This window comes from Gymnoscopelus braueri, assembly GCF_963280865.1.
Source record: "Gymnoscopelus braueri genome assembly, chromosome: 2".
Taxonomy (NCBI): Eukaryota; Metazoa; Chordata; class Actinopteri; order Myctophiformes; family Myctophidae; genus Gymnoscopelus; species Gymnoscopelus braueri.
Genome location: NC_137604.1, coordinates 51,359,841 through 51,638,106, shown reverse-complemented (window position 1 = coordinate 51,638,106; position 278,266 = coordinate 51,359,841). Strand labels below are relative to the sequence as shown.

The 278,266-nt window shown below is 41.8% G+C and overlaps 9 protein-coding genes across 16 annotated transcripts; 6 read left to right on the top strand and 3 right to left on the bottom strand.

The window, feature by feature from the left end:
- Positions 1 to 88,482: 88,482 nt before the first annotated feature.
- Positions 88,483 to 105,490, bottom strand: utp6 (UTP6 small subunit processome component). The gene is made up of 19 exons (XM_080448204.1): positions 105,274 to 105,490; positions 103,946 to 104,030; positions 103,788 to 103,829; positions 102,850 to 102,942; positions 99,544 to 99,591; positions 99,384 to 99,447; positions 99,058 to 99,176; positions 98,665 to 98,742; positions 98,013 to 98,094; positions 97,781 to 97,862; positions 97,015 to 97,193; positions 95,830 to 95,909; positions 95,650 to 95,727; positions 94,989 to 95,168; positions 92,359 to 92,439; positions 90,865 to 90,974; positions 90,713 to 90,779; positions 89,961 to 90,033; positions 88,483 to 89,123 (listed from the first exon to the last, which is right to left on the bottom strand). The coding sequence occupies exons 1-19, from the start codon at positions 105,363 to 105,365 to the stop codon at positions 88,969 to 88,971; spliced, it is 1,788 nt and encodes a 595-aa protein (XP_080304330.1). The 5' UTR covers positions 105,366 to 105,490; the 3' UTR covers positions 88,483 to 88,968.
- Positions 105,491 to 107,840: 2,350 nt separating this feature from the next.
- suz12b (SUZ12 polycomb repressive complex 2 subunit b) lies at positions 107,841 to 123,558 on the top strand. Of its 3 annotated transcripts, none has more exons than XM_080412863.1 (17): positions 107,841 to 107,967; positions 109,188 to 109,332; positions 111,539 to 111,585; positions 111,981 to 112,045; positions 112,203 to 112,271; positions 112,497 to 112,546; positions 112,679 to 112,764; positions 112,887 to 113,118; positions 114,557 to 114,662; positions 114,907 to 115,012; positions 115,428 to 115,605; positions 116,086 to 116,174; positions 116,346 to 116,489; positions 116,619 to 116,776; positions 117,898 to 118,096; positions 120,153 to 120,232; positions 120,501 to 123,558. In XM_080412863.1, exons 2-17 carry the CDS (start codon positions 109,203 to 109,205, stop codon positions 120,844 to 120,846), a joined length of 2,085 nt encoding a protein of 694 aa, XP_080268989.1. In that variant the 5' UTR covers positions 107,841 to 107,967; positions 109,188 to 109,202; the 3' UTR covers positions 120,847 to 123,558. The 3 variants fall into 3 exon arrangements, with proteins under 3 accessions (XP_080268989.1, XP_080268987.1, XP_080268988.1); XM_080412861.1 differs by having other exon boundaries at positions 107,846 to 108,148; XM_080412862.1 differs by lacking the exon at positions 107,841 to 107,967 and adding an exon at positions 108,319 to 108,344.
- A 992-nt stretch (positions 123,559 to 124,550) lies between these two features.
- Positions 124,551 to 135,050, top strand: atad5b (ATPase family AAA domain containing 5b). Its single transcript, XM_080446185.1, has 16 exons — positions 124,551 to 124,828; positions 125,214 to 125,339; positions 125,876 to 126,157; positions 126,482 to 126,802; positions 126,931 to 127,027; positions 127,138 to 127,217; positions 127,328 to 127,473; positions 128,392 to 128,566; positions 128,838 to 129,112; positions 129,199 to 129,292; positions 129,376 to 129,440; positions 129,676 to 129,880; positions 129,986 to 130,113; positions 133,070 to 133,890; positions 134,430 to 134,588; positions 134,858 to 135,050. Exons 1-16 carry the CDS (start codon positions 124,576 to 124,578, stop codon positions 134,934 to 134,936), a joined length of 3,306 nt encoding a protein of 1,101 aa, XP_080302311.1. The 5' UTR covers positions 124,551 to 124,575; the 3' UTR covers positions 134,937 to 135,050.
- Positions 131,012 to 131,365, bottom strand: LOC308097995 (DNA-directed RNA polymerases I, II, and III subunit RPABC1-like; the record flags this gene model as incomplete). The annotated part of the gene is made up of 1 exon (XM_080446199.1): positions 131,012 to 131,365. One exon carries the CDS (start codon positions 131,363 to 131,365, stop codon positions 131,012 to 131,014), a length of 354 nt encoding a protein of 117 aa, XP_080302325.1.
- Positions 135,051 to 135,394: 344 nt separating the features above from the next.
- Positions 135,395 to 139,920, bottom strand: tefm (transcription elongation factor, mitochondrial). Of its 2 annotated transcripts, XR_013932573.1 has the most exons (6): positions 139,766 to 139,920; positions 137,533 to 138,014; positions 137,157 to 137,306; positions 136,507 to 136,688; positions 135,599 to 135,970; positions 135,395 to 135,529 (listed from the first exon to the last, which is right to left on the bottom strand). XR_013932573.1 is itself a non-coding variant. In XM_080420270.1 (5 exons), exons 1-5 carry the CDS (start codon positions 139,815 to 139,817, stop codon positions 135,706 to 135,708), a joined length of 1,131 nt encoding a protein of 376 aa, XP_080276396.1. In that variant the 5' UTR covers positions 139,818 to 139,920; the 3' UTR covers positions 135,395 to 135,705. The 2 variants fall into 2 exon arrangements, 1 of the variants encoding a protein (XP_080276396.1); XM_080420270.1 differs by having other exon boundaries at positions 135,395 to 135,970.
- A 972-nt stretch (positions 139,921 to 140,892) lies between these two features.
- Positions 140,893 to 148,391, top strand: LOC308102916 (arf-GAP with dual PH domain-containing protein 2-like). Its single transcript, XM_080452768.1, has 12 exons — positions 140,893 to 141,200; positions 141,598 to 141,728; positions 141,970 to 142,061; positions 142,856 to 142,944; positions 143,525 to 143,637; positions 143,929 to 144,069; positions 144,232 to 144,315; positions 144,618 to 144,680; positions 144,932 to 145,009; positions 145,125 to 145,350; positions 145,870 to 147,438; positions 148,263 to 148,391. The coding sequence occupies exons 1-11, from the start codon at positions 141,113 to 141,115 to the stop codon at positions 145,887 to 145,889; spliced, it is 1,125 nt and encodes a 374-aa protein (XP_080308894.1). The 5' UTR covers positions 140,893 to 141,112; the 3' UTR covers positions 145,890 to 147,438; positions 148,263 to 148,391.
- Positions 148,392 to 148,402: 11 nt separating this feature from the next.
- Positions 148,403 to 152,389, top strand: rnf135 (ring finger protein 135). Its single transcript, XM_080452779.1, has 4 exons — positions 148,403 to 148,678; positions 148,756 to 148,977; positions 150,615 to 150,724; positions 150,916 to 152,389. Exons 3-4 carry the CDS (start codon positions 150,641 to 150,643, stop codon positions 151,363 to 151,365), a joined length of 534 nt encoding a protein of 177 aa, XP_080308905.1. The 5' UTR covers positions 148,403 to 148,678; positions 148,756 to 148,977; positions 150,615 to 150,640; the 3' UTR covers positions 151,366 to 152,389.
- A 1,517-nt stretch (positions 152,390 to 153,906) lies between these two features.
- rhot1b (ras homolog family member T1) lies at positions 153,907 to 175,599 on the top strand. 2 transcript variants are annotated; one of them, XM_080417053.1, is made up of 20 exons: positions 153,907 to 154,044; positions 155,302 to 155,360; positions 155,912 to 155,993; positions 156,780 to 156,823; positions 156,924 to 156,977; positions 157,890 to 157,942; positions 158,635 to 158,743; positions 161,702 to 161,803; positions 162,356 to 162,454; positions 163,078 to 163,186; positions 163,354 to 163,474; positions 164,629 to 164,713; positions 165,689 to 165,834; positions 166,442 to 166,542; positions 168,191 to 168,321; positions 169,603 to 169,686; positions 170,179 to 170,301; positions 170,724 to 170,926; positions 173,600 to 173,722; positions 174,621 to 175,599. In XM_080417053.1, the coding sequence occupies exons 1-20, from the start codon at positions 154,008 to 154,010 to the stop codon at positions 174,736 to 174,738; spliced, it is 1,983 nt and encodes a 660-aa protein (XP_080273179.1). In that variant the 5' UTR covers positions 153,907 to 154,007; the 3' UTR covers positions 174,739 to 175,599. The 2 variants fall into 2 exon arrangements, with proteins under 2 accessions (XP_080273179.1, XP_080273180.1); XM_080417054.1 differs by having other exon boundaries at positions 153,972 to 154,019.
- A 7,645-nt stretch (positions 175,600 to 183,244) lies between these two features.
- rhbdl3 (rhomboid, veinlet-like 3) lies at positions 183,245 to 270,602 on the top strand. 4 transcript variants are annotated; one of them, XM_080455277.1, is made up of 10 exons: positions 183,245 to 183,367; positions 183,842 to 184,672; positions 185,126 to 185,149; positions 230,923 to 231,081; positions 239,671 to 239,895; positions 242,188 to 242,336; positions 254,340 to 254,452; positions 264,231 to 264,331; positions 265,077 to 265,137; positions 270,142 to 270,602. In XM_080455277.1, the coding sequence occupies exons 2-10, from the start codon at positions 184,526 to 184,528 to the stop codon at positions 270,411 to 270,413; spliced, it is 1,251 nt and encodes a 416-aa protein (XP_080311403.1). In that variant the 5' UTR covers positions 183,245 to 183,367; positions 183,842 to 184,525; the 3' UTR covers positions 270,414 to 270,602. The 4 variants fall into 4 exon arrangements, with proteins under 4 accessions (XP_080311403.1, XP_080311404.1, XP_080311405.1 ...); XM_080455278.1 differs by lacking the exon at positions 185,126 to 185,149; XM_080455279.1 differs by lacking the exon at positions 230,923 to 231,081.
- The last annotated feature ends 7,664 nt before the right edge of the window (positions 270,603 to 278,266 follow it).

The window sequence follows — 278,266 nt, the reverse complement described above, 5'->3', positions numbered from 1 at the left end:
TGGGCCCCTAGACTCATTTGTTTTCAAAGATTTGCACCACAGACATCACTGAGGCAGGCATAGTTCAATGTCCCACAAGGAACACAGAAAACAAACACAGTCACTGTCTATTTAAGCAGTGGTTCCCAAACTGGGGGTCCCCAAATTATTTTGGGTGGTCCCCAGGTGATTAGCTTAATGTGCAACATTGTTTTCCCACCATACAGGGCATCTGCACATTTCTGAAGTTACAATTGAATGACTTTTAATACCGTTTTAATACCAAATTGGCCAAATGGGCAAATATTACATAAGAAAAAGGCAAACATTGTGAAAATAGCAGATCTACAAGCTCACAATGCCTCCCATTGTGAGGCTTTGTGATCTATTTTCACTTTATCTTTGGAACCGAGTCAAACTAAATGTAATGCCTACAATTCCAAGTACTTGTCTGGTTGGGGGGGGGGGGGGGGTTCCCCAGTTCAAATGAGTTCAAATATGATTATTTTGGGGGTCGCGGCCTGAGAATTTTTGGAGCCCTTGTATTAAAGGAGTAGTTCACCCAAAAAATGACTTTCTGTCAATTACACACCCCATGAAGCCTTTAATTCATGGATCTTTTATATTTTTTGTCGCATTCCTAAGCCAATAATTTGATGACCGGGTCATCGGTCAATAGGAGACTCAGTAGGAGTCTCTGGGACTCCCGTTCATCAAATTATTGGCTTAGGAATGCGACAAAAACATATCAACCAAATCTCCATGAATTCAAGGCTTTATGGGGTGTGTAATTGATAGAAAATAAGTAATTTCTTGGGTGAACTACTCCTTTAGCAATTTTTGGCCGATTATATTGCGTAGTAGAAGAAGGTTGTGAAATGTTTAATTCAGTGGTAAGAAATGAGTTCCAAGACTCAGACTTGGTGTCCTAACTTTTGTAGAAATAAGGTTTTGGAAAAGCCAGCCGTCCACGTGGCCCCAGGGTTACCACGGTTACCACCCCAAGAGAAGGAGGACTGGTCCAATGGTATTCAAGAGGTTGCAAAAACTATCCGTGAGGACCAATCCCATGGTAAGACAGAAATATCTTATATACCTTCTTCCAAAGTATTGTATTAACCCTTTAAGACCGGGAAAACATCTGTGTCATTTTAGATTTCTTTGGCTATTCAAAAATAACAGATATACATGCTTATGCTATGAGCTTGTAGATCTGCAATTTTTAGAAAAATCATGAACATTTTGTGCAAATCTTTTAATATATTTTTTTAATGCGAACATTTGTAACTCAAATCTTTGCTTCTGGGGATTCTACAATTGTCTTCTTAATCCTAACTAGTTTTAAACGTATGTTGCTATAATCAGTGAAACTCTTTTCATGTCAAGGACCCCCAAAATTGTATGTATTTTGCTGCGGACCCCCATCTCAAAATATTTTGTTCCAGCAGGCATCCCCCAGAAGCAAAGATAGGAGTTAAAAATGTTTGCTTAAAAAAAAATATATATATTCAATGATTTGCGCAAATATTCCCAGAGTGCCGCGCTATGAGCTTGTATATCTTTTCTTTTCTATGGAAATAACAAAAACGACAAGAACAAATTTCACCCACTGTTTTACTTATGTAAATCTGTGATGTGACAATAAAGTAGATTCTGATTCTGATGTCAAGTATCAACATATTAAATATGTATAATAAAATTTGTATAGAAAAAACTAGAACCTTTACGAAAGGTTTTTGTGGTGTAAGTACAGTGTTTGAATCATGTCATCAACAGCGGGTGTGATCAACGGGAATGGAATTTCATCTCACAGCTCCGAGCCGGATAGCACCCGTTCATACACACCTTCTTCTTATCAGGGGATGCTATGGGGAAATATGGGGACCAGAGAGAGCAAGAGGATCAGGGGAAACAGGAGAGGGATCACCAAGTGGAAGAAGAGGTGCGTCCCTTAGACTACCCATTTATTAAAAAAATAATTGTATCACGGAAATCACTGAGGCAGTAATAGTAGGCAGTAAACAAGGAACACCAGACAGTCACTGCCTATTAACAAGTCCAGTCTTTGGCTTAAAAGGTAGGGTAAGTGATTTTCTTTGATTAAAATAAGTGTTAAATAGCTCTATATTCTGATAGTACTCATTGCTATAGAGTGTTTGTTCAGCAAAAGGAGTCTCCATGTCTCTCCAGCTCTTTATTAAATAGAAATTGTATTTTCAGGTCGGGATATCAATTTGATCCAATCAGGATACAGATTAAACAAGTGGAATGGGAAGTGATGGCACGATTGGCTGAAATTTTGTCACCAACCGGAAAATGTATTTTCTGTTTATTAAAGAGCTGGAGATACGGGGAGACTCCTGTTAGTGAACGCTATAGTAATGATTACGATCAGTGATTTAACCTTTTAACAACCTTTTTGTTTTAACCAAAAAATATCACTTATCCTACCTTTAATAGAGCATAGCAGTGGCGGACATTTTGTGTTCCACAGATAGAAAGCCCATTCATTTTTTCCCATAGAGATTTTCGAAAATATTAGTTGTAGGTGTTGGATACCCTTTTTTTGTTTTCAAATATGTTTTGACACAGAATCAAAATTTGATTGTTTTATGGTCATGTTTCACCAAGAGCCTGGAAGGCTTGGTTCCTTATGATGCCTTAAATTAATTTATATAAATATTTTCAGAAATCTCTAATGGGGAAAAATATATGGGATTTCTATCTGAGGAACCACAAAATGGCCTCCACTGCTATGCTCTATAATGTGGTAGAAATGTAAGTAGTGAAAAATGTGTTGCATGACTCCTAAGTGTCCTAACTTTTATAGAACGAAGGTTTCGGAAGAGGAATACCCAGCCTTCCCCATGGCCCCACGGGTACAACCCCAAGAGGAGGAGGACTGGTCGGATGAGATTGAAGAGTTCATAAAAACTGTCTACGACAGGAGCGCCCCCTATGGTAAAGCCAAAAATATATACCTTCTTCCAAAAGATATTAATTCACTGATGTCAAGTATAAAAGTATTTATAATTAAATAATATGAAAACACAAGGACCTTTACAAAAGGTTCAATGACAACTGATCAATGATCCGCGACACATCAAAATTGGTGCAACAACTCTGCAGATAAAATGGCAGCAGTCTGAATTACCCCTTTATTGAGTCGTAAGTGATTCAATTTGTACAATCGCAAGCAACAAGTTGCAACACATTTCTTATCACACCAAACCGTTGCTCACACGAATCTTTCATTATAACATGTCGTCCCCCTCTCTCCGTCTCTCATTCACACACGCGCGCGCACACACACACACACACACACACACACACACACACACACACACACACACACACACACACACACACACACACACACACACACACACACACACACACACACACACACACACACACACACACACACACACACACACACACACACACACACACACACACACACACACGATGCATGGGACCCCATGCACATGTTGCCTGTGAGAGAGGGAGAGAGAAAAATAAAGCAAGTGAACAAGAGAAAGGAAGTGAGAGTGTATAGCTATTTATTATTATATAAGAGAAATTAGAGAATACAATAGGTTGCCGTGTTATGGAAACGGGAAAGGATTTCCGCTCATCACCTTCATGTGGACTGTCCCTGTCCAGTTTTAGGGATGGGGTCAGTGTGCCGTTTGTATCCCATATCCCGGAGGGACTGTGACAATACCGTTATTGAAATGGCAATTGGTTGGCTCTGTGTGCCTGGGTGTGAAAAGTCCAGTTTTATAACATTGCAAACCACACTTTAAGGGAATCCGTTGCAAGTCTGAACTAGGCGCTAGAATTATCTTTTTGACAAGAACTGAGTCGGTTGTACAACTTTAGAATACTCTAGTCTATGTATTATGTGGCTCCATGAAGGGAAATGCTTAAATAACGGAGCTTCTGTGACTGCAGTGCCGTCTGTTGTGTCGTCAGTCTATTTTGTGTTGATGAATAGTGAAATAAATGCATCACGCCTCTGATTCAGAAATGCTGCCGTGCTACTGTATGTAAAAGCACACATGATAGAGGTGGCTTTGTTTGGTTTTGTGTACAAAAAAAACTGTTACAAATTACCTGGTTAACAACATACGTATATTACATACAGTACATATCTGTGCAGCCATAACCCCCCCAAACCAATCTCTGAAAGTTGTCGGCCTTGCATTGTATGTCAAGGATTGTCTGTGAAATTTAACAATGTCTTGGTACAGTAAATGGCGTTTAAGATTTGTGTTAAATTTCCCTCTCAGTGGCATTAAAAAGGACTTAAAAAGGCTTACATTTAAATTGCTGATGGCCGCAGATACCTGCTGTGTGTCTGTGAGTAGGCCTACATCTAGAACAGAAGCCCTGATTTTGAGTGATGCGAGTTAGCTGCCTCAAAGATTATTATAGATTAGACGTATTTGGGTTGAAACGGTAAAGGACAAAATGATATAATCATTCGTATCAGGTACAGAGTACCTTCCATGTAAAATAAGGAACGTTGGTGCGTGCAGGGTTTTTGGACACCCAGGTGCCTTTTTCAATTGGTCTGACAGAGCTTAACGGTTCTAGTAAATACTCTTTACTCAATGCTTTGTTTACTATTTATGCCTGCATCTGATTGAACCTTTCTTGACCTAAAGCATGCAGTCAGTGAGCAAAATATTTCACTAAATCCCTTCCCTTGTATTTGAGCTCATTGACAACGTTAAACATGTTATGCACAACTTTCAGCTTTCTGAGTTTACTCAATCTTCACAATGTGTGTCCTCAGATCCAGAAGATCTCCTGAAATCTGAGCTACAGGGTTTGAGATTGTACCCCAATACTTCTCCCATCCCTGGAGGGATGGGCAACTACGTACCAGCCACACACCACCGTAGGCCTGTCAGGTGGACCTGCAACCGTCCTTCAGCTGAGATAGGCCAGTTTGCAGATGCGTATGAGTAAGGAATAGCAATCTACACTAGGAGTGCCTTTTATCGTTAAGTCAGCATTCCTATGCACAAGATACATTACAGAGTTTGTCATTAGTAGTTTGTCATTTAGGTCATTGTTAAGTTGCTGTGGGTATGTGCCCAAATCAGTGATTCTACTGTAGATATGCCTGATTTATACTTGATACTTCCTGTCTTGTTCCAAAAATGGTAGATTTACAACCTTGCATTGTGAGATTGGCTGTTGTTGATGCACAACACTAGCCTGATTATCAGACTGAAGCTGCGTGGAGCTCACTCAGAGAGTGGGCGGGGTCTATGGTCTGGAACCAGGCTAGCACAACACTGTTTTATAAGGTTTAAGATAGGTAGGCCTACTCTAATTTTGTGACACAATTTAACAGTTTGATGATGGTGGCTTCATCAATCAAGTGATGTTCAACATTGTTAGAACCTTGGGTTGTATAGTGTAGCCTTCTTGCTGTGATGCAAGTCCTAATATTATATATCATCTTTATTAATTCCACTTTTTTTCCCCTCTCTCTCCATTCACTCTCACGGCATGACAAAAAAAAAAGGCACTTAAAGCATAGAAATGAAGCAAAAAAAATGATTCTGTCATATAAAATGTAATTGTGAAAGTGAAATGGCTCTTTTGATCTTATATTACCCTGAAAGAAGATCCAGTCGGCAGTTTATGTCAGGATTTGCTGGACTTACTTCATGCCCAGATACTGTAACTAAACAACCAAAGGTTCTACCAATTTTCAACATCACTTTAAGAATTAGGGGTTTGGTGGAAATATTTAATCTTTGAGCTGTTGCCTCATTATTGGCCCTGGCCCAGTTTCAGTTGGGTAGTAGTGAAAAATCTGGCAGCCAGGTTTTGAGGTCTTTATATTAGGTTTAATTTTAGATTTTATATTCAGATTTTATATTATTTTTTTTGTAACTTTGCAAGGCCTTATATTAATTAGTTACTGAACTGAGAGCTCATAGGTTGATTTTATTTGGCCTCTTTCCAACATTGACTGTTGCTAATGTGATGTATTTGATGTGTTTGATAACCCAAATGTTTTCTTTATCGCTCTCCTTTTCCCCCCACTTTGTTACTGTACATAGTTGATTGTAAATTATTTAAAAATAAGTGTTCATAACTTCATATTAATTTTCTCATTTGAGCTACAATATCAACGTTGTTGTTAAAAACTATGATGTAACTAGGTTATGCATTTAGAACAGATATGTTTTGATACCCATGAAGGTAATGGTTCTTTCTACCCATGAAGGTAATGGTTCTTTCTCATCAAACCTGTTCAGAATTGAAGGATAGGTTGTACATCAGTTCTTTGATTTTCATAAACCATAAGTTTCAACCAATAAACTACTTGATATTGAAGCTTTGTATTGCAACCATTTAATCAAACCTCATCCAGTCTCTCAATTGCCATCACTATAATTTCACAAAATGCTATTTTAAATACACATGTATGCAAACTTGTCACTGTCAAATTTGGCAATTACTATACTTTAAAAAATATATATGAAGTAAGTCTTGGTAATCAAAATGGATGGTAGAATTCCATCACTCACATGCATGCCATGTTCATTGTGAAAATCAAACAATTGATATAGTGACACTCATACCTGTGAGACTACAGTGTGGACTGTGGACATACAGTCCAACAAGTTAATTTTTCTCAGTTTATTTCTCACAGTTGAAAGCAACCAGTCACATGCTGCCAACCTCCCCTCACAGGTGCAAATTGTGAACAATCAGTTCTCAACTATACTGCAAAGTTACCAGTGAATTGTGTTGCTGAGAGTGGAACACAAATAAGCAGTTGTCACTCAGACAGGGACAGGATGCAAGAGGAAGCTTATGCATAATAGGCTCTATGCACAGCAGCCACATTGTAAAGAAATTGGGCATCTTCCTTAACTGGTGATACTAATGAAGGTTCTATTCCATTCTGGTCAAACAGAGTCAGGGTGCTGATACTGTGCATGTTGGCTCATTGGAAACACTGCTACACCAGTGGGTCTCAAATTGGGGTCCAGTGACCCTCATAGTTCCTTGAGGGGGTTCCAAATGGCTCCTTCCGGGCGTGTAATTCTTGAGTGTACAAATGGAACCAAATGGACCCTTACAGGTCCATTTGTACACTCACTCAGGGATATGGGGGTCCTTGAAATTAAAAAGTTAGAGAACCACGGTGCTACAATAAATGGAACAGAGTCTTCCTTAGTATAATTGGTAAGACCTGTGAAGTAAGGAATAGGCCCAATATGGCTGCTGTGCATAGAGCCTATTGCAAATCATAATACGGCTCACAATTGTGGACCAGTAGTCGACCATGGCCGAACTACGGCTGGTGCTAGCTGGGTGCTGCCTCCTCTGAGTCAGTCTTCAGTAATGTGGAGTAATTCATGAAAAACAGGTATGTGATTATACTTCACTGCTACAAACTCAGTCAACACAAACCATTTCAGAATAAAGAAACCATTGAGTTTGTTCATCAGTTTCTTTTGTTTTCTTTTATAGAATTGAAACACTACCACATGCTGTTGGCAGCACACGCTGAGGAGCAGTATTTACACCTGAACAAGACATATCAGTCAGAGGCTTGGACAATCGAGCTGGACATGAGGTATGAAGCATCATGCACAATAAAAACTCGAACTGGTGGATAGACTCAGATTAACCAGGTGTTGCAGGGATCTCACCTAGGGTTTTCAGAATGTTGACATGTCTCAGGACTTGCATGTAAGCAATAAGAAAACTAGACATCCTATACTATGTACTATACAAGTGTGATTATTTCCACTTCAGTCAGGAAAACTCGCATCATAGATGTAACCATTTATTGCAACAAATGTAATACAGATACTCTGCCCCGATGGCTCAACTCTTAAGATGTTCCCTCAATTAGCCAAGCGGCATGCCAAGCTAAATCAGGGAACACAATGCAGAAGTTACCCATGAGTATACAAGAGTGGGACAAAACCAATACATTGAATTCAGTTTAACTAGAGCCATGCAAACATTGAATCTCGGTTAAACTTTAGAGCCATGCAAACATTGAATTTCAGTTTAATTTTAGAGCCATGCAGACTTTGGATTTCATTTTAACTTTAGAGCCATGCAAAACATTGAATTTAGGCTTACCCTTTTCAAGTTTAACTTTTGAGCCATGCAATACTCTGAACTAGAAGGTGGAGGAGGCAAAGCTTTGCCAGCAGCAGCAATATGTGTGGCAGTAATGGAATAGCTGAGATCTAGTGTAGGAGAGAGACATATTTAAATGGATGCCTTGCTGTGACAATGAACTGTGATTGGTCTGTAGAAAAGTGTGGCTGAATAGACACACTCAGCTGTCTGACAGCTGAATACAGCTGGGGGGGGGGTCGGGGGGCTCCTGTGTCCTGCATGAACTAACGTGATGCTTCATTAGTCACGATTCCAAAATTAGGGTTAATAATAATAACTTGAATTTTATACGCTTTACATCAACAAAATAAACAAAATAGCTGCCAAAAGCCTGTGTGAGCAAGTCTTCAGCGCGGACTTAAAAGAGTCCAGTGTTGGACGTGCCTGGCAAATCTCCATGGGGAGAGATTTCCAGACGGTAGAGGCTGCCAGACTGAAAGCTCTATCCCCAAAGGTCCGCCTATTGGTGCGATGGATGGAGAGGAGCCCCAACCTCACTGGGGTATAACCATAGAGAAGGTCTGACAGGTACCGTGGGGCCAGGGCATGGAGAGCTTTATAGGTGAGGAGGATCAGTTTATAGGCAATCTGGGAACCCATTCGGTAAAAAGAAAATAATTTTTAGTTGCCTCTGGGGGGCCCGTTAGTTTTTGTCTATGGGGGCACCACCTCCTTTTTTGTGAAGAAACATGGAACTCGGTTTTGTCTCTTCCCCTATCTTAGTCCACTTCCTCCTGGGTGCTTCTCTGTTTATTCCTATACTAACAACAACACTACATGTTTAGGGCAGTGGTGACTTGAGAGATTAGTTTATAGGTGATGCGGAACTCAACCGGAAGCCAGTGTAGGTGTTCAAGGGTGGGGGTGATGTGCTGCTAAGGCTTGGTACGGGTATTAAAGCACTGTGGCAGCTGAGTTCTGCACATGCTGCGGTCAGTCCAGGGCTTTGGAGCCCGAACAGCACACCATTACAGTAATCCAGGCAGGAGGTGATGAAGGCATGGATGAGGATCTCAGCAACTGAGTCTGAGAGTAAGCTGTATAACGGCTTTAGTTAGGGAACAGGAAGAATCAATTTACCATTAAGACCTGATTGATACTTTTTGCTGGATATTGAGGACATTGAGGGGAAACTTTAAGAAGTGATAACAGTCTTTGACCACTAGGTGGGAGTGTTACTTAAAGCATTATATTCCACCTCTGTGCTGAGTTATTTCCAGACACCTCTGGGAGTTCATTGGGTTCACACCCAAGGACTCAGAAGATGTGTGAATTTACTTGCATGCCCCCCCACCCTCCTAGAGTTTCATTTAGAGAACCATTCATGTTGCTCAACTAAAGACACAGTCATGGCCAGCTGTTTCCAAGCTGAGTAATGTCACCTAATTAATGTCCACAGATGTCATGTCAATAATAGATGGCGGTCATAATCATCAGCTCTTTATACTGTACTTGCATGTTAAGCAGAACTTTGAGAATGTCAGTGTCGACATTAATGATGAAATTAAATCAAGCTATCAAAGTAATGCAGCAGCTTTTCATGTTGTCCCCGTCTAATATGAGAGCTCATGATTTTCATTCATCCGAGGGCAAATGTGAGCTGAAGAGTGATCATGTTAGACATCAATACCTGCAGTACTGCATTACCATACCAACTAGTCTGGAGAGACACTTTGGATAGGAGTATTGTGAAGCACTTTGTGGATACATTCAATTGAAGGCAATGAAAGAAATCAATGATATTCTGACTGGGAAGTTGTGAATATTGGAGTAACTGTAAATAGACATTAAGGATTGGCAGAATGTGATAAAACATAGTTATTTTTTCTGCTTATTTTGTTATTTACAAACAGCCCAATTTGGTGTGGACTCATTTGTTTTTACATAGGGCTGAACGATATTGGACAAATTTGACATTGTAATATTTTTATTTATTTATTTGCAAAATATATTGCAACATAAATTGCAAAAAATAAGGAGTTACATAATTACGTCTAAACTTTTGAACTCTGAATGCAGAATATGTGTCTGTACAAGAGCGGTTATGATTGTGATGATGTGTGATTTATTAGATGGACTGTAATGTTCTACTTACAGATTAGTCGTAAAGTATACGAAGACGTGCTAGTACTGTAGTTTACAGGTTTTTGTACAATGTGACTGACTGACCAAATTTGCCTTAGCTACATTGACTCGACTCAGTGTTATAGCTTTGGATTAGACTAAATTTGGACTAAATCATTTCAAAGGCGAGTAGCATATTTGTTTTATTATGACAGATTTCACCTATGGTGCTGCTCTGATAAACTTTATGCTGTGTGTGTTGTATCAACAGTGACTGCATTATTTTGAGAGATGATGTGGCTGATCATATTTCTTTTTTAAATCCTGGTCACCGATTTAATACAGTACCTGTTTTTTTCCACTGTACCCCTCTGCCAGTGCCACATCCTGTTGTGGACAAACTTGAACCCCATAGTTTCAATGTCATATTCAGCACACCATTAACAGCTGGTAATGCACAGTAACTCTACAAGCAATGACTGAGAGACGTTTTGCATAGACATTTAACCCATTCAATCCGGGAACGCATCTCTGTCATTTTAGATTTCTTTGGCTATTCAAAAATAGCAGATATACAAGCTCATAGCGTGGCACCGAGTGCCCCGCTATGAGCTTGTAGATCTGCTATTTTTGAACATTTTTGACTCAAATCTTTGCTTCTGGGGGTCCCTATTACAAAATATTTTGAGATGGAGGTATGCGGCCAAATACATATAATTTTGGGAGTCCTTGACATGAAAAAGTTTGAGAACCACTGATATAGAAACATACTTTTTTCAAAAAACTGTAGGATTTAGAAGACACGTTTAGAATCCCCCAGAAGCAAAGATTTGCGTTACAAATGTTTTCACGATTTTTTTCAAAAACAATACTATAAAATGTCAATTTTTGAATAGCCAAATAAATCTAAAAATGACCCAGATTCTTTCCCGGTCTAAATGGGTTAATCACAATTAAACCCACCAGTTGACATTCTAAACACTGTGTGTATCCTATAATTCAACTTTGAATCGAGGGCCAGATGCATTTTTGAAAACCAAGACCTTTAGATCCTTGGAGATCCATATTTGTCCTTTGTGAATCATCGTGGCCACCATGGTTATGGCCTTTTCATCTCTGTTTCAGCGTATACGGGTAATTCATCATTCACACTTCTGATTGATCTGGCAACTTAATGGTTTGTTAGACTAGCACAGGAAAAGACCTGAGAAGAGACTGGGGCATAGAGGATTGCGGTTATAGCTTACCCCGGTCCCAGAAAACAAGAACAAAGAGTGATGTTTTTAACCTTTCTGCCTCTCACTCAGGAGGAAGATGATGAAATGCTAAATGATGACCTCAGTCAGTGATTCTGGATGATTACTAAGCTGAAAAGGCTGCACATAGGGCACGGAGGGCATCTGTGTGGGCTTTGTTGAACCTCCACCTTTTCCATAGTTAAAAGGTGTGGTTGCTGACGTGGGTGTATGTGCTGTAGGGGGGGGCATGTAATAATGTAATAATCAGTGCTCTGTCAATTCAACAACTTCCCCCCTCGTCGCCATTCCAGTAATCTCCTGCCGAGCATGATACATTTTACACCCAGTTTAGACAGCTAGGCTCCACATTTCTTCTCTGTGAATCACTCCCAATTATCTCCTTTTCATCTCCGTTCAGTTTGTCCGGTCATTTCGTCGTAATCCTCTTGATGGATCTGGTAATGGTATGTTGGCTAGTACAGGAAGAAGCTTGCGGTTAACTAACCACAACCACTGCCAGAGCTAACCAGTACAGAATGGAGAGATGGGTAACGATGATGTGTGCACTGTTGAAAATTGGTAAAAGATGGTTACATATAGCTCCGCCAGACTTTGGAAAATGCTTCACTCGGGTCAGATCTACATCAGCATTGGGATTTGTGTTTTACATTTATTTGGCAATATTGAAGGAGAAATGCTCCCTGGTGCATAATTACATTTGTCTCATTCTCTCTGCTTTTAATGCCACTCCATTGGTTACTGTAGAAATCTTCTTCTTCTTCATGGTTGCTACACACGTACCACCCTCAAGTTGTAGTAATCTTAAAAATATTTCTTGTTTTCCTTCCTTTGTGACACGGGTCCCAGTAGGAAGACATCCAGGGTAGAGGGTTTTGGGTGACAGGTCGCCAGAGAAAACACTGCTAGCCTGTGGTAATAGCTGGCAGAAGGTATACAGAGCAACTCTGCAATAGCTTGATGGCCTAACGTACTGCTTCTTAACCTCGTAATGACACAAATGGGTCACAAGACACCATTCATTTGGGCTAGCCTGGTCCAGATTCAACTCTAGACTTGAAGCGAGAGCCAGGATTTTAGCTTTGATAGCACAACTTCAGTGGTGGTCAGTGGGTTTTGGTATTATAGTGTTTTTGGCGGGTGTTTTACCACATCTGGTGAACAAAGGAAAGGGAGCAGATTTCGCTGAGTCAGTGTGATTGGACTCTGTGGGCATTAGTCAAAGCTTCACCATATGGTCAAAGCACTGCATCATTAACAGCCCTGAACTGCTAATTTCACTTCCTGTGTGTCAATGAACATAGCAATATGATTATGCCATAATATGATATAGGTACTAATATGACTTGAAGAAATGATAGTAAAGGCACATGCATTTCCTTTAAGGGGGATTGCTACTGTGAAGTGGAACAGTACAGTACCGTATATTATTCTTAAACCCAGTGGCAGGTCATAGACCATTGTGCCTGAAAATGAGAGCAGTTTGTACGTCCTACTTACTGTATCTGTGATGTATGATATACTGTTTCATAGAGAATTATTAGGGGAGATGGAGAAGGTAACTGTGATAGTGCTAGTTATGGATATACTGTTGCATCATTGTCAATCTGCCTTTCACTGTCAGCACAGCCACCTTATGCTTTCAAGTGAAGGTGGCGGTGCCATATGTTTTTCCAGTTCAAACCTGCTGCTGAGCCAATAACCCATTAAGACCTGAGGCCGAACAGTTTTCTGAAAAACATATGTTACTATATCAGTGGTGCTCAAACATTTTCATGTCAAGGACCCCCAAAATTATCTGTATTTGGCCGCGGACTCCCATCTCAAAATATGTTGTTCCAGGGACCCCCAGAAGCAAAGATTTGAGTAAAATATAGGCTATATTCCAAGATTTACACACATTTTCAAGATTAGGATTAGGATAGCCGATCTACAACTCATAGCCCAATTGGCTAGTTCTGGCCCATGGCCTTGTGGGAAGCATATCCCATAGCCTGGAGGGACAATTGTTCTGTGATTATTAGTTCACAAAAATTACACAGTTGTCATAGACTGATTTAAAAGATTTTTATTTTTTTGAAGTGAGGTCTTGCCTGCTGATCGGCCCGCTGATCGGCCGAGTGCTATCTGAGATTAGCTGCGGACATACATAGGCCTACTGACACAAAGACGGGGGTGAAAGCATGATCTCCTGGTGGAGATCAAAATCAAATGAAATACATCTTAGCTTCTAATCTACTGAACGACACCAGTTGCCCCTGTTGCCTCTGCCCCACTAAACAAGAGATTGCGTTTTTTCATCAGGTCACAGAGTGAGATGATTAATGTGTCATTGTAGTGTAGGGCTGAAGGATTCACTATGTAGGCTACTATCACAAGATTTGTCCCTGCTGGCAGTACCCCTTCAGGCCCAGAAGGGGGCAGTGTTTATCAGTCGGTGGCATCTTGACTAACTGCCCTCTGGCCTGTTGGGATGCAGGGTGCATAAGATTGTCTGGTCTGCTGTACACTGGCCTGTGACGACCTGCTTGTCTGGGTGCTCTTACCTACCTACCTACCTGTCTGCCTGGCGGTCTGCCTTCTGCCTGTTCACCCACTGATGGGTAACCAGTACAGTGCCCATCCCTGCCCACCTGCCTGCCATCTTTATCCTGTTCCCTGCTCGGTTGTCTGGCTGCCTTTTGTCCTCTTCTCGCAAGCTGACTCTCTCTCTCTCTCTGTGTCTCTCTCTCTCTCTCTCTCTCTCTCTCTCTCTCTTCTGGTTGCCTGTCGGTCTATCTGCTTATCAGGTTGTGTGGTTGTGTGGGTACTGTATACTTACCTTCCATGGCTGTCAGTAAGTCTGTCTACCTTGTTGCCTGTCAATCCGTCTCCCTTGGCTGTCTAGCAGCAACGGCAGCCCCCCAGCTGGAAATGTCTGGGTTAAGGTGCTGGATAACAAGCACCCTGCAGACTCGCCACACACACAGGAAGGGGAGGGAGGAAGAGAGAGAGAGGGAGAGAGAGAGGCAGAGGAACAGGAGGACGTGATGGATGAAAGAAGTGATAAATGGAGAGAGGAGGGGACAACAAGGCAGAGAGGAAACGGAGAAGAAAGAGAATGCAGGGATGTAAACAAGCGTGGAACACATGGAGGGAGAATCGCACAGTAAAGGAGGCAGGAGGGAGCCAGACAGAGGAGGGGGAGAAGGGGGGGGGGTGAAGCTGGCGAGACAGGAAGAGCGAGGGAGGGCGAGAGAGAGAGAGGTGTGGAGGCACCTAGTGTAGACGGGAGGGATGGAGAGTGGGAGGTTTAGAGTGGAATGAGCGAGGGAGGTGCTGATGTGATGGTGAGAGGAATAAAGAACAGCAGAGTGGGGTTTGACGGGGAGGCAGACGGGGAGATGAGGCACACTGCTTATTAAGAGGCTCACACTGCGGCTGTCGCTTTATTGAATTAACACACAGACGTACTGTTAGTCTGAGCAGCAAAGCTGTAGCTCTGACAGAGAGAGACACATACACACATCTACACACACACACACACACACACACACACACACACACACACACACACACACACACACACACACACACACACACACACCTCTGTCTCTTTTGCTGCTTAGCGTCTGGGTTCTCTGTGTGTCTCCCTCAGCATACAGTCAGTCATTGTGATGAGACCTGCATATGAATTGCAGATGAAGCTTGTCCTGTGTTGTGCTGTCTTTGATTTTTTTTTTATAATCTCGAACTTTGTAGTTAATCGTAGAAGACTATATGTACGTGTGGCAAGCTTACATTCTGCATTTCTCTCTAAGGCCAAATGCAGCTGTGCCTCGATGGACCTTAGTTTAAAACATTTGGTATGACATTGTGTTGTATGTGGACCTGGGCATGATATATTAGTATATATTATACATATATTAGATAAGTCCAAATATTGTCCATAATCTTTATTAGTTGCTTCTGTGCTCTGTGAGCGAGTAACAGGATTCCATTCACTCTCACTGTTTGACGAAAACGGTATTAAAATCACACTTGGCACACTAACAAGGCTCAAGGTGTTTATTATGATCACATACTCAATACAGCTGGTAGCAGCGTTGTAGGCAGATGCATACTTAAAGCTTCTGTGGATAACAGTCAAATACAAGATAGAAAGGTAGAATAGAAGTTGTATAATAACAGTAGGAAGTTGTTGCGAACGCAGCGGAAGGAGGCGCGCCGAAGGCGCGCCTCCGCGCAAGTGGAGCTTACTATGAAACCGTGCTCGGGTTGTGTCATCTCTGTGTCTCTGTGTGCACTGCCTCTCTGTGTCTCTGTGTCTCTGTGTGCACTGCCTGTGTGCAGCTCCTCTGACATAAGTAAATGTCCAATTTAGACGTACCATACATCAAATGAAAGGTCTTTGAAAACTGAACACACCTGTCAAGGTTGCGTTTAAGCCCGCCCCTTCCCCCGGAAGCCACGCCCCGGAGAAGGCTCCTAAAAACTCCCCATTGAAACCCCATGTTAAATGAAAAGTGCCCGAATCGCTCCGAAACTTTTTCTACCCCCCCTAAGTGGGGGTCTACGAACAAATACTTCGGGCTCGGATTTTGGCTCCGCCCCCCGGAAGTGGGTGAAACAGGCACTTCAAACACTTTGTTGAATTGTTCAAAAACATTCAACGTTTTTTTTTTGTGAATTTGTATTTTTCTAAGATGCTCCTTTTAACGCAGAATTTTTTTCTATTTTTTATATATTTTTTTATTGGTTACTTTTTTTTAGATGATTTATTTTCATTATTTTTTTTTTGTTTTGGCGTTCGCTTCCCGCGTTCGCGCGTCTTACTTGTATAATAACAGTAGGATTAGGATAACAGTAGGTCTAAAAAAGGAATAATAACTAGACAAAAGAGCCATACAAATAGCTAAATATTAGCAATGTGTGTGTGTGTGTGTGTGTGTGTGTGTGTGTGTGTGTGTGTGTGTGTGTGTGTGTGTGTGTGTGTGTGTGTGTGTGTGTGTGTGTGTGTGTGTGTGTGTGTGTGTGGGTGTGTATATGAAGAGTAAAGACACATAGTGAGGTAAAGTGAACATTCTAAAATGCATTCTAACACAATTGCAGAAGGAAACGCATGGCAATCCTTGAGCCTGCTGAATTGAGTCCCAATCCTCCAGTAGCATTTGCCAGATGGTAACGGAGTGAACAGTCCATTGTTGTGGTGACAAACTTAATCTTTGATGATTTTCTTGGCCTTAACCCTACTCCTATGACTTCAACTTGCTGCTCAATATTCTGGTGACGTGCTGCACTGTTTTAACCACCCTCTGTACAGCCCATGCCCATGGATCAAAGTTCTCAGTCGCCACGACAGATTTTCAGTCATTTGGAAGCATATCGCGTACCGAACATTGCTGATCTACAAGCTATTTTGGGCTTGTGGCCAATAAATGTGTGTTGAGGAGTTTTATTATGAATTGACGCTATGCAATCCAGTGTGATATCTGTGTATCACTGACTTTGCAGTGTACAGTGGAATCAGACATCGTATACAAAATAGCAGGTGGTCTTTTTCATGTAAGATAAGATAGTCAGTTTACGTTTTCAGCCACATTCCCTATGGTTTCCCCACTCATGGACTGATTGCTCATAACAGTCAGTTGCTCTAACATACTGTTTGCTGAGCTCGGCACTCTTTGTGTGTGAGCGCGCGTGTGTGTGTGTGTGTGTGTGTGTGTCTGTGTGTGTGTGTGGGCGGGGGGTGAGGCGGTTGTATTAGGCTTTCTGTGTCTTTGATCAACAGGGCTGCACCCAGAATCCTCATTCTCTACATTGCTCTGTGGAGAGATAAGAGGGGCACAAGCCAGCTCCCACGCCCAACGTTACAGTCTGCACGTTGCATGTTACGCCCGCACACACACACACACACACACACACACACACACACACACACACACACACACACACACACACACACACACACGCTCACACAATATACTATACAGATACATCACCTTGGAATGTGCCCTTTTAAGATAAATTACGCTGACTTCTCTCTCTCTCTCCCTCCCTTATACACACTCACACAATCTACAAATGCGTGTAAAAAATTAAAGGTCTGCGTTTTTTTCCTTAGCCATCGTGTCATCCATTCAGACAAACTTCCCCTCCCTCTTTCCTCCCTCTGTCTAGTCCTGTGCACTCACTTTTCCGTGCCTTTTGTAGCTGTGGTCAGTGGTGAGGCCATCCTTGCAGCTGTAGCTACAGTCCTAACTAAAGTTTCCATAGGGGAAAGGCCCATTCGGACAGCACATAACAATGGAATGTGACCTGGCTGTCACAGCTGATACAGATATCTCTGGCCTTTGTGTGTTATTCTGCAGTCTAGTGGCAGCAGGTGGGGATTTCAGCTGTTTTATCGTTCACTACCGTAATGGATAATTGTCCTACAATACATGACAGACCGAGTATAATACAGTCAGTTGTCACAGGAAGCTGACGGCTGCCTGTAGAGCCTTTATATAACTCCCAGTCTTTTACTGAAATCGATGTCTCAGGTTCTCCCTCACAAGGACTGAGGGAAATGTTTCTTGACACCTAGACTAAACCCGAACTGGTGGTAATGCATTTTAAAATGTCAGTGGAGTTGAATGGTCGTAGAGTGCTGTAGTGGTGTAATCAGGCTGTACCTTTTAACGTACTGTAGATCGCTATTATCAGAAGTCAAGAGGGCAAACGATAATTGAAAGAGTACGCGTGTTTTTGCATGGTTCTTCTCCTTCGCTGAAAATGATTTGGTGTCTCCACGGATTTCCAGGAAAATGTGCAAATCTGACCTCCTCGAGCCACGCGTCCCGTCCCGTTCCCTCAGGTTCCGTGATGCAGGCCTCTTGGAGGTTCCCGAGACCAGGCGCCGAACCTAGGGCGACACAGGGCCTTCTGGCTGCCCCTTCCCTCTAAAATGCACCCCTCAAACGCATCAGAGACCACTCTGAAAACCCACCTGTTCACAATTGCCTTTCCGAGTTGACTTTGTATCAACTCTTGTTTTTTGTGTTTTTCTGTTTTTGCTTCTTATCTTACTTGCGTTTCTTTTTTTTTCTTCCCTTATATTATTTAACCCTCTCCCCCTGGCCCCCTACACACATGTAAAGCGACTTTAGTTTGGGTACTTAGAAAAGAGCCAAGATGGCTGTCCTACCTAAATTTCTATACCTTTTATAATCCCAGTATTTATCAGGAAGAGCTTTTTTTTATACAACTTGATCAGATAACATCTTTTCTATGGGGAAGCAAGCCACGGTGCATTAATAAAGGCTTATCTTCAACGGCCTAAGTCGATGGGTGGGATGGCTCTTCCAAATTTTACCAACTACTACTAGGCATGTAATATCCTAAAGATTATTCACTGGGTTAAGCCAGAGAACACTCCTCTGTGGGCCTAAATGGAAATATCCTCTCCACTTGCCTCTGTAGTCAACTCCATGCCTTCTGGCATACACACTATTACAATTTGGACACAATTTAGGAGGCACTTTGGTCTCAAAAGCCCATCCTCTCCCATTTATTTCTCTACTTTCAGATTAGACACTTTCTACAAAAACAATTTCCAAATATTCCAAATTGATTGATTGATTGAAATTTTTATTAGGCAAAAGAATGTAAAACAACACAGTTACATTTATAATGCTTTTGTCTAAAAGGTCCGGCCAAAAAAGTCCTTGCGGACTTGTTTCCGTTGGGGTCCTTGAATTAATTTCATAGACATATATAGTAGCAACCAAACAGTTCAAAAATCAACATGAAAATACAGATAATACAGAAAAAATACAACTATGTACTAAAAAAGAAGCATGAAAAAAAAAAAATGTACAAAAAAAAGGGGGGGGTGAAGCATGGAAAAATAACGATTATATACAAAAAATGCATGAGGAAATACAAAATATGTACAGAAAAGAGGAGGGGGGGGGGGGGTCGTCTGTCTACAGGGAAACTGGTACTATCTCCTCTTTCGGCCTCCAGAAAGATGAGTTTTTAGGGCTGTTTTGAATGAGCCCAGCGAACTGCATTTTTTGAGGGATGGGGTTAGACTATTCCATTCCTTGGTGGCTATGCTATAGAAGGAGAATTTGCCCATGTTTGTTTTATGGGTGGGTGGTACCAGATTGTTGTTTACGCTCCCTCTAGTTTCGTGGCTGTGGGTGTCACTAACTTTTTCGAGGTATTTATACAGATATGTGGGTATAGGGGGCATGTCGGGCAAATCTGCATTTACAATTTTGAAGACCAGACCCATTTTTAGTTGTTTAACCCTGTCTTCCACCCTGAGCCAGCCTAGGCTGGCAAAGTGAGTGGGAGAGAGGTGGGTCATGGGCCCCAGTCCGAGAAGTAGTCGGATCAGTTTGTTTTGGGAGGTTTGAAGCTTAGTCTGCAGTGACACTGAGGTGTTAGAGTACCAAGAGGAGCTAGCATAGTCAAAAAGGGGCTGAATCAGGGCCCCCGAGAGGGTCCTGAGGGCCTGAGGTTTGACAAAAGAGGAAACTCTGCCCATAAATCTGGTTCTCTGGTTTACTCCTTTGACCACCTTTGTTGCCATGCTTTCACCTGACAGGTATTTGTCAAGAATACATCCCAAATAGGTAATCTCTTCTTTGCTAGTGATGATTGTGTCATCGACTATGACCTTGAAGTCATCTACCTTCATTTTACTGAGGGAATGTTTGGTCCCAAATAGGATGGATTCAGTTTTCCCAAGGTGTAGTGACAGTTTGTTATCGGTAAGCCAGGTACGGATTTTTGAGAGTTCAGAGCTGAGAGCTTCCTCAACTTGCAACTTGTCCTCACCCGAGATCAGGAGTGCCGAGTCATCAGCGAACAGGAACAGTTTGCAGTTACAGGCAGCATTCATGTCGTTAATGTATAGAAGGAACAGTAACGGCCCTAGAATGCTGCCTTGAGGAACCCCGCAGCTCACCGGGAGGGATGAGGACATGGTTCCGTTGATGTCAACCACTTGTTCTCTACCCTCCAAGTAAGATCTCATCCAATTTAGTGATGTGCAATCAAAACCAATCGCCCTCACCAGTCCAATCATTCTGCAATTGACTCTACTCTCTTTGAACTCTAACACAAGGGCTTCATTTCAACGATATATAACCAATTAAATTCAATAAACCCAGAAACTCTTACCGTCTTAAGACAGCCTGGGAGCAAGACCTGGGGGTGGAACTGCCTGACGTGACATGGGAGACTGCTTTGAGACTAGTGCACAACTCCTTAATTTGTGCTAGACATAGCCTTATACAATGCAAGATTATTCATCGTGTTCACTACACTAATGCGAGACTAGCAAAGATATTCCCAGGTATTAGTGACGTGTGCAACCGATGGAGACAACCCTCTGCTGATCTGTCACACATGTTTTGGTCATGCCCTCGGTTACTGGACTTCTGGACAGACATATTCGAAACCTATTCCGACATATCAGGGGTAGCCATCCCACCCAACCCTCTTCTAACGGCCCTGTTTGGTGTTGTCCTTGGGACTAACATCCCTCTTCTACACCTTAAGAGAATTATCTCTTTTACCTCTCTTTTAGCAAGACGTCTCATACTCCTTAAATGGAAACAAGTTTTTCCACCTACTCAATAATGGATGGATAAAGGACTTACTATTCTATCTCAAGCTTGAAAAGATTAGATTTTCACTCAATGGTTCTTTGAGAACTTACAAGCAAACATGGATGCCTTTTGTGGACTATGTAAAGACCTTGACAGTGGCTCCTGAGGAAAGCGATATTTGAATTAGGGAATGGAGAACACATAGGCTTATGCATTGTACGTGCGAACTGGTGTCTACACACACACACACACACACACACACACACACAGGTGGTCCCCCTCCCGCCCCTTTATAAAAACATTTTTTTCCTTTCTTTTATTTTTATTTTCTATATTTCACTTTTGTTATTTAATTATCTCTCCTCAATCTGCAACAGATTGACTCAATTCATAAGGGGATCTATGCTAAATGATTTTTTTCTACCTTAGAATCAGTTAGGCACAAGTTTATAATCAAACCAGACAAACAGATTTCTTCATCCTGTAGCAAAAAAAAAAAAACCTCACCATTCGCTTCACATCTGTGTGTTTTGTCTGTCCCAATGACGGACCATCCTGAAGATGATACAGTACAGTATATTAACATGGAACATCGTCATCGTCTAGAGGTGATTTTTTTTCTTTTTTTAAAGCACAGTACGAGCACAGAATGTGCATCTGGTGGAACGGCACCTCTGCGCTGGTGGCATTGCAAACTTGGCACTGGATGCCTCGTTGCACAGCAGGATCATGGCAGGCAGACGAGCGGCGGGGACGTGCACCGTATTCAGGACAAGCAAGGTCGCCGGCAGGCTGATTGAGCGCTTGTAGGTGTGGGTGACCTCCTTCGCTTCTCCTCAGCAACAAAAGAGGAGGGGAGAGGGAGGGGAGGGGAGGGGAGGGGAGGGAGGGAAGAGCTCATATCACTACTACGGTTTGTCCCACTTTCTGTCTTCTCTCTCTCTCTCTCTCTCTCTCTCTCTGTATCTCTGCATCTCTGTCTTACATTCCTCATCGTCTAGTATACTTCAAGAGTGATTTATACTTGTCTTAGATGTATTTTTCCATTCTCATATGCCCACAGTACAGCATACGATACGGTATACTATAATACATACCGTGTATCTACATGCATGCACAAAATCACAGATGTACCATGATTTTGAATCATTAATATCAAATCAGCCTATTTGTAAATGCTGTATTCCTACAACAGCATGTGTGTTGATCAGTATGCCTGCCTGCACACCACACTCACACACAGTGGTGTAAAGTAACTAAGTACTGTACATTTACTCAAGTACTGTACTTAAGTAAAATATTGAGGTACTTTTACTTTACTGGAGTATTTCCAATTGTCTATACTTTTACTTCTACTCCACTACATCTCAGAGGGAAATATTGTACTTTTACTCCACTGCAATTATTTGAAAACTTTAGTTACTAGTTACTTTGCAGATATAAATTATTACATTATAAAACATACATTAACCACTTTAGCCCTATTTTATACCTAGGCCATTTGAAAATGGCCGATCAACAAGCTCACAACGTTGTAAGCTTGTAGATCTGCTATTTTCAAACATTTTAGTACTTTTACTTTTGGTACTTTTAAGTGCATTTTGATACCAATACTTTTGTACTTTTACTCAAGTACATTTTGAATTCCGGACTTTTACTCATAACAGAGTACTTCTACATTGCAGTATTGATACTTTTACTTAAATAAAACATTTGAGTACTTTTTCCACCACTGCTCACACAGTGGTACGAAACTACCACCAGGTGAATGGACCTCGCTATTAGTTCCGTATCTCACGGCGTCAAAGCAGCACCCTATTATATCGTCGGTGTCCAACCGGGACCAGCTAACTCCATTTTTTTTTTTTTTTTTTTTTTCATAAATCAACGCTATTGAACATCTGTGTAATTTTTTTAAAAATAATAACATATGAAAAGTATTAAAAAGCACCTCTGACGAAAACTCCTAACTCCATTGGACCCTCAAACTGTCCGTAAAAAACAAACAACTCCCCCCTCCTCGCAGGCTCTCAGAGAAGCTCTGCTCTGTATGAGGCAGACAGGGAGAAGATTTTTCAATGCTTTTGGGAGAACATAAACTGGGAAGAGAAGAGAATGTATGTGCAAGGTTTGATAGATGTCACCCCAGTAAAGAGGAGAAGGGTGTCTTCACAAAGGTCATCTGCTCGTGTTTTCTTTTTAAATGTTAATGGACAGAGAATGAGTGTGTGCAGGAGTTTGTTTCGAACATCTCCAAGAGCTCAAGGAGATCATGCCAAAAGACTTTCACAGCTTTTATGACAATCTAAAGCACTAAGAAACACCCAACCGCGCCCAGGACTGCGTGCGCCATGGGGGGCGCTGCCACGTCCAGGCCAAAGAGAGCAGCGAAAGTCGAGGTAGACGACTAACTTGCTGCCGTGTAGGCGTCCTGAAAAACACACCTCTGCAGAGGGCCCAGGACGTCGACACACCCCTAGTAGAGTGCGCTCTCAGGCCGTCAGGCAATGGGGCTCCGCTACTAGTGTATGCCAGGCGAACAGCATCACACGCAACACACAACACACAACAGTGTGATAATAAAATGTTGATAGGTATATGATAGGTAAATTCAACTGTGGTTGTTATTGTTAGTGCAGTAGGCTACAGATTTGATAGGCTACAGATTCTATTTTTCATGAATGTATTTTGTATTTATATGCCATTTATGTATTGTTGGTGTGCCATGATTGCTTTTGTTAAATACATGATTGAGTATTGAGGCAGAATTGTTTGTTGCACTCAACTGTAGAAGAACAACAGTGGTAACAGTTAGATCCATGGTTGTTTACAATGCATGTTAAAATAAAAGTTGTTTAAGTACAGAATTCAGCTTGATCTATGAGGATGGCGCTCACCATAAATAGCTGATCTCCAAGCTCACAATGCGTTGTGATGTGTTGTGAGCTTTGAGATCCATTGCCAGCTGTTCTTATCAATGATGGACAAAACTAAGGGTTACTTCCGTAACCCCGGTTTTGTAAATTGCGAACGAGTTGTTCACATATGGGAAACAGCGCCCTCTGGCGATGATATAGAAGCTTCACATTCACTCCCTCAGGGCCAAACCCTTTTTGGCCCGATGGGTCTTCCGTCGCTTTCCGGTAATCCACTCCCGAAGGTATTATAGGAGACCGGAATGCAGAAGTCGTTCTCTTGATACACCAGCTTCCTTCTGCCTACGGTGAAGCAAAAAGAAGGGTGTTTCTGTGAACAACTCGTTCGCAATTTACAAAACCGGGGTTACGGAAGTAACCCTTAGTTTTGCTACATTGCTCTCTCGTTGTTCACATATGGGAGATATAAACCCCCGGAATGTATCTACAAATCGAGATACCACAATACCTGCCCCAGTACCGGGCGCCAGGGCCCCGCCCCCCCAGGGGCGTGGCCCTCAGCACCCAGACGCCATCAGACCCACCGGGTCTGAGGCAAGGATCAGGAAAGTAGGGCCCTGACAACCCATTGTCAGCCCTAAGATCTAAAAAACATGCACAGCCTGTCCATCTTAGTGGAGGGCCCTAACAGACCGAAGTCCGCCTTACTGACCTAAGGCCCGGACTTCGGCCTATGACATACTAAGCACAAGGGCATGAACAGATCCTACATCCGTTCTATGCCCCTACCCACCTTCAGGTGGAAGCCACGCCCAGGACTGCGAGCGCCGAGGAAGACGCCGCCACGTCCAGGCTAGAAAAACAGCGAAAGTCAAGGAGACTACCAACTCGCTGTCATGTAGACGTCCTGAAAGACACGCCTCTGCAGAGGGCCCAGGACGTCAACACCCCCTAGGAGGCACAAGGGCATGAACCGACCTTACGTCTGTTCCATGCATCTACCCCACCGTCAGGTGGAAACCGCGCCCAGGACTGCGTGCGCCATGGAGGGCGCTGCCACGTCCAGGCCAAAGAGAGCAGCGAAAGTCGAGGTAGACGACTAACTTGCTGCCGTGTAGGCGTCCTGAAAAACACACCTCTGCAGAGGGCCCAGGACGTCGACACACCCCTAGTAGAGTGCGCTCTCAGGCCGTCAGGCAATGGGGCTCCGCTACTAGTGTATGCCAGGCGAACAGCATCCAAAAATCCACCGGGAAGGCGTTGACTAAGCCACCGCCTTCCCCGTGACCGGGGCCCCAAAGAAACGAACAACCGGCTGGGTCGGTTCTGGACACACACCCCCAGGGCCTTCACTGGCCAGAGACAGTGCAGCCTCCGATCCTCCTCCGGGCAACCGGAGGCAGGTGAAAAGCCACCACCTCAAGTAGGCTTTAACCACTGCTAGGTAGTCTTGGGGACAAACGCCGGGTTGGGTTTGAAGACAACCCTACCGTCACCTCCAGCGAACCTCATGCACTCTGGAGTCACCGAGAGGGCACGAATATCGCTCACCCGTTCCGCTGTCAACAGCGCAACCAGGAGTACCGTTTTGAACGTGAGGAACTTTGGTTCCTCCGTCTTCAACGGCTCAAAAGGAGGACGAGAGAGTGAGTCGAGCACCAGGACCAAGTCCCAACGCGGCGAACAGGGACCTTGAGACAGGATGTGCACGCAGCGCACTTCATGAACTGGCCCACAAGGGGCTGTTTTACGCGGTTTTCCCCTCGAAGCCAACCGTGGCTCACTGAGAGCCGCCAGGTACCCTTCGATCGTGGAGAAAACGTTTCCCAGATCCTACCTATCCTGTAGTAAGATCAGGACGTCTGCGACCGAAACCTGGAGCGGAACCACGCACAGCCGGGGACCGTCCCAGATACCATTCCTCGCACACGCCCTACTTTGTCCCGTAGAGAGACCTAGTGGAGTGTGCCCTAGCGGCCTGAATAGTATCCGCTAGTGGTGGAAAAACAGTCATTTCAGCGAACGAACGACTTTGTCCACGTTCACGGCAATGAATAGTTCAATTGACTCGTTCACGTCTAGTGTAAAAAACGCCCTCGTGGGAGCGTTTTTGTTTTCTACGTCGCACGACGCACGTACAGCCCAACCTCCCGTCCTATAGCGGGGGAAGGGGATGGGGGCATGCACTATAGTGTGAACGTAACTGTCCCAGAAAAAGAACGAACTCGTTCACATTCACGGCAAGGAACTAGTTATTTTGAGCGAGTCGAACCTGAACGATACCCCACTGGTAGCCACCATTCTAGGTGGAAAACCAGTCGCAGTCAAGTTTTGCCTCCACGGGCCAGACCCACAATTCCTATTTCAGCGGGTCTGGGATGAAAGGTTTCGCCCCTCGCCTGCTGTCGCGGATCCCTGCGTAGCGGGAGGGGCCAAGGTTGCTCGTAGAGGAGGGGAGATCTCCCCGATCTCCAGGAGCCCCATACCGGAGCCACCAGCAACGCCACCAAGCCTTGGAGTCTGATCCGTTCCGGAGTGGAGTGGATCAGTTCCAGCGGAGGGCACGCATAAGGCAGCCCCCCCGGCCATTCGTGCGCCGGGGCGTCCAGGTCCAGAGGAGCCTGCTCTCTCATTGAGAGGAACAGCGAGCAATCTGCGTTCTGGAGGCACGGTGGCGCAGTCGGTAGCGCTGTCGCCTCACAGCTAGAAGGTCCTGGGTTCGATTCCCGCCGGGGACGCTGTGGGCGCTAGGGGCGTGTCTTCTCCTCCGCGTCATCAGCGCCCATACCCTAGGTGGGGTTGGCGAAAGGGCCTACTCTGTGTGGAGTTTGCATGTTCTCCCCGTGTCTCCTAGGGTAGTTAATACCCTCACAAAAACATGTAGTAATCCTGGTCGCTATACCGCCTCCCCCATGACAGCCGGGGCGCCTGATGTAGGGGAAGGGAACTGGTTGGAATAACGTGTTCCTTCCACGCGCTACGTCCAACCAGGGAAACTCCCCCCTGTCGGGTGACAAGAAGGTCAGTTGGCTCTCATGCCTGAAGGAAGCATGAGCTCGGCCCTGGCCTCCCTACTGTAGGGGACTGGTGTAGTGCTGGTGTAGGGCTGGTGTAGCGCCCAGGATCACTTAGGAAATTGGCACCGGGTGAAAAAAAAATGGGTTACAAAAATCGCGGGATAAAATTTTTTTTAAAAAAAAAAAGCAATCTGCGTTCTCCTCCGAGGCAACTAGGTCCAGATCTGGTCCGCGACCCCGGTGCGGAAACCAATCTGAATAAAAGTCTCGCCTCTGGACAGAGGATCGGTACCCCTGTTCAGAAGGCCAAGTACATGAGAGGCGCTGATTGATTCCAAGTGTGCGTAGCACCACAAAATCAAACCTACGTGCCAGACTGTTCAAGGCAGGAGATCTCGGACCTCCTTGCTTGTTGGTACAGGCCATGGTCGTGGCATTGTCCGTCCTGACCTGAACGTGACGTCCACTGATGTGGGGCTCAAAGTGTTTTACCGCCAAAAAGGACTGCCATCAACTCCAAGCAGTTAATGTATGCTGTCCTCATGCTGCGGTTCCACAGACCCCTGGCCGTCCGGCCCCCGAAGGTGGTGACCCACCCTGTGAGGCTGTCATCGGTGGCGATCGTCATTCTTGAGATGATCCTCCCTACAGGGACGCCCTCCGACAGGAAAGGAACTACTTTCCCTTGTTGGAGGGACTGCATGCATGCCGCGGACACTGTCACACGGCAAAAAACCTGAGGGAGCCCAACCAGAGAGTCCGCATCTAGTGCGATACCTATAAGGTAGCGTGATGGGACTGGGTGAGCACATACTTCGTGCACATCTCGCAGTTCAGTGTGAAACCCGGGGAGGTCAGGTGCGACACCACCCGTCTATGGTGATGACATGCATCCTGAACGCGAGTCCGCACTCAGCAACCAATTGTTCTATGTAGGTTGCGATTTTCATGAACATCCTGGGACTCAAGACATTTCAAACGTGAGGACCAGGTACCTGTACACACGACCCTCGAACTCGAAGCGCAGGATTTTCCTGTGCGGAGGGTAGATAGGGATGTGGAGAAGGGCGTCCTTGAGATCTAGTGAGCTCTTAGATCCAAGTTAGGACGTAGCCCCCCCCTTTCTTCTTGACCAGGAAGTATCTCGAGTAGAAAACGAGCCGGCTTTCTCCTGGTGACACTGTCCTTACGGCGTTCTTGCGTAAAGGGAGGCAGTCTCCTCTCGCAACGTCACCGCCGCTTGACCACTAGCGTGTAACAACAGTGCTCTGTTGGACATGGGTGGTCTGGTCTGGTCTGGTCTGTTTGGTTACTACTATATGTCTATGAAATTAATTCAAGGACCCCAACGGAAACAAGTCCGCAAGGACTTTTTTTGGCCGGACCTTTTAGACAAAAGCATTATAAATGTAACTGTGTTTTACATTCTTTTGCCTAATAAAATTTTCAATCAATCAATCAATGGTTGAAAAAGCAGTATGTACCGCCAAACAGTTCATTTCAGTGAACGAACGATTTAATTCACGTTCACGGCAATGATTTGTTCAAAAGATTCGTTCAAAGAATCGTTCAAACCGCCAACAGTTCATTTCAGTGAACGAACGATTTAATTCACGTTCACGGCAATGACCAAAGATTCGTTCAAAGATTCGTTCAAACGATTCGTTCAATGATTCGTTCAAGTTCGGTAGCGCTTCCGGTCCCAGTGGGGCCTAAGGGGCTACTATGTGCATGCAACCATGTGCATCTGATCCCACTAACATGACTGCACAATGCACAGTCGCAGGAGGAGTTAACCAATCCGCCTGTCATGTGTGCGGTGTGCTGGGGGGGCATGAACGAAATCGTGAACGTAACGGTTCCAAAGAGTGAAGAGTGTCCGTTCGTTCACGTCAGGCACTAGTTCTTGTGAAAGAATCGATCATAACCGACACATCACTATACTGTCCACTCGTGTGTGACAACAAAGCTCTGTTGGACATGGGTGGTTTTGTGGAAACTGCGGCCTGTACCCCCGTGCTCTCATATGAAGCACCCACGGGTCGGCGTTGCATTCTTTGCATCGCTCGATGCGGAGTGACAAAGGATTTGGAGGGGTTGTTATTAATGTCGGGCGTACGCGAGCCGCCATCTTGGCTGTACTCGTTGGCCCGGCAACCATGTTTGTTGTTACATCTGTGTGTGTGTGCGCGGCCATTTTGAGAGCCGCCATCTTGGCTGTACTTGTTGGCCCGGCAACCGTGCTTGTTGTAACATGTGGGCTCGGGTGCGTCGCCATTTTCGAAGGTGCCACGTGTTTGCCCACGGCCAATTTCTGTTTTGGCACGTGTTTTCCAATGGAGGCAGCCATTTTGGCCACCTCCGCCGACAATACAACAACGTATGGGCCTAAGTCTTACCTTACGGCTCTTATTTGGTGGACCAAGGAAAATTTTGACGTGACCCGTGTAGCATGTGACGGTTAAGGCCCGTCACTACGCCTACGTTCCGTCCAACGACCACCAACCGTTGGATGATGATCGTTGGCTCATTTTCATTTCAGATGTAAAACTTACTTGTTGCAATTTGTTTCTTAATACGCAAACACTTCATAGAAAAAAACATTCTGAGCAACAATAACATCGGACACAGATACATGCACGTTCAAGTAACTTGTACTTCTGGAGTGTGTGTGTGTCGGGACTTCTTCCAGGGGCTAGAGGAACGATCCTTCGCCGTTTCCGCTGGCTCCAGTGAAGACTTTGCTGTATTTCGTTGCGATTCCATGTTTTTAATACACAAACCTTGGTCATGACAAACAATCGAGCAAACAACAGCAGGGGGGCACAGAGGCATGCACGGTCATGTAAACTTGTACCCTGATATGTGTGTGCGTGTCGCACAAGTGCATGCACATTCACGTTGTTTAGTAACTCGGGGCTCGGGGTGCAACTTTCTGTTGCCGTTAGCTCCGGTGAGGATCTCGTCCTCTTCACACATTGACAACAATAACAGCAGGAGACACAATAGCATGCACACTCAGGAAATCTGCTCTGGCCTGTGTGTGTGTGTGTGTGTTTTGCAAAATCTTCTTTATAGCATACACAGTCAGACGATCTGCTCTGGCATGTGTGTGTGTATCTTGCAAAACATTTTTCCTTCAAGGCATGCACAGTCAGACAATCCGCTCTGGCACGTGTGTGTGTGTGTGTGTGTTTTTCAATCTTCTTTCTTTCGGTGCTTGGCGAGCGATCCTCCGTCGCGTCTGCCAGCTCTGGTGAAGATCATCTCTTTATCCGGCCACTTTATCCAGGTGCAAACCCCTGTCTGGGAGCCTCTCTTTGGTGGGATTTGGAAGGCGGGGGAGGCGGTCGCTGTCCCTCCGGTCGCGCTGCTCGCCTCTGGTTGGCAGCGGGTGGGGCGGAGGAAGACTGGGAAAAGCAACTGGACCTACCTGCCGGATCTGTGGTGAACCACCGTACCCTTCCGTGGGTGACGCACAAAACCGAGTACTCTACCAGCCCATCCTGTGGAGTATTAGTTGAGAAAAATCTCCTGTGTGAGGCGTCGCATCTCAGCTAGCGCTGGTATAGCGGCGTCTCCGGTCTCGAGTTGCTTTTTAAATTACACAGACACTTACTTTGTCATGGAAAAACATTTCGAGCCACACAAACAAAGGAAACACATAGGCATGCACATTCAGCCAGATCTGTACGCTGAAGTGTGTGTCGCGGCTTCTTCCAGGGCTGGAGAGCCTAAGGGAAGGTGGCGAGAACTGAGCCTGGTGGTCCACGATGGCGCGTGCGTCATGGTAGACTGAGTGTCCCACTCATCCAGGGGCTGGGAGCAGGAACGGGTGTCGCGTCGTCGCCGGGGGGAGGAGAGATCCATGCTGGCTCCCCGGTCGTGGCCATCGGCGGTAGTGTTGGGCTCTCGTCGAGCCATCGTAAAGGACGTAGGTGGCTAGGCTAGGCTAAACTAGGCCAAGCCACTGAGCAAGCTAGAGGCCAGGCTAAGCTAAAGGCTAGCTAGCCAAGGTAACTAGTGTGGTTAGTTTAACGTCCGTAGAATGCTGTGTTTTCCTCATCCGGAAAAGCACAGCGGGGATAGGAGGGAGAGAAGGAGGTCTGGGGAACTCTGTGGACCGAGAATCCGACCAGTCGCTCTAGAGTTTTGATGACCCGCAGATCTCGTTCTATTGTAGATTTGTTGTGAAGCTCCTTCACCGTAGGCAGAAGGAAGCCAAGAGAACGACTTCCGCATTCCGGTCTCCTATAATACCTTCGGGAGTGGATTACCGGAAAGCGACGGAAGACCCATCGGGCCAAAAAGGGTTTGGCCCTGAGGGAGTGAATGTGAAGCTTCTATATCATCGCCAGAGGGCGCTGTTTCCCATATGTGAACAACGAGAGAGCAATGTAGCAAAACCTCCTAACTCCACTTGCGCTGGATTTGTGTTTGGACAAAACTCCTAACTCCACTTGAGCTGGATTTGGGTAAAGTGGTGATAATATAATGACACATGCAAGTATCTGATAATATATAAAGTCACAATACCAAGTTTGATGAGGCAGTATTGCTTTGTTTTAAAAATGGTTTTCTTCATTTTCTGAAAAATTTCCATTTTGGATTTAGCTGGTTCCGGCCGGACAGCAGAGATATGAGACCTACATTAGTAATGTATGACTTTATTTGATATCTGAGCCACATATTGAGCTCTACAAGCCCCCTTTGTCTTGGCATACAGTACATTCTGCATGACCTTGACTAGCGTACAGCAATGAATGATTACCCTGCAGCACCATGACCGTCTTGAATCCTGAACAATGGTGATCAGATGCATCAAATGATCTACTATTGAAATGTATCGGGCAGACTCAAAGCCTGGCCAAGTGTAAGATGCTGTGTCTACGCAGGGAGGGAGGTCACTTTTCCAATTAACACAAGGTTTTTGAATTGGAACTTCTCTCTCTCTTCTCTCTCTCTCTCTCACACACACACACATGCACGCACACGCACACGCGCACACACACACACCTACCAAAGGTGTAAATCCCTGACCTCACAACAATTTCGATTGTTATTCTTTAGGAAACGGTTCAGTGCATCATGAAATCTCTAATTTCACCACCATTTGCTATGCATAGAATGGAAGTAAACGGCAACAAATCACAAAGAATTGTATGCGGTTGACCGCTCTTGGCTGTAGTTTTTCTTAGTGAGCCAAGATGGAGGAGACCATAACTTCCAACCACTCAAACGGACCTTTTTTCCAGTCTGGAAAATGCCAAGTCTGTCACCACGTCCAACCACCCTGCAGTCACCAGTTTATAGCTGTAATACACCCTCCTGTCAAGGTGTGTCCCTGCCCGAATCGGAAGTTGACCTTTTGAGTCACTGACTGGTCGGCCTCTCTCCAACAAAGCCAACGTGCCGTCCCAGCACTGTACTTCTTGTGCTGCCAGCAGTGGGGAGGTGGAGCTGTGTAGTTTAGCCCCTATTGATTTGGGGCGGCCTATGGATATCTCAAAATCTAACCGGCAGACTTGCTAAAGTATTCATGCTCCTCAGAGGATGGTCCCTACTGATTTTGGGGACCCAATTGCCTTTCTCCTATAGCGCCACCGTTTGACCAAAATGTCCAATTGCACACATGGTATCTCAATATCTAATGGCCAGCTTTAGATGAAACTTATTAGCAAGGATTACACACTAATCATGTTGGTGACCCCATGGCATTTCTGATGCTATCCCCCACACTCCACAAGGGATCTGACCCAGACTAGATGTCCTACAGTAGGTCGGAGGTTCGTGCAGCACTTTTTGTGGACATCCACCCATGTAGAATTTAATTGGGCTTTACTGAGAAACGCTTCTCTCAGACGTATTAACTGCATTTGTTATTTCCTCCCGAGATAATATGACATCATCTGCTCTGGGTGGTTAGCTTGAGGTGCTGTTGATTTGCTGTTGATGATTCTGTGCCTCCCGCACAAGGACATCAGTTTGCTCTTGGGAGACATAATTTTTTCCAAGGCTTGTCATCCATTGTGCTGAACGCAGCGCTCTTCTCTAATACACTTGCTGTAACCAGTCAACCACAAAATACATTTCTTAAATATTTCTAAAATAGCCAATAGGCTAGAGACCTAAAAATGTTTCCAAAATATTTTTAATCGGTCACACATTTGCAAATTGAATATTCGCCTGCCGTTTACTTACATTTTATGCGAGCCCAGGGGAAAATAAAGTTTCTAGTGGCAAAGCAAGTCAATAAAATCACAAAGAATTGTATGTGGTTGACCCCTCTTGGCTGGCATTGGCTGTAGTTTTCTTAGTGAGCCAAGATGGAGGAGACCATAACTTCCAACCACTCAAACGGACTACAAACCAGCAAACTGATGTCTGTGTGCGTTACATTTCTGCGCTGCCTGCATTCACCATGACAAGATACTAATTTTGTCTTGGCAGACAGGGATGCCTGCATACAGTATATATGCGTGACCCACTTGGCCGCTGGTCCACCGCCTTTCTCCAGTCTGGAAAATGCCAAGTCTGTCACCTCACCACGTCCAAGCCACCATGTGCTGACTGCACTGCGTTTGTCCGTAGGGTCCTTTAGTCTTGTTACCGTGACAGATAGGTCTCGCTCGGACTCATTACTTATATAGGATCAATACTGCCGCTCCCTCTCTGTCTCTACTTGTCCTTCAAGCAAGTCTCTCTCTTCTTGTCTTTTCTCCATCTTGCTCTCTCAGTCCCTTGCTGTCAGTGAGCATCTTCAGGCCATCTTCAGGCCACTGGTCAGGACTAACTACCACCATTACAATGTCCTCTGGTCTCTGTTGCCACAACTTCATACACAGTCAGTCACACACACATACAGTACACTACTCACGTACCACTTGTTCCTGTAAAATGTGTGCGTTGGAGTTGAAGATTATTGCCTCCTCTGATACACACACCAGCCTCATAATTCAGGCTGTGTATGTGTACATGAACCACTTTCAACCTGATGTCCCTATTTTGGTTTGGTCAGTATAGGCAATTACTGTAAGAACATACCGTACTTTGTCTAGTATGTGGGTTTCGAATGCTTTTAACCAGTGATGGAATAAGTTCTAAAAACATTTACTTAAGTAAAAGTATTAATACCACAATGTAGAAATACCCTTTACAAGTAAAAGTCTGGTATTCAAAACAGTAAAAGTACAAAAGTATTGGCATCAAAATATATGTAAAGTACCAAAAGTACTCATTACGCAGAATGTCCCATTTCACAAGTTTTCAAAATGTATAGACACCTTTTGAAAAAAGCAGATCTACAAGCTCACAACGCGTCACATCGCGTCAAATAGCCAAAGGATATGCTATAGTGGTTATTGTATGTTTTGTAATAATAATCAAAATACAATATTTGGATCTGAGATGTAGTGGAGTAGAAGTAAAAGCATTAAAACTTGGAAGTACTCCAGTAAAGTAAAAAACACTTCAGAATTATACTTAAGTACAGTACTTAAAGTAAATGTACTTAGTTACTTGACACCACTGCTTTTAACAGGTGTCCTTTGACACCTGCGTGCGTGTGTGTGCGTGTGTGTGCGTGTGCGCGCGCGTATGTGTGTGTGTGTGTGTGTGTGTGTGTGTGGGAAAGCGAGAGTTGGCAGTGACTCCTCTGCAGCACATCCTTTCAGGGGTCCATTGGGGGCACTCACTGTAAACAGATCTTTGTGGACATCAGCAACTCCCAGGCTCACACCACAAGCAAACATTCACACTTGCACTTGTGCAGATGCCCGTGCCGTTTCTCTTTCACGTATCATTTGTTCGGCAGGAGTTTTCAACCCGTCACCTTTTTTTCTGTCATTCTCTCTTTCTCTCTCTTCCTCTCACCTCTCTCTCACCTCTATCTACGTGTTTCTTTTCTCCCCCTCTCCCTTATGAAGTGGCCTACGGTAGTCTTGCGCTTGCTTTTTATCGTTTCCAGGAAGTGGGTAAAACTAAGTCTTGAGTTTCCCTCCCCTCCAGCTTCAAGGGTTCCACGTGAAAGAAAATAGACTCCGTTTGTCGCCCTTGTCCAAATGTGTCCCCACGTTGAACTGAAAAACAAACAGTGGAGCTGCTGCCGCTGCCTGCCTGCCTGGTCCAGACGTGAGAAACTGTGTGTGTGGAGCTGTTTGAAGGGCTAAAGTTGGGAAATTATGGCTCCTACTTCAAAGCCCGGTGCCCTTTGACGGTGCCTGCTTTTCACCATTCACGTTCTCCTAGATGTCATTTATCTATCACGAGCCAGACAAGCAAGCAATAAGTCTGTCATCATGATTTAAGTTCTCTCTTACATCACAGCTCGCTATTATACATCATCTTAGGCTTCTGCGTTATAAATTGTCACCCGTGCTTTGGCTGGAGCTTGGCTGTCAAATCCTCTTTTGGCGCTTTCAAGGAATAGAAAAGTCTTATTTTCTTTATTGTATAAGACAACATACCGTAACTTCATGTTTAAAGAATTAATACCCTGTTCTAATTTAAACTGTGTTGATTCCTAGAAGGAGGCTTAATGCTTGGTAGTTTCCTGGAAACCACCAATCATCTGACGACACGTTAATTTTCCCTTCAGAAAAGCACCTGAGCCCGGCCTCTCACCACATCAGACTACAACCATGTTAGCACCGCTTGGCAAAACATGGGATGGTGCCAAGAATTATAGGCGTTGTTCATTCAAATTACGTATTTTATGGACAGATTACATATATTAAGAAGCCTGGCATTGTATTGTTACACTGGGCCGGGCCTCGCCTGCATGCTGTGTATCTTTTAATTGAGAAACAATCATTTTTGATGCTTTAACCCACCTATCCTCCTCTGCCACGTTACAGCAACACAATGCTCTTTTTTTTATGGCCTCTGACATGCTCTGTCATACTCTTCTCATCTTTTAAGTTATTTCTACATGTAAGGTTCAACTGGTGGACAGAAGATTTTGTTGTCTTTCATGGTGCTGCGTGGCTCGTCATAACCCCGTTTTTCTCCTGCATTTTCGCATGTATTCTTTGTCAAGCGGCCAAGTCAAGAAATGCCTTTGACATGAATTCCACAGCAATCACTTTTAACCCCCCCCCCCCCACACACACACACAGCTTTCTACCATTTCTATTAGCTCTTTCAGCGCACCATGCAAAGCAGCCTTTTGGCATGGCTCCCTCACGTGTCATCTATGGCTCTTTGCTGTGTTTCAGGAAGGCGTACGTTGCCAGCAGGCCTGAAACAATAGAGCACCGTTTGCTCAGCTTGTTGCCTGTTGCTGCTCCAGCGCAAGCCTTCGCCCGCGAGAGCGAAAGGGGAACTCCGGTCGGTCGTGCCTCCTCCCTCCTCAACCTCCCCCCTTCTCTCTCTCTCTCTCTCTCTCTCTCTCTCTCTCTCTCTCTCTCTCTGATGACTCAGAGAAATGTGCTTGGCTCTGCTCCCCCTGCCAGAGCCCAAAACCAAGGCCTGATGAAAACGGAGTGAAATTGACAGGAGATTCCTTTATGAGAATCTGGTGGGATTAAGGCCTTAAGCTTTTTCAGATGCACCCGAGTTCAATAAGTACAGTAAAATAGAAAAGACGTGTAACCAGACTGGCCTAGTGGGTTCGTGCTCCTCGACGCTTTTGCATGCAAGTTTATGTGCTGTGCAGTCTCGCTGGACAGATGCCAGGTGAACTGCTGTCGAGTGTGATTGAAAACATTGCAACAGGGGATTAAAGTATGCATGTTCTTTATATCAACTGATGGCTTATGGGTTTTTATTTGCTCTGTGCTTTTCTATCAATCTCAGAATGCAATGTTCTGCAGACTTCGACCATCAAGCTTCGTCCAACACTGTGCTATACAGTAATAGCCTAGATTAACACTTTCCTGGATGACTTTACCGATTGGCCCAGTTGGTATTTTCACTTAGGTCTTGTGTGTCACACTGTGGCTAATCCATGACTCTGGAGTATTTTGTATATGAATGCTAACCATGGTTTGTGGCCAGCTGGCCGTTATCCTAGTGGTAAAGAAGCACCAAGGAACAGGGGAACTTTGTGCCAGCTGTGTACAGTATGTGTGCCTCCTACACAGTATGTGTTTGCGTGTGTTTGCATGTGTGTGTGCGCCTGTGTGCATGTGTGCATGTGTGAATGCGTGAATGAGAGACTGTAGCCAATGCTTGAATGAGAGACCTTGGTACATATCACCAGTCCAAAGGCCCATATTGGCCGCCCGGGGAATCACTCCATTAATCTATTGCTCCACACTCAGTTGTATCCCCACCTTTCTTTCTCTCTCTTCTTTGCCCTCCTCCATCCGTCCTCTCTGCACATACTTTATACATTTCTCATTCTCACCCTCCATCGCTTCCTCCATTACTCTCTCTCCTCTCTCTTTCCTGTTGCTTTGCTGTAAAAATTGGCCCAGCTCTCTGTTATCATCTGTAATAGAAAATAATAGCACTTTGTAATGAATCGGGTCACTAAGTCTATTTATCTTTTATTCCTCTCTCCTCTTCGCCGTCTGCCTGCTAAAGATTCTGCAGTAGTAACCAATGGCCCCTGCTAGCTTCTGTGAAAAAAAAAAAGAAATTAAGATGAGAGAAAAAAAACTAGCTACAGTGCATTCTATCCTCTTAGGAGTCAGGGGTCTAACATATTCCAACGTTGTGAAGAAAACTGGACCAAAGTAGAATATAAATATCTGTAGCCAGATGGTCTAGATGTGCCGATAATGCTGTCTTGGACTTTGTTGGCAGTGGTTTTTAATGTATTAGGGTTAGCTGTTAGCTGTGATGTAGCTGGCCAACTACTGTAGCTCCTCTAAAGTTAGCATTGTTCAGAAGTCCCCCAGGGACTAGTATCTGTTTTGTTCTGTGCTGTGAGGTATCATTCCACAGAACAAGTATCCATTCACTATACTGTTTTTAATAGCCTGTGAACGAACACACACACACACACACACACACACACACACACACACACACACACACACACACGCCGACAGAGGGTCAATATAATAAACAAATGGCCAGTTCAGTTGCTCTCCTTTTCACACACATGCAGTCAAACACAAAACATCTCACAGCCATTCGCACAAAGGATATCAAATGGCTTGAACAACACTGGTGATAAATCTGTATAAGGGAAATGGCCTGCTCCATAGAGGAAAGAACAAGATTAGGCAAACACAGGGTTGTTGTTTGAGTGTGTGTACACGAGAGTGTGTACAGTACATGTCTGCACTTGTGTGAGTATGGCTATCCACAGTACAGTGTGCGTTCTTGTGCATGTGTGTTTGTGTGCATGCATGAGCGAGCATTTGTCAATGTGTGTTTGTTCCACAGGAAACGACAGTTCTGTCTAAGTCACAGTCCATAGTGGACCTGATTTTGTGCTGTGGTCAAGATCCAGTTTGTAAACCCAACGCCTGCGTGCATGTGCATGCATGAGTGTGTGTGTCTGTGTGTGTGGGAAGACGTGAGAGCATTGTGTGCACTGGGCGTGCATGTGTGTGTGTGTTTGTGTCGGGCAGCACTACAGGCGTTGAGGTGTTTCATATGGTTGGGCTCTGTCACTGCTGGGACTCTGCTGGAGTCTGTGTGCGCATGCATGTGTGAGCATGTGCATGTGGGCGCACGTGCATGTGTAAACACACGCCTTAGACAGAATGACAGCTTGCTGGAAGCCCACCGCTGACATTAGCACCCACACACATAGACAGATCTTCATCTCACACACACACGCACACACACACACGCACGCGCGTGCGCACATACTGTATACACTCACTAACTCACTACTGTATTTGGAAATGCGTATTGTATAAACAACATCAAACAGTCCCATGGCTGCAGCTATTTCACTTCCTTATATTCCCAACTACTGTCTCTATATCTGCCCAACTACACACACACACACACACACACACACACACACACACACACACACACACACACACACACACACACACGCACACCCCCACACGACACACACACACACACACACACACACACACACACACACACACACACACACACACACACACACACACACACACACACACACACACACACACACACACGTCTTCATAGTCAAACTGGGATTGTGAACAGTGTGTTGATAATAACTGGAGGGCATTATATTTTGATTATCCCACACACAGCTGAGTGTAAAATGTGACCCTTATGTGTCCTCTCTCAGGGTTAGATTAACACTCAGGATTATGCTGTACAGTGACCAGTTAGAGGCCATCACAGCATTGGAGGGAGGAGCAAACATTTCTCTTATTTCGATATAATAGACAAATTATCTATCCATGCATAGGGTACAGTACATGCACACAAATCAAATATATTTTTTGTAATAGTTGTAGTAGTGCTGCAGTAAAGTTAAAATGTCCTTTGTCCTCATGACCTAGCACTGTACCGCCACTTCTAGTAGGAAGTTGAATGACTGTCTTTGGTTAAATATGGCAGGGAAATTCCTTTGTTACTCATAACTTAACGTAGGCGTTATACCGAGCTTGGTTTGGGTTTGGTTTGGTTAAGTGTACGTGTGTGTGTGTGTGTGTGGGGGGGTGTGTGTGTGTGTGTGTGTGTGCGTGTGTGTAAGAGAGAGAGAAAAAGTGAGGATTCCATCCCCACCCTGCATGGGGAGAAGCAGTCTGGGTCATGACACTGAGTCATCCTCGCTTGCTAAGCTCTCCTCCTTCTCATTAGTATTTTCTGTGATGGTTCGTCTTCTCACCACAACCCTGTACTACACTAACCATTATGCTTAATTCTAGCCCCATACTGCCCTACAGGTTTTTCTATTTTTTCCCCCAGAATCTGGGTCAGGACCCAGATGTGGGTTGTGGAAATTAAAATGTGTGCCGAAAAATGTTAGTGAAAATAGAATAAAAAAACATTGCCTTCATTACCAATGCCTGAAGCCACTGCCTTGTAAATTGGACTGACTATAATATTGTTATCCTCTTGTTATTATCCTCATACGTTGAGGGAAAGAGCTTTGCATCATTCATAGCACATTAAGTGATACAATGCAACTACTTCAGATAGCTACAAAAGCCATTGTGCTGGTCCTTCTAGCTATCTATTTTATGACCTGCATACTGTACATCCACAATCTGTGGATGTATGCTATGTGTAGGTATACTATGTAGATACTGTATACTGTATGTAGATATCTTGTAGATATCACGGAAACAAATTTCACCCACTGATTTACTCCTGTCAACCTGTGATGTGACAAATAAGACTAGTTCTGATGGTCCCCAACCAAAGCCATTCACTGTGCATTCTGTAAGAATAGACCACCACTACTACATAACCCATAGGCCTACATCACCACTTTACAAATCTATTCTACTCGACCACTCACTAGTGCACCATGGTTGAAGAAGTACACAGATATTTTACTTAAGTAAAAATAGCAATACCACAATATACCAATACTCCGTAAAAGGTAAATGCCTGTGTTCAAAATGTTACTTGGGTAAAAGTACAAAAGTATTGGCATCAAAATATACTTAAAGTACCAAAAGTAAAAGTACTAATGTTTGAAAATAGCAGATCTACAAGCTCACAACGCGTCGCGATGCGACGCGTTGTGAGTTTGTAGATGCATAAAATAGGGCTAAAGTAGTAAATGTACGTTGTATAATATAGTAATTTATATCTGCAAAGTAACTAGTAACTAAAGTTTTCAAATAATTGTAGTGGAGTAAAAGTACAATATTTGCAATATTTAGAAGTAAAAGTATTGCAAATGGGAAATACTCTAGTAAAGTAAAAAGTAACTCAAAATTGTACTTAAGTACAGTACTTACAGTACTAAGTACGTGTACTTAGTTACTTTCCACCACTGACTACATGCACCGTGGTTGTACACTACCACAACATACTGTGTGTATACTATACTAGATCTGGATCTGCACTGCCACCGTGCACAGCAGTCAGATAAAGCTAACTACACAACCCCTATACGAGCCCTGCCTGTGTTCAGCAAATCCCCTCCGGCTATATGCTATCATGGATGTGGTCCAGGGTAGTGATGTAACATTAGTTACGTACCGTACGTAGCACCTGGCCTGTGTTACGAAAGAACACAAAGGAAACGCATACATTTGTGTTCATGACTATATGGGTTTAAAATGTCTTAACTTTCAAGAAAGACCTACAAACAGCTGAAGTCGGTGTCGCTCCGGGGCAAGAAACATCAGTGGTTGAGTTAAAGTGTTATGCGTAGAAATGCCAGTACTTGTCAGTCATTTTTATGACCTAGATACTGGTGGAAACCCTGTGCATGCTGGAAAGCCTCAGTGCTAATGTAAACACACGTTTAGCCACTCCGTCACAGAACGTTGAACACCTGCATCACAAATTTTATTAACCCATCAAGACCGGGAACGCATCTGTATCATTTTAGATTTAAAAAAATAGCAGATATACATCATCATTTTAGATTTCAAAAATAGCAGATATACAAGCTCATAGCACGGCACCGAGTGCCGCGCTACGAGCTTGTAGATCTGCTATTTTTGAAAAATCTTGAAACTTTGTGCAAATCTTTGAATATATATATTTTTAAAGCATTTGTAACTCAAATCTTTGCTTCTGGGGGTCCCTGGAACTAAATATTTTGATATGGGGGTTGGCGGCCAAACATCATTTTGGGGGTCCTTGACATGAAAAAGTTGATATAGAAACATACGTTTTTCAGAAAACTGTTAGGATTTAGAAGACATTTGTAGAATCGGCCTCAGGTCTTAATGGGTTAATATAGGAGTTTGATTTGCGACGTGACCAAACTTTCATGGTAGTCCCTGCATCTGATATCTGCACACTGTGTCTACTGGCTGATCCTGCATGATGTTATTGAAATGCTTAATCAAATTCTGCTTGGATAAGCAAAGTGGCTGGCTTACTAAACGTTTATTGTTAGCTCAGTCCTCCTTGGTATGCATTATTGCTAAATGGCTGGTAGCAATGGACGTGTACAGACATTTACTATGTATGGGAAGGATGTCAGCAGTGGAGGCTCTGTAAGCATCCATCATTATACCTAATATTTCTCAGGTAGACAGGTTCCCTGGGGATTCCTTCTACCTACCGGCCCGGTCTTCCTACTGGCAAGCAAACGTGTTGAATAATGAAGTTGCTTTTCTGACTGAGTGTTTTGACACCGCTCCATGTCTGGACAGAATGCTCATGCACTTGAAGGCAGCTCCTTCAGTGCAGTATTTCCCAAACAATGGGTCGGGACCCACTTTTGGGTCGTGGACCCATTTTCATGGGTTGCTTCCGTTTTTATTTTCAGAAATAAAGAGTATAAGAAAAAAAGGAAAAATCAGAATTGTATTTTTTTTTATCTGAGAAATTCCATAAATACAAGCTCATCGTGTCACAATGTTTTCACAAGGTGTTTTCACACGCAAAACACGTGTTTCTTAGCGTAACACTAAAATCTTTGCCAATTATTTGAGCCCTTGCAATACAGTACACTCGCGGCCCACAGGTTGAGAACACCTGAACTACAGTATATGAATAGTATTGATGCAAAATATTCTGCAGCGATTATGCTGCCTTTTCATATTGTTTACCCCCCCCCCTCCCCAAAAAAAGATTTTTGTCACAATCATTTTAACCACTTAAACCATATTTTATACTTTGGCTATTCAAAAATAGCAGATCTACAAGCTCACGCTCGCGCATGAGCTTGTAGATCTGCTATTTTAGAAAGATCCCTGGCACAAAACATTTTTGAGATGGGGGTCCGGAGCCAAATACATATCATTTTGGGGGGTCCTTGACATGAAATAGTTTGAGAAGAACAACTGTACTACAGCATTTAAAAAAGCTTTTCATAAGAAATTCATCACAAAAATGTGAAGGTATTTTCTGCACACAATGTACATCTCAGGTGAAGACAGACAACTTGTGGCAAATCAGAATCAGGTATATTGTCACATCACAGGCTTACAGAGTAAAAAAGTGGGTGAAATTCACTTTGGTCAATCATTCCCATTGCAACGTTATTTCCATAGAAAGAAGAGGGGGAAATTGAGGTTATAGGGGTCAAAGGACCATGGCCTGAGTTTTGATGTGCTTCAATTATCATGGTCCCTACATGGCATTGACACTAATGTCCTACCTAGGGGCCATGACCCGCAGAGAGGTTTCCTCCTATGTAGCATGCTAGTGTGAGTCCTGGCACGAAGCCTGGAGAGCTGCTTCTTTTTCTTTTTTCTACACCGTCTCCCGGGTGAGTGAGTTCAAGTTACAGAGTATGAGTACAGACATGCCCATACTTAATGTATACATTGCATCAGTGATTACAGACGTATAGACTGTACATGTTATTGCCGTTATATAATAATAAGTTCTTGCTCTTGTTTGATTTGGTTTCTTAATCCGATCTGCTTCAATAAATGGCATTATCACATTATCAACGTACAGGTCAGCATCGTGAAGTTATTCACTAAGGCAGTGGTTCTCAACCAGTGGTCCGGGGACCACCCAGTGGTCCTTGAAGGGATTCCAGGTGGTCCCCAGCTAAATGATGGAGAGTTGGTAACCAAATGGACCCTTATAGATCTTTTACTCTTGAGAGCTTAAAATGAAACCCAAAGGACCCGTAAGGGTTTCATTTTACGCTCTCAAATTAAGTTAAATTAACAAGAAGTCTACACAATTGGAGAATGTAGAATAATTGTTATTTTGATCAACGTTTTCCTGTTATCTCTCCTGTGGTACCACATCAATACAGCATGGAATTGTGGACAATCTTATCAACGATAACAAAATATTCGAAGTGTTGTGTCTGAGAGGCTAAATCTCCTTAAATGGTGGTCTGTGGCTCAAATGCCGAATAAATAAAGGACCTTGATATGAAAAGGGTTGAAAACTACTGCACTAAGGTATTTCTAAACTCTAAACGGTCTGGGAAAAGGCTTTTAATAAATTAGTAAGTACGTAACTTTGGGCACCACCATTATGTACTTTTGAGCAAGTAAAATGTTTCTCTTGAGATAAGTCAGGTGAACATAGCGGTCGGTGGAGGAAAACAAAGCATTTTAATTAACTGATGTTAAACATTGGACTGCAATCAAGTTCCCAAGTAGCCTACTGCAGATACAAAGACCTGCCAAGATTTCCTTGGGATTAACTAGACCTTTTTTGTGTGTAACAATGGCCACACTGATTAAGCGCTGATTTGCTGTCCCTGCGCGTTAAACGAATGAGACGGCTGATGTGTCATCATGGCGTGTCAAGGACATGGACCAGTCAGAAGTCCACGGTGGGTCATGTGGGACAATGTGACTTTAATAGGCCTTAGACCACGCTGGAGGCAGGAACAAACATAATGATATGGTCTCTGTTGCGAGCCCTGCTTTCCCACCTAGTTGTAATAACATTACATGTCATGCATTACTACTCCGTGGCGGAAAATAATTATCGGCGCTAGCATTGCCTGGGGGGGGGGGGGGGGTCATAATTTACGATTCTGTGCCTATCGGTACATAACTCGGACGGGCTGTGTAGGCTCAAGCGAACTTCGCAACGTTCAGCACGGCAACAAGCGCGAGGTGGGGCTCAAGTTTGCTTGAGACTGCCCATCGCAGTCCAAAACTATACTTTATCAGCAAAAAAAAACTAGTGTCGATAGGATACCGGGAGTCGGAACCTGGAGGTGTGGATTGGGAGTTTAGTGATTAACGAGGCAAGCCACTGAGGCCGGCACTGAGAATTGGTATTCGGGCTGTATTACAATGTGACGACGCCCACCGTTCCCAACTCTTCTAATGTAGAGCGAAAGAAGCCCCGCGGCGAGGCCATTACAACCCGGTGGGCAATAGCTGGTGGTTTCCACTTTGTCGGGTGGAAACCTCATATGTCCAAAAAACTAAAAACTGTTTCTTTTCAGGATTCAAATTCAAAAGTAGCAGCTCCCCAAGCTCATCATGCGTCGCTTTGCGCCACGCTTCCAGCTTGTGGATCTGCTACTTTTGATGCTTTAGTGTGACTCTGTTGTATGATCAAGAAGGGCGTTCATTTACAGAGAAAACGCAAAAAGTAAAAATACGGAGGTGTCTGCCCGACAGCAACGATATGGCAGGGGTCTTCAACGTTTTTCAGGCCAAGGACCCCCTAGCTGAGAGAGAGAGATGAAGCAGGGACCCCCTCTATATTGTATAAAATTGTGTTTCAGATTAAACTTTTTTTTTTACTTGGTCTGCTCCTTTTTCCCTCTACACCTAAACCTCTTTGCCAAAAATATAATCACACAAAGATTTGGCGGCCCCTGTAGTAACTCTGAGGACCCCCTAGGGGTCCCAGACCCCCTGTTGAAGACCCCTGCTCTATGGTTTTTATGTGCTGTTATCTTCTCTCTCTTGTGCACTCGCTCTCCTTCTTTCTCTCTTGTGCGCACTCTCTCTCTCTCTCGTTCTCTCTCTCTCTCTCTCTCTCTCTCTCTCTCTCTCTCTCTCTCTCTCTGTCTCTCTCTCGTGCACACTCTGTCTCTCAATCTCTCTGTCTCTGTCTCTCTCTCTCTCTCTCTGTCTCTCTCTCTCTCTCTCTCTCTGTCTCTCTCTCGTGCACACTCTGTCTCTCAATCTCTCTGTCTCTCTCTCTCTCTGTCTCTTTCTCGTGCACAGTGCACACTCTGTCTCTCTGTCTATCAATCTCTCTGTCTATCAGTCTCTCTGTGTCTCTCTCTCTCTCTCTCTCTGTCTCTCTCTCTCTCTCTCTCTCTCTCTCTCTCTCTCTCTCTCTCTCTCTCTCTCATATGCTTCAACAGAGATGTGTGAGTGATGTGGTGGTGGGGCCTCTGGAGGCTTGGCTCCTGATGGTTTCTGGGAGCCGTACCAGAATGGTGACGTGGTTCTTGCCTTGCCAGGCTGTACCAGATTGGTTGAATCTGGCCACGGAGCCAGGCCGATCTGGTTCTGCCTGGAGATTCAGCGGGGGAGTGGTGTTTGGTGGAGGATTCAAGGGGGCGGGGCAGAGGCACTGGGCTGGGGGTTGAAGTTACTAGGGAGGTAGATGGCTTTTTATTAAGAGACATGCTGGCTAGAGTTAAGAGTTGATCAGGAGTTGGTGTGTCTTTGTGTGTGTGCGTGCGTATGTGTGTGCGCTTGCGCGTGTGTGTGTTGAATGGTTCTTTTTGTTCCAACGTGACTCACTGTGTTCTAGCCACCGTTGCAGCCTGAAGGGAGAGATGGAGGGGAGGGAGGGAGAGCGAGAGAAAAAGAGAGAAGGAGTTGATGTGGTTAAGTCATTAGGAGACTGCATGTTCTCTTGCTATGTCAGGGCATCGGCCTACTTCTCTGATGAATCAATAAGACGACTGGCTGCCTGACTGAAACAGGATGAAGTGAGACCAGATCCTATCTTGATGGTTCGCCTGGCTCCGGATTGTTTCAGCTTTGTAGCCAAGTCTTCCTTCATGGCCCTCATGTCGTGACTAATGTTAAATGCTCCGTCGTACGATGGTGTCGCATGGTGAAAATTGCCGATCTACAAGCTCACAACGCGTCGTGGAAGGTAGCACGTTGTGAGCTTGTAAATCAGCTGTTTCCGGCACTCGACACCGTCCTGCGGCAAAGAATAAATCGGGCTTAAAAGCACATTCACACATTGGCCATACCAGATGGTGCATGTGATTTCTCACCAGTGCCTATAAATTTCTGTTTTATTAAGCATGCTGACATTTTGTGATGGTTCTCATTACTCTGTGAAGACAGAGATGGATTCAGTGAGAATAGGTTCTTTACTGGTGTTTTACTGTCCGTTGAATGGCCTGATTCTAGTGCATTAGACTGTGCATTAAATTTATGAGAATTTGACACGGTAGTCACTCTTTTCCAAAGTGACTTCCAAAGTGCAATTGCCTTTGTAAATACATGTTAATACTGTGTTGGTACTAAATGAAAATCAATCACCCTCGTAATGTTCCGTACTTACAAATGGGTTACTGTAGCCCCTCTTCTCAGCGGCCATTTTGACAGGTAAACACAGCTGAACGTAACAACATTAATTATGGCTGTGTTTTGGTGTTTCTGTCAGCATTGGCCAGCATTGGCCAGCTCCTGCCTCCTGTACAGTTAACCTAATGCTGGCACACAGAAACGCCTAAATGAAACAAACCCACAATTAAGTTTATTACCTTCAGTTGCGTTTTCCTATCAAAATGACTGCTGTGAAACAGGTCGATTAAATTGAAAGTACAGAGCTAATTGTAAAAGTGTTTGCTATTGTTTTTTTATTTGGCAGTTTTTGTACACAGGAACTGGAGCAGTACAGGAAATTCTCTTGTGGAGGAATTCTGCCTGCATTATTTTCCTATCACCATTTCTCTAGTACGTTATGAAAAATCCCATGAATAAGATATGATGCCATGAGTCAAATGTCCCCCCCCCCCGCAAACCACCTGTCATGTGCACGTGCACAGATCCACCAAAACATACTAGCAGCTTCCCCAATGCTTGGCTCCACTGCGTGTGTGTGTGTGTGTGTGTGTGGATATATATATATAGTCCAGTCGAGGAGCGTTTGCTTTTCGTGTCTCCAGCTGAAAGCGTGGGCTCAGGTGTACTCTTGCCATCCGAGCACACAAGGACCACTCGTCGTGGTTTGCTTAGAGCCTATACTCCCCCCTCCCCAGGTCCTCATTGTCACCCGAGTGTGAAAGAAACCACCTCTCGAGGCCCCTTGGCCCCTTGGACCTGCAGCAGGGGCCACCTTTCCCATACTCTCTGAGAGAGGCAGTCACACACATGTGTGCCCCCTCCGCCCCTTCGTCACTCCAGCACCGTTTGCCATGGATGTTTCAAAACCATCTGACCTGGCTGTGCTAACTGGTGGCTATTTTGAGAGAGAGGGATGGCAAAACCGTCTGCTCCTCGCAATAGACGTTGGAAATATAAATGGGGGGATTGCAACAGGGAGAGAGTGCGAGGTGGATGAGTGGGTGGAAAGAACAGACAGTGGGGGTCCTCTTTTTTGTGTGTGTCTGTCTCTACGTGCGAGTGTGAACGCACAAGTCTTTGCTTGCGCTTCAGTTTGTGCCAAGTGTGCATTATGTACTACGTAACGTGCATTGCAAATATGCCTGCATGTGTGTGTATGTGTAACCTACCACACTGGTAGCCAAGTGTAGTCTTGGGGTTATGTGTCACTGCTGGCCTTTGGGATTGCTGTTGAAACTGGAGATTTCACTCTTGCAAAACTCAAGACATTAAAATCCCTCCCTGTTCCCTGTTTGTCCTGTTGGTAAACGATAGCCACGGTTAATCGTTTAACCTACACGATTGTAAACATAATTTCGTCATTTATAGGCCAAAACACTTTTCTTTTTTGTCGTGATAATGAGTCCTGGCAGCAGAAGATAAATGTTTGCATAAACGTGTGAACGTTGTGGGCACATTTGTGAATCATACAGTGCTCATGTTTAATGGACAAAATCCCCAAACTAAACCACAATACATTTTGAACATTTGGCTACGGGCGTTTGGCAGGCAAACCTTCTTCAAAGCCACCATCTGCTTTGTACCGCTTTTCACAGAGAGAATAAATCCACGGTGAAATATATTCTATGGGAAAGAGCCTGACTAACAGGTTAAGCACTGGAACACGCAGCGACTCCCTCTCTGGGACTTGATGAAGTAAGAAAATGTGTGACAGGTATGATGGATGCTTCAAACCTCTTAACTGACTTACACCTTAGACTTTGCCAGTTGAAGGCCCACGTACAAGATTCAAAGTATTTTAAGACGGAGGATTGGCCCAAAGTGGCCCCGTTCTGAGAAAAGGCTCAGAATAGTCATCTAGTAAGATCAAATGTCCTTGTCCTTGGAATTCTGGGACACGGAAAAGTAGCTGAGGCTGGACCCCAAAATTGATCATAGAATAAAATCTTAAAACTATTGGACAGGCAATGAATCTTCTTAACCATTCACCAGCTATTTGGCACTGGTGTTGGCAGCAGTGTTCATTTTGTCGACTAAAACTATGACGAAAAATGTTCGTCAACTACCTTTTTTCACTACCGAAAACTAAATAAAAACTAAGCTATGGTGACTAAAACTATGGCTAAATATACTGACAATTTCGTCAACAAATAATAACTAGACTAAAATGTTAGGGAGGGACTAGTTGATCCAGTAGAACCCAGACAAGTCATTTTATGTTTGGTTGCGCTCGGGTGTTGCGCTCTGAAAATAGCAGATCTACAAGTTCACAATGCGTTGTGCTGCGACGCATTGTGAGCTTGTAGATTGGCTATTTTCAGCACGCAACTAAGTATAAAATCAGACATTACGACGCCATCAAGGCCCGCCAAAATACATTTTAGTCGACTAAATCAACTGTACATTTAGTCGACTAAAATCTTATGATATTTAGTCGACTAAAATTAGACAAAAACTAAAGCATTTCAGATGACAAAATTTGACTAAAACTAAATGGAATTTTATTCAAAAGACTATGACTAAAACTAAATCAAAATTTACTGTCAAAATCAACACTGGTTGGCAGCACTTAAGTTACTTTGTAGGGTAGAGTCCTACAAGGGTAGGGCTCTTTATTGATAGTTGCTCTTTATTAAAGGATTTATTAGCATCTATTTGTGAACATCAACCTAGCCTACGAAAACACCAACTCCACAAAATGCATTTCTCCTACCTACCTGTACGAGTATGTTCCATACATTCCTGTTGCTTACTGTCAGCATAATGAATCATTTACGATGAACATAGACATTCGTGGAACAACTTTATGATGTGACTATAATGTATTGCCTTTTAGATCTACATCTCTCCGGAAGACTCGAGTTTAAATAAGAAAATGTGCATCACAGATTGAAAAAGCAATCACTGGTCTTTCGGTTTTGATCTTCTCATAGGATGGCAATAAGAAAAGTAAAATGATGCTGGCCTTATCCTTTAAATCTTGACCAGGCCGGTTTTTAGACTTCAATCAATATGAATTTGAACATTGTCATTCTCACAGCTATATATTTAGCATTCCTTTGTAGATGCTTTTTTCATTAAGATGCACATGTGAGCACGTGGGTGGACTTGCATTTCAGACGCGCGCACACACACACACACACACACACACACACACACACACACACACACACACACACACACACACACACACACACACACACACACACACACACACACACACACACAGGAGACCCATCTGTAGAGTGAGTGGGCCAGTTCTTTCTATTCCTCCTCTTATTTCTTATTAAATGTGTCCCCTGTGCTGGGAGTGTGAATGCTGCCAGTATTGTTCACTACCTGCACTGGACGCTAGCAGCTGTATGCACTTACCAAGGATAAACACACAACTCCTACGTCCTGCAGCCATTTTCATGGGAAGGGAAGGAACATGCAAGCATTATGATCCGTTGAGCATTGTTTATGATAGCCATGTTCGTGTAAAGTAGGGCATTCACAGAATAGTCGAATATTCGAATATTCGAATATCAAACCGACTATTCGACTATCAAACCACTATTCGACTATTCGACTATTCGAAAAGTGGCTTTTCTAGAGCATACATGCAGCTGTGAGCTCTGGTGTGACGTCAACTCGCATTCCTTGAGTCGAGTCATCAATGCAATTAAAAAAAGAAATTTTTTAATTTTTTATTTTTTTATAATCAAATCAAATAATCGAATATTCGAATACTTTTGGGTCGAATAATTCGAATACCATAAATCACTATTCGTTAATGCCCTAGTGTAAAGCATGTCTGTTTTTTGTTTTAAGCACAAGATAAGTTATTCTTTAGGCTCTTCTGCTGTAGGGGTGTGTGTGTGTGTGTGTGTGTGTGTGTGTGTGTGTGTGTGTGTGTGTGTGTGTGTGTGTGTGTGTGTGTGTGTGTGTGTGTGTGTGTGTGTGTGTGTGTGTGTGTGTGTGTGTGTGTGTGTGTGTGTGTGTGTGTGTGTGTGTGTTATGTACGCCAACACATGCACGTGTGAATGTGCATGCAATGTACCACGTATATGTAGATTGGTCTGTTCCATATTTGTCTGTGATGCAGAGGTAACACAATGGAAGTGGTCTCTGTCATGCGGCTCCGGGCTGGGGACGCCAGGTTCAATGACCAGGCCTCCTGATGCAGCTCTGAGGTGGGGGTAATAGGCTTCATGAGTAGGCCCTGTCATACCGGTCCAGGGTGAGGCCAACCTCCCACAGTAACCTACTTTCAGGTTTAAGATTCAACCACACAGTAAAATCCTCAGTGTATTGGTAAAATACTCAAATTGGTCCATAAGGTTCCATTTGTACACTCTCTGAGTTAAAAGGGACGTAAGGGATTTTTTTTTTGTAAAGAGTTAAAGCTCTTTATTCCGACAGTAACCATTGCTAGTTTAGAGTGTTACATTTTCAGGTCAGGATACCAATTTTATGCAATCAGGAGAGAGAACTCCACAAAGATTATTTATCAGCTTATCAGCTTACGTTCCAGTTCCAACGTTGTCATTTTCTTTTTTCATTTCATCACTTCCAATTTCACTTGTTTATCATATCCTGTATGTATCTTTCCTCATTGGATAAAAGTGGTATCAAGTCTCTCGAAAATGTATTTATTTTCACTAAAAAGCTGGAGAGACCCCAGTCACTGAACAAACAATTTATAGCAATGATTGATATCAGAATATATTCTATTTAACACTTATTTTAACAAAACGATATCAATTACACCCCATTTAAACTAGCACTGAACGTTTTACAGGGCAATTGTATTCAGGAATGTATAAAGCAATAAAGAAGTGTCTACTTTAATCCAAGTTACATTACCAATACAATCTAATACATTCTAAAAGCTGTATTGTCAGTGTAAACTGACTAAAGTAGACATTTCCTTTTTTACTTTTGAAAATATTTTTCTCAAATTGTTTAAAATGAAGAAAAAAAGAAAAGCTAAAATATAAACGTCTAGTTTAGTTATACAGTGACAATACAGTTCATTAGAAGAAGTCAAATAGCCTATTCAACAGGCTTCTGACCGCACTTTCTGCCTCCGAGCCAGCTAATGAAATCTGTGACTTGTCCCACAGCTTATTGCGTTTTTATCAGACAAAGCTTCACTTGACATTCCCAGCAATCATTAAGTTCTGGGCAGTAAACAATTTTTGTTTGCCTTGTAACTCTGTGGTTTGCTAAAATGGGGGGGAGACGCATTGTGCTACTACTTTACCACAGATTCTTAAGACATGACTAATAAAAGGGACATGAATACATACCAAGGTAATCTATGTTCTAATCTGTTGTTATTGCTTGCTTTTGTCAAAGGCCTTTTCATAATTTAATGTTGACATTTTATTGCGGATCACTCTAAACGAGCTGTAAGTGAATTATTTTTTGTTAGTTTGTTTTTTGTTAAAATAGGTGTTATATAGCTCTATTATTGCATTATCATTCATTGCTATAGAATGGTTGTTCAGTAACAGGGGTCTGCCTTCTCTCCAGCTCTTTAGTAAACAGAAAACGCATTTTCGGGTCAGGATACCAGTTTTACCCAATCACGACAGAGGACTAATACAGGATGCAAGATAAACAAGTGAAATTGGAAGTGATGAAGCAAATAAGCAGACAAAATTGGAACTGGAACACAAGCTGATAAATGATCCTTGTGGGATTCTCTCTCCTGATTGGATGAAATCTGTTAGCCACCTGAAAATGTCTTTTCTGTTTACTAAAGAGCTGGAGAGTTACTGAACAGAGTCAGAATATACAGATTTATCCTTTCAACACCAAAATAATGCTTGTTTATTTCCCAATGCACTTTTGCTCATGTGGTCACTGTTTTCTTATGTTCTTTGATTGGATTTTTCTTCACTTGTAGCCAAGTCTCCTTCATGGACCGGTCCTCATGTCGTGACGAATGTTAAATAATGAAAATTGCACTTTAAAGTAAAGCACTTTGTTTCAATAAGTGCTCTATAAATAAAATGTATTATTATTATTACTATAAATAAGGTATTCAATTATGGAACCAGGGTAGGCCTGTTTTTCCTCTTCCTCCGTCCAAACAATTAAGCTCTCATAGCTGCCAATCACATGCATCATACCATGCCATCTCTGTCATAACGTAATGATCTAACGTCATAAAACATGAATGTGTGAAATGTCAGTGGGCGTTTGTGTCTGTGTGTATGTGCATATCGTCACTGTGGAAACCTCATATGTACAAAACTGTCACTTGGAAAAAAGAACCTGTGTTCCAATGGTTCCATTGTAGTTATTATTTAGGCACAAGCCCTTGTTAATACTTGTCATTGGTTCAATGTTTATAAGAACCCACGGACACATTTAACCACTTTCACTTTGACTTAAATTATTTATTTTTATAATGAGCAGACCTATAAGCTCCTAACGCATCTCATAATAGATCGGCTATTTTTGCTATTTTTGTGTGACACAGTAATATGAAGTAGCATTAATTTACGTAAACAAAATGTGAGACGCAAGATTCCTGCCTGACGGCAATGATATGTGTGTGTAAAAACAAAATGGAGACGAAGGTAAATAAGGTTTGTTACATCATTTGCACATTTACTCTGCCCACTGAGTCCTGAGGCCTATCTCTTTAGCAGCGACTTTGCATAGGAAATGGAAGCCTGACAGCTTGGCTTTACATAGGCTCGCATTTGGAGCCAGTTAAGGTCATGCACACAGGTGTCTAATGCGATTTCTTATTGGTCTTATTGGTTTTAACATATCTAAAAAAAAACAGGAATCGAAATAGGTTCAACAATTTTGGGGTAGGACGTCATAGAGAATTGATGCTCACACATTACAGAGTAAATATCCTAGATTTAGCTTACATATATGTGTGTGTGTGTGTGTGTGTTTCTCATTAAATTAATGGGAAACGTCATGCAAAATGTAAAGTTTTGCATGACAATGTGCATGACCATGTGCATTGTCATCCCTGTACATATACTTCACGTGTCCAGGTGCGAGTTTTGCGCACGTATTTGCATTATGCAGAACAGGTTCTATAGCCTAGACAAAGAGCAACTTCCTGATGTACTTTAAGTTTGCATACTTTGTATTAGTTTTCACTGCATTAAAGGAGAATTCCGGACATTTTAAGTGTTATCTTTGATGTGTCGTTACTCACCTACCGACGTAAACAGTGGCATTGTTTATTTCCAGATTTTCCCCTGTCGTCATATTTTCAACCCCCTCCGTTGTCATAATGGGAGCGCGTGTCATAGGGAAATTCGTCTATTATAACCGATGCAAAGTAATTTTTTTCTCTACTACTACTCATTGTGGAGTCTCAAGATAGTCAAACATGCAGTGAAAGTTCCTGAGAGGCTACCGCTAATGACGAACGAGCTAACGCTAGTTGCTTGTTTCTCAACATGGCAACACCAAGTTGCCAGGTTCTGGGAGAGAAACAAGCAACTAGCGTTAGCTCGTTCGTCATTAGCGGTAGCCTCTCAGGAACTTTCACTGCATGTTTGACTATCTTGAGACTCCACAATGAGTAGTAGTAGAGAAAAAAATAACTTTGCATCGGTTATAATAGACGAATTTCCCTATGACACGCGCTCCCATTATGACAACGGAGGGGGTTGAAAATATGACGACAGGGGAAAATCTGGAAATAAACAATGCCACTGTTTACGTCGGTAGGTGAGTAACGACACATCAAAGATAACACTTAAAATGTCCGGAATTCTCCTTTAAAATCCAAAACGAGACATCTCACTACACACACTAATACACTGTATAATACACAATGACTCGGACACATTTCATATCATTTTGAGAAGAATCTTTATTCAATAATACTATTATACATAATGAGTATATCTGATTCAGGGGTTAAGCATTGAACCTTACAAAAGTCAAAGTGTGTGTGTGTGTGTGTGTGTGTGTGTGTGTGTGTGTGTTTTTATACAGTATATATATTCACAGTACACACACACATACAGAATCTCGTTGCTGTCAGGCAGAAACCTTGTATGTCAATGTTTAAACTTTAATGCCCTACTTCATCATACAAGAGTGTCACACAAAAGTAGTGAAAATAGCAGATCTACAAGTACACAAGCCTCACGATGCGACACGTTGTGAGCTTGTAGATGGGCTATTTTCCCTATCTGAAAATGATATGTAAAAAAAGGAACTGTTTTGGACATACAAGGTTTCCACCCGACAGCAACGATTCCCTCATCTTGTTAAGTCATGCCAATCATTCATTCATTCATTCCTCCTGTTAGCTTTTTATCCATCTTTCTGACCACTAACTTTTAACTTCTTACCCTCTTGTCAGTCTGTCCATTCACCCCTCCTCCATTTGTTCATCTAACCATCCATCGATTCACGCCATTCAATTAGTGCTGGTCACACATAGGCCACTGATTCCAGGCTTTTTAATCACATTTCATACAGCCACCATGCCAGACAATTCGTGCTTTTCATATCTTGGCTGCTGGTGAACTCAGTAACCCAGTGTTTAGTGAATGCTACTCTCAATTTAAAGGAGCTCTGCGGCTCTGCCAGTAGCCTCAAGGCTTTTGTTTTCAATGATGCTACCTTGTGATGGGATGAGCCAGCCTTCCAGGCAGACACACACGCACACACACACACTCGCACGCACGCACGCACGCACGCACACACGCACACAATATATCATCGCTGTCGGGCAGAAACCTTCTATCTCCGTACTTCATCTATTTTTTTTCTTTTTCTTTTTTCCATAAATGAATGCTCTATATTTACTCACTTTTATATTAATGAATATTTTACTTACTAAAGATTGCCAATCTACAAGCTCACAACGTGTCACAATGCGACACGTTGTGAGCTTGTAGATTGGCTATTTTCACAAATTTGAAGGACTTGAATACATTAAAAAAAAAATCACCTATAATAACTACATTAGATCCATTGGAACACAGGGTTCCTGGAAAGCAATGGTTTTGGACATACTACAAGCTTTCTGTCCGACAGCAGCAGTACTCTGAAGCACATGCAACAATTTGATTTGACCCTTTGTGGTTGGGTCATGCCAGACTGCATCAAAGCGAGTGCATGTGGGCACAGAGTGTGGATGTGCATGCAGCGGTGACATTTGATATAAAAACCTCATCTCATTTCCTTCTTCTCTACTAAGCCTCGCTTTTGCAAAGACTTTGAAAACAGTTCATGGTTATGAAACTTAGTTTTATTAACCCGTCATAACCTGAGGCCGATTAAAACGTTTGTTCTAAATCCTAACAGTTTTCTGAAAAAGTATGTTGCTATATCAGTGGTTCTCAAACGTTTCCATGTCAAGGACCACCGGAATGATATGTATTTGGCCGTGGACCCCCATCTCAAAATATGTTGTTCCAGGGACCCCCAGATGCAAAGATTTGAGTTAAAAGATGTTCGCTTAAAATATATATATTCAAAGATTTGCACACATTTTCCCGATTTTTCTAAAATAGCAGATCTACAAGCTCATAGCGCGGCACGAAGTTACGCGCTATGAGCTTGTATATCTGCTATTTTTGAATAGCCAAAGTATTATATAGCGGTTAAAGTTGTTCATATCTAAAATGACACTGATGCTTTCCCGGTTTTAATGATTTAACCCAATAGTTTTATCAAACACCTGAAGTAAACTCAGAATGGGTTGAATTTTCCAAATTCTTTTGAGAAAGTTATGTGTCAGTAAATGTGTCAGTGAGGAAAAATACATAGTGTTGAAAAAGTAGTTTTACATGAAATATGATGCAATATACCCCGTCTGTCAAGGGAGATGGATGACATCAAGAATTGATCTCTGTTACAATATCAAGATCCAGATACAAGATAACAAGATCCAGACCCTGATAGGGTGAAATCCAGACATACATCACTGTGACAGGTATTGTAAGCTGCGTGATTTCATCAGAGAGCCACTAGAAAAGAGATTGCTCTCTTGCTCTCTGAGAGAAAGTGGGATTACATCTCCTGTCATTGAAATATATGTGCAACACTCTGCATGACCCGACACATGATGCAAGTGAGTCGAGTGTAAAAAAAAAGCACATCACATATAAGCAATTATTTCTAATTGGGGGACAACATCTAGACCTCACTAGAGCTAACATTCGAAAGCTGTGACAAAGTTTCAAAGAGTTAATTTCTAGAACTATATAACGGCATAGAAAACAACTTTTATCACGGTGCTTCCTGCTCCTCTAAAGCTCAAATCACCCCCCCCCCCCCCCGGGGGCTGATTTATTGCCTACACGCTCTTATGGCTTTTTTTTCTTCTTTTTTCTTTAAAACGGGGGATTTTTGGTTCAGACGTTTTATGGTCTTTGAACCACGAGACATGGCGTGGCGAACGGGATGGAGAACTCATGACTGCCGACGTACAGGGAGACATGTCCTCCCACCCCCCACCCCCTCGGCTCTCTCTGTGGGATGCTTTTGTGTGATAAGAGGTCGAGTTCCACACCCGATTTGTGTCATGTGCTCCTCATTGCATGGCAACCCACACAGGACAACGTTTGTGCATTTCTTTCTGTGAGAGGAAAGTGTGTGTGTGTGTGTGTGTGTGTGTGTGTGTGTGTGTGTGTGTGTGTGTGTGTGTGTGTGTGTGTGTGTGTGTGTGTGTGTGTGTGTGTGTGTGTGTGTGTGTGTGTGTGTGTGTGTGTGTGTGTGTGTGTGTGCTCGCAGTGTCGAGGAGCTCTGGATCAGGCTCTACTTTTAGCAGAAATGTGTGTTCATCTTTGTTTCTCTGTGTCTTATTGGCCGGTATGTGCTTGTGCGTCTGTGTTTACTGCTGCATTGCTTAAATATTAAAGCATGCACTGGACTGTGGATGAGTGAGGGGCCGCTACGTCCCTGCGAGTGGGCGTGGAGAGAGTCTGGGTCAGGGCTCTTTAGTACTGCAGGACCTTCACTCAGCTCCCAGGGACTCCCGAACACACACACCCACGCCTTCGTTCAGCTCCACAGTAAAATCATTGGCTTTAATTCTAACCCTGAGAGTGTCCAAACGGATCCGCAAGGGTCCGTTTGAACACAACTCGGGGTTAAATCGAAGCCGAGGACTTTTAATGTGCAAACTCTGGATCACATCAACATTCCAATGATTAACGTCGGCACACACCCAATAGAGACATGCGTGTATGTGCTCATAATACACACAATGCGCGCGCGTGCAGATACTCAATAGATGGATCTGCAGTAGATCTAAAACATAAGCACAATCACACACCACAAATCCTCAAGTCTTCATTTGTCATGCTGAGAGTTTACAAATGTAACCAAAAATGTGGTTACATTTGTACACTCTCGGGGTTAAATTACAGATACTGTATAATATACACATGAAGACAATCACCAAAGGCATTTCCTTTCATCATTAAGAACAGACGGCATCACATTTTATTGTCATACTTGCATATTTTTCGGTATTTCAAATGACTCTGTCCCAGTAACAAACTGTGAAGGCTGCAGGGATCAAAGCTTTCCTACGATGTCATGTCCTCGTCCTGGGATGACACCTGTTATGTCCTGTTATGTCCTGTTTGCATGCATAATGGAAAGAAAAGATAACGTTACATGTCACGAGTACGTGTCATATAAATTATGAGGTACATGTTGTATGAAAACAAGCATGCAGCATAGTCCTGCAACTTAATATCAAATGTCTTTATCGCTGTCCCTTTTTTTTTCTCTCTCTCATTCTCTTTCTCAGACACGCACACACACACACACACACACACACACACACACACACACACATTCTCACTTAACCATTTACCACAGGTATATGTTCATGTTCACCACACTGTACATATTTACCCTGACCGATCAATCCAGTTGACCTTCCGAGTCGGTTGTCCGGAACGGCCAATCCGACCGATACGGCCATATATAGACATATATGGAGATCCGGCTGTACAGAACCGCAGATCCGACCGATGGGAAGTAGGTCGGATCAGTGGATCTCCAAAATACATTGATCAAATCCCCATATATGGAGTACGCTGATGTCACGAATATTCCATCATAGACTGGCATCAGAGACTGGCCTGGACTCCATACTTGCGCATATCTGACACAGAACTCCATATGCATAAAAGCATATGAAAAAAAGGAAAAACCTACGAAGCATTTAAAATTTCTACTGCCGAGGGGATGAAAGACCTAGAATGACGGTTGCTTTTGCAAGTGGGTAAAAAAACATAACGCCCTGAGAGAGTGTGTGTGTGTGTGTGCGTGTGTGTGTGTGTGTGTGTGTGTGTGTGTGTGTGTGTGTGTGTGTGTGTGTGTGTGTGTGTGTGTGTGTGTGTGTGTGTGTGTGTGTGTGTGTGTGTGTGTGTGTGTGTGTGTGTGTGTGTGTGTGTCGGTGTGTGTGTGTCGGTGTGTGTGTGTGTGTGTCAGGCATCTTGCTAACTTGAAAACGTGGTTATGATATTACATGGGCTTGATGTTGAGCTATGTACATGAACGTGGTGTCCTCCCATGTGGTTGGACATTAAAAGTCAAGTTCCCTGAGAAGGAGCTTCTTTCAGAGGGTTGTGAGTGTGTGTGTGTGTGTGTGTGTGTGTGTGTGTGTGTGTGTGTGTGTGTGTGTGTGTGTGTGTGTGTGTGTGTGTGTGTGTGTATTATCAGTATACCAAACTGGGTAGTCTGAGTGCTTATCTGTCTTTACTTGAAAACTTTGTATTATTATTATTTTGTAGCATTGTGTTCCATCCATGTGTGCGTTTGTGTTTGTGTGTGTGTATGTGCGTGCGTGTGAGCATGTGGTGAACGGAGGTGTGAATCACAGTGACAGTAAGGAAGGGGTCTCTGGCTGATCTCAGCAGGGCTCTACAGACATGCAGCTCAAGTCTACTCCACTACTGGTGGTGTCACACTACCAGCGTTCATGACGCCTCAAAGCAGCACAGTATGGAAGAAGGGAAAACTGCCATCCGCTGTCTTATAAAATAAATCAAATCTGGTTATTTCCATCTGTGTGTCATTTTAAGATTTCTTTGGCTATTCAAAAATAGTAGATATACAGGCTCATAGCGCGTCACTTTATGCCGCGCTACGAGCTTGTAGATCTGTTATTTTTGAAAAATCTTGAAAATGTGTGCAAATCTTTGAATTCATACATTTTTAAAGCAAACATTTGTAACTCAAATCTTTGCTTCTGGGGATTCTACAAATGTCTTCTAAAAATATAAAATGTATATTTTTAAAGCGAACAAAATATTTTGAGATGGGGGTCCGCGGCCAAATACATATAATTTTGGGGGTCCTTGACATGAAAAAAGTTTGAGAACCATGGATATTATAGCAACATAAGTAAAAAAAATTAAAAAAAACGTTTAGGATTTAGCTTGTATATCTGCTATTTTTGAAAAGCCAAAGAAATCTAAAAATTACACAGATCGTTTCCCGGGTCTAAATGGGTTAAAAGAAGAGGGGGAAAAAAACATTAATAAAAGTAAGAAAAGTCAAATAAATAAACGCACAATTCTTTCTTTGTTCAAACATTAAAGCTGTTACACAAGATTAAATTAAGTCCTTTTCAGCACCAATCCAATCATTTTGGCACACAAACCATACAGCTGTCAATAACTGAAATGCCTCCCATCTAGCCTGCATTCTCACTCCCTTGTCCTATGTCAGCCGTCTGTTTCTTACAATCAGTCTGCCGTCTCACATAAAATCAACCGAGCTCAAAACAACATTTTACACGATCAGTAACCAATAAATGAATAAATAAAAGCACTGGGGGGGGGGGGGAATTCCCCTGAAGGTCCTATTGCGAGAGAAAGGCTCCTCCTCCTCCTGTGTGAAAAACAGGTTCTTTATTTACCTCTCTCTACCCTCTCGGATTCTTGGCCAAGAACCGTATTTACTTTGGTGGGTTTTTAAGCATGAGCGTTGACATGTTGCTATATTTCCTGATGCACTGAAAGCCTATGCGATTTGATCCCAGAAACCTTCTGGGAGGGTGAGCTGGTGACAGGTCTGCAAAGATACTTTCTAGATCACTTTCTAGATCAATTTGCTGAACTTTGGAAAGTTGACCTCGTGGACTTACTTTCCAACCCGAAGCCAGGGGCTCTGCTTGACTGTCATCGGCGGGGGTGGCGGGGGTGGCGGGGGGTGGGGGGGACAGCAAGTAGCTGTTGAGCTGTGCTTTTATTGCTCGCTCTGACTGCCAAGAGGATGTAGTAGGTACTGATCTGACTGCTCAGAGGATATGTACTGGACGGGGATGGGACGATAATCGCTATTATCATTTATCGGGACACAAAATGGTCACAATAATCATCTAGCAGAGATATTCATTTATTTATCTTGAAATTAACCCATTAAGACCGTGAAAGCATGCATCTGTAATTTTAGATTTTAACCACTCTGTTGCGATAAACGAACGTTTTTTCTTAAAGTTTTTCATGTCAAGGGCCCCCAAGATGATATGTATTTGGCCACGGACCCCCATCTCAATTATGTCCCCCAGAAGGAAAGATTTGAGTTGAAAATGTTCGCTTTAGAGAAATATATATATTCTAAGATTTCGCGATGTTTCAAAAATAGCAGATCTACAAGGTCATAGCGCAGCACTCTGTGGCGCGCTATGAGCTTGTATATATATTTTATTTTTGAATAGCCAAAGTACAAGATAATGGTTAAAGTGGTTACACGGATGCGTTCCCGGTTTTACTGGGTTAAGACATGAGTTGGCTCTGCTTTTGTCTGTCTGCACCAAATCGCCTCGCAAAAAAATAGCGGATCTACAAACCTAATGGATGGCTGTTTGAGTGCTGGGATAGATTGGCGAGCGGTGTTACTAATCTCCAGGCTTATTTCCTGGGCAATCTTCATACAACACAGATATTTTATATATGTCATCCTTCTAATAGGTTTGGTGCAATTTTACACAATATGCTACCTGGGTTTGAGAGGGGAATTAAAAACATTTTCTGTGTGCAAACAATGCATAGTGCAGGCCTGTGCCATCATGTGCTGAGTATGGATTTTCATTGTGGTGATTCAGGATCGTTTGCTGACGATGTGTGCTACGCATACTTTTGTTTTATTTTGAAAAGCTACTGGCGCTTCTTTCCTCAGATGTCAACGAGTTCTAGAGAGGCGACAGGCAGCAGCGTGAGACCCAAAGTAGAACCAAAACCAGGCCAAACACTTTCTCTCACTGACTCCAAGCAGGGTCATGATATGTGTTTTGCAGTCCTCACCGTACCTCTGCTGCTCTGAATCGATCCAGCAACGAGCACCGCAGCAGCAGCAGCTGCAACCTATTCTTTCTTAAGCATAAAGTAGAAGTGAATAGTCGGTCACATTGTAACGCTAAACTCATGCCTCTCAGTAATCTCATTGCCGTCCGTCGGACCAGGATATTAATAATTTTGCTGTGGTGTTCTGACAGCTGAAAAAGGGGCCAGAACGTTTTCGGCAATGTCTCACAGTATTTCTCTCGGTAGTAGTGGCCCCAGTGCTTAAAACGTTATATGCAATGCACTATGCCAGTGGTTCAAGTCAAAATTGATATAGATTTGGCCGCGGACCCCCATCTGAAAATATTTTTTGCCAGGGACCCCCAAAAGAGAAGATTTATGTAAAAAAAAAAATACAAATCTAAATGATTCAAAATGTTCCAAACAGTTTAAATATTTTTCTAATATTAAAAAAAAAAAGATCTACAAGCTTCCTGCACGTGCTGTGTAGATCTGCAATTTTTGAATAGCCAACATATAAATGGATAAAGTGGTTAAAATGATTGTGATGCTATATTAAATACTTTTGCTAGGGACCCCCTGGGGGACCCCAGACCCCATTTAGAGAACCAATGCACTATGCTATATGCAGCAAGTAAAAAGTGTGACTTTAAGGGCTACTACATTCAGCGGCCACAGCTGAGTAGGAATAGGGAACGACGGGAAGGTACCGTAACCCGGGTTCGACAACCGGCTCACCCAGTGTATATCTTATGTTGCTGTCGGGGCAGAAACCTCTTATCTCCATATTTTAACTCCTTGTGTTTTCTTCGCAAAATTAACGCCTTACTTGATCACACAAAAGCATCAAAACTACTACACTAAACAAAAGCATCAAAACTACTCAAAACTGTGGATTTGCTACTTTTGCTACTTTTGAATCCTGAAAAGTAACAGTTTTTGGACATACAGTATGAGGTTTGCACCCGACCGACATGACATGTATTGCGTCCCTGAGCAAGACCCTAAACACTGCACTTTTCATAGCCATCTGAGCAGCCATCAACTAGGTGAAGCTGTAAAAGAAAACTCCCCCCCCCCCTTTCCCCTTCCCCGAGAGAATCTTCACCCCTGTTGATTTACAATGGACCTAATATGATCTTCTAACTAAGGTGCTTATGTGAAACCCACCCCGGCCTGGCAGACAGGCTGCTGCCTCCGTGGACGGCTCGGGTGTCACATGGTGGCAGCAGGCCGTGATATATATACAAGAAGAAGAAGAAGAGGAGAAGAAGGGGAAAAAAAGGAAGAAGTAGAAGAAGATGAATATGGAACGAATGGAAGCAAGGGACATTACAAGAGAGGAATACAAGACAAACGGAGAAAGAGAGGTTGAAAAATGGTGGAAATGAGGCAGTGAGAGAAGGAGGGAGAGAGAGGCAGCCAGAGAGAGAGAGAGAGAGAGAGAGGGGTTATGGCCTGGACTCTGACCCAGATTTTAAATATGGTCTCTGACAACCTGATCTGCCCACGCTGCTTGTGGGGTCTCTTCCTTTTCTTTCCATTCGTTATGGATGCTTTATGACCACGTGCTGCTCCTTCCATGCAATGAGTCTCAGACCTACACGGTCACTTGCCAAATGCAAGCGTGTTTATTTAATGCGACATTGCAATTAAAAGAAAGCAGAATTAGAGAGGATTGGAGGTTGAGCGATGTTTTCAATTACGACTACGCCCGTTTATCCTACGAACACAAGGAGTGTGATCATGTTGACTTGAACCCTCAAGCACTTTGGCACACAGATCTTATTTATCTAATCCGGTGCAAGAAAATAAAAAGAGGTTTTGTGTTTCAGTGCCGTAGCATCTCCTTCAGAAGGGACCTCATGGATCAGACCGTGACAACTAGAGAATGTAAAGCCCTGGTTTATACTTTGTCATACGACAGTGTGTCACATGCTGAAAATTGCCGATCTACAAGCTCACAATGTGTCGCTTGTGTTCGGTGTGTGCGTGGCACCATCGCAGTGGTGGAAGAAGTACTCAGATATTTTACTTAAGTAAACGTAGCAATACCACAATATTAAATGACTCTGTTACGTAAAAGTGTTCAAAATGTTACTTGATTAAAAGTACAAAAGTATTGGCATCAAAATATACTTAAAGTACCAAAAGTAAAAGTACTAAAATAGCAGATCTACGTGTACAAGCTCACAAGCTCACAAGCTCTACAAGCTCACAACGTGTCGCGATGCGACACGTTGTGAGCTTGTAGAAAATAGGGCTAAAGTGGTTAATGAATGTTTTATAATATAATAATGTATATCTGCAAAGTAACTAGTATCCAAAGTTATCAAATAATTGTAGTGGAGTAAAAGTACAATATTTTCCTCAGAGATGTAGTGGAGTAAAAGTAAAAGTATTGAAAATTGGAAATACTCCAAAGTAAAAGTACCTCAAAATTGCACAGTACTTGAGTAAATGTACTTAGTTTACACCACTGCACCATCGTACGACGGAGTATAAATTAGGCATAAATCTGTGTCAGTAGAAATATAAAACACAGTTGCTTATAAGCGTGTTTTGTGTTTTTTTTTTCCATAAACATTACAATTACCATCCCTATTTTGGGCATGTCATTAGACGACCATTTTCTTTTTTCAAAAATGGAGAAGGAAAAAATAAACGTGTCACAATGCATTGTGAGCTTGTAGATCTGCTATCTTCACCACGCAACACTGTGTCATACGACAATAACACAGTAAGGCTTACGTGGTAAACCTGCAGTAAGTCTGGGGAAGTGGGCAGAAAGAACTTTGTCTGCATGTACCGTACCAGCGAGAACACTTTGAGTGCAAGCTTAAGTTATTGGCAGTAGTTCCTGGCATGTGCCGAGGTTACTGGCAGAGCGTACGCCCATTTGGTTATTTAGTGGGCAAGGACACCATATAACCACGCCAGTACATCCACAAGAAGAAATTAAATGTGTGGGTGTTTAACAGCAGTAGGTGAATTTCTAATTGGCCTATATGTATGTATTCTGATATATATAATGTATGTAATGTACATTCATCTGATGATTAACCCATTAAGACCTGAGGCGATTCTTAAAACAGTTTTTTGAAAAAAGAAAATGACAGGATATTTCAAAAATAGCAGATCTACAAGCTCATAGCGCAGCACTCGGTGCCACGCTATGAGCTTGTATACCTGCTATTTTTGAATAGCCAAAGAAATCTAAAGTGAATAAAGTTAATAATTATAAATTATCCCACAATTTTGTAACCCCTTTTTTAACCCAGTGCCAATTGCCTATGTAATCCTGGGCGCTACTCTCCCTCTGCCAGCCCAGAACTGAGCTCATGCCTCCTTCAATGTGTGAGGAGCAAGCAAGCCGCTTCCTATCACCTTACACCTGAAACGTCATTTTAAGATGACCAGATTACAGCAGCAATTTTGTCAAACTTCCAAGGTGGTGTTTGATACATACAGTTGAAATTAGCTACCTGTAGAGTAAAACGTATTTACACAGACACTTCGCATAGTGTGTTGGAGATCTACAGTAATGGAAGGTACACTGTAAAATCCTGAGTGTTAATGTAACACTGTGAGAGTATAAAAAATACAACCAAATGGTCCATTTGGTTACATTTGCACAAACGGTCCCGGTTAAAGTAACACTGAGGATTTTATTGATCTTGCTGGATGGTTTCCGAACATTTACAAGCCATTTTCTGGATGGAACACCAAAGATGTTAGAACTTTGTTGTCAGCGTGCGCATGGATTGAATTAAATGTACCGCTAACGCTGATTTATGAAAAATAAAATGACAGTCCGTCATTGGTGAAGCATTTCAGCTTCTTGCACTAATGTTGCAACATGTGTTTCTTTACCGAATTCAAAACAATGAAGAAAATGGCAAACTGTTGTGGGAACTGACACACATTCCATGTATTCCACTTTCAACCTGGCGTCCAATGTGACATGTTGTGAGCTTGTAGATCGGCTATTTTCGCTATTAAGTAGGCCCATATAGATTGCGGAGAGGCATAGCAAGTACTTGTGTACTACACAGGGCACAATCACCTGCACATTGAAATGGTCTGCATACAGTAAAGCCTGAATTATACTTGGCCACATGACGGTGTCACATGCCCGAAAATAGCTGATCTACAAGCTCATAACACGTCTCGCGATTGGATGGTGGGAGGAGAAGGGGGGGGGGTGTAGTGGAAGAGAAGCAGGAGAACAGGAGAGATGAGGATAGAGTTCTGCACCACCCTACGCCAGCTCCACTTCCACTGGTGACCTCTCGACCGTAAATCTGAGACTGGAAGCACACTCCCTGCTTGCTCTCGCTCTCTCTCTCTCTCCCCCTCTCTCTCTCTCTCTCTCTCTCTCTCTCTCTCTCTCTCACTCACACTGAAAATATCACTGACAGAGAGTGGATGTCAGTGTTTTATTTCATGCAGATTCCATTTTATCTGTCTGGCAAATCCCACTGAAACTATAATCTGTTTAGCGGGGGAGTGAATCAGGTGAAATGTTAGCGGACCCTATAGCTGTTGCAGATGTTTTGGATAGTTGCATCGTGTTTAGTTTCATAGAAAAAGGTATGACGCTGACATGGCGATACATATCACGGCCAAGTTATCACGTGTCACATGTGTTATGGTATGTTGACGCCTGTTTGTGTTGTCCTCCTAACGACGCAGTACGGCGACATTTCTTAACCACTCAAACCCTGTATACTTCGACGACCGGGGTCCCCAGGGGGTCTGTACTTGGGCCCCCTCCTAAATTTTCCGTCGACACCAAATCTCTTCACCGAAAATAGCCAATCTACAAGCTCACAGTGCGTCGGCTATTTTTGCTTAATGTTCGTCTATTACAGTAGGCTATGACATGTCCAGAATCGGGATGCTAGGTTTCATGTGGTTAAAACTCAGTTCTCCACTGAGTCACTGAGCATAGTTCTTCTTGCCAGTTGAGCCAGTTGAACAAGACTCTGTGATTTTTACATCCACTCCCGATCCCTCTGGATGACTGTCCTCTGAGAGAAAATAAGTAAAAAGAAAAAAGAAGGAACTTGTCACTACTTTAATACAGTTACTACCAAGAAACTAGACCATGACCGCTTAATTATATTGATGCCTGCGACCCAGCCGCATCTGAGCCTGATCCACACAAAACACAAAAAGCACCAGATGGTTAGCTTAGTGGTTACCGGCAGTAAAGGACAACATTTTTGTCAAGGTTAATGTTTTTTTTTCCTCCATTCTGGCTTGGTATCCCAAAGGTAACTTGTGGAAAGCTTAAAATGGCAACTCCAAATTATTCTCAAGAAAGGTGTATCTAAATGCTATTTAGATATAGCTATGTTGCATTGTCAAAGTACTCTAAATGAGTCCTTGCAATTCAAGGTACACAGCAAAATCCTCAGTGGTAATTTAACTCTGAGAGTGTAAATATAGACCTGTAAGGGTCCCTTAACACTAAGGATGTCATTGTGCAGGCTGGAAAAAGCAGGTATGGGCTTGTAGCTAAGAAACAGGTCCACCCTCAAAATCATTATTGAGCATGAGAATTATTTAGGAGAAGCCAGCTAGAAGTAGGGCTGTCACAATTATTACATAATCGCTTAATCGCAATTATTTGAGATAATCGCTTAATCGCAATTATTTGAGATAATCGCAATTATTTTCTGAATAAACATCATAGTTATTAAATATGTAGGGTTATTTGCCATATCTGCCCTGTGCAGCTTTTTGTTTACGAAGCCTAAAACCCAAACAGAAATGTCATTTCTATTCATAATGTTCCAATGTTCAACAACAAGAAACACAATTAAATTGTTAATCGCAATTATTTGAGCGACAATTAATTGTCAAGTAAAATTCCATAATCGTGACAGCCCTAGCTAGAAGAATTCTGAAAACTGGTCTATGTAAATGGCCTGCAGTTTATATATGGGGCGATTTAATCTTTCTGACCACTCAAATGTGCTTTCTCCCATTCACACGCATCAAACCGTGGATCACCATTACATATTTTTTAAGCGGTACACATTAACACATCGAAGGCAGAGACAACCATGGGCCGTGGCAAGGCGCCAACCTGCTCATCCGGAGTAGTTAGGGGTTAAGTATCTTGCTCAAGGACACTTTGACACACAGCCAGAATGAGCGGAGATCAAACCGGGAAACTTCTGGACGACTGCTCTACTATACCTCCTGAGCCACTGTCGTCCCTATGTTTACTAAAGCCAGTCTAAAGTCAGTGCCCCGACATTACCTGAACTGCTTGACCTGTGTTTCTTAAAGGGCATTTGTATAGCTGTTTTGTGTAGTAGGAAAATAATGGATTGGAATAGCAAAGCTTGGCTTGTAAGCTAAGCTCCCGGTAGCAGAGGTATATTTTTAGACAGAAATATCTATGCCTAGTTATTATGTTAGACATGGTTACATTTATGGTATAAAGTTAGAAATCATTAAGCTTAGATATTACATTACAGATGGTTACGTTTAAGAATATTTGGTTAAAAATGGTTTTGTTAGGTACTGTTGTTACGTTTAGGCATGGGTTTGTTTTGATGTCATTTATTAGACATGGGTTTGGTGTACGGGATTACTTAACTATTTGTATATTAGGGAGGGACAGAACATTATGCACGAACATGGCAAACAAAACTACAAACGGCAGAGTTAAGGATTGCCGTGTAAATACGTTGGGAGTTAGTCCATAAAACAATAGAACAAGATATTACAACATTGGTTAAGATGAGAGTAAGATGTTCAAGGTAGTACGTAAGGTTAAGTTTAGGTAAGGGTTTGTTGTGGTTTAATTTATTTTGGTTAAGTACCGTTATGTTTACACATTATGGTATGTGTAAACATGGTTTTGTTGTGTTTTAATTTTGGGGAAGTTTTGGCATGGTTTTGTTTTTTGGTTAAGTACCGTTATGTTTACACATTATGGTATGTGTACACCTCGTTTTGTTGTGGTTTAATTTATTTTGGTTAAGGTTATGGCACTGTTAGTGTGGTTTAGTTTAGACATGGGTTTGGTGTGGTGAAGGTCAGCCTAAGGATCTGGAAATCCGCCCATCAGCATAAATTGTGTCCCTCTTGTCTCTTCCCCCCAAAAATGTAGCCCAGGCCCCACTACATTTATGCAGTTTGGATCCCAGACTGAAACGGAACATTTATTACGATGTACAGCATTCCTCAACTATATGCACACATCTTTGCTCATGTTTTGCATTGTGATTACAGATCGTACCAATACGATACTTGTTTCAGCTAACAAACAGGGTGTACTGGCTTCCTTAATCAAAATCTCTCTTAATCGTGTGTGTGTGTGTGTGTGTGTGTGTGTGTGTGTGTGTGTGTGTGTGTGTGTGTGTGTGTGTGTGTGTGTGTGTGTGTGTGTGTGTGTGTGTGTGTGTGTGTGTGTGTGTGTGTGTGTGTGTGTGCGTGAATTTGCTAGCCGCCTCAGGTAGGACCCAGTAGCCAGGCTTACATAAGCATCTCAACAGGCAGCTTAGAACAGCATGTAAGATTTTAAATTGTTACCTTACCCTCAAAAATGATGATTTTCTTAAATGTTATCTTGGTTTCAAAGAAAAGGGCATAATTGCTAGTTATCCAAACATTTGTGACATTAGCCCAAATAATTGAGTGAGTTCATGAGTTTTGTAGTAGCTTAATATTGAAATACACCCTACATTGTGGGTTAATAGGTTCGTACTGTGAATGTTTGTGTTGGGAAGTTAAACTGAGTTTATCTTCTATACTTCATCACTTGCCTCATCCTTGCGAACAGGGGGCGTGTTTATTCCATTATTACATGTCCTTTAATAACAATGTGATTTATAATAACACATTTAAAGTTGTTGCCAAGGCTCCACTGGCAGGAAAAGGACCCTATCTATGCCCTGTTGCATTAATTTTAGCCTCAAATCTCTCCAGTCATGCCTTCATGCAACAAGAGCCTTGAGACATCTTTATCGTCCTTCACGCTTAATAAAGCCAGGGTCGATTTGACAATTGAGCTCACAGAGAGGTAGAAATGTCACCAGACGTGAAGAAGTCCAGCTCTCCATGCTTTTTTAGGACATTTGGAAAGACATGAGTTAGTTCAGCAGCACATGGTTTCATAGAGTTGGTTCTCTCTAAGTAAAGTGTCAGTTGTATGGGCAGCCATAGCTGAATGGGTAGAGAGGCCTCCTGGGAAACAGAAGGCCCAAGGTTTGATTCCCAGCCCCGGTTAAGTGAGTTAAATGAGGTTAAATGAGTCGAGGTGTCCATGAAGTAAGACCCTAACTGCTCCCCCCCTGAGCACTCAACATGAGCACCTGAGCAGCCCTCAGCTGGGTGAAACAGTTACTTAAAGGGATAGTTCACCCAAAACAAATCTTTTTTTTTATCGATTAGTCACCCCATGGAGACTTGAATTCATGGATATTTTTTTGTTTTTGTCGCATTCCTAAGCCAATAATTTGATGACCAGCGGAGAACACAAAGGAGATTCTTTGTGTCTCCTACCGGAACCGCTGCTGGTCCATGCTGGGGGTGAACTAACCCTTTAATTTCTTCCACAGGATTAATAAGGTCTACATTACATTAACACAAAATAAGCACAATAGAGCACAGAAAAGCATGTTAGGGAATAGGGATGACATCAGTGGCACTGAGGTGACAGCGGAGGGTGTCATGTCAACCCAACATATCGTGTTTATGCACATAAATACATACAGTATGTGCAAAGTCTAAAGATCATATCGCTGTCTGCTAAATCAGCCAAGACGAAGATGCATTGAAATAATAAGCGAATAGGGGCAAGGGGTATTGAAATGATGCTATCACCCGCAATACGAGTGTCATGAAAACGTGTTTTAATATTTGGGTTAACTTAAGAGATATAAAAGATATTACCAAAACTGTTGGAGTACAAGGACGCCAGCAATCCATCGTACTTATTGCCCATGGAATGAGTAGGAAGTTCCAAGGAGGCACAGTTCTGGGCTTTGGGTCGCCTCAGGCTCGCCTGTCATATTGTGGCTCCCATCATTCTAGTGCCAACATAAAACAGCTCTTTGTTCAACCTTAAAATAAGATGTGCTCTATGCACACACACGCACACACACACACACACACACACACACACACACACACACACACACACACACACACACACACACACACAATTGAAGTATTTATTTATGTCCACATCAGTTATGTCACATGGATGTGGCGCTGATATTTAACAGACTTGTCAGTTCAACATGTGCTTTGCAGACCGACATTACTTACGTTACTAGCACATCAAACTGCTTTGAGGGGACAAAAAGCACAGAAACACATTTCCTTTGTGAAGCCAAACTGGAAGAATCCCGCTCACAAGACTTGATGCATAAGCCAACATAAAGAGCAAAAATAAAAAATAAAATAAATGACAACGTTTTCCCAGTGCCTTGAATAACTTCCTTCACCAGAGCTGAGAACCAATGTTATGGAGGAACGTTTTGGGGAAGATGAAATATATATATATACAATAAATATATATTTACAATTACAAATTAGGCATTAGCCACTTTCAACCTGGCATCCCTATTTTGGGCATGTCATAGGCAAAAGTCTTCAAAGATTCTTAAACATTTTCAAACACGTTTTTTTTTTAATGTGCAGATGTAGAATCTCATGATGCGATATGTGAGCTTGAAGATCGCTGTTTTCGTATGACACTGTAGTACGGTGAAGTATAAAATAGGACTTAAGTGGCTAACCAGATGCCCATTTAGTGGCAGGGGCAGGCTTGGATTTCTCACTGGCTGTTGCCTCCAGATTGTTCATTCAAAATATGTTGCCCCTACTGTTAAGAAATAATAATAATAAGACAATATTAGACTACCTTTCCTACTTATCTTTTATATGTATTTAGCGAGAGAGAGAGAGATAGTGTGGTGAGTAAAACCGCCGGTTTTGAAAGATGAAACATGTTCAGCTCTGCAAGCTGAGATGTTTGGTGAATTTTGGCATCAGAACAGTCGATTTCTGGCAAATGATGTGCCAAAACTCACACTCTTTTCCTCGCTCGTAAAAACCCAGCCCCACACACACACACACACACACACACACACACACACACACACACACACACACACACACACACACACACACACACACACACACACACACACACACACACACACACACACACACACACACACACACACACACACTCTCTCTCTCACACACTCTGGCTAACTTTACCTATTGGCTTGGCTGTATCTGCAACATCAAACAGACAACTGCCAATTCCACTACAGAGAGCAGTGTTGCACAATGCGTACAGACACTGACTGAGCTGAGTTCAACCTTCAGCTGGTTTTGCAATACAAAGAGAGTGCTAGTGAAGTTTGCTAATGTGCATCATTGACCCCAAACAGACAGAAATCAACTGTAAATCTCTGGCAGGGAGGGGTTGAATTGAGAGAAAGTTCAGAATAATTCTAAATATTTGTGCTGAGCACCTGCTGTGGAGGACCACATATCTTGCCTGTGAAAGCTCCATTTCTCCTCATGATACGAGCAAATAGTTTCAAGCAAGGCAAATCTCAGAGACTGTAAGTATGAAGTCTGCAGTCACGTATGGCACACATACTCAGACAAACAGTGGGAGAGGAGTGCTGGAGAGGAAGACTGGCAATTGAATTGCTTTCATTCCACACTCCATTGGTGCAGAAATGTTCAACAACAGTGAGCAGCTTAGCATTCAGTATGAAAACAAACAGTTAGTTGAGAGCTGGAGACGAGTTTTATGTCTGTGGCGTGTGCACATGTTTGTGTGCATGCATCTGCACACATGTGTACAAAGCCCTGGTGTCTGAGTTGGGAGATTTGAGTCGTGTGTGTGTGTGTGTGTGTGTGTGTGTGTGTGTGTGTGTGTGTGTGTGTGTGTGTGTGTGTGTGTGTGTGTGTGTGTGTGTGTGTGTGTGTGTGTGTGTGTGTGTGTGTGTGTGTGTTAGACAGTCCTAATACTATAGCTGAAACCTGGCAGTCCTATTCTAGTGTTTATTTTCATCTTCACCTCTGGGTCTGCCCAGTATCTACAGTTCTTATCTGTTTACAACAACCACATAACAACCACATATGTTTTCAGTAGTGCAGGCTTCAAATTGTTGCCTTCTGTTAAAATATAATTGATTTATAGTTCCTGGTCAAAGCTGTGAAGTGTGTAATCTCTCTAATCAAATAATTTATCATATTCAAAGAATCCACAAAAGAAGGACACACAAACAGCATCCCATTAATTAAAACCATTAGATATTGCTAATTATTGAGGAAATGACCATTGTACAGCTGCAACACTTTGATTACACCCTTCTCTATTTACTCTATTAGTCCTACCTCAGCCAGGTCTCACATGCTGATTGGCTGAAACCAGGTCAGGAGGGTTCATTCTCATTTTTTAAAGGGGTTGCTACAGGGATCCACATGCAGAAAGTCTGCTCCAGTTTTCCTTGCCCTCTCACCTTTTGTCGGCGCTGTTTGTTCTGGATTTGAGTGGTTCTTCTACTGCGGGAACTTTGTGAGTCCACACCCTAATGGCAACGTCAATTAAAGATCTATAGGACTGTGCCGCCGCTGGTAGGAGGGTGGGTGTGGGTGTATGTGTGTGTGTGTGTGTGTGTGTGTGTTGTAACTCTAAATGTAACCAAATTGACCCATAGGGTTCCTAGGATTTTACTCTGTGTGGGGCCTGTGCATGATACGTGTATTCAAGTTTCTGCGCGTGGCCGCGTTCGTGCATGTTTTTGGTGGGTTCGGGTAGGGGGGGGTATGGTCCCAAAGGCGTGTTCTTTTCTCTTGTTGAGTCATGCCACCAAGGAGCTCATCGTCTCATCACCCTCTCAGTGTTGGATACGCACATATAAAACTAGAAAAGTGTGCTCCTCGGAGCATAGGTCTCCACCAGGCCGGGTTGTCTACCCAGGGTACGCAAACTTTCCAAGGCAGTCATAGCCAATTGGAATGGGATCTGAAAAATCTGAAAAAGATTGAGGAAAATGTAATCTGGCACAAATGGTCGGGGCTATATGGAGAGTTGCGTCATGAGCCAAGGAATCCAGGGGGAAAATCAATATTATAGTACAGCCTATGGATCAAGAGTTATAGGCCAAATGAAGTGGGCTGTTGTAGCGCCACCATGAGGCTGATTTGGAACATTTGGGGTGGAGGTTCTTCCTTTGTAGGTGCAATGTTTCACGGCAATCGGGCCGGTTCATGATTTGTGTTATTAGTGGGAAATCTTGTCAGGAGAATATGGTCGTGGCCTATTTGGGTAGTTGGATAATTATTCAAGGAATCCAAGGGGGAAATAATTTGGATTGTATGACCTACAGTTCAAGAGTTATAGGCCAAAACGTGAATCATTTGTTATAGTGCAACCATGAGGCCGATTTGAAAAATGTAGGGTAGCATTTCTTCCTTGGCCTAGTGGGAATGTGCGTGCAAAGTTTCATGATTTGTGGCATTTTGTGCTATACGGGCCACTCCCGCAAACTTTGTCAGATTTCTCATATTCCATTCTGATTAGAAATATGATTGGTTTCCAGATATTGGAGACGTCTTGATCATATGACTATAGAGATAATGTGTACCGATTTGCATGAGGTTTGGACAAAATATGTAGGAGTAATATCAAGAAATGTGTTTTGCAAAAAATTGGCCTGATGGTGGCGCTGTGAAAACTATAGGGCAGAGGTTCTTCCTTGGGCTGCTGGGAATGTGCGTGCGTGCAAAGTTTCATGCTGATCGGTCCAACGGTGCCGGAGATTAGCTGTTCACAGACGGACACACGGAAGGACAGATTGACAGATGGACGGACGGATGGACGTGAGCGAAAACATAGTCTCCGGCTTTCGGCCGCCCGACCTGGCGGAGGCAATAAACCTGTGTGTGGGCCCACACACACACACACACACACACACACACACACACACACACAGATGCCAAATCCTGCCTTTGCGTGTTTGGCTCCCAGTCAGTATCTGAATCACCAACACACACATCCAAAACCTTCTACTGGTTTGGCCTTCCAGTCACATGCTGGTAAAGAGAAGCCATTTTGCATGTCATGCTAATGTCACGCTTTCACTTGATCCATCAGTTGGAACACAGTAAAACTCATCCACAGGCCTGCCCCACTAACATACATACAGTAGCTCATCTGTCTGTTGAAGGCTGCATTGACAAAGATCTCATTTAAAAATTGCTGAACCTATTTAAGCACCCATTAAAAAGACACATCAATTCCAAAACATCTTAAAATGTAATTTTAGCTACAGTATGTGCCTTTTATGAGACATAAAAATACGTCACCGCACAGTCATAGCTACTGATACAGACACATTTTATTGGGACATAATGGAGAATAAGCCCAATACAACTGTATTTCCTGCCAGACACACATGATGGTGTTTCTTTTATAAACTTTGCCTAGGCTGATCTAAAATGGCTATTGTTGACTACCTTTTCTTTTATATCACTGATGTAATGTATCTAACAATGATCTTTTCTAATGTGTGGTTCTATTGCTTGTGATATTCTTTCAGATTTTCAGATAGGCAAGACTGTTGAATGTTGTTATTGGACTTGAAATTATTGCAATAATTTATACTGTATATTTGCTGCTTTCCCGCATACACTTAAATACCGCTGAACCTGTTTTTAACCTCCCTGTGACTGGTCGGTTCACCTGTGATAGGTGATCCTTTGCACCTGTGTATATTTAACTGTGTAAAGCGGGGGTCTTCAACGTTTTTCAGGCCAAGGACCCCTTAGCTGAGAGATAGATGAAGCAGGGACCCCCAGTACATATTAGATTCATGTTAAATGTGTGTTTTCAGACCGTAGATGTTCCCCCCAGAATAGGGATGCGAGGGTTCAAGTACTGGTTAATGTAAAAAATTAAATAAAAAGTTCCTATCACACAAAGATTTGGCGGCCAGTATCTCTAAGGACCCCCCAGGGGTCCCGAACCCCCTGTTGAAGATCCCTGGGTAAAACATTTTTAACCTCAACCCTGACAAAGGCTGCTTTGCTAGCCAAATGTTGTTTTTTGTTTTCTGTTATGTACGAATACAATTTTTTTTTGCATCGGTAGCTATGTGTGTGCGACTTTTTATATTTTTATAAATCGGCCCGGGACCTCACATCTCTTTGTACTTTGTACTAATCCTTCTGAGACAGCCATACAAACACAAAGTATGTGCCAAATGAGTAAAGAAATAGATTTTGTTGTTATGTTATGTTATGTTACTGTATGTGAACATAACATATTGTGTATGGACACAAGGAGAAACTCTGGACCTCAACTGTTACTTTGTTTCCCATCTAAAATAGATAGAAAGCAATGACTTGTTCATATTATTTTGGAATAAAAGTCTGAGCTCAGATTACATGTTTCCCCAGCATTGCTTAATTCAGACAAGAACAGAGAGACGTGCGCCAACTTGCCGCAATTTAAAACCCAAATGTATGCAAACAAAGCTTCAGGTGAAACTCATGTTTCAAAGCACTTCAATATTTATCCTTTATAAAGCTGTTTTCATCCCTGATTAAAACCAGGACACTAACCTGTCTGGCCACCCACATTCACGGAAACCAGTGGTTAATTGAACAGCCACGTGCCAGAATCAAGGCTATGGCACCAATTCTGTTGCTGCACTGTACTAAGACATGCTTAATGGCGGGCGGGTAGCTTCTGGGGGGGACTTCAGCTTCTGTTGAAATTCAAAAGGCTTTGGCAAAAGAACAACAGCTGATGTTATATTTTAGACAGAGACGAAGGGATTTCAACATGGGCAAGTCCCTCACACACATTGGTGGCAGTGAACCAAAGGTTAAGGGTAACACAGACTTGTGGCATCGTAGTTCCTCAAGACTTCACACTCTTACTCCGAGGTCACATAGCTTCTGCTTTGCTGAAAGAGCTTGAATCTGATTTAGCAGTCAGGTACGCACTCAGTGCCTCTAGGTAGCCAAACGGGAGTGAACACAAGTTTGATTAAAAATAAATCAAACACTACTTTCAAGTTAATTTGCCCCCCCCCGCCCTTCCTCGCCCTCCACACATTTTGTTCACCTCTCGGATGGAAATGTGAGGCTGATCCGTGGTCAGCGCTCGGGGCTAATGGCGGGCGGGTAGCGGGTGAGCAGCAGCCATGCGGGAAGCACACAGTCAGTCCTGTGATAGCCGTATGAGATTCCACATGCTCTGATGAGTAATTCATCCCTCCCCTCCCCTCCCTTCCCTCCTCCATACATCCCTCCGCTGCCACTCGTCGTACGACCCTGAGTCATCATCCACACTTTCCCTCTCTCTCTCATTCCCTCTCTCTGTCTCCTTCTCTCTCTCTCTCTTCTCCTCCTCCTCCTCTCCCTGTGGTGAGGAGGATTCTTCCCTCCTTCCACAGTGGCGGTCCCGGAGGGAATCTCAACAGAATAGCCTCCCTCTGATGAGTCATTCACCAACATTGAAAGCTCTGCTCCACACACCACCCTCTCTCTCTCCAGCCCCAACACCCCACCACACCACACCCAGGCCTGGATCACAGTTCTGTACAGCCTGTCTGTCAGTTCTGCACAGCCTGTCTGTCTGTCTGCCTGTCTGTCTGTCTGTCTGCCTGTCTGCCCTGCCTGCAAAGTAAAATCCTCAGTGTTGATTTAACTCAGAGAGTGTAGAAATACATAGTTAACACTACATTTCTTTCTTTCTTTTCCTTGCTTTCTGTCTTTCTACTGTCTTATATGCTTGCGTTTGTACCTTGATGTCTATTCATCTCTCTCTTGTTTCATCTATGTATCTGCCAGTTTGTCAGTCTCTCTCTCTCTGTTTCTGTCTGCCTATATTTATTCCTTTGTGACTCTTTTCTTTCTGCCTACCTTTATGTCTCTTGGTCTGTTTCTCTGTCTGTCTGTCTGTCTGTCTATAGTGTCTGTCTGTCTAACTGCCAGTGTATCTGCTGGGCTGGATGGCAATTTGTCCTCTCTATCTGCACACCTGTCTGTATTGCTCTTTCTATTCATTTTGTCTTCCGGCATGCTCATCTGTCTGTCCATCCGCCCCTTGGCACAAAATCACAAAGTCAAAACCCTGAAGGACATGGAGGATTGACTCTCTGTCTGCATGTTAAACAATGAGTACTTGGACAGAAACATAATGTCAGAGTAAGTCATGATAAGTCAGCCAAAGGGAAGCGTTGGTTTATAATAGATGCATTTAATAATGTCTGGGCAAAGTGTGACATGTTCCCCTCTCGCTCTACATTCCCACAGTCCCCATGTTTGCAAAATACTAATCTGCATCTTTGCATGTGCAGCGAAACGTTCAGCAAAAACCCCTCAAGGCATTATAGTTACTGTTTATCTCTAGGGATTGTACCATGAGACGGTTGACTGCCTGGAAGAAAGAACAGGTCATTTTTTATACTTTTAGAGTTCAATTAAGTATTTCACAGGGTTAACGGGTGGACGGCTCGTCTGGACGTCTTATGCTTAGGACTACCTGCCTTGCATTTTTTTTATAAGTTAACCATGGATGGATGCCTGGTCCCCTTAGTGTGACAGCTTGTTGCGGTGATGTCATACAGTACATACTGTATAGAGTTTCTCGGTATGTTGCAACAGGAGAATTGTTGACCATTGCAAGAGCAATAAGGATTTTTAGGGGCATTATGACTGGGTTAATAAAACACAGCTGCCCCTAAAAGTCCCTCACTTTTCTTGCTGCCTTTTTCTCTCCCTCCCTCGCAAGCTTAACCTTCCTCTTATGTTTCATTCCAACATTTTGAGATGGAGCTGCAGTATTTACTGGCTCGTCAAACGAGATTTGGGTTCATAACTTTGGTAGCAGTACAAGTACGGCTGAAGAACGGCAACAACCTGGAATGACCAAGACTTTAGAATATTGAACGTTTGAGCCGGATTTATACTTAGTTGCGCACCAGAAATAGCTGATCTACAAGCTCACAGCGCGTTACGCTGCGACACATTGTGAACTTATAGATCTGCTATTTTAGGTGTGCACAACAGCATGCAACAAAGTATATCAAGCCCTTTAGGGGAGCTGGGTCACATATTTCACACAAAGCAAGCGTGCTTGCCAGTATTTATGAATTGTATATTTATAATGGCAGAGTTTTATTGGGATTTGCACTGACGTTTTTAAAGGGGGTCGAATGAGTTCAGACCAGAGTTTCCGAGAAGGAACGCTCCTCATGTTCATTAGTAGTTCGGCTTTCAAGCAAAAGGTAAACAGTCTGTGGCTTTTACACTTAGCAGAGTTTCCTACATAATGCTTAAATACCATTGCAAGATATAGCCTACTTGGCTGTTGCAAGGCATTCACTATCTCATTCGAGAACTCGGTGAACTCAGTGACCTGCAATGCAAAACAAACAGGGAAATGTAAGGAAATTCTATTTAAAGTAAGCCTATAACCCTACTAACAAATGATGTGAGGAGAGGGCATATGAGACAGGCGTGATGGAAAAACAAAAGATGTAAGCAACACTGTGCAGTAAGTGGCGAGATGAGCCCGATTGGACCTTTTAAACGATGTGAAATGCCACTGAGAGAGCGTTGGCAGGCAGTAGCAGCCTGCACTGTTTAATATCACAACTTTAATCAGCACACTTGGTGACTATCCCAGAGCTCCCCATAGCTATGGAGCTTATTCAAACCAGGCCCATTCCACCAAGCCTGCCTTACTAGGCCCTGGGCTCTCATACTCTGGCTGGCTCTTTCTCTTGTATAGCATACATGGAGAGGATTTGGCTGGAGTCTGTTTATCTGCCTTTTTTGTGATGTGTCATTTTACTTAAGTGGGCAGAGATGTGCGAGTGAGTGCTGATAGGTAAATGTATAGTTCCTAATTTAAAACTTACTAGACACATATATATATATATATATATATATATATATATATATATATATATATATATATATATATATATATATATATATATATATATATAGTGTGTGTGTTTACGTATTTATTTATTTTAACTAATGGATACTAATCTAAATTTAATTGGAATCAGGGTGGATAATGTGTCCATTTTCCCTGCAACCTACTGTACTGTAGGCCCATAGCAACTCGCTACAATAGCAACAAAGAATAGCAGGCTTGTAAAAACAAATGAACTGCCACTGATTTGTTAAACATGGCCTTGGAGCGAGACCATAAATAACTATTTAAAAAGCCAATACTTGATATAAATAAAACAAACTGGAAAAAAAAAAATGCAGTGATTTACTGTCTACTTGCTGGTGGCAAGGGAGACTGTCGTTTATTATGACCATTTAAGAGCGTTTCTAGCGGTCACAGTGGAGTGTTTTTTTGTCAGCTTTTAAAATAAAAATCCCATGCTTCAGCAAATATCTTACCTATGTGTCATTTGCAGCACGGAGATGCCACCATCACCATCCGTTCTATTAATTACATAAAGCATCTAGTGTCAGGATGCTAAATTCATTAGTGAGATATGTACGGCATGCTAGGGTCAGGACAGATATAGAAACAGGCCTTCAAAACAACTTCTTCACCACTTGACATGCTTGTTCCACATAATAGTGGGTGGGCTTTGCTACTTTTCTTAGGGTCATTGCAGTAACTTTCTTTTTTAATTATATGCAGTCTTGGCCAGAGATGTATCCAATAGTGTTACATGATCTTTAAATTCAAATGTTCAGCCTTAAAAGAGAATGGGTTTAGCATACTGTCTTAAAAACCTAATAAAAGTTTAGATATCCTTTTAAAAACCCATGCTCATCTTCTTTTTCCAAACTATTTTCTTTCGTTTTTTGGGGGCCTACATGTTTGTCCATGAGCTGGAAACACCTTTAGAATATATTTGTAATTTAATGTAAATTTAAATTGTAATAAAAAAAAACAGTTTAAGGGACATAATTGGAATTTTGCTAGGTCTACAATAATGCCTTAACTGTGTAGTAGATGCAGGGCCTATGCGCTGCATACATAGGAATAAACCTAGGCCTATATACTATTCTATTATACAGTGTTTTCTCTTCAAAATTGATTCATATTTAACACCAGCCAGAGTTTGTTTGCTCTTGATGCCCCCGCCCCCTCTTTTTATCTTTTTTTTAAAAAACGTCTTTATAAGTCAACAAGTGACTGAGCGAGTATTGTTTGAGTTTCTTTGCTAAAAGTTGAAGCATTTGCAATTGTTCCAAACAGAAACGTAGCCTATAATATATGCTATTATTGCGTTGCCAAAGAGATGTCATAATAACTTCATAACTTAACCACAGGCCATACAATAGCCATGTAATGAATAAAGCCCACAGTGGAGATTCTCTAGTAACTTGGCGGGTCACGTGTGCCAGAAACTGGGACTTTGTAGGCCAGTTGAATGAATGAGGACTCACCTTGCCCGCAAAGACCCAACCTCTGACACACAGCATGATCAGCATCACTTGCACCGTCTAGCAAACTCCAAAGTCCAAATGTAAACCTTTGATTGTTTAAAAAATATATGTTTTTTGTGTGTGTGTGTGTGTGTGTGTGTGTGTGTGTGTGTGTGTGTGTGTGTGTGTGTGTGTGTGTGTGTGTGTGTGTGTGTGTGTGTGTGTGTGTGTGTGTGTGTGTGTGTGTGTGCGCAATCTTTTTGTAGTAACTTAAATACCAGGTGTGTCATCTTCATCTAATAGCTCAACATTCTTACAAAGATGGTTGGTTGGGATAGAGTGCGCTGCTACTCTCAATCTATAAACTGTAGCCAAAAATCTATAAATACCTATTGATGGATACAGGATAGGTGGGCACTAGGGACAACTGGGCACCTTGATGTAAAATTGCCTATTTTGTCCAAAATGTTACAAAATAAAATGTTTGAAAAATGGTCTTAAGTAATGTAAAGTAGGCTATACATGACGTGAACATTCACTGTACATCATCATCAGACTTAATTTTATCCTTCAACGTATTGTTTATGCCCCAAAATGACTGGATATACAGGTTGTGTAGCAATTTGTAGCAATTGTAGAAATAGATAGATCTTAATTGTCGATTGTTTAAGCATGTTCTAATCATGTATACTTTACTTTAATTAAAAACATTTTCCAAAAAATATATTTTTTAAACATTTGGGGGAAAGATTTGCCAATTTAACACCGAGGTGCCCACTCTACCTTGGTGCCCACCTATCCTGTTGCCCTATTGATCCTCCGCTGTCTTGTCAGTCAGTCAGTCAGTCAGTGTGTGTAGAAGTGTCGCTATAAGTGTCGCTGGGTGGCTGTTACCTTTCTGTCCAATGTCAGTCACACAGACACAATGATGAGCACAGAGCTGGGTGTCTGCATCCCGTGGTAGGCAGGCAGCAGATGACTTCTCCTTTGAACATACAGGACTTGGTCTGTATGTGGCGTGGTGTGTTGAACTTGAAGTTCTCCGTCCATCCCCACCACCACCGCCCCTGTTATAATAATATTGGATCAGTTGCGTTATAGTAGCCTATTATTGCACGAAGACCCCCACACACATTTAGTAAGATTATGATCCTTTGGGGACAGCAATTGCAGCAATTTCTTCTAAAAACTCGGACAGTCTTGGCATCATTCCTCCCATCATCCAAGGCAAAAAGAGAAGACGCAACAGCTGTATTGCTGCCTTGTTTGAGCCCCGTTTCTTCCCCCGAAACCGTTTTCCAATCCCAGCGACCACCTCATGCGCACGTCGTGCAGTGACAGTTATAACCAAAAGATCCGCTCTTTAAAGAGCCGCTGGTGTTATTGCCATGTTGCAGCTTATATGACCACGATCTCACTTCTCGGTGGAAGGAGCTGATATATGGTGTTGCGCCCTCGTGTTGGCCCTCCCTCCCCAACATGGACTTCTGCTAAGTGGTATTCTGAGCGCGTCACTCCAATTATAGGTTTCCGTCGCTGAGATGTTTTAGCGCAGCAGTGTTTGGTATTATCTATTGATTTGGCACGAGCATAAACACAGCCAAGAGCACTGTTGTTGGGTAATAATAGCCACGACATGTTTGCCTATAAAAATGCATACATTCCTGAGGTGTGTTGCTTCTAAAGTCCAGGAACAGTACAGTAGCCTTAGCCATGGATCACGCGACGGTCGTCTGTCACGACCGTCATGGATGAACTTCAACCTGGTGTTTGCATTTTCTCCTTTTTTGGCCCGTACATCTACATAAACGTTCAGATTTCAAATATAAAGTGCTTACCTCATGGCCACGGATGTTAAAATTGTGTACGGGCACTCAGAAGTACCCGTATGTTCCGTATTGTTCAATAAAATGCATTTTAATCCGACTGGTGAACATTTTCTCATAGTTATAGTGTATCAGAGTGCAATACACCTCCCAGCCAATAGGCTCGCATAGTTGAAAGCATAATGGAGAAAATACGGAGAAAATGGCCACCAATTGGATTAAAATGCTTTTTATTGAACAATACGGAAGATACGGGTATTTCTAAGGGCCCGTACATAAGTTTAACATCCTTCGCCATAGGGTAAGCACTTTATATTTGAAATATGTACGTTTATGTAGATGTACGGGCCAAAAAGGGAGAAAGTGCAGACACCAGGTTGAAGTTCATCCATGACTGTCATGATATGACAGTCATGTTTCAGGGCTAGATCTAAGGCTAATTTGGCACGAAACATAAAAACAGCCAAGAGCACTAGTTGGGTAATAATAGCCACGACATGTTTGCCCTAAAAATGCATACATTCCTGAGGTTTGTTTCTTCGATCGAAAGTCCAGGAACAGTCGCCTATATCTCTTTATGTTTCCAATGGATCTCTTGATTAAATAATCAGCAGTTCCTTGACAGTGCCGGTGTCTCCTGTTCTCCCGTAATAACATCGATCAATTCAACACACTTTGTGAGGAGGATACATGCCAGGTAATCACATCTCTTCGTTTTTCCTGAATTCTCTCCCCCCCCCCCCCCCCCCCCCGGGAATCAATAAAGATTTATCTTATCTTATCGTTTTACATCATTGACCAGAATATGTTAGCGTGGCCTGACCCCTCGTGGTGGAAATGTGCATTGTGTCGTTGCGTTCAACTTTGTTATACATCATGGGGCAATCCTTAGATTATAGGCTACATAAATAAATGTGTGAGATTATTGTCTGCCTGAATATGGCGGAAGTTATATCCTAAAAATCTAGACTATGTTAAGTTATTTTGTTTGATGGCCTACATGATGGTGGATATTTATTAGATAGATTACATTTTTGGTAATTTGTTGATTTTGTTCTGAATGCAGCACGGGTGTAGACTACTCGGCATATTCACCGAGGGGAAATATTATATTGTATTTGTAGCCTTGGATCAAGACTATAATAGATGTATACTTTTTTTTAATCAATTTTGACATTTGCATATGATATCTATGATCGTCTTGGGCTTCACCCCCCAATTGTCACTGGACATCCGCCCATAAAATCCGTATTTCTCCAAACATGTACAAATGCAAAGTATAAAGTGCTTACCTGGTAGGCCCTGATGTTAACTCAGCATTCGGAGTCTTTGTGCACGGTATTACTCCGTATTTTTCAATAAATATGTGTTTTAATCCCGTCTGTGCCTGAACGCCATTTTCCCCCCTCGTTTACTTGCTGTTTACATTGAGTGTAATTCCGGCTTTCACCGGATGCGCCCTGTCACTACCGACCATTGAGGAACAGGGAACTTCCGACAGAATCCGACACAGACGGGATTAAAACACACATCTATTGAAAGATACGAGCTAATACATTGCACACAGATTCCGAATATTGAGTTAACATCTAGGGCTACCGGGTCAGCACTTTATATATATATTTTGTACATGTACGGAGAAGTACGGGCTTTCCGCGCGGATGTCCAGTGACGATTAGGGGGTGAAGCCCAAGACTATCATAGATACGAAAGTAAAAGTCAGACTCGATAAAAAAAATACATCTATGATAGTCTTGATCCAAGGCTATTGTATTTGTATTACTCTGTGTTGTATTGTAGGCTATAGCTAATGCATTGTATTGTTTTCTATTGTAGTCTACTGAGATGACGCCCTACTTGCAGATCGAGCGTGGTGACGCGCTCGCACAGCAGCCAGCAATGTCACACTGGGCAGATGATATGGGCCAAGAACCGCTACACCGGCCTTCATCTTCATAACGGCATCATATTTTACGCAATCGACACAAGTGCGGATGCGTATCTTCCTTTCAACAGTTACATTAACGAAGGAAAACCGTTGGTGAGTAAGTTAAAAGGTCCTGTTTACTGTACGTGTGTGTGCGTACGAACTTCTAGCACAGCGACGTAACCAGCTAAAGACAAGTGCGTCTTGTTCAACGTGTAGGCAGCAGACACAATGTACAATTGTAATACATCATAAATGTTTCTTAATCACCAATGTTGAGCCGTTTTTATAATTTACCTATCTTTATTCTTTGTCAGCCCATAGCTTTGCGGTTTATGATTTACATTCCCTCAACTACAGGGGTTATTGATCTTAGTAAATAAATCTTACTAATTTCATTGGAAACTATCCTTTGCAATGTGTGCTGCTGCTCCCCATGGGAATGAACAGCTGATAAAACAACAGGTCTAGCAAACCAAGTTCCTATCTGTCATGGGTCATGACGTGACGTCAGAACAGAAGGCCCAGTGATGAGGGATTGTGTCAGTCATCCAGCTGGTCAAGAGCAGGTGATGGTCTGAGATGGGAGTGGAATGTATTATGGCGTAAAAAGGAAACACAATACCATTAATGAGACAGCAGAACCGGATTTGATAGGGCCTGTGTGGTGACAGATTTTGGGGCTATTAATAAATCCCACACATGCCTTTCTCCTGCAAAACATGATGTATAGGGCCACCCATTTCAACTGATACAATAATGCTCTGTGCTCACCCCAAAATACGCTCGCCCCGGGTCAAATACGGCGACCTCGGAACGGTCGCCATCATTCCTAAACGTAACCTGAGTAAAACTAGGCCTAAATCTAACCTTATTCCTAAACGTAACCTCTGGAAAACTATGCCTAAACCTAACCTTATTCCTACACTTAACCTTATTCCTAACCTTAACCTCAGTAAAACAAATACAATAATACAAGAACCGCTGGGGGTGAGTGTGTTTTGGGGCGAGTCTTCTAGTTACCATTTTAACAGCCCCACTGCCTGTCCCTTCTCTCTCTCTCTTTGCAGCGTATAGTGGGGCCCATAGGCACTGGATGTGGGCGGAACCTGCGCCTGGCTCCCTGTGGCCTTCCCGATGGTCTCTCCCACCATTAAGGCTGTGGTGGATGCGGTGTGGGCCGTGTGGAGCATCGGAGCCTCCATCTATGACTATATAAAAACCAACGCCATGGAGGAGCGCATCCATGACCTGGAGAACGTCATCGGCATCCATCAGTGTGTCATTGGGCTGCTGTCTGCAGGCGTGGTGGCTCTCATCACCTATATGTTTTTTCGGAAAATGTAGGTGATGAGAAGGACCTGAAAAAGGAACAGTATGTTTCCACTGTTTGGGGTACTACACAGGGAAGGTGGACAGATCAGATCCAAACACATCTGGGATCCCATCTGGACAACCAAACATCCCATCATTAGATCAAAGATTCTCCCGTTTTGGCTGATAAGAGATATTTGGGCTTACAAGGTATGCAGTAGAACTTCCTGTGTGCCCCTATAATAGAGTCCTGATTACAAGATCTGCTAAGGGTGTAGTTTCCATGGGAAGACTGTAAGGTTGCCACGCCACCCCTGGGTGTCTTCTCTAGTCATACAGGAGGTAAGGAAACAGCATAGAATACAGGACTTAGTGGTAGTGGTAAACAAGGTGAGATAATGACCCCCTACATGCATCACGCTTTGTCATTTGTTATTAATTTCTGCTAATCGATGGCAAACTCGATTTCTCTGTACAAAGACTGGCAGACTGTGCGTATGTGCATAGCCTCGACTACTGTATATCTTTTGCAACTCTTCAAAGGGATCTTATCTGAAACGTACTCCAGCTCAACTTATGCCTTAACGCGCCTTGTGTTTCCCCTCTCTGAACTCTGACAGGGGCATTATTCTGTTGTTTGCACTAAAATCATACTGAAGGCTGAATGTTACATCAGAAGCATTGTGTGCCTCAAAGCTGCAATGTGAAAAGTTGTGTCAAATTAAATATACGACTGGTATGGCAAGATGCTTTGATGTCAGAGTTGAGGCAATCAAGATGCAGAGGGGCCCGAATGTATTTTTTATTGAGGCATCTATAATGGATAATATCCATTGTATTCATGTAGCCAATTCTCTACATTATAGAGAGTTGGCTACAAGGTTCTCCTATAAGCATCACTTTTGCCAACAGGTAGAGGAGTCTTTAAATAGTGTTCATTGTGCTATTATACTGTCATTTCCTCATTTAGACAAGATAAAATCGACTATTTGTGAAACCCGTCAGGCCTACAGTTCTCTTAATCAATAACAAATGTTGACTTATTAACTAGACTGTGCGATTGTTGTATGGTGTACCTAAGGTGCAGTAAGTGATGTGTTGAAATAAGTGTTAAATAGATATTCTTATAGTAATCATTGCTATATAGTGTTTGTTCAGTAACTCTTAGTAAACAGAAAATGCACATTCAGGTCAGGATACCAATTTTATCCAATGATGAGAGAAAACTCCTATAGGATAAACAAGTGAAATTGGAGGTGATGACACAAATAAGACTATAGAATTGAAGCTGATAAATGGGTACCCTCTCCTGATTCGATGACATTGGCAACCCATCTCCTGAACATGTATTTTCTGTTTATTAAAGATCTGGGGAGACCCCCATTACTGAACACACTATAGCGATGATTACTATCAGAATTTAACTTTAACTTTTTCCACACAAACGTTGTTTTAACCATAAAATATCACTTATACAACCTTAAACAATGAATGCTTTTGTTAACGTTTTATTGTACAGAGAGTACAGTACACTGTAGATGCTTGATATGGTAGAGTTCAAAGTGTCCTTAAAAACAGCTAACTGCTTATTTGATGCACTGCTAACTTATAGTGTTCTATAGATATTACTGCTATAGGTTTATTAGGGCAAGAGTTTTCACCATTCCATAGTAAGGCATTTACCTAGTGTGTAACAAAGTTGCGATTCTGTTAACCGTCTTGATTATGAAGAGAGAGGTTTCGTTTTTTTATGTCACTTTAGAGACAATAAAGAATGTTTATGTTAAGACAACTGAAAACAAGGTACTTTTACTAATTTACGTTACACTTTTATTTGTTACATTGTCGTCGCAGAGGGACCAGAACAACACAAGACATGTAATTTCAAACTAAAAGCGTAAAATAAATGTGTTTTTATATTACATTGGAACTTGTTACATGTTAACGATGTTACTTTGTGGTATTAAACACGGGATACATCAAATGCTTTGAATATAAATTGTGTAAAGTATGAAGTAGAAAAAAAATATTGGTTTACTAAAGTAGTACTAAAGTAGCACTTTCTGAGGAATAGCCTGGTTACAAGAGAGAATCACTCACAAGTAAAACCGCACATGGAACCAGCATGCTAGAGGATCAGCACAATTACCTGGTCTCAAACAATTCCGGTCACAGTGCTGTGTCAAACCGCCACTGTGTTTCCCTTGCAGTGAAGACCTAATATTGTACACCTAAGACTGGTGTACAAATGTGATTTAAGTATTCTGAAAGGTCCATCGCTTGAGCCCAACGCGTATGTGTTTAAACATGTCCAGTTTGAAGCAGAGTATATTTAGACGTGAATCTTTCCACGCTCTCTCCCTCCAGAAGCTTCATGGCTCTCCAGTGAATCTTGCTACAATTCTCCGGCTGACCAAGGGGACCCAGTTCCTCTTTGATGTAATCCAACCACAGATCTAAAAGATAAACAGAAACATCATTTTTGGCTGGGTAGTACTCAAAACAAATTGAGCAGAGTGTTCGTTTCTATGCCAAATCTTTCAGGCCCGACCCCAAATTAAGTCCTGAAGTGGAGGCCATGCAACTCCAATTATTTAGGGGAACACCAGAAGCAGATTAACAATCTATTTTTGTTTGCAACTATTGCATCAGAGAGGATCAGGACATTTCCACTAATCTTGTACATGTCTTTGCTCTAAATCCTCCCTCTGTGTCTATCAGCTATTATTTTAAGTAACTGATCACCCACAGACTACATTAACCTATTAAAACCGGGAAAGCATCTGTGTCATTTTAGATTTTAGCTATATATATATAGCACATTGGTTGGCTATTCAAAAATAGAAGATATACAAGGGGTATATACTGGGGGTCCCTGGAACAAAATATTTTGAGATGGGGTCTGCAGCCAGGTTTTGAGCACCACTAATTTATTTAGCAACATAGGTTTTTCAGAAAACCGTTAGGATTTAGAAGACATTTGTAGAATCGGCCTCAGGTCTTAATGGGTTAAACAGATGACACATGCAGTGAGCACAGGCTAACAGGCTCCCTTGACTATAGAACAGTGTTTTGATCAAGCAATGCATTGAGGATATTGGTCATCTGACATTACCACATATCCACATGACATGGCTCAGTTACTATTTGTTCTTGTCACCCCCCCCCCAGGTCTACTGAAGCAGAGGCAACTTATCATCTACTCAGTATTTTATATTAATAGAGACTTTCTTTAGCTGATGCCATTTGTATTTTTGACCATTATCTCCTCATTGTATTTAATTTCCTCTCACCATCGTCTGCAGAGCCAAACTCCCGCAGGGCTCTTTCATAGTAGTCACGCAGATTGCTCATCTTTGGAGTCGCCTGGAAGAAGCAAGAACATTAGGATTTTCTGTTCATCATGTTTTATTTCGACCTTTTGGTACAAATAACTCCAGAAACCAATGTCTCCCCAGAGTTATTTCTTGGCGAGTGTAAGTGGTATGTGAAACATATCATGCATTTGATGCGGAAGCCATTAACTAATACAAATGCACTCAAGTAACTGTCCAACTAGTAGAAATGTATTTAAAGGGAAGGTTCACCCCAAAAATGACTTATTTTCTATCAATTACACACCCCATGAAGTCTTGAATTCATGGCGATTTTTTTGTTTTTGTCGCATTCCTAAGCCAATAATTTGATGACTGGCGGAAAGATGCTAATGTCTCCGGCGCTCCGACACTTTGAGTCTCCTACCGGAGCCGCCGCCGGTCATCAAAGTATTGGCTTAGGAATGCGACAAAAACAAAAAAATCTCCATGAATTAAAGTCTCCATGGGGTGTGTAATCAATAGAAAAAAAGGGTGAGGGTGAACGGTCCCTTTAAGTGGGGCACCAATGCCAGAATATTGAGAATCGTGAAAGGAGTTCAAACTACTGTAGTGTAAACCCAAGGTTAGTGTCAAACTGTGTTGGAAAAATGTGTTTGTTTGAGATCATGGTTATTGGGCCACATGGGTAGAGCTTTCACAGAATATGTTGGCATGGTTGGCTGGCTTACTTGTTCCTTCTCAATCTGGATCATTGTGGTGAAAAACTCCTTGGAGAAGGGCCGGCTTTCATGTAAACTAGAGGAGGGGGACAAATGTTATTTTTTTTGTGGGAACATTTTATTACTACTCTTATGCCTCATCCTTTAAAATAGCATCTTACCTAATGAAGGTCTTTCTCACTTTCTTGTAGCCCCCGGTCGTGTATGACCAGTCAAGGTAGCTCTCCTTCATCTCCATGGCAACAGCCGCCACAGCAGAAAGCAGACCTCTCTGAGAACAGTCAGAACAAACAGTCTTGAGAAACTCAGTAAAAAATGCATGCTAATATTAACACATCGACCGCCAGAGGTTAATCTCATAATGTACTCACCAGTGCCAAGGTGTTTTTGTTGTTTTTTAGTTTTTTTCATGTCGCCATAGATCTTGTTAAAATCCTTAAGATTGAGCTCTACACGGTCTGTTTACATCCGCGAGATCTCCCTGTATCTCCCAGTGAAGATCGCGTGTCAAACGGGGCATCCATGTTGTAGTTAGAGCGGATTACGTTAAACAGTGAAATGCGAGGAGAAAAAACTACAGGAAGAGAATTGAGTTTCAGTTTCGTCTGTAGAATGGGAGCGGGCGTGATCGTCAAAACCGGATCCCAAATAATTCTATTTCCGGTCATCAAACCGGAAACGGAAGTGGATCAAAAAAATTCCGAAAGTGAACCCGGAAGTGAATAGCGCGAAAAGACCGTGGACCGTAGGGCTACGGTCTCTGCGCTTAACAGTTGGATTTAACGGACCGTAGGACTACGTTCTTGGCGGTTAATGTGTTAATGGCACATACGACAAGTTCTACGTTCTCCGATCAGAGGGTTTAAGGGAGCACAGAACGGAAATATAGGGCAGCCCTAGTGTAGCGGTTAGAGGCCTTTCATGCGGAAGGTTTTGGGTTTGAACCCTACTCAAGGTTGACGTCAGCAAGGGCATGCGATGGCAACGGCTCCCTAACGCCAAATCAAATGGGTTCAGATCTGAGCCAAGTCTCCTGCGGGAGTCTCCAAACGTAAAAACGGATGAAGGAACGGAAATATAGGCTCTGCTCAATTGGAAGTACAAGGGCAGGAGCTTTCCTTACCCGTAATGTCCAAAAGGTTGTGATGACCTAAGACAACCTAGAAACGTAGTGTCATGTGACTAATTTCGATGCAGCTTTGTGCCTCCAGTTTCCATGATAAACAAGTCTCTCATGCAACAGATGAATTTACATTGAACGATACAATACAAAATACTTTCCCCTTTCATTCGTCGTCAGTCACCAACCTGGGTGTAAGAATGGACCCCCACATCAACTTTGAGGGCCACATCAAACACCTTTGCAAACCCACCTCCTTCCACCTCAGGAATATAGCCAAACTCTGTGCCACCCTCATGTTTTTGTTTTATTTGTAGGGTACTTGCTACCCAACAGGTATCATAGGATCATCTTTGTTCCATTATAAGCTAATAGGGCAAAGATGTCTGTTAGTTTGTGAAATGTTTTCAGTAAACACAGCAACAGTGTTGGTTGTGCTGGCAACATAGACTGTCAAATGATGTGATGGGTGATAATTGGGGTCCGTGTGCACAGGGTTTTAGCTGCTCCTCCAGACAGACTACTACTACTGTACCTTGAAAAGAGCTTCCGTCTCCTCAGGGTTCTGGTTCAACACACTCCACTGAACCTGGAGCTGCCAGAGTGGTAGACTCTCCTGTCAAGAATCAACACACAGGTTGCAACAATGAAATACTGTATATAGTTAAACCGTAATGAGCCACCGGCAGATACACAGCATTTTTATTGTAGGGCACAGGTTAAAATTCACTAGAGATGTACAGATTATTTTCTTTGTTTCTTCCCGATACGATACCCATAATAACTTGTATATCCGTCGATACAGAGTACCGATTCCAGTGTGTAATTTAAAGACAATCTAGGACAGTGGTTCTCAAAGTGTCGTACAGGCAGGGACCCTCAGTGTTCCTTGAGGGGGTTCCAAATGGACCCTCACAGGTCTGTAACTCTGAGAGTGTACAAATGGAACCAAATGGACCCTTACGGGTACATTGGTACACTCTCAAGAGTTATGGGGGTCCTTGAAATTAAAATAAGTTTGCGAACCACTGATACCACAGAATAAATAAAAAATAAGTAAATAGTGCAGTAAAACAGTAGTGCAACATCACCTGAAGCAATCAAAATATTTATATTTATTATGAAATATCATGTGATAAATGATGTGGTATCGGATCGGCATAGACTGGCATACTTGCCGATACCAATGCCAGTATCGGCAGCTTTTCCGATACTGGTATCAGCGTATAACTCTAAAATTCACCATAGTTCCTAGTTTCTTTACAACAAGCATTTAGCTACTATAGGTGGGAACCCCTGCTTGGTCCTTCTGGACCCATGAAGAGGCAACGTTATCAATGTAATGTACGTTCTCCATCTTACCTCGGGCAGAGGGTAAGAAACATGAGCCCAGGTTTAAAATGATCCCTTATTTTTTTAAAGATGGTTAGCAGGCTTTCCCACTTCAAGCAGAGTGTGAAAACATGTGCAATCCCTACCAGCCCTGGACTATCTGACTCTGGGTAGTTTTGAGAGGGGGGGGGGGTCTTAGAAGCAACTGTGGAAACTTCTCAGCCGAGTTATTCTGCCTCTTTTATTTGCAGTATGGCCATATTATACTGCCCCTACCCTGTCTTTGTGTGTTCATGGTTCATTTTACAACGGCTTCACACTCAAAGGAACTTATTATCTTGAGTGAGTGGGGCTTACATAATGAGCATGGAGACTATAATCCCACTCACATAGCTATTGTTCAGTGAAAGGGTGTTGCAAAATACCTACCACAAGCCCAACTTGCTACTCGGCTATCTAACCCCTCTAGGGGTGAGTTGCGGTACACTGTGACAGGGGTACAGTATGTCAGTGGTTCTCAACCTTTTCAGGCCGCAACACCCCAAAATAATCATATTTGATTGGAGCCCCCCACCCTGACAAGCACTTGGAATTGTATTAGTTGAGGCATAACGTTTTGTTTGACTCTGTTCCACAGATAAATATTGTGAAAATAGCAGATCTACAAGCGTTGTGGGCTTGTAGATCTGCTATTTTAAAACATTTGGTCTCTTATATTATTTGACAATTTGGCCAATATTTGACCAGTTTTTATAGTAGTTTGTTGATTACTTTTGATGCAGTAATGGCCTTTTTCCATTTGCTATTACAAATGTCTTAAGTCCTTAAATTGTCTCTTTACTGTCATCTGGGGACCCCCCAAAATCATGTGGGGACCCCCCTGGGGGTCACGACCCACAGGTTGAGAACCACTGCAGTATGTATGTAGTATGTGCTAGTAGTGATACAGTGCTCTGATATGCTTGTGAAGGGGTGTGATCGGAACATTCTGTATCTTCTCCAATGTGATAGGAGCTACATGCAAAAAACTATTGAAATGCAGAGAACAGGAAAATCACAATCATAGATGATAGGCTCTCCACCAAGAGAAATGTAATGACAAATTAGCTGTCATCAAGAAATATATCTATAACAAATGTTTAAGATTGCTTGAGCTGGTAACTAAATGCTACTTCTATATATAATGGCTTAATTGAAACTTAAAAAAAAAAAATATTTTATCAGAATTTCAATTTCCTTCCTTTGGTTTGTACAATAAAAGTGGAAGATGGCAGTAATAAAACAGGGAGCATGGGGGAAGAAGATTTGAAGTTCATATCCTGGAGTGGAGACTAATTGGGCCAGGGAGCTGGCCCAGTTACACAGCAGAGCTGGTGATTGGTCTGTGTTCTAATTCCTGTGTGTGTCCGCACGTGTGTGTGTGTGTGTGTGTGTGTGTGTGTGTGTGTGCGCGCGACAGCCAAGTAGGGAAAACAACAATAGCACTGAGGAAACAAGTTGTGTGTGTGTGCACGCGCACTTGTCCCCACAAGTATAGTAGAATTTGATAAGTAGATGTTGGACAATTTTACTGGTCCGTGCAGTTTTATGTTTCAAAATATATATTTTTAGAATTACAATTAGGAAACGATTCAGGTTAGTGTTAGGGCTAGGACAGGAGTATGTATTTAGGTTAGATTTAGGGGTTGGAGTTATGCCTGATTTATACTTACTTGCACGCCGGTGTACTAGTGCACCGCAACGCGTCATGAGCTTATAGATTGGCTTCAGGGTTAGGGTTGAAAATGGCATTCCCACAAGTATAGTAATACAAGTGTGCGTGTGTGTGTGTACCTTGGGATTGATGTGTGTGAGTGCTTCCTGGAATAGGCTGCCTATGTCTCCACTCTCGAGCTGCATCACAGTCTGTAGGCTCAGGCACCATATTGCCACTGATTTGCTGTAGCGCTGTGTGGCTGCCATGGCAACCCTGGCCGCTCCCTCTGCATCTCCTGATGAGAGTAGGACCTGAAGCTGGACATTTAGGGAAGATGGTGTTAATTGTTCCATGTGGCAAAATCTCTCTCTCTCCCTCTCTCTGCAGTTGGACTGAAGTTGATACAGAGTAGCAGATAGGGCTGGGCGATGTACCCTAACCCAGTGTCAAATCAATATCACGGTTATTTCAAAATAGGAAAACAGCAGATCTACAAGGCGACTTTCACAATTTTTGTACGCCACCATTGTACAATCAAATGATACAGGTTTAAGTGGTTAGACAAATCGATTTAGTTGATTATAAACAATCTATTCAAAATGTTTGTCGATTCGTTGATATATATAAATAAAAATAATTACCAAAAAATGTATAAACCTGCTTCTCGATTAACCTGCATGAGCAAGATTAAGTTGGTTATCGTTATAAATATCGGTTTCAATGTATTTTCGGTTAATTGCCCAGACCATAATGTCGTAGTCCTGTGTGACACTTTAGCAGAGTCTTTAGCTGTCTTACCCATTTCTTGTAGAAATCTTCCTTCAGCTGCATGGCATCATGTGCACGCTGAAGCACTCCCAAAAGCCTCTCCTCTCTCTGGGGGGGAAAACATGCAGATACACAAACATGACAGATTGTCCCAATACACAGACATTTGTTTATATTTACATTTTTAATAGCGACAAGATATTTTCTTACCTTTTCCTTCAGCTCTTGAACGTTGGTCTTCCTTTTCTGTCTCTCGACGCAGAAGGCCACATAGCACGTCCACATAGGCTCTAGGAACAGACACCATACAAGCGTGACGACACACAATTTAGGCATTTCTCAGAAGCTCTTATCCAGTGACTCACAAAGTGCAAGGCCGGAGTAAACGGCATGAACCAAAAACAAGGTAAACAGTCAAATAAATAGAGTGCCAGGAAATCATTATGTTCTACAAAGTAACTAGATAGAGGGTACACGACACGTCAAACATCAAACCTATCGGTCTAAAAATACTATATCTAGATAACAAACAAAATAACATCTGCAATAACATAATTTATCTAAATAGGCAACATCTGGATAACATAACTAGCATCTATCTTTAGATGGGAAACATCTGGATAACATAACTCGTATCTAAACAGACAAGTACTGATACAAATAAATAAGGAGTGCTAGTGGGTGACGTGGAGTCTGAAGAGGTGAGTTTTCAGACTTCTGCAGAAGATTTAGTTTAAATAGTTCCAACATTCTCAGCAGTGTCTAATGATCCTGTTCAATGATTTATTGTATAGTGCACAGCAGTAGTCCGAGACAAACGTGCTTCAGCCTAAAGCCTTCATCAGCGCTGACAAAGGCTTTAGTTGACCCTGAAACACAATTGTCTGGGACTACTGCTGCTGGTGCCATAACAAAATTCCAATTACAAACTATTCAAACTACACTCATGATCCTGCTTTATTAAATTTCCCTTTAACTCTCTGACTGCCAATGACGAGATTTCTCGTCATATTTTGCTACGGCTCAGACTGCCAATGAGGAGAATGAGGAGATTTGTGTTTTCAGTGGCTAGATGGCGCTGATGGCTAACACAAGAGTCACCATTTGACTCGCAGTGACGCAAAGAAGCAGCAAATCACGCGATCGCAAATAAAAACAGTCTGTTCACTTCCATTATAATTGGATTTGGAAAAATTGCCTTTTCTCTGCTTTCTGTTGTTTTGGGGCGAAAACAACCCACATTCAACTGCCCACAACTATGGAATGGATTATCGCAGCAGCACAATCGCTGTGAAAAATACTCGGAAATTGCTGGCAGTGGCTCAGCAAACAATATTTTATTCCTGGCAGTCAAAGAAGAGTAAATTACTTAAGTGTTCTCGTGTCAATGCCTACCTGTATTAAGGCTCTTGAGGCCTTCCTCATACACCTGACCGCAGCGCTCCTCTCGTCGGGCGATGTCGGACGCCCTCCCCTTGGCACTCTGTAACTCCTCACCGGCCCCAGGAGCCTCCAGCTCTCGCTTTGCCATGAAATCCCACGTTAGACCGTCTTCTGTGTACTTTGTCTGTAAGCTAAAGACGACATGTAGGTAAGCAAATGTGTCCTTCAGTGTTGATTTCGTCGACTAAAACTATGACGAAAACTGTATGTCGACTACCTTTTTTCACTGACGAAAACGAAATAAAAACGAAGCTATGATGACTAAAACTAAGACTAGAGACCAGTATAACTAAGACTAGTGGAGAAGAGATCCAGTAGAACTAAGAATAGTCATTTTATGTTTGGTTGCGCTCGGGTGTTGCACTCTGAAAATAGCAGATCTATCTCACAACGTGTTGTGCTACCGACGCGTTGTGAGCTTGTAGATCGGCTATTTTCAGCATGCAACCAAGTGCAAGATCGGGCATCACGACGCCATCAAGGCCCGCCAAAATACATTTTGGTCTAAACTAGACTAAAATATTTAGTTAATAATAATAATAAAATCTTTAATATTTAGTTCAATAAAACTAGACTAAAACATTTCATCAAATGGAATTTCATTCAAAAGACTGACTAAAACTGAATAGAAATGTGCTGTCAAAATCAACACTAGTGTCCTTGCTTAGCCATAATGACGACATCCCATGTCAGCACAGAGAGAAAGAATGTGTCTTACTCTTGAAGTATAATGTCTTGGAGCTCTTTGGTGAAGTCAAAGATGGCTGCGATTTTCAAGAGCGTTATGATGAAACCAGGTCCTGTGGGGAAAAGATAAAACCACATGGTTTAACAGTAGGCAACAATGAGCCATTTTCCTACTTTCTTTTCAGATCTTGGAACAACACTGTTCCAAGATCTTGAGAGAAATGTTGACCGACTCTGGAAATACATTAAGGATAACAGCTCACCTTGGATTTTTGCTGTAGCATCTCTGTACACAACCTCAGCCAGTTTCCCACTCAGAATCTCTGGAGAGAACTCATAATCACCCTGGAATGTATAAAATGGTCATTCGGGTTAAAAGCTGCAATCCGTACCTTTTATGTTCTACTGGTGATGCGAACACTGAGCTGAAATTTCTACTGTTGAGCTAAGACAGAAAGCCTGTTAACTCATTCAGTGCCACTGGCCAAAATTCATTGTAAAAAAAAACATTCAGTGCCACAGCCAAAATTCATTGTAAAAAAAAAACATTCAGTGCCACAGCCAAAATTCATTGTAAAAAAAAAAGTGCTTAGGAGCTGAGATACAGCCTTTTTCAGTAAGAAGTTAAACAAGAAGTGAATGGAGCAGAACATTTTCAAATCATCATATCTTGGGTTCTGAAAAAAATAATTGGACGTATTTTAGGTCCTGTGGCACAGGGCTTATTACATTGGACGTATTTTACATCCAGTGGCACTAAATGAGTTAAGGCAAAGGATGCCTTTTGAGCTTCGTGCCATACCACTTGTCTACCATACTCCATGATACACAATCCACTTAAAAAGTTATAGATTGCAGCGTTATATAACAAAGACAAATAAATATGTGCACTTGTGTGTGTGTGTATACACTCACCAAATCCATCTCAGCCTTCTCTAGTTCCTCCTTCTGCTTCCTCAGTTTCTCTGCGTGCAATAGCTCCAAGCGGAAATACTAAACACACAGACACAAACGCAGTCATTCAAAACAGCGACATCTTTAACAAACATGTATTCACTGCAGTTCCCCTTCCATTAAACATTAAACGGGTACTTAACCTCTACAGTTAAAGATGTCGTCCCCCCCCCCCTTTATTTAGATAGCGGCAATGACGGAGAAACAGGAAAGGTGGGCAGGGAGCGGAGGAATGACACACACCGTCCCAGCCAGACTGTTTGCGCCCATGTGGTATGCACCCTAACGACTTGGCTCAACTCATAAAATAAGTCTAAATGCTTATTTTTAAAAACTAGAAGAAATCCTGCTTACCTCCTTGTAGACCTTATCGTTCTCTGGGTGGAAGCGCAGTGCTCTTAGGAACAGGTGCCTGGCACTCTCTGAAGAATTCCTGTCCTCCAGTTCGCTCTTAGCTGCCATAATCCATAGGGCTGAATAAGAAATTAATAATCATTATCGATTCGGTTTCTATTTATTATTATTTAAAACATTTTCTTTTTGGCCATTAATATGATACTTTCAGATCCATGTATGACATTGTGCATAGCTAGATATTAAATTAATGTTGGTCATGTGACCGCACAGGTTAGAACTCAACTCAACGTGGAACACTGAACTGAGTGTTTAACCAACTGTACCTGGTTTGTCAGGGTGGATGGCCAGCATGGCTGAAAACACTTTACTCAGATCACTCTTGGTGGCCTATAATTAAAAAGTCAAGAAACATTATTACCAACAGCAGGGAGTTTAAATGTTAGCTTAAAGTTAGTCATGTCCAAACCAGATGATCCAACGTACCCATTTTTTGCAGAAAGCAATGTGCGAGAGCCACAGCTGGACGTCAGTCTGTGATAAAGGAAGATGTTCATCTGTTCACTCATTCACGTTTCATTCATTGTAAAGCAGCAGGGTTTAAAGGTGTCATAACCTCAGATAAAACAACTGATTACATTTATCATTAATCTTATTCGTACTTTTAGACGTACATGTACTCTTTGATACCATACAATCATATTTTACACTTTTTGGGCGGTGTAGTTTTTGGGTTAAGTGAGCTTCCATCACTGTGATGACCACACCGCCCGTCTGCTATATATATATTATTACCTACATGAGGCTTTGTCGGTCTGTCCCTCTTATCCTCCCGTTCTGTCTCTTTTCCTCCTCTTTTCCTCCCGGTCTGTCCCTCTTTTCCTCCCTGTCCCTCTTTTTGATTGGCCAAGCTTCGCGTGACGTAGTGCTCTGATCTTCAGATTTCCAACCACTAGGGGTCTGGCAGTGCTCGGTGTTTCTAGTTTCTGTGTATTTACCGTTTAACTCATTCAATCCGGAAATGAATAATACAAATGTCTTCTAAATCCAGTTTTCTGAAAAATGTTTGTAGCTATATCAGTGGTTTCTCAAACTTTTTCATGTCAAGGACCCCCAAAAGGATATGCATTTGGCCGCGGACCACCATCAGAAAACATTTTGTTCGAGGGACCCCCAGAAGAAATTAATAATAATACTAACGGTCTAACCTGTAAAGGATGAACTAAGTGAGACACACCTACTCGTCCATGTCAATACACAACTGGCTGAACACCTGAAACCAGCCAATCACAGTACTGGAGTTTATATCCTGAATGTCCATTTGTATATGTTGATGTATATGTTAAAGTGCTCATGTGGCCCATAGTCGTTTCTTTTGGGCTGGTTCTCCTAGAACTGGTTGCTTGTTTCTCTCACAGAATCTGGCAACACTGGTTACAGACATTTCCCCAAATACGCTGAGCAGGACGGGAATGGTGGTGGGGATCTTTCAATCAATCACGTGATCTCCTGGATCTGTGTTACTAGAGGATAAAAATGATCACTTGTGTTAGAGAACAGCGCCATCTGGTGAAAAAACACTGAAAGGGGGGGGGGGGAAACACCACAGTAAAAGTAGTCTTTGGCAGGCTGGACCTTTGGCAAAAAAAGTCGTAAACGTTGTCCTTGGCAGTGAAAGAGTTAAATTGGAAAGTTTTTTTCTCCATCATTGTGAATACGCTGGTGTCTCCTCAGGCTACCCAAATGACTGAAACTCTTGTGACACTGTTTACAGTGGTATGGTGTTTCTCCAGTGTGGATGCGCAGGTGTGACTTCAGGTTACCTAATCTACTGAAAGTCTTGTTGCACTGTTTACAGTGGTAAGGTGTTTCTCCAGTGTGGATACGCTGGTGTTTCTTCAGGTCACCTACCTGACTGAAAGTCTTGTTGCACTCTTTACAGAGGAAAGGCCTTTCTCCAGTGTGGATACGTAGGTGTAACTTCAGGTTACATAACTGACTAAAACTCTTGTCGCACTGTTGACAGTGGTATGGCTTTTCTCCAGTGTGGACACGCTGGTGTATCTTCAGGTGAGATAAATGACTACAACTCCTGTCACACAGTTGACAGATGTGAGAGGTCTTTCTTGTGTGAGTCCTCTGACGGGCCTTTACGCCTGGTTGAGTGACCGTGGTAAACTGTGGATGACCGTAGGATGTCGGTGTGTCGGCATGTCCGTGTTCATGGCCGGTGACACAGCTGGCGGTGATCTGCTGATCGTCTGCTGAGGGGATCTGTCCAGTCATCATTTTGTAGTAGATGTCGTGGCTCCTCTTCAATGTGTTTAAAGAGAGTTGTCAAGGAAGATGTACTCTTAGAACAAGTTAACTGAGTAAGGAAATATTTGGACTCGCTCCTTCCAGGAGTGGCGGTGTACCGTCAAAGCTGCTCCTTTTGGACTGTGATGAAGACTGAAGTTGCAGGTTCTGAAGGAGCTTGCAAATGCGTCTTTATACTCTCTCTATCTTCACATGGTCTCTATCGCTCTATCTCTGGAAGTCTGCAGTATCTTAACACTCTCACTCTCTTAACTCTTAACAGACCGAGCGGAGCTCTGCTCTTACCTCACTCACAACACAAACCGTAGCCATGCATGCCTTACCGACACCCATGTGTGCAAGCCGCCACCTTTCCATATTTGGGCAAGACTGATAATCAATATGACATCATCTCCATGACGGCAGAGATCAACATGACAGCAACGCCGTTATTATACTATTTTTGCCAGACCCAAGGGGTCGGGCTTACATGAGGCTTTGTACCCGTTTTACTTTGTCCTCCGGCCCCAGCCAAAAAAAATTCTGTCCCCCAAAAAAGTCTGTCCATACATGGGCATAGAAGGGACACACGTCGTGCGAAGCCCGGCCATTCAGATTTCAACCACTAGGAGTTGAATACAGTACGTAATACATGGGCATAGACACAGGCTGACACGTCATGTGAAGTCTGGGTCTGGCAGAACCAGGTCTCCTGGTCTAGTTTGCCAGACCCAAGGGGTCGGCCTACATGAGGCTTTGTCGGTCGGTCTGTCCCTCTTTTCCTGTCCTGTCCCTCTTTTCCTCTGCACACACGTCATGCGAAGTCCGGCCATTCAGATTTCAACCACTAGGGGTCTGGCAGTACCAGGTCTCCTGGTTCCCTTGTTTTAATGTATCTGACAGCAATGCACCAAGTCAAATTCCTCGTATGCGAACATACCTGGCCAATAAACAAACACATTCTGATTCTGATAGATGCATCCCCATTTCATTGCTTTTCCAAGGAAAAGGTTATGGAGAACATCAATATACCTGCTCGCCTGAAGCAAAACACCTCACACACTGTGTAACATTGATTATGCAAGATCAATACCTGCTAGCTTAACCCATTAAGACCGGCAAAGCATCTGTCATTTTAGATTTTAACCACTTTAACCATTATCTTATACTTTGGCTATTAAAAAAATAGCAGATATACAAGCTCATAGCGCGGCCGTTCACCATAAACATATGTTTATGGTGAACATTTGTAACTCAAGTCTTTGCTTCTAATCTAGGGATTCTACAAATGTCTTCTGAGTCCTAACAGTTTTTTGAAAAAACTTATGTTGGTATAATCAGTGGTTCTCAAACTTTTTCATGTCAAGGGCCCCCCAAATGATATGTATTTGGCCGCGGACCCCCATCTCAAAATATGCTGTTCCAGGGAACCCCAAAAGCAAAGATTTTTTGTTTGCTACTATATTACATATTATTATATAACATGACATCTACCTTCCACTTTGTTGTTGCTCTTCTGAAGACGTCATTTATCCTACGGATGATCGGGTACTCGATCTCCTCTCTTTTGAACTGGTAGCGAATGTGCTGCGAATGAAAAGGTATTTCTGGTGTTATTTAACAGTACCGTTGACGAGAATTTCAGACCGTTTGTGCATGTATGGAAGTCATGCTCATTTCATTAGCAAGCATCCTTTGAAGAATCAAGATTCAATGTGTAACAATATCTCATGTAAAAGTACACTCAAGTACACTTTTAGTTTCAGGGCCTCAACATTGTAGCAGCAACAATAATATAATAATGAAAGAATAACAACAAGGAAGGTAAAGAAAAACGCTAAATATGTACAGTAATTATAGCACACTTTTGAAGGTGCTGTGTGTAGGCCTGTCACAATTATTACATAATCGCAATTATTTTTGCATAATCATCTCCATGTTGAACCTATTCACCCACATTTTCAAATATAAAAAAAAGCAGAAATAGCAGATCTTCAAGCTTTCAACGCGTCATTTCGTGACGCGTTTGTAAGCTTGAAGATCTGCTATTTCTGCTATATTTACATGTATACAATTATTAAATATGTCAATAATGTATTAGTATATTTAAGTTATTTGTCATTTTTGACAAATGACATCGTATTTGAAGCCTAAAAGGCAAACAGAAATAAAAAATGTATTCACATGTTCCAACGTTCAATGCCAAACACTTTATTAATTAAATCGTTAATCGCAATTATTTGAGTGACAATTAATCGTCAGCTTAAATTTGAAATCGTGACCGCCCTAGCTGTGTGCATGGTTCTTATACTGCATGTATGACTAAATTATTACATTTTAAAATGAATTCTAGTGCATAGTGAATCTAAACATGGGATAAAATGTGTCATTTCAATTTGAGAAAATACTGTAATGTCATGCAAATCTCTTACCGCTCTTCTCTTCTTGACCAGTTCCAGAACATTGATTTCGTACTGTAATCAAGTAAAGCTGGGGTTAGTATTCTCTCCCATCCAGCCTCCACCCATAGCCACATCCTTCAAATAGCTTGAAGACATAGTGATATGCTTTTATAGTGTGATGAGCTTACCTGAACGTAGGCAATGAAGTCCTCCTTATTGATGATATACCTATGGAGCTTGTATTCCAAGGCTGTGGCTCTCTTGATCATGGACCTACACACACATCAGGGGAAATGAATCATTTTGATAGTAATAGGTTTTTCCCCCCGATTAATCAAATAATCAAGAAATGTATAAAAGCAATTATATATATTTTTTAAATTGATTAACCACATAAGCATTATTTTATATTTTGTCATCAGTGTCGTGCAAATAGTAAAAATAGATGATCTACAACTTACAAGCCCATAACGCACTGAGATGCGACACGTTTTGAAGCGTCACGACTTCAATGACATCATGCCCAAAATAGGAATTGATTAATCAATTATTTTTATTAGCGATTATAATTTTTTAAATAATCGATTAAATTGCTTATTTCCATTAACTGTTGCACCTTTGGTAGTAAATGGCAAATGCAAGAACGATTCTGATAGTAATTCAGTAACGAATCTGGGATCAGATTTGGGGATCTGATTGACTGCCGCCACCTACCTGCTTTATTATAATGTAAAGGCACACTTGTGGGTCTGTAGCTCAGAGAGTGTACAGATGGAACCAAATGGGACCTATGAAGGGTTCACCCCCCCCCCCCCCCCCCCCCGTGGGAAAAAGAAAATCATGTGGGGACCCCCCTGAAGGTCCTAACCCACAGGTTGAGAACCACTGGCCTGATCCATATGAAATTGTTGGCCCCCTTAAAATGAAAAAGGTTGAGCAAATGGTAGTGTTGGAGAAATAATCAGATAATACACATACACCCCCCCCCCTCCTAAAATAGAGATTCATGTTATCCGACCACTGTCTAGCTCCGTGGTTCTAAAACTTTTTCATGTCAAATGACACTACACTTATTTAGCCCGCGGACCCCCATTTGAAAATATATGCCAGGGACCCCCATAATAAGAGAATATTTTTACGGCTCTAGCAGTGATTCTCAACCATTTTAATTTGAAAGACCCCCAGTTTGACATGCATCAGAGGCCACGGACCCCCATTTAAGGGCCCATAAGGATCCATTTAGTTCCATTTGTACACTCTCAGAGTTACAGACCCATAAGGATCCATTTAGTTCCATTTGTACACTCTCCGAATTACAGACCCATAAGGGTCCATTTGTTTCCATTTGTACACTCTCAGAGAGTTACAGACCCATAAGGATCCATTTGGTTCCTAACTATCTATCATTTAGCTGGGGACCCCCTGGAACCCCTTCAAGGACCCCACTTTGAGAACCATTGGTCTAATAGCTGTTACTAGACTCTGTCTCCAGTGTAAAGTTCTCTTCTCTTCTCACCTGATTTCTTTGTTGGTGAACAGTCCTACTCTCTCCAGCTGCTCCAACTCAGGGACTCTCTCCTCCAGACGCTGCTGGACGATCTCTGCCATCTTGTCGTTTCACTTCAGACGTGATGTTAAACGAAAACGAAATGTTAAACTTCACCAAATAATGAAGATAATACAATAACACACTGTCTGTCTATCTACACGAACTGACTGCAGTGCTGGCTCCACACATGTGTGCGGGAAGTTGTGATCGCCTCTTTTTCCGGTCCTTGTGTGAAATAGGTCCGTGGAGAAACGTTAGCCCTGGACCCAGTTGCACCACCTCACACTAAGTTCAAACTTAGCCTAGTTACAGCTTAAATGGCTTTAAAAAAAACGTTTAGACCAGGAAAGTATCTGTGTCATTTTTAGATTTATTTGGCTATTCAAAAATAGCAGATCTACAAGCTCATAGTGCTGCACCGAGTGCCGCGCTATGAGCTTGTAGATCTGCTATTTTTTAGAAAAATCATGAACATTTGTGCAAATCTTTAAATATATATTTATTAAAAACAACATTTGTAACATATTTTTGTTCCAGGAACCCCCAGAAGCAAAGATTTGAGTTATACATATTCAAAGATTTGCACACATTTTCACGATTTTTCAAAAATAGCAGATCTACAAGCTCATAGCGCGGCACTCGGTGCCGCGCTATGAGCTTGTAGATCTGCTATTTTTGAATAGCCAAAGACATCTAAAATGACAGAGATGCGTCCCCGGATATGGGCTATAACTAGGCTAAGTTTGCAACTGACCCCTGGGGTCAGTTGCACCACCTCACACTAAGTTCAAACTTAGCCTAGTTATAGCTTAAATGGCTTTTAAAAAAGCCATTTAACCCCTTTAGCCGGGAAAGTATTTTTAGATTTCTTTGGCTATTTTTTATTTTGTATGTGAAAATTTGTGCAAATCTTTAAATATGTACATATATTTTTTCAATATATATTCAAAGATTTGCACTCATTTTCACGATTAAAAAAAAAATAGCAGATCTACAAGCTCATAGCACGGCACTCGGTGCCACGCTATGAGCTTGTATATCTGCTATTTTTGAATAGCCAAAGAAATCTAAAATGACACAGATACTTTCCCGGATTTAATGTGTTTAAGCTATAACTAGGCAATACTCCACTACATAATTGTAGTGGAGTAAACGTACAATATTTGCCTCTTGAGATGTAGTGGAGTTAGTTAAAGTACTGAAAATTGGAAATGCTCCAGTAAAGTAAAAAAATCCTCAAAAGTGAAGTTAAGTACAGTACTTGAGTAAATGTACTTAGTTACTTTACCCCACTGGCCACTGATTAACAGAAGCATTGCAACAAACCACATCTACATTCTGTAGCATTTGACAGCTGCATTTGGTTGACTGCCACTACAACCACTGTCAAACAAACTGTCACCAAATTAAAACAAATAAATAAATAAAAGGTGGATCAGTTCCATGCAGTGGTGGAAAGTAACTAATTACATGTACTCAAGTACTGTGCTTAAGTACAATTTTGAGGTATTTGTACTTTACTGGGGTATTTCCAATTTTCAATATTTTTACATCTACTCAATTACATCTCAGAGGCAAATCTAGTACTTACTCCACTATAATTATTGGACAACTTCAGTTGCCAGTTACTTTATAGATTTAGAATATTATTACAAAACATACATTAACCACTTCAACAGCCCTAGGCTATATATACTTCGGCTATTCGAGAATAGCCGATCTACAAGCTTACTTGTAGATCTGATATTTTCCAAAGATTTTATACATATTTGGTACTTTAAGTACATTGTTTATGCCAATACTTTTGTACTTTTACTCAAGTAAATTCTGAATACCAGACTTGAACTTGTAACAGAGTATTTCTACATTGTAGAATTGATACTTTTACTTAAGTAAATAACGTGAGTACTTTTCCCACCACCACTGTGCAAATGTGCACTGGTCTCGATTTCCCGCAAAATCGCAGAAAGCGGTCCCGCGGTTCCCTTGTCATTATGCCTCATTTAACGCCCACCCACAGCCGTCCGCAGCCAATCAGCGCTCTCACACCGCTCTGCCCGAGGCCCATTGGCCGAGAAGTGCTCAATGCTTTGCTATCCAGTACAGTGTTGCCATGTCGGCTTATTATAAGCGACGTTGGCCTTATTAATCTGTAAAGTTGCTTGTAAATATTGGTTAGTTGGGCTTGTTTCTAAAGCATAGTTGCTTATTTGGGCTAATTATTAAACCAGTGGTTCTCAAATGTGTTCATGTCATGGACCCACGAATTTAATATGTATTTGTCCCCTAACCCCCCATTTGAAAATGTTTTGTGCCAGATTTGTACAACGTTTCAAAAACATCTTCCAAATCTTCCACATTTTATTTCAAGATTTTTTAAAAATAGCAGATCTACAAGCTCACAACTTTCAAATAGCCGATGTACAGTTTAAACAAGTGCTCATGTGGCCTAATAGAGTCGCTTCTTTTGGCCTTGTCTTCACAGACCTGGTTCCTTATTTCTCTCACTGAATCTGGCAACACTGATCCAGTACAAAATCAAGAGGAAAGCCAAGCCAACTGTGTGTAGAAGAGACAGATAATATCAGACAATAATCAATAACTCTGTCCAAAATAGCCCACCTCCTCGCCCGCATCGGGCACCATATTATCCTCTGCCAGGTGAACGAAAACATCTACAACTGGATGTTGGTGGTAGCATTAAGCCAACGATGCTAGCCCTGCTAGCCTAGCCTAGCTAGCCCAGGAGCATCTGTCCCTCCTCGCCTCCTCTTCTGCTGCTGCCTGTCCTGTTCTGCTAGCCAGCTGTGGCTAACTGATGCTAACTGATGCCATTGGCCAGGTTGGATTGCTTTTCTTGCTAACTGATGCCATTAGCCAGGTTGGATTGGTTTTCTCTCTGACTGATGCTAACCGATGCCATTAGCCAGGTTGGATTGGTTTTCTTGCTAACTGATGCTAACTGATGCCATTGGCCAGGTTGGATTGATTTTCTCTCTGACTGATGCTAACTGATGCTAACTGATGCCATTGGCCAGGTTGGGTTGGTTTTCTTTTATGTTGCTGTTAATACTCAGGATCTGTGTTTAAAGACAGCATTTTCGCCTGCCAGGCTGCAAGGCTTGTGCTCTGTCCTGCTAGCCAGCTGTTGCTAACTGATGCTAACTGATGCCATTAGCCAGTTTGGATTGGGTTTTCTTTTCTGTTGCTGCTGTACCCATGAATCTATGATTCAAAAGATGCAACTAGAGTCTAGACAGCATTTTCGAGATTTCTTGTCGTCATAACGCGTGCTAATGCCCAAATAGTGCCTAAACATCCTTTATTATCTTGTTAAGGTTCAACTAAAAAGATGGATCATGGACAATCAAACATGTGAACATTTGTTTTACATTAAAATGTATTTTTTTCCCTCTAGTTTGTTGTGTTTTTGGTCAAAACTAGGCCTTTTTACTGTTGTTCCTCTTCTGTTTATACCATATTATTCATTTTCATATCTGCTCTTTTTCTAGCCATGGTTCACATGTCATGTTTCAGGGCTACTCTTTTTCGTACTATTGGTTGTTTTCTGTACGGGGACTAAACGGATGGAAATTAGCATTCTTGCTAAATCCGGTGTATTTACACGGCATTATATGTGTGGTGTTCATTAATATGCACTGTCACGTCCAAATACACGTGTAAATAAATAACAAATGGCTGATCTCCACTCAGTTGACCCGTTTAAGAGTTAGCATTGTGCTTTTTGTGAACTTGGACTTGTGCTAATGGCTAATAGATGAGCTAAACCATGGCGGTGGTGGTTGTTGGTGTTGTTTATCATGTTGTCATTGTTGTGGTTGTTGATCTGATGTTTGTGGTGTTGTTGTTTATATGTGAAGCCCTCAGGTGTGACAATGAGCGGGGGGAGTTGTAAAGCCAACGGAGCGGCCTACCCGGCCTCCTCGGCCGTCATCAACCCGGTGAAGAAGCCCAAGATGGAGCAGATCCAGGCCGACCATGAGCTGTTCCTGCAGGCCTTTGAAAGTAGGGCAGTGGTTCTCAAACTTTTTCATGCCAAGGACCCCCAAAATTGTATGCATTTGGCCGCGGACCCCCATCTAAAAATATTTTGTTCCAGGGACCCCCAGAAGCAAAGATTTGAGTTACAAATGTTCGCTTTCAAAATTATATATTCAAAGATTTGCACACATTTTCAAGATTTTTCCAAAATGGCAGATTTTTTGAATAGCCAAAGTATAAAAGGTCATAATTATTCTGATGCTATATTTACACTTTTCTGGGTACCCCCTGGAACACCCTCAAGTACCCCTGGGGGTCCCCGGACCTCACTTTGAGAACCAATGAAGTAGGGGATCCTCCAGATTATTACTTATAATTGTTTCATATTGTGTGCAGTGGGTGGCAGAGGTACTCACGTGTTCTACTTGGGTAAAAGTAGCAATACTGCAATGCAGAAATACTCTGTTACAAGTGAAAGTCTTGTATTCCAAATTTACTTGAGTCAAAAATATACTTAAAGTAACAAAAGTGGAAGTTCTCATTATGCAGACTGTCTCATTTCACAAGTTCAATATGTATACAAAATCTTTTGAAAAATAATTGTAGTGGCATAAAAAGTATATTTTCCTCTGAGATGTAGTGGAGTAGATGTAAAATTACTGACATTTGGAAATACAGTAAAAGTATCACAAAATTGTACTTAAGTACAGTACTTGAGTAAATGTAATTAGTTACTTTACACCACTGGGTGTTGTTGTTGTGGGCTAATTGTGCTGCCAGTCACAAGAACTTCCTCATAATTAGAATGAATATTATGTTCCACTACAGTCGTTTTGTCTTGTTTTTGCTTTCCACATCTGATTATGTCATGATGATGGTGGGGCCTGTTAGCTGAACTTGGTGTGAAAGTCATGAGGGTGCTACATACATGCATGTTCCCCTCCCACAGACACGTACTACAAAATATTTGGACAAACCGGTGTCACACCTTTTAAACACATATTGATTTAAACGGTCTCTAACATTCTTAAAATGCGTAAAGGGCAAGACCACTTTGGTAGAGGTTTGGGTTGTGTAGTTACCTTGTCATGATGTAACTCCAAAGTTGGACGAGAAATACAAAATAATTGCTCCAGTCATTAGAAATTGTTAATTCAAAATATGCTCCTCAATGACTTACATTGTACGGAGAAACAGCTTAGGAAGTAAAATCAACAGGAAGTTAACATTTTTATTTAAAAAAAAATGGTTCTGGGTTTGGTGATGTTCTATATTGATTGATTGATTGAATATTTTATTAGACAAAAAATGTAAAACAGCACAGTTACATTTAAAATACTTTGTCTAACAGGTCCGTTCATAAAAGTCCTTGCGGACTTGTTTCCAATGAGGGCCTTGGTATTCAATTCATAGGCATATATAGTGGCACCACAGTTCAAATATCATTATTAAATAAAACGGCAAAAAACAACAACAAATGTACAATGTACAACAAAGAAAAAAAAAAAGAGGGGAAATATATATATATATATATATATATATATATATATATATATATATATATATATATATATATATATATATATATATATATATATATATATATATATATATATATATATATATATATATATATATATATATATATATATGTATATGTGTACAAGAACAGGGGGGAGGGTCTGCTGTCTAATGGGAAAATGGTACTACCTCCTCCTTGTCTGAATCAACTTTGTTTGTGTTCGTTTGTGCTAAAAGAGTGACTTTGAGAGCTGTTTCAGTGTAAGTCAATGAGGAGTATATTTTGAATTATCAATTTCTAATTAATGGAGCAATTATTTTTGATTTCTTGTCTACCTTTGGACCCAAACCTCTACCAAAGTGGTCTTGCCCTTTAACGTGTATATGGATAGTTCTATTATTAGCTGTCCTTGTGTGGGTGTGCGTCAATGAACTACAGTAGTTGTAAGTTGTTGACATTCCTTGTCGCAGTATGTGGAGTTATTTTGCACAAATTCTTTAGATTGTGAAATTTATGTTATAATAGAATTACTGGTTGGTCAGTGGCATTTATTACAGTGGACTGACAGAACAGTGAGAAATGCATTTATAAAAAAAGTTTACATATGTAACATCAACTATTTTGTATTTACAATGATCCTAACCTTGGACTCTTCTGCATTCAGAGCATTAATTTAAATGGTTAATTATTCATCTTCTCCATTTCTAGAGCCAACTCAGATATACAGATTTCTGCGCACAAGGAATTTGATGGCAGTAAGTTGACACATTTATTTATTACTGTAAATCTTTTAGACAAAAGCACATTTGTAGCAAGGATTGAAGGAGTATTCCACTGTGCCTCAAGCCGAAATCAGGCTGATCCGGTGCGTCTCAGGAGCGGACACATATAGTTGAATAAAGAAGGTACAAAGCAAAAAAACGAGGTACAAAGCAAAAAAACTACAACGTTTCGATGTCAGATTACATCTTTGTCAGGTCATCAACCTGACCCGACGAAGATGTAATCTGACATTGAAACGTTGTCGTTTTCTTTGCTTTGCACCTTGTTATTAAAGTAAAAAGCTCCAATCAGCCGAGTTGCTCCAGCGCCTTCTTTATTCAACACATTTGTAGCAAGTTGTATTAATCTGCTCATATTTCTATTCTAGCCGATATTCTTGCACAGGACACTCACCTTCATGACTCACAGAAACACAAGAACAAATGCCAAAAGGTAAAACATTCGAGTAATTCATTGATACAAAATATATATATGATTGACAATATGATTGTCGAATGGAATTCATATTCAACCTCGCTTGCATTCGGAATATGCGTGCTCCTGGTTAATGTTGTAACATGTATCCCTTCATTTCAATTCTTGTAACCAGGAAAACGTTTAAAGTGGACGATCTGTTGCAGAGGGTGGAGAAGATGAAGGGAGAGCAGGAATCTCAAAAGTAAGATGTCAAGATGTGTTTATTGTTATTGACAAAAATGCATGAATATTTGTACATACTGTATCTGTCAAAAGGATAGAAAAAAATATCAAGAGCTTATTTCCATTGCGGTGCTTTGGGTGTAAATGTGTAACTGAGTGCGTTGTGTTGGGGTCGGGGGTAGCAGAGTTACTTTCCCAGTCCCAGCTGAATGTGACCCATCTCTGTTTGTTTTTGTGTCTTTAGTTTGTCTTCACATCTGCAGCTAACATTCACTGGGTTCTTCCATAAGGATGGTAGGCCAATGTTACTGTTTAATAAATCATTGTCTTAGTGTTCTTATTCTGATTTTGTGATACTGATTCAATCATTTGTTAATGAGCAAGATGAAGTTGATTCACCGAATTGAAACACGACTTGCCTTACAGAAAAGCCATCTCAGAATTCAGAAAATGAACAAAACTCAGTGTCCCTTGAGGTGCTACTTGTCAAAGTCTGCCATAAAAAACGCAAGGTAGAGTTACAAATATTCCCTGACAATGTTTTTACATGTGAAAGTAATGTTTGGCGAAGATTTACACATGCATCTGATTTCTCCTGTTAGGCTTTCAGTGTAATAGTGTGTCTTTCTTCCAGGATGTCAGCTGCCCGATAAAGCAAGTGCCTACAGGAAAAAAGCAGGTGCCTTTGAATCCTGACAGCAACCAAACCAAGTCGGGCTCCTACCCGTCTTTACTGGTCTCCAGCAATGAGTTTGAGCCCAGCAACAGCCACATGGTGAAGTCTTACTCGCTCCTGTTCAGGGTGTCACGCACAGGGAGGAGAGACACCAATGGTCTTGTCAATGGAGAAGCCAACGAGAACATTGGTGAGTAGAAACCCCTCGAGGGGCTTTTAGGGGGTCTCCAGCAAAATGAGGAACAAGTTAAACACTTTAACCCTATTTTGGTTTTATACTTCGGCTATAAATAGCCGATCTACAACCTCACAATGGGTCGCAATTTGACACATTGTAAGCTTGCGGTTCTGCTGTTTTCGGTGAATGTTCCTCCAGAAAAGGAATTGCAAGTGGATAAACAGGGAACTTTTCCTTTAATAGTTAGCATGTACCAACTACATAAAAAAAGACATTAGCAGAAGAATGCTACACACAGGTTTGTAATGGATGGTTGCTTAGCAACAAGAGTCATGACTAGAATTTTCCGCAGGCATTTATAGACTACCATGTCAGTGTTCCGCTATAGTTAGCTACTGATATTCACAAACAATGCAACCGGAAATAAACTATTGTTGATTGCACCTAACTCAAGTAGAGTAGGCCGTCTGACGCCAGGGTCGTGGAAGGCTCCTCTGATCTTGTCTGCATATTATGTACCGTAAATAATGAACAGCTGTGTGCCCGCGACGCAAGGGCCTGCACTAGTTAGATGTCCCCATCTTGAATGTAACATCACTTGTCAAAATCTATGTATGTACTGTATCATCTCATCAGATGTCGTTCCTCTATTAACCACTTTAACCCTGGCATTCCAATTTTGGGCATGTCATAATAGGGGAAAATATTAATTTATATTTTCAACAGTTTTAGACTGTTTTTAACACATTGACTGCCAGAATTATTTCAGATTTTTTGCAGTTTATTGCCAGGGGTTTTTACATTGAACAAAGAAAAGTACTCAGGAGCCGAGATACAGAATTTTTAAGTTAACAAGGAAGTGGAGAGGAGTCTAAATCTTCGAAAAATCATATCTCCTTGGTCTTTGGGTCAAATTTAAAAAAAGAGAAAAAAAAGTTTTTTATTTATTTTTTACTAAAAACGAGTTAACTCGATCTTGGCAATCGAGTGATGGATTCTAAAAACGAGTTAACTCGATCTTGGCAATCAATGTGTTAATTGAGTGGTTAACTCACTAGCATTAAAGGCTCATTTATACTTCATTCATTATACAGTTTGTGTACCACACACAAAATTATGAATTTCCAACTGAACATACTTTTACAACAAAAACGGACTTGAGACAAAATAATAATTCACTTGAGTAGCCACTAGCCATCGTTATATTTTTATGGTATCCCAATTGGGGACAATAGGGATACCAAAAGGAACAATAATGGTGGAAACGGCCCAGAAAAGAAGAAATTGGGCGATTTGAAGGCTTGCAACCCCCTAGAGTACACCTGGGGTTGGCTTTGCCTTTTTTTGTGTTTTGTTGAGTTATGCAGGTGGGATCAACTTGGTGAGAAGTGCTAGGATGATACCTTTTTCAGATGCTGGATAAAATGTAATTGTTTTCTCTGCTGTGTAGATGTAACAGAAACCCCGAGCAGAAAAAAGAGAGGCTCGTCCCACAGAGAAGAGGGAGACACCACAGAGACATATGTTGCACAGATGACTGTCTTTGACAAGAACAGGTGAGGGATGGATGGGCTCATGCTAAAGGGAGCTGATAGAGAGCCAAAATGTATTTATTTAGATAGATAGACCTTTATTGGTCCCGTGGGGAAATTCAGGTGTCATAGCAGTAAGCATGAAACACTTATGCAGTATTTCCATTTCATGAGAAATGGCAGGAGGAAATTTGTTGGTAGCCTGTGCGCCAAAATCTTGCTCTGTGCGCCGTCCCTCTAATTGCCATCTGTGTCCCCTCCTCTGCAGGAGGCTGCAGCTTCTGGATGGGGAATATGAGGTGTCGATGCAAGGGATGGAGGACAGTCCTGTCAGCAAGAAGCGAGCAACATGGGAGACCATTCTGGACGGGAAGGTTTGTGTTTGAGCGAGCAAGTGAACATGGAACGGATAACATAAAGCTATGTGGGCCTGCAGGTTTAACTCCTGCTTTCAAAGTATGCATTGATGCATGCTAGATTAAAGTAGATTTCAGAAAGTGGGGTCCATGAGCCTTCAGGGTTCTTTGAAGGGGTTCCAAATGGACACTTACAGGTCTGTAACTCTTGAGAGCATACAAATTGAACCACATGATCCCGTCAGGGTCCATGTGGTTCCATTTGTATGCGTTTGTATACTCTTAGATGTTTTAATTTCAAGAACCCCCATAGCTCTAAGAACCACAGAAAGTCATGTGATTTGTCCATTTCTTTTGTTCTTTGTGTGTGTGTGTGTGTGTGTGTGTCTTTGCTGTGTCATTGATCAATATTACTGTCCTCCCTCGAACACAGAGGCTGCCGCCGTTTGAGACATTCTCTCAGGGACCCACGTTGCAGTTTACACTGCGTTGGACAGGTGACGCCAGCGACAAGTCCACTGCCCCTGTGGCCAAACCGCTGGCCACCCGCAACTCGGACAGCTCCAGCCCCATGGAGACGCGGACCAGCAACAACAGAGCTGCCCTAATGGGTAAGGCTGACCTCCACTAGTTGTTTTTTGTGGGGTTTATTATTAAGCACTATTGCAATCAGGGGTGAATCTCTGATCAGAGTTATATCATTCCGATTGAAGACATGTTGTCCATGTAAACGCAGAGAAGGATTTGAACAGGTATTAGATGTATAACATCTTTGTCTTGTTACAAATAAGTTATTGCTGACGATATGTTGGTGGATATGTCTATGCTCATCCTGAGCTCATCCTAAATTGATAGTTAAAGAATTCTTGTAGAGTGCATTCACCCTTACTAAGAAGCAAATATGTTTTAATACTCGCCCAAATTCCCAAGATCAGAGTGCTCCAAGAAAAGCAAAGATGTGGAATGTCCACCCACGCTCTTAGATATTGGTGTGGGACAGTGTATTTGTTAGTTACTACAGTATACATCTAGTGTCTAATTGATTTGGTGAATTTGCTGTTCTAAGAATAAGTCCCATGTCTTCCATACAGCTTTGAAAGACTCAGTCACCACAGACATACAGATGAGGAAAGAACTGATCCTCTGTGAGCCGCGGCAAAAACTCCGTATATTTTATCAGGTACAGCAGTCACATCAACACAGGATATGTCTGTGTGTCATAGCCTCAATTTGAACACTTAAAAGACCTACACAGACATGAAATAAGGTACAATCGCCTATGTATGACTTGCAATACAATGGGTAATATTATTAGCCTTTGTGATTAACGGACCTATTTTCTCGTGTCAAGTTCCTGTACAACAATAACACACGGCAGCAGACCGAGGCGCGGGACGATCTCCATTGTCCCTGGTGCACCCTCAACTGTCGGAAGCTCTACAGTCTACTGAAACACCTCAAACTCTCCCATAGTCGCTTCATCTTCAACTATGTGGTAAGGGTGTGTGTGTGTGTGAGACCTTGTACACTGTGACTGATTTTGACATTGCTTTATCATTGTGTTTAAACAATTTTAACACATCATGTCGACGTGATCTCATTTAATTGGTATTTACATCCACAGCCTCACCCGAAAGGAGCGCGAATAGACGTCTCCATCAACGAGTGCTATGACGGCTCTTACGTGGGCAACCCTCAGGACATCCACAGTCAACCCGGCTTTGCTTTCAGCCGCAATGGCCCCGTCAAGAGGACTGCCGTCACTCACATATTGGTGTGCAGGTAAGAGTCGCCCCTATTTAAAAAGTTGCAGACCACCTGCTGTACACAGTCGACCAGTCAGTGCCAAACCCTAATTTATTCATGAATTGTTAATGAACCAAATTTAGAATTAATGAGCAGTTGACTAAGTTGCAAAAGGAAGAAAGCTGCTTGCACACAATTGGGCTCCAGTTGAACCCACACGTGCCTGCGTGACATTTCGAGCTACGTGCTCTTCATCAGACATGCTTTCCATTGTTTGACTAAGAGCATGTAGCTCGAAACGTCACGCTGTTCTGTCATTTAGCTCGAAACGTCACACTGTTCTGTCATGTAGCTCGAAACGTCACGCTGCTCTGTCATTTTGCACTATTTCTCTGCATGTTCCTCATTTTTCACGATTCCTTTCATGGTGTGAGAGAACAGGGCTCATTTGTATGTGTATATCCCCACTAAAGTACATCTAGGAAATGCCAATGTAAAGAGAAACTTGTGAAGAGTGTAATTTGTATCATAATTAAAAAATTATGCATATAAAACGGTTTGTTGGTGAATAACTTGACCATCAGTTTTCATTTACAGAGATCGCGTTTACAAAGACTTCAATTGTCCAAAGGAGCCGTAGACAATGCTAGCTAGCTGACATGCCCACAAGCAGCCAGTTTGTCAATGTTTCTTATCCCTAGCAGCTTTGTTTCCCTTCATGGCCTTTTCAGACCCAAGGTTTTTAAAGCTATTTATTTCGGGATTCTCTTAACCTTTATTGATAGTCCACAATGTCGAGTGACAGGAAACTGTCAGGGAGTGACACTCAGCAAAGGTCCACCGGGCCTGGGAATCAAACTTGGGGCTCTCTTGTCAGGCATCAGACTGTTGTGGCTATTGGCGCCGCAAGAGGATGAAAGCTGAGCCGGATTTATACTTAGTTAAGTTGCCCTCAGGTGTCGTGCACTAAAAATGGCCAATCTACAAGCTTACACGTCATGCTCTGTGACGCGTTGTGAGTATGTAGAGCGGCTATTTTCGCCATAACAGTGTGCAATGAAGTATATCAAGACCTTTTAGTCTGAACCTCTTGTTGTCATTATTTTTTTTTTATTCACATCCCAATAATACCTTGCACTCCTGCTGTCATCGTTCAGGCCAAAAAGGACCAAGCCGAGTCTGTCAGAGTTCCTGGAGACAGAGGATGGGGAGTTGGAGCAGCAGAGGACGTATGTGAGCGGTCACAACCGCCTCTACTTCCACAGCGACAGCTGCATGCCCCTCCGGCCGCAAGAGATGGAAGTCGACAGCGAGGATGAGAGGGACCCCGAGTGGCTCAAGGAGAAGACTGCCACGGTGAGAGGCCATTACTCAGAATGCCATTCTACTGACAATTATTATTTTTATTTCATCTATATGAAGTTAATTTAGACCATAAATGCCAGTAAACTAAAGTAATAAAGTACAACCCAAACAAGACTTGAATAGACTTGAAATTGCTTAATTGCCAAAAACATAACTTTTCACTCGATACAAGAAATAATACAAAAATCATAATAATGGAACAAAGTCCCATTATTTGTAATTGAGTTGTAATTAGGATATGAAGAAATAATGAGCTGCGAAAACCAATTATTCAATTGACATTTAATTTTATACATTTCGGACAATCGATTCATTCTAATTTCACCCTGATGATTGATTCATTTAAATGTTACCCCTGCTGTGTTGTGACTGACTTATGGTCATCGTGAGCCTCTCTTTACAGTTCTGTACTTTCCTTCAATGATAGGGAACTTTTCCTTCAGTAACTAATTAGCATGTACCACTACAAAAAAATGGCAGAAGAGTCCTACACACAGGTTTGTCATAGTTGCTTAGCAACAAGTGTCATGACTAGCATTTTCCGCAGGCATTTATAGACCATGTCAGTGTATTTGTTCTTGCTAGAGAACAGCTTGGGTCCCACTTCGTTTCCTGTCAGCTACTGATATTCACAAACACTGCAACAGGAAATTAACTATTGTTGAGTGCAGCTGGCCAAAATAAGCTGTCAGTGTTTACACTTGAATCCCGCCACATTGTTGGGAACACAAATGGCCGACATGAGCAGGGAAGAATCAATCACACATCGCCTTCCTTTCTGTCATGTGACTGTTCATACATGAGATTGTTACCGGTACAATCATCCTATATTAAAATTGGCTTAAAGGATGACCGGCGGGCGGACCACGTCGTCATGCTCATGTCATAACCATATAAGGAGTTCCCAATGCAGCCACGCCCCAAATATGGAGCGTGTTGTCTAACCTCAACGTCATGTCATCAGGCGCAAACAAATCTTCCATAAATCCATATATGGGCACAAAAGGAGGAATTCCCATATATGGGCATATAATGATGACGTCAGAGATCTACAGGCATAAAAGGGGCAAGGATTGACAGATACAGAGATCTCCATATATGGGCATATTGGTCGGCTCGGCAGTGTGAGTAGCGGCCCGAACCTCTAGTACTTAATACTCACATGAGACTTGTCTATAAGCACGCAAGACTCACAGCTTGTGAGCTTGTAGTTCAAGTATTTTCAAAATATATTTTTTTACAATGTTAACTCATTCATTGCCACTGTACGTCTAAGACGTCCGTTTTAACATAAGCCCTGAGTGCCACTGGACATTCATTTTTTTACAATGAATTTTGGCTGTGGCACTCAAAGCCAAACTGCCATAAATAAGCCGGGCACTGAATGAGTTAAGGTTAACTCACTAGCATTACGGCTAATTTATGTTTGGTTATACAGCTGTGTTTGCGTATCACAAAAATGACGTGTTTCCAACTGAAAACAGACTTTCGACAAAGAATGAATTAACCTGAATAGCCACCTGCCTGTTTTTCTGTGTTGGCGGGTATAACTAATTTATTGGCAGGTGATCAAAATAAGCCCTCAGTGGTTGAGTGACTGTTTTGAAAAATGTATGGAGCCTACCCAGACCTAGTGGTACAGATTGCTGACACTGTCTGTGTTTGCCAGACTAATAGAAATAGAGGTTTTTGATGCCTAATCTGTATCATCACTTCCGGAGGTAGTTTGGGACATTTGATTATAAAGGGTTGGTTAATGGGTGAGGTATAATTATACCATGGCTGTGAATTCTGACTTTTTACAGTTCAAAATTAAATGGCGGCTTGTCTTGAAACAAACTCCATTTCATCTATTTACATTTAAAAAAAACTCTTTCTGATAATATTTTAGGCGATTAATAGGCCATGCAGTAGCTCAAAATGATTTAATTTCACATTTACTAGTTTAAAAGTCTGTTAATATTCAGGAGTTATCTACTCATGAATAGCTTAAAACAATGAATGGATAAGTTATAAAAGTACATTGTATTTGGCATTTTCCTCACAGCAACTGGACGAGTTCACAGATGTCAATGAGGGAGAGAAGGAGGTGATGAAGCTGTGGAATCTACACGTCATGAAAAATGGGTATGTGTACATGTTAAATATCGTCAAACAGACACACATTTCACCATCTTGTAGCTTCCACATAGTCATTAGTTAAAACTAACCTACACGTTATTGGATAAACCATTGACAGATAAACTGAACAATCCGTTGATGGTGTCATCTGTAGCTCCACATAATTATTTTCTGTTGGCATATTTAGGCATTGGATTTCTTGCAAATTTTGCTGCTTTGAACTGCTGTGATTCAAGAGATATAAATAAACTCATGTTTGACCACACTGTGATAGCACCCCCCCCTCCCCTTGCAGCTTGATCGCAGACAACCAGATGAACCAGGCCAGCATGCTGTTCGTAGAGAACTGCGGCGCCTACATTGCCCGCCGCAACCTCTGCCGCAACTTCCTCCTGCACCTGGTCAGCATGCACGACTTCAACCTGGTGAGCGTGGCGACCATCGACCGCGCCATGGCCCGTCTCCGGCAGATCCAGGAGGAGCTCCCGGACGCTGTGGAAGGTGATCAGGAGGACCTGTTGACCACCCTGTTGCTGACGGGGGGAGCCTGCAACGGCACCGCCAGCTCCTCCGGCGGAGGAAAGCAGGGCAAGAGGACAAAAAATGGCGTAACGGACTGATGTCGGTTGGACGGATGGACGGACAGACGCTGATCGTTGTCTTTTGTTGTTTTGGTTTTTTTTTTTTTTTTCTGACCATTACCGACCCTTTGGTGCTTAGATAGGCGGGAGGAGTTACAGTGCAGGAACTCTCTTGAGACAAATATATACATAAACAATCTTTTTTAGGGACTTGAACACTGAACCAAATATGAACAATTATACAATACAACCACCCACATCCACACAAATCTGGTATTTGAGGACGGGATAATAGGAGTTGAACCAACTTAATATGCATTGTGTCAGGGCCACCAACCGGAGCTGCTGGTGTGTAAGAGAGTAAACAAACTGATCATTTTGTGATTTTTGCGCGACAGTCTCTCATAACGACTGTATCAAGAATACAGTAAGTGTATAATAACAGTGTCACTCATTGTTTGTACATGTACACAATAACCTTGTTGGCTCTTGTTATCCTTATAGTTGATTATTTTAGAACTTGGTATTCATATGTTAGGGGAACTTTTAACTTGAATTTGCAAGTTTTGATTTGATCCCTGCTGCATCAATTGTCAAATGCAGTTTTGTCTCCCAACATTCTGAAATGCATTTTCCCTTGTCATAAGGGAAACCATTGAGTTTGATTTTACGCAGTCATCAGTGATGTTAATTTGGATTAATTAAAAGTGGGACTTTTACCTGCTAATATGTTAGAAATCTACAGCATGGTTTGTTGAAGGACAACTGCCATGGTTTCAGCTTGTCTCCCTTTAGGACTGCAACTGCAACTTTATTAATTATGTTCTTGGCAATACTTTTTAGATTAATTGCATAATCGAGAATCACGGTAAACGAATTGGCGTGAGGAAATTCTAATTGATGTTTTTTATAATCGACTAAACCGATTAGCGTGATAAACCACTTAAGCCCTGTTATACTCCGTCACACAACCTGTTGTGAAAGAATAGTGTGAAGGGCAGATCTATAAGCTTAGAACGCGCCTCCTCGCGTTCTAAACGTAGATGTAATTGCCTATATTGACATGCCCAAGGATGCTTGGTTGAAAGTGGTTAACTGTTGCAGCCCTATTGGACTTCACAGCCCATTTATGCTACTGTAATTCAAAAGAAAAGTTTAATTTCCTCTCCCAAAATCGCTTATTTTATTAAATCTTTTTTTTTTTCATAGTCTGATCAAATTATTTTTCTGTTGCATAATGAAAAAACACCAGCTCTACCTGTCCTTGTTGTCTATATACCTGGCTGCAGGAAGTTTCCCTGGACCAAACAATGTGGACTACACTACCCAGCTTTAGCTTCACAACATTTCTGACTTGGAATAGGTCAGATATAGCTGACCTGAAAGAAACGTTTGTTTGCAATTGTATTCAGCGCCACAGTCAATATCAGATTGTGTGTTTTTATGGCTAGGGGGTAGCTTAATCATTTTTCATCAGTTTTCAAAGAACTTTCAGGCCCTTCAGCTTTCATCTCCTACATGGAAATGTTGCATGCCAGTGAGGCAATGTGACCTAAACACATTACAGTTTTTGTTTTGATTGGATACGGCTGTAGTTTGTTTCATTCGATTGCACATTTTGCAAAAAAAAGACTGCTCTCCAGGCGACGGCTCTCGTATATCGTCAGAAGTTTACTTTAGCTTATACTGTACGTTTATGGCGTCATGGAAGTCGAGCTCTGTAGTTAAGCCTGTGTACTGGTGATGCCAGTTTTGGACTCACAAGGTGAAATCAACTTAAAGACATACACACCAACAAGAATCAAGAAGCAAATTGAGATGAAGCTGAAAACTTGTGGAGTTGTCCTTCATATTATGGATCAGTGGGACTCTGATTTGGGTTGGAGGCTAGAACTGTTACCATAGGGCTACATTTAAAATGATGGTACTCGTCATATTAAGCCTTGTGGCCCACATTGACAAAACATACATCATCAAGAACAAATGACTTATCTGAAAGTGTTTCATGTTTCCTAGATTTGGTATAAGCCGTGTTGTATCACCTCATGCGACCCACATAGCATTGATTATGTGAAAGAAAAATCTATTGACATTTTCTGATACATGCTGGAACCTGTTGTGTTAACGTTTTTCAGTTCATGGTTTGAAAAAGTTGGGAATACAAAAGGCTCGATGGCATCCTGTATTAAGCAGGGTTATACTTGTTAGTAACGGATACTTTACAGAAACTTTGTACACATTGTAATGTTAAATCTAGCTGTACCCCATTGTGAATCCAATTATCTCTGACTGATTGATTTTCTCTTATTTTAATTTTTTCTTCCTTTACTCAAAGCAATACGCTGATGGTTGGTTTTGAGGTCCAACTCACTTGTTTATCCTATTAGGTGCAGTTTATGCCAAAGTGGGTGATTTTCATTGAAGACTTTGTTAGTTCTGTTGTTCTAGCACCTTCTATCTTTAGTTAATTTCACAATAAGGTTTCAAACCCACAGTTTCACGTGTGTAATGTACACAAACTGATGGAAAACACCTTATTGCTCTTTTTCTTCATTTACCCTGTGGATAACAACCACAATAGCCTTTTCCCCGCCTTCAGCCTTTTTGTGCACATTTCCTTTTGTCACCTGGAATAGGGAAATCCAGTCAATTCACCACTATTATCAAAGCACCCTGTTAAAAAATTGTGAAATGTAAACTTTGAATATGGGGATTTTTATATTTAAAGAAATAAAAATACATTTGACCTTGTTTGTGTATTTTCTTTAACAGTTTTCTCAATGTTAAGATAACATGTTTATACAATAGCCATTAGGCTCTATTCAAATTCTGGCTGCCGAGAACAGTTTTGTGTGGACGAATTGGACATTGGCTACTTATAACATTAAAGTTGTAAGAGAAGTAAGCTACATTACAATACAGTGGTGGACGGATCATATGTTAACTGCCAAAAATGATATAAGACAAAACATCCTATAAAGAGTCTTCGCCCTAAGTTGTGGACTTGACACTTTTGTGTCCAACTGGAGTCACAATTTTGGTAAAATAAAAGCCTGGAGATCAAGGCTACAATTTTGATGACTTGGAAAAAACGAAAATGACTCGAATCTTGTCTTGGTCTATTTGGAGTTGACAGACTTATTTATAGGACATGTCTTCTCTGGTGGATGTATATTTTATACATCACAATAACATAGAGGTGCACACACAACTACAATAATGGCACATAACACTATTCTGCTCTGATTGCAGATATGAGTCAACCCCCTAATTGATGTCACTTGTGTATAATTACTGACCCCCACACACTTTTTTAAATCTCTGAGAATTCTCTGCGTGACCAGACTGTTGAACCAACTTTTCCGAAGGACTATTTTCATAAAATGTAGTGCATTTTTTTCTTAAATTCTATTATTAAAACAATTAAGTAATATTCCTCGATTAGCCTAATGAGAAGTAATCCAGCGACCATTAAAATCCTCTTAGCAGAACTACTTTCCTGTGCTTTTTTATTTTTTTAACTGCTCATACTTTACACTCTGGTACAGTAGGTGGCGGTAGATAGAAGCAATGCAACCCGCCATTAAACTAAGAAGAAGACGGACTGTTTTCAGCGATAAAAAAAACTTCCAAAAAACATGAATGGAAGGAGTCGAAGGACCTTCACTAAAGGCTACCCTGAAGTTAAGCTAGTTGTAGCTCATCAGTACACTGTGCAATGAACTCCGTGCAGGACTACTGCTGCAGGCAAGTGTCAGAGCTAACGACATGTTTGAAACTCGGAACAAACTCAAACGGAGAAAAACGTGTAAGGATGCAACAACTGTCCATAATGCTGAGACTGAAGCTGGAGAGAAGAAGGCTGAAGACACCAAGAAGTGTTCTAGCAGATCAGATGGTATCATCATCACCAGAGAACATCATCCACAGTGTGAGAAGAACTGTGTGCCAAACATCAAACTTGCTCCAATTTTCTTAAGGACAACACAGCAAAACAGCAGTGCTGCTGCTAAAGGTAAAGGTAAACTGAACACAGTGGTGGAAGAAGTACAATTTATTTTTTAAATGCATAAAAATCTTTTGAAAATAGCAGATCTACAAGCCCACAAGCGACACATTGTGAGCTTGTAGATCTGCTATTTTCAAATGGCCGAAATGTATATAGGGCTGAAGTGGGTAATGTATATGTTTTGTAATAATATTCCAAATCTACAAAGTAACTAGTAACTGAAGTTATCAAATAATTGTAGTGGAGTTAAAGTACAACATTTGCCTCTGAGATGTAGTGGAGTAGAAGTAAAAGTATTGAAAATTGGAAATACTCCTGTATAGTAAAGAAATCTCAAAATTGTACTTAAGTACAGTACTCGAGTAAATGTAATTAGTTCCTTTTTTCACCACTGCAGATGATATCATCATCACCAGAGAACATCATCCACAGTATGAGAATAACTGTGTGCCAAACATCAAACTTGCTCCAGTTTTCTTAAGGACAACAATACAGAAAAACAGCAGTGCTGCTAAACGGACAGGTAACTGAACATAGTGGAAGAAGTACTCACATTTTACTTAAGTAAAAGTATCAATAATGCAATGTAGAAATACTCTGTTAGAAGTCCGGAATTAAAAAATGTACTTGAGTATTAAAAGTACAAAAGTATTGGTATCAAAAGTAGAAAGTACTCGTTATGCAGACTGTCCCATTTCACAAGTTTTCAAATTTAAAATGCATAAAAATCTTTTTGAAAATAGCAGATCTACATGCTCACGAGGCGACGCATTGTGACCTTGTAGATCTGCTATTTTCAAATGGCCGAAATGTATATAGGGCTGTAGTGGGCATAGATATCTATGGTAGTGGGTATGTATGTTTTGTAATAATAATCTAAATCTACAAAGTAACTAGTTAAGTTTTCAAATACTTGTAGTGGAGTAAAAGTACAATATTTTCCTCTGAGATGTAGTGGAGTAGAAGTAAAAGTATTGAAAATACTCAAGTAAAGTAAAAAAATACCTTAAAATTGTACTTAAGTAATGTACTTAGTTACTTTACACCACTGTCCCTTAGATAGGGGGCCAGTGCTACACAGATCATCAGGTACCACTGCTCAGACTAGACATCATGAGGTGACAGAAGAACCACCTACAACAACAACAACAACATCCAGCCGGATGGTGATCGAGGGAAAAGGGCCGAGTCTGTCCAGCTGGAAAGGCTCTGAGCTGTCTGTGTCTGCTCAGAATAGCTGTCTGGAAGAAATGACAGAAGCTAACCCATCATTTCCACTGAGAAGGGTCTTTCTGGCTCTGAAGAAGAAACATAGAGACGGCCTACGAGACATAGCCCAAGGTGATCCTGAGCATCAATGTATTTAGACAAAATGTGGATGTTAACATACCTGTAACCAAACATATTACATTATCGCACTGACCTCCCTTGAGGTTTTCTCAAACTGTTTTAATTTCAAGGACCCCCAGTTTGATATGCATTAGGCCACTGACCCCAATCTACACCGTAAAATCCTTAATTTGACTTCGACAGTGTATAAATGGAACCAAATGGACCCGTAACACTGTCAGTTACAGACCCGTAACGGTTCATTTGGTCCCTAACTATCACTGTCGGAGTTACAGACCCGTAACGGTCCATTTGCTTCCTAACTATCCCATTTAGCTGGGGACCCCCTGGACCACATAGGAGAGAAGAGGAAACAACCCCGTGAAAGCGATGCCTCAGACAACAACGCACTCAAGCGTCAGCAGTCCAGTGTTGTTTCAAAGGAAGGCAGTGCAACGGGTCATTGTCCATCACCACCAGAGTACAATGACCCTGGTGTTGTTCAGCCCAGAAGAGGCAGGCTCAGTCGCACTTACAGATTGAAGCAGCAGGGAGAGAAAACTTGCCAGGATGTCAAGGATGAGCCCAAACCTAACCTGACAAGTCAAACCGAATCGTCAAGTGTGGTGTTTGAAGCCGGTTCCAGTCTCCAAAGAAGTGAGGATTCTTACATGGACAACATAGATTGATTTTTTTTTTAAATAACTTCTCATCAAAGTATTACGTCTTCCCTAGTAACAGGGAGTCAAACCCTCACCTTTTCTCTCATTTGCTCATCTGTCTAGATTCCATTATAGAAGATATGCTTTGGACAGAGAGGTACAGCCCTCAGCATTCAAATGAAGTCATTGATAACTCCTCCTCTGTAAAAAAGCTCCACAGGTGACTTTACACAAACCTATTCCATGCTTTTCTACTATTATATTGCACTAGAAATAGATATTAGATAAGTTATCCAACGTGGTTTCTTGTTGTTTGTCTTTGCAATGCAGTTGGTTAAAGAAATGGAAACTGAGAGCTGATTGTGAATGGAAAAAAGAGCTGGAAATGAAACGTGACGAAAGCAGTAATGGTGAGACTATTATTTGGTTGTCTATATAATATCCTTCTCATACTGTAGGTTTGCTTTGAAAATTTTTACATTTCCAGGAATGAGTATGACATAATTATGTTGCCTTGCAGAGTCATGGGACTGTGGTGACTTCCAGGGTGAAGCTGGATTTGAGGAGAAACGGGAGCAGCTATGTACTACGATGCTGATCACAGGACCTCCAGGCATTGGAAAAACATCCTCTGTGTATGCCTGTTCTCAGGAGCTGGGTTTTAAGGTTGGTGGTTTAAAACAAAGCATTTTAAAATGATGAGCACCGGAGTGTGTAAAATACTCATCCACCAGAGGCCCGTGTTCGCTATTGGAGGAGACGTGGTTGTCTACACCTCCCCAGATCAACAGTGAAGGTTGGCCGTGACAGCGACCGTAGTAGCCTACACAGGGGGAATTGGCAACAACAAAACAATGATGAACACTCAGATAACCTTTGTCACAGATGAAAAAAAGATTATGATAATGATCGAAAGGAAAGCTGTAAAGTTGCACACCATGAGTAGGAAATAGGAATACAATTTGGTAAGATGATTCATTCAATAGTATGTCTTGTTCAGCTGGATAGAATGATTTGTTCACCTGCTTGATTTGGCTTGACGGCACAGTTAACAGACTGTGTGCTCTGCCTGTGTGATTTGTCACCATATGGTTCATAGACACCTGATGAAACATATTGTTTCTGTGCTGGCACATGTACAGGTTTCTCAATGTGACATCTGTTCTGTATAGATAATATAATTTCACTTAACCATTTAAGCCCTTTAGCAGATTTACAAGCTGAAATATAATCTATATAAAATCTGATTTTAAATAGATATAATCAGACAAATTCTCGCCTATAATGGCATGCCCAAAATGGGTGCACCGGGTTGAAAATGGTTAACAGCCATACAAGGACTGGATACTGTATAAACGGGATGGATGGAACCATTGACGTATACAGTATAAAAAGGATGGAACCATTGACTGTACAGTATATAAACAGGATGGAACAATTGACTGTGTATAAACATGTTGGAAGTGGAACTGAACTGTTTTCGACTCAAGCCCAGCTGCCTATTTGATTGACATCATTTAACTCTGCTAGTATTGACACAACAGAAAAAACAGAAATGTCTTAATTAGCTTTGTCTTTCCAAAGGTGTTTGAGGTGAATAGCTCCTCCCAACGAAGTGGCCACAATGTTCTTTCCCAGTTGAAGGAGGCTGTCCAGTCACACCTGGTGGAAACCTCTGGGAAAGACGCCCTCAAACCAGCTTACCTCAACATCTACAACACCACCAACGTTTCCACAACTAAACATGATACCTCAAGTGGTAAGACGATACGATACTGATGAGGTTTAAACCTCAGGTCAAGTCATGTAAAATATATATTAACCCATTTAAACTGGAAAAGCTTTGCGTTGGCTATTCAAAAATAGCAGATATACAAGCTCACAGTGCGTCACTTCGTGCCGCGCTGCGAGCTTGTACATTGCAATTTTTGAAAGATTTTGAAAGTGTGAGAACTACTGATTTAGAAGGCATTTGTAGAATCGGCCTCAGGTCTTAATGGGTTAAGGAAGTGTGTTGTTTTCTTTAACAGGAAAAAATACGTTGTCTGCCAAACATGTTATCTCCACCTCAAAGAGAAGAGGACAGAAAATCGTAAAATCTTGTTGCAAAAGAAAACCTAGTCCAGCCACAATCATGTTGGCCAACTTCTTCAAGATGAAGGCTAAAGCAGACCAGTTGCATTCAGGCGTCCTATCCGAGAAGCCAGCCAATGATATTTCATCAGCACCTGGTAATGAGTTGAAAAATTGGTCAACAGTGACAGAGAGGAAAAAGATGGCCACATCACTTATTCTGTTTGAAGAGGTAACCATTTTTGGCATCATTAAACTGCATATCTGGTTGTGCATAAACTCTTTATTTACTATAGCTGTCACTGTCATTCCCTGCAGGTTGATGTGATATTTGATGATGATATAGGGTTCCTTACAGCCGTCAAGACTTTCATGAGGAACACCAAGAGACCGGTCATTCTTACTACCAGTGGTAAAAAATAAATAAGAGATTCAAATAGATTAGAATTTAATCACTATCAGACAAGGTCTCATGAAAGACAATCTCTTCCTTAGATCCCTTATTCAGAGAGAGGTTTGATGGACATTTTGAAGTAACCATTTATAAGACACCTTCTTTGGTAAGTAAACCCTTCACCTTTGCATCCTTATAATGATGTTGCCTCCCTGCCCAATCTTTAGCTATTGATAGCAAGTTACTACATTTAGGCAATGCTCAGCCTTTTGCCACTCTGTAAAATAAATGTTGCTGTCGGCAATGCATGCATAGTGATACTGTAATTGTCTACATGCAGAAAATGATTTTATTGCAACATGTTCTGTATTCTAGTTCTTCACAAAGTTTTCGATTCTCAGGTGAATGTTTGCAGTTATTTGCGGCTGGTGTGTTTGGCTGAGAATGTGAGGACAGAGTTGGGTGATGTCACCAATCTCCTGAGACTCTCCAGGGGCAGGGGGGATATCAGATCTTGCCTCCTCCAACTACAGTTCTGGGTGCATAGTGGTGGGCAATTGGCACCCCAGGGGGAATCTCTGCAGAAGGACCCCACCAGGACGCTGTGTATGTTGCTCCATGTTACTTAAACATCCAAATATGAAAGTAAATGGAAAATGGATTGAATGTGAAGGCCATTTTATTATTTTGAAATGTATGACTCTATTCTAGTCTCCAATACAAGTGAAGTGGAAGACATTTCAGACAATCCCCATCTTCCTCCCTGTGATGTGGGGTGCACTGCCAGCATGCTGGGGTTTCAGGCAGAGACCCGTCGGAGCTTACTGACCCTTTTGAAGGCAAGTGTGGTCTTTTTTTATTTTAAATTAGACATTTCTATGCTTCATTTAATTTAGGTCAGTGTAGAGAGAGAGAGAGAGAGAGAGAGAACCAAGGGCAGAGATAAAGGGGAGACATGCAAGACAAGATGGGTCGGATTTTAACCAGGGTCCTCGTGCTCACTAGGTTTGCGCACCAAATGGCTGAGCCACTGTGCACCCAAAAATCCAGTATTGTCATTATGAAGATCAACTTGTAGAGACTTGCAACTATAAGATAAGTAATCCAGCAAAAAAAATCTTTTTTCTTTCTTTTTTAAAAGATATTTTTGGGGCTTTTATGCCTTTATTTGGACAGGACAGTAGCTGTCATGCTGGATTACCATCTTATGTGGTATGCGTCTGGACCGCTAGGCCAGCGGACGCCAGCAAAATGCATTTTTAAGCATGGCTTGAAGTCTAGACAAAAATTATAGATATTTTTAATTTTGTCTTTTTTTTGTCATTACATTTTTTATATATCCTATATTAAAATTGGCTTAAGGGTGTGCGGACCTCTGACTTCATGCTCATTTCACCGTGCCATATCCATATAAGGAGTTCCCAATGCAGCTACGCCCAAATATGGAGTGTGTTGTCTAACCTCCATGTGTCATCATGGCATCGGCAAACAAATCAGTCAGCTCCATATATGGGCACAAAAGGAGGCATGCCCATATATGGGCATATACTGATGACATATCTCTATGTATGGGCATATCAGTCAGATCGGCCGAACCTCTAGTCTTACAAAAGTATTAATTACAAGTGATTTTTTTAGAATAGAACTAGAAGTAAATACTAGACCAAAAAAGATAACAGTAATATAAAGGTGGTATGGTACCAAGTTTCCTTTATTATGAACACAAAGAACTTGCTGTCACTGTACCAGTCTGTATGTAATATACCGCCCAGCCGTCTCACTAGGTCTGATGATCTTTACTACCTGTCCCCTTTTCAGGCCATAGTAGCGAGCCACAGGGTCCACTCTCTGGATTCTAGGTAGCTGACTCTCCTTGACTTTGTATCTTGCCAGCAGTTCTGTCACTTCCTCTTTGGACATGATGCTGTGTTCTGGAACAAGCTCATGCTCTGTGATGTTGATGAGCAGCTCTTCCTGTAGGAAGTGTTCCAGGGTGTATTTGGGTGCCATGTCAACCAGAGCCTGTTTGGCCGACGGCGTCATGCCCTTCTCAGTAACGATGATAGCGCACATGATGTTTTCCGACTGCATCTTCTGACAATTCGTCTTGATTGTTTTGATGCCAATCTTTGGTTCCTCTTCAAAGAAAACAAACATCTGGTCAGTGGGGTCATCATTGTGTGCAACTAGCACAGTAAGTTCTTTCCGTTTGGGGTGACCCTCGCTAGGCTTGTCTCCGAACTGACTCTTAAATTCATCAAGAGTCTGGTCCAGTTCATCCTGGGTCACCAGATAGCCCCTGTCATAGCACAACTGCATGATTGTTCTACGGATTTTCCACAGTTTGTATGTTTCTTCTTCGTTATCTCCCATTTCCTTGAACCTCCTTGAACTTTCATCCATCAACACCTTGAACTCTACTACTTGATTGAGATTTAATATTGTGAAGCCTATGTAAACAGTGAAAACTTCATAAGAGATGGCACACTTAATATGTAAACGATACTGCTTCTTCCACTCTGTGCGGCCAGGTCTTAAGTACGGTTCGACGCTCCTTGTGATGTCACTGTGATGCCATTTATGATGTCAGCTATGCCTGGAGTTCCATGTCAGTCTTGCCCAAATATGGTGATCTATGTCTATGACATCAGACTGGCCTACCGGGTAAAGATAGCATACTAATATCAAACAAATATGAATGACATGAATGGCCTTTTTAACGGCAGCCCCAGATTTCTTAGGGAAATTGGCACCAAACGAGGGTGTCCTTGTCAAGCAGTCTAAAAAGCCAAATGATCCGGGTCACTGGACGAAGTGGACACACATAGGTCCGATGTCTCTAACTTCAACTTCCAAAGTCCTGACTCTGTCGAGAGACCAGCCAATTGGGCCAGAGTGCTCAGGGTAACTGTGGGTCTATGATCATGGTGCTGACCTGGAGATCTGATACTTCTGAATAATAGAATAAACAATGATTATTGTGTTTATGGTAAGCTTGCATTTCACATCACATATTCACTCTTGAAATTTTCACCAGCAAAAAAAGAAATGAAATTGGCCCGGGCGGCTGGCGTAGCAGCGTGTCGCGGGTTCGAGTCCTGATCCCGACAACCTTTGCTGCGCATCACCCCCCATCTCTCTCCCCATTTCCTGTCAGCCAACTGTTCGTCTATCAAAGGCAGAAAAAGCCCAAAAAATATATTTTAAAAAAAAGGGGAAAAAATGAAATTAAGAAACCACAATTTCTTAAATATTGTGGTAATGACCTCAACCCCATGATATGCATCACATAATTGTGGTTATTGTCCCAGCCCTACTGAAAATGGTGAGGTTTTTATTGTTAACCATGTTTAAGTTAACCCATTGTACAAGGCTTTAGAAGCATGACAGCTTTTCCCACTTTAGAGCACGGTCCTACTGCACTTTTATTTTACCTATGGGGCGGAATCTGCCAATGCTTTGTCAATGCAAATGCATGGATTCATGGAAAAAATGCGCAAGACCATGAATCCACGCATTTGCATTGACAAAGCATTGGCAGATTCCGCCCCATAGGTAAAATAAAAGTGCGGTGGGACCGCGCCCTCATCAGGGAGTTTTAGCCTAAATGTTTATTGTCCAAAATGGGTTTGCAGCAATTCATGAAATTCAGTAAATGTTCCCTAACAATGAATGATCTGAAAAAATTGTATAACACACCATTGGATTAACTTCATGATTATGATTATTATCTTAAAAATAAAAATAAAACTGTTTTTCAGTGTCTTTATTTGTTTATTTCATTCTATTCTACAGACCAATCCAGACATGAACAAACTTCTGAACATACTAGCAGAAAGCTGGAGGAGAGGTGTACCACTGCTTTACTCCAACATGGAGTTGCTTCTACCCCTGACATCTGCCCAGGGATCCTCCACCTGTGCAGATGATGTGACTTCTTCTGGGTTGCAGAGTGATCGAACAGCCCCTGCCAGGCAGCCTCAAAACCAACAGTTGGTCGAGGTAATTGATCTTACAGGAACCACATCGGTGAAATCAGTGAGGAACTTTTCCAGGCTGGGCAGAAGGAAATATATGCCAACAGCGATTGACGACCGTTCATCTTCGAGTGTTGCAGCCAAAACACGCACAACCTTGCCGTCATTGATGGGGGCACAATATAGAGCAACATGTTCAAATGACAAGCCAAAGACTGAAGACAGTGTGACTAAACTGGCAACCCATTGTTTGGATGCCTTAATTGATTTCATTGATCACATGTCATACCTGGATTCCACAGTGCCGACAGAAGAATCACATGTATCCGGCCCATTCAGGTCAGCAGAGTTTGTCTGGACTGGGGCAGAGATCAGAGATGGGTTGTTGGATGAGATGAGAGAAGGGGACAGTGGACGTTGTGCTCAAGAAGAGAGAACATTAGAGATTCAAGCTGCTCTTGAGGGCTTGGCATTCCAGACATGTTGGAGAAAGGTGTCTGAGGTTTGGACTAAAGTCCAGGCATACAGACGGGGACTGGGGGACAAAGAGTGGCAGAGGCTGGTGGAGAGGTTCACCATTCCAGTCCCATTCCACAGACAAAGTTTCCACTTTAGTTCCACCTTTTCCTGTGACCCAAGGTGAGTGTATACTCCCACATGAATTATTGCTATTTCAGTCTATTGTGTATGTCGGCCCAATTCTGTGAGATCATTTGATTCAGTTATATGATCAAGACCCTTAAACCCCCCTCATTTGTTTCTGCTCTGTATACAAAACCTCTTTACAAATACAAGACCTTTAATAGTAGTTGCCTTTAATAATAGCTTGTAGTTGTAAAACCAGGAAGTTAGTTTTAGATTTATGTTGAAAAATAAGGTCTGGTTAATGTAAGCGAGAGGTTCACATTTTGTTCTGATATCTGGTTAATTTCAACCGTAAATTTTGTGCAGCACAAAAAAAGTGTGCAGTTCTAATTATTGTTTGCTGATAGGTGGAGATTAACTTTATGAAAAAAGCATGTAAAGCTTTATTTGCTACAGAGCGTACTCTCTTAATTTGACCAAAACCCAAATCAAAGCGGTCCATTTTATCCTACGTAAGACATCATCACTGGAACACTTCTCTACTGGTGAATCTCTGTATCATCATAATGTAATATGACCAAATGTCTGTCCAGTGCCGCCCAGAGGAGGTATGAGCTGAGCAAGAAGGTTCTCTGTAGCCCATTCTTCAGCATCCTGGGAAACAGACGGGCTGCCACTGTTGAATACATGCCTATGCTCCGCTCCATCTGTCGCTCAGAGAGGGCAGAGCAGCAGAGGCAACCGCCGGGCAGGTGAGTCAGAGAATATAAAATGGAATAATAGACTAGTATTCATTTAAAATCCCAAAGCAGTGTCTTATATATATTGAAGGTCAAATTTGCATATTTCAATGCTCTATCATTAGGAAATAAGCTGCAGATTCTTTACATTTAGTTTGAATTGTCAGCCTAATAATAAAAACAAGAGTATCTTTTGTATAGGAAGATGGCAGATGATTTTGCGAGCATGCGACGTATGAGAAAACATAAATTGTCAAACTTATTTATCCATTGTGTTCCAGGTTTGTGTACTACCTCAGCGACATTGGACTAGGCCTCTCCAAGTCAACTATTCAACTCCTTTCTGAAGATTTCCCATAGACAAGCCACTCCTGGTCCTCATCAACCACACTATATATTTTTTACTGTGAATAGAAACATGAACTACATCTTTATTTATTTATGGAAAGTTCAGTTCCGTAGTTGCAATTGGAAAACCTGTTTTGAATATGTATATAAGAGTAAATAATAAAAATACATTATTTTATGTTGAGTTTTTGTTGGGTGGGAGGTATTTCTGGGCTAGAGGTAGCTTGCTTTTCAGGTACAAAGATAGGTTGCTGGAAGACAGTTAATTTATTGATTTAATCATTCCTGTATTCGTCTTAAGATTTATCTGCTGCAGAATTCACAGATCTTTACTTATAGCGACAGAAGCTAGATTAGCCCTTCAGACAAAGGCCCAAATCCCATCCCTTTATGACAGCAGAAATGTCACTGTAATATTTTATAATAAAAGGGAACAGTAAAAATGTGATCAGATATTCAGGATAATGTTTAACATTGAATCATGATCTACCAACCACGTTCAAAACATGTCGCTTTTTTCAGGCCCCCGGCATATCCATGGTCAATCTATCAGTGCTTTTTGTGTTTCTTGCATTCAGTCTGGCATCCTATTGTAATATTTATACCTGGACAGATTGGTAAGTGCTTTTTGTATTTGATACATTCAGTCTTACATCCTATTGTAAAATGTATACCTGGACAGATTGGTAACAGACAGTATTTTAATCAATTGGAAGGCTCACAAGGGAGTCAAAGTTCATCCATGCTTGTCTGGGTGACCAACAGTTCCCAAAGCGTAAATCTAGTTAGAGGATTCACTCAGCAGTTCGTAAAAGGCCACTGCTTGTAGGAGGGCATCACACAGTTCGTCCCCTCCTCGTCCCGTTCGCATCTGGAAAGCGTTCCTGTACTTGAGCAGGAGCTCATGTGGGAAGTTTAACCGAGGTAGCTCCTTTGTCACAGACTCCGTCATCATCTGACGTACTGTCTCCGCCCCGCTGGTCCGTGATTCGCCTATCATCAGTCCGAAGTGACGGCCCACCATCGCACGCTTCATGTTCAGAACCCTGGTGGAGGGGGGGAAAACAGGATGAATTTTTATTTTCGAGTGACATCTTTCTAAGACCAAGGGATTATTTGATCCACTATTTTCATTCCATTAGGGGTGCAACAGTTAATTGAACTAATTATTTTTTTGTCAATTGGGCATTTAACTCTCTCAGTGCCAATGAAATAAAAAAATATGTTCATACTGTGCCAGCAAAAAACATTTAAGTAAAATAAAAGTGCTCAGGAGCCGAGATACAGCCTTTTTCAGTAATAAGTTAAACAAGAAGTGAATGGAGCAGCAAATCTTTGGATCACAATATCTTGGGTTCTGAACATTCTTTTCCAAAAAAAAAAACTCGGGATAACTCGTTCTTGGCACTCAGAGTTAATTATATCTGATTACAAAGAAATATCCGATCTACAAGCATGTTGATCAGCTATTTTCACTATTTTTGCATGACACCGTTATGACAAATAGGGCTGTGGTTAATCGATTTGAGAGTTACTAAGAAAATAATCAATAGTTGCAGCCCTAATTTGTCTTCTTTTTCACCTGGGAGGGGTGTTGCCTTCCGTCTCCGCCGAGTATCGAGGCTCTAACAGGGCGAACAGCATAGCCTCCACAGCCCGCATGTGAGCCATGACAGGGAACAGTGTTGTGTTCTGTAAAGAGATGGCGTTCTTCTCCACAATGTAGAAATCAGCAGAGGGGAGGAGTGACACAACATAGGAGATCTGTAGGAGGAAAAATGATTACAAATCATAATTAACCACTTAAAGCGGCACTAACTTTTTATGAATACAATTTCATTTTGTCCAATTCAATGGTAAACATTTCAGCACTTGCCCAGGAAACCGGATTCAAATCCAGGGTAGAAGAGGAAAGTTACATACTGTAGTGCTGCTTTAAGCCTGACTGACATTGTCATAAGACGAAAATAGCCAATATACAAGATGTTGCATCAAATTGTGTTGTGAGCTCACACAACATGTTGCATCAAATTGTGTTGTGAGCTTGTAGAGCTATTTTTGCTCCTTAACACCGCCGTAGGTCATAATACAAGAATAATGTAGTAGGCCTAGGCTGTTTAACAACATGAAGAAAGTGTGCTGCGTGCAAATGGGTACCGTGAAGGAAAATGAGTGATTATGGATTGTGTGTGATAATTAGAATGATCACTAACTTGAAATATAAATACTCACATCATTCAAGTATGATGAGGCATGGTAGGTCCCCTTCAAGAAATTAGGACAATCCAGCTGTTGCCAGTCCTGCACTGTCATCCCTCGGTCCACGTGTGCCCAAGCAACGCTGTTAGTTCCACATACTAGTGACACAATGGAGCTGGCTTCCTGAAACGACAAATGACAGTTGTTGAACCCTAGCGTCCCTAGCTTGCAGATTGGCTATTTTAGAGATTTTATGTGGAGGGGAAAAAAGGTGGGGAGCAACTACTAAGTAATAAGTATAGACCCCCTGGTGGACCCCAGTCAAAGAAGTATATAGGGTTTAAGTGGAAGTAAATGTAGGAAATAAAATAAAAGTGCAAGGTCAACGCAGTCTAAATCAGAAACTCACCTCCAGCCAAGATCTGTCAACTTCTGGCCTGATAAACTTGGCCAAGTTAATTTTAACTTTCCTCTCTTTCTTTTGCGGATTGAGAATGGAGTTGAAGACTATGATGGCACTTTTGTGTTTCAGTAGGGGTACATTTGTCACACTTTCCAGAGTTTTAAACGGTCCGTTTTTGGTCCTGTGATCCACAATGTTGCCCGACTTGCGGCCACGTAGGAGCTTGACAGTTGCCAGATCTGACTCCGTAGCGTTGTTGAGGAGGTTAAGGATGACGGATCGTTGATCTGTGGTGTAATAAGAATCCAAGGATCTCCCATCATCCTTACAGTTGCCAGATTCTGTGATGATGGGGTTCAGGGTCTCGAACCCGGCGATGGGAATCCGACTCCTCCAGCAACACGTACACTGAAGATATCGGAGCTCTAGCTCAGGGAAGCAGCCTGGAGGGCGTCGGAACAAACCAGACTGACCTGCAGATTGTCGTCCTACAAGAGAAGGAATGGTACATCAAGATCCAACTGAAAATATTGTAACTTCTCTCATACTAGGAATGCTTTTATTTGAGGTGGTCAGTCAGGCTGCAGGCACAGGCACACAAAGCTCCACCTAACTCAATTCCTTATCTCACTGGAATTGCGCCCGACCCAACACAACAGTCAGCTCACCCCCACCCTCCCTCTCAAAGTGGGGACCCCCAGGTTCCAGATAGCATAAAAATCTGTCTAAACACTTTGACCCAAAGTCCCAAACTTATAATTTGGTTATTTGAATATAGCAAAAATAGCACAACATACCTTGTAGATAGGCTATTTTTTTGTGAAAGGCGAACTATTTTTTTGTGAAAGGCGAATGATAACTTATTTGTAAATGTGATTATTATTATTTATTTATTTTTACACATCTGATCAGATGGGGGTCCACGCGGCTAAATATACATTTGGGAGTCCTTGACATGAAAATGTTTGAGAACCACTGAAATAAATGATTAAATTAAATTAATACATGATCCCAGTGACATAAAAACATGCAAATTCTCCCACAGATACAGGATAGGTGGGCACTAGGGACATCTGGGCACCTCGATGTAAAATTGGCTATTTTGTCCAAAATGTTAAAGTAAATATTTAAAAAATGGTCTTAATAGTAATGTAAAGCATACATGATGTGAACAAGCACGGTACATCATTAGACTTAATTTTATCCTTCAACTTCTTTATTATGGCCCAAAATGACTGGATATACAGGTTTTGTGGCAATTATAGAAATATTAGACCTTAATTTTCGAACGTTTAAGCATGTTCTAACCATGTATACTTTACTTATAAAGTATTTTTTTTTTTTACATTTTGGGAAAAAATGCATATTTAACGCCGAGGTGCACACTCTTCCTTGGTGCCCACCTAGCCTTAGATCAAGACTCTCGTAGATGTATTTTATCGATTTTGACATTTTTATATGTACGAGAGTCTTTAGCGACCACCCCTCCAGTTTGCCCTGGAATGTTACCAGTAAGAAAAGGCCGTACTTCTCCAAACAAACATGTACAAATGCAAAATATAAGGCGCGTGCCCCAAATGTTAACCACGTGTCCGGAGTCTTTGTGCAATGTATTAATCCATATTGTTCAATGGAGAAGTGTTTTAATGCCGTCTGTGGCCGATTCTGTCGGAAGTTCCCAATGGGCGGTAGTGACGGGGCGCATCCGGTGAAAGACGGAATTACACTCAATGTAAACAGGAAGTAAACGAGGTGGGGGAAATGACGTTCGGCCACAGACGGGATTAAAACACTTCTTTATTGAAAAATATGGACTAATACATTGCACAAATACTCCAGACACCTGGGGGACATTTGGGGCAAGCGGGTAAGCACCTTATATTTTGCATTTGTACATACATCGAGAAATACGGGCTTTACTGGTGACATTCCAGGCCAACTGGGGGGGTGGTCGATAAGACTCTCGTAGATACGAAAGTAAAAGTAAGACTCGGTAAAAAAAAAAAAAACCCACATACGATAGTCTTGATCTAAGACTAGTAGTGGCCAGGCCATCTATCCTGTTACACCCCCCCCCCCAAAGCATTTTCCCATACAAACTAAAATAACACAATAACAACAGCACAATAAACGTGTCATAATCTGAGGGGTCCCTCTCCTCTCCTATGCAATGCATGGCTAACGGTTAGCTGCTAGCTCCTATAACTACACTACCAGTGCTTAGAACTACATAACTTACCTCTGTGAACGACCGAGGACAGAAACCTCCTTGCAACCCACATCATTCTCATTCATGAAAGCTGCCACGTATTAATAATAATAAACAACATTATAAAACATGCAGGTTGAACAATTTTGCCCTTTGGTTACTGGTTGCTGTGCGACACTCTTAACTGTCCGATGTTGTGTAGTCAGAGTGCTGCTGGTGTTGGATGGTTCCGCAGGATTTCCCCCTCAAAAGGTGTGTCAAACTCATTTAGCTCCAAATCCAAAAGCATATGTGTATTTAAATTATACACATATATGACTCTGGTGTGATGGTGTTTAAGCTCTTCATTCTGGGTGATTGATTGATTGTATACTTTATTAACAGTTTGCAAAAAAAAGAACACAGAAAGTACAGTTCTTTACAAAAAGATGCTAAAAGGATTAAACCCAAGAAAGCACTATGGCTTGTTTCCATTGGGGGTAGGTTAAGACTTTGACAGGGGCCAGTTTGGAATTGCAGCCTCCTGAAGGTGTTTTTTTAGGGCAGTTTTGAAAGTGAGTAGGGTTTTACACTCCTTTACTCTTTTAGGTAGGGCATTCCACATTTTTGTTGTATAGCACGAGAAAGAGTTCATTCCCTTGTTTGTGCCAAATCTTGGATTTCATCAATAAGAAAAATATGTACAGTAAACAGTTGTATTTTTTCCCTCTCAAAAGGTGTGTCAAACTTAATTTGCTTAAAATCCCAAAGCAAATATGTATTTAAATAATACACATATATGACAACTCTAGAAATGTACAGTATTTGAAAGCACAACGTTAAAATCGTGTTCAAGCCCTAATTTGAGGTCTTCAAAGCATTTTGTCTAGTTGCCTATGTGCTTACATAACCTTATATTTAATTAAACACTTTCAACTCCACGTTCCTATGTTTTGGGCATTTCAGTGTAGGTGAAACATTTTCAGAGATGTTCAAAAATAGCACATCGCATTGTGAGCCTGATCAGCTATTTATAAAATTCAATAGGGCTTAAGTGGTTAACAGGAAATATGCAAGCTTTTATTCACCAATCAAATTCACCCAATTGTTCTTTTACCGACATAGCGGTCTATCACCCATGGTGGTATCCATTTCACTTCCTTTCTCTGTTATTTCTGGAGTCCAGTGTTTGTGTGCAGAACAATAAACTCTCTTAGTGCTAAGAGACCAAGAGGAAATGCAAATGTTGGAGTCCTGCAGCACTCCCAACAAGGGAGAACAAAACTGAGTAGAACCACACTGTCTAATGGACAGAATAGTTATTTACTTAATATATATATTAGCTCTTTGGTTGTGCCTTAATAAGTGTCCCTTGACAAAAACAATCTATTTTCATCTATGGCATGTCTGGAGCGCAATAAGAAAGCTCTGCTTGAATTGGTCAAACTGCCAGGCAACAACGTTTGTGCTGACTGTGGAGCTCCTGGTGAGTATAAAGTTTTTACTTTTACGTTTACTTGTAACAGTATTGATACTTTTACTTAAGTAAAAAATGTGAGTACTTTTACAGCACTGCTATCAGAGTTTAAATTAACACTGTGCAGCACTACGTGCAGGTTTGTTTCCAAAACTGATAGTTTAATAGCTCTGTCATTTAAAAAAAATAAACTCTCATGAGAGGAAGTGACCGCTACGTGCTACTACTTCATTTCACTTTATGATCTGATTGTAACATGTTCCTTTTTCATGGTGGACTGCAGTTTATCAGGATACAGCTGTACAAAATCTACAAATGGACCATTTTGGGGTCCATTTGTACACACTCAGTTAAATTAACAATCAGGATTTTACTTTGTGCAAATTTCCATGTCTTTTTCTCACAGAGCCTGATTGGTCCTCCTACACCCTCGGCATATTTGTGTGCCTGAACTGTTCAGGGACACATCGTGATTTGCCAGCTGTCAGCAAAGTAAAGTCTATACGCCTGGATTACTGGGAGGATTCCCTTGTTGAGGTACAGTTTGTATTAATCTATAGTGTTGACTGATTGTGCTCCATCAATTCACTGTTTCCAGATTCCAAACATAATGTCTTACTCAGTCACCTATGCACTGCACATATACTGTACTGTATCATACCAATGGTGAAATTTAAATGGATGCTTTTCATTTTCTTATTTAATCTTTGACAAAATGCTTGATATAAAGGCATGGCATTTATTGTTTGTGTTGTTGTTGTTGTGGTGTTTCTTTTAGTTCATGAGGGACAGGGGAAATTGTGCTGCCAAAGCCATTTATGAGAAGTTGATCCCTGCTTTTTTGTACCGCCCACAACAAACAGATTGTCTGTGAGTGTCATCTTATCAGCTGCTGTTACCATTCAACGTTTTGGCTCTAGTCTGCGGAACTGAAAACTCATGAATCAACACAAATAGTCCATTCAGTTTGAGAATGGACAGGTCGTGCTGTGCTTAAAAGAGGAACAAATACTAGAGGCTCAGTGTGCCCAGTGGAGGGTATAGGCCTATATGCCATACCAGAAAAGTGCTTCATACATAATCTGAGGATTTGTAACACAGCCATATCCCTGTAAGACACATCAACCACCTTGAAATGTTAGAGAATTCCCACTTCTCAAGACACCACTACACCACTGATTAGGCTTTTATTAATAGGTGGGAAACATTATTGGGCACATGATCACTAAGCAGTTTTCCAAGGCTAGACAGTCAGGGTAGACAGTGGCTTTTACATCTTATAATAGGCTGTCAATTGGAATAATTCAAACATCTTGGAATGAGTCAATAATTTAATTATAAACCCTATCAAAGAATGAGGCAATGATTCAATGTGAATTTTATAGCTAATTCTGACTGTCTGGGGAGAAGTGTTGTATTCATATCAAACAATACAAATATACTCAATTGAGTGCCACAATAGCCCAATTTGATCACCTGGTAGATCCAAAAGGAGTAGTTGCCCAGAATTGCCCACCCCTGCTGTAGATAATTATTGTTTTATTTGATTATTTATTTTTTTGGTCATGAATATTTGTTATCCAACTACAGATATTCACATTTGTAGTTGATTGTTGGTAACACGTGAGGCTTAGTCATCATTTTATTTTATTTTGCATCTTTAGTGTTCTGAAGGATCAATGGATCCGATCAAAGTATGAGAGAAAAGCATTTACAGGAGAGAATGACGACCTTCAGCAAGCCTACAGCTCAGGTAATGAAACATTCTGCCTCAAAGATTCCTCTGCATTTGTGAATGATTTATAATTCTGCATACCAAACAGGGCAGTGGTCTAAAGTAACTAAATACATACTAAGTATAGGTTTAGGTATTTTTTACTTTACAGGAGGAGGCCTACTTCCAATTTTCAATACTTTTACTTCCACTCCACTATATCTCAGATCCAAATATTGTACTTTTACTCCACTACAATTATTTGAAAACTTTAGTTAGTAGTTACTTTGCAGATTTGGATTATTATTACAAAACATATTAACCACTTCAGCACTTTTTATACTTCGGCTATTTGAAAATAGCCGATCTAAAAGCTCACATTGCGTCACGATGCGATGCGTCGTGAGCTTGTAGATCTGCTATTTTCAAAAGATTTCTATACATTTTGAAAACTTGTACTTTTACTAAAGTAAATTTTTAATTCTGGACTTTTACTTAACAGAGTATTTCTACCTTGTCGTATTAATACCTTTACTTAAGTAAAACATTTGAGTACTTCTTCCAACACTGAAACAGTGTTCTTTGGGTCATTATGTTCTATTGATTTGATCCAATCCAGACACATTTGAGTCCATTCTGTGGAAAAAGGGCAAGGACAACAAACAGTTCCAGAAGAGAACATTCCAGCTCTCCCAAAAAGACTTCACTCTCAGATATTTCATTAAAAAAGATGTGAGTAACCTATATATATATTTGTTTTACCATACCTGTTTACTCCATTATAACGTTATGACTTACACAACTACTTTTCACTTCATATTACTCTATATTCCATTTAATGGTTTAATATGTGGTCATTTGTTTCACAATTTCTCATTTTCTTTTATTTTTCATGCTACGCTGACTATTTCACACCAGACACGTGAAAACATACATTCTTGGCATGATGGTCATTTTCATCACTAGCGCTACATAATTCATAACTTTTCGTATCATGTGGTAATACACATAAACCTTCTCCAGTCTCCAAAAGCTGTCATCTCCCTGAAAGACCTCAATGCAGTCTTTCAGCCTCAGAAGATAGGCCATGCTCACGGACTACAGATGTCATACGTCCAAGAGGCTCGTACCAGGAATCTATTTGTTTACCATGAGAGTGGGCAGGTGAGACACATTTCCATACCTAATTATTTGTAGTTTCCGTTTGACATTTTTTTAGATGATTGTTGATTTGGACACACCTTTGTTAATTTAAAACTAAATGAATAACAAAAATAAATGCTCCTTGACTTCCTAACTCAGTGCCCCATTTCCTTTGCCTTATAGGTAATTGTATCCTGGTTCAATGCGATTAGGGCCGCCCGGTTTGTCTACCTCAAGAAGAAACAGCCAAATGTTCAAGATAGTGACGTAAGACCTTTTCACACTTTCATAAAGAGTAGAGCTATTTCCTAACATTTTAACCACTTAAATCCTGTGCTTAGTTGACCAGGGTTCTCCAAGGCTCTATCCTTGGTCCGCTTTGTTTGTCCCTCTCTGCACCAAATATCTTAACCAAAAATTGTCGATCTACAAGCTCATGGGAGCTTGTAGATCTGTTATTCTTGCCGAATGTTCGCTCCAGAAGAGGGAAGTTGGGGTTAAATAAATTAATGGTAGTTATTATTGTTTTTACTGTACTCAAACCAACTTCTTGTATGATTTTGTTACAGCTTATACCTCAGATAACTACAAGTAGTCTGAAGGAAGGCTACATGGAGAAAACTGGTCCAATGGTGAGTTGATCTTCTAGCTGGGACATGTTTTTCAATTGCCTTTACCTATCCAAAAGCTGTGTTTGCCAGCCTTGCTTGACTGTGTGTGTGTGTGTGTGTGTGTGTGTGTGTGTGTGTGTGTGTGTGTGTGTGTGTGTGTGTGTGTGTGTGTGTGTGTGTGTGTGTGTGTGTGTGTGTGTGTGTGTGTGTGTGTGTGTGTGTGTGTGTGTGTGTGTGTGTGTGTGTGTTTTATTGTGTGTTTGTAAGTTCAGCAATGGGAGCCATTCAAAAAGAGGTGGTTCACTCTAAGCTCAATGGACAGAAAACTTCTCTACTTTAAAACCCCACTGGTAATGAACGTGCACGATATTTCAAAAGCATGCACGTATCCGTCTATGTTCATTTACACACATAACAGCCCCCCCCCCCCCCATGCATTATGCTGTTTGTTTGTTTTTTCAATAGGATGCTACTGAGCTGGGTGCTGTTTTCATTGGCCCAGAGAGCCATAACTACTCTGTCAAAGAGGGCTCACCCAAAGCCATGCGGGGCAGCAGATGGCAGTGTGGTATCACGTTGCAGACACCAGGCAGAGAGTTTGTGTTCATGTGCGAGGAACAGGACCAGAAGGACTGGATAGAGGCCTTCAAGCAGATCATCTCTCAACCCCTGACCATGCAGGACTATGCAAGTAAGATAATACTTCAAAGTGTTTCCAAAATCTTCCAAAATGTCAAAATAGTCAAACTACAAGCTCACAGCACATCACGTTGCGATGTGTTTTGAACTTGTAGATTGGCCATTTTTGCTATTTTTTTGAAAACTTTCGGTCGAACATTTTCAAAAACCTTCACCTATAATGAATGACATGCCCAAAATAGGGACGCCTGGGTTGAAGTGCTTAACGTAATAAAGTAAAAGTACTGGTTTGGTCCCTCTGACTGATATATTATTATATTATGACATCCACTTTATTTGGCACTTTAAGTGCAGTAGATACTTTCCTATATTTTCTTATTAGATGTAATAATGCATGCGTTACATTTTCACGTGTGTGTGTGTGTGTGTGTGTGTGTGTGTGTGTGTGTGTGTGTGTGTGTGTGTGTGTGTGTGTGTGTGTGTGTGTGTGTGTGTGTGTGTGTGTGTGTGTGTGTGTGTGTGTGTGTGTGTGTGTGGATATTGATATTGTCCTCTTTGTTTACTTCAACAGACGAAGCCAATTGGCCTTAAAATGACTTCAATCAGCTTCAAGAGAAAACACTGACTGGATATAATAGGAATAAAGCATCCTTGTTGGAACATATTAGACAACATTACATCATTTTGGCAGCAGTAATATATTAAGGGAGTAAAAATGAATGTAATGTATTGTCCACTGGCAGCCCAGGTCAACACCAATGACTGAATTACTGCAACTTGCTACAATAACTCTTTGCACATTCTACACCGTAGAGACACTATAGTATAACTATAATGGGAAAAATGGGAGGAATTAATGTTACAGCTTGGTCCAAGTTGCTATAACAAGGCTATTATCACTATAACATGGCTTCATTCACACATAACTGTATCTTGTTTTTGTTTTTAAACACTGTTTATTGTACACTTGTTTACGGGGTAAAGCAGTCAGTCAGTGACTTTATTAATAGTTAGGTTAGTATATACTGTAGGTTACTCAAGATTTCCTCAATTTCTTGTCAAATGCGGCAGTTGGCAGTTTATTTTATTTTAAAATGTTTTGGGCAATATTTGCTTTATCATAGTGTAGAAACCAGTGGTGTAAAGTAACTAAGTACATTTACTCAAGTACTGTACTTTTTTAGGTATTTTTTACTTTACTGGAGTATTTCCAATTTTCAGTACTTTTACTTCTACTCCACTACATCTCAGAGGCAAATATTATACTTTTTACTCCACTACTATTATTTGACAGCTTTAGTTATCAATTACTTTGCCGATTTAGATTATTATCACAAAACATACATAACCACTTCAGCCCTATATACATTTCGGCCATTTGAAAACAAGCTCACAACGCTCACAAATGTGACGTGTTGTGAGCTTGTAGATCTGCTGTTTTCAAAAGATGTTTATACATTTTGAAAACTTGAAATGGGACATTCTGCATTTTGAGTATTTTTACTTTTGGTACTTTTATTTTGATGCCAATACTTTTGTACTTTTACTCTGTAAAGTAAATTCTGAATACCGGACTTTTACTTGTAATGGAGTGTTTCTATATTGTGGTATCGATACTTTTACTCAAGTAAAAATGTGAGTACTTAAGTTCTTCCACCACTGTCCACATAGTGACTGGTCCCTGTCCTGCACTAACTGGCTGTGCCACCAGACACCCAGCAGGTGGCAGTATAGGGCAAGCAATTGTTTTTTGATATGACGTATAAACGACGTAAAAGGTCAAAGCAGATCCTCTACAATTTCACTTTCATTTCGATTATCTTTAACCCGAAGCTTCAAGATGGAAATAGTTGAAGAACTTCTTTTAGATAGATTAGATGGATGCCTTGAATGTCCTATATGTCATGAAAACTTCACTGATCCGACCACACTGCCCTGTGGACATAGTTACTGTATTCTTTGCATACGTGAATACAGGAAAAGAGATAAAAGTAAAACTTGCCCCGATTGCAGAGCATCAATTCCAGCAAACATGGTGTTAAAGAAGAGTTTTACACTATGCAAAATTGTCAAAGAAGTTGCGGACCACAAGTCCTTTGTCTCCAATGAAGTATCTTCTTCCAACGCCGAAGCCAAAGGGGTAAGTTGAACGAAATCAAAAGACTCCGAGGATACTGAAAGTGACAGCTGTCAGTCAGCTGATAGGATGGATAGGTTAGGTGGGCACTAGCTCTGGTCCAGAGCGTTAGCGTGTTCTCTCTAACGCTCTGCCAGGCGTGTTGCTGTTCTCATAGACCGAAAAGTCCACTACCGTGCGAGTTCTCCGTCTTTAGTTACAAATAAAGGAAACTATTTCGCTACTCGTCGAAACGAAGAATGTTTTGTGTTGTTGAAAGACTATTCTCCACGGTGGGAAATGTTTCAGGACCCCACCTTCTCTGTATACACTTTTTGGGCAGAAAATAAAATATGTCCACCAGACGAAAATTATTTTAATTACTCACCTGCGCCCTCTACAGATTTGGTCAATGGTAATTTACTTCTTGTTTATGTCCCAAAATGACTGGATATACAGTAGCAATTTGTGTAAATATTAGACTTTAATTGTCGAATGTTTAAGCATGTTCTAATCATGTAATTGGACTTAACTTAACTTAAAAAACATTTTCCATATATATATATATATATATATATATATATATATATATATATATATATATATATATATATATATATATATATATATATATATTCTTTTACATTTTGGAAAAAATAGCCAATTTAACACAGAGATGCTCATTCTTCCTTGGTGCCCAGCCCACCTATCCTGTCACTAGCTGATGTAGCCCTCATTTTTCTAAATGCTGCTTTTGCTGTAGGCCTGAATCAAAATGTCTATAGTCGACAACAGAACAAATACCTACTGTACATAAAAATGTAATTACAAACTGGTTTTATGCCCAGAATGTTAGCATGGTGGTCGACACTAAGGAGTCTAATGTGCCGCCCGGATTTGAGGAGATCTCCACCACACTTTCAACAAACCTGGCATGTGATCCTGGCACTAGCAGTAATGCTCATACAAAAGAACAGGTAGTAGAATTTGTTCTTGTTCATATTGTTCATTTAAGAGAGGCAAGTGAAAACTTCTCACCATGGTAATGTGAAACAAGTGTAATCTCAGAATATATAGCCTTGGATCGATTTAGAAATGTGCATATCTATCATAGATACGAAAGTAAAAGTCAGACTCCATAAAATACATCTATAATAGTCTTGATCCAAGGCTAATCTCAGAAGAAGAAAAGGGTGCCTTTGGCTAGATTACACAAAGTGTAATGCAGACAGTTACAGTAGTACACATTTGATCACAGATGGTTGTCAGCATACAGGGTTGCTGCAGGACACTTCCTCTGGAACAAAGGGCGGTTATAAGCTTTTCCCTCAGGGATGGTAGGGCAAGGCAAATGTATTTGTATAATAGCTCAACTCGGCTTTGTAATGAAATATCGTCGTCACTTTCAATTTATGAAATGATTTCAGGCTGCTGTTCCTGCCAGTGCAGCCAATGCAGAGGGGGCAACAGGTGATGATCTTCCACTGGACACAGACCTCAGCGAAAGACTGTTCCAGGACTTGGCAATCAGCCTACCACTACAGGACGACCACAGAGCAGAGTGTGCGTACCACTGTGCTATAGCACTAGCTTGTTTATTGAGTTGCCTATTATTATAGTGTTGCACTACTTATTATACAGTACATTAGCATACAACCATTTAGAATAGACACAGAGGGGACTGGGGTTTCCATTTTTGGTGTTTATTGATATAGTAATAACTACCATCACAAAATGCTCCATCACATTCCTTTCCTCTACTGTACAGTATGTTGTTGGTACCTGATATGGTTACAGCGTACAGTAAGTGGCCTGGTTGATTGCCAGGCAGAGCCTCAATCAACAACCGATTCTATATCAACAACTGAAATGTACAAAAAAAACAGCTACATCTCTAGATGGTAACCATTAGCCTGGCATGGCCAGACTAATATCACTGCGTAGATATTAGTCTGGAATCTCTGTGTGGGACCTGCATTTCCAAGGGACGGATTAAAAAAATGCCTCTGATGATAAACCTGCCCCATATTTGTATACTGGTTCCTGATTGGTGCCCCACAACTTCGGGGCAGCGTAATCCAATCACAACCGAGCGTGGCCAGACTAATTCTGCCGAGAGCTATTTTTGACAGATTCGTCTTTCCAGGCTAGGTAACCATTGCTTGTTCAGTAACAGGGGTCTCTTAACTGAAAATACATTTTCAGGTCAGGATACCAATTTTATGTATTCAGGAAAGAGAACTCCACAAAGACCATTAATCAACTGCTCATTTTGTTGTTTCATCACTTCAACGTCACTTGTTATCCTGTATCCAGTATGAGCTCTCTCTCCTGATTGGATACAATTGGTATATTAACATGAAAATGTATTTACTGTATTTTTGTCTCCGCCGGAGGCGGAGAGTATGTTTTCGCTTCGTCCCGCTGTGTGTTCACCTCCCTCCTAGCCAAGCTAACATTGGTCAAGCTCCACGTGACACGTGTCAATATGTTGACACCAATGCCTTTGATTGGCTAGAGGGACGCATGACGAAATAAAATCCTATAAATAGGTGTGTCACTTCAAAAAACCATCTATGTTTTTTGAAGTGAGGTAAGACAGGATCAATCAGTCTTGATTGGAACAGTACCTTCCAATACAAATCACCCGTCCGTGCGTGTGTGTGTCCCTCTGAGAACACCTAACATTGGTCAAGCAAAGGCGCAGAAGGCCAAAGCTAAGAAAGCATACTTACTCATCTACAACAGTAACACAGAAGAGGACTATAGAGTTGAATTGATCCCACAACAAGGCCGAAGTCTTAATACTGTAACAATTGGCCACCTTGATCAAATACATTATGTAGCACTAGAGAAAACTGACATAGATCAAACACACCAATCAACTGCTGAAACTGTTCAAGACAATGAATATGAAGAAGACAGACAAGCATTTGAACAAACCAGTCAATTACGACGACTCCCATATGACACATTGCTTCAAGAAGATCATTTTTTAGATGCAGACACTACATATTCAGTCGCCCCTGCAGAACACCAAAAACCACGCGCATTCTACCAAGACGACCCGTTCTACCAAGACGACTGCTGGCGGAGACTTGTGCTCCGAGGAGCACATTTTCTAGTTTTACTGTATTTTTGTTTTGTAAATAACGTACAACATTTGTTGAACTGCCATTTCTTTTATTCACTGCCTTTAGACTTCCCCCCACCATTGCCTGGTGCTATGTTCACCTTCCTTACGTTCACTCCAGCCCTGGGCCAGCGAGGTCTTAGCTTCAAGACAACAGGCAAAGTGGTGGTGACCAAGGTGCTTATAATTCTCTGTGTTTGTGTTGTCTGTGTACTTTGTCCCACTGTGTTACTACTGCAAGTCAAATGAAAGCTCATAATTCTTCTTATGTAGCCTACATACACCAACAACGTATTCATGACATTATGATTGTTGTATGTATGTATTCTCTTCTAATTACCTTTATCTCTATTGTAAATCTACAATAGTCCTCTGCAGGACGTCACAACGTCGACCGCTTCAGAATCAGCCAATGGCTGGCCGAGCAACAGCTCAGCGAGGGGCTCCATTACTGGGACGTGGACACCACAGGAAGCATGGGCTGGGCTGTTGGCGTGGCGTACGACACCATTGGAAGGGATGACCTGCTGGGCCGCACTCCTTGCTCCTGGTGCCTGGAAGGGGGCAAGGAGAGTTTGAGTTACTGGCATGCCGGCATTGAAGAGCCACTGAAACATGAGAAGCCCTGTTTAGTGAGAGTGGCCGTGGATGTTAGAGGAGGATCACTGTCTTTCTACAGCTTGACGGATGACCAGACTTTGTTGTACTGTCACTGTGTGCACGGAGGGTTTTCACAGCCAGTGAGGCCGGCGTTCTGGCTGTATGGACAAAAACTGCACAACTCACTATCTTTCCCTAGATGTAATGATGCATTGTAGTGGGAAACGTACACAAGTTTATACTTTTTTTTACTTCGTTAGCCACTTAATCCCAGTTTTATACTTCGTCGTATGAGTGTTATGCAAAAATAGTGAACATAGCGTATCTACAAGCTTAGGCTATTTTTTGATTGATTTCAAAATACTAAGGTTGGTTTGAATGCAGTGCCAGTGAGTGATGCATGGCCAAAAATACATTTCTGATCAAGTGCTACATCATGAACCACCCAGACAACTAACTAATTAACTCAAACCTGAAGACTTTTCTGTTTGCCACAACCTAGCTACTTAGTTTTTATTTTTGTGCACTGTAATTTGATTCTCTTATTTCTTTTTTTAATATATATCTTAACATCTTAACATATCTTTAATAATGTCTTTCTTTTGCTCTGTCTTAGGGCGCTTAAAGGTTTGTGTAAAGCACTTTGATTGATTGATTGATTGCATTTATTTGTTGATAAAATAATACATATAACACACACACTATCACCGAGGATAAAAACACAATCAAGCCCTAAGGCTTATTTCCATTGTGGTCCTCTTTGAATTATCTTGTTGAAATGTGCTATACAAATAAACGTGCCTTACCTTGTTTCACATAAAAGATACCTGGTTTTAACTTGAGAAGTATCATTTCATGATCTTAAGATAATTTCATGTAGGCTATTAGATAAAATGTTTTATTTGGGTTTTAAATTGTAGTGATGGAGTAAAACTGTAGTGCAAATCACTGTTAATTCCATTGATCTAAGTAATACATTATGTTGTACAGTACGATTCAAATGTCTTTTTAATAACCAATGTAATTTTTTTCTGTTGTCTTGTCTTTGTAGGTCATTTCATTTGTGATGCCTGGTGCGCGCTTAGCAATGTTTGTCCCTTGGTGTGTGTCGTCCATGGTCTCGTTGATGCGGTGGCTCTGGATGTGATGTGATGTGCTCACTGAGCAGTGTTGCCATGTCCGTTTATTATAAGTGACTTTGGGCTAGTTCTTATGTAAAGTTGCGTTTTTTTGGGCTTGTTTCTGATTGATTGATTGATGTACTTTATTTAGTAAGACATGAGAAACTGTACATGGAAGGACAATTCTAAAGTGTAGTTGCTTATGTTGGGCTTGTTTCCTAAATGTTTTTTTAAACCAGTGTTTCTCAAACATTTTCATTAAGGACCCCCAAATTAATATTTATTTGTCGGCGGACCCCCATCTGAAAATATTTTATGCCAGGGACCCTCATACAAGATTTGTGATGTTAAAATGTCAAATTGTTTTCAAGATTTTTTTTCAAATAGCCAAGGATAGGTTTAAAGTGCTCATGTGGCCATAGTCGCTTCTTTTGGGCTTGTTTTCATAGACCTGCCTGCTTATTTCTCTCTCAAAATCTGGCAACGCTGGCATCAGTCCAGCTGATGCCGACTGGGAACCAATCGAGCGGTTGATTGTGTTCATGTACACAGTCTGTTGTTCTGTTGCAAAAAGGGAAGATAATAAAAACGGCAGTAATATACTGAATTTAACTGCACAAAAATTGAAAACAAATTGACAACACATTAAAAGCGCGCATCTGATGATCTCTCCACGTTTGATGGTAAAGCTAACGGGCCAGGCTAGAAGGGATGTAACCTAGACCGTCAGTATTCTTTTAACACGCTCGTCAAGTCTTCCTTGAGGAAGCATTCACTTTCCGGTTGGCGGACTTCACAATAAGAGCGCATTTGTTATAATGAGAAATCACTCTAGAAATATCAGAATTATAAACAATTAAAAAGATAAAAAGCTAAGTGGCCAATTAAAATACTTTGACGTAGGCCTAGTCTAGTCATTTGGAGCAGCGTGACAGAAATGCACAATAATTTCACAAGCCAGCTGACAGTTCTTGTTCAATATGGAAAGTACTTTTGCACATTTTCAAATGTGCTTATTACATACAGAGCACTTATTCAAGAATGTTGATTGTTGAGGTAACATTGGCATAGAGGTAGGCTACAACTTGGTACTGGGGGGGCTATTTCATTATTTATTTTATAAGAATTAATGTTGTGGGAAATATAGTTGTCATAGCTCTGGTCCACTAACACCAGAGCTAGCAGTCTGATTGATTGATTTAATACTTAATTAACAGTTTGCATAGACAAGTGCAGGGAACTACAGTTCAATACAAGCCAAGGTCTGTTATAAGGATGTTAAACCCAAGAAAGCACTATGGCTTGTTTCCATAGGGGTCCTTTGTACTCAATTCATCGAAAAAGTAGTCAGTTAGTAGTCACATATGCTACAGCTTTAGATTTGAAACTGCTTATATATTGTATGGTCTTGGTCAATTTAAAATGTATATAGGCCTATTCCCAATAGAACACTTATTCATATTCCAGAATGTCATCTGGCTTGTAAGATATAGTGTTTATAATATATAAATAATATCCACTTTTACCCTCTTATTTTGAAGTCCATCAACCGGACGTCACATTTATATAGGTAGTTTTTGACGGAACGCGCTGATGTGATTTTTGACGGAACAGGAACAGCCTCTGACGTGAAAAGAAGGCTCACGCCGTCCGTCGCGCTCTCTGCCATTCATCATCCAGATGAGCATAAATGTTTATAAACAACACATTCAGCGCGCTGTGTCTCAACGCTGGTGAAGATGCGCAAAGACGTGAGGATATTGTTAGTGGGAGAGCGTAAGTATGTGTGTGTGTCATTGTGTAGTGTTGTTGATGTGTGGCTGTTATATCAGGTCACCCTCTGATTTCTCTCCTGCATCTCAGTGGTTGATGATGACAGCTGGGCGCGTGATGCTGACGTCCACCACGGTGTGTCTGTGTGTGTGCACATCATAGCCTCTCATTCACATATATAGGTTAAATCTAATATTCAAAACATGTTATGATATAACCCAGTGGTTCTCAATCTGTGGGTCGGGACTCCCAGGGGGGTCCCCACATGATTTATTTTGGGGGGAGGGGGCACTCCCCAGATGACAGTGAAGTGACAATCTAGGGACTTTTAGTACCTTTTTTAATACCTAAAAAAATGTCCAAATTGTCAAATAATATAAGAAGGAGGCAAAAAAATGAAAATAGATGATCACTGTGAGCTTGTAGATCTGCTATTTTCACAATATCTATCTGTGGAAACACAACTCCTACATCCAACTCCTACATTCAACTCCTACATTCCAAGTGCTTATCAGGGTGGGGGGTCCCCAGTTCAAATATGATTATTTGGGGGGTTCCCAGTTCAAATATGATTATTTGGGGGGTTCCCAGTTCAAATATGATTATTTTGGGGTGTCACAGCCTGAAAAGGTTAAGAACCACTGATATAACCCATATCCATAGTCTGACCCATATATGTTCCTAGATTTTGATGAATTGAATACACAGGACCCCAATGGAAACAAGCTATATTGCTTTCTTGGGTTCATCCTTTTAGCATCCTTTTGTATGAAACTGTACCTCTGTGCTTTTTATTTTACAAACTGTTAATAAAGTATTCAATCAATCAATCAAAACAGAGAGCACTGCCACCAAGATAGTCAAGAATAACATATTGCTTTTAGAGATAAGATATTGACGTAACCATTCACGCCAAAACATATAGACTTTTGTTCATGCTCACCAAGAATAAAAATGCTGTCACTAGTGCTCCTGATCAAATGTATGCATTGCACTGCAGTCCTTTTGTATGAAGGTGTAGGTGACCTGATCTTAAGTAGCCTATAGGCCTATGTTTATGGCCTGATTAGCCTGATTATCTGATTAGTGCACAAATTGATCATTCTGATTCTAATGGTTTAATTTGTCAAGGATTTTACTTGACAAATTAGTAACTAAAAGTTAGGCTGTATATTGTGTAGAAATGAATCTGTAACACACATATTACAACAATTGTAATAATGAATGAGGAACCTTTGTTTCCCCCAAATGATTTCACAGCCAAGGTGGGGAAGACATCTCTCATCATGTCCCTGGTCAGCGAGGAGTTCCCACAAGTGGTATGATTGAATTATTCAAGCTACTGCATCCACTGCTGTGGAGTTAAGATTAACAAAAGGACCGCAATATTGATTTATGCTCTTGAGAGCTTGCACATACGTTGATATGAGTAAAGCAGATTTGGGGAGGGCCCATTCTCTGGACCTTTTCAGGGCCTACGCCATTTCTATGGACAGACCTTACCTTACTATAGTCTATTAATTGAAGCCACTAGATTTGGGTGGTATTTTGTATCTACTTGATTTTATAGGCAAATTGACTGTATGAGGTGTGTGTGAGGGTCTGTGTGCGCAAATATACATTAGAGAGTCTGTTAACCGTGTTAATGAAAGAATTTATGCTGAAATGTAATGCTGATATGAAATGTGATGAGCACAAGGGATAGAAATAGCGTTAGATGAGTCACTTTCTTTCCACAAGGGGGCCTGGCATTACAATTTTTTTGTCCCAGTCCAACTCTGTCATAATACGGAGAATAAATTAGGCTTTGATAATTATTTTACTAGTGATGATTGCCAGTTGTATTGTATCGCGTGGGTATCTGTTACAGGTTCCTTATCGTGCTGAGGAGATCACCATTCCAGCAGATGTCACACCAGAAAGAGTTCCCACGCACATAGTTGACTATTCAGGTACCGTCATCATGGCTAAGACTATTTCTCATTTTCTTTTGACTTATAGTGGTGATTGAAAAATCTTCGTATTTTAATTAACATTATACATTGGATTGGAGAAAAATACCTAAAATGTACCCTTTTCCTGTTATTTAATTAATCATTTAGTGTCAGTGAGTAAAAATAAATAAATGACTTGGGAAAGGTGTGGATTTTTAATAGAGATGTACCGATACCATTTATTTCCTTCCCGATACCCACAACTTGTGTATCGGTCGATACCGAGTACCGATCCGATACCAGTGTGTCATTTAAAAACAATCTATAGGACAGTGGTTCTCAAATTGGGGTCCAGGGACCCTCAGTGTTCCTTGAGGGGGTGCCAAATGGACCCTCACGGGTCTGTAACTCTGAGAGTGTACAAATGGAACCATTTGTAGTACACTCCCAGAGTTATGGGGGTCCTTGAAAATAAAATAAGTTTGAATACCACTGATCTAGGAATAAATAAAAATGCCATTAATAATTGTTAAAGTGCAGCTACAAGTTAGTAAAATAATAATGTAGATAGTACAGTAAGAGTATAAAACAGTAGTGCAACATCAGCTGAAGCAATCAAAATATATTACTATTATGAAATATCATCATGTGATAAATTATGTGGTATCGGATAGGCATAGACTGACATACTCGCCGATACCGATACCAGTATTTTAAGGCAGTATCGACAGCTTTTCCGATAGTGGTATCGGGTATCGGAAACAACTCTTAATTTTTAATAAGTCGTATTTTATACAACCACAGAGGCAGAGCAAACGGATGAGCAGCTGTTTAAGGAGATTTCCAAGGTGAGTTATGGTTCATTGATCTGACCCCCATACAGAATAAATAGCCCATTCCAGGTAGAATCCTAATAATGGACATCTCCGTCTGTCTCTCTCCTTGTAGGCAAATGTGATTTGCATCGTCTATTCTGTCAACAATAAGAAGTCTATGGAGAAGGTCAGTTACCAGCAGCAGTTGTACAGTTGATATTTCGGTATTTTGTTGTCACTGTGCTAACCTGATAGGCTAAATGTGTTTACCAGTAGCCTCTAAAACAGGGGTTTTAGAGGCTCCGCGACCTCCCCAAAATAATCATATTTTAACTAGGGACCCCCCAAAATAATCATATTTGACCTGGGGACCCCCACCCAGACAAGCACTTGGAATTGTAGGCATTACATTTAGTTTAGCCTTCAAAAGAAAAAAAGCCTGGGGCAACCTTGCAGGAACGGTGGTTTAGGAGTGGGAGTGAACCTTGTTATCTCCTAACCAATCAGAGCGCAGAGGGGCGCCGCTCTAAATTTGTTGACGTCAGCGTGTTCCGTGCACAGGCCGGGGGGGGGGGGGGGGACATAGATTGGTGAAGCAATAGGAAGCGGCGCTGGTACCGAGCGCAAGGCTTTGGATCCACCCTTCAAGACCTTCGATAAGGCTGGCTCCTCCAGTCTACATTTAGTTTGACTCAGTTCCACAGATAAATATTGTGAATATTTCTACAAGCTCACAATGCCTCGCAAAGCGAGGCATCGTGAGCTTGTAGAGCGACTATTTTCTGTAGATCGACTGTAGATTGACTATTTTCACAATGTTTGCCTCTTTCTTATGTAATATTTGATAATTTGGCCAATTTGGTATAAAAAAAGGTAATTGAATTGTAACTTTAGAAATGTGCAGATACCCTGTATACACTTATACTGTACTGTATGTTGGTTTGTTTGTTTGAGTGAGAAATCAATGTTGCACATTAAGCTAAACTGGGAGTCCCCTCCCGACCCCAAGTTTGGGAACCCTTGCTCTAAAACACTTGATATGTCCATAATTATAACACTGTGGTAAAATAGTGATCATGGTCTCCTCTCTAACACCCAGGTTACTAGCCACTGGATCCCCCTCATCACGGAGAACACAGACAAGGATAGCAGGTGTGTAGTCTTGTGGACAGTATAATTGTGGCTGAGGAACATGCAGAGATTACTTGGATAGTGGTGGTGGTGGTGTTAGGGTTATTATTAGACATCAATATAGTGTCTAATATAATGGGGTGTCAAAAGTACAATTTTACCAGCTGGTGTATTATTATGTTGCCCTCATGGTGTTTATCGTCTCTGTCGGGTGGAAACCTCATTTATCAAAGACTTTTTTAGGATTCAAATTCAAAACTATGAAAAGTAGCAGATCTACAAGCTCAAAACGCATTGCTTCGTGCCGCGTTTCGAGCTTGTGGATCTGCTGCTTTTGATAGTTTTGTGTGACGCTGTAGTTTGATCAAGTTGGGCGTTAAAGGGATAGTTCACCCCAAAAAATACTTTTTTCTATCGATTAGTCACCCCATTAGTTTTTTGTCACATTCCTTAGCCAATAATTTGATGACCAGCCGACCAGTAGGCAGCGGTTGCCGGTAGGAGATTCAAAGGAGACTCTTTGTGTCTCCTACCAGAACCGCTGCCGGTCATCAAATGATTGGCTTAGGAAACAAAAACTGACTAATCAATAGAAAAAAAGGTCATTTTGGGGGTGAACTATCCCTTTAATTCATGAAAAAAACACAAAAAGTTAGAATATGCAGATAAGAGGTTTCTGCCTGACAGCTAACGTTATGTTGTTATGTGTGCAGGGTTCCTCTGATCCTGGTGGGGAATAAGTCTGACCTGGTGGAACACAGCAGCATGGAGACCATACTGCCTATCATGAACCAGTACAGTGAGATAGAGACCTGTGTAGAGGTAAGGACCAGGACCTCCATACATACCACTTACAAAGAATACTGATTTATGGGTCAGAGATATCATGTGAACGCTGACATTTGGGTCCACGTGTTTACACTGTCCAGAGTTAAATTAAGACATGTGCATTTGACTGTGTATGATTATTACTTTTTAACGCTAAGGCCAGTCCACACCAATGCAGCTCCTTGCAACAAAACTGTTTTAGAGACCGCTGCAACGGTCTGGACTGACCAGTTGCAGACTGGTGCCATTTGGGGATATGTTTGCTAGTAGTTGCAAGGAGGTGCTTTTATCCAAAGCGCTTTGCATAGATTGTGCATCACATTCACCCATTCACACACACATTCATACTCTGATGGCGGAGGAAACCGTGCAAGGCACCAACCTGCTCATCTGGAGCAATTAGGGGTTCAGTGTCTTGCTCAAGGACACTTCGACACTAACTCTGGGGGATAGCCCGGGATCGAACTGGGACTCGCGGTTCCTATCCGGCCGCTCTACCGGCCACTCTACCCCTGAGCCACTGCCGCCCCTGTATTGGAGTGGACTGGCCTCAACCCTACTGTGTTAACTTGTGAAATAGAAAGCTTTGTCTAGGTTAAAGCCCAGCATACACACGGACACGCGCACGCACACACACACACGCGCACACAGTTTATGTTTCTATAAATATTTCTGCCAAGGTTACAGCATAGAACAAAATCAGTTTGGTCCAGTCTGTTTGACCTGAAGCTGGCCAAAGACCAGAATTATGTTCTGTCTCTCGCTTCTCTTGATTTTTCATTATAGAAACATGTTGGATGACCTTGTGTCCTTCCACGAAAGACATTTACAGTTTCTGCTCTTATTCTGTACATTGTTAATGAATCTTACCTTCACTCAGGTTAGCCATTTGGGTCTCACACTGATTCTTATTCAGAACATCTTGAGTTTTTTTCTTGTTCTTTAAATGTACATTTATTTTGCCACTTTTCTGTGTTGCCACTTCTATTGTAGATGAAAAGTAAGGAAAGACGTGCACATCCACACCCTATGTTGGACAGGTGCTGAGCGAGAAATAATAGCCTAAACAAAAAAAATTTACTCACAAGCCCTTCATCAGACACTGCTATTGTACACTACTGGCTCACATGCCAGTGAGGAGCCTCCACCGGTAGGACGTAGCACCTCCGTCCTGCTCCTCTCTCGTTCAACACCTCCCTCTGACAGGCATCTCTCCCATGACGCATTGAGTGACTGTAGATGGGCTATTTTTAGCTGCTACAGTTTGGTCAGCTATTTTAGACATGGTCACTAAACTACTGCTACTATAAACACACTGAATTGGAACGTGGTTGCACTCTATCTTAATGACGTGACGCGCACGTCGCTTATAACACCTACACTACAGGTCACACAATGGACAATTGATCTAGGCTCATTCCTATGTTAATCCACCTGGTGTGAGTCGGGAGCCTCGGGAGCCTTTGTAAACTTTGTTGATGTGTGAATTTAAAGTTGTTTTAAATCTATGCATGTGCCTGCGCGTGCTCCTGGTCAAATAGGTTCCTGCACGGCGTGCAAGGCCATCCCATGAGCAATGCAACCCTGCACACAACCACGGTCACTGCATTACTGGCTTGGCAGATCTAAGCCTTCCCTGGTGTAACAGACACTGACTGTCTAACAGAGCAGCAACATGTTATGTTTGGTCTAATCTCTCAAGAACAGATTCTGCTCTGCGTTGGAATCTGTCGTGAAGGTTCGTCATAACATGTACGCACTGGGCTACAAGTGGGCAGACAAGTGGGCAGATCAGGAAGCAGGCCGCGCTTTACCCAATCAAATGTAGTGGGCGGGATTCACGTGTCCGTCGATCCTTCCCCCTCGAAACAAACCCAAACTAATTTAACAATAGCGTCCGCGGAGCAGACAAAACCACGGAAAGATATTCACATTTTAACTTACTCTTTCATCATAGAAACAAGTGGGCTTATAACCAAAACGATCCATGTTCTCTGGGAGAAGTGGTGTTAGTGTTCCGTGTAGAAATATTGTTAGTGGGAATGAAAACATGGTGGCACCACCGGAAGTGAAAGGCTGAAGGCAGACCAAAACCCTGGTTTCCTTGCGCACGGGTGCTACGTTGTCATTGTCCCAGAGCCAAGATGAGATAGTACAAACAGCAGAGGGCGCTGTTTTTCATTCTCATCTTGGCTCTGGGTTCCCAGATTGTGTTTGGTCAGACTGGTCAATTAGACTGGGCATGTTCCACAGACAGATCATGTTTGTTAATACCCTATAACTGGGTCTGGCTTGGCACGCACACACACACGCATGCTAGGGCATTCACCGAATAGTCGAATATTCGAATATTCGAATATCAAACCGACTATTCGACTATCAAACCACTATTCGATTATTCTATAATTATTATTATTTTTTTTTCTACAGCAGACACGCAGCTGTGAGCTCTGGTGTGACGTCAACTCGCATTCCTTGAGTCAAGTCATCAATGCCATTGAAAAAAATAAAATAAAATAAAATTATAATCAAATCGATTAATCGAATAATAGAATACTTATAGGTCGAATAATTCGAATGCTAAAAATCCCTATTCGTGAATGCCTTAACGCACGCACGCACGCACGCACGCACGCACGCACGCACGCACGCACGCACGCACGCACGCACGCACGCACGCACGCACGCACGCACGCACGCACGCACGCACGCACGCACGCACGCACACACACACACACACACACACACACACACACACACACACACACACACACATACACACAGAGACAGAAAGGCAAGGCCCTACTTTTGACAGTGATACTAACAGTCCCGTCTGTAGCGTGAAGAAGGAACGACAACAAATGACTTTTTTTGTTTATAAAGGTATAAAGATGATTTGATAGTTCTTTCAGGAAGCATTTGTTTATGTAAACCTATTCTTAATGTTTTCAGTGTTCGGCGAAGAACTTGAAGAACATATCAGAGATGTTCTACTATGCCCAAAAGGCAGTACTTCATCCCACCGGTCCCCTCTACTGCCCAATGAAAAAAGATGTAAGCTGCAGAAGGAAGCTATCGATGAATTGTATTATTTTGCCCCATGACCTGGTGTAACAGTCCAAAATGTGGTTAAAGTGGGCTAGCTTGTTTCATAGCCTGGGGTATATTCTGGGCTAGTCCGGTTTATACCCCAGGGTATCAAACAGGCTAGCCCCCTTTAACCCCGGTTATAGTTTGGCCAGGGGTCCATTTTGTGGCCTAATGTATACAGGACGTCACTTTGACAAATAATAGATCTACAAATTAACATGTTGCACCGTGATACATAGTTAGCTTGTAGATCTGTTCTGTTTGTCACGTGACAGCTTTGCTCGAGTCTGTCTTGGTGCATTGATAGCGTACTGGAGTAAGAGCCTCATTATTGCACCATATGATTTCTATAGACCTGGGAATGAGGTCAAATACTTTGGAAAAGTTATGGAAAAGTTTTGAAAATTCATTGTTGAAAATGTGTGGGAACGCTGTTTTTAGATCTGAATCTACTGACTTTGGAGACCAGTTTGTTTCACTGACTTTATGAATCATGTGTTACTGTTTGATTCCCAGATGAAACTACTTTGTATGAAAGCCCTGACACGAATCTTCAGAGTGTCCGACCTCGACAATGATGGAATTCTCAATGATATTGAGCTAAACTTCTTCCAGGCAAGTTAACCACTTATACCCTATACATCATATATCAGCCCTATCCTCCTATAATTCTTCAAAGCTCTGTAGTGGTGAGGCCAAAATCTGTTCTGCCCGGTGCTCCTCAGTGGCTGGAGCTATTGATCTGAATTTGCACACAGCCATTGACCATTACCATGTGCACGGAACAGTGAAGCCCGTTTTTCAATTTCACCAAATCTCAGCTGTTTATTAGCGTTTTTGTGTCAAAGAATGTCGCCACGGTTACGGCTGCCCAGCTGTGGAATGGCCCCGCGAGCTATGGGACGAACTGCCTCCCGGGTTGCCAGATCATGTGCGCATATCCCCCCACGGGAATGGACTAGTATACTTAATTGACAGGATTCCCCCAGTGGTCTGTCACCACATCTCTTTGCCGAAAATAGCCAGTCTACAAGCTCACAATGTGTCCCAAACACATTGTGAGTTTGTAGATCTGCTATTTTTGCAGACTGTTCACTTATTTTCGCTGAATGTATGCCTATCATGAGATGCCAAGAATAGGCTAGGCTTCATGTGGTTATGTCACCTGATTATTGTAGCAGTCGGTCGGTCTGTTGTAGCACTTTGATTCATGTGTGTGTATGTGTATTCATTCACAGAGGATATGCTTCAACACACCACTAGCACCTCAGGCTCTAGAGGATGTAAAGAACGTGGTGAAGAAGAATCTGAACGATGGAGTACGTGACAATGGCCTCACCCTGAAAGGTAACGATTGATAGTCTGACTCATCCAAGTGTCTAAAACAGTGGCACTGGACGATTTCAACTATGGAAAAGGGTTAGTTTGTGGTATGTAGCCAGTGCATGTGTGCGCACACACACAGATGCAGACACACTAACATTCATGAACTCTCTGTTACACTGCTACTACAGGCTTCCTGTTCCTCCACACCTTGTTCATCCAGAGAGGACGTCATGAGACCACGTGGACAGTGCTCAGGAGGTTCGGATATGACGATGACCTGGAGCTACACCAGGACTACCTCTACCCTCCGTGAGTCTTTCTTTGCTGCAGTTATTTGATAATAATCTATTATGATTTATACTGCAGCACCCAAAAGAAATAACAGACCCCACCCAGGTCAGTCACTCAAATATGAGTAACTGACTATCGTAAACGATACAGAGCCACCTCCCTGACAATAGCGCCGGGACAATTTGTTTATTTTTGTACCACAATGTTATTTTCCATAGAGAAAAACTTCCGTGACCCAGGGGATGAGTGAGTGACGCCAGGACTTTGGTACTCTATAACTCATAGAAGTAGTTGTTTGGTTTATAATTAGCAACACCTGGTGGAAAAAATACATGAGACTTTTTAATGCAATGTTTCATATTTTTTGACAATAAAGGAGACTCATATCTTGAGACGCGCCCAACGAGACATGTACTTCATCGTACAACGGGATTGCACGCCGAGAACATACAAGCTCACAACCGCGTCGCGGATGCGTCCGTTGTGAGCTTGGGGGTCTGCTATTCTCGTCCGTTCTCTGCGCGTGACACCTTCGCTGGACGGAGCATAAATTAGGCTTGATGGGCTGCAGCTGCGCGAGCAATAGCAGGCTCTGGTGCAGTGATCATAGAGCGCTCCCTCCGGTCTGATGACAGCCACTGGAGGTGGGGTTTGGGGGACAACTGCTTTGAATTGAATTTGAATTGCTACTATTGTTTACACACAACAGAAACCAAGGATTATATATTTCATGAGCGAGAGATCGCAGTAAAAATCCTAAGCATTCTTCCTCCATACTGGGAGAAAAACAGCATCTGAAAGTTTGATGGGATGCATTTTTGAGTGCAGTGCACGCACTATAAACGACTCTACTTAATTCCACCATACCCAGGGTTGCATTGCTCATGGGACGGCCTTGCACGCCGTGCAGGAACGTATTTGACGAGGAGCACGTGCAGGCACATGCATAGATTTAAAACAACTTTAAATTAACACCTCAACAAAGTTAACATAGGAATGAGCATATCAATTGTCCATTGTGTGACCTGTAGTGTAGGTGTTAAGCGATGTGCGCATCACGTCATTAAAATACAGTGCCACCACGTTCCAATTCAGCAATGCAACACTGACCATACCTGATCCCCAATGTCCTCCAAAAATATATGTATATTTATACATTTCATTCTCCCCAGGTTAAAAATTCCACCAGACTGCACTACAGAGCTGAACCATAACGCCTACCTCTTCCTCCAGAGCGTCTTTGACAAACATGACAAGGTACATTGTGTTCACTTCTGCCCCCAGGTGTGCACTGGGAAGAAACCTCTCGTTCTAAAATACAGCCCTGAGGCAAACACGGAGGCTTGATTTAAATGTGAGCTACTGAGAAGGGCTTGGCAGGAGGGAGACTGTACCATCTTCTCGTGGGATTACTTCTGTCCCATCTGTATATGTTCTTGATGGGTGTCGGCTAGGCCTGTCACAATTATTACATCATCGGCTAATCGCAATCATTTTTGCATAATCGTTTCCATGTTGAAAAATGTTCACACATTTCCGAATATTAAAAAAAGCAGAACTACAAGCAAAGAAAAGCTTACAACCTGTCACTTCGTGACGCGTTGTAAGCTTTTCTTTGTATAAAATGATTGAATATGTCAATAATTTCTTTGTATATTTAAGTTATTTGTCATATCTGCCCTGTGCAAATTTTTTATTAAGAAGCCTAAAATGGCAAACAGAAATAAAAAATGTATTCATAATTTCCAATGTTCAATGCCAAACACACAATTAAATCGTTAATCGCAATTATTTGAGTGACAATTAATCGTCAACTTAAATTTGTAATGGTGACAGCCCTAGTGTTGGCTTCTGTAAATGGGGTTGATAAACTGCAGTTAATCTCCATAGATACCATTGAGAATGCCGAGGTCACACCCACACACACACACACACACACACACACACACACACACACACACACACACACACACACACACACACCCCCACACACACACACACACACACACACACACACACACACACACACACACAGACTTTTCAGGCTGCAAGATGCACATAGACATGATAATTGTTGGTTTTACTTAACAATTTCTCTTAACTTTTTTATTTTATTTTATAGTTGATAAGGGAAATGTTGCCAACGCTAGCATGTGGATCCCACTCTCATATTGCCCTATGATTTAGCTACAGTTAACCAACCAATGAACTGTATGTGTAATCATATTTCAGGACCGTGATTTTGCACTGTCCCCAGAGGAGCTGAATGATCTCTTTCAAGTGTTTCCCTACACGCCCTGGGGTCCAGATGTCCATAATACAGTGTCTACCAATGACCAGGGCTGGATTACCTACCAGGGATACCTCTCACAGTGGACGTATGTACTGCAGGACAGTGGTTCCCAACCTTTTTTAGCTCAAGACCCAAAAGAGAGGTTTTATGTCTCCCCACGAACCCAAACTAGTGAAAATAGCCAGTGAAAATATGCTATTTTCACTATTTCTTGAAAAGTTATTTTTTTTTCTAATTTATGGAATTTCTTTTTTTATTATTCATTTATGATTTCTTTCTTTTTTTTGGGTATTTAATTTATGAAAAATTACGAATTTTCGTGTGGATTAAAAAAATATATTTTGAAATAATAATTAAAAACGAAATGTAAGAAATGAAAAATAAGGGGATATTTATTTTGCGACCCATAAAAATGGGTCCGCGATCCAAACTTGGGTCCCGACCCACTGTTTGGGTAACAGTGCTGTAGGTGTAGGACATCAACATTCTTCCAAGTTTTAGATGATCACATCATTACACACAATTAGTCTCCATGAATCCAGTTTGATGTATTGCATTTCACTATTTCTATAGGTTGTCTGCACTTCTATATTACATTTTTTTGTAGGCTGTTTTTTCTTCTTTTTTCTCACACGTTTTCATTAATATTAAAAAAAGGCAATGGATTGCATCATTTCCTTAATTTTGTCCAGGCTAACAACTTACCTGGATGTCCAGCGATGCCTGGAGTACCTGGGCTATCTTGGGTATTCTATCGTTGCTGAACAGGAGTCCCAGGCATCAGGAATCACAGGTGAGATCTGAAATGCATGCTGATCATCTCCTCAGTAAATTAAATTATGACTCAATTATGAGTTATATTCAAGGTTATATAATCATGCTTTTAGCTAGTAAAGAATGCCTGAGTGTAAAACATAATGTCATTTTAGGAGCTAAATGGGTTATTTTATATGATTTATGACGTATTTGTGCGCTGGATTGGATAATGGTCATATTCACATTGCTTAATAGATGTAGGCACCGCATTGGCACTTTAGAGTGTCTCTGTGGGTGGCCTCCAGTGGCAGTGGTGTAAAGTAACTACCGGTACATTTACTTACGTACTGAACACTTAAGTAAAAATGTTAAGTACTTTTACTTTTCTGGAGTATTTCCAAATTTCAATACTTTTACTTCTACTCCACAACATCTCAGAGGCAAATGTTGTACTTTTACTCCACTACAATTATTTGAAAACTTTAGTTACTAGTTACTTTGTAGATTTTAATTATTATTACAAGACATACATTTACCACTTCAGCCCTATTTAAACTTTGGCTAGTTGAAAATAGCTGATCTACAAGGTTGTGATGTGATGCGTTGATAGCTTGTAGATCTGCTATTTTCAAAACATTTGTGTACATTTTAGACATAATAACTTTTTAAATGGGACATTCTGCATAACGAGTACTTTTACTTTTGCTACTTTAAGTATATTTTGATGCCAATACTTTTGTACTTTTACTCAAGTAAATTTTGATTACCGGACTTTTACCTGTAACAGAGTATTTCTGCATTGCAGTATTGATACTTTTCTGTTGACCGCATTTTGGGGAAATGCTCATGGTTTACTTTATTTCCTTGCACAGATGTATATGATTTCTTGGAAGTTTGTAATGTCTTGGGATGCTGAAGTAAAGCATTTTACACGTGAGCTTTCGTTTGGAATGCGATTCCATTAGTATGCGCGTCGTCATGCAGGTTTCTATCTCCCAGGCTTAGCCATGCCGGCTGATCAGTTTATTGGGGATTGCTATCAGCCTCTATAGTCATTATTATGCACCTGTAACCACCTGGATTCCAAAGGGGAATCCCCTCTAGCTAAGGGAGATATATTAGTCCTTATGGGCTACAGAAGGGCTACTCTGCAACACTCCCAAATACAAATGCAAGCCTGTGTCCCGCTGAGGAAATAGTTTTGCAGTGCATTGATTTTTACTTTAGTGTGGTAATTAATATGCCAATCACCCCCACCACCTAAAAATGACATACAATACAACCCTTGGAGAGATAACCGAGTAGCAGAGTAATCAACCGAGTTACTAGACCTCAACTGACTGTAGATCAGTTTGTGTGGGGTAAGGTTTGCAGACCAGTGGTTCTCAAAACTTTTTCATGTCAAGGACCCCCCCCCCCCCCAAAACAAAAATTCTTGCGAACATTTTTAACTCAAATCTTTGCTTCTGCGGGGGTCCCTGGAACAAAATATTTTGAAATGGCGGTCCACTGCCAAATACATAATCATTTTGGGGGTCCATGACATGAAAAAGTTTTGAGCACCACTGATATAGAAACCAGAAAACTGTTAGGATTTAGAAGACATTTTGTAGAATTGGCCTCAGGTCCTAATGGGCTAGTATAAACTGATTCCTTGACCCTCATGTCTGTTGGTGCTCCTGCAGTGACCAGAGATAAGAAGATTGACTTGCAGAAGAAACAGACCCAGCGCAGCGTCTTCCGCTGTAACGTCTTCGGAGACATCGGCAGCGGCAAGAGTGGCTTCGTCCAAGCCATCCTGGGTAAAAACCTCATGGTGAGCAGCCATTAAATTACTCTGAATACAATCAAAAAACAAACGTGCCTTTTAAAGACATTAGACAGAAGCAACGAGACACATAACAGCTCAAATAAACAATCGTCAATTAAATGCAATAAGCAATCATCAACAAAAACATATGCAATTTAGGCATTTAGCAGACGCTCTTAATCCAGAGCGATTTACAGTTAAAGCAGTTAAATACGAGGTAATACATCAAATGCATAGAAATAGTAATCTAGGATCATAGGTAAACCAAGAACCTATCATCAGTCATATCAGGGGGATTCAAATTGCAGTGAGTAAAAGAGGGTCTTGAGCCTTGGACTTGAAAATATTCAATGGAGGGGTCATACAGTATCTGATAGGGAGGGAATGCTGTTACACAGTCTGATTCTCAAAGTGGGGTCCAGGGACCCTCTTGGTTCCTTGACAGGGTTCCTTAATGAATGGTTTAAGAGCCACTGATCTAGGGGCTCCAACAGCAAAGGCACGGTTACCCTGAGCCTGCTAGTAGCCCCAAGTCAGCTGACCTGAAGGACCTGGAGGTAGGAGGAGGAGGGGTTAAAAGCTCAGCGATATACTGTAGGAGGGGGCCAGCCCGTTTACACTTTAACCCTATATACTTTGTTGATGGGGGTTCCCCCAGGGGTCTATACCTGGCCCCCAACTTTTTGCCCTCTACACCAGGGGTCTTTTCAGGCCAAGGACCCCCTAGCTGAGAGAGAGATGAAGCAGGGACCCCCTCTATATTGTATAAAATTGTGTTTCAGATTAACCCTTTTCTTTTTTACTTGATCTGCTCTTTTCCCCCCTCTACACCTATAACTCTTTGCCAAAAATAGCCGATCTACAAGCTCACAACACCTCGCAGCGCGAGGTGTTGTGAGCTTGTAGATCTGCTTTTTTTGGCTAAAGTTCTCCTCAGAAAAGGGAAGCTAGGGTTCAAGTGGTTAATGTAAAGAAACAGGCTCATCGGCTATTTTTGCAGAATGTTTTCCCCTTGTGACATGCGCAGTATAGGGATGCTAGCGTTAGTAGAGTTGTTACTGTGTGCAGCACACTGTACTGTATATTTTGCACAAATTGTAGCTGCACAGAGGCCTCCGGGTGAGCTATGATAATCACTGATAACAGAAATCAGAGATTCAAACAACAACAATTTCTGGTATACCTATCAATAATCCCCGTCATATTAAACCTCAATCTACGTTGTGTTTTGATCTGTGTTACACGTGATTATTACTGTGTTTTTCCCTCCATGCTAATCTCACACAGCGCCAAAAGATGATTCGAGAGGAGCACAAGTCCTACTATGCCATCAACACAACATATGTTTACGGCCAGGAGAAATACCTCCTTGTGAGTCTCATGAGTATTTATTTTTCTGTGTTGCTTAAATAAAATAAAGAAATATAAGTCCCTATACCCCAAATGTCTTCGCCGAAAATAGCCGATCGACAAGTTCACAACAAGTCTGTGAGTTTGTAAATCAACGTTTTTGCCGAATGTTTGCTCCCCCCCCCCCACCAGAATAGGAACGCAAGGGTTCATGTGGTTAAAGGGATAGTTCACCCCAAAATAACTTGTTTTCTATCGATTAGTCACCCCATGGAGACTTGAATGCATGGATATTTTTGTGTTTTTGTTGCATTCCTAAGCCAATAATTTGATGACCAGCAGCAGTTCCGGTAGGAGACACAAAGAGTCTCCATTGTGTCTCCTACCGGAATTATTGGCTCCATGGGGTGACTAAACGATAGAAAAATAATACTTTTTGGGGTGAACTATCCCTGTAATGTTGGACCTACTGTATGTAATGTACAGTCATGGTAATTGTTATGTCCTCTCCAGCTTCATGAGGTCTTCCCTGATGTTGACTACCTGTCAGACGCTGACCTGGCTTGTGACATCGTCTGCCTGGTTTATGATAGCAGCAACCCTCACTCTTTTGAGTACTGCGCCAAAGTCTTTAAGGTACATGAACACTTGCTGTAAACCTGTCCAAAACGGTTACTAAAAAAAAGAGCCTGTGTTCCAACGGATTCAATGTAGTTATTATTTAGTCACACGCTCTTATTAATACTTTTCATTGGTTCAGTATTTATAAAACTCAAACAGACACACTTAGCCACTTTCACTTTAAAAAAAGAAAATCTAAAATACAGAAAAAAGTGGACCTACAAGCACACATCACACAAGCTCATAGTTACTATGTTACTATTCAAAAATAGCAGATAAACAAACTATTCAAAAAATAGCAGATAAACAAACTCATAGCGCGGCACTCGGTGCCGCGCTATGAGTTTGTTTATCTGCTATTTTTGAATAGCCAAAGAAATCTAAAAAGTAATGTGTTAACGGTGATCCTCATGTGCTCCTCTCTTTTTCCCCTATAGCAATACTTCATGGACAGTAAGACCCCATGTATGATGATAGCAGCGAAGTCGGACTTGCCAGAGGTCAAACAGCTTTACGCCTGCAGTCCTCTGGAGTTCTGTAGGAAGCACAAGATGCCCCCACCTCAGTCCTTCACCTGCAACACTGCCTCAGAGCCCTGCAAGGACATCTACACCAAACTCACCACCATGGCCATGCATCCGTATGTGGAGAAAGCACGTCACAAAACACTTTACACCTAAAAATTCCATTTAGTTTTAGTCATATTTTAGTCCTCTGAAATGTTTTAGTTTTTGTCTAGTTTTAGTCGACCAAATATCATAAGATTATAGTCGACTAAATATACAGTTGATTTAGTCGACTAAAATGTATTTTGGCAGTGCCTTGATGGCATCATAATGGCTGATTTTACAATTGCTTGCATGCTAAAAATTGCCGATCTACAAGCTCACAACGCATCGCAGCACAACGCGTTGTGAGCTTGTAGATCTGCTATTTTCAGAGCGCAACACCCAATCGCAACTTGGGTGCTAAAATGACTTGTCTTTTAGTTCTACTGGATCTCTTCTCCACTGTCCCTCACTAACATTTTAGTCTAGTTTATATTTGTTGACGAAATATTTAGTCTTAGTTTTAGTCATCGTAGCCTAGTTTTTATTTCGTTTTAGTCAGTGAAAAAAAGTAGTCGACCAACATTTTTCGTCATACTGTAGTTTTAGTCAACGAAATCAACACTGCACCACAACGACGATATGTAGCTTGCATTGCTGCCTGGTGCAGTTTTGTTGTTTGATGTGTAGTTTAAACATTGTGCTGCCACATCAGTATTTCCAGCGCATGACCATAAATATTTGTTAAAAGGCATTCTTGGAAAAGTAGGAAACCCACTAGTTTTATACTTTTTGAACTTTTGTAATGGGATTCAATGGGGCTCTGATCAGGCTAAAAAAAGTCATAGACGACTGACCTTATAGATCAGTGGATTCCAGGTTGTCCCCAGCTGAATTATAGATAGTTAGGAACCAAATGGACTCTTATGGGTCTGTAACTTTGAGAGTGTACAAATGGAACCAAATGGATCCGTAAGGGTCCATTTGGTTACATTTGTACACTCTCAGAGTTACATTAACACAGATTTTGCAGTGTAGACTAGGGTCCCAGAGATAGAAAATGCCTTCAAATGGGGGTCCATGGCCTTATGTATATCAAACTGAGGGTCCTTTAAATTAAAATGGTTCAGAATCACTGCTATAGCCGTAAACACCATCTCTTATGGGCATCCCTGACATGGCATATCTTTTCAAATGGGTGTCTGTGGGCTAAAATGTGTCAATTTGGGGGTCCTTGACATGAAAAAGTTTGAGAACCACTGTCCTAGATTACTGATGCCACAGGCTGGCCACATGAAGTCCAAGATCCACAATGGAGCCATGCTCTTCCCATGTGGATCCCAAGATCCACATGATTTTGTACAAATGATAGAGTAAGGAATTGCACTATAATATAAGTGGGATGTAATGAAGACATGTATGGCAGTTTCCAGATTTCTTTCAGAGAGGAATTATTGAATTATTATGAGAAAGAAGCACGGCTGTACAACTATTTCCACTTGTTTAAATCCATGTTGAGGTTTTCCCAAGTAGAAAGAAGCACAGTTGTATAACTGTTTGACACGTTTATCCATGTTGAGGTTGTTTTTTAAAAGATAACACCCAGATTTCTACACGCTGCCTGTCTACTGGTTGACAGAGTGGGATACTGGGCTGGGTATTTAAGGGCCCAATTAAAAGTATCTCACATTCAACTGTAGAAAGTTTTTGAGAGATCTAGCCTTGCCTCTATCGTTATAATTGAACAGACCATACCAAAATAACGATGACAACTTCTATCCTCAAAGAAATGTACAAATTCAAGAAGCTTGTCAGGTTCCAAAGCTGAACCTCCTCTGCCTCTAAGCTCAACTGCTCCACGTCCTCCTCTTTGGCAGAGGCCCTTGGCATCAGTGCCTGACATAAAGTATTAAAAGTCCCACATTAATTCACTTTACTTCCCTTTGGAAGTATTGCTTTGCAGTCTGGCGGGGTAAGTGTTCCTACGGTGTGCTATTATACAGTACGTGGATGGACTCCAACTCTGCTGTAATGTTGGATCGCCCCCAGAGGTTCACACTCCTGCAGTTCACTGTCTTCACACATCACCTCTCTGCCCCTCTGTCACACAGTTACATGATATACAGTAAACTAGCCCTGTTGAGGTCATCTGAAATCCACAGCCTAGTCAACTACACTATTACACGTGGGAGAGGGCATGTACTGTCTGCAGACAGACACACACACACACACACACACACACACACACACACACACACACACACACACCACACACACTCGTACTCGTGCACACATAAGTTGTTGGTCCTAACAAACATCTAACCGTGCCGAAATTATCATTCAGCATGCTTCTGTTTGTTGTAAACAGCAATAGCAAGAAAGTATAGTAATTATTAATTGGAGCAAATTATTTTTTAAACCTTTTAAAATCCTTTAAATTCTAATTGAATGTACTCAAGTTGAAAACACCCACCTACTACAACAGTGTTTCAGAAAGGCTAGATAGCAGTGTAGCTGAGTTGTAGCGACATCCAGATTTACCCATTAGACAATGATGGTGGTGTGTCTTTCGGTTTCTGCTGTACCTTCTTCTGTGTGTGTGTGTGTGTGTGTGTGTGTGTGTGTGTGTGTGTGTGTGTGTGTGTGTGTGTGTCTGTGTGTGTGTGTGTTTACATATCCTGTTCAAACCTGTTTCTGTGTCTATGTACGTACGATACTATGTAGTCTACTTACAGCTGTGTGTGTTTCTTCACCTCTCTTCTCAGCCACGCCCGGTTGCGGTGCATGTGCACATGCAACAGGTGCACCTTCTGCCTGTGTCAGAACTTCCTCAACTCTGAGCTGCTGCAGACGGTCAGGGCCAAACTCTACGCCGTTGTGCTCAGCAGGTCCTTACTTACTTCCTGTTATGACTACTGTGTTTGACCACCTGTTAGCTTGCTAAGATACCATCTCAATCCTTCTCCTCATCATGATCATCACGTTAACCTTCCCTGCTGCGTTTAGCGCTCTGATTCTTTACTTCTGGCTGTTGATTCCACTAAGATAAGGACAAGAATCTATGTAAAAATGTTTTAAATATAGATTCTTGTCCTTATTTTATTGTTTATACATATATACAGTATATATTATATATATATATATATATATATATACATTAAAAAAAAAACATTTCTCAGTACAAAGACATATTCCTCCGTATGTCTACTTTCTCTCCTTCACTAAGATTAGTTGTCTTCCCACCATCTGTCCACCATGGCTTGTCAACTCGAATGGCATGCGAGGCTGTCGGCTCAGTGCTCAGTGCAGGCAGTCGCTCACCTGGAGGCTCACTCAGGCACGCCTCACGAGCCTCAAGGCCTTTCTGGAAGTGTGCCTGTCTTGTTTTCAAGCGATGTAAAAGTCCTGCATGTAAAACCATACTTTGTTCAGTGAAGAGGGAAACAAAATGAGAGCTTCCCCTCCATTCGGCCCGTACAGTCTAGCACTAATCGCCTCAGACTCAGAGCATTCCGATGGACCACTCTCTCATAGGTGTCAACATGGTTACTTACACACAACAGACAGGGAAGTCCTGTTTATCTAATTTATATTCACTATTTTTACAGTATTTAGAAATACTGCATGATAATGCTGTTGCTGAGCCCTCTCTCATTTAGACCTTTTCCGTTTCCATTTCTCTCTCAACTGTCCTTCTCTTCACCATCTCCCCATGTCTATCTTTGTCTCTTATTTCTTCTATCTGTATTCATGTTCTGTTCCTCTGTTTCTCTCTCATTCTCTCAGACATGTAAGCCAAGCAGATCTGAAGAGTTCTACCTTCTGGCTGAGAACAAGTGTTGGGGCCACAGTGTTTGCAGTGTTGGGTTTTGCGATGTACAAAAGACTGCTAAAACCACGGTGATCATTGGACACTTAACAAACCTCCCTTTGGTAGACACTGTCCAGACAAGATTTTGACCACATTTAGCCAAGAAATTAGGCTACACACATCTAGAAGATGAAATTTGGCACATGGTGAAATCCCATGTTTTTTTTCCTCAGACTTTTTCTTCAAACACTGCAAACCGACACTGAGGAATCTCATACAAGCCTGTCCTAAGCTGCTTCATTCTTTGCAATATAATTATATACTATTGTCCCCTGAGGAATGAGGATAAAGATGAAAGATGTATTTAATTTTGTACAAAGGTTGTTAAACTGCGTTCTCTGGCGTTGTCTGAATAATGTGGGCGAAGTATAGATAATCTATTTATATTTATATTAAAACTGACACGATAACTGCTGACAAGTCTTAGTCGGTTGCACAGCATCTATACTTTATTTTCTTTTTTCTCTGGAATGCTGATTGAGATGGCGAAGTCACTATTAACCATCAAAGAGAAGGGTTGTGACCTGTGTGTGTGAAGTATGCAATAGTGTTCAAGTAAGACTGAACAACATGTACATTTTGTATATAGAATTACAAGCTTGTACTTTGGTTGTCCATGCACAATAGGCAATAATTTAATAAGTTATGATAGTTCCGCAGGTTTCAAAACGTTAACAAATGTGTTATGAGGTGCCCTGAAAGAACCACAACTCGCTAAACAATCTGGTATGTTGCTAACATTGATCAGTGGTGGAAAAAGTACTAAAAAGTTTTACTTAAGTAAAAGTATCAATACTGCGATATAAAAATACTCTGTTGCAAGTAAAAGTCCAGAATTAAGAAATCGCTTGAGTAAAAGTACAAAAGTATTGGTATCAAAATGTACTTCAAGTACCAAAGTAAAAGTACTCATTGTGCAGAATGTCCCATTTCACAAGTTCATAATGTATACAAATCTTTTGAAAATAGCAGATCTACAAGCTCACATGCGACGCATTGTGAGCTTGTAGATCGGCTATTTTCAAATAGCCGATATATATATGTATTGGGCTGAAGTGGTTAATGTATGTTTTGTAATAATAATCTAAATCTGCAAGTAACTAGAGTTTTCAAATAATTGTAGTGGAGTAAAAGTACAATAGTTGCCTAGGCTCTGAGATATAGTGGAGTAGAAGTAAAAGTATTGAAAATGGGAAATACTCCAGTAAAGTCAAAATTCCTCAAAAGTGTACTTAAAGTACAGTACTTGAGTAAATGTACTTAGTTACTTTACACCACTGACATTGATAGATTAACATTGACTGCACTGGCATTCACAGTCAAATGTTTGATTCTACAATTTGTATGTTTGTACATCTGAACAGGCTCCTACTTTAGTTAATGGACATTCTTGTGTGTGGAATGACTTCAGTGCGTATTACAGTAGTGTCACAGACACTGACAGTAGTTGCTGTCTTCCCATATTGATCCTTTACCTTGAAGCCCTGGTGTGTGTGTTGTGCGCCTGTGTAATCTCTTATCAATTGCGCGACATGGCACGGTGCAATTATCTTATTATTGCAAGATATATCAGCATGCTTCAGACTTACTAAACCACATTACTCATTACTGTTTTTGAAAATTATTATTGTAACAGATGACTGAGTCAACTACCGGTATGCCACATTTAATGATAGCTCCCGGTAACCCAAAGCGCTTATTCATACGATATCTTCACGGAAACACCTTGAGTGTTCATGTAACTGTGGGAGTGTAAAACATGAACCCTTAAATACCAAGTGTAAAAATGTACAATTTTGCTACGTTTTTTACACTCTTGAGTTAAATTAACACTCTGGATTTTGTTATTATAGGAGTGAAGTCACAGTAACATCTGTATGTTTGCCATCTGAGTGGCCATCCTAGATCACCATTCTATTCTTTAACCCAAAGCTTTATTAAAGGGAAAAAATAAGTTTAAAAAAAGCAAATTTCAATTCCAGTTTGACCACTATTTATTTTTATTTTTAAAATTTCAAAACATTTAGAAAATTGTGAAAATGGCAGATCTACCAGCTGTCATGTCTCATTGTGAGCTTGTAAATCGGCTTCTTTGTTTGTGCGTTTTTTTTTTTGCCATTTTAAGCCTTTATTTGACAGTAAATGTGGAGAGAGTAGGGGAATGACATTCAGCAAATCGTCCGACCGCCTGGGAATTGAAATCAGGGATTCGCTGGTCAGGGCGTTGAGGTCATGTGGTCTGTGCTGTAAACCACCTGGCATTCATTTACCCCAGTGGTTCTCAACTTGTGCCGCAGCCGTGATGATGATATTGCAATTGGGCCCCCAAATATTTGGCCAAACACTAAGATTTTAATGATATATATAATGATATATATAACATATATAACATTAATTATATGGTCTCATATTGTTCCATTAAATTTCCCACTGTGTCTACTAGATTTGTTTAGCTCTGTTCACTTACCTTTGCCTTTCCAAAACGTTTATAATAAATGAACATCTATTGTAGTCTGTGTGATGGTCTGAAGCTCATTGTTGGTACTGGTGAATTTTTTTCACAATCTAGTCAGGTGGATCAGAATGAATTGCATTTTTTGTGTAACTGACAAATTGGTTCTCGTACCAACCCTACTATAGAATAGATCTTTAGATCTTTGTAGAACTGCCATGGTAAATGGTATAGTTAGGGTAGGTTCACTTTCAGTTCAAACCATCCAGAAGTTTAACAACAGCTGCACAGTAGCTGATAACTTCAGGTGAATCTGTGTGTAATGCACTGGATATTAATGGCACAACATGAATGTTCAATTGGTTCTCAATATATCAAACAGGCTATGCTACAACAATGCAGGGACTAATGGGGAAATGGTGACTCAGACTTGTCATTCACTGACGTGTTTAAATGCAGACTCATCCTCTGCGCAAATCAATTTTATCTGAATTAATTAATTGCCTGTGCAACACAGTTTTTTCTGTCAAGGAATTATGTAATAATAATTGGGATTAGGATTAGTGGTCTGGGTCCATTTTCCACAAGAGGGCGGCATTGCTTAAACAACAAATATCCCCAAATTGAAGATTAAACAGATCTCCTTTTCAGTCAGTAAACTGCTGTCCATTTCTAAAGCTATATGGCCTGATAATCAAGTATCCCATTAAGTAGGCCTATACTTAAGTTTGTTTGTTGATAATTCACTGTAATGTACAGTAATGAAAAATGACACTGCCCTACGTCTTCATGGTGAGACGATTTACGAGGGCAAATAGAATTGTAAAAGATTATAGTGAATATCCAATTAATTGTATAACCTATTCTTATACAGTTAAATTATTATTATTTCCATGATAACATTTGATGCTGCCCTTGATAATGGCTGATTAAAGCCTATGAGTACACACAGACATTTTGGATTGTGAACAATATCTAGAGAAACACTGTTGTGGACAGCCTGTCTGGCACAGCTGCGTTGTTTAGGATATTTAGGCTAAAGCACCGATGGCCGCTTTTCACTAATGATCTGTGATAATGAGTGTATGTAATTATGTGAAACGCTGAGAGACACTCTGCTGCATGAAATCTCTGTCAAACAAGAAAATGAACCTCTCAGCCAGTCTACCTTCAGGTCTGATTGAACTATTGATATATACTGTTGTGTGTGTGTGTGTGTGTGTGTGTGTGTGTGTGTGTGTGTGTGTGTGTGTGTGTTAGTGAGAGAGATAGCGTAGAGGGCATTAGAATACGTATTTCATACTGAAGAACTGTCCTCAACTTTGCAAGAAGTAGAGTAGAACATTCAATGCCTGCATCTCTAGTGTGTGTGTGTGTGTGTGTGTGTGTGTGTGTGTGTGTGTGTGTGTGTGTGTGTGTGTGTGTGTGTGTGTGTGTGTGTGTGTGTGTGTGTGTGTGTGTGTGTGTGTGTGTGTGTGTGTGTGTGTGTGAGAGAGAGATCGTGGGGGCATGCATGTCTCTGGTAATTTGCACCTCCCGAGTCCCAATGATTTATGCTGCAATTCTTTCCGTTGTTAATTTGTACCCACACCAGCAGGTGTTTCATTCCATCCCACCCACCCACACATACACACACACACCCACACACACACACACACACACACACACACACACACACACACACACACACACTACCCTCCTCATTACAATTTACAATTTAGGCATTTAGCAGACCGTCTCATCCAGAGGGACTACAAATAGATCATCGTCATCATTATTGACTCTTCTCAGAGCTGTGATATATTTATCAAGTTCACACCAGTTCTTGACTTGTGAAAGTGAAGACTTGTGAAAGCCTCTTTTGCCCAATTAGCTGATTTTAACCACTTTGAACCCTAGGCGTTTCCTATTCTGAGCATATCATAATAGGCAAACATTCTGCAAAAAACTACTGATTTACAAGCTGTGCGCTGATGAGATTTGGTGTAGAGGGAAAAGAAGAGGGCCAAAGATCAGTGGTGTAAAGTAACTAAGTACATTTACTCAAGTTCTGTACTTAAGTACAATTTTGAGGTACTTTTACTTAACTGGAGTATTTCCAATTTTCAGCACTTTTACTTCTACTCCACTACATCTCAGAGGCAAATATTGATACAATTATTTGAAAACGTTAGTTTTCAAATAATTGACGGAACGCATTGTGAGCTTGTAGGTCTGCTATTTTCAAAGGATTTTATACATTTGGAAACATTTGAAATGAGACATTGTGCATAATGAGTACTTTTACTTTTAGTACTTAAGTATGTTTTGATGCCAATACTTTTGTACTTTTACTCAAGTACAAAAAGATAGACCACTGGGGACCCCGCAGGTGCAGGAAGTATGCAGGGTGTAAGTGGTTAATAGGCAGCACCCCTTGGCCTTGCTGTTAGGAGCAGACATAGTGCAATTTGCTCACTAATAACGGGTGCTGTGTGTGTGAAGGATGTGCGAGTTGTTCCAATGAATAAGTAAAGACAAGAAGAGTGAGAGAAGAATGCCGCTAGCCAAGTTGTTCTATTGCAGATTAGTGTATTGGCAGCTACAGTCAGAACTATGATGATAGAATTCAGTGTAAATAATTCATACGCAGTTTACCATGTTTCAAATTTATGTTGCTGTAGGAGCAGTAATGTCTAGCTTTTACGAAAACTATCATGTCTGAATGACGCTAAACCATTATTCTGGTAAATACACAACGATGTTGATTCATTAGAGCTGCACTGTGTGCCAAGCACGGTCCCTACCACTGTCAAGGCATTGTGTTCCTAAACATGCCTCTTCCCCTGGGCTCCCGGAAAATGACACATTCGTGATTTATTTATTTTATGTTTTGTTACAAAAAGTTCTAAATAGCTCTATATTCCGCTCTATATCAATCATTGCTACAGAGTGTTCAGTTACAGGGGTCTCCCAGTCTCTCTGGCTCTTTAATAAGCAGAAAATAAATAAATCACAAGAGAGGACTCATAAATAAATTTAATCAAATCAGGAGAGAGAACTCATACAGGCAACGGGATAAACAAGTGAAATTGGAAGCGATAAAACAAACAAATATGCAGACAAAATTGGAACTGGAACACAAGCTGACAAATGGTCTTTGTGGGGTTCTACGGAACCATTTACAGCTCTTTTGCACTTTAACCGTATACTACTAGGTTGTACAACGCATAGCGACAATAGCTGATGTAGAAGCCCCACAACGTGTCACATTGTAACGCATTATGAGCCTGTAGATCTTTTTAGTACAACGCAATTAAGTTTTAAAGGATCTTACCAGTGGTGTAGCATGTTTAGCTCATTGACTATAAACTGTATGTATACAGTACTTGACATTACTGCTGACCATTTCCCAAAGCTTATTGGGATTTGTTTGATTTAACAGTCACTTAAAAAACAGGCCAACTGTATTTTATTCTTTACTACATTTTTATCCCACGATTTTGTAACCCCTATTTTTTACACCCAGTGCCAATTGTCTATGTAATCCTGAGCATTACCTTCCCTCTGCCAACCTAGGGAGGCCAGGGCCGAGCTCATGCCTCCTTCAATGCATGAGAGCCAACTGACATTCTTGTCACCTGACAGGGGTTTCCCTGGTTGGACGTATCGCGTGGAAGGAACACGTTATTCCAACCAGTTCCTTTCCCCTCCATCAGGCGCCCCGGCTGGCCAGGGGGAGGCAGTATAGTGACCAGGATTACTGCATGTTTTTGTGAGGGTACCTACCCTAGGAGACAAAGGGAGAACATGCAAACTCCACACAGAGAGGCCCTTTCGCCAACCCCACCTAGGGTATGGGCACTGATGACGCGGAGGAGAGAACACGCCCCCAGCGCCCACAGCGTCTCCTGCGGGAATCGAACCCAGGACCTTCTAGCTGTGAGGTGACGCCAGGCTAGTATGGTATTGCAAGTTTCCTAATAACTGATTTTCACCTGAAGATCCTTGAAGCATGTTTGCGTTTATTAGATAATAGATAGTCAAGGAAATTGCTGGCTGTATCTTTAATTCTCAGTCCTCTACACTGCCAGTACAGAATTATTGTGTTGAATTACAGGGAACACTATGCACACTTGCACAGGAATGCTATGCACACCAAAGTCCTTGCAGCGGTGCCGGGTCTGCCGGCCCACGGCAGAAGAATTCAATAACTGACGCCTATCTGTGAGAATGTGTTGTCAAGAGACATAAAGGTGGCTGCACACACTGGTAGCCAGAGGAATAGAAACCAAGGTTTCGGCATGCAGATAACTGCTTTCTTCAGGGTGAAGAAGGCAGTTTTCTGCCGAAACGTTGGTTTCTATTCCTCTGCGTCCACAATAAAAAATATTGGCACTTTGGCTACCAGTATATGTGCGGCCACCTTTATGTCTCTTGAAGACCTGTCATTTGAATTACAGGGAACAACATGCTTTATACTGTAGCTTCAACCCCAAAAATATGTGTGTGTAGGTGTCAGAAGACCCCTACGCTTAAAAATAACTGATGGCCTTGCTGTTTCCATGGCAATGCTATCACAGATGTAACTAAGGGAGTTTCACAAGACAGATACTGATCAACAACATACGCACTGGCAACTACACCACCAACCAAATTTCTCAACGGGGACTTCCACCGAAATATTAGGTGTGTTTGCTGTAGCATAGATAATAGGTAGGTGGTCTAGTAACAGGGCACCCATCATTTGGCTGATTGTTCCAACAGGCCTAGAGGGGGTTGTTTAGAGACCCTAAAACGCAACCTGGAATTTGCAGGTGTAGCTTCTACTATCCTATCTGATCCCTTTGAGGAAAAGGCTACTGGATTTTACAATTCTTGTGTTGTATAATTTTAACAGCCGAATCATTATACTATATGAATATGAACATGCATGTCCCAAAGCTATAAACCAATCTCTATTCTGCAAGGTAATGCCAGTGTGTAATGTCCTAATCTGGAGATGACGATGGCATCTCATCTGGCATAATTTTGTGATTTGTCAGGGCTTTTATTGTCTGAGAAGTTCTATTCAGAAATGTTACTCCCATGCGCACGTTTTTTATTTTGTTTTGGGATATAGAAGTGAATGCCCTTTAATAAAGCCCCAACTGTCCATTTAAATTTAGTAGGAACTTTGAAATCAGATTCAGTATCTACAGTAATAAGATCAATAGGATACTAATGGATGATGCCCTATATTTTATCCATGTTAATCATGTTTACGCAGTAGTGGGTATTGATAATGTATTGGAAAATGTGTCTGGAAGATCATGTGAGGATTGACTGGTTGACTGAACACTGCCAACTCGTGCAGAGTTGTATTGTATTTGTAGTTTCTGAAGAAATGCATCTATGTAGGCTACTTATACTGTGTATCATATATCACCACACAATTATGTGTCTTTTAGAAACCTTATCAGGGGCGTTCTCTCTGTAAAAGAGACGCAGTGACAGCCAGCTGGTGAGAACACAAACCACCAAGTTCCTCGAGTTCCATCTATGGGAGTGAGTGAGTGGGTGGCTGAGTGAGTGTCTCTCATCTCACTGCTGGCCAAAAAAAACCTCTGTTTATCTCTCTGTCTCTCTCTCATTCTACTCTCTGTCTGTCTGTCTGTCTGTCTGTCTGTCTGTCTGTCTGTCTGTCTCTCTGACACACACGCACGCAGGCACGCAGCACACACACACACACACACACACAGTCACACACACGTGTGTGAGAGAGAGAGACACACGCACGCACGCGCTTGAGAGTGTGTGTGTGTGTGTGTGTGTGTGTGTGTGTGTGTGTGTGTGTGTGAGAGAGAGAGAGAGAGAGAGAGAGAGAGACACACACACACACACACACACACACGCAGACACACACACACACACACACACACACACACACACACACACACACACACACACACACACGCACACGCACAGACAGACACACACACACACACACACACACACACACACACACACACACACACACACACACACACACACACACGGTCCCTCCTCCCTTTGCTCTCCTCGCCTAGGGGCACGCACCACGCCACACAACGCATGCGGCTGTGGAACGGAGCCCAAACGCGTCCCGGAGGTGTGTTCCAGTTCCTCGACTCTGACTCCACGCTCCACGCAGACAGCAGACAGCCAGCCGGGCAGCGAGCCGAGATGCGCCCCCGTTACACCGAATCTCAGGTACCGTGACGTGACGCACCAAAAAATGCCACTTGCCAGACTTGTGTCCGTGTGTGTGAACAGTGAGTGCAGACAGTTAGGGCAGCATAGCAGCGCTACTGCACCAAATAATGTATAGTATAGCCTCTTCAAAAGTCAAGCTTTTAATTGTGTGTACTGTGCACGTCATTTTAAGTGCACTAAATGATAGTTTAGTTGTGTTTCAGTTCAATTCATCATAATGTCTGGTCCATGGTTTATCTTGCCGACAATGACTTTTTTGTAAGATATTTTTGGGGGGGTTTCTGCCTTTATTTATAGTGGAAAGTAGAGATCGACAGGAAACAGGGAGAGAGAGATGGGGGGAGACATGCAGTAAAGACCGTCGCGAACGGGACTCGAACCCGCGACGCACTGTCAGGCTACATGATCTTGCCGACGATGATGACGTCGTCTAACGACTTTCATTCTGCGTGATGTCACTGTTTCTTTCAGCTGGGTCTGCTGCGTTCCGCCGCTCCGCGTCTCCCAGAGTGACCAGAGAGGCTTTCTGCACCGTGCGTCCCCGAACCACGGACACCCCGTCACCCCGTCACATGGCCACGGCCACGGACACGGCGCGCTGGAGGGGACCAACCGTAGGCTAGACTAGACCTGCCTGTGGCAATAACCTGCTTGAAAGCCTATTGTCAACTTTTTTATCTTCTTGGCTGATGGAAGATTTGTTGCGTGTCTGTGTGACGCCCGGGATTAGAACCCCGGTCACCCGCGTGGAAAGTCAACATTTTATCCACTAGACTAAAGGAAGTTTATTTCATCTGTTGGAGATATTAGACGTTTACCTCACCAGGCTGAGGCTGTGAGCCACTCTGCTACATCTGATGTGGAACAGCTGGATAACGTACAGCATATTATCCCCAATTCACCCCTACACTGGGTTCTTGTCATTTATTCACCTGGGGGTGGGTTAACCCAAATGATAGTACAGTTACTTGGAGAAATGCACAAGTGAGCATGATACCCCTACTTCTTTTCTACTTCTTTTTTTTTTACCTTTGCCATTTTGCTGACACAATAGGTTATTGAACTGTGGTGGTGATATAGGCAAATCGCTGAGTGGGGATGGTAAGTTATGGGAGGTCATCGTTCTATGAATAGTCGTCACTCTTCTCGGTGGATATGATGAAGAAGAGCAGCCCGAGGATGCCGGGTGGGATTCGGGAGGTTCCGGTGGTGAACAGCTCCCCAGCGGTGGCAGCCAACGCCGAGGGAGACGAGATCGTGGTTTTGGAGAGCACCGATGTTCTGCCCGTGGCCCCCGAGGACGTAAGTCTACCCTGCTCTTGTTTTCTCATACCCCTGGCCCCCATCATCATCATCCTTACTGTTAGGCTATCCTATCACACAGCCTCAAATCTGAAACATCAGTGGCATAATAATAGATGAGTGCGGTGAACTTATCGATGGAAAATGTCACATGAGGCTGGAGGCTCAGATGTTTACACACAAGTTGCGTATTCACGCGTTATTACCCAGTGGTCTTTCACTGTGTGGCTCATTGACCACAGACAGTGCCGAGAAGATAGAAGAGTTAATTATAGCCGCGACTGCGAAACTATACCAAACTATACGAAACGGGCAGAACATTTTCTGGTACCCAGAGTCCCAGACCTCATTGTATTTCACCTGTTTCATATTTTCCCCTCATCTCTTCCCTTGGCTCACTCATCCCCTGCTCTTTTTCCTCTCTTTCCCTGTTCTCTCTTTCCCTGTACTCAGCAATGGAAGCGTCTATTTGACAAGGTAGGTATATATGGCTACAGTCCTTGTGCTTTTCAGACTTTATTTTATTTGCATGTTCATCTATTTGAGCTTTGCAGTCTTATAAAGTATTCATCTTCTGTGCCATTTGTGCCCAGGTCTTGGCTTTCATTTGTTTTTTTTTAAGTTGAGAGGAGCTCAGTGGTGCTTAACAAATGGTGCTTAACAAAACATCGGCAATGACACCTTCAATTTGAATTGGCTAACCTGTGTATCATGACCTATAATACTGTTAATCGCTGTCGCACCGGTCCCATCACTAATGACAGTGACTAAATCCTTTGACTTTTTCTTCATGTCCCTGGAATGGTCGTAACACTGCTGGACAGTAATCATGGCATAATAACCTTTAACACAGTTGTGGTTTTGTCAAACCTGTCACCTTTAGGAGAAAGGTGCCTGTCTGTCTGATTAATGAACAGTGTACAGGGTACATGGTTTAGATCCCATGTTAATGCAATTAGAGTGATATATAATCCTGGTGTATCAGTCAGACCCCCTTGGCAGACACACACACACACACACACACACACACACACACACACACACACACACACACACACACACACACACACACACACACACACACACACACACGTCACACATACACATGTCACACACACGTACCACAAGGCCCACAAGGGACAAGAAACATAGGCTGGTTGATCTAAACAGCAGCAGGTCGTCTGACAGACGGCAAATGGACCCCTACCACCACTGTTCTGAACACACACACACACACACACACACACACACACACACACACACACACACACACACACACACACACACACACACACACACACACACACACACACACACACACACACACACACACACACACACACAGCCTGCGGGGCTGCCCCAGCACCTGCCTATCCTGGGGCCCCATAGTCTCTCTGTCTTGAGGGTTAATGTGTGTATGTGTGTGTATGTGTGTGTGTGTGTGTGTGTGTGTGTGTGTGTGTGTGTGTGTGTGTGTGTGTGTGTGTGTGTGTGTTCAGGGGGTTAGGGTAAAAGGGTTGAGTCAGAGGCTCGTGTCAGGCTCACTCTTTCAGCAGGGACTGGGGGTCCCATGGGAATATGGGACCGGCTAGCCATGGCATAAGGTATGTGTGTGTGTGTGTGTGTGTGTGCGTGTGTGTGATGTGTGATGGGGGTATTCTATGGACAGGCATTAAGTGGGACTCTCAATCCACTGCCTTTATGCTTGCGGCATTGCTTTGAATTTCCTCAAGTGGCCTTCAGACTGAAAAAAAAGAGGGTGGGAGGGTCTCTGTCCAAATGGTGAGGTCGCTGTCCGGTCTGGCAGCTACAAATGTCCTTTCACTCTTTTATTCTCTTTCTCTTCATCCTCCTCACAATGACCCACCTCCGTTTGTCGAGGAGCTGACCTCTGGGACTCCCCAGACTCTCTCTATAGGCACAGAGGAAGAGAAATGATGATGGGCCACAGTGGTGACCAGGGTGGGAGGGAGGGTTGGGGGTTGGGGACGTAGCGTCTGGCAACCCATGTAGTTGACCAACAGACAGACGGGAATTAATTACTGTTGTTGAAGATAAACAGCAATGTTGTTTGGTGTGATACACCAGTGGTTCTCAAACTTTTTCGTCCCAAGGACCGCCAAATTGATATGTATGTGGCCGTGGACCCCCACCTGAAAAATATGTTGTGCCAGGGACCCCCAGAAGCAAAGATTTGTGAGAAGATTGAAAGATTTGCGCACATTTTTGAGATTTTTCAAAAATAGCAGATCTGCAAGTTCACCGCGCTATGAGCTTGTGGATCTGCTATTTTTGAATAGCCAAAGTGTAAAATATGGATAAAGGGGTTGAAATGATTGTGACGCTTTATTAACACATTTTGCTGGGGACCCCCTGGTATCCCCCCAAGCCAAGGACCCCTGGGGGTCCCCGGACCCCACTTTGAGAACCAATGCACTTAGGTGCCTGTATTACATTTGTACATAACCTCTTAGGTGTAACACGGTTAAAGTGTTGAAATTATTTAGTTGCCACAATCTAGAGATGAATATAGAGAGTAACGTTTGCCTCACCTAATCAATTCTGGCTATGCTGCTTTGTCATCTGCCAAGTACATTCTGTTCATCCAGGGACGTTGATAGTACAGCAGGAGCAAAGATGGGATCGTCTTCCAACGTGTTTTCTTAGGTGTCATTTATATTTTGTTGTACGACTGTGTTCTAGTCTGTGAAACGAATGGATTTGTGGCGAGTGTTGAGGTCGTACAACAAAGTATAAATGATGTTTATCAAAGTGCTCTTGGCATTGAAACTCTGTTCAGTTCCCTCTGTATCTCCACTTGTCTCTCCCCCTCTCTCCCCCCAGAGAGGGCTTTATTGCAGTGCAAGCGCTTTTTTACTCTCCTCCAAATCAGGAAACAAGTGGGTAAAACCTCAAAATGTCTTTGATTCCTGTACACTATCTTGGGAAAACAAATGGGAGACTGAAGTGAACACATAGTACGCACACTGCAGAGGTCTAATGAACCAGACGAAAAGCTGTCAGGAGGAGGATATAGCAGCTGCTCCTCTCTCTCTCTCTCTCTCTCTCTCTCTCTCTCTCTCTCTCTCTCTCTCTCTCTCTCTCTCTCGATAACTCTCACTCTCACTCTCTCTCTCTCTCTCTCGAAGGCACACACCAATCTAAAAAGATCACCGAACCTTGTAGGCTAATTATACATAAAGGCTGCATCATTCAAGCAGAGAATGCGTTTGTATTTTTGGCTTTCCCTGCTGTGCACACAGATAAGAGTTTGCAGGCGTACATGCTGTGCACGCATACTTTCATTTTGTTTTCTGGGATTTTTGTGCCTTTAGGCTGACTGACCATATTAACCACTTAAGCGACTATTTCAAAAATAGCACATCTACAAGATCACAATGCATCATATGGCAACCAGTTGTACGCTTGCAGATCGGCTATTTTAGCTATATTTGAAAAATGTCTGAAAGTCCCTGTGCATATTGGACAATTTATGAAAGCATTTGATATTTTCACTTATAATAACATACCCAAACTAAGTAGGAGAGTGATTAAGCTGATTTTATGAATATTACAGATCACACTAGGAAATGAAAATAACAGGTTCTTATTGATTGATTGATTTATTTACTGCCTTGCATGACCCGGGGGACTTTCCTTCTCTATGAATGGAGCTAAGATAAGATAAGATATACTTTTATTGTCCCCATGGGAAAAATCGCTTTGGACTCTTGTCTATCCTGCAGTTCCACATAAGAAAAACGTAGAGGTAAAGTGTAGAGGCACAGCATATTATTCATGTTATACTGGCTTCGTACCTCACAATGGTTGTTTATAGTCACTGGTGGCGAGTGGCTCTGAGCAGGCCTGTGTTTCCTTGTTGTATTGGCACCACAGTGAGTGATTGTGTACTAAATGAGCTGTGAGGCGCTGTATCTACAGACAAGTCACTGAATAGGGGATGTCCCTGCAATTTCCAAACTTCTGTTTTTGTAACAGAAATCTTATGCTGTGACCATGCGGTTAATAGGCCACTATGTCGTTTGGTCAATCGGTCAGTAGGTCAGTCATTCCAAATCCTTCACGTCTTGTTACAAATTGTGTGCTTTTTTTTATTCCTCTTCTCTGACTGTATCACGAAAGCTACTTTAGTAACATCAAATGGAACTAGAATCCTGGAGTTAGGGTGGTGTATGTACTTATGTGCGTGTGTGTGCATGCACGTGTGGTGGAATGGGAGTGGACAGCGGTGACCCATCGTGATTTAAATGCCACTTCAGTGTGCTTGTGTTGACATGTGGTGCTGTAAAACAAGCCCAAATCACTTGAGTAGTTGCTGAAGGCACGCGCCCACAGGGACTTAGTGCTTAAACACTTTCACATGGCTGCACATGCTACGTAAGGTTTTTTTCCCCTAGTCTTAGTGGCCTCCAACACAACAGTACGACTTGTTACACTAAAACTTTGTTGGAGAGCAGTACAAAATGTAATTTGTTTAAAGTTAGTGTAGATGCTTCTCTAAGAAAATAATTCAGGCGAAGTGAGAACACACGCATGATTTATTTACAGAAGAGAGAGGTCTTTGTATCGAGACTAGTTCCTGGATTGTAAACAGACACAAGTTAATGGTGCATGCCATGGTCTATTGCAAGCATCCATTTCTTAAAATCTATTTTAGTCAGTGACAACTGATTCTTGGATGGCCCAAATAGTTCAATTACAACAATCAGAAATATACTGTGTGGAGGAGCCACCTGTTCCTGGGGGTGGGGGGGGCGGCAATTGTATTCAGCGTTATTGTTTCAATGAGCTTGTTAATTGCACATTCAGTGGCTGTTGCTGATAGCAAAAGGTTGTTATGTCGGTCCCTTTGTCTGGCGGTGCAGTCTCGCCCCATCGTCTCGTCCTGCTACAGCTGGCACCTTTATCAGTGGCTCTCTTCTTTTAATTACACTTGTAGTGAATGGTCCACCACCCAGGTGACTGACATTTAATGGCTCTGCCATATGTTGGAGTCTCATCTGCATTTAGCGATGCGTGCAGTGTGAAACTCGTGGCGGGGCTCTAACGATGGCAATGTCGGTCAGACGGTTGACAGTTATCCAATGCTTTTGATCCCCAAGCAAGATACCTCGAAGGCTACTGTATTATTTATATTCTTTCCGGAGAATTAACCCCCACTTGGTGATACTTTCACTTGCACACAAGATATCTCAAAATCTAATGGGCAGATTGCCATGAAGCTTGTTGAGTGTTTTTCATGTGCTCTGAAGGTTGATCCCTAGCCATTTGAGTGGCTCCATAACAGTGCCTCCAGTGGTGTAAAGTAACTAAGTACATTTACTCAAGTACTGTACTTTTAAGTACAATTTTGAGGTACTTTTACTTTACTGGAGTATTTCCAATTGTCTATACTTTTACTTTTACTCCACTACATCTCAGAGGCAAATATTGTACTTGGCTATTTGAAAATAGGCGATCTACAAGCTCACAACGCGTCGCATCGCTTGTAGATCTGCTATTTTCAAACATTTTAGTACTTTTACTTTTGGTACTTTAAGTACATTTTGATACCAATACTTTGGTTCTTTTACCCAAGTAAATTTTACTTGAGTTTTTACTTGAGTACATCATCTACATTGTAGTATTGATACTTTTACTTAAGTAAAACATTTGAGTACTTTTCCCACCACTGAGTGTCTCTAACGCCAGTCCAAAATGTCAACTTTGCACACAAGATGTCTGATTATCTAATCGGCAGATTGCGGGATCTCACCCACTCTTTTACGCCTGTACACCGTGTGATGTTTATTTATGTATTTGTTTGTTTATTTGGCAGAGGGACACTCCATCAGAAATGACCTGAGAGCTAATTTACAACTGTATTCCCTGGATGGCCGTCATCACAAACAGAATGTGACAATAAAGTGGAAGTTGAGTGTCATTAGTGCATGCACACGAATATTATGCCACGATGAAGGGTGACTGGCAGGTGAGACCACGAGCCAATTTTATGGAACGACATTGATCATGATTGCAAGTGCAGACGCAAAAGATGCCATAAACTATTCCATAACACTGATTGATATAATCAGACTCACCGCATAACCGCTTATAGATCACTGTGTTCACTCACATGACATCCCCCATCAGTGCATTAATGTATCTTTATGATATGATAATGAAACGGCAGGGCCTCAACGCTTGTCATTGAGAGACGTAATCATTGTTCAGGCCATCCTACTCCTCCACCTACTGTATCTTATTCTCAGTTGTAAATAGATTTCCTAAATGAAAGGCAGGGTTCCAGTGGGTGGAGTGAAAAAAAACGGTCTCCCCTTTTTGTTCACAGAGGTAAAAATAGCCCCTCTGCCTGTCTGTTCTGATGATGGGAAAAGAAGATGTGACGGTTTGCTCATAATTGGTTGGCGGTGTGCAAACCTATAATAGCAGTCAAACCGCCTCTTTTGATGGCTGAGTGGTGGAGTGCAGTCTTTGTGCTTTTGTGTGTGTGTGAGGTGGTGGGGGGGGGGGATAACATGATAGTATATTGAAGGTTTAATCGATGGGAGTAAGCATGAGTGAGCAGGGTTGGCATGCCAGCTGCCAGTTCAGGGCCCAGTGTCAGTATGGGGTTTGGAGGGGCCCTGCCACATTAGGCCTAATGCATAATTTATACTCTGCTGCTATATTAGGGAGGGACACCATCATACGACAAAGTATACATTCTGCAATCTGTAACTTTCATGTCCTACCCAGGATCCCAACCCAAGTCCCCTGCGTGAGTGCCGACATTTCCTTTTGATTCCTCCCCGCACACATTTCTGTGTTGTCACTGCTGCTGTATCCTACTGACTCACCTGCCAGCGAGGGGCCCCCAGCGGGAGGATGTAGAGCCTTCGTCCTACTCCTCTCGCCCCCAACACTCCCTGCTGACAGGTGCCACCCCAGCTCGCAATGACAAATATCTCCCTCCCCACCCCGGCCTCCCTCCCCAAACACGGGCCAATTGTGTTCGTAAAGGGTAGACGCTCGACGAAGCCGGATGCACCACAGTGGATTAGAACCCACAGCGCCCTTAGCACCAAAAGTTCTACCGCTGAACTAATACAGAAAGCAGTGGCGTGCACAGACATTTTGAGGGGCAGGTGCTCATGTAAAAAAAAAGGGCACCTTGTGCGACCTGCGGAACCGCCGGCTGCCCTAGTAGTGTGATTATTACAGGCACATCTTGTACGTCGTAATTGCATATGTATTTGTTTCAATAGCCATATGCTGTCTGATGAAGATGTGTAAACTAAAAAAATAAATTAAAAAAAAATGTTTTTTCTTTTAAAGGGCCCTTCTGGTCCAGAGGGCAAAGGGCAGGTGCTCTAGCACCACCTAGAGTCTATCTGTGCACGTGCCTGACAGAAAGCCTGTTTGGGCAGAGGATAAGTTGCGTTTTGAGCTTCATGCTGTACCTTGCAGTACCTTGTCAACCAGTAATGGTCCTACCCGACCACAGGATCTAAATTTGTCAATCCACCTTATTCCTCCGTGTCCGCTCCAACGTAGGGGGTTAGGGGGGAATGGGAAGCCCCATATCAAGGGGCTTCCTGATTACCTGCATTACACCTGCAGTAGCCTACTGGCGGAAGTGAACAGATATTGAATGAAGCAAACACAGAGAAAAACCTTTCTCCTTTTCTTTTTGAAGTGTGCATACTGTATGTAAGTGACTGTTTATGGGTGTATGAATGTGTGAGTGTGTTTAGATAGGCATATGGCTGTACGTGTTTGAGTCTGCAAATGTATATGTTTGTATCCACATTTAAGCATGTGTGGATGTGTGCTTGCCGGTACACACACATGGGCATGTAGGGTACGCTTACGAGTATCTGTTAGTATCTATTATTTTGTTACTTTATTATTTATTTATTTATCTTTATTTATTTTTTGCTTTTGCTTTGTCTGCTTTGGTATGAATTAACCAGTAATGGAGAGAGGGGCGATGGGAGGAAAAACAAAAAAAACTGGTGTGTTGAAATGATGTTTTCATCTGTCTATCCTTTGATGGAAAAAAGTAATAATATAAACATAACGTAAAAAAAAGAACAGAAAAAAACTCAATGGCCAAATAGTGGTGAATAGAAGAGCAGGCAGACCAACAATTGTACAACGACCAGAGTCAGTTGGTTAAAATAAGGTTTTATTTACAAAAAGAAAGTTATGTATTGCAGCATTAAATGTAGCATCTCCATCTTTTCTTTCGTCTTGCCCTCCTTTCTATCTCTCTCATCTCTTTCTTTCTTTGCTCGCTCTCTGAATGTCGTTCACTGTGTTACTTATTTGTCCTCCTTTCTTTCTCTCTCTCTCTCTCTTTCTATCTGTTGTTCTCTTTGCATTACACATTTTCTCCCTCAGTCCTTTATTATTCAGTTGGTCCCATCTATCACATATTGTAATTCTGAAGCCTGAGACTGATTCACCATCTCATTAAGTCCATGACACTTTAGATATGGAGAGGCACTGTCATCATTCTCTCATCCCGCTAACCAACACTCTCATCTCGTTTCTATTCATTAGCTCTGCTTGCCGCCGCGCAGTGTACAATAACAACACGATAATAAGGTCTCCAGCGGGAAAAGGGTTTTTATTATGATTATATTCAAAGAGTCTGAAATGCTGTTTCACTGGCTGTATTTTGTGAACTGTTGAGAATAAGGACATATGTGTACCACTAGGGCTGCTCGATGACGGCCAAAAATCGTTAATTTACAAAAAAACATAAAAAGTTGAAATATGGAGATACAAGGTTTCTGCCCTGCAGCAACAATATACTTTATTGTGAAGAGCAATTATTCTCATTTAACTCCAGCAACATTATCATTCATTGCATCTTATGGCCACTACTATCGTTGGTGATTATTGTTGGTGCCGCGCTATGAGCTTGTCGATCTACTATTTTTGAAAAATCATTTTTGTGGAAATCTTTGAATACTGTATATATATTTTTAAAGCGAACATTTTTTAACTCAAATCTTTGCTTCTGGGAATTCTACTAATGTCTTAACAGTCCTAACAGGGTTTTTGAAAAAACGTGTTTTCAGTGGTTCTCAAACTGTATGTATTTGGCCGCGGACCCCCATCTCAAAATATGCTCTTCCCGGGACCCCCCAGAAGCAAAGGTTTGAGTTACAAATGTTCGCTTTAAAAAACATATCTTCAAAGATTGGCACACATTTTCACGATTTAAAAAAAATTGCAGATCTACAAGCTCGTAACGTGGCACTCGGTGCCGCGCTATGAGCTTGTAGATCTTCTATTTTTTAATAGCCAAAGAAATCTAAAATTGACACAAATGCTTTAAATAAACTCTCAGGACTTTACTATGCAGCCTAATATCGGTCAGCCTTCCCTCTTGACATTCCAATCAGGATGGGGTGAACTTGATAGAATGTGGTGGTGGTGTTAAACAACTTCCAGGATCCAGCCTCCGGTTACAGCTCGTCACTCAGATCCTTAGGGGATCAAAGACACAGAATCAGTTCATTCATTCTCTGTGGCTGAAACCGTGATACCTTCCCACAGGTTATAGTTACTAAGTTGCTGATAGAGTACCATGCTGGCTAAGCCTTATGACCCACCACTCTAATGCCTGGGGCATGCGTGTGCACAGTGCAGTAAATGTGTGTGTGTGTGTGTGTGTGTGTGTGTGTGTGTGTGTGTGTGTGTGTGTGTGTGTGTGTGTAATCAATTTTAATTGTGTAAAAGTACAAAAGTATTGGCATCAAAATATACTTAATGTACCAAAAGTAAACACTCCACACTCCACACACGTGAGGAAAAAGGCTCAGCAGCGACTGTACTGGCTCCGCCGCCTGAAGAAGCTCGGAGTAGGACGTCGCATCCTCAGGCTGTACTACAACAGTTCTGTTGAAGGCATCCTAACAGGCTGTGTCACTGCCTGGTACGGGAACTGCACTGCCCGAGAAAAGATCAGCCTACAACGAGTAGTGCGATCGGCAGAGCGGATAATGGGAATCGAGCTCCCAGCGCTCCAGGAACTGTACAAAAAGCGGTGCGTGGTCAAAGCCAAGCGCATCATCAAGGACAAGCACCACCCAAGTCACAGACTGTTCAACCCCCTACAACGACCGCGACCGGGCAAGGGGCTCTACCGCAGTATCAAGAGTTCCACCACCAGGTTCTGGTGTAGTTTCAATCCGGCTGCTGTCAGAATGCTGAATGCTGGGGCATAAGCCTGAATGAGGCATAGGCCTTGTTCAGCAGCCTGACAACAGGCGGCGCAGACTTTTCTGGCTCTTCCTGAACACACCTGTGGATTATACCAGGGACAATGACTTGGACTTTAGCCCCCCCTCGGACACACCTGTGGACTACACCAGGTACAAATGACTTTTTGTTGCACTCCCTCATGGAGCTACTTGCGGATTATACTAGGGTCAGTCCACTCTAGGTGGACACGCACTGACCTTTTGCACCTTAATCCCTTGTATAACGCACTGACTTTTTTATTGTGCTCCTTTTCCTCTAAGCACCTTAACGTCCATTGTCTATCATGCACAGTATAAGTATAACATGCACAGTATACAATACATTGCTGCTATGCTCAGGCACCTTAGTTTAGTTTTTTTTTAGTTTTTTTTATTATCTCAGGTAATTTGTAAATATGTAGATAACTTGTCTGGCCTTCTGTTGCTCTCTTGTTTTGATCTCCTTCCCACTTGCCCCCCACCCTCTTCTTCTCCCCCCCCCCTCTTCTTTCTATGGAAACTAACGTTGCGATGGGAACGATGTACAAAAAAGAATTTCACCCACTTTTTTACCTTGTAAACCTGTGATGTGACAATAAAACTGATTCTGATTCTGATTCTAAAAGTACCCATTATGCAGAATGTCTCAAAATATTTTGAAAATAGCAGATCTTCAAATGGCCAAAATGTATATAGGGCTGAAGTGGTTAATGTATGTTTTGTAATAATAATCTAAATCTGCAAAGTAACTAGTAACCAAAGCTGTCAAATAATTGTAGTGGGGTAAAAGTACAATATTTGTAAAAGTATTGAAAATGGGAAATACTCCAGTAAAGTAGAAAGTCCTCAAAAGTGTACTTAAGTACAGTACTTGAGTAAATGTTCTTAGTTACTTTACACCACTGCTATTGCGTTGCATTGTATTGCTCAACCTCTTAAGTCTCAGTTATACTTAGTTGGGTGCTGTTGTCGCCCTCAATAAGTAGCAGATCTACAAGCTCACAACACGCCACAACTGTGATGCGTTGTGAGCTTGTATATCTGCCGTTTACATCATGCAACACCAGCGTGCAACTAAGCATAAATCAGGCTTTAGTCATTGTGAATGCTATAGGTTTTCTGCAGTAACAACTGAAACGTTTGTGTGGTTTGTGTTGTTGTTGTTTGTCATGCACCATTTACCCTTTGACAAGGGAGACACACACCATGACCAACATTCAAATGCACCCTCACACACGCAAACATACTCACACATTCCTGCATTACAAGCCTTGCAGGTTCTCATTGAAGAGTAGCAGGTGGACTGTTGACACAGCCACAATAAGCCTGTGTGTGTGTGTGTGTGTGTGTGTGTGTGTGTGTGTGTGTGTGTGTGTGTGCGTGCGTGTGCGTGTGGGGTCCTTTGTGCCTGTGATATGCCCAAATATGGACATGCCTGACATCACAGCACTGATTGCCCAGATTATGCCCAAATATGGACATGCTTGATATCACAGTGTTTGAGTGCCCGGATTTATAAAGGTCAAGTTGTCATTCTGTCTGTAGGTCTGTGTGTCTGTACGAAAACGCCCATATATGGCCACATCAGCGTTGTTAGACAAGGGTTTCTGTTGTGAGTGACATCGGACAAGAGCTGGATCAGCCAGAGAGAGAGAGACACTAACACACACACACACACACACACACACACACACACACACACACACACACACACACACACACACACACACACACACACACACACACACACACACACACACACAGAGGGAGAGTGAAAGTGGGAGGGAGAGAGAGCCTATGTCACCCATGCAATAACCTGGTCTTTAGATGGGCTTTAGATGGGCTTCTCGCGAGGACATGCATACTGTGATGGTGGTCCTCAGCACACTGATGGTGGTCTCTCTCTTTTCCCAGTAGCAGATGATAGGGTGTGTGTGTGCGCTCTGCTACACTGGGTGCATTGCTTGACAGGCCTCCCATGCGTAGGACAGGTGTGTTATTGCCATTTTGGTTTGACGCTGTCAAATATGATCTGTATCTGCAGGATCAAGAAATAACCAATAGGCGCTTGGCAGGTGGCACAGTGGCAAAGTGCCTGCCCACCACCGCGGGTTGTGTGGGTTTGAATCCTTTGTTGAGAATCTATATATGAACACAATGGGCCCGCGTTTGGAGGAGGGACGCCAAGCGGGGAGGGTGATATTTGTCACTATACCGGTAGCTAATTGAGATTTCAATTTAACGTTTCTGTTCAGAACAATGAACCCTTTAAGACCTGGAACGCATCTGTGTCACTTTAGATGTCTTTGGCTATTCAAAAATAGCAGATATACAAGCTCATAGCGCGGCACCGAGTGCCGCGCTATGAGCTTGTAGATCTGCTATTTTTGAAAAATCTTGAAAACATTTTTTTTTATTTTTTTTCAAAAAACTGTTAGGATTTAGAAAACATTTTTAAGAATCGCCTCAGGTCTTAATGGGTTAAAGATGATTATATTTCTGTTTTCGTTTTTGCGCTTTGTTTTCTGAGGAAAATATTGCTTGTCTCAGTTTCTAACACTTTCTCTATATGGCCTTAATCTGGCCAGATTCCTGTCCCTGCCTTGCACTGCAGGATTTCTCACATGACTTAAGCACAAACATGTTTGGCCTTAATTTCAGTGTCAGGTTGCTCAAAAAAGGCTATGAGAAAACGTCATAAGACGTTTGTTCATCTTGACCTTATGCCACCATGTACTGTATGTGTTAGATAACCCTTCAAATAAATGTCTGTCGACTCCTGTCCGACCTCATTGAATCGATCATTCTGGGATGCCCTGACTGCCTGTGTTTGTCATGACGACCTAGACTAGTGGGCTCAGCAGATGCCCAAGGTGAGTGACAGTGCTTAGCTTTTGCTCAGATCGCCGTTCCTGTCCTGTCCTCCTGCCATCTCGTCTTACATGGCATCGCTGCCAAGGCCAGCCAGCAGGTCCGAAGTGCTGAAGTGGCGAACGCTGACGAGGAGAATCCACTGCACACAGTTCCTCACATCACAGGAAAACAGAACTATAGGCTCTATCTACTATTATACTTTCAATATTCCTGCTATGCTATTGTTGCCGGTGTCTCCACCACCAATATATTGTTTAGAAAAAAATCAACAGTGGTGGAATAAGTACTCAGATATTTGACTTAAGTAAAAGTAGCAATACCACAATATAACTAGACGCGTCGCAATTCAGGGCAATTGCAGAGTGTGGTTGCGCCGACGCTAGTCGCGGTTCGCTGCCGCCGGGACTCGAGGAATACGCTGGGAGGAATACCGTCGGAGGCTGCGCCAATTACATTGTCACGCAACTCCTGAGATCACTTGCGTTTCATTTTGAGAGGATTGGTCCCCCCAACATATGGTTTTTGCATCAAAAGGTTACATTTTGAGCATTTGTGGCGCCCCCTATGGATCAAAGTGGAAATTATTTTGGGGATTTGTTGAGTAATCCACACTTGACATGTGATTCAAATTTGGGATTGACTGGACGTTTTGTTCGTGATTTGTGGGCTTTTTTGTAAAACGGGCCCCTCCCGCTAACTTTGGAAGCCATTTACGGACGAACGGTATGGACTATCAAAATTCTGTCGCATAAATACCCATCGCATGGGTCCAGAGATCATGTGTACCGATTTTTGTGAAATTTGGACAAAATATATGGGAGGAGGAGCTAAAAGTGTGTTTTGAAGAAAATTCAAAATGGCGGAAAATCTATCCTGACGCAAATGGGCGTGGCCTATATGGGGAGATGCGTCGTGACCCAAGGAATCCAGGGGAGAAGAATTTGATTTTACGACCTACGGTTCAAGAGTTATAGGCCAAAACGTAAAGGGGGCTGTTATAGCGCCACCATGTGGCCGATTAGTGTAATATCTTTTTCAATAATTTTGGACTAAATTATAAACCTTCCCTCCAAATCTGGTAACTCTAGCTCTTACGGTTTCTGAGAAAAAAATACTTGAATTTGAGTTTTTTCACTTTTTCATTAAAGTGGATGGGGAAATTTAATGCACTAATAAATCAATATCAATAAAACTATGCAACCAATCTCTTAGCAAAATACAAGCACACGATTCCCGTTGAAGCCGGTCATTTTGACATATGGCACATTCGAATTTGGTGATGATTGGATCCTGCGTTCGTGATACATGGCGTTTTGATTTTAAGAAATAGGCCCCTCCCACTAAATAAATAGGCCCCTCCCACAAATGTAGCAGGCCAATGACATCGTCCTGTAACTGCTGAGATCACCTGCTTTTCATTTTGAGAGGAGTGATCCCCCCAAAAATCATGTTTTTGCATCAAACGGTTACATTTTGAGCATTTGTGGCGCCCCCTATGGATCAAAGTGGAAATGCTTTTGGGGATTTGTTGAGTACACCACCCTTGACATGTGATTCAAATTTAGGATTGACTGGACGTTTCGTTCGTGATTTGTGGCCTTTTTTGTAAAACGGGCCCCTTCCGCTAACTTCGGAAGCCATTTACGGACGAACGGTATGGACTATCAAAATTCTGTTTCACTCCAGATTATCGCATGGGTCCAGAGATCATGTGTACCGATTTTTGTGAAATTTAGACAAAATATATGGGAGGAGGAGCTAAAAGTTTGTTTTGAAGAAAATTCAAAATGGCGGAAAATCTATCCTGACGCAAATGGGCGTGGCCTATATGGGGAGATGCGTCGTGACCCAAGGAATCCAGGGGAAAATACATTTTGATTTTATGACCTACGGTTCAAGAGTTATAGGCCAAAACGTAAAGGGGGCTGTTATAGTGCCACCATGTGGCCGATTAGTGTAATTATTTTTTCGATAATTTCGCACTAAATTATGAACCTCCCCTCCAAATCTGGTAACTCTAGCTCTTACGGTTTCTGAGAAAAAAATACTTGAATTTTAGTTTTTTCACTTTTTCATTAAAGTGGATGGGGAAATTTAATGCACTAATAAATCAATATCAATAAAACTATGCAACCAATCTCTTAGCAAAATACAAGCACACGATTCCCGGTGAAGCCGGTCATTTTGACATATGGCACTAAATTGGGAAAAATAAACTGTGGGCTGTGATGCGATTGGAAAAAAAGTTTATCTAGGAATAAAGTTTATCTATAACAATAGTCTGGTTGCCCATTCGGGCAACCACACTAAAAATACTCTGTTACAGGTAAAAGGCCTGTGTTCAAAATGTTACTTGAGTAAAAGTACAAAAGTATTGGCATCAAAATATACTTAAAGTACCAAAAGTGAAAGTACTAATGTTTGAAAATAGCAGATCTACAAGCTCACAACGCGTCGCGAACTCGCGATGCGACGCGTTGTGAGCTTCTAGATCGTCTATTTTCAAATAGCCTATGTATAAAATAAGACTAAAGTGGTTAATGTATGTTTTGTAATATAGTAATTTATATCTGCAAAGTAACTACAGTTGTAACTAAAGTTTTCAAATCATTGTAGTGGAGTAAAAGTACAATATTTGCCTCTGAGATGTAGTGGAGTAGAAGTACAAGTATTGCAAATTGGAAATACTCCAGTAAAGTAAAAAGTAACTCACAATTTGTGCTTAAGTACAGTACTTAAGTACATGTACTTAGTTACTTTCCACCACTGTATATGAACGATACAGGAGGTGTGTGAGGGACATTTTCCAGTGAGTGTTAGTCAGTGTTCCAAAGGCTATGGCAGGGGAGTGTAGGGCGGCTAATCTCATTTAACTCCCAGTCGTTATTAGATTTCTTGTGTGATCCATTCCCAGTCACCTCAGGTGCAGTCGTACGGTATATGAGTTTTCAGCTCGGGCCTGTCCTTTGAAAATTTCTCCCACTGACAGGTATGTGTCTAATTGAAATCTTCTGCAGACTTTTGGGTACTTCTTATCTTTTTCCCTGAGCTTTTGACCAGAGCCAGACTTGCAATTATAGCACTCATCAGGGGGCCTGTCAGGGTCTGGCATGGAGGGTGTCATTATGATAAGAATGATCTGCTTGCAGCGGTAGGGCTGCCACAGAGGTGATAACTCACACCTCCATTACAGCTGGAACAAAGATGTCTTTTCACTCAGAGTTTGCGACAGGGCCTTTTATAAATAGGTAACAAATCACAAATGTATGTATCTTTGTACAGTATACAGTAGTCGGTGAATATTTACATGCCTGTAACACTGTAGTTAGAGTAGTTTAGTCACTGTTAAGGTAAAGAATTAACTTTAGGATGACCATATTGTCAAACCCCCAAACTGGGACCCTTAAACGAACCGCATGTTCATGCATGCACACATGTATGCGGATGTATGTACTGTATACAGTGTCAGTTTTCATCAGAATGGGGATAATTAGGCTATTTTACGCTTATAGTACTACTGTAGTACACCTACTGTATTGACTGCACCTTTCAACAACATAGATGGTGGTTATATGAGTGGGACGGAACATGAACATCTGCTGTATGTGAGCGTAGAAAACACGTGTCGTGTAGTATTATTATTTTAATTGTGGTGAAAACTGGGACAGTTTGGTAGTGAACGTTGAAAACCGGGATATTTTAGTGTTTTACAGATATTTGTCGGGACTTGGGACACCCAGCTTGAAACTGGGACAATCGCGGGCAAACAGAGGCGTCTGGTCACCTGGTCATGGTAACTGCTGTTTTCGCTACACTTCTTTTTGGACTTTTGCTCTAGTTTTTCTGTCAGAACAATTAATGTATTCCCCACAGGTTGCTTCATTAGGCTATATCCAGACTCGCTACACACAGTATCTCGTTATTTTGTTTTGGATGTATGAACCCTGTCTTGTAAGGATTGAAATTAACCCATTAAAACCGCATTCAATAACAGCAGATCTACAAGCTCATAGCGCGTCATTTCGTGCCGTGCTATGAGCTTGTAGATCTGCTATTTTTTTTAAATCATGATAATGTGTGCAAATCTTTGAGTAAATGTATTTTTAAAGCGAACAATTTTAACCCAAATCTTTTCTTCTGGGGGTCCTTGGAACAAAATACTTTGAGATGGGAGTTCGTGGCCAAATACATTTTGGGCGGTCCTTGACATGAAAAAGTTTGAGAACCACTGATATAGCAACATAAGTGTTTTTCAGAAAACTGATACGATTTAGAAGACATTTGTAGAATCGGCCTCAGGTCTTAATGGGTTAAGGATAGTTGTAGCTCATCATTAGAGACTGTACCACAGCGTAGAGGTGAAAATCCGACTCGCTCCTTAACTGAAAGTTCATTTACAACCCCAGAGCCAGAGCTTTAAACCACCTCAGTGATGATGGGGGGACTATTCACCCTAAAACAGAATTCACATTATTTCCTGTGATTGTGACAACAGAGCATTCCTGGGAGGAAGTTATCAACTTTAACTCTGGTGACCCTATTTTTGGGCATGTCACTTAAAAATCTTACAAATCTTCAAAATATATTTTGAAAAGCTACCTATTTTTTTTGTTTAAGTTTAATTTATGTTATATGTTGAATTTATTTTTAGTTTATTTCTGCAAATAGGGCTTACAGTAAGTGGGTAAGATAACGTCTGAGGTTGCCTTCTTATATGTGAACATCTATAGTAGTACTTCACCTCCTCGAGCCACTGAGCTTCCATTCCTACCAGTTTCTCCCTCCACCCCTGAGCCTATAAGTTCTGCTATACATTCTCCTACGGCGCGGCCTTTAAAGGAATGGGGGTATTGATACGTAGTAGAGAGAAAAGGGCTAGTTGCCTGCTCCCGTGACCTCACAGGATTACGGGGAATAGGATTATGAAGCAGAGGAGGGTGCTCAATTGCAGGCTCACCGCGGCTACCAGTAGACAGCTGACTTGCTCGATAAAAACCCCTGCGAGCGAAAATGGACTGAAAAAGAAATCCCCAAAGAAATTAAAACGACAGCCTGTGGCTGGGAGTAAAATGTCAAGCAGTGACAAAGGGACTTGTGTGTCCTTGTATTGTTAACATATACAGTTGTTGTTATAGTGTCTTTTCCCCCTGCTTACACGTCCGTCTGGGACCGGGTGGGGGGCCCAGTGGTGGAGGATTGACAGACAGTTTGAAGGGTCCCCACCCTCACCCCCAGATGGTAACCTTGAAAATGTCTCAGACAACGCTGGACCCACCCACTGAGAATTGTGCTAAATCCCCACCCCGATCTCTCCCCTTTTTTCCCTGTTTTTTGGAGATTTGTAGAAATTCTATCAACCCCCACCCCGTACCACCACCCCCCCGAACGAGGCAGCCCCCCTCCGTCAGCCCCCCCAGTCCATTTCCCTGCTATTAGGCATCATAAATCTCTATGGTGAATGGGGTCTGCACCACCATCAGCGGGAGAGAGAGAGTTGGAGGGTGGGGGGTGGCAGGCAGCTTGGGGCAGGTTTTCAGAAGAGAAGGAGAGAAGCTGAATGGGACAGAAGACAGCCCGGAGACGGCTCCCTTAAACAAATGTTTCTCCTGTGTTTTGTGTGCCCGTGCTCGTTCCTGAGAAGGCCCTCTGAATGCCGGTAGCTGGCTGTAAAAAGGGTTGTTTTATGCTGGGCTCGGCCTCGCTTTAATGAGGGGGTCTCACCCCAGTGTAAATGGGAGGTGTGGAGGGGAAAAGGTCACGGCTCTCCGTCTTTGTGTCTGCGGTGACCCGCTGATGCCCTATGCCTGATTGACATGAACGCTCCATCACGCCTTTGTGTGCGTGCGCGTGTGTGCATGCGTGTGCGTGCGTGTGTGTGCGCGTGTGTGTGTGTGTGTGTGTGTGTGTGTGTTTAACAAGGACCTTCGACTTTCGTATACTTTGGTCTCTTGGCAAGCACTCCGACGTGTTCGTATTTGAGTTTAAACCCGAAACGGTTTAAGCTTTCAGTTCCTCATTATTGTGTGTGTGTGTGTGTGTGTGTGTGTGTGTGTGTGTGTGTGTGTGTGTGTGTGTGTGTGTGTGTGTGTGTGTGTGTGTGTGTGTGTGTGTGTGTGTGTGTGTGTGTGTGTGTGTGTGTACTCTTGTATACTTTGGTCTCTTGGCAAGCACTTTGGCGTGTTCGCATTTGGGTTTAAACCCCAACAGTTTAAGCGTTCAGTTCCTCATTAGTGTGTGTGTGTGTGTGTGTGCGTGTGTGTTTTCGTGCCTCTGTCTAAGCATTGTTTTATCTTTGGTGATGTATGTACACACACACACATTCCCCCCACAGCCAGCATGTACGCTTCTATACGCTGTGACAGGGGTTAACGTGTTTTCTTTGAACACATGCTTGGGAGCCTGCTGTGTGCACTTGTGATGCCCCCTCTGCCACTGGAGATACCTGGGGGCATCACAGTACTGTCTGAGCTTGGTACCCTATCTTCTCTCTCTCTCTCTCTCTCTCTCTCTCTCTCTCTCTTTCTCTCTCTCAATATATCTGTCAGACAGTATCTTCCCCTTCTAGCGTCTAACATTTTCTATTTCTCTGAATCTTTTCCCGCTCACTGTCTTACACCCACGCACACGGTGCACACACACACACACACACACACACACACACACACACACACACACACACACACACACACACACACACACACACACACACACACACACACACACACACACACACACACACACACACACAGTCACACACACACACACACACGCACACACACACACACACACACACACAGTCACACAGTCACACAGTCACACACACACACACACACACACACACACACACACACACACACACACACACACACACACACACACACACACACACACACACACACACACACACACACACACCATATGTCTGTCTATAATACCCGCCTGTGGGCCTTAGCCAGTTTACAAGTAGCCTAACACACCCGGCATGGAGTTCATTATATCTTGGGCTCGGTGTGATGAATGGTCCTCCTCTCTTCGGTGTGGTTCTGCCACCAGAACAGCATCAGTCAAAGAAAAAGCACTCATTATATTCCACAGCACTCGCAGGTCTCTCTCTCTTCCTTCAGACCTGAGTTTCTGTGTCTGGCTTGCCAGTTGCCACAGCCATTACCCAGCCCAAAGGGAAATGACTGAAGGGATATAGGTTTTTTAAGACTCTGCAGACTTGCTTTGGACGAGGGAATATGTGAATATGTATGTGTGTGTGTGTGTGTGTGTGTGTTTGCAGTGGTGGAAAAAGTCACTCACATTTTTCAATACTGCAATGTGGAAGTACTCTGTTACTGAAGAGGTAAAAGTCCGGAATTAAAAATGTACTTGAGTAAAAGTACAAAAGTATTGGTATCAAAATGTACTTAAATACCTAAAGTAAAAGTACTAAAATGTCTCTTTATTAATTTTTCCAGACAACAAAAAGGTCAAGCAACATAAAAAGTACTAAAAGTACAGAAAATTGGAAATACTCCAGTAAACTAAAAGTACCTCAAAAGTCTGTGTGTGTGTGTGTGTGTGTGTGTGTGTGTGTGTGTGTGTGTGTGTGTGTGTGTGTGTGTGTGTGTATGTGTGTGTGTGTGGTAGAGTTGTGACCGACACACAGAGAGGATATGGGTGTGTTGTGTTGGGGGTGAGTGGGTTGTGTGAGTGGGCGAGCAGCCCTATATCGCCTGATTCGGGGGGGTGATATATCTTCGTGGCTGTCTGTGGAGAGAGGCGGTGTGCTGCGCTAGGAAGGAATTAGTGCCTCTGTCGATAGGAGAGACAGAGCACGCTGTTGCTTGATCAGGAGTATTGGTACTGCAGGGCAGACATATGTAATTTGGTTTAAAAGTCGCTTTCTGGATGCTATCAATTCTCCTCTCCGGTTGTTATGTTGTTGCTTTGGAAGGCACTATACGTATACAGTCATGATGTTGAGTTTAAAAGCCCAATTATCCAGGTAGTTCCCAGTGCTTTGGAAAAATGTCGGCAGTAATATGAAATATACGTGACTTGTCAGTGGGTTAAATGCGCAAAAAACTGTCTGGCCCTTTAACTTACTCAGCGAGGTCCTTTCAAGCAAGGATAGAAATATGAAATGGACACATTGAAAAATCTTGAAAGTGTTTGAAAAATCTTGAATAATGTTGAATTTTTTAACACAAATCTTCCCTTCTGGCGGTCCCTGGCTTTTCAGATGGGGGTCCGTGGCGGTTTGAGAACCACTGATTTAGAAGGCATTTGTCGAATCGGTATTTGTCTTAATGAGAAAGTTGCGGAGTGAGCGAGTGAGCAAAGATTTGGGTATTGGAATTTGGCTCTTGTCTCCCTGGCGTTCGGCCAATCCGGCCTGGCGGAGACAACAATGCGCTCACAGCCATAATAACACTCACACATGCAGACAGATGACAATGACAAGACAGAGGGAAAAAGACAAGAAAAGGAGGATCTCAGGCAGAAGTCCTCCTGACCATGTGGGTGTGCACATGCGCATGCATGCATGCGTTTGTGACATCACACACACCGGCCCCTGTTGCCTGGTTACTGACCAGTTGGCAAGGAAACGAGTGACGGCGTTTTTGCTAATTTGTGACAGCCTGGGACAGGTGGGGACGCAACAGTCCTTTGTTTCTGAACTGTCAAATAAGACATCAGGTGACCCAGCCTTAAATCGATTACCCCCAGAGTCCATCGGTTTTCATCGTCCCTTTGACCCTTTGTAAAGCAAATCGAGGCGAGGCTATACCTGAAAGCTGCATATTCTACTTTTACTGTATGTCTATAAAAGTTACACATTAGCGGGTTTCACACAATTTACTACTTGGCATATAAATTGTTGTGCAGCATTGGTTCTCAAAGTGGGGTCCGGGGACCCCCAGGGGTCCTTGGGGGGGATACCAGGGGGTCCCCAGCAAAAGTAGTTAATACAGAATCACAATCATTTTAACCACTTTATCCATTTATACGTTGGCTATTAAAAAATAGCAGATCTACGTGACGCGCTGTGAGCTTGTACATCTGCAATTTTTTAAATCTCTTTAAAAATATTTAAAATGGTAAATAATAATTTATTTAATAATAATAATTAAAAAACAAATTACATAAATATTCTCTTCTGGGGGGTCCCTGGCACAAAACATTTTCAGATGGGGGTCCACGGCCAAATATATATATCAATTTGGGGGTACCAATGTTATTCTTCTTCTTCTTTCGTGTATCGTCGTCATATGTCCAGCTCAGTGTCACAAAGCCACGCTCTCGTCTCTGGTCCCACTTGGAAGAAGCCAGCCTCTGAAGGAGGTCTGTACAGAGGACAGGTGCTGATTATATGTTCGGCAGTCTGCTCAGGCTCGCCACACTCGCATACTGCGCTGTCTGCCAGGCCCCACTCCTTCATGGACGATTTGAAGCGACCAACCCCAGTACGGAGGCGGTTCAGCAGGGTCCAATGCCGGCGTGGTAGATGTTCTCCTTCAACTCCATCTCCCGGGTCTTCGATGTGATGGTGCAGACGTGTGGGTTCAGCCGACTCCCATTCCTGCTTCCAGGAAGTTGCTAGCCATGCCCTTGTAGACAGGTCCTCAGGGATGGAACCAAGCATCTCTTGTGCTGTTCTGTTGTAGGGGTGACGGGACTTGAGTCTGCTTGGGGACGCTGCCTTAGTTGTTGTATCGTGCAGGATATGCCAGTCATGTTCTTGGGCTTTCCTTGCAAGTGCGAGCGTAGCGGCCTCTCGTCGGAGACCGGCCGGGGCAATTCCCTCTAGGACTGGCAGGTAGGACACAGGGGTGGGCTTCAAGCAGCCAGTTATGATCCGAAGGGCATTGTTGATGATAGGATCAACCTTCTTCACATGTGGGCTTCTACTCCAGACTGGGGCGCAGTATTCGGCAGCAGAGAACACCAGGGCTTGTGTGGAGATTCGTAGAGTCCTGGCGGAGGCACCCCAGGTTGTGCCAGCGAGGCGGTGGATAAGCGAGACCCTTGCTGTCACTTTGGCTCTCACTTCCTCAAGGTGCTGTTTGTAGGACAGTGTCCTGTCCAGCCGAACACCGAGGTACTTGGGGGCTAGTTGGTGCTCCAGGCGCTTGTTGTCGACGGACACCGATAGTTCCCTTTTGGCCTCTCTGTTGCACAGGTGGTATGCGGCCGACACAGTAGAACCAATGTTGTACAGCAATAAAAGTCAATGTTCTGCTTACGTGTTTTCTGACTACAGGAACCCATTGTCAGTGCCATAACTCTTTCAGAAGGAAATTCTACCTCTCAGAACTCCAATATTCTGTGCATGCGTCCGCGATCACCTGCTGTCATTTGATTAGTAACATCATACCACCAAAAGTGAAACACGCTCAGGATCTGAAAGATACCTTTTGGTCCCTTTTTATATGGATTGTTAGAGGAAGAAAGAGCCAGGGGAGTAAATCCAATTGCATGTGAGAAAAAAAGCAATCACATGAGGCCAACTCTGTGTTTCTCATCATCGCTAAGGACAGAAAGAAGAAAGGAGAGAGGGGAAAAGAAAAGCTAAAATAGGAGAGTTGAGATAATGATGCTGTGTCTAGCAGGGCTTGTCAGTCAGGTCTGTGCTTTATTGATTGGTCGGCAGTAGAAATACCCGCACACCAATGTCCCTGGGCTAGAAAGCCTTAAAAAAAAAGGAAAAGACAACAGCAGCCCACATGCAGATCACAGATCTATGCCAGTAGCGCTGATGCTAATCAAGGACTGAAACGTTTGCTCATTCTGAAGCCAGTTTGTTATTTTCTTGCACTTTGAGCACTAACACAAATGTATTGAATTGCATGCAAAATGTATTTTTTGCATCAATCTCAGCCTGTACTGTTTTTTAAGGCTTTCTAGCCCAGGGACATTGGTGTGCTGTGCTTAAGTCTTCTATACCGACACACACGCAAAACAAAACTTTTTGATGCCCCCAAGCGTTACCACATGGTGCAGTATCATAGCATCTCGAAAACATTTTGTATTGATTGATGACGCCAGATTGACTTAGATACTTGGATGTCTTGCTTGTTATTTGGAAGAAGTACATTTGATTTAGCTGTCGTGATATTATCCTGTAGGAACTTCACTCATTTAGCCTTTTACATTTGACTAATAGACTGTTGGTGGGAGTTAAAACTCAGATATGAGGGAAGGAATGATAATAATCTTTTCCCTTGTTCCCACATCTCTTCACCCTTCAAAGGTCCTTTGCTTCTTTACTCCAATCTAACAAACATTTCCCCACTTTCATCTCTGAAAAAAACATGTTTCGTCCTGGGTATTGCTCTCTTTGCCTGCCTCTCGTCTCATTCTGTGTCTCTTCACAATTCAAAGCCAGGTAGCTTGGCTTCCCCATCCTACAATGGTCCTCTCCTCGCACAATAAACAAGAGAGGAAATAAGAGGTTCAAGTGTGCAATCTGTGTGAGCCTCGCCCCCGTCAGTCTTTCAGCTAGGGCCCCCGAGGGGAAACACTGCTAGTATTCAACAAGGGAATGAGAGAACGAGCAGGAAGAAAGAGCGAAAGAAAGAGAGCAAGAAAGAATAGAGAATAAACAAGGGAGGGGTGGAGGACCTGCTGCTTAAAGAATGTGTGTGGAGGGCCATGTGTTGTGGGACAAACAAGGTCCCCTCTCAGCTGGTTGAACTTGTTGATTGTGTGCCAAGTCATGCTGTTGTTGTTCTACGTCCCTAGTGAAGGTTAAGCTATCCAAGATGAAAACCCATCCCGACCGCCTGAAACCTCCAGTTGCACTGATTCATTTCTTTAACCCCTTGAGACCTGAGGCCGATTCTTCAAAATGTCTTCTAAATCCTAACAGTTTTCTGAAACGCTTATGTTGCTATAATATCAGTGGTTCTCAAACTTTTTCATGTCAAGGACCACCCAAAATTATATGCATTTGGCCGCGGACCCCCATCTCGAAATATTAAGTTCCAGGGACCCCCCCATAAGAAAAGATTTGAGTTACAAATGTTCAGTTTAAAAAATATATATACTCAAAAATTTGCAAAACAAATAGTGATTTAAAAAAGAATAGGCAGATCTACAAGCTCGCGAGTGCCGCGCTATGAGCTTGTATATCTGCAATTTTTGAATAGCCAAGAATGAAATAATGGTTAAGATGGTTAAAATCTAAAATGAAAGATGCTTTCGCAGTCTTAATGGGGTAACAAGCAGACATGATCTTTGCATTAGGTGACGTCTGTTCGTCCACCACTTTGTTCCAAAACAACACGTCTTTAAATTAACATGCTTGCTGGATTGCCATGACATTTTCTGTAGACCTTCATGAACCCCAGTGGAATGTCCCCAACTGACTTCAGTGACTCGGTGCCCTTTCCACTAGAGTCCAGTGCAACCATTAGAAGCCAACGTTTCCACTTGCATGCATTTGACTCCCAAACAGGATATCTCAAAAACTAGCTGGCTGGATCGCGTGGAATCTTCTGTGCATCAGCACGAAGCCTGGTGGACGGCCCTTACTGATTTTTGTGACACCATGGCCTTTCCTGTAGTACACACACATACCTCAAAATTGAATTGATGAACCCTCACTATTTGAGTGTTACCATGACCTATTCTAGTGCAACCTGCATGCGGAAATATCAACTTTTCACACGAGACATCTCATAATCTAATATGCAGCTTCCAGGATGAACCATACTGATATTTCTGACCCAATGGCTTTTCCTCTTGCACCAAAAATTAAAGCTTGTTTACTTTCCTGCAGTGAAATGGCCATATCTCTGCATGCTAGATCTCCGTTCCTCTTGCTTTACGGAAAAACAGGCCTCATTGAAACGGCTAGAGCTCTTGAATGGATGATCGCGACCAGACAATCTTTTTTCCCCTCTACTACGACAACCCTGTGCGTGTAATGAGCCGAGCTCCGTGAGGACGGCGGTCACTGATAATATATGATTTTTCAAAGGTACAGTAAAATCGCTGTTTTTGCTGGCAGCAGTGGTTCACTATTGCACTATTACTCTGGCAGTCAAAGAGTTAAGGAGCAGCATGGACACTAAGGGCTGCTAAAGCAGGGCTTTTAGACTCTTAGTTTTGTTAGTCTGTCCTCTCCCTGTCCTGTCCTTAGCACTATGCATGTACTGTAGGCAACGAGTGGCTCCCAGGAGGGTACATTATACACAGAACGCCCGTACATCATACTCAAGCCCAGCTACTTATCACATTATCTATTTATACCTCCTTTCTTATTCTCTCCACGGAGTGGTCTGGGTGTAAGGAGCAGAGCTGCCTCTAGGGGATGCTAGCAGAGCTCCTAGACTCACTCATTTTTTTACGTTCCTCAGTGGCCTTGGCCTTTGTGGTTCAGTCTTTCTCTCGGACACGGCTGTGACATTTCGGAGGCTATTAGAAGTCTTGTCAAGCCATTAGTCATGCCTCCGCCATTGGCGTGAGGTGGCCTGGTGACGGCCCGGCCGTAGGGGGGGTCCGTGACATGCATGGTGAGCAGGTTCTTCCACGTGACGGGCTGACCTTTTCATCTGAAATCCCTCCTAACAAGAGAGGTGGGTGAGATCTGGGAAATGAACTAGCGTCTCATCGGATTTTTTCCTATTCCGCGTCCAGCACTCGCACTATCATTGTTGTGTCACTCAGCTGTCAGTTGGACACGGGGTTGAGGCAGGGTGGGGCTGGGGTTCTGATCGGCACACATTGCATTTATTCATTTAGTTCTGATGGTTTGAGGTGTGAGATACGCCTGTCACAATTATTACATAATCGCCTAATCGCAATTATTTGAGATAATCGCAATCATTTTTTGCATAATCGTTATAATCATTTCCATGTTGAAAAATGTTAACACTTTTTCAAATATTAAAAATAGCAGAAATAGCAGATCTACAAGCTTACAACGCGTAACTTTGCGTTTTTTTTACATAAAATTATTATATTTTATTTTTATTTTTGATTACGATGCCTAAAAGGCAAACAGAATTTGTATTTTTATTTATAATGTTCCAATGTTCAATGCCAAACACACAATTAAATCGTTAATCACAATTATTTGAGTGACAATTAATCGTCAGAATTAAGAATGATTGAGGTAATATGAGAAGTGCCACAGCTGAGCTTATCTACAGGTTGTGGTTCATGTCGGTGTATACAGCTTGTTGATCGTATTTGGGCGTAGCTGCATTGCTCTCCCATTAGGCAATTTTAATATAGGATTTGAAATAGGGCTGTGTTTTGGTTTGGGTTTTACGGAGAGTTATGATCGTTATGACCGAGTTATGAAAAGAAATCCAAAAAAAGGAAATAAACAGATTTGTGCTTAAATTACACACTGTTCTCTCTTTATTATTAACAAGAGTCCAAAGGGAAGCAGGCACATCCCAGCAAAAAGTTACAGGTGCTGAACTAAAATACGTACGTTAGAAGAGGAAGGGAAGTCTGCACACTGTGTAATAGCTCCCAGTACAAAGATTTATTAAAGTTTAAACCATTCAATCCGGGAACGCATCTGTGTCGTTTTGGATTTCTTTGGCTATTCAAAAATTGCAGATATGCCGCGCTACGAGCTTGTTTATCTGCTATTTTTGAATAGCCCAACGTATAAAATAATGGTTATAGCTCAAATCTAAAAATGACACAGATGCGTTTCCCGGATTGAATGGGTTAAAGTTTTAACAACGTTTCAACCCTAGCGGGTCTTCATCAGGTACATTTTTCTACTGGGATCTATTATTACACAGCGTGCAGACTTCCCTTCCTCTTCTAATCTCTGGTTATTATTCACATCAGGATTTGCCTCCACAGAACATCACTCTGTCTGGCTCGTGCAGTTCTGGGAGAGATGTCAGTTGTCAATCAACACACGTTTGACCTTTCAACTCTACATCCTCCCGCGTTGCCCGTTCCCTTCACAGACGTTTGCTCGCTGACAAGCTGCCATCTCCTCTTTAATGCCTGATTTATACTCGTTTGCAGGGCCATGTTTTTGCGCTGAAAATAGCTGATCTACACAAGCTCACAATGTAAGATCTGCGTTTTTCAGTGTGTGACACACTGGCACACAAACATGGAGACTCAATGGAGACTCTTTGTGTCTCCTATACCGGAGACTCCGCCGGTCATCAAATGAATGAAAGTGTAAAAGGAAAGGAAAGTGTAGGAAACAATATAGGGAAATGCTTTTTATATACTGTCTGATATTTGTGAAAGTGTGTGTGGATGACGTGTAACAGTATACTTATTTCAAACTGTTATGTTGTTGCCATATGTTTTCTATATGTAATGTTATAACATGAGAAAACAGCAATACAAATATTGTATATATATAATTATAAAAAGTATAATAGTGGTCAAAGTATCTCAATGCTACACGCAGTCTAGTCTGGCTGTGCCATCCTGTCCAGACAGTGTGCCAGTGGCATTGAGATGTTGCTATTATCAGGCCTATGCAGTAGAAAACAGTCTCATACTGTATACCTGCTCTATGTGCTGACTCAGAGACAAAGCAACGCACACACTGCATATTACACCATCCACTGTATGATTTATATTCTGCAACACATCTCTACCGCTTATTAAAACTCCCCGATAATTAGACTTACACTGCACACAGGTTAGTTTACACGTGTAGTCAGTATTTATAGATGTAAATAAATAAATACTTGGATCACCACGTCGGCTTTTAAGAAATTGGGGGGGAGACGAAAAAAATATTGCAATGGTTGGACTCCTTCACTGCCAGACGTATTTCTGGCTGCGTGCACCACTGTCAGCGATTTTTCGATTTTCTTACCTTTTGAAGTAGTCACAGAATATTTATCTCCAGTATGATCGATCCCCTGATGGTTGCTAATCACAGAGGGTTTCACTGTGCTTCCGCGGGGGAAAAAAATATCATCGTGACCTCCCGTTCGCTTTTATACGCCTTTGAAAATAGCATGTCTCAGCCAAAAATACATAGTAAAAAAATAAGTAATAAGTTAACCAGGAAGTGAATGGAGCAGTAAATCTTTGGATCACGTTATCTTGCATGACATGCATGACATTTATTTATTTATTTCATTTTAAAGTCGTCATAAGTCGTCCTTGGCAGCCAGGGCGTCATGACGATGTCTCATCATAAGTCGTCCTTGGCAGTGAGAGAGTTAAAGGGAAACCATCACACCTTTCAACATTATCTCTACTCTATGTATTTGTTGTAGCAGTTATAAAACTGAGTCTCTGCAGTGGTGTAAAGTAACTATGCACATTTACTCAAGTACTGTGCATAAGTACAATTTTGCGTTGCGAGATTGCTATTTTTATATTTTATACATTTGAAAACTTGTGAAATTGGACATTCTGCATAATGAGTACTTTCTACTTTTGGTACTTTAAGAACATTTTGATACCAGTACTTTTTGTACTTTTGTAAATTTAGAATTCCAGACTTTTACTTGTAACAGAGTATTTCTACATTGCAATATTGATACTTTTACTTAAGTAAAAGTACTTTTTCCACCTCTGTATGTCTCTGAAGTTGTGCTGAGGCGTTTACCCTCTACTTTGCATTTTGTTTTCCATTTACCCCGTTGCTGGCTGACTAGAGTTCATGCGGTTCACTCTGACCTTGCACTGTGTCAAGTCGCTCTGAATAAGAGTGTTTGCTAAATGATTACATTTTAATTGTAAAAAGCACCATGGGAATCGAAAGAATGCAGAGAACAGCCAACAGAGACAGAGGGAGGAATTTCAGACATTTGAGGCTGAAACATTATTAACCACACGAAACCTTGCTTAATGAGTACTTTCTACTTTTGGTACTTTAAGTACATTTTGATACCAATACTTTTGTACTTTTACTCAAGTAAATTTAGAATTCCGTACTTTTACTGGTAACAGAGTATTTCTGCATTGCAGTATTGATACTTTTACTTAAGTAAAAATAATGTAGTACTTTTTCCCCCACTGCTTTGGTGTCTTTGTTTTTGAGGGTACAAGTTCTACCGGCCCAATAAGGACAACTAGAAACTAAACAGATTGATGAAAAGGACCGGGGGCAGGGCAGGTAACTTAACACGCTGCTGAATAAGAGATGCCAAACACACACATGCACATGCACATGCACATCTCAACTACACTTGACTGAAGCTAATTACACTGTTGTAATAGAGCACTTGACCTACAGGGTGTAATGTCACATTACTCATTATCTTACAACTGTCAAAGACATTTCAATGTCTCCCAGTGGGCCCAAAGGTAAGAGCTTCAGTAAGATATTAAGACCACGTTCATCAGGTCATTGATCAGCACTGATCTGCAACATTAAAGAACAGACACGCATGGGAGGCTATAGGTAAAAGCATCACATTGCTGGGCTCATGGGAGTCAACACACACATACTTGTGCATGGTGCACACGCGCACGCACGCATGCACACTCTCTCTCTCTCTTACTCACTCACTCACTCACTCACTCACTCACTCACTCACTCACTCACTCACTCACTCACACAAGGGAAAGCCCCACCCCTTGTACATTTAAAACTAAAACAATGGTTAAAAATGTCCCAAATATGTGAACATAGATAAAACATAATTCTTAGATTTTCAAATTAGGTCTTCGGCTGGTATTCTTAACTCTTTAGGTTAGTTATTTGTTTTCTTCTGTATTTTGTTATGTTTGTATTGTTGTGTTTTTATGTGGGGACTACGGATGGAAATGAGCTTCTAACTAAATCTGGCATGTTTACATGACATTATGATTAGCTGATTAATTTCACCTTCATGTATGGATTGTTCATTAATGTGCAATAAAGAAAATAAAGAAAAGACACACACACACACACACACACACACACACACACACACACACACACACACACACACACACACACACACACACACACACACACACACACACACACACACACACAGAGACAGACAGACAGACAGACAGACAGACAGACAGACAGACAGACAGACAGACAGACAGACAGACAGACAGACAGACAGACAGACAGGCAGGCAGGCAGACAGACAGACAGACAGACAGACAGACACGAACAGACAGACAGACAGACAGACAGACAGACAGACAGACAGACAGACAGACAGACAAAATGACTAAATACTGTAGACGAAAAATCCATTGTACTTTCTTCTTACTACCATTGGAGTCACAACACCACAGCTATGGGACCGTCTGTTATTTGGAGTCATCCATGTTATTGGACCCCCTGTCAATCCCGTCACACGTCCAGGGGTGTGAGTGTGATTTTATATTCTCATGTCACGAGTAATTGGATTTAAATATAATAAATTAAAAATAAATCACACACACACACACACACACACACACACACACACACACACACACACACACACACACACACACACACACACACACACACACACACACACACACACACACACACACACACGCGCACACACACACGGTTACTTCTTGAACACAAAGCTTGAGTGGCTCCCTCGACATGGTCTAATTAGTGGATCTAATAAAGCTCCAGCCTCGTTAGAGAGGGAGACTCTCGTTAGTCTCTCTGCTAATTACCCAGGAGCACACGTGAGGACAGGGAGAACCCCATAGCACCTCATAGCACCTCATTCACTCTCACACCCTCAGACAGAAGAACATGCACCTCTGACAGACATGGACACTCACTGACGGACATCTTTACTAGAGTCCACACAAATACATCCACAACATGCACATAAATAGGGCTGCAACACTTAATCGAACTAATCAATATTATTCAACCCATTAAAACCTGGAACACATCTGTGTAACCACTTAAACCATTATTTTATACTTTGGCTATTCAAAAATAGCAGATGCAAGCTATATGAGCTTGTAAATCTGCTATTTTTGAAAAATCTTGAACATGTTTAACTCAAATCTTTGCTTCTGGGGGTCCCTGGAACAAAACGTTTTCCGATGGGGGTCCACGGACTTTTGGACCTAAAAAAAAAATGTTTATTTTTTGCCAGGCCCCAGGAAACTGAGGCCTGGCACCCTCAGTTTCAAATTGTGCCCCCTCAGTTTATTTTGCAAAAAAAATAATTGGAATTTTTATTTTTTTATAATTAATTTTTTGATAAAGAAATTGGTAAAATCAGGCAAAAATAAGACGTGAAATAATACCGTGAAAATATATTCGTATGTAGGTATAATGATATTATATAATTTGGCCCTGGGATAATGTTTATTTTCCAATAATAAAGAACGAAGAACTGTGCATTATTCTGCTCATTACACACAGCTAACTTATGAACAAACTCAATCATTTTACACAAGATATTTGTTTTTAAAACTATTAGCTTAACCCATTCAATCCGGGAACGCATCTGTGTCATTTTAGATTTGAGCTATAACCATTATTTTATACTTTGGCTATTCAAAAATAGCAGATATACAAGCTCATAGCGCGGCACCGAGTGCCGCGCTATGAGCTTGTAGATCTGCTATTTTTGAAAAATCTTGAACTCAAATCTTTGCTTCTGGAGGTCCCTGGAACAAAATATTTTACTAATGTTTGCTTTAAAATATATTTTTTCAAGATTTGCACAAATGTTCACGATTTGAAAAAAATAGCAGATCTACAAGCTCATGTGACTACGTGACTAGAGAGCAAACAAAAACAATATTTCAACTTAGCTTCATATATTGTACATCAGAACAAGCAGTTGAAACAATTCCTGCAATGCATCAATTATACAGAAGAAACAATAGATAAACAAAACAAAGCAGAGCTTGATCTATGAGCTTGTGTATCTGCTATTTTTGAATAGCCATAGACATCTAACAGCTTCCTCTTCCGTAGCTATGTAAACAGAGGCAGAACAGCATTCTGTTATCCAGAACAATTGCCTGAAACAATTATCATAATTACAACAAGCACTTGTGAAGACTCTGTATGTATGTAAGTGCTAGCTATTATCAAAGACTCATGGCACATGGCAAGCAACAGCAAGTAATATGAATGCCAGATTACTTGTTGCTTTGTATACCAAAAGGCCATCACTCCCACACAACCACCTACAGACAGGCAGACAGACAGACAGACAGGCAGGCAGGCAGGCAGGCAGGCAGGCAGGCAGGCAGGCAGGCAGGCAGGCAGGCAGGCAGGCAGACAGACAGACAGACAGACAGACAGACAGACAGACAGACAGACAGACAGACAGACAGACAGACAGGCAGGCAGGCAGGCAGGCAGGCAGGCAGGCAGGCAGGCAGACAGGCAGACACTCTCTCTCACACATTTGAACCATTTATTTATGTCCACACACACACCTGCACTACCAACCACTAACTCCTGCCAACAAAATTACTAAATACTGTAGACGTAAAATCCATTGTACTTTCTTCTTACTACCGTTGGAGTCACAACACCACAGCTATGGGACCGTCTGTTATTTGGAGTCACCCATGTTATTGGACCCCCTGTCAATCTCGTCACACGTGTTACAGTGCTGATGAACCATAACATGGATTTGCACAAGGCTGTTATTTTACCAGTGTGACATTAGATGGCTTCGCAGCAACCCAAGTTAACTCATTAACCGCTAGAGTAAAACATTGTCATCGAGAGAGATTCACAAGGTATCATTATGTATAAAATGTATTCAAATCTTTTGAAAATAGCAGATCTTCAAGCTCACAACGTGTCGCAAAGTTTAAATAGGCCTGAAGTGGTTAATATATGTTTTGTAATATTAATTAAAATCTACAAAGTAACTAATAACTAAAGTTTTCAAATAATTGTAGTGGAGTAAAAGTACAATATTTGCCTCTGAGATTTAGTGGAGTAGAAGTAAAAGTACTGAAAATTGGAAATACTCCTGTAAAGTAAAAGTACCTCAAAATTGTGAGTACACATACTTAGTTACTTTCCACCACTGGCAATCCCATTACTAGGCATTAAATGCCCTCACAAACATGCAGCGTCTGAGCAAGCCAACGGTTTTACGTGTCACGATTTATGACATCGTGCTCTTGGCAACTGGACGATTCGGACTAGAGAGAATTGGGGCTTCAGCCCCCTTCAGACAGATGGTTATTTAGAACTTGATTCATCGCCTGCCAAGTTTGCTATCGTAACTCGACAGCATTACTCAATATACCATAGTTTGTTTTTTTACCCCCATATTTGGTGGGTTGACGAGGGTTCATTTCAAGCCCTGATAATTATGCTGAAGAGAATGATTTTTTTGCTTAACCCATTCAAGCCGGGAACGCATCTCTGTCATTTTCCCTCGCTATGAGCTTGTAGATCTGCTATCTTTTGGAAAAATTGTGAAAATGTTGATCTTTGAAAATACATATTTTCAACATTTGTAACTCAAATCTTTGCGTCTGGGGGATTCTACAAATGTCTTTTAAATCCTAACATTTTTTTTTAAACGTATGCTGCTGTAATATCAGTGGTTCTCAAACTTTTTCATTTTTCTTTTTCATTTTTCATTTTTCACCCAAAACGATATGTATTTGGCCGTGGACCCCCATCTCAAAATATTTTGTTTTCCAGGGACCCCCAGAAGATGTAACATGAGTTAAAAATGTTCGTTTAAAAAAATATATATTCAAAGATTTGCACGCATTTTCATTTTTTTTCAAAAATAGCAGATCTACAAGTTCGTAGAGCTTGTAGATCTGCTATTTTTGAATAGCCAAAGTGTAAAATAATGCTTTTTTAGCTCAAATCTAAAAATGACACAGATGTGTTCCCGGTCTTTAAGGGTTAATAGCATTTCTGCTTCATTAGATAACATGCAAAGGAGATTGAGAGGTGTGAGAGGGCTGCAGATGCTGACTTACAGCGTGTTATTTCACCCCTCGTCAGTCACGTCTCACGTTCCATCGCTGATTGACTGTGTTGTGTGCCTTTGGTGCCCACAAGTTCCCAACCAGTGTAATATAGTCACACTTGTCGGTGTGAAGAACAGACGTCTTTATTTGGAAAGATTACTTTAATGTGTGTGTGCAAGTACATTTACTCAAGTACTGTACTTAAGTACACTTTTGAGGTATTTTTACTTTACTTTACTCCACTACATCTCAGAGGCAAATATTGTACTTTTACTCCACTACAATTATTTGAAGATCTGCTATTTTCAAAAGATTTTCATACATTTGAAAACTTGTGAAATGGGACATTCTGTATAACGAGTACTTTCTACTCTTGGTACTTTAAGTACATTTTGATACTAATACTTTTGTACTTTTACTCAAGTAAATCTTTAATTCCGGACGTTTACTTGTAACAGAGTATTTCTACATTGCAGTATTGTTACTTTTACTTAAAAGGTTTCATGACGTTCAGTTTTACCACACATTAAAAGTCTTTGTCATGGTCTTTCAAACGTGTATAAAAAGTTTTAACAAAAAAATCCACTCCATTGATCCATGGCAGGTGTTTTTCTCTCACATTTCTAAAGCCTTTTCAACTGCAATGAAAAAAGAAATCTTTGCCTGCGGGTGTCGCTGTTGAGGGATTTTGCCTGTCAATCACCGCCTCTGCTCCGCCCCCCCAAAGGAAAGTATAGGGGAGGGGAGGGGCGAGGAGGAGAGTGGGCGGGATTAACGGGCTGTGACTTCACTGCCGAAGGGCCAAGCTCAGATTACTTTTCAGCCTAATTATTCAGAAAACCCCAGACCACAGAAAATCCACTGAATGTTCAAAGTTCAGATTTCTTGGGTGTAATTGAGGTCATAAAACCCCAAAAAACATAAAAAATAAAAAAAAGTGAAAATGATTGTCATAGAACCTTTAAGTAAAAAATGTGAGTACTTTTTCCACCACTGCTCTCTGAGAGAGAGAGAGAGAGAGAGAGAGAGAGAGAGAGGGAGAGGGAGAGAGAGAAGAGCAGGTGAATGACAAGCAACAAAGGACACCGGCCCAAATTAAACCGATGATATTTTGAGTACATGAGCTGCCCTCCCCAGCATATTCCTCCGGTCTGGAACGTTGATGCTGTGAACCTGCTGGTCTTGGAGGGCCCAAGGTTTTGAGTTCCGTTTTACTGCTGATTCAACATCATTTGGAGACAACTTTACCGTAAGTGATATGGAGCAGCTTTCTTTTCTTTTTTCTCTTCTCCTTCTTTTTCTTTCAAAAGAGCAGAGCACGCAGTCTTCTAGCAATCTAGTTTTTCAGATGTTACAGTCATCAGAGACAGTGAGAAAGAAGGGTTGTGATAGCATAGCTTTATCTATTTTGAAGCTGTGTTGTTCTGTGAATCACATCCTGTTATTTAAAGCCAAAGGATAAACTCTGAGTCTCTTGTTAATCTCCGCCAGGACATCATGCATTCACCCCTGTCTGTCTGTCTGTCTGTCTGTCTGTCTGTCTGTCTGTCTGTCTGTCTGTCTGTCTGTCTGTCTGTCTGTCTGTCTGTCTGTCTGTCTGTCTGTCTGTCTGTCTGTCTGTCTGTCTGTCTGTCTGTCTGTTATGGGATAGCATCCCATGAGGCTATGGACCGGAAACCAATATCAACGCTCTTGTCCCTCCGGCTTATGGGACGTATGTAGCCAATCACAGGCATGAAAATATGCCAGCACAAGTCCACGTTAGGACTGGTTGCTCAGGAGGTACAGTGGTACCTCAGACGCACACAGTTCAACCGGGCGATCACGTGATCCAAAGATGTACTGCTCCATTCACTTCCTGGTTTATGTATTTGGGAAATCGCCTGTATCTCGCCTCCTGTGTTTTACTACTGTATGTATTTTTGACAGCTTATAACAAGCGAACGGGGGGTCGCGATGGCATTTCTTTTTTTTCCCATGGAAGCACAGTGAAACCCCCCGTGATTAGCAACGACCAGGGGGATCGATCATACTGGAGATAAATATTCTGTGACTACTTGAAAAGGTAAGGAAATCGAAAAATCGCTGGCAGTGGATGATTTATTCATGTATTTATTCTGGCAGTGAATGAGTTAACGTGAAATGATCACCATTGATCACTCATTTGATTTGGCATTAATTATCACACTGAGGAAGGCTCCGGCCCAAAACGTTGGTTGCTGCTGCTGGTTTTTAATGGGTTAAGTGAGATCTGTGTCATTCCTGACACAGATCTGGCATGGTCTTCCACCTTTCAGATATAGCCATGTAGACACAGCTCATCCTTACATGCCATTACTGAACCCATTCAATCCGGCAACGCCTCTACAAATGTCTTCTAAATCCCGACAGGTTTCTGAAAAACGTATGTTGCTATATCAACTTTTTCATGTCAAGGACCCCTATATGTATTTGGCCGACCCTCATCTCAAAATATTTAGTTCCAGGGACCCCCAGAAGCAAAGATTTTAGTTAAAAATGTTCGCTTTAAAAAATATATAATCAAAGATTTGCACACATTTTCACGATAAAAAAAAATAGCAGTTTGTATATCTGCTATTTTTGAATAGCCAAAGTATAAAATAATGGTTATAGCGCAAATCTAAAATTACACAGATGCATTCCCGGATTGGAATGGGTTAACAGTTTCATCTACAATTGACTGTCATCTTTTAGCCGTAACGTCAATGATTTTACAGCACTTAGCCTGTACTTCCTCTCATGAAAGAATTGCGAAGCGAGTGTGTGTGTGGGGGGGGGGGGGGGGCATCGAAAACCCCGGCACTTCCACTTACCAAATGGCAACCTTTGATCGACTGGTGATGCAAGCATGATTGACACAGGGCATAACAATCAGACATGTGCATTACAGAGACATTTGAATGACAGCAATCTGTGGGAAAGATGTACTGTAGAGAGGTGGATAATGAAAGTGTATGAGAGAGAGAGCGAAGAAGACAGTAGGGCTGATGTACAACTGTTAGTCACATGCTGCACTATTGTTTCATGACTCTCGGTACTAGTAGGTAGTCACTGCATACATTGCTATTATTATTAGGGCATGCCTCCTGGTTTAAAGTATATGAATTATATGCATTATACAGGAGTGAAAAACTCCTGGTTTAAAGTATATGAATTATATGCATTATACAGGAGTGAAAAACTCCTGTGTGTGTGTGTGTGTGTGTTACACACACACACACACACACACACACACACACACACACACACACACACACACACACACACACACACTCACACACTCACACACTCACACACTCACACACTCACACACTCTCACACTCTCACACTCACACACACACACAATTGTGCCTGCCTGGTGGACGCAAGGCACCAGCCTGCTTATCAGGAGCAGTGTCTTGCTCAAGAACACTTCAACACAAAAGCCAGGAGGAACAACCATGCAGGGATCGAACCAACCAGAGTTCCCAGAAGGCCACTCTACCTCCTGCGCCCACTGCTGCCCACAAATAGTGTAGGATAGATAGAGTTGTTTGCCGTCTGTCTCAATTAACTCCAGTCTTTCTTCATTCCCCCTCCCCTGGCAGACAGCAGCAGCCTTTCTGTCAGTCTAGTGGTTACTGTTCCAGAGAATGGCTCTTCAACAGGTCAGCAGTGCACTGCACACTGACCCGTACATGGCTTTAAGGTCAAAGGTCACGTGATGGAGACTATATAGTTCAAGCCGTTTAAGCCATTCAATCCGTGAACACATACGTTTGTGTCATCTTGGATTTTTCTTTTAGCTATAACCATTATTTTATACTTTGGGCTATTCAAAAATAGCAGATCTACAAGCTCATAATGCGGCACTGAGTGCCGCGCTACGAGCTTGTAGATCTGTTATTTTAGAATTTTTTTGAACATTTGTGCAAATCTTTGAATACATATATATATTTTTAAACAACATTTTGGAGTCCCTGGAACAACATATTTTGATGGGGATCGGAGGCCAAAAACTATAAAAAATATAATTTTGGGGGTCCTTGAAGTTTGAGAACCACTGATATAACAACATGTAAGCTTTTTCAAATAGCTGTTAGGATTTAGAAGACATTATTTTGTAAGATTTGCACACAGCCTTCTGCGTTCCATATCATTTGAATGGTTGGAAGAGTCCTCAACCAATCAAATGGTTATTATTATATAGTCTGCAACTGGTTAAGTTTAGCCATGGGTTAGATATGATGTTTAATTTAAGGCTAGACACTGTATGGTTAAATTTAGACATTGGTCTTCATGCGGTTGTTTAGGTATTGGCGATGGCGTTTAATTCATTCATTTTAGTTGAGGTTATAGGCACTATTAGGACGATTATGTTTAGGCATGGGTTTGTTGTGGTTTAATACATTTTAGTTAAGGTTAGGTATTGTTAGTATGGTTAAGCTTATGCATGGTTTGGTGTGGTTAAGATTAGGGAAGGATTTGGCTGGACAGAGCAGTTAGGGTTTTCTACAGAGGGCCTGATGACTTAATAGCATTTCCTATTACAAATGCCTTCTGACGGCCGCTGAATATCCACTGCCTTTAATCTTTTGTTTAGTGATTTGATTGGAGGTAGGGTTTCCTAGGGAACCAGCTTTACTGCATTTAATTTACTGCAATGACCTCCTTGTCTTTGAGGGTGCCCCCCCCCCCTTCATTTGACTCCATTGAAGGACACAATGAGGGACTTTGGCAGACTTTAAGGTGGTTCATGCTTACTTTGGGAAAGAACATGCCAGAGTGTTACGCAGCCACTGTGTACGGGTTGTAAGTAAAGTCGTAAACAGCCATAAGGGTACATCTAGTTCAGTGGTTCTCAACCTTTTCAGGCTGTGACCCCCCAACATAATCACATGTGAACTGGGGACCCCCCCAAATAATCATATTTGAACAGGGGACCCTACACCCTGACAAACACTTTGAATGTAGGAGTTGAGGCATTACATTTAGTTTGACTCGGCTCCACAGATAAATATTGTGAAAATAGCAGATCTACAAGCTCACAACGCCTCGTGTTGCGAGGCGTTGTGAGCTTGTAGATCTGCTATTTTCAAAATGTTTGCCTCTTTCTTATATTATTGGACAATTTGGCCAGTGTTTGACCAGTTAGTTTGTTGATTACTTTTGATGCAGTAATTGTATTTTTCTTTGCTTTTCTTATTTATTTTTTAGGTATTAAAAAGGTCTTAAAGGTCCTTAAATTGTCACTTCACTGTCATATGGGGACCCCCCCAAAATCATGTGGGGACACCCCTGGGGGTCCCGACCCACAGGTTGAGAACCACTGATCTAGTTGATAGCAAAGTGTTTATATTGTTGTTGTTCTTCTTTTTGGGGGGGTTAGTTGATGCATGGTTATCATGAAGGCATGGAATCTCCCACCACGGTGCATCCGGCTTTGTCGAGCGTCTATACGAACACAATTGGCCCATGTTTTGGGGAGGGAAGCCGGGCGAAGAGGGTGATATTTGTCACTGCACGCACTCCTTTAAGGGCTGGGGCGGCAGCTGTCAGCGGGGAGTGTTGGGCGGGAGGAGTAGGATGGAGGCGCTATGTCCTCTCGGTGGGGGCTCCTCACTGGCAGCCAGGTGAGCCAGTAAGATAACAGCATGGCTGTGTACCTCCGATACTATACTGGGAGCTGAACGCATGGTGGTGTTTTTATCTCTCCTTTGACCAACGCGTTCAAGTCATCGGGAAGTAGGCAAGAGCAAGGACGGGGACCCGTACTTTGGACCACTGAATTATAATTGCCCTTAACCCATTCAATCCAGGAACACATCTGTGTAGATTTTAGCTATAACCATTATGTTATACTTTGGCTATTCAAAAATAGCAGATCTACAAGCTCATAGAGCGGCACCGAGTGCCGTGCTATGAGCTTGTAGATCTGCTATTTTTGAAAAATCTAGATTTTTTTTTGCAAATCTATGAATATATATATTTTTGAAACGAACATTTTTGACTCAAATCTTTGCCTCTGGGGGTCCCTGGAACAAAACATTTTCATATGGGGGTCTGCGGCCAAATACATACAATTTTGGGGGTCCTTGACAGGAAAATGTTTGAGAACCACTGATATAGCAAGAGATTTTTTTCAGAAAACTGTTTTAGAAGACATTTGTAGATGCGTGCCCGGATTGAATGGGTTAAAAAGCCCAGGTGGTAATGTGAGTGGGAGGACCCAGATGTGAATCCGGCCCCTCGTCTTGTCTCATGTCTCTCGTCTTCTCTCTCTCTGCCCATGTTTACTGTCTCTATACACTCTCCAGTCAGAAATGAAGCATTAACAAATGGCATTAGTTCAAATTAAAAGTCTGCAGGATTTCTGCCAGCAGTTCGTTTAATTTTAGCATCGAGCAGGAATACGATTATGTCCTCTTACTGTCTATAAAGAAAGATCCATTGCAAATAATGGTGTTCCACTTAGGGCTAGGCACTGTGAATTTTTCACTGAAGCCATTAGGATACTTAAGTGGTTGTCATGGCAACTTTATTTCTTGTCTGTGTGAGCTATGGGCCTCATGGCCTCATGGCTGCTTCCTTCTCTCTAGCTCCTTAATATGCAGCTTTATGTAAATAACACAGACACATACACAGATATTTGCTCTTTCCCCATCATTCCTTCTCTCCCCCTCTCGTGGTCTGGTTTGGCTTTGTTAACTGTGTGTGTGTGTGTGTGTGTGTGTGTGTGTGTGTGTGTGTGTGTGTGTGTGTGTGTGTGTGTGTGTGTGTGTGTGTGTGTGTGTGTGTGTGTGTGTGTGTGTGTGTGTGTGTGTGCGTGTGATGAACACAAGCCTTTGTTTTAGCAGGGCAGCTTGTACTCTTAATGCTCTGATGCTAAAACAGACAATGTGACCGATATACACATCCTTAATCTGAAGGATTTGTATCAGGTCAAATGACAGTACACCCTCTTTGTTGTTTATCATACCTCGCTTACTGTATGTCCCAGACCATAGACAGTGGCATGGAAATATGCTGGCATGACGAAAAACATTATCCAAAAACGTTCAGAAATAGCGGAAATAGCCAATCGACAAGCTCATCATAACTCATGATCGCGATGCAATGCGTTGTGAACTTGTACTGTAGATCTATTTTTGTGCAACACAATCGTACAACAAAATATAAAACAAGGCAACCTTTGCAGCAAAGGTTAGTTCACTCTGCTGCATAAATATATGCTCACCCTATTTATGCGTTGAATAGATATGAGATACTTTCACTATTTTTGCATGACACCATTGTAAAATTAATCTATTAGAACTTTTTCATGTAGATTCTGTGATATCTATATAAAAAAATATATTTGCTTCTCGATTTTTTAAATTATCCTACATCATCAAGTTTAAGTCGGTCATTGGTTCTAAATGTTTCGATGTATTTTTGGTTAATTGCCCAGCCCTATTTGGGGCCCTGGAAGAGTCAAATTGATCTCATGAGGTGGGTAAAGGCAGCCCCCATATATCACACTGTGTCCGAGCATCGCCCCACCCGCTGTGAATGTAGAGGAAATGGTCAGTAATTGGAGTAAAGGGATTGGGGGAACCTTGCATGAAATTGCCGTTATGGGCCCATTGTTAAGTGTGGGTGCCTTTGCACTCAGCCGTAGCTAGCCTGTTGCCTGGAGAATGCTCGCTCAAGGGTGAAGCCGGGTGTGGGGGAATGTTTGTTGGTGTTTTGTTTTGTGTGTGTGTGTGTGTGTGTGTGTGTGTGTGTGTGTGTGTGTGTGTGTGTGTGTGTGTGTGTTTGCGACTGAAAAAAGTGAAGCAAGATAATGTATGAATGTTTGCACAAATAGCTCTGCATTGTTTTTTTCCCAAGGTGGCTTGCATTGTTTTGAGAGAGCAAGAGAGAGGGACAACACAATATTTGAGGACGCAGTGGTGTAAAGCAACTAAGTACATTTACTCAAGTACCGTACTTAAGTACAATTTACTTTATTTAAAAGATACTTTTACTTTACTGGAGTATTTCCACATTTCTGTACTTTAACTTCTACTCCACTACATCTCAGAGGCAAATATTATTATTTTACTCCACTAAAATTCTATGAAAACTTAAGATACTAGTTACTAGTTACTACTATAGATTTTGATTATTATTACAAAACATACATTAACCACTTCAGCTCTGTATACATTTCGGCCCTTTGAAGCCCAAAAGATTTTTATACATTTGAAAACTTGAAACGGGACATTCTGCATAATGAGTACTTTTACATTTTGATGCCAACACTTTTGTACTTTTACTCAAGTACATTTTGAATTCCGGACTTTTACCTGTAACAGAGTATTTCTATATTGCAATATTGATACTTTTACTTAAGTAAAACATGTGAGTACTTTATCCACCACTGCTTGCATTGTTGTGAGAGAGCAATGTTTGAGGACGCAGGAGTGAGAGTGACAGACAGTGAGGGATAATGTGGGTGTCAAGGGTAGTGGGCTGAATCTAGGGTATAGGGGACAGGGTTCTTAGTGGGGTGGGGTATGGTGGGAGTGAGGGGGTGTGTGTGTCACTGTGTGTGTGTGTGTGTGTGTGTGTGTGTGTGTGTGTGTGTGTGTGTGTGTGTGTGTGTGTGTGTGTGTGTGTGTGTGTGTGTGTGTGTGTGTGTGTGTGTGTGTGTGTGTGTGTGTCGCACGCACGAGACTGGGTGGGAGTTCTATATTGTAATCCTTCTGTCTTGCAAATGATCCTGCACACTGTGCAGGATCAGATAATCTGATCGAGACACAAACACGTCCTCTGTGTCACACAATACGGTGTGTATTGTATTGTATTGTGGTGCAGCTGGCCTCATACTCCACCATGACAAAATGTTCCAGGCGGAAACTGGCTGACGTGCTGCAGGAGAAGGTTAGTTCACTCGACTGCTTAGATCTTTGTTCAACTTTTTCTAGTCTGCCAAGGATGTGCGTGCATGTGTGGGGTATGTGTGTGCATGGGTACGTGTGTGTGTGTGTGTGTGTGTGTGTGTGTGTGTGTGTGCGTGTGCAGTGGTGGAAGAAGTACTCAGATATTTTACTTAAGTAAAAGTAGCAATACCACAATATAAAAAGACTCTGTTACTTGAGTAAAAGTAGAAAGTATTGGCATCAAAATGTACTTAAAGTACCAAAAGTAAAAGTACTAAAATGTTTGAAAATAGCTGATCTACGAGCTCACAACGCGTCGCATCGCGACGCGTTGTGAGCTTGTAGATCTGCTATTTTCAAACATTTTAGTACAATAGCCTATGTAGAAAATAGGGCTGAAGTGGTTAATGTATGTTGTTTTAATGTATATCTGCAAAGTAACTAGTAACTAAAATGTTCAAATAATTGTAGTGGAGTAAAAGTACAATATTTTCCTCAGAGATTTAGTGGAGTAAAAGTAAAAGTATTGAAAATTGGAAATATTCCTAAAGATAATGTATACATTTATTTAGAAAATATCAATATCATCAACATTTTGTATGTATTCTGTATAGTACGTCTCTGATAAGAATGTACAAAAGGAAAGAGACAATTAGTGAACCTGATCCAGGACCAGTTTTGTTGACATTCTAAAGAGGAGAGCGCACCGACTGCCCCGTCTGGCTTTATGTGTCTGCCAAGCCTGGCATATGGCAAATGGTACACACACACACACACACACACGCACGCACGTACACGCACACGGCGGACACACACACACACACACACACACACACACACACACACACACACACACACACACACACACACACACACACACACACACACCTGTGCCTGTTCAAAGCCATTGGATGCTCATTTTTAACTGAATGTCACAGTGTGAGTGCTTCTTGTTTACAGACATACAGTACACACGCACGCACGCATGCACACACACACACACACACACACACACACACACACACACACACACACACACACACACACACACACACAAGCACAGAGGGAAAGAGCGGCAGCGGCTGTCTACTGCTTCTGTTCACAAACAACCTGACATCCATATCAAACACTGAGCTCCTGGAATGACATGTTTTTTTATACGAGATTCATCTTCAGTTGAACAAGTGTAGCTTTTCACACAGACATGGAGTTTATCTTTAGTTCTGTGTTGTTGATCCCTAGAGATCTACAGCAGCTCCTCCACTCTCTCTCTTCTCTGTCCAGGGGAAGTAGAATTACTGTCAGGCATGTACTGTATAGGCATCAAAAGGATAGGCTGTGTGTGTTGTTGTTGCTCCTGTGAGATGTACGCCAGTTCCAGTCTGAGCTAGCACATTCCTGAATGAAAGTGACAGATATTTTCTTTTTTTTTAAAGATTTTATCCCACGATTTTTGTAACCCATTTTTTCACCCAGTGCCAATTGCCTAAGCTGTAATCGTGGGTGCTACTCTCCCTCTGCCAGCCAAGGGAGAGCCCCAAACTGAGCTTATGCTTCCTTCAATGCATGAGGAGTGAGCAGCACCTCTCTGTCTTGTCACCTGACAAGGGGGAGTTTCCCCGGTAGGACGTAGCGCGTGGAAGGAACACGTTATTCCAACCAGTTCCTTTCCCCTCAATCAGGCGCCCCAGTTGACCAGGGGGAGGCAGTATAGAGACCAGGATTACTGCATGTTTTTGTGAAGGTACCTACCCTCGGGGACACAGGGAGAACATGCAAACTCCAGACAACAAGGCCCTTTCGCCAACCCCACCTAGGAGGACATAGATCACGTATAAGCAAACGCCATCATTTCTCATTCGAGTGTGGAATAACTCTGAAAGATGTGGGTCTATTGGTGAATGATGAATGTGCAAAATATTCCACGTACAACTTTTTCAATCTTCTTGGTGGTTCATCTATTGAAGGCCTTTGGTGTATTATTTAGCGGACCAAGTTATTATCACGGAAATAGCCTGTGGCTATTATAGTGGATTTGTCCCTCTCAGTCAGTTCCAAATTGAAATCCAAAACTGATTGCATGGAATTGTTTGAAGCAATTAGAATTCTTTCAAAACGAATGCTATTAACAAAGTGCCACTGTGTGCCGCTTCTTTTTCTTTTGACAGTTGCTGAGCGTTTCGCACACAATTGTTATTGACCTCGCATGAATATCTAATTGTTTTTTTCCCCATATCGTGCTGCTTATTTTAATGTGCTGTGTGTGTGTGTGTTGTGCCTGTAATCAGACATCTATTCTATTCCACAGTGCTCTGTATAGCTCTGATCATAACCATTTGGGTTTGTTTGTGTGTGTGTGCATGCATGTGCGTGTGGCTGATTACAGTATGACCCAGAGCGTACGGGCTTCATCAGTACGGAGAGGTTCAGTGACCTGCTGGAAGCCCACGGGTCGGAGCTTGACCCCCACAAGCTAGAGGTTCTGTTGGCTCTTGCCGACGGAAACGCAGATGGAAAGATCTGCTACCAAGACTTTGTCAACCTGGTAAGACGTTTAGACCTTTCAGTGGTTGGTTTACACAAATTCTATGGACTCTCTAGTGCAGGGGTCTTCAACATTTTTCAAGCCATGGACCCCCTAGCTGAGAGAGAGATGAAGCAGGGACCCCCATATTGTATAAGATTGTGTTGCAGATTAAACTTTTTCATAGATTTCATGGCTATGAAATCATAGATGGTGTTGTTTGACAACACTGTCATCAGTGTATGCTAATGTGTATTTTCAGATATTTAACCACGTAAACCCTCGAAACTACACTAGACCTCTTTGCCGAAAATAGCGGATCTACAAGCTCACAACGGCGTTGTGAGCTTGTAGATCTGCCATTTTTGGCTAAAGTTCTCCGGATGCTATAGGGTTCAATCCTATCACACAAAGATTTGGCGGCCCCCCCTGTAGTAACTATAGCGGTCCCAGACCCCTTTTGAAGACCTCTGCTCTAGTGTTCATGTTTACAGGGGAAGGGAGACGTAATATTTGTTTGCTGGTTAGATATGGTGGTCATCATTCAAACTTGACAAAGGTCCTCACACTGGATCAAAACAAGGTATTGTTTTATTACCACCCAGGTGACGTTTTGAGCCTGGTAGCTCTTCCTCATCATTCAAACTTGCACATTGTCATAGTGGAATATCGCTGACTCACCCACATCAGGAATGCCAAATCCAAGGGCGATGGTTTTAGGCCAGTGGTTCGCAAATGTTTTTGTATTTCAAGGACCCCCATAACTCTGAGCTTGTACAAATGGAACCAATTGACCCGTAACCGGTTCACCTGGCATCTATCCTGTATTAGTGCAGTGGGATTTTCCAGAGTAGGATCAGTGTTTATATCAGTAAAAGTCCAGAGAAATACCTCCATGTCTTCACTACGTGTTTCCCTTTGTGAATCAAAAGTGTCCAGTGCCTTGAAGTCAGCCCAGGATCAGATTTCCTTCAGGGAGATTCGTGTTGTGTTTCTGTTTTCTTTGGCTATTATGAGCTTGATCTGCTATTTTTTATGAATTTTGAATTTGTGCAAATCTTTATATATATAGCTTTTTGAAAGCCAACATTTGTAACTCAAATCTTTGCTTCTTGGGGTCCCTGGAACAAAAGATTTTGAGATGGGGGTCCGCGGCCAAATACATGATCTAAAAATATTTTCTAAATCCTAACAGTATGTTGCTATATCAGTGGTGCTCCAACCTTTCCATGTCAAGGACCCCCAAAATGATATGTATTTGGCCGCGGACCCCCATCTCAAAATATGTTGTTCCAGGGACCCCCAGAATCACTGATTAAAAAAAGAATTAGCAGATCTACAAGCTCATAGCACTGGGTGCTGCGCTATGAGCTTGTATATCTGTATTTTTAAATAGCCAAAGAAATCTTAAAATGACACAGATGCGTTCCCGGTCTTAATGGAGTAACAATCCCCTTGAACCACTTTCAGCTTCACATTCACAGTGTTGCTTTTACTGGCACCAATCAGCATGACGTTATAATACGTATTATAGGTTTATGGTGCAGCTGAGTGCTGCCCACAGAGGAGCACAGAAGGGGGGAGACTTTGACACATTGCTGAGGGCTGGAATCCTACCTACTGTAGGCGGGCTCACTAACCACTCAGCTATGGCCGCCCCTGATTATTATAATGTAACGATACTAAAAACATATCATACAAAGTTTTGATATTGCGTGCTATTGAAAATATTTTGAAAGTATACAATTATTAAACATGTCAGTCATTTCTTTATATATTTAAGTGACTTGACATATTTGCCCTGTGCAATTTTTGCTTACACAGCCTAAAAGGCAAAAACCTTCAATGCCAAAAACACAATTCAATCGTTAATCGCAATTATTTGTAAGATAATTAATCGTCGAGTAAAATGTCATGATGGTGACAGCGCTATGCTCCACTGAGCGCCCCCGTCTACTCGTCTTTGGTTTCTCTCAAGCTTTACAGTCCACTGCTCACTCTTTAATCTCATTCTAATGGCCTCATTTGCGCACTGTTGTGCGTAAACAAGCCACATTCTTCTCTCATCCATCTAATTTTATCTTCCTTCAGTCCCCCTCCCTCCCTCTCTCTCTCTCTCTCTCTCTCACTCTCTGGTCTTGTCTTCCTTCAAAGCTGTCTATTGTGTGATGGTGGGATGGGGAGCAGGCCTGTGGGGATGCTTGGAAATTTTGTCTGAGAAGTCGCTCGTCATTGGTCCAGCACGGTCATGTGACCGGGCCACGATGGGTTGGGCCGTGGCACTGGAAGTGGGACAGTGAGGATTTGGGAGTACTGCGTGCGTGTGCTCGCGCGTGCGTGTGCGTGTGCGTGTGTGTGTGTATTACTCCACTTGTGAGGGCTAAATGTCCCCACGTGTTTTGTAGAATTTGACGAATACACAATCAGACTACTAACGTGGGAAGTTACGTAAATTCCTTTACGTTCAAAATATGGGCGTAAACAGCTTAGTGAATCGGGCCCAATATTGTGAGGACCATTATCTTGGTGCTCACGAGAGACATGGGTGTTTTTATGGTTAAATCGATTTTTAAAGTCTTAAGGTCCTTACACACCGGGGCGATTTTTTCGTGCGAATAATACGCTTTTTTTAAAAACCTTATAAAGTCAATGCAAGCGTACATGGCGCGAAAAAGCGGAAAAGCGAAGCGAAAAAGCGTCTTTTAATTATTCGGAACGAGTCCGAATTTTGCGTATATTCGCCACATTCGCCACATTCGCCGGTGTGTAAGGACCTTTACAGTTAAAAGATTAGGTTCAGGTTAGGGTTAGAATGAGGCGTTTTGAGGTTAGATTTAATGGTTCGAGTTGGAGACGGAGTTATGTCTGATTTATCAGTTGTGCAGCGGTGCTGCTGTGCATCGAAAATAGTTTGATCCACAAGCTCACGATGCATCGCGCCGTGACACGTTGTGAGCCTGTAGATCAGTTATATTTTCGGCCTTAGGGTTATATCAGTGGTTCTCAACCAGTGGTCCTTGGGGGGGGTATCAGGGGGTCCCCAGCGAAATTAGTTAACATAGCGTCACAATCATTCTAACCACTTAGCTTTGGCTATTCAAAAATAGCACCGAGTGCCGCGCTACGAGCTTGTAGATCATGCTATTTTTGAAAGATCTTGAAAATGTGTGCATATCTTTGAATATATATATATTTTTAAGCGATTTTTTTTACTCAAATCTTTGCTTCTGGGGGTCCCTGGCACAAAACATTTTCAGATGGAGGTCCGTGGCCAAGTGTATATAAATGTAGGGGTCCCTGGCATGAAAAAGGTTGAAAACCACCGCGTTATATGGTTGCATTCACTTGTAGCAGCAGAGCAGCCACGGCAGAGGCTATTAACACAGAGAGGAGACATGAAGGGAAGGAATAGTGGAGAGATGATGAGGAGCAGGAGGAGGAGAGGTGAGAGAGAGAGACAGATGGGTTTTCATTCGCAGCTCTGTCTTTCCTCGGCACCACAGCTCCTCCATAAGCCGTCCGTCAGTGTGATTGCCAGTAATTGCCTGATTGCGGTTCACAGTCTCATTCTGCGCATCCATGATTTTTCTCTTGTCCTCTCTCACTCTTAACCTGCTCTCTCTCTCTCTCTCTTTTTTTTACTCTGCCTTTGTAAAAGCTTCTCCAACTTTCTCTTTTTAGTCCTATCTTTCTTGATCTCGTCTGCATGCCTCCTTTTATACCATCAATCTCTTTTCCTCTCTCTCTCTCTCTCTCTCTCTCTCTCTCTCTCTCTCTCTCGCTCTCTCTTGCTCTCTCTCCACTTACTGTTTAAATTCTCAGACAGAGACTGTCTGCTGTGTATGGATTCTTCTTCTTTTCTTCTTCTTATTCTATTTGCTTCTTCTCTCTCTTCTCTTCCTCCTTCTATCCCCCTGTCTCTCTCTCATTCCTAAGGTCTCTGCGCTGGTTCTCAAACATTTTCATGTCAAAGGACCCCCAAATTGGTATGTTTGGTCGCGGACCCCCATTTGAAGAGATTATGCATCAGGGACCCCCAGAAGTCTTAAAAATGTTAAAAATGTTCCACAATAGAAAATAAATAAATAGCAGATCTACAAGCCCACAGCGCATCACGATGCCGCGCGTTGTGGGCTTGTGGATCGGCTGTTTTTGAATAGCTGAAGCATAACATAGGGTTGAAGTGATAAAACAGATTTTTATGCTATATTCTCTCATTTAGGGTTGGAATCCCCCCAAGAACCTTTGGGGGTCCCGGACCCCACTTCGACCTTTTTACGCCGCGACCCCCCAAAATAATCATTTTTTAACTGGGGACCCACCGCCCTGACAAACACTTGGAATTGTAGTGAAATTGAGTTAAGGCATTCAATTTAGTTTGACTCAGTTCCACAGATGAATATTGTGAAAATAGTTAATTTTCAATAATGTTGCTTCTTTCTTATATTATTCGACAATTTGGCCAATGTTTCATACATTTTTATAGTATACAGGTAGTTTGCTGATGACTTTTGATGCAGTAATGCTCATTCTTCTTTTTGTTCCTTCTTTTTATTGAGGTATTACAAAGGTCTTAAAAAGGTCCTTAAATTGTCACTTCACTGTCATCTGGGGACCCCCCATAAATCATGTGGGGACACAGGCAGTGGTGTAAAGTAACTAAGTACAGTACTCAAGTACTTAAGTAAAATTTTGAGGTACTTTAACTTTACTGGAGTATTTCCAATTTTCAATACTTTTACTTCTACTCCACTATATCTCAGAGGCAAATATTGTACTTTTACTCCACTACAATTATTTGACATCTTCAGTTACTTAAATACAACATGTGAGTACTTCTTCCACCACTGGACACAGGTTGAGAACCATCGGTGTAACAACAGCATCAAACCAGGGGACGATCCCTGTCTGAATACCAATCTCTTGTCCTCCTGCCTGAACCCTCACACCACACAGTGAATAGACAGGAATGTCAGCCTTTCTCTCTCCTATTTTATTAGAAAAGAGGAGAGGAAATGGCATCCGTTTAAATGAGGAATCCACTGTGTTTGTGGACTATAGCTGCCCTGGGGGGGGGAGAACTGGAGGTGTGTGTGTGTGTGTGTGTGTGTGTGTGTGTGTGTGTGTGTGTGTGTGTGTGTTTGTGTGTGTGTGTGTGTGTGTGTGTGTGTGTGTGTGTGTGTGTGTGTGTGTGTGTGTGTGTGTGTGTGTGTGTGTGTGTGTGTGTGTGTGTGTGTGTGCGGTTGCTGTACACGTTGACCTTGCTCTCTTTGCTGGGTGGTCTGTATAAGTGGTCATGGCAAATTCACAGTCAATTTCCCACAGTTGTCTGTCTCTGACTTCAAGGCTCATCAGGGGTTGACACTAACGGTTGCCCGACAGCCTGTGGCAAGTATATAAAACGTTCTGGCAAGTGGAGTTTGCTTTCCATCTTCATTAAATATTATAGGCTATTTATGAAGAACAATGCTACCTTTTTACAACTGCATTCATTCTGTTTTTTCAAAGTGACTGTCGCCACTCGGCAGTTATCGATTGTATTTAACATAAGAGCAAGAGCAAATTTTACCTATCATTTTTATGATGACAAATTTGCTTTTTGGGCAAGTAGGCATGGCCTTTGGACAAGTAGACCCGTACTTGCCCGACGGGCAAGTGCCTCTGAGACCTTAGTGTCAACCCCTGCTCATGATTGTCTTTATTCGTTAACGCTGATCCCTGACATGATAATAATAATAATAAAATAAGACATTGGAGAGGTCCAGAGGAACTATATCAAGCATCTGGTCATCCTATTCATATTTTGACATTGTTTTGTCAGATTTCATTCTCCATATATCTTTTTCAATTGAAGTGATAGGTGTGTTGTACTTGCAAGTGATTCATGATGTCACGGATATATCCGATGAGTTTCATTAAAACAATTTAAATGATTCATTATACTCTCACTTGCTCCAAAAGGCTAAAACACGCGGGTTACTTCATAATCACAAGAGACCGCTCCCGCTGAATGCCAAACCTAATGTACACTTCGTTGCACGGCGGTGTCGCACAACCGGAAATAGGCAATCTCCAAGCTCTACAACGCGTTTGCGATGCAACGCATAGTGCACGCGTAGATCGGTTATTTTCAGTGCACGAAAATAGCCAGTGGACCGCAAAGTGGGGTCCAGGGACCCCCTGGGTTCCTTGAGGGGTTCTGAATGGACCTTAATAGGTCTGTAACTCTGACAGTGTACAAATGGTTCCTTGTTGTACACTATCAGAGTTATGGGGGTCCTTGTAGTTAAAAGGTTTGAGGACCACTGAACTATAAGCATCAGTATCAGTGGGAAGCTTGAAGCGCTCCATGTTCACTGATCTTTTTTTAGCCTGGAGTGTGAAAGTGGAACATATCATTCTATGAGGTTTAATAACACTTTCCCAGTCAGTCAGAAATAAATAAATGAATGTGCTTTCATTATGGATGTGACTCCATGGTGGAGGGCAGACCGTCTGCAAAACGCCTGCAATCTGTCGGACTCTGGAGTCCTGACTCCTCCTGAACATCCTCCTCCTCATCGCCTCCTTCTTTCCAAAAGGAGGCTCATGAATATTCCTAATCTGGGGTTTAGTGAGGGGAGAGAAAACAGGCATTCCTCAAATTCTCTCAGCATGCGTGTTTGTGTGTCCTGTCTGTCTGTCTGTCTGTCTGTCTGTCTGTCTGTCTGTCTGTCTGTCTGTCTGTCTGTCTGTCTGCGTGCGTGCGTGCGTGCGTGTGCAAGTGCGTGCATGCCTACGTACATACAACGCAGAAAGACGGGCTGCAGCGAGAGAAAAAGGTTTTGGACGAGGGGAAGGGGCTTGGTGGTGGTTGCTAGGTGACGATGGAGGCATTCTGTTTCCGTGGTGAAGTGGGAGGTGTCTGTGGCAGTGTGGTTGCTGTCAACAGTTTGACCTACTGTACTGTTTATGAGATGAGGAGGGCTGAACGTGACATGCACTGGTGGACACCAAGTGACAGTTGAGTGACTGTACTTAAAGGACGATCTTCATATAATTGGTCCTTTTTTTTGTAAAGCCTTGTTTTTAGTTTTATTTCAGTTAACTCAAATGTTTTTCCCAATGATATTTTTTGTTATTATATATATATATATATAGTTTTAGTTAACTATAATAACACTGGTGCTACAGTAAGATACAGGAGTAATACTGTAGATATTAACTTAATTTCTCTGCCCATTCCATCCCTCCCGTCATCTCCTCCTCTGTCCTCCCCTCTCCATCTTTGATTCCCCCCTTTCGTCCCTCTACCTCTGTGGTTCTCAAACATTAACACATCCACCGCCAAGGGCTAATCTCATAATGTACTCACCAGTGCCAAGGTTTTATTGTTGTTTTTTGTTTTTTTCAGGTCGCCATAGGCCCCGTTAAAATCCTTTAGATTGCCCGATCCACTGTTTGTAAACAACGGGCACATGTCCTGGTGTCTACTCGTCGAGACCGCGTGTCAAACCGAGCCGCCATGTTTGAGTTCTGATCGTTTAAGTTAACATGGGAAATGCGAGGATGAAAAACTACATGTCCTGTACAGCTTTTACAGGGGTTTATGTGTACGACTTAGAATGGAGACAGACGGGAAACAAAAAACGTGATCGCACTTCCGGTCCGATCGGGTGGTGTTACACTGAAAATGGTCCCCCTAGAAAATTAAAAAAAAAAAAAAATTCGAAAAAAAGGAAAAAGCACCACAGCCCGTAGGCTACGGGATTGGCGCTTAACCGTTGGATTTAACGGCCCGTAGAACTACGGGCCCGGCGGTAAATGTGTTAAAATATCAAGGACCCCCATAATTCTGAGAGTATAGGCCTACAAATGGATATCTATTGTTACACACTAGAACAGTGGTTCCCAAACATTTTAGCTCAAGACACAAAAGAGAAATTAGACATATGCCCGGGACACAAACTAGGGAAAATAGCAGATATACAAGCTCACAATGCGTCGCAGCATTGCAAGCTTGTAGATGTGCTATTTCCACTATTTATAAAATTAAAAAAAAATGTATTCATGGAATGATTAGATTTCTTTATTTTATTTATGTTCTAAAATCTGTCTGGGGGGAGGACGAGCCAAGGGTCTCTTCTATCTACCGGATAAAAAAAATTGCAACCGCGGTCTTCCGTTCTTTAGTTATCAGCAGTTGAATATATATTGTTTTCACCTAAAACACCGTCTGGGAAAAGAAATCTGAGATAAATGTATTTTTATAAATCTGATAACATTGCTGGACTGGGTGATTTTTTATTAAATTATGTCATTTCTGGGTCTATCCTTCTCTGGGAGTCAAAACAGCATTCATACTGTAGGTTGGCGAAGAGCGCCTAGCGTAATCACTGAAAACACCTTGATGATGTAGATTTACGTCAATGGCGGTCAAGCGTTGGATTTGAGATGACGTAAAATTACATCCATGGCAGTCATTGTGTTAAATGAATGCTGAGGATTTTACTGTGTTTTATTTTGTTATGCTATTCTCCTTTATACTTTTTTATTTTATTAGGCAAGTGCATTTTAATAAGTTTCACATTCCCCCCCCCCCTCTCCCTTTACCTTTCTCTCTCTCCACAGATGAGCAACAAGCGCTCCAACAGTTTTCGACGGGCGATCCTCCAGGGGGGCCGTCAGCTGAAAGGCTGTGCCCTGAGGGAGGAGGTGGGCCTGGGCCTGTCCCAGCGGCTGGTCCGCCACGTCGCCTACGAGACCCTGCCTCGCGAGGTGGACCGCAAGTGGTACTTCGACAGTTACACCTACTGCCCCCCGCCCTGGCTCATCCTGGCTCTCACCATCACTGAGGTAAAAAAAGATGGGGGAACAGACGGTCGCTCTGTCGCTCCTCAATAAAAACACCATAACATAACACTCTAAGTAGATATTTTGTCATCCAAGTTGTTGTAGAGCAGTGGTTCCCAAACACTTAACCAGGGGGGGTCCCCAAATTATTTTGGGGGGGGGGTCCCCAGATGATTAGCTTAATGTGCAACATTGTTTTCTCACTCAACATTAAACAAACCAACATACAGTATAAGTGTATACAGGGTATCTGCACCTTTCCAAAAGGTGTCATGACATTCATTTTAACTTTTTTTATTTTCAATGTTTTATTTGGGGTTTTATGACCTCGATTACACCCAAAAAACCTGAACTTAGAACATTCAGTGGATTTTCTGTGGTCTGGGGTTTTCTGAATAATTGGGCTGAAAAGTAATCTGAGCTTGGCCCTTCGACAGTGAGGTCACAGTCGATTAATCCCGCCCACTCTCCTCCTCGCCCCTCCCCTCCCGTATCCTTTCCTTTGGGGGGGGCGGAGCAGAGGCGATGATTGACAGGCAAAATCCCTCACCAGCGACACCCGCAGGCAAAGATTTCTTTTTTCATTGCAGTTGAAAAGGCTTTAGAAATGTGAGAGAAAAACACCTGCCATGGATCACTGGAATGGAATTTTCACTTAAAACTTTTTGTACACTTTTGAAGGACCAGGACAAAGACTTTGAATGTGGTGTAAAAGTGAATGTCATTAAACCTTTAAATGTAATGACTTTTAAGACCTTTTTAATATTAAATTGGCCAAATTGTCAAATATTACATAATAAAGTGCGAGGCGTTGTGAGCTTGTAGTTCGGCTATTTTCACAATATTTATCAGTCAAACTAAATGTAATGCCTACAATTCCAAGTGCTTGTCAGGGTGGGGGTCCCCAGTTCAAATATGATTATTTTGGGGGGTCTCTGCCCTGAAAAGTTTGGGAACCATTGTTGTATCAACGTTATCCGTAGACACGCCAAGCCACGTTGAGACAATACATTAGACATTTCATTCGGTATAGTATTCACTATCTCGGTCAACCTTTTTAACTTCAAGGACGCCCAGTTTGAGATGCACTAAAAAATTCAACGGCGTCTGTGGTCTAATTCAAGGTGATCTTTACCCAGCGGAGCTCTCTCCCTTGTTTCCTGTCTCTCTACACTGTGGACTATCAATAAAGGCATGAAAAGCATGAAAAAATAACCCAAAAAATATATAAAACACTGAAATACTTAGATACTTAAGTACCTATCCACTACCATGGCATTCAGAGGTTCGAATCAGCCGCACTGCATCCATCTTGGTGTCTATTATGAACAACAACTGGCCTCTTTCTTTGGGGGGGGGGGCATTGCGGGGACTGGGAGGGAAATCTCCTATGGGCTGGGGCCAGAGCCTTATATTAGAGAGTTCTGCCACTGAGGGGGCAGAAACAGCATCGGTCATGTGGTTCATGTAAACTGGAAATAGTTACAAACGCCCGTAGACTCCAGTGCATTCCGTAAACTTCCGGTTTAGGGCTTTGTCACTATTCACCAATATAAGGCTCTGTGTAGAAGACCTGGCCCGATGAAGTGGACGGAGGTGACGTAACTCTCCTTGAATGGCTCTGGGCTAGGGTGGCGCCTGTCAGTGAGTGTATTGAATGGAAGGCAACCACAAAGACACCCATGTACCTGTCAAACTACTTTAAAAAAACATCAATGACGTCCACAATCACAACACCAGAGGGAGCTCCACAAATCGTGTTCAACCCAGATTTGGCTCTAACAAGGGATTACATTTGTTCTACAGCTTTAAACAAAAATGTGGAACGGAGTCATAAAAACATGAACTGTTTACTGTACATATTTTTGTTTTCGATTTCTACCCGTTTATATGCTTATATATATATATATATATATATATATATATGTTTTTGCATAGTAGTGTATATTTGTCTGTCATTAAATGTTTCGATGAATTGAGTACGAAGGACCCCTTTGCCATAGTGCTTTCTTGGGTTTAAAATCCTCTTAACAGAGGATTGTATTGAACTGTACTTCCCTGTGCTTGTCTTTGCAAGCTGTTAATACAGTATTCAATCAATCAATCAATCAATCAATCAAAAGCAGTAGGATAGAGGAGCAGAGCTACATTACGTATAGGGTTTAACATAAGTGCCTAACAAGGTTTTTAATTATTTGATTTGATTTGAACAAAGATGGTGGAAGTGCTGTCTCCTTTTCCCCCCCCTTAATCTAATGGCTTACCATGTGTTCATCTCCCTGTGTTCTCCTATAGGTTGTGGTGTTTATGTACTATGGCTTCCAGCTGGACCGCTGGGTTCTGCAGGTATCCAGTCCGTCGTTCCTAAAGGGCCCGTTGCCTTACCACCCCCAGCTACGGGCCCAAGCCTGGAGGTTTCTCAGCTATGTCTTCATGCATGCTGGGTGAGACACCAAGTTTCATTTCCTCTTATATGTATATGTTAGCATGAGGGATTAACGTGGCTCACCGTGTGCGGATGCCAAGGCACCCCAAGGTTTAATCCATTAAAACCTGGAAAGCATGTGTGTCATTTTAAATTTTAGCTATAATGTGCATATGAGTGTGTGTGTGTGTGTGTGTCACGATTTTTCAAAAATAGCAGGTATACAAGCTCATAGCGCGTCACTTCCTGCCGCGCCATGAGCTTGTAGATCTGCTATTTTTTTAAATGTTTGAAAATTTGTGCAAACCTTTTTAACTCAAATCTTTGCTTGAGATGGGGGTCCACGGCCAAATACTGTACATACAATGTTGGGTGTGCTTGACATGAAACAGTTTGAGCACCACTGATATACGGTAGTAACATACTGTACGTCTTTAAGACTGAGGATAAACATTAGGATTAACCTGCTCCCTGCATGAGGAGAATGCAGCAGTTGAACCCAGGTGAGAACCTGGCCAATGGCCATCCTTTGTTCATTTCATCGATTAATATAAATCCACCGTCCAGCCGTGAAGGAGGATGGAGGCTGAGAGGAACAGAGAGTGCTAAAAAGGGAAAGAGCAATCTTAACCACTGTCGACCTGGCGTCCCTATTTTGGGCCTGTCATTATAGGCGGAAATGTTCAAACATGAAAACGGAAAATTCAAAAGCCAACATTTTCGCCACGCAACACTGTCGTATGACAATCTATAGAATAGGGCTTAAGTGCTTTCGCTTTCAGAAAGCTGAAGTGCTTCACTCTTCTCCTCGTCATTTCTTTTTTATTTTGAGGCCAGGCCAGATCATTCAGGTTTAATGACCCCATTGGGTAAATGTAGGCTCAGTCGGGCAGTAAAGAACACCGATAAAATGGTCATATAATTAGATGAACCTGATGGAGCTGCAGAGGGGTGAACTCTATTGACGGTGGAGTGTGGCAGAAAGATAAACTGGATGGGAGGGAGGGAGCATTTATTAAAGGGCTAGGAGACACTAGACACTTTTTAGATGGTAATGGATATTCAGATGTTGCTTGTGAAAGAGGACAATAATAATATATAATAGTATTTTTGTGCATACAGTATGTGGAGGTGCTGCTATTTTGAGTGCTAAATCTGCTGGTTTAGTTTTTTGGGGGTTGAAAATAAAACACAATCGGCACACCTCATTGGATATTTGCTTAATCTTGCGCATGTAGGTCAATCGAATAATAGAGTAGCAGGGTTTTTTGTGATAATCTTTAAAATGTCTTATATCAATGAATCGCGAATCACAAAAAAAAATCTAATACATCTTTTTTATTTATAATCTACTAAACCATTTAAGCCCTGTATTATATAATACTTCATTGTACAATTGTGGCGTGTGTCGTGATGCGCCGCATTGTGCGATGCATTGTGAGCTTGTAGATCGGCTATTTTCACTGTGTTTTTTTAATCGTTCATTAATACTCATAATCGAGGCAAAGGTTTGAAATAATCGTGATATTGATTTGAAGTCATGGCGCCCAACCGTAGGGTAGGGCGTCGTCGGACTGGGGCTGTAGTTTGTGGTTTAGTAGCTGCAGTGGTGGAATGTAACTAAGTTCATTTACTCAAGTGCTGTACTTCATTTTTATGTACTTTTACTTTAGTTGAGTTTTGCCAATTGGCTATTTTCAATACTTCTACTCCACTACATCTCAGAGGAAAGAATTTTACTTTTTACTCTACTGCAATTATTTGAAAACTTAGTTACTAGTTGCTTTTGATTATTATTACAAAACATACATTTTGAATACCGTACTTTCATTTGTAACAGTATTTCTACATTGCGGTATTGGCCCTTTTACTTAAGTACAAAATGTGAGTACTTCTTCCACCACTGAGTAGCTGTAGATGATTCACGGACATCCGGTGTATTATACACTCCTCTCCAGGAGTCCAGGGGATGATGCTCAAAGCCAGGCCCCCTCTCTGTTTCAATAACGTCACGGTAGACCTCCCCTCACCTCCCCTCCCCGTCTCCACTGCTGCTCATGCATATAATTATCACCTCGTTTGAAAAACCAAGAAGAAAAAACAGAGGGTTTCATCCCTCTCTAAATATGCAGCGCTACCTTGTGAACGAATACCGTACTGGTTACAGTGTATCAGGTGTGAAATGCTAGAAATAGACACATACTCACACGTGTTTGCAGGCATGCTGTTTCTACAGGCCATTGGTTCTCAAAGTGTGGTCCGGGGACCCCCAGGGGTCCTTGGGGGGGATACCAGGGGGTCCCCAGCAAAATTAGTTAATAAAGCGTCACAATCATTTTAACCCCTTTATCCATATTTTGTACTTTGGCTATTCAAAAATAGCAGATCTGCAAGCTCATAGCGCGGCACAGAGTGCCTCACTATGAGCTTGTAGATCTGCTATTTTAGAAAAATCTTGAAAATGTGTGCAAATAATGTTTTTTAAAAGGCCTAACACAAATCTTTGCTTCTGGGGGTCCCTGGCACAACATAATTTCAGATGGGGGTCCGCGGCCACATACATACATGTAGATCTGCTACGTTTGCTATTTTAGAATTTGAATCCTGGAAAGTAATAGTTGTGGACGTATGAGGTTTCCACCCGACAGAGACGATATACGTCATCGCATGATGAATACTTTTTATTATGTTGAAAACTTCTAAATCTTTGAAAAATTCTGGAATACAATAAAATGACCTGCACACAGTCTACACTTGCACAATAAGGACAACTTTATTTAAGCAACGTTTCGGTCAATAGACATTCAGGCATCCCGAAAAGAAAGCATTTAATTCTTTGCCTATAATGACATGACCCAAAAATAGGGACAAACCAGGTTGACAGTGGTTAAACCGTAAGAAGTAACCTTCACGGCCGCTTACATGACCAGGAGAAATGTTTCTCTTTACCGCCGTCGTATCCCCTGAGTGTCCATACGGGATCATTTACACTGCTGCTGGCTCTTTAGAGACGCTTGTGACTGATTTGTCTGTCTCCACATTGCACAGTTGCCTTCTCACACACACACACACACACATGCATGCGCACGCACACACACACACACGCACACACACGTGCATTGCACTCACACCATGTAATCCCTTCAGAACTGATCCTTCCCAATCCTTAAACAAAAAAACAAGTGCACAGCTAAATCCAGAGTGTTAATGTAGCTGTAAAAGGGTAAATGTTCCTTTTTTTTATTCCTAGAGTTAAATGAACACTCTGAATTTGATTATGACTTTGCTGTTGGACAGAAACCTAAAATCTCCAAATTTCCAATTTTTTTAAAGTTTTTTTCGTAAATTAAGTATTGAAAATAGCAGATCTACAGATCCACCCCCCCCCCTCTCTGTCTTTCATAGCTTGCACATGTTGAGAAAGATATAAGCACACAACAGAAATATGCACTCACATTTTAATTGTATTAGGAAGCACCATATTAGACAGGGATGCACCACGGGAAGCACCATAGAAGACAGGGAAGCACCATGGGGAAGCACCATGGGGAAGCACCATAGGAAGCACCATATTAGACAGGGAAGCACATAGGGAAGCACCATAGGAAGCACCATAGAAGACAGGGAAGCACCATAGGGAAGCACCATAGTGCATGGTTTCTTCTGCCGTGTGTGTGTGTGTGTGTGTGTGTGTGTGTGTGTGTGTGTGTGTGTGTGTGTGTGTGTGCGTGTGCGTATGTGTGCGTGCGCGTGTGTGCGTGCGCGCGTGTGTGTGAAATTAATGGGTGACTGTGAAGCTCATCGTAAGGTGCTTTGGATAAAAGGCACTATAGAAATGTAGACCATTTAAATAAATGCATTGAAAAACTAAACTCGGGACATTCAAATGTACTTGTTGTTGAGTGTCCAGAGAGAACATCACAGTCATTTGGACACAATGGGACCTCTGGTAGGGAGACAGTGATCTATGCTGCCGTACCGCACAGTCACTCATCAGCAGTGTGTGGAAGCACAAAGGCCCTGCTATCTGGAGAGGAGCTGTTGATCTAATCAATAACTCACATTGTCTCATTGTCCACAAGACAGAGTCTCTGTATTTGTGTTAGAGCTGGGAGGAATAGGTCTGTTTTAAGTCCAAATAAACATAATTCTGAGTGTCAAGAGTGAGTGCTGTGTGTGTGTGTGTGTGTGTGTGTGTGTGTGTGTGTGTGTGTGTGTGTGTGTGTGTGTGTGTGTGTGTGTGTGTGTGTGTGTGTGTGTGTGTGTGTGTGTGTGTGTGAGAGAGAGACAATGGCCCCGATTCATAAAGGGATTTACGACCATATTTTGTACGTACTGGCATTTAGGACAAATCCTACACCTGCAGTCGGATTCATAAACGTTTTTTGGTCTGTGTTTGGTGCGTCAGGTGTGCACGTTCTCAGGTCAGCCCCGAGGCTGTCTTACCAGGGCTGAAATGTGCGTATGTCTTTAGAATGCTTTATTCTTCATGCCAAAATCAATTACAACAGTGGCAAACCTCAAATAAAATATATATGTGACCAACATTTGTCAACACATATATATAAAAAAATAAAAAATAAATGTCAAACGATGTATTGCTTGTAGCCTATGCATAATATAGATATGATGTAGATTCCACCGCTTTTTATTTATTTTCTAGGCTATCAGTTCCATTTAGAGCTGAATTATATAGGTCCCTCAGTGTGTTTGCCAGCGGGCCATCTGAGCCAAAGTGGATTTATTTTCAACATCATCTTTTTACCTAGTAAACGTGAGCAATGTTATATCCTTTCCAGGTTATTAGTCTATTATTTGCTGGCGGGGTTAAACCTTGTAAACATTACACATAACGTTCAGCTGATCCATCGTGCAATAGTGGGACTCGCTTTCAGACAGATCAGAATGGTGTTCAAGTTCTCTGTCAGTGTCAAGGCATTGCGGCCGGGCCGACAGCTGTAAGTCTGGACGAGAAGTTAAACTCCGGTGTTGCCAGATTTTGTGAGAGAAATAAGCAACCATGTCTATGAAAATAAGCCCAAAAGAAGCAACTGGCACTTAGGCCATTATAAGCACATTAATTAAACCTTTGTGAGCTTGTAGATCTGCTATATTAAAAAACTAATCTTGTAATAAAATGTGGAATATTTGGAAGATTTTTTAAACATTCTAACACAAATCTGCCTCCAGCTGGCACAAAACACTTTCAGATGGGGCTTATAGGGATAAATTAGCTTACATATTAACTTGGGGGTCCATGACATAAAAATATTTGAGAACCACCGGTTAAAACAATTGAACAATTGTGAAGCAAGCCCAAATAACCAACTGCACTTTAGAAACAAGCCCAAAAAAACGCACCCCACTGATACCAATATTTACAAGCAACTTTACAGAAAAATAAGCGCAAATTCGCTTATAATAAGCGGACATGGCAACACTGTGCCGTAAAGTGACGTTAAAGTTGGATGCTGTTGGATGCAGACTTCAACATTAATCAGCTCCTACACCTGGTCATACGCACGTCTCTGTGATATACGAACCCCTTTGGGAATTGCACGTCCGTTTGTGACTACCAAAATACGACCGGCCTTTACGAACTTTATTTACCCCATATATACGACCCTCGTTATGAATCGGGGCCCATGGGTTTGATGTAAGAGAGAAATATCAGCCCTATTCTATGCTTAAGCTATAAAAAAACAATAGGCAATCTGCAAGCTCACAACACGTTGCATCGCAGCACGTTGTGAGCTTGTAGATCGGCTAATTTCTGGATCATTATTTTTATACATTTCAAAAATGTATGTGTGTATGAGTGCTTTACTGTTGGTACTTTAAGAACATTTTCATGCCAATACCGTTGTGCTTTTACCCATTCAATCGGGGAACGCATCTCTGTCATTTCATATTTCTTTGGCTCTTCAAAAATAGCAGATATACAAGCTCATAGTGCGGCACCGATTGCCGTGCTATGAGCTTGTAGATCTGCTATTTTTGAATAGTCAAAGAAATATTTCTTCCACCACTGGGAAAATGTCAGCTGTGTGAGTAAGTAAGTATGGTCAATGACAGAAAGAGGAAAGAGTAGGACAAACCGTACTATATGAATATGGAAGAGAGACAGAGACAGTGTCACAGGGGGAGAGAGATCTATGCAGAGAGAGTGGGAGAGAGACGAATACCGAAGCAGAGAGAGAGAGACAGAGAGAGAGAGAGAGAGAGAGAGAGAGAGAGAGAGAGAGACAGAGAGAGAGAGAGAGAGAGAGAGAGAGAGAGAGAGAGAGAGAGAGAGAAAACAATGAGTGACTGACGCAGAAAGAGAGACAATGAGAGAGAGAGACCAGGCTAGGCTACAGATTATGCTGCTGCTGTCCTTTTGCATTCTGCTGTGGCACCCAAATGTGTCAGTGCTGCTGACTGAATGTGGTGGGAAGGACTCTCTAGGCATGAAGGACACACTGTGTGTGTGTGTGTGTGTGTGTGTGTGTGTGTGTGTGTGTGTGTGTGTGTGTGTGTGTGTGTGTGTGTGTGTGTGCGTGTGCGTGCATGCGCGTGCATGTGTGTGCGTGTGTACCCGCACGTGCAAGCGAGCGCGCATGCATTTCTTTTTGTTTATGCCTGTCCTTGTTTAACCCATTAAAACCGGGAAAGCGACTGTGTCATTTTAGATTTCTTTGGCTATTCAAAAATGGCAAACATACAACCTTGTAGATCTGCTATTTTTAAAAAATTTTGAACATTTTAGCAAATCTTTGAATATATATAATATATATTTTTAAAAGCGAACATTTTTAACTCAACTCTTTGCCTCTGGGGGTCCCTGGAACAAAATATTTTGAGATGGGGGGTCAGTGGCCAAATACATATCATTGTGTTGTCGTCCTCTAAATCATATCAATGATTTAGAAGACGTTATGTTGAAACAGACTCAGGTTTTAATGGGTTAAAAGCAGACATTATGTGACAATGTGTGCACGTACTGTACTGCATGTGTCTAAAGATTGTCACAAATCCAAAACAACCGCACTCTTGTTCAGAGACGTCATCCTGAAACACAAGCTGAGAAGAGATTTGGGTCATTTGCAGCCACAGCTCTCTGATAGAGAGCTGTGTGTGTGTGTGTGTGTGTGTGTGTGTGTGTGTGTGTGTGTGTGTGTGTTTCAGTGGTTTACTGCACCCCCCCCCCCACACCCACAAAAGAAAATTATATATATATTGGTCAGTGAGGAAAGTCTTAATTAGTGTGGTTGCCCGAATGGGCAACCAGACTATAGTACTCTACCGACTTTATTATTATTTCTATATAAACTTTTTTATCATTTGCTACTCCTCCAACAGTATATTTTTCCCAATTTCGTGGCATATGTCATAATGAACGGCTTCACCGGGATTAGTGTGCTTGTACTTTGCTAAGAGATTGGTTACATAGTTTAATTGATATTGATTTATTAGTGCATTAAATTTCCCCATCCACTTTAATGGGAATTGCAAAAACTCCCATTCAAGTATTTCTTTCTCGGAAACCGTAAGGGCTACAGTTACAAGACTTGGAGGGGAGGTTAATAGTTTATTGCAAAATTATTAAAAAAAGAATCACACCAGTCGGCCACATGGTGGCGCTATAACAGCCCACTTTACCTTTTGGCCTATAACTCTTGAACCATAGGTCGTAGAATAAGAACATATTTTCCCCTGGATTCCTTGGGTCATGACGCAACTCCCCATACAGGCCACGCCCATTTGCGTCTGGATCGATTTTCCGCCATTTTGAATTTTCTTCAAAACACACTTTTAGCTCCTTTTCCCACATATTTTGTCCAAATCTCACAGAAATCGGTACACATGATCTCTGCACCCATGCGATAAAGACCTCCAAGCGGAATTTTGATAGTCCATACCGTTCGTCCGTAATTGGCTTCCAAATTTAGCGGAAGGGGCCCGTTTCACAGAAAAGGCCACAAATCACGAACGAAACGTCCAGTCAATCCCAAATTTGAAGCACATGTCAAGGGTGGTTTACTCAACAAATCTCCAATAGCATTTCCACTTTGATCCATAGGGGGCCCCACGAATGCGCAAAACGGAACCGTTTGATGCAAAAACATTATTTCGGGGTGGATCGATCCTCTCTAAATGAAACGCAAGTGATCTCAGGAGTGACGTGACAATGTAATTGGCGCAGCCTCCGACGGTATTCCTCCCGGAGTATTCCTCGTGTCCCGGCGGCAGCGACCCGCGACCGGCGTCGGCGCAACCACACTTTGCAATTGCCCTGAATTGCGACACGTCTAGTTTTGTGTTGTATTTCATGTTCATAATTTATGTTTAATTGTAATTTCAACTATTAAATATCTAAATATGTATGTAATTTTTTTATTTACTAAATTAACCACTTTGAACCCTAGTGTCCCTTTTCTTATCTTGGCAATGGCAAACAATCCACAAAAATAGGCGACCATTCTGCTAAAATAGCAAATCTACAAGCTCACGTGATATATTCTAAGCTTGCTTCTATTTTTGCCAAAGACATTTTGTGTAGAGGGAAAAAAGGAAGGGGCCAAGTACAGACTCCTAGAGGACCCCGATCAACGAAGTATATGGGGTTTAAGTGGTTAAGAAAGAATACTTTAGATTAACACTATCAGTTGGAACCGTCATCTTTTCAGAGCGGCACTGTTGGATATGGATAAGTGTTATTATTATAGACCATTCCAGTTATAAATATCATTACTGCCTTTCAATTCAAAGTCCCACTAAACTCTGTAATTCAAGACTCTCATTCAAAAGTTTAGTCTGTCTGTCTGTGTGACTGTCTGTTGGTACGCCTGTAACTTTCACCCAAAAATGAATACATTTATATATATATATATATATATATATATATATTAGGCATGTAACATAAATTGATTCAAATCGATTCAAACTGGTGACAATTTAAATCGATTTAATAAAAAAATTATCGTGATGCAAACAGCAGGAAAAAAAAGAAGAAAATACAGGATCTTTGTAAGAGAATTGATATTAAAAAAAATAGTTTTCAGTCATTTACTTGTATCGTGAGTTGAGTGAATTGTTAAATGCCTAATATATATATATATATATATATATATATATATTGCTTGATTAGCTCAATTACTTAACTGCATCACATAACGTCTGTATTGCGGTAATACAGTTTTTTGTCCCAGTCCTACAGTATGTGTGTGCTTGTGTGTAAGTTCACATGTGCATGATTGTTCACATGTGTGTGTGCAGTGGTGTGCGTTTGTGTTGAGGGGTTGTGTATCTAGTGATCTATTCATGGGCATGTCTGTGTCATCTGGTGATAGAGCAGATGCTGTGTGGGTGGCTGGGTGGGTGGGTGCTTGGGTGGGTGCTTGCAAATGTGTGGGTGTGTGAGGGAGCATAATGACTTGGACTCAAGAGCAAATGACAGAACGGTGATAATGAGTGATAATGCTTGAACCACTTAAACCCTATACTTGTTTGAGTCCCTCAGGGCTCCATACTAGTGACATTTCTGTTTTCTCTCTACATTAAATATCTTTGGCTGAAAATAGCCGATCTACAAGCTGTAGATCTGCTGTTTTCTGCAAAAGGTTTCCCCCAGAATACTGATGCTGGGGTTTAACTCATTCACTGCCAGACTTATTTCTGGCTGTTTGCCCACTGCCAGCGATTTTCTTTTTTTTTATACCTTTTCAACTGGTCACAGAAAATGTATATCCATTATGATCGCTTGTCTAACCCAGTGGTTCTCAAACTTTTTCATGTCAAGGACCCCCAAATTGACACTTATTAGCCCGCGGACCGCCATTTGAAAAGATATGCCAGGGACCCCCAATAAGAGAAGATTTTTACGGCTCTAGCAGTGATTCTGAACCATTTAAATTTCAAGGACCCCCAGTTTGACATGCATTAGAGCTACGGACCCCCATTTAATGACATTTCTATCTCTGTAAAATCAATGTTAATTTAACTCTGAGAGTGTACAAATGGAACCAACCATTTGGTTCCATTTGTACGCTTTCAGAGTTACAGACACATAAGGGTCCATTTGGTTCCTATCCATCATTTAGCTGGGGACCCCCTAGAACCCCCTCAAGTACCCCTGGGGGTCCCCGGACCCCACTTTGAGAACCAATGGTCTAACCGTTTGTAAACACACCCGGTATCAGTGTGTGTCGCCCAGAGAAAAAACTATCCAACCGCGACGGCCCCTTCTCTTGTAGCAGGATGTTGAAAATAGCATGTCTCGCGAAATGCAGGGCAAAAGAAGTCAACTCAAGATACAGCTGTTTTCATGAAAAAGCTAAACAGGAAGTGGACGGAGACGGAAATCCTCGGATGACGTTATTTCCGGATCCTTGTGAGTAGAAAGTAAAAGTGGTCACTCGGGTGATAGAGAACAGCGCAATCTTTTATAAAACCACAAAGAAAACTCATTCTCGTCGAATCTCGTCCTTGGCGGTGTGGGCGTTTGGACGAATTCCCGTCCATTCTCGTTCTTGGCAGTCAAGTGGTCTGAGCATGGTATGCTTAAATTGGGAAGCTTGACTCACAGAGAGATCTATCGTATCGACTGCTATACTTCGTTGCTGTCGGGCATATTTTTTTTTTTTGTGTTTTTTCGTAAATGAATGCCCTTCTTCATCATAGTACAGTCTCACACAAAAGTAGTAAAAATAGCCGATCTACAAGCTCAAAACGCATCGCGACACGTTTTGAGCCTGTAGATCGGCTAGCCTATTTTTACTATGTTTGAATTAGAACCCTGGAATCCTGAGTGTGCCTGTGTCTGCCTGACGTTTCTTCCAGTTAAGGGGGGAGTTTTTCCGTCGCCGCTGTCGCAAAATGGCTCGTCTCAGGGTGGGACCATGTCGGGTCTCTGCTCTATATGTAACAATGCATTTTATTTATAAAGCACTTTACATTCTTGCGAATCTCAGAGTGCTACAGGGTTTAAAAGCATGGCATAAAAACAGCATAGGCAGCCAAACAATTACATGGGACCCAACTAGGCTAAACTAAAGGGTCATATTAAAACTATATGAAAACAGGGCAAAGACAAATAAGAAAAAGGCCCAAGAATAATTAAGAAAACGCTTTATGTAAAGTGTCTTGAGACAACTTGTTGTGATTTGGCAATTGAATTGAATTGAATTGAATTGAATTGAATTGAATTGAATTGAATTGAATTGAATTGAATTGAATTGAATTGAATTGAATTGAAAATAATTGAAAATAATTGAAAAGTAACAGTTTTGGACATACAGTATGAGGTTTTCCACCCGACAGCGACAATGTGTTCTCTGTAGTGGTGCTGCTGTCAGTAAGGCCATAATTCTCCCAGTACAGCTTCCATGACTCCCACTCCCTCTGCTACTACCACTAGTGTTGATGCTTCTGCCTTCTGGGTTTACACTGAGCTGTAGTACTTCCATGTTGACTTCTAACTGTTATTTCACCAAATCATGGTGCATTGTGTCAAAACGACTGGTAGAATCCAGGTGATTAAGTACAGATTTGTATGGAATGGATCGTCAAACTCCAGTATTCTCTGTAGCATCGCTTCATGTGGGATAGCGTGGTCCGACGTGTGTGTGCATGTGTACTTGTGTGTACTCGTGTACTTGTGTGTACGCGCATGTGTACTTGTGTGTGCGGTGTGCGCGTGTGTAGTTGTGTGTGTGCGCATGTGTACTTGTGTGTGTGCTTGTGTGTACTGTATGTCTTTAAACAAGAAGCACTCACATTGTGACATTCAGTTAAAAATGAGCATCCAATTACAGTGGCTTTGAACAGGCACAATTGTGTGTGTGTGTGTGTGTGTGTGTGTGTGTGTGTGTGTGTGTGTGTGCACATATACAAATGTGTATCATATGAATGTTTAAATATTTAAGCAGATGATCTCTCTTTATGGTTTACTCACACTTACACTCTATGTCTGCCTGTAACTCTCCTCTGTGTGTGTGTGTGTGTGTGTGTGTGTGTGTGTGTGTGTGTGTGTGTGTTACAGAATAGAACATCTGGGTCTGAATATGGCCATGCAACTTCTTGTAGGGGTTCCTTTGGAGATGGTCCACGGAGCCCTGAGGATTGGACTGGTCTACGTGTGTGGTGCACTAGCGGGTGAGTCCACAGTCCACACACACACACACACACACACACACACACACACACACACACACACACACACACACACACACACACCTCTACAGACACACTCAAGTGTATTCACAAGCACAAACACACAGATTTTGCATACATTTCCATCCAAATGATTTGCACTCAATTTCATCCCATCTCAAACACACAAAAACACACGCACACACGCGCACGCGCGCACACACACACACACACACACACACACACACACACACACACACACACACACACACACACACACACACACACACACACACACACACACACACACACACTCTCTCTCTCTCTCTCTCTCTCTCTCTCTCTCTCTCTCTCTCTCTCTCTCTCTCTCTCTCTCTCTCTCTCTCTCTCTCTCTCTCTCTCTGTCTCTCTTTGGGACTAACCTCCTTTTAAGTCCATCGATGGTCCACCTGCCGTTCATGTGTGTTTGTGTATTCATAAAGACCCTATCAGCCTTCAGAGGGGGGGGGGGGTCGTCTGGTCAGTACTATTGTGTGTGTGTGTGTGGGGGGGGGGGACAGATGGCCGTGTTTTCTTCTGTTCTGACCAGGGGTGGTGGTGTGTAGGGGGTTGTTAGAGCTCCCATCAAAGACTGTTCTGCTTTGACTATGTGTAATAGGGTACTACCCCCCCCCCCCACCCCCATACATAATAATGGGGGTCATCTCAATCGTCCATCAGCAAAATCACACACACGCACACGCACACGCGCACACACACACACACACACACACACACACACACACACACACGCACACACACACACACACACACACGCACACACACAATAATAACACAACTGACGTGAAGAAAGGGGTTTGGGATGGCGAGGAGGAGGAGAGGTGGATAATAGGAAAACAGAGAACTGGTGATGTGGGAAATATATATATACACAGGTTTCAAATGAACTCATAAGACACATAAGGGTCCATTCTACACACATGATCTCTCTCAGATAAATGCACATGTTTGTACTGTGTAGGTTAAGAGAACATGGAGACACAAGCCAATGTAAATGTAATGACTCGAGTCAAATGAGATGAAAAGACCTGAGAGAAATAAGCAACCAGGTCTATGAAAACAAGCCCAAAAGAAGTGACTATAGGCCACATGAGCACTAAACCTACATGCATCGGCTATTTGAAATGAGACGATCTACAAGCTGTGCGTGTGTGCGCGTGTGCGCACGTGTGTGTGTTTGCGTGCGTGCTTGTGTGTTGCTTTGCTTTACACTGCATGCTGACATTCACCTATCTTTTAGTCATGGACATGGACATGGTCCAAACATTTCTATCTATTTATTTGTATTGGTGTCCAATCCATGGTATGGCTGGGATGAGATTATCTGGAGTGGAAATATTGGACTACTTTTTGAGATGAGATTTTGAGATTATTTGTAGCCAGGAGCATGATGCTACAGAGCTATGTCTATCTGTCTCTGTGTGTGTGTGCTTTGTGTGTGTGCTTTGTGTGTGTGTGTGTGTGTGTGTGTGTGTGTGTGTGTGTGTGTGTGTGTGTGTGTGTGTGTGTGTGTGTGAGTGCGTGTGCGTGTTTGCGCGCATGTGTGTGTGCGTGTGTACATGGAGGTCAGTGACAGAGACCCAGGGGATCCCAGTTGTGTTGGCCTGTAGCTTTAACCCCGCAGTGAAATGAGGGGGAAAATGGGCCATAAATCTCACACACACACACACACACACACACACACACACACACAAACAAAAGACACACAAGTTACACGGGCGCGCTCATGTACACCCACCCACTCACAGATGTCTGTTGTTTTAATTAGATATCGACCCACAATTGAATAGAGGTAGTTGTTGCTTTGGTTGTTTGTTCACTGTGATGTTTCCGCTTTTATTCTGAAGGTTACAAAAGTACTCAGAATTCAAACGGAACGTAGAAAAGGGCTTTTGATTTCTTTATCTCACATGTTTTTGCATGAGAGCTGCAAGGAACGATTGTCTTCGTAATTGATTAATCTGTTGATTTTTGTATTTGAGTATTCTCTCCGATACATTTTGATGATGTATAATGAGGCAATAAAGTTAGAAATGATGGAAAATGGTTATAGGTTAAGTTGTACCTAGTCTCGCGTAGCCAGACAACTATGGTCTGCTCCTCTTTTCCCTCTACACCAAATCTTGTTGCCAAAAATAGCCGATCTACAAGCTCACAATGCGAGCTTGTAGAGTATAGCTATTAGCATGTTAGAATGTCCCCAGATGAGGGACACCTTGGTTCATGTGAATTATTATTGGGGAAGGGAGTAATATTAAAAACATTAACAGACATTAAATGTCTTAATCAACACAAACAATACTACTCTCTAGATGAGATGAGATCCTTATATTTTACAGTAACATTGCCAAACATCTACAGTAGGTAAGCTTATACCGTGATACTGTGTAATATTATCTATTTTAGGTATACTGTGCACATGAGGCAACCACAAAGCAAAGCAAATATTCCAGCCCACAACGTGTCACAATGTGTTTGTTGTGAGCTTGGCTATTTTTGGTCCAATTAAACTGACTAATTCAAGGCAAAGTTCCAGTCCACTTCACTGATGCCAAACTGCTAGAAATATCTCCCAATGACAATCTCTGGCCAGTCTCATTCACATGTTCTGATCTTGTATGCTTAGGAGAGGAAAGAAAGGACGCACACTGTATATCAGCTCCCAGGAATTTTATTAAAGTAGATACAACGTTTCGACCCTAGCGGGTCTTCATCAGGTCTGATACAATACAGGCAATAGGCCTATACAAACAGAGGACAGCATCGCAATTGCTAGCAGCTGTTGTGAATGAGTAACTACTGACACACCCACCCATTTACAAGCTCAGGTTGTACTGGCTAGTGCCACACTGAGGACTTGTAGCTCTTTTTTGACGGCAGTGACGCCAACTGTCATTCAGAAGAAGAAACAATTCTCCAATTGGGGAGTTAAGGGTGGGGAGGTTAGAGAACCATCAGTATAGCATGAACCCATAATACAATGTCAAAGGACAATATGGAAAATAGAAATAAAAATGAAGCTGATATACAGTGTGCAGACTTTCCGTCCTCTCCTAAATGTACGTATTTTATTTTATTCTGTGACTTTTTGGGAGATGTGCGTGTTTCCCTCTGGACTCTGTTTCTGAGCTTGTACGAAACATATTTGAAATCAGGCTGATGTGTGGCCATCAACCAAAATCCTTCATCTGTCATTTGGTTTGTTCTCCCCATGTTTTGCCCTCAGTACCCTGCTGCTGAAGCATTTTGATTGACATTGTCCCTTTTACACAACCGATGGATCAAGGAGGCTTTATAGAATGTCAAACTTAAGAATTAGATTGTCTGTCAAGGGCCGTATAAAATAATACCATAACACCTGGATACTTTTCCTAGAATAACGTTGATGGTCTGAACATTTCACCAGATACAAAAGACAGTTGTATCTGTTAAAATATTCACGTATTCATTAGATTAAGTTTTAGAAATCAAGGTGGGTGGGTGGGTGGGTGGATGGGGGCATTTGGGGGGTCATTGGTGACTAATAATTTATAGGTTATTGACACATGTAACTTCAACAAATTTGTGTCACTTATTTCATTACCAAAAACAAAATCAATGAAACCATGTCAGGAAAAACCTTTTCAACAGTTAGTCCTTGAAACCCTTTGGGCACATCAGTTACCAATTTCAACACAAAAGCTCTTTTGCTGAATTAAGGGAGATATGAGGGTTCTGCTGGATGCCGACAAAAACCTCCGTGTGCTTCATTTGAAAGAAAAACAATAGTCAACACACAGGGGCTCAGCTGGAACACCCTGGGGTCAGAGCAGGGGTCAAAGGTCAAGAGAGAGGACCCAGCTGTCTCAGAGAGAGAGAGGTCGATGGCTCTGACCCGCACACGTTAATGAACAGAGCAGACACAGTCAAATCCCTCTGTTCTAATTGATTTATAACATTTTTGGGGTTTGCAATTTACATGCAATTTACTTGCATCATCCTATAATTCTACAAAGCTCTGTGCGTCTGTCTGTGCGTCCCTAAAACTCTTCTGCCCGGTTCTTCTCAGTGGCTGGAGCAATTGATCTGTATTTGCACACAGCCATTGACCATGTGCACGGAACACCGAAGCCCGTTTTTCACTTTCCCCAAATGTCCGCTGTGTATTAGCGTTTTTGTGTTCGCTGGCTCCCGGGTTGACAAATCATGTGCGTGAAACAAGCGCCGGTGTTGCCACATCCGTGAAACAATCGGCCCATGCTCATATCCCCCGACGGGTATGGTCTACTCTAGTACATGTAAATTGCATATTAATTCATGTATATTGTTTTACTTCCATCACCCATTTCCCCTGGAGAGAGAGACAATACTAATAATACGTAAAAAAAAATATATATTCCTACATGCCTCTACGTTCAGATCCTCTAAAGGTAATTATCCATTTGTACGAATGGAACCAAATGGACCTGCCGTTTTTCATAAGGGTCCATTTGTTGTTAGTAGAGCGTCATCCGCCGTCTGAACATATTAAAAACACCACTTTGATGACTTCATCACAGTTATCAGATGATCGGCGCTGATGAGCGTTAGCGTTTCCCCGCTGCCCCTCAGCGCAGCATAGAAGAACAACCCAGATAAATGAGATGCCACGTTCGAAACCCCCCTGAGGCCCGCCTGATGAGACGACACAGGGATGGACGTCCTTCATAATACTCTGTGAAGTGTGTGTGTGTGTGTGTGTGTGTGTGTGTGTGTGTGTGTGTGTGTGTGTGTGTGTGTGTGTGTGTGTGTGTGTGTGTGTGTGTGTGTGTGTGTGTGTGTGTGTGTGTGTGTGTGTGTGTGTGTGTGTGTGTGTGTGCGCGTGCGTGCGTTTGTGCGCGTGCACTGTGCACACAAGTGCATGTTTGTGCACCTCCATGCATACTTGTCAATGTGTGTTTGTTTTTGCAAGCGTGTATGTAAGCATCCGTCTGGGAGTATGTCTGTCCTTGTCTGTGTTTGTGCTTGCGCCGTGCGCGGCAGGTGTGTGTGTGTGTGTGTGTGTGTGTGTGTGTGTGTGTGTGTGTGTGTGTGTGTGTGTGTGTGTGCGTGTGTTAGTGGTAAGCCACAGTGCTGAAATAATATGATCAAACTGAGTTAATTACAGGGATAGAGGTCACCCCGCCTAGACATACTCCCTAAACATTGGAACTCCTTAGGTAGAAGTGTCCTCTGTGTGTGTGTGTGTGTGTGTGTGTGTGTGTGTGTGTGTGTGTGTGTGTGTGTGTGTGTGTGTGTGTGTGTGTGTGTGTGTGTGTGTGTGTGTGTGTGTGTGTGTGTGTGTGTGTGTGTGTGTGTGTGTGTGTGTGTGTGTGTGTGCACAGTAGAGGAAGGAAGTCCCTCAGAGTGTTTTTTTGTGGGTGTGTGTGTGTATGTGTGGGGGGTATTTATGCATCTGTCTGTCTGTCTGTCTGTCTGTCTGTCTGTCTGTCTGTCTGTCTGTCTGTCTGTCTGTCTGTCTGTCTGTCTGTCTGTCTGAAGGAAGGCTATACTTACTTGTTAAACAGTGGGTCATTAGCCCATTAAGACCTGTGGCTAATTCTACAAATGCCTTCTAAATCAGCAGTTCTCACACTTTCATGATTTTTCATAAAATGTTCAAAATGCTCAAAAATCGCTAGTATTTTTTAATGGCCAACGCCAAAATCTAAAATGACACAGATGCTTTCCAGGTTTGTGACATGTGGAGTCAGACATTGTTATTACAGTGGCTCCACCTGCTTTCATCTGGTCATCAGTTAGTTAGCAGAGCTAACTATCAGCTACAGTTGTAGAAATCCTCTCTACATCTCTACTTCACTAATGCTTAATTTATACTTGGTTGTATGCCGGTGTCACACACACCAAAAATAGCAGATCTACAAGCTCATAACGTGTCACATCACTACCGACACCTTGTGAGCTTGTAGATCTGCTATTTTCGGTGTGTTTTACACGAAACCACTGGAGAAGGTGGAATCCAATTAAGTTGGAAGTTGCAACATATGCAAGGAGTCTGTCAAATCTGGAATTTTGTTTCCTTTTCTCCAGAAACAGACTACCTTAGTCATATCGTATATTTAAAACATTAATTTCTTTCAGATATTCCCAGTTATAGCTGGAAATGTTATTAGTGTTTTTAGTTGAATAAGTGAACCCTAGCACCTTCTAGTGGATAGAAAATGCATATCGCCCCTTTGATCTTGTGGTGTTTGAACTTAATATATATTATGGTTGTATCTGTAGATACTAGGTCTTGCGTTTGAAACCAAAATGCATTTAGTTTTCTCAGTTCATTCACATGGAATGTTTTGATTTGAGTTGTGATTTAATGTTCTGTCTCTCTGTGTGCTGGTACATTTTCATTTCTTATCATCTCATCCCAGCCTGTTCTCCCCTTTCATCACCTTCGTTTCACCTCATCTGCTCTCCTCTTTTTTACCCGGGCCGTGTTTACTGTCTTTCCTTTATTGAAGTGGAAAATAAAAGTGTGTGTGTGTGTGTGTGTGTGTGCGTGTGAAAGTTTAAAAGAAAGTGAATCCGAGTGCCGAGTGAAAGTGACTGAGAGAGTAATGGAAGGAGTGAACGAGCAAGCCCTTGTATACAGTGTGTGTGTGTGTGTGTGTGTGTGTGTGTGTGTGTGTGTGTGTGTGTGTGTGTGTGTGTGTGTGTGTGTGTGTGTGTGTGTGTGTGTGTGTGTGTGTGTGTGTGTGTGTGTGTGTGTGTGTGTGTGTGTGTGTGTGTGTGCGCGTGTGTGTGCGCGCGTGTGTGTGTCCACTATAGTATGTCTATGCAGTGAGTGGGAGACCATTTATCAACAGCCCCATGAGTCCCTCTGTGTGCTGAGTAGGCAACTGTGTGTGTGTCACATGCTGTAGTTAGCATCAGTATTCAATAATGTAGACAGGTCAGTGTTAACATCAGCTCTGTCTGTCACATCTGAAGTTAGCATCAGTAGACAGCTCAGTGTTAAAGTCAGAGAGAATGAAGCAGGGACACCCACTTGACTACATATTGTATAAAATTGTGTTAATCTTTTTCATAGATTTCATAGATAGCTTCATAATTTTCATACATTTAACCACTTAGACCCTCAATACTTGACCCGGTACTTGGTCTGCTCTTTTTTTCCCTCTACATCAAACCTCACCACCGACACACAACGCCCCGCAGCTGTTCCACTCAGAACAGGGATGCTAGGGTTTAAGTGGTTAATGTAAAAAAAAAAGATCCTATCACACACACATTTGGCGGCCCCCCTGCAGTAACTCTGAGGACCCCCTGGGGGTCCCGGACCCCTTGTTGAAGACCCCCTGCTCTAGTCAGTATCAGTAATGTAAGGTCAGGAGATTAAAAGCATGTCACAAAGAGAGAGAGATGGGGACGAATGGGAGAGAGTGCTGTTGAGACTGTGTTTGCGTGAGTCAATACACACACTAAGCACTTCTCTGTCTGCGCTTCTCATTCAGCCACACATGCACAGACACTATTGAAAACCAATTTACTGTCTCTGAATGGCCTTGTGTTCCTTCTATTCAATGGCCAATTGCGCTGTTTGTATTTTGTTTTTGTTTTTTTCACGAGGGTAGAATTGGTACCATGGAGTTGAAAAGTACAACAACTTATTTGCTGCTGTGTGCTTTATATGAATAAGACTTTACGTAACATTACAGTTTGTATTGTCTCTATTTATAGCACCCCGTACTGTAGCCTACAGTATAATACAAACACACAAAGACACAATTGCTGTCCATTCACATTGCTGTACATAATATTTTAATCACGCAGTTGTACACTGTTTGTCCACATTTAACATGAATTGGTCCTTTGAGTTCACTAAATGCCAATGGACTGTAAAATCCTGATTCCATTTGAATACTTTCAGAGATATGATTAGCACTGAGGAGTTTACTGTGTAAATGAACAACTAGTGGTCCATTTAACCCATTAAAAGGATTGTCTTTTTAGATTTTAGCTATATAAATATAGCATATTGTTTGACTATTCAAAAATAGCAGATCTACAAGCTCATAGCGCGTCACTTCGTGCCGCGCTATGAGCTTGTAGATCGGCTATTTTTGAAAAACCTTGAAAATTTGTGAAAATCTTTGAAAATATATATATATATTTACATTTTTAACACAAATCCCTGGAACAAAATGTATTGAGATGGTGGTCCACGGCCAAATGCATCCTTGGACATTAAAACGTTTTTAGGTTTTTCAAAAAACGAATAGGATTTAGAAGACGTTTGTAGAATCGGCCTCAGGTCTTAATGGGTTAATTATTACCATATGGTCGCTGTCGGGCAGAAACCTTGTATCTCCGTATTGTAACTTTTTTGTTTTCTAATGAATGTCCTACTTTGTCACACTACAGTGACACACAAAAGTAGCCGAACTAAAAGCTTTAACGTTTTAAGTTGAAGTCATTAACATCGTTTTGCCTTTTACTACCACTGCCAACTCGTCAGTGATCAAACTCCCACCAGATTGTGATAGATGACAATAAAGGATATATATCGATAACGTTTTTATGAAGATGAATAATCAAAAAGAAAACAATACATCCACAGAGCTATTAAAAAGGTGCGGAGTAAAAGTATTGCTTTTCCCCCCAAAAAAATATTATGATTGTGAAATTATCAATGTAATAATTTTGTCGGTATAGTAAAACTCCAGAAGTGTTGGTTTGTTTACCTCTGTATACTGTAAGCTGACATCTGCCATGCCATTATCTATATGTTTTCGTTTGGTTCTGTACTTTTTTAGCCCAAATAAATTATTGTACGGCAACCATCACATTGTAATATTGGAAAGCTACATGAATGCTGGCTTTGCTGCCTTATTCACCTGTTTCCTAGGCTGTGCGTTTTCCACTTCCTGTCGATTTCATTGGATATCATTGGTCATCTGACCAGTTTCATTGGATTTCATTGGATCAAATCGACAGGAAGTGGAAAACACACAGCCTAGGAAACAGGTGAATAGAGGTGACAGGGAAACAGATAAACCTGCGCAACAGGTGTTGTAAAAGTGCACCATCTAGTGGCTGAATGTTGTCAGCATGCAATACATGGTTTATATCACTGGTTCTCAACGTTGGGTACAGGGACCACCAGGGGGTCCAAATGGACCCTTGCGGGGTCTGTAACTGTAACTGGACAGTGTACCTATGGAACCTAATGGATGCTTACGGGTCCATTTGGTTCCATTTGAACACTCTCAGAGTTAAATGAACACTAAAAGGATTTTGAGATCGGGATCCCAGAGATAGACCTGGAACGCATCTGTGTCTCTTTAGATGTCTTTGGCTATTCAAAAATAGCAGATATACAAGCTCATAGCGCTGCGTTGCAATGCGACGCATTGTGAGCTTGTAGATCTGCTATTGTCAAAAACATTTTTATACATTTGAAAACTTGAAATAGGACTGCATAATGAGTATTTTTACTTTTGGTACTTTAAGTAAATTTTGATGCCAATACTTTTATACTTTTACTCAAGTACATTTTGAATTCCGAACTTTTACTTGTAACAGAGTATTTCTACATTGCAGTATAGATACTTTTACTTAAGTAAAACATTTGAGTACTTTTTCCACCAATGGTCTCTCAAGTCCAAGTCCGTAGACTCAAGCGTCCTCCATGGAGATGAAGCCCAGTATTTAGACCAAGCAGTGAACATGGTCATTATTGACGGTGATGTTTGACTTGTTTCCACAGGCTCGTTGGCTGTGTCTGTCACTGATATGACTGCTCCAGTGGTGGGATCCTCTGGAGGCGTGTATGCCTTAGTCTCTGCACATCTGGCTAACGTTGTCATGGTAAGTGTGTGTGTGTGTGCGTGGGTGTGTGCGTGTGCGTGTGTGCGTGTGCGTGCGTGTGTGTGTGTGTGTGTGTGTGTGTGTGTGTGTGTGTGTGTGACTGTCTTTGATCCATTCTGTGTCTGTCTGTCTGTCTGTCTGCGTGCGTGCGCGTGTGCATGTGCGTGCGTAGATGACTATCACATCACTCAATACTCCTGTCTGCAGAGAGCACTGGCACATCAAGGCAGATCATTCTGGGGCCCTGCAGGTGCTGGTCGATCCACAGATTCCATACATTCCATACTGTCACCATCCAAAGTGTGTGTGTGTGTGTGTGTGTGTGTGTGTGTGTGTGTGTGTGTGTGTGTGTGTGTGTGTGTGCGTGTGCGCGTGCGTGCGTGCGTGCGTGTCAGTGTAGACTGTGTGGACATAAATAAATGGTTAAAGTGTGTGTGTGTGTAAGAGTGTCAGAGGTGAGGACTTGATTGACTTACTGAAATATAAAACACACACACACACAAGATGGACCTCTATGAAATATTTATACAGGCATGTCCTCCATGACACTCAAGTGTCAAATTTGAGGGATTCCTCTCGATTATCTGGTGCAGCAAAAAGACAGAGGAGGTCAAAGATCAAGATTCTTTGACCAGATGGCTATGCTTTACCTGAATGTTTTCTCTGTAATGTTTTTTTTTTTTACCTGGACCTCTCTTATCTCGTCCCATCCTTGCATTCCTTCTCTCTCGCTCTCTCGCCTCAGAACTGGTCGGGGATGAAGTGCCAGTTCAAGTTGTTCCGGATGGCCATGGCTCTGGTTTGCAGTAAGTCAGACACTGATTTCTTATTAATAAAGAACTTGAGAATTTATAATGATAATAAAAATCCCACTAAAACTCACACTCTCTCTCTTCTTATAAAACTTAAAAAGGTTGATATTCTAGAAAATGTTATGCTAAATACAAAAGTTATAAGGAATAAAATTCATGCCATAAAGGAATTAAGAGGTCCTCTTTTTAGAAATGTAACGTAAATTTATATTTTAGGCCTAATGAACGTAACTCCTATGTATAACATGTTGCAATTTACCTAATTTCATTCCAACCTTTATTTAATTCTCTGAAAACACACTGGCTGAGACCATCTTTTCCAGTGGTGCCGAGATTACAAGTCGAGAAAAGCAACAATATAAAAGAATACAAAAATTAAATAAATTTTTAAGAAAATTGAATCGCATGATTTATCAACATCAATTAAAACAGGAGCAATTTAGATTGACCAAAGTTGATATATCAGACTGTATCCTGCAGTATGAAAAAACAAAATAAATATTTTGTGCTGAATTGAGTGGATTAAGTTTCCTGTCATGATAGTTTCTCCACTGTGTGTGCATTTGACCTACATTACAGTAAACAAAAAATATATATATTTATGTTATATTTACATTGTCTTTGCAATATTCATGGTGGAGTTGTATCTTTGTATTTTCTTAAAGGCAGTCCTGTAAATATATTGCCATTAATAGGGGAGTTGTGGTCCAGTGTCAGCTCCAGGCAGCTCATGTAGTGAGGGCTGTTAACAAAAAAATGTGGACACGGCTCACAAAAGCGCCAATTTTTTTCTACATGCTCTCCATCACCATAGGTTTCATTTTGGAAGGGTAGCCACGTCATCAAGATGGCAGAAGGCGGCCATCTTGGATTGCAAAGATGGCCACCATGTAATATCTATAATTGCCAATATCTCGGCTTCCAAGCCACTTAGAAGGTCAATCTTGGTGTCAAAATATACATTTTCTGGGACAAGGAATGCAATAAAACTATAGGGAATATCAATAAGTGACTAATTCTGCCAAGATTAGATAATTTGGTTGATTCTGCCAATGTATGTACATAATTTTCAGACACATTGAAAAATGGAGCATGAAGAGAATTGAAGATTATTAGCTTCACTTTCCAGGATAACAACATGCAAATTATTTGTCACATTGACAACTGCAAAGATCTGTGCAATTCCAGTGTGCCTTCTTGCATGAGCACCTTGCACCACAAGGTCTTTTACAACCGCACTTGACCAGTTCATTGCAGGCTTTTGACGCCATCGGTAGAATGCTCCACACAGGAAGCCAGACCTGGTTGTTGTCATCCAATGTCCATCCCCATCCTTCTGGACTGGGTGTCGGCTGCTGGGCCAGTTCAGATGTGGCCCAGATCCCAGACTGGTAGGAAACTCGCTTCACGTGCTGCAGCAGTGAATCTTGCGTTGGTGGAATGTGTTCCATCGTTTTGTTCTTCTGGCAGAACAACTCTCGTCGTGCTTCATTGACAGATTCCAAATCACTTGTCTTATCATACATGATGACTGTGAAACGCTCAAGAAGCTGAAAGTGTTGGGCATCTATGGTCACAGAAGTGTATGGATTTTTTGCCATGTAGTTGAAGGCCTGGGTGACCTCAGGGTAGGACTTCCACGCCACCCATGCTGACTTCTTCCCTTTCCCGCTGAATGCTGATGTTGTGTCACAGCCTGTGTAACAGTGGAAGACGGGAAGTGCTGTGGACTTGTCTTTGCCCAGAGCATGGCAGATCGTGTTTATATGAACATAGGTGTAGTTCTTGCCAGTGCCAAAAGCAACCCAGATGTCTGCAGCTGGATACTTGGCGAGCAGGGCATGGAACTTGCCGATGAGGATAACGACAACATCCGTATCCACAGTGTGTATCAAGCAGGTAGAACAGCCATGTTCCAGGGCATCAAGCAGGTGAATCACTATCCTGGTGTCGGCCTCTTCATGGTTACATGGCAGCATCGAGTGGCTGGTGTCTGTGCCGACCACTGTGATGCCATATGTGATGAAGACCAGCTTGCCCTCTGGCCAGGCAGTGGATGCAATCTTCCCAGAGAGAAAGGCAAAGAGTTCCTGCTTGTTTGTAGGATCACGCAGGAAATCTGACCAATTCCCCGGCAGCTTGTTCTGACCAGCCACCTTCCGTCGTATCCCTTTGCCTCGCTTCTCCCTTGTTGACTCTTTTATGCTGCTGGTGATGTACGTATCCCAGACCACATCAACTCTTTTGGAGATCTCCAGGTGTTTCATGATGTGGGGAACAAAGACACAACTGGCATATTCGTACTGTAGGCATGATTGCAGGTGAGTGAATGCAAGTGGTCACACTGGCAGGGACCAGATCCAGACACACCCACACCCTAGGGGACTAACAGGACACAGGTGGAGATAACTAATAATCACAGGGAGGAGAGACAGGCCAAGTAACTAGGCAGACACATACATTTTAATACAATTGTGTTCAGATATGGCCAGAATCAACCAAATTATCTAATATTGGCAGAATTAGTCACTTATTGATATTCCCTATAGTTTTATTGCATTCCTTGTCCCAGAAAATGTATATTTAGACACCAAGATTGACATTCTAAGTGGCTTGGAAGCCGAGATATTGGCACTTATAGATATTACATGGTGGCCATCTTTGCAATCCAAGATGGCCGCCTTCTGCCATCTTGATGACGTGGCTACCCTTCCAAAATGAAACCTATGGTGATGGAGAGCATGTAGAAAAAAATTGGCGCTTTTGTGAGCCGTGTCCACATTTTTCAAAAATCGGGTCTTACCCATCCTCACTAATGCCACTAGAAGAAATATTAAACCATGTGATCTGACAGCCATCATTAAGAACAGCTCTCTGGTACTTTTACATTTAACTAAACAGTTTTTATTTTCCTAAACTAACATTAACTTTATGAGTACCCTGGACACAAGGCCTAGTATGTACAGTTTAAGATGTTGATTGTATGACTGCAATGTTCTGGGTTCAATCAGTTCAGGAATTGTTTCCTGTCACAGTGAAGCAGAAATGCCATGAAAGTTAAGTTTTAAAAATGGCTTTGAAGAGGTTAGTGTGACTGTGTGAGAGAATTATTTTACACTGGATGCATGTGGAACTCCCATGCTCCCTCTTACAGGCTGTGTCTAATATAAATGAGGTGTAATCAGTGGTGGAAAAAGTACTCAAATGTTTTATGTAAAAGTATCAATACTGCAATATAGAAATACTCTGTTACAAGTAAAAGTCCTGAATTCAAAATGTACTTGAGTAAAAGTACAAAAGTATTGGCATGAAAATGTACTTAAAGTACCAAAAGTAAAAGTTCTCATTATGCAGAATGTCCCATTTCAAGTTTTCAAATGTATAAACAACCTTTGACAACCTTTCACAATGCGTCGCATCGCGACGCATTGTGAACATTTGGGCCATTTTCAAATGGCCCAAATGTGTTTGGGGTGGTTAATGTAGGTTTTGTAATAATAATCCAAATATACAAAGTAACTAGTAACTAAAGATTTCAAATAATTGTAGTGGAGTAAAAGTAAAAAATGTACCTCTGAGATGTAGTGGAGTACAAGTAAAGGTATTGGAAATTGGAAATACTCAAGTAAAGTACAAATACCTCAACATTTTACTTAAGTACAGTACTTGAGTAAATGTTACTTTCCACCACTGGGTATAATGCTTGATGCCAACCTTCCTACTTCTCCTCTTCGTGTCCCTACTTGACTGTGAAGCAGAACATTTGTCCAGAGGGTCACAGGCTCAGTCTCATGCACCACGGCCTCAAGCCAAAATGCATTTGCTCTTGACCCAGATTGCAATGGGGTGGTGTGGCTTTGAGCCAAGAACTTTATGAGCTGAATTTGAATCAGGGTTTAGGAATAGAAATAGCAGGGGCCTTCAACACAAAACTGTCACTGACAGTAATTATAGTGATCATTGTCCTCGCTTGTCCTCGCCTTGATTAGAAACTATATTGATGGAGATGCTGATGAAAGCATAAATCAGGTCAGTAAGTACCTGGACCAACTGGTATTTAAGAGGACTGGATATGATGTAGACTAACGTGGTGTTGTCATGGGATCAATGGCCCACAATTGTTCCATGTTTGTTGATTAATGCTGCCCTCTTGCAGAGATTTGATGCATTGCTTGCAGTGGTGTAAAGTACATTTACTCAAGTACTGTACTCATTGAGTGCCCAAATTATTATTATCTATTTCTGGCCATTATGATTTTTATTATTTTTATTTTTTCAAAGTAAAAAAAAAGTGCTTATAGAAGCGAGATACAGCCTTTTTAAGTTATAAGTTAAACAAGGAGTGGATATGATATCTTGGGTTCTAAAATATATATATATATATATATATATATATTTTTTTTTTTTTTTTTTTTTTTTTTTTTTTCAAAAACACGTGAAACACGTTAATGGCACGTTGCACCATAGCGGTAAAACACGTGAAACACGTTAATGGCACTCAATGAGTTAAGTACAATTTTGAGGTACTTTTATTTTACTGGAGTAATTATCAGTATTTTTACATCTCAGAGGCAAATATTTTACTTTTACTCGACTAACATTTTTGGAAAACTTTAGTTACTAGTTACTTTGCAGATATAAATGATTTCATTATAAAACATACATTAACCACTTTAGCCCTATTTTATACCTAGGGGCCGATCTAACATGCGTTGTGAGCTTGTAGATATGCTATTTTCGTTTTAGTACTTTTACTTTTGGTACTTTAAGTACATTTTGATACCGATACCGGTACTTTTACTCAAGTAAATTTTTTATTCCGGACTTTTACTTGTAACAGTACTTCTACATTGCAGTATTGATACTTTAACTTAAGTAAAACATTTGAGTACTTTTTCCACCACTGATTGCATGTCAGCAGTTGCAGATTTTTCAGTAGCCACGACTGCCTTACACCATGACAGCAGTTCATTTTCGTCTGTTCTCTCCTGTTCACAGTGAGTGTGGAGTTCGGCCGGGCGGTGTGGCTGCGGTTCTACCCACCAGCCTTCCCGCCGTGTCCCAACCCCAGCTTCGTGGCCCACTTGGGTGGAGTGGCGGTGGGCTTGACCCTTGGCGTGGTGGTCCTGCAGAACTACGAGCAACGGCTGCAGGAGCAGTCCCTGTTCTGGATTTTCTTCTGCGTCTACACCCTCTTTGTGCTCTGTGCCGTCTTCTGGAACATCTTTGCCTACAGCCTGCTCGACGTGCGACTTCCTCCGGCCCCGTGAGGTCCTCACTGGAACGCAGACTCTCTCCCTCTGTCTCCATCCATGGAGGTCATCTATGGACAGCCAGCTGGCTCCTACGCGACAGGGGTACCTGGCATCTAGCTCTGGTCCATAGCCTAGAAGGAGTTCCCCTTAAGGCTATGGGACCTTAGCCCATAGCCTTGAGTTCTCCTCAAGGCTATGGGACTTTCGAGCCTTTGCGCACGCACCACAGGCTGCACAGCCTCTCGTCTGCAGTAAAAAATAAAAATACCCTTTCGCTACTCACCAAAAGAAAGATGGTTTTATGGAGTTGAAAGCCAACTCTACTAAGTGGGAACACTCTGAGCCCCCACCTCACGTCTAAAATACACTTTTTGGCCAAAATGTTAAATATTTCACCGGAAAGAAAACATTATTTTAGTTACTCTGCTGCGCCCTCTACAGATCTAGTCAATGGAATTTTTCTATTGACAAGGAGTGTTCCCACTTAGTAGAGTTGGCTTTCAACTCCAAAAAAAACGTCTTTGTTTTGGTGAGCAGCGAAAGTGTATTTTTTTTTTTTTTTACTGCAGACGAGAGGCTATGCAGCCTGTGGTGCGTGCGCAAAGGCTCGAAAGTCCCATAGCCTTGAGGAGAACTCCTTCTAGGCTATGGACCAGAGCTACCTGGGCATCCATGTTCTCATGGTCTCTGGATGGACAACTGGTTACTGCCGCCCCCCCACACACCACAACAATCGTACCCTGTTCTGTACTCTCTCACTTCATCTCTGCGCTAGGCCGGTATTCATCTAAAACAGTGGTTCTCAAACTTTTTCATGTCAAGGACCCCCAAATTGACTCTTAATAGCCCGCAGACCCCTATTTGAAAAGATGTGCCAAGGACCCCCATAAGAGAAGATTTTTACAGCTCTAGCAGTGATTTTCAAACATTTTAATTGCAAGGACCCCCCAGTTTGACATTTTTAATTGCATCTCTGGGACCCCAATTTATATTGTAAAATCAATGTTAATTGAACTCTGAGAGACATTTGTACACTCTCAGAGTTACAGACCCACAAGGGTCCATTTGGTTCCTATCATTTTACTGGGGACCCCCCTGGAACTTCCTCAAGGACCCCTGGAGGTCCCCGGACCACACTTTGAGAACCACTGATCTAAAATGTTACTGGCCAATGGGGTCGTGACTCGTGACCTGAAAAGCTTGTGGTTGGTCAGTAAGGGGCCTCCTATCAAACAAAACAGGAAGAGTTCTGTACACACACACACAGCTCCAAACCCTCATCTTGAACCCAACAGTGCCTATTCATCAAGACGTCAGCCTGATCAAAGTTTTATTGGTTGCCTCCGTAAGGTCGAAGCAGTACAACCTTGTGAAACTTTGCAGTCTTCAGATTGAGTTTTGAAAGTCTGGTAGTCCGGGCTTTATTCTGAGTGAGTATAAGGTTACTGCATACAGGGTTTCAATCTATTCGGATTGGTCCTCTGTCTATAAAAAAATATACCATAAGCAGATACACTGTAAGAATGCTAAACATATGTTTCTATACCTGTCAGGCATAGAGATTTTGCAGATAAACTCCACTGTTGTACCTGTATGTTAGGATTGTGAAGGTAGATTTTGGGTTATTATTCCGTGTTGCTTACTACCACAGCGCGTGTGGTACGTTGAGAAAGATTAAAATGAGCTCAGCACTATTTTAACCTCAAACTTGTGTGCATTTGTCCTTTTGTGTGTTGAGTATGGCACTATAGTATAATGTACAGATGAAACACATTTAGAAGTGCCATTCAAACTCTCATTTTCCGAATGTTGCCAAAAGGTTGCTACAAGCACTAGCATAGGAGATGAGAAGCACAAAGCTTGACAAATACTGCTAAAGTGTTTGCGAAACTGAGCCTAACTTTCTAACATGTTTGTGAAGAGTATTGGTTGAGATGATTAGAAAGATTTTCAGAGTAATGTCATTTTTTGCCATCACTCTCCTGCACTGATATACAATGATAAATGATAATTGGTCATTTCCTCATTGATGAAGTAAACAAAATTAGAAATTTAGATCAGAAACTGTCACTTGTAGGAACAGATGGACCATTTTTTAACGTATTTATGTCGTTAAAAACATACAGGGTTTAATGCAGGAATTTGATTTTGTAAAAGAAAAAAAATAGGTAGAGTAAGTGATTTTCCTTTGTTAAAATAAGTGTTAAATAGCTCTATATTCATTGCTAAAGAGTGATTGTTCAGTAACAGCGGTCACCCCGTCTCTCCAGCTCTTTAGTAAACAGAAAATGCATTTTCAGGTCTGGATGCCAATTTGATCAAATCAGGAGAGAGAACTCACACAGGGTACAGAATGAACAAGTGATGACACTAAGAAATAAGCTGACAAAATCGGAACTGTAACACTATACATTTTAAGCTAATAAGTGGGTACTCTCTCCTGATTGGCTGAAATGTGGCCACCCACCTGAAAATGTATTTTCTCCTTATTAAAGAGCTGGAGAGACCCTGTTACTGAATAAACACTCTATAGCAATAATTGCTAATAGTGCTTTAACCTTTTAACAACAAAAAAACGTTTGTTTTAACCAAAAAATATCACTTACCCTTTCTTTAACAACTGAAAACATTGCTATAAAATTTTTATGCACAAAAGGTTTGTACATGTATAAGTATGACAGTGAAATGATGGTGAATAGAACAAATTAAATTGTTAGAGAATGGACCCCAATCCTGAACTGCAAGTCTCAGACTGTACTGTATCTTCACCTCATGTTACGAGTGTAACAGCTTTGGACAAAAAAAGATAATGTTATAAATTACAGATTTAATGTTTTTGTTTAGTTTTACTTGGTGATATTGGTATCTTCTGTAAAGTGTTCAAATGGTCTGCATAATGTTATGTTAACTACTGTACATCCTGTGTGTATCTTATTTAATATTATTGGTTTTGACATGATCTGGGATTGTATATAATAAGGGCTATGATACAAAACTAGGTGACGTGTAAATGACTGACATTATTTTAACGTGCATATTTTGTAGATTTGATATGTACATACTGGAGTACATTAAACCATTTTTTTATGAAAGAAAGTATGAGCTCTTTGTATTTATGTACAAATCAAAGTTATTGTTTTGCAGATAGACAAACAAATATTTCACAATAACACCAACCCAATAAATAGTGTTTGTGTGTCATGTCCCCTTTTCACCACAATGACCAGTACCTTTTTGACACAATGACCAGTACCAATCAATCAATCTTTATTGTCACATCACATTACAAGTAAGGTGGGTGAAATACTTAATTGTGCATTGTGCAGTTAAAAGATAGAGAAGACCATAAAGAGAAGAAAATGGATGGATGATGCTTTATTAATCCCCAAAGTGAAATTCAGGTATACAGTAAGGTTAGTTAAAAACACAGCGCAAAAACAGGTTAAAAACTGAAAAGACCAATATACAAATATACTATGAATAAGCATAAAAAGCATTATAAAGTGTCACTGGGAATAATCCTGTTATTGTACATGGCCCATCTGTAACTACAACAAGTAGTCTTGTTCATAAGCAGTGTTGGGTAGTAACGAATTAATAATAATATATTACTGTAATATTATTACTTTTCCCAGTAACGAGTAAAGTAAGGTATTATTCTGCCAAAACGGTAATATAATACCATATTACTCGGTCAAAAAAGGCCTCGTTACTCGTTACTGATGACAAGCGTCTTTTTTGTTGCTCATTCATTCATTTACTCTCTCTCTCCGTCTCTCGTTGAAGTTGTCGCATCATGCAAAAATAGAGTAGATCTACAAGCTATCAACCTACGTCAACAGAGATGCTTTTTAGCTTGCAGATCAGTTCTTTTTAGCACGCAGCCTGCGCACAGTTATGACGTAGCGCATGACCCGTATGCGACCGCTGCGTCGTGTTTTTCCTCCGCTGTCTTCAACTTCAAAAAGCTCTCAAACTTCTATTTTGAGGCACGGAATTTACTTATAAGATATCGTTCGGATAGAATTTAGTTGTTTAACTTCATATATATGGTCAATTAATCATGACAGAGCCTATTTAAAAATAAAAATTCAGAGAACCGGCAGGGGCAGGCAGACACCCATTGTATCCAAATAAAGCAGCCTAACGGGTCCATTTGGTTCCATTTGTACACTCTCAGAGTTAAATTGACATAGATTTTACAATATAAATTGCAGTCCAAGTGATAGAAATGCCATTAAATGGGGGTCTGTAGCCCTAATGCATGTCAAACTGGGGGTCCTTGAAATTAAAATGGTTGAGAATCACTGCTAGAGCTGTAAAAAATCTTGGCATATCTTTTGAAATGGGGATCCGCGGACTAATAAGTGTCAATTTGGGGGTCCTTGACATGAAAATGTTTGAGAACCACTGCTCTATATCTCCTCTCCTCTCTCCTCCCCCATTGCACTTTGGCTAATTAATATTGACTGGTGTAAGATATGTTGAAAAGGTTAAGAAATGTTCAAAAAGTTTACTTTATTGTTTCAGTTTTTGAGAGGCTGCAGCCAGTGTGTGCAGTTCAGATTGATGTTGTTCCTGTAAGGATAATTATTGTTCCAATTCCAAATATGGAATTTGCAGCAGCAAAATACTTAAAAGGATAAAGACTGTTGACTGTTTTCTATTGTTCCATTAAATTGGATTCAGTTCTAAAAGGCAAAAAACTGTACACGTCTTTTCTTTTGCGGGGGGCGCGGGGAAAGTAATATAAAGTAATACGTAATATATTACTCTTGATTCCAAGTAATAAGTAATATAATATTATTACTTTTCAAAGGAGTAATAAGTAATAAGTAACATATTACTCTCCTAAGTAATATAGCCCAACACTGTTCATAAGCCTAGCTGCACAATTTGGTGCACATAGACCCATAAATAACTAAAAACTAGTAGTCCTGGGCCCTATTCCTCAAAAGGTGAATTAGAGCTAAAGCCTGGCTTTAACCCCTATCCTGGCTTAATTTAGCCAGGATTAGGGCTGAATCGGTTCCATGAAAGCTGAATTATCTTGAAGATTAGTTTAGCCAGTTCACCCTGGCTTAGTTTAGCCATGACCCGATTCCACGAAAGAGAATTGAAGCAAGCCTACCTTAGTTACCATGGCAATTTAGCTGTGAAGTTAGCCTGGTCAGGAGCAGGCTAACAGCCAAGCTTACTTAATCCAGTGCCTTGTTCTTCAAGTTTACACAGTTAATTCAAAACATGTGTTTGTATATGGACTCATTTTAATGACCCTGCATTCAAATAAAATGAAATAAATACAATAAGATATAATTATATTACTGAAATAGTGTGACCATGAATCATAATTGTTTCACAATGACTCATGTGATATGTCATTGTCACTCTGTTAACACTATAGTTCATATTGTTGTTAGATGTTTGATAATATATTACAGATTTTTTTAATATTATAAAAAATGTCTGACATATATATATGTATATATATATATGTCAGACATATATATATATATTATTAGAATTATTAGTTACGGGTTTAAAAGAGCCTCTTCACTGAATGTAAGTCAATGAGGAGCATATTTTAAATGATCAATTTCTAGTCAATGGAGAAATTATTTTGTATTTCTTGTTACATCATGATGGCAAGGTAACTACACAACCCAAACCTCTACCAAAGTGGTCTTGCAAATGTGGGGTTATTGCGCGTCAACCCCCCCCCCGTCCGTGCGTCCGGTCGTGCGTCCCGTCACGGCCCGTTGCGGTCACCCCCCGTCCCCGGGCGTCCCGTTGCCCCCCCGTCCCGTCCCCGTCGCAAACACACACGCACGCACGCACGCACGCACGCACGCACGCACGCACGCACGCACGCACGCACGCACGCACGCACGCACGCACGCACGCACACACACACACACACACACACACACACACACACACACACACACACACACACACACACACACACACACACACACACACACACACACACACACACACACACACACACACACACACACACACACACACACACACACACACACACACACACACACACACACACACACACACACACACACACACACACACACACACACTCTCTGTGTGTGCTTGCAATACTTTGCCACGCTTTCTCCCTGGATCTATTTATTGCGGTCGCGTTTGCTTTCTTGCTTAAATACATTTTACTTCCTTGTATGATTTCATGAGCTGCTGCTGTTCAGCCACAGAGAAGAACACCGCTCTGGTTTTGGACTCCATGATTGGTCAAGTTCAAGGATTCTGCTATCGACTTTCATGGTCTTTTATAGGAATACGTGAAGCCTGGCTTCATTATCCTGGCTCGACACAGCCTGCTTGACAAGGCCTAGCTCGACAAAGTCGCTCCTTTTCAGCCTGGCTTGGCGTTCATGGAACCGAATAAACCAGGCTATACTTTGTCAAGCCTGGATTTGACTTAAGGCCAGGCTTATTTTTATTTTTTTTCTAAATTTTTATCCCGCGATTTTTGTAACCCATTTTTTTCACCCGGTGCCAATTTCCTAAGTGATCCTGGGCGCTACACCAGCCCAACACTAGTATTACACCAGTCACCCCACAGTAGGGAGGCCAGGGCCGAGCTCATGCTTCCTTCAGGCATGAGAGCCTACTGACCTTCTTGTCACCTGACAGGGGGGAGTTTCCCTGGTTGGACGTAGCGCGTGGAAGGAACACGTTATTCCAACCAGTTCCCTTCCCCTCCATCAGGCGCCCCGGCTGTCATGGGGGAGGCGGTATAGTGACCAGGATTACTACATGTTTTTGTGAGGGTATTAACTACCCTAGGAGACACGGGGAGAACATGCAAACTCCACACAGAGGCCAGGCTTATTTAATTCACCTTTCGAGGAATAGGGCCCAGTTCACGTTCATTAGCCTAGGGCTGGGGCCTATATATTTCACGAAAGCAGAATTAGGGGTTAAGCCTGGATTTAACACCTATCCTGGCTTAATTTAGCCAGGATTAGCGATGAATCGGTTTCATGAATGCTGAATTATCTTGTCAGATTAGCTAAGCCAGAGCACCCTGGATAGGTTTATACATGACTCGATTTCACGAAAGAAATTTTAGGAAATCCTACCTTAGTTACCATGGAAATTTAGCTGTGAAGTTTAGTAGGGATAGGGACCAGGCTAACAGCCAAGCTTACTTTATCCAGTGCCTTGTTCTTCCAAGTTTTTCCACAGTTAATTCAACACATGTGTTTGTATATGGACTCATTTTAATGACCCTGCATTCAAATAAAATGAAATAAATACAATAAGATATAATCAATTTAATTATATTACTGAAATAGAGTGTGACCATGAATCATAATTGTTTCACAATGACTCATGTGATATGTCATTGTCACTATGTTAACACTATAGTTCATATTGTTGTTAGATGTTTGATAATATATTAGTTTTTTATATTATAAAAAATGTCTTGCATGTGCAATTGTTAAAGATAACATGAAATCCTTATTTGAGAGTATGTTTTTTCAATGTATGACATACTTGTGAAAATAGCCGATCTACAATCTCACAACTTTTCAGATAGCAACGTTTTGTGAGCTTGTAGATCAACTACTTTCACTAGTTTCTGTTCAGAGGAGACGTACATTTTCTTTATCGGTAGATGGTTAGGGAACCAGTGATCTAGAGTAGTTAGCAAAGCAGAGGCTTGGTCATCAGGGACGGAAAGACATATACATCAACAGACACTACCAGGGTTATCATATCTCTAGCTCAATGAGAAGAAAGGCAGCCTATGAGTCCAGAGGTCACTGGTTCGATCCCTGTCCCCGACGATGTGTTGAGGTGATCATGATTTGGCATTCTTAGGC

Excerpts from the sequence above, each read along its gene's own strand:
- utp6 (XM_080448204.1), bottom strand. The coding sequence starts at position 105,365 with ATGGCAGAGATCGTCCAGCAGCGTCTGGAGGAGAGAGTCCCTGAGTTG. Across the intron at positions 99,448-99,543 it reads TTGCTTTCTGCAAAAAATGG|GCCACCAAGAGTGATCTGAG; the intron begins GTACGTTGGATC and ends TTTTAATTATAG. Across the intron at positions 92,440-94,988 it reads TCACACACATCAATCCCAAG|GAGAGTCTACCACTCTGGCA; the intron begins GTACACACACAC and ends GATTCTTGACAG.
- suz12b (XM_080412861.1), top strand. The coding sequence starts at position 108,125 with ATGCTAACTGATGCCATTGGCCAG. Across the intron at positions 112,272-112,496 it reads GGAGAGCAGGAATCTCAAAA|TTTGTCTTCACATCTGCAGC; the intron begins GTAAGATGTCAA and ends TTGTGTCTTTAG. Across the intron at positions 116,175-116,345 it reads AACTCCGTATATTTTATCAG|TTCCTGTACAACAATAACAC; the intron begins GTACAGCAGTCA and ends TCTCGTGTCAAG.
- atad5b (XM_080446185.1), top strand. The coding sequence starts at position 124,576 with ATGTTTGAAACTCGGAACAAACTCAAACGGAGAAAAACGTGTAAGGAT. Across the intron at positions 126,158-126,481 it reads CCTACGAGACATAGCCCAAG|CTGGGGACCCCCTGGACCAC; the intron begins GTGATCCTGAGC and ends TATCCCATTTAG. Across the intron at positions 129,881-129,985 it reads GGACCCCACCAGGACGCTGT|TCTCCAATACAAGTGAAGTG; the intron begins GTATGTTGCTCC and ends ACTCTATTCTAG.
- tefm (XM_080420270.1), bottom strand. The coding sequence starts at position 139,817 with ATGAGAATGATGTGGGTTGCAAGGAGGTTTCTGTCCTCGGTCGTTCAC. Across the intron at positions 137,307-137,532 it reads TTGACAGATCTTGGCTGGAG|GAAGCCAGCTCCATTGTGTC; the intron begins GTGAGTTTCTGA and ends TTGTCGTTTCAG. Across the intron at positions 135,971-136,506 it reads GAAGGCAACACCCCTCCCAG|GGTTCTGAACATGAAGCGTG; the intron begins GTGAAAAAGAAG and ends CCCCTCCACCAG.
- LOC308102916 (XM_080452768.1), top strand. The coding sequence starts at position 141,113 with ATGGCATGTCTGGAGCGCAATAAGAAAGCTCTGCTTGAATTGGTCAAA. Across the intron at positions 143,638-143,928 it reads GATATTTCATTAAAAAAGAT|TCTCCAAAAGCTGTCATCTC; the intron begins GTGAGTAACCTA and ends AACCTTCTCCAG. Across the intron at positions 144,316-144,617 it reads CAAATGTTCAAGATAGTGAC|CTTATACCTCAGATAACTAC; the intron begins GTAAGACCTTTT and ends ATTTTGTTACAG.
- rnf135 (XM_080452779.1), top strand. The coding sequence starts at position 150,641 with ATGTTCACCTTCCTTACGTTCACTCCAGCCCTGGGCCAGCGAGGTCTT. Across the intron at positions 150,725-150,915 it reads GCAAAGTGGTGGTGACCAAG|TCCTCTGCAGGACGTCACAA; the intron begins GTGCTTATAATT and ends AATCTACAATAG.
- rhot1b (XM_080417053.1), top strand. The coding sequence starts at position 154,008 with ATGCGCAAAGACGTGAGGATATTGTTAGTGGGAGAGC. Across the intron at positions 157,943-158,634 it reads AACACAGACAAGGATAGCAG|GGTTCCTCTGATCCTGGTGG; the intron begins GTGTGTAGTCTT and ends TTATGTGTGCAG. Across the intron at positions 170,927-173,599 it reads ACCACCATGGCCATGCATCC|CCACGCCCGGTTGCGGTGCA; the intron begins GTATGTGGAGAA and ends CTCTCTTCTCAG.
- rhbdl3 (XM_080455277.1), top strand. The coding sequence starts at position 184,526 with ATGATGAAGAAGAGCAGCCCGAGGATGCCGGGTGGGATTCGGGAGGTT. Across the intron at positions 185,150-230,922 it reads GGAAGCGTCTATTTGACAAG|TATGACCCAGAGCGTACGGG; the intron begins GTAGGTATATAT and ends GGCTGATTACAG. Across the intron at positions 242,337-254,339 it reads TATGTCTTCATGCATGCTGG|AATAGAACATCTGGGTCTGA; the intron begins GTGAGACACCAA and ends TGTGTGTTACAG.